Source organism: Mobula hypostoma, chromosome 23 (assembly GCF_963921235.1).
Source record: "Mobula hypostoma chromosome 23, sMobHyp1.1, whole genome shotgun sequence".
Taxonomy (NCBI): domain Eukaryota; kingdom Metazoa; phylum Chordata; class Chondrichthyes; order Myliobatiformes; family Myliobatidae; genus Mobula; species Mobula hypostoma.
This window is the reverse complement of record NC_086119.1, coordinates 50,043,613-50,256,005: the sequence shown is the minus strand read 5'-3', so window position 1 is coordinate 50,256,005 and position 212,393 is coordinate 50,043,613. Positions and strand designations below refer to the sequence as shown.

The window sequence follows — 212,393 nt, the reverse complement described above, 5'->3', positions numbered from 1 at the left end:
TGGTAGGAAGTAATGGCCAGAAATCCCTGCCAAAGCTGACCCCCATCAGCGGTCACTCTTCTGGTGCTACACGTGGTCTGTTGGTGGTAGTTGGTCAGAGATTTCCTCAAGCTGGCCTGGTTGAAATCTCCCACAATGATTGGGAAAGCATTAGGGTGCAGTGTGTCGTGACTGCTGATCACAGGGTTCAGTCCCTCCAGTACCTGCCTGATGTTGGCTAGGGTTGGAACGTACCAGGATGAAGCTGGAAAGCTCCCGCAAGAGATAAACTGGACGACACTTGACCACTAGACGTTCCAGGTCGGGTGAGCAGGATTGAGACAGAACTACCACATCTGTGCAAAACTTGTATGATGGTAGGAGGCAGAGGATAGCAATGTTTCCTCTAAGGTGTATACGCATACACATCATGCGCTACTGGTGCACAAAAAAATTTAAACAGCACAATAAAAGTTGTGGCCCTCCACCTCATTGGCATGTTAAGTATATTTTACAATCGTACACAATCACATTTCCTTTACCAATTTCTGATCCAGGCAGTGCTGACAACAAGGAGTTTGCAATAATTTGTCTGTAGATTTTAGAAGTGGCTTATTAATATTATTTTTATTGAAGAAATTATTGATTCACTATGTCGAATTTTAAAGAAGTAAGGGACGTGAAGCACAAAAGAACTGCTAGTTCATTTAAAGCAGAATGGCTTAATGAAACAGTAGAAACTGCTACACCAAAAGCTCATGAGGTCAGGAAGGTGCAGCTAAGAGAAATATTTAGGTACAATACAGAAACTGTGTGTCTTGTTGCAATGCAAAAGTTGCTGGATAATTTGCAAGTGGGAAGAAGTGGAGTGATATTTGGAAACTTGACTTATTAAAGCATCATTGAGCAAGCAAATCACACACATGACATCTCTTTTGTAATTAAGCTACAAAATCTGTGCGGTATGCAATGATCTGGATATTTTGTCAACTAACTTTGTAATTTTATAAGTTTTGTTTGATCATTTCAAACAACTTTAATAACTTGCGAAAAGATTGACATTTTTACATGCTGTTGTATAGTACAGGAGAAAAAATACTGTTTGACGTACATTATTTCATTTCTTTTAAACAATGATCAACAAACTAGACTTGGTGGTTTATTATCTTTAGAATAGCTTCAGGTTTATTTCCACTTCAAAATTCCGTGCACACATGCTGTTGTCATTGGGCAAAAAATTGCACAAAACAAGTTTTTTTGCGTACTCTGGTCATTACAAATTAGAGGGAACATTGGAGGTAGTGGTAGAAGGATAGTTTTCTCATTGGAAGTCTTTGATCAGTGGTGTTCTGATGGACTCAGCACTGGGACTCTTGTTGTTTGTTTTTATATGAGACTTCGACCGAAATGTGGAAGGTATATATGAGACTTCGATGGGAATGTGTAAGCTTTAAGATGACATGAAGATTGATGGAAGCGGTGAAGTTTGTTGAAGTCAGATGGGAAATTGGATGGAGCACTGACATTGGAATTTAATCCTGACAAGTGGAAGGTAATGCTTTTTGAGAAGTCAGATTTGGGTATGGCATACAGAGCAAATGGTAGGATGCTAAGGAATGCTGACGAACAGAGGGATCTTGGGGTCCAAATACATGGTTCCCTCAAAGTAGAAGCTTAAGGAGATAGGGTAGTAGGAAGGCGTATGGCACACATGCCTTCATAGATCAGGGCTAAGAAAATAAGAGTTGGTACATTATGTTGCAACTTTACAAAGCACTGGATAGAATGCACTTAGAGTTCCTGCTATGCACTTGGACAGGAAACATGTGATTGTACTGGAGAGGGCTCAGAAGAGATTCACTAGGAAGTTATCTGGATTGGAGGATGATGTCAAGTCAAGAGATCAAATGAACATTATTGTCAATTAACTAATACGTGTGTATAACATACAGGTATATAACCATACGTTGTGTATAGAAACAAGACAACATTTCAACAAACCAGCGTGTAAAGCACAGTAGTACATGTTACACACATAACACAGGATAGCTTAGATAGGTAAGGATAAAATCTACAGATGAATCACACATAAATAACAAACTAAAGTGCACTAATATTAAGTATTGTAAGGTATGGAACAGATTAACTAGTGACGCTTTGAATATGATATAGCTGGGAGTTCAGAAGCCTAATTACCTGGAGGAAGAAACTGTTTCTCATCCTGACTATTGTTTTTGTGCATCGTATTCTTCTGCCTGATGGTAGGAAGTCAAAGAGGATGCTGGATGGATGGATGGGATCTTTAACAGTACTGAGGGCTCTGCGTATGCAGCACTCCTGATGGATGTCCCCGAAGGATGGAAGGGAGACTCCTATGATCCTCTCAGCTGTTCTCAGAGTCCTTTGTAGGGACTTCCAGTCTGATGCTCTGACGCTCTGCTGCTCCCATACCAGATGGGGATGTCAGGGCACTTTCAATGGTGCTTCTGTAACACACAGTTAAGATTGGGGATTGGGGGTGGGTTGGTGACAGCCTTGTTTGCCTCAATCTTCTTGGGAAAGTGGTGGTGCTGATGTGCCTTCTTGTTCAAGTTTTAGTTATGGAGGGAGAGATTGGATAGCCTGAGCTTATTTTCCCTGGTGCAAAGGTGATGACAGAGGTGTAAAACCATAAGAAGCATAAATAGGCTAGATAGTCAAAATTATTTTCCTGTAGTAGGGATATCAAAACAAATAGGTTTATAGTGAGAGAAAGGGATTTTAAAGTGGATATTAAGAGCAAGTTTTTTTTTAACTCAGACTGCAGTTGATATCTGGAACTCACTGCCAGAGGAGGAGGTGGAATAAAATAAATGATTACACATACGAAACAGTTAGACAGACACTTAAATAGTGAACCTCCAAGAGGACTACAACCTTGTCGTGGTTTGGAGGCTTGTGTGCCTGGAGAGCTGTGTTAGCTGGAGTCAGGGCTTTAAACCTTGCCTCTTGGTTTGGTCACTGGTAAGAGTGATCCACTGGTCCTCCAAGTTCAGGGGTTTAACTCAGGGCTAACAACCCTGACTGGTAAAACAAAATTGTTACGGAAGCAGCAATGAAGAATCTTTCTACATCTGTATGCGATGGTATTTCTGAGTCTATCTGGGACACGCATGCCCGACAGAAATGAAAACTAAGAGGAAACTACTAGCTTGAACACTGCCAGAGATGGAGAACCTTCATAGCCGCCCTGAACGCAGTGGCGTAAAGGGCAATAGTGAAGGCGTAGAAGGATATGGAACTAGTCTGTGGGATAACTGTAGATAGGCAAAAATGTCAGCATGGACATGATGGGTGAAGGACCTGTTTCTGCGTGTGTAACTCTTGGACACTACAATAAAGCTGTTATGTGGCACTAGAAAGCCATCTGGAACTCCATGTACAACTCATCAACTGTAATGCTCCATCATCTCTGTCATCACGTCATCAACACAATTCTAGCAATTTGCCATAAACAAATTTATTCTGACTTGCTTTGTTTAATCCATTCTCCTCCAGGTGATTCTTAATCATGTCCCCGATCAAAATTTCTAAAACTTTTCCTATCACTGTCATTAAAATCTCAGGCCTGTACTTGCAGGGCTTATCCTTATTGTCCTGTTTTGGATGAGGGAATAACATTCACCATTCTCCACTCCTCTATTATGACTCGCATTCCAAAGAGCATTGAGACATTATGATCAATGCCTCTAAGGTTTCCTCGCTGACTTTCATCAGAATCTAAGATGCATCCTATCCAGTCCAGGTGACCTTCCTGCTTTTTGAACCAACTTCTCACTCACCTCCATCTTATCAATTCTTAATGCATCCAGTATTTAACTACCTCCTCTTTCGATATTAGACTGGAAGTGAAGGCAAATGCAAAGTATAAACAAGAGAAAAATCTGCAGATGCTGGAAATCCAAGTAACACACAGGAACTCAGCAGGCCAGGCAGCATCTATGGAATAGAATGTTGTTGATGTTTTGGGCCAAAACCCTTTGGCAGGACTGGAGAGAAAAAGCTGAGGAGTAGATTTAAAAGCTGGGGGAGGGGAGAGAGAACCACCAGGTGGTAGGTAAAACCTGGAGGGGGAGGGATGAAGTAAAGAGCCGGGAAGTTGATAAGTGAAAGAGACAGAAGACCATGGAAAAAAGAAAATGGGTGAGGAGCACCAGAGGGAGGTGATGGGCAGGCAAGGAGATAAGGTGAGAGAGGAAAAGGGGATGGGAAATGGTGAAGGAAGGGTACATTACCAGAAGTTAGAGAAATTGATGTTCATGCCATCAGGTTGGAAGCTACCCAAGCGGAATATAAGGTGTTATTCCTCCAACCTAAGTATGAGCTCATCACGACAGTGGAAGAGGACATGGATAGACATATCGGTATGGGAATGAGAAGAGGAAGTAAAACAGGTGGATACCAGGAGATCCCACTTTTTCCGGTGGACAGAACATACGTGCTCGGTAAATGGTCTCCCATTCTACGTCGGGTCTCACTGATATACAGGAGGCCACACCAGGAGCACCAGACGCCGTATATGACCCCAACAGACTCACAGGTGAAGTGCGCCTCACCTGGAAGAACTGTTTAGGGCCCTAAATAGTAGTGAGATAGGAGGTGTAGGGCAGACATACCCTACAAAGGTGAGGTCCTCACTGATGACAAAAAGATCTGCCTCAGAGAGAGAGAAAGTTGAAGGGGATGGTGAAGACCCAGCATAGATGAGAGCTGGGATCGGAGGGGGGAAGGGAGTTGGTTGTGTCTGAGGAGAAGGGAAGTTTGGGGTGTTCAGGGCTGGTGGGGTGAGAGGAAGATGGAATCCCATCTCTTTCACGTCCCACCTCTTGGGTCCTTGGAGACTCCATCTTCCTCTTATCCCACCATCATTGAAGGTTAGCAATCTACTTCAACCTAGTTTTAGCAGCATTATTGCACCCAGGTTACAAGGTCCATCTGGCTGTACGGTCATCAGCAACACACCCATCTATTAGTGATTTCAAATGTGTGTGAGTAACAAAGTCACAAGGTCGTGTGCAGATTGCAAAGCTAATAGTATGGAGCTAGTGAATGTGATGAAGTATGTCAGCACTCAAGAAGTGGTCTCCGGTACATTGCAAAGCCCACCTCCACGTCCATGAACACCAATGATGCACAGCCTCTTGTCCTGTCCATTCTGTTCAGACTTTTGGTCTGTGGAGTGGAGGGAGGTGACCTCAAGGGCAAAGTCCCCAGGGTATGCAAAATGTCTGGTCGCACCACATGGCACAGGAATAGGAACAAGGGATCTCAGATGCTTTTCATCATTTAAGGAGACTCCTTCTTTATTTCCCTTCTCCTTATACTTATTGGGGAACCAGAGTGTAGGAACATATGTAGGGGAGAAGGAAGAAAAAGGAGATAGTAAAGTTGTTTTCACCGTTAGTGATAAACAGAGAGTAAGAGGTGGAAAATTTCTTAAATGCATTTATTTTAATGCTAGGAGCATTGTGAAAAAGGTAGATGAGCTTACAGCATGGATTGATACCTGGAAATATGATGTTGTAGCTATTAGTGAAACATGGTTTCAGGAGGGGTGTGATTGGCAACTAAATATTCCTGGATTTCGTTACTTCAGGTGTGATAGAATTGGAGGGACAAGAGCGGGAGGTGTGGCATTGCTTGTCAGAGAAAATATTACAGCAGTGCTCTGGCAGGATAGATTAGAGGGCTCATCTAGGGAGGCTATTTGGGTGGAATTGAGGAATGGGAAAGGTGTAGTAACACTTATAAGGGTGTATTTTAGACCAGCGGTCCCGAACCACCGGGTCGTGGACCGGTACCGGGCCGCGAGGAAACGATATGATTTGGCGATAGGAGTCAGCTGCACCTTTCTTCATTCCCTGTCACACACTGTTGAGCCATTATGCAGGTGAGGTCATTACCCGCGCGTCATCCATGTCAGTGCAAGAAGAAGATCAACTCCTCAAACTTGCAAATGACGGCGGAGTGAAAAGTATGTTTGACATAACATCTCTGCTGGCATTCTGGATCAAAGTCAAGGCTAAATATCCTGAAATAGCCACAAAAGCATGAAAACGTTGCTTCCATTTCCAACATATCTCTGCAATGAATGCAACGAAAACTAAATTGTGGAATAGACTGGACATAAGGAACCCCCTTCGAGTATCACTGTGTCCCATCACCCCTCGATAGGACCATCTTGTTGCAGGAAAACAAGCCCAGGGCTCCCACTGATCCAGCGATATTGGTGCGTTGCAATGATTTTATATGTTCAAACAGGGAAAATATGTGCTGTGTGTTTAATATTCAAATGTTACTTAAAATGTTATGATGCTATTGACTTACTTATATAACCATTTAACAATTACAGCACAGAAACAGGCCATATCGGCCCTTCTAGTCCGTGCCGAACGCTACTCTCACCTAGTCCCGCCGACCTGCACTCAGCCCATAACCCTCCATTCCTTTCCTGTCCATATACCTATCCAATTTTTCTTTAAATTATAATATCGAACCGGTCTCTACCACTTCTACTAGAGTTCGTTCAATACTTACTTCAAGCTCCCCTGATAATTGACTTATCACTATATTCATGCCAGGAAAATATGCGCTGTGTGTTTAATATTAAATTTGTTAGATAAACCCTTTTAGAAATGAAATTGAGTGTATTAGCCACTTATCATCAACATTCCGGTCGTGATTAACACCCGTCCCCCCCCCAAACAGAATCGCCGCATAGGATTTGCAGAGAGGGGCAAAAAAAAAATCGGCAGGTCATGACGCGCATGCGCACTGGTGCCCGCGCAAGGCTTCATGGTCATTGTAGTCTTTCTCTGGGTAAACACAACGTATTTGACTGCTACTGTTGTCCGTTGGCAACCCTACCCCCCCCCCACCCCCCAGGTTGGCTGGTCCGCAAGAATATTGTTAATATTAAACCGATCCGCAGTGTAAAAAAGGTTGGGTACCCCTGTTATAGACCACCTAATGGGGAGCAAGAATTGGAGGAGCAAATTTGTAAGGAGATAGCAGATATTTGTAGTAAACACAAGGTTGTGGTTGTGAGAGATTTTAATTTTCCACACATAGACTGGGAAGCCCATTCTGTAAAAGGGCTGAATGGTTTGGAGTTTGTAAAATGTGTGCAGGATAGTTTTTTGCAGCAATACATAGAGGTACCAACTAGAGAAGGGGCAGTGTTGGATCTCCTGTTAGGGAATGAGATAGGTCAGGTGACAGAGATATCTGTTCGGGAGCACTTCGGGTCCAGTGATCACAATGCCATTAGTTTCAATATAATTATGGAGAAGGATAGGTCTGGACCCAGGGTTGAGATTTTTGATTGGAGAAAGGCTAACTTTAAGGAGATGTGAAAGGATTTAGGGGGAGTGGATTGGGACAATTTGTTTCATAGGAGGGATGTAATAGAGAAATAGAGGTCATTTAGAGGTGAAATTTTGAGTGTAAAGAATCTTTATGTTCCTGTTAGGTTGAAAGGAAAGGTTAAAAGTTTGAGAGAACCATGGTTTTCTAGGGATATTGGAAACTTGGTTTGGAAAAAGACAGATATCTACAATAAATATAGGCAGCATGGAGTAAATGAGGTGCTCGAGGAATATAAAGAACATAAAAAGAATCTTAAGAAAGAAATTAGAAAAGCTAAAAGAAGATACAAGGTTGCTTTGGCAAGTAAGGTGAAAATAAATCCAAAGGATTTCTACAGTTATATTAATAGCAAAAGGATAGTGAGGGATAAAATTGGTCCCTTAGAGAATCAGAGTGGACAGCTATGTGTGGAATCAAAAGAGATGGGGGAGCTTTTGAACAATTTCTTTTCTTCGGTATTTACTAAGGAGAAGGATATTGAATTGTGTAAGGTAAGGGAAACAGGTAGGGAAGTTATAGAAATTGTGATGATTAAAGATGGGGAAGTAATGGTGCTTTAAGGAATATAAAAGTGGATAAGTCTCCGGGTCCTGACAGGATATTCCCTAGGACCTTGAGGGAAGTTAGTGTAGAAATAGCAGGGGCTCTGACAAAAATATTTCAAATGTCATCAGAAATGGGGATGGTGCTGGAGGATTGGCATATTGCTCATGTTGTTCCATTCTTTAAAAATGGTTCTAAGAGTAAACCTACCAATTATCGGCCTGTAAGTTTGACGTCAGTGGTGGGTAAATTAATGGGAAGTATTCTTAGAGATGGTATATATAATTATCTGGATAGACAGGGTCTGATTAGGAACAGTCAACATGGATTTGTGCGTAGAAGGTCATGTTTGACAAATCTTACTGGATTTTTTGAAGAGGTTACTAGGAAAGTTGACGAGGGTAAAACGGTGGATGTTGTCTATATGGACTTCGGTAAGGCTTTTGACAAGGTTCCACACGGAAGGTTAGTTAGGAAGGTTCAATGGTTAGGTATTAATATTGAAGTTGTAAAATGGATTCAGCAGTGGCTGGATGGGAGACGCCAGAGAGTAGTGGTGGATAACTGTCAGATTGGAGGCCGGTGACTAGTGGTGTGCCTCAGGGATCTGTACTGGGTTCAATGTTGTTTGTCATATACATTAATGATCTGGATGATGGGGTGGTAAATTGGATTAGTAAGTATGCAGATGATACTAAGATAGGTGGCGTTGTGGATAATGAAGTTGGCTTTCAAAGCTTGCAGAGAGATTTAGGCCAGTTGGAAGAGTGGGCTGAAAGATGGCAGATGGTGTTTCATGCTGATAAATGTGAGGTGCTACATTTTGGTAGGACTAATCAAAATAGGACATACATGGTAAATGGTAGGGCATTGAAGAATGCAGTAGAACAGAGGGATCTAGGAATAATGGTGCATAGTTCCCTGAAGGTGGAATCTCATGTAGGTAGGGTGGTGAAGAAAACTGTTATGCTGGCCTTTATAAATCAGAGTATTGAGTGTCGGAGTTGGGATGTGATGTTAAAATTGTACAAGGCATTGGTGAGGCCAAATTTGGAGTATTGTGTACAGTTCTGGTCACCAAATTATAAGAAAGATGACAACAAAATTGAGAGAGTACCAAGAAGATTTACTAGAATGTTACCTGGGTTTCAGCACCTAAGTTACAGAGGAAGGTTGAACAAGTTGGGTCTTTATTCTTTGGAGCAAAGAAGGTTGAGGGGGGACTTGATAGAGGTGTTTAAAATTATGAGGGGGATAGAGAGAGTTGATGTGGATAGGCTTTTTCCATTGAGAGCAGGAGAGATTCAAACAAAAGGACATGAGCTGAGAGTTAGGGGGCAAAAGTTTAGGGGTAACACGAGGGGGATCTTCTTTACTCAGAGAGTGGTAGCTGTGTGGAACGAGCTTCCAGTAGAAGTGGTCGAGGCAGGTTCGATATTGTCATTTAAAGTAAAATTGGATAGCTATATGGACAGGAAAAGAATGGAGGGTTATGGGCTGAGTGCAGGTCGGTGGGACTAGGAGAGAGTAAGCGTTCGGCATGGACTAGAAGGGCCGAGATGGCCTGTTTCTGTGCAGTAATTGTTATATGGTTATATGGTTATTGTTAATTTATAGCTGTGACTAATCACTCCTAACCTTTGTAAATTTACCAAGCTAAGGTAAGACAAAAAATTAAGGTAGTGTTGAGATAAGTTAGTTGCACTCTGTTCTAAGTATGCTGTGCCACATTATTCAAGATGCTGTCCTTGGATTGACACAGGTTCTGTTAGATGTTTCATGGGGAACATTGATGGTCCCCTGTCACCCACTGAACAGGCAGGAGTTCCCTGAGCTATTTCACCCTAGTTACTTCATTCAAAATTGTGTTGAAGAACTTTTGAGTTTTGGCCTTACTTGTGCATATTATCTTTAACCAGAACTTGTTAATTAAATTTGTATGTTGAACAATGCATTATGTTATAAAAGGACAGGAAAATGGAGTCAACTTTGCTATCTCCAGCCCGAAAGTAGGCAAAGTAACCACCACCATATTAAGCAACCTTTGTCTGTCATCTTCTTTATTTGATATTTGATATGGTAAATAAACTCAAAGTGGACATTTTGAATACAAGATCAAACCCCAACAATAGATCAGATGGTGAGCTGAGAAGTTTAACTTGGGACAAAGAGCAGTACAGCATTGGACTGGATTCAACTCACAATGTTGTACTGATAAAAATTTTCACCCTTAAAAATATTTTATATCACTATTAACTTCTTCCCCGCGTCCTCCTGATGCAATCCATTTTCCTCCTTTATCCAGCATTTATTCTCTTATTTCCACATCTTCAGCCTTAAGTACCTTTTCACTCAGTTCAGGCTCCAGTTCAGCTGCTTGGATTGCAATAACATTCACATATTTTAACTGCATCTCCACCTAGACCCGGACATCCCCATTACCAACCCCCACTTCCTTTTCCTACCACGAGAAACAGCAGCAGCAGCTGGCCAGTCACCAGCTGGAATTATTGCCCAGCATCCCAAATCTCTCTCACTGAACATTTATGAGGCTCTTACGGGCAAGTTGGGAGCAGTTTCCGATCTAGTTTTCGCACCTTCACAGTTTATTGTATCTGGTACAAGGTCCATTATGCTGCGAGCTCACCCATTAACACTCCCTTCCTTTATCCACGCTTACTGAGTAGCTGCAAAGGCATTTGATTAGATCAAAGTGCCTTGTGCATTGTGATAGACAACATGCTGTGTACTCCGTACCCTTTCTTGCCCAAAAATATTGCTCACATGTTGAGATGACCTTTTCACTTCCACCGTCACTCCAATGCACCCATAATCGGTTTGTCACTATTGTATTTCCCCTGTATTCAGATCCTGGTCTGTCATGGTGACCTCAAGATCAAAGTTCCCCAGGACACAACCAGTGTCCTGGAATACCAACTTGTCCCAGAAATGGCTGCACCAGCTCTAGGTTTCCCTCAAAGATCAAAGAAACATTGCTTTACTTCCTTATTCCCTGTGTCTCACTCTCTCCCCACAACGCTTGACTCCCTGGTAGTTCAAATTCCAGGTGAGACAGAGATTCATGTGCACCTCTTCTAACCTTATCATTTGAATTTGGTGCCCCCAATGTGGCCTTCTCAACATTTCTGAGACCAAATGCACACTAGGAAACTACTTTGCTGCCACCATTACCATCCTGATTGTCATTCCCATTCCCACACCGACCTGTCTTTTCTCAGACTTCTCCACCACCAGGGTGAGTTACATGCAAATCAAAGGGGCAGCACCTTATATTCCACCTGGGTAGTCTACAACCCAACAATACGAGCGTTGATTTCGCTAATCTCAGGTAACTTACTTCCTCTCTGTCCCTTTTCTCTCTCTCCTCTCGGTCAACATAGTTCCTCCTTCACCAACCCTACCCACCAGCCAGCATTACCTTGTTTCTTCTCCATCTACTCCATCTTCCCATTACCCACACACTCCTTCCACTGCGTCCGCTCCCTCCACTGTTCCTACCTATCACCCCACCTCCCTTATTTTGGGAGAGGAAAGTTTCATGCTTCACTTACTCTCCTGTCAGATTTCTCTGCAGCCTCAATCTATCACCTTCCACTCTTCCCTCCTCACCTGCATCCACCTATCACTTTCCAGCAATTGTTCCACCCCTTTCCCTCGCTCCTTGCACTGGCTATCTCCTTTCTATCTTAAAGATCTTCCAGTCTCTACCTGAAAGGCCGACTGTTCGTTTCACTCCGTGGATGACCCACTGAACCTCTTCAGCAGTTTTCCTGTTCCAGATTCTAGCATCTGCAGTCTCCAGTAGTTCAACTGTCAGTCAATCTCTGCCTTGTACATATTCAATGACCTCCCCCTCGGGTCTCCAGAAAAGTGAATTCCAAAGATTCAACATCCTCACAGAAGAAATTCCTCTTCACCTCCATCTTAAAAAGGTGATTCAACAGTGTATCTGTATGTTGTAGGTAATCTCACTCACAGACATCGTTTTAGAACCCACCCTCAGAATCAGATCCGTTTCTAAATGTCCACCACCACAGAGCTCCAAATATTCCAACCGTACCACCCTTACAGGCCTTCTTTTGTTAGCTCAGTCTCCTATCAGAACTCCAACTTTGTCTTTATTCCTCTGTTATATACCAACTTCTCTGAGCTTCCTCCTCTGATGTGCCTATAGTCTCCAACAAACAGTCACTCTTCCACTCTCTTCCGCCCATTTAAAGCTCCCGTGTAACCTTGTGGTTAGCAAAACTGAGCAACTACTATCCCCTACTATCAACATCCTGGAGGGGGTGGTTACCATTGACAGGAAACTGAACTGCTCTAGCCATATAAACACTGTGGCTACCAGAGCAGGTCAAAGGCTAGGAATCCTGCGACGTGTAACTCACCTCCTGACTCCCCAAAGCCTGTCCACCATCTACCGGGCATATAATGGAATACTCGCCACCTGGCTGGATGAGTGCAGCTCCATCAACACTCAAGAAGTTTGACACCATCCAGTACAAGGCAGCCCTTTCCACAAACATCCAATCCCTCCACCATCAATGAACAGTTTCAGCAGTGTGCACTATCTACAAGATGCACTGCTACAACACACCAAACTTCCTAAGGCAGCACCTTCCAGACCCAAGACCACTACCATCTAGAAGGATGAGAACAGCAGATAGCTGGGAACACCACCACTTGGAAATCCCTCTCTGAGTCTCACATCCTGACTTGGAAACATATTGCCATTCCTTCATTGTTGCTGGGTTAGGAATTCCCTCGCTAACAGCACTGTGGGTGTACCTACATGTCAGGGACTGCAGTGGCCCAAGAAGGCAGCTCATCACCACCTTCTCAAGGGCAACTTTTTTTTTAAGGCATCCATTAGTCTCGTGAGACCACGGATTTGCACCTTGGAAGGTTTCCAGGGCGCAGGCCTGGGCAAGGTTGTATGGAAGACTGGCAGTTGCCCATGCTGCAAGTCTCCCCTCTTCACGCCACTGATGTTGTCCAAGGGAAGGGCACTAGGACCGATACAGCTTGGCACTGGTGTCGATGCAGGGCAATGTGTGGTTAAGTGCCTTGCTCAAGGACACAACACGCTGCCTCAGCCAAGGCTCGAACTAGTGACCTTCAAATCACTAGACAAATGCCTTAACCACTTGGCCACGCGTCAAGGGCAACTAGGGATGGGCCATAAATGTTGGCTTAGCTGGTGACGCCCACATCCCGTAAATGAATAAGTAAAAAGCAAGAGCTGCAAGAGAGTAAAGTCAAGCAGATGGTACATGGGGGATGCTCCTCCGTGGGGTCTTTCACCACGTGCATCAATGCCACTAACACTGCTTGCTGTCAGCAGAGGTGAGTAGATTCTTTCAACACCAACCATCTCTTCTCAATGACCATAGACCCTACATCCATTTCTGTGATCTCTCAGACACGGCAGCACCGAGCTCAGTCTACTGACTCTTGGTGGGGTGGAGATGCTTCTCTACCAAAGGAGGTGTAAGGCGCTCCTTCCCTCTGTGGGCCTGCAGGTCACCCTTGGGTAAGGTGTGGCACCAGCTTAGACCCCCGATCAGGGTCACGCGAAGCCATGGGAGCAGGTGATGGATGGTTGTACGAGCAGCCGGTGCACATCATAAGCCCTTATTATGCGACCACTGATGACAGGCAGACAAGCTGTGAGGAGTTCTGATAATGGCTGGGGTCACTTTTCTTGTAAAGACACTGCCCAGAAGGAAGCAGTGGCAAACCAGTTCTGTGGAAAAATTTGCCAAAAACAATACCTGGTGGCCACAGCTCCGGGCCTCCCTCTCCTCCATCTGCAGTGGATTTCCCTGATACTTAATCCTCCACCAGATCCACGCTTTCAGCTGCTGGTTCTTCACCTTCCTTGTGTCCAGGAAGGATTGGAAAATCGCCTGTCTCCAGACTGCAGGTCATGCTGTCTCCAAATCTGGTTGCCTTGAAAGCCCCAGACTGGGATAACTGATACCTCCTGCTTGGACCCAGATTCCATTGGACACCCTCTGGTTAAGAATCTCTCTGAATTAATTCTGGGCCCTGACAGCTCTGGACACCTCCGTACCAGAGACACTACCATCGGCAACACAGGTTCCAACGATCCCCGGCGGACTCAGAACCTGCGTTCCACCACCGTCAGCGCTGGTTCCTATGACCCCGGACACCTTCAGACTGCTAATTGCTCAACTCCTCGCTCTGGATCCAGCCTGGAACGTGTTGGCCAGCACCTCCAGCCCAATACTCCACATGCTGCTGCTGGGTTCCCAGTCTCCCCTTTCCCCACCAACACACTGCAATCCTGTGTCTCTCGGGCCCAGGAGGTTCCGTCTTCCTCCCACTTTACCTTCCCTGAACACTGCAACCCTCCTCTCTCCCCAGACACTATGAACCTTCTTCCCCCCTCAGATCCCAGCTTTTATCCAGGCCAGGTCCTCACAGTTCCCTCTGACATTTTCCTCTCTGAGGCAGAACGTTCTGTCCTCTGTAAGGGCCTCACCTTTGTCCTCAATCACCTGCACCTCAGTGAGTTCCATGCCTGCCATGATGCTGAGCTCTTCTTCTGTCACCTCTGTCTCTGTGCCTAATTTGTCAAGGACTCTCCACCCTGCACTGATCCCTTCTCCCATTTTCAATCCTCCTCCTCCTCTTTCTGGACACCCCACTCTGGTCTTCTACCTACTCTGGATAATTTTCTTTCTAACTGCCAACGAGACATCAACCATAAGAACGTAAGAACATTTTAAAAAAGGAACAGGAGTAGGCCATCTGGCCTGTCGAGCCTGCTCTGCCATTCAATAAGATCATGGCTGATCTGACTATGGACTTAACTCCACCTACCTGCCTTTTCCCCATAACCCTTAATTCCCCTCCTATGCAAAAATCTATCCAACCTTGTCTTAAATATATTTACTGAGGTAGCCTCCACTGCTTCATTGGGCAGAGAATTCCATAGATTCAGCACTCTCTGGGAAATGCAGTTCTTCCTCATCTCCATCCTAACTCTACTGTCCCGAACCTTGAGGCTGTGTCCCCTAGTTCTAGTCTCACCTACCGGTGGAAACAACTTTCCTCCCTCTATCTTATCTATTCCTTTCATAAATGTATATGTTTCCGTAGATCTCCTCTCATTCTTCTGAATTCCAGCAAGTACAGTCCCAGGTGACTCAATCTCTCCTCATAGGTTAACCCCCTCATCTCTGGAATCAACCTGATGAACCTCCTCTGTACCGCCTCCAAAGCCAGTATATCCTTCCTCAAGTAAGGAGACCAGAACTGCACGTGGAACTCCAGGTCCGGTCTCACCAGTACCCTGTACAGTTGCAGTATAACCTCCCTGCTCTTAAATTCAATCCCTCTGGCAATGAAGGCCAACATTCCATTTGCCTTCTTGATAGCCTGCTGCACCTGCAAACCAACCTTTTGTGATTCATGCACAAGCACTCCCAAGTCCCTCTGCAGAGAAGCATGCTGCAATTTTTTACTATTTAAATAATAATCTGATCTTCCATGTTTCCTTCCAAAGCAGGTAACCTCACATTTACCAACATTGTACTCCATCTGCCAGACTCTTGCCCACTCACTTAACCTATCTATATCTCTATGAAGATCGCCCTATCCTCAGTTTGCTTTTCCACTCAATTTAGTATCATCAGCAAACTTAGATACATTACATTCGGCCCCCTCTTCCAGATCATTAATGTATATTGTGAACAACTGCGGGCCCAGCACCAACCCCTGCGGCAGCCCACTCACCACTGATTGCCAACCAGAGTAACACCCATGTATCCCAACTCTCTGCTCTCTATTAGTTAACCAATCCTCTATCCATGCTAATACATCACCCCCAATTCTATGGATAAGTCTTTCATGCAGCACCTTATTGAACGCCTTCTGGAAATCCAAGTAAATAACGTCCATCTGTTCCCCTCTATCCACTGTGCTCATTATATCTTCAAAGAACTCCAGTAAATTTGTTGAACAGGATCTGCCTTTGCTGAATCCATGCTGCATCTGCCTGATGGACCCATTTCTTTGCAGATGCCTCACTATTTCCCCTTTAATGACAGCTTCAAGCATTTTCCCAACTACAGATATTAAACGAGCTGGCCAGAGTACAGAGAATTTTGGTAAATTATCACCAAAGCCTCTACTATAACTTCTGCCATTTGTTTCAGTACCCTGGGATGCGTTCCATCAGGACAAGGAAACTTATTTATCTTCAGGCCCACAAGTTTGCTTAGTACTACCGCTTTAGTGATAGCCATTGTATCGAGGTCCTCACCTCCCTTTGCATCCGTAACATCTCTCTTTGGCATGTTAGACATGTCCTCCATCGTGAAGACCAACACAAAATAGTCATCCAAAGCCTCTGTCATTTCCTCATTACCCAATATCAATTCCCCTTTCTCCTCCTCCAAGGGACCTACATTCACTTTAGCCACCCTTTCCACTTCACATAATTATAAAAGCTCTTCTATCTGTTTTTATATTTTGTGCTAATTTATTTTCATAATCTATCTTCCCTTTCCTTATTGCTCGCTTAGTGGTTCTTTGTTGCTTTTTAAAGTTTTCCCAGTCTTCCAGTTTCCCACAACCCTTGGCGAATTTATATGGACGAGCTTTTAGTTTTATGCTTTATCTTATTTCCTTAGTTAAGCAAGGCTGGCTCTCCCCACCCTTACTGTCCTTGCTTTTAACTGGAATATACTTTTGTTGAGCACCGTGAAAAATCTGTTTGAAAGTCTTCCACTGTTCCTCAACCATCCCACCATATGGCTTGTGTTCCCAGTCTACACGAGCCAAATCCTCCCTCGTCCCATTGTAGTCTCCATTGTTTAGGCATAATACACTGGTTTTAGGTCGAACTATTGCAGCCTCCATTTGTATGAGAAACTCAATCATACTGTGATCACTCTTTCCAAGAGGATCCGTAACTACAAGATCACTAATTTTACCTGTCTCATTGCACAAGACCAGATCTAAGATAACACATTCCCTTGTAGGTTCAGTAACATGCTGTTCAAGAAAGCCATCATGGATGCATTCTATGAAGTCCTCCTCAAGACTGCCTTGAACAACTTGATTCACTCAATCTATGTGCAAGTTAAAGTCCCCCATGATAACTGTTTTTCCATTCTTACATGCCTCAGATATTTCTCTGTTTATTGCCTGTGCCACTGTAATGTTATTATTTGCTGGCCGATAACAACTCTCACCAGTGATTTTTCCCTTTACTATTCCTAATCTCTACCCAGATGGATTCAACATTCTACTCCTTAGATCTTATATTGTCTCTCACTATCACCCTGATCTCATCTTTACTTAAAAGCACTACCCCACCTCCCTTACCTTTCTGCCTATCCTTCCATATTATCTGATATCCTTGGATGTTTAATTCCCAATCCTCTCTACCCTGCAACCACGTCTCTGTAGTGACCATTAAATCATACACCTTTGTATCATTTTGTGCCACAAGTTCACTGGCCTTGTTTTGGATACCACAGGCATTCAAATAAAGTGCCCTTACACTCAACTTTACCACTCCTCTCTCCAGTTCAAACCTCACTCCCTCTGAACACGCTGTTCCTCACTCTCGCCACACCAATCCTAACCTTACCATCAAACTCACAGATAAGGGGGGTGCAGTAGTAGTCTGGCGGACTGACCACTACCTTGCTGAGGCCAGGCAGCAACTCTCAGACACCTCCTCTTGCTTACCCCTCGAACAGGACCCCACCAAAGAGCATCAGGCCATTGTCTTCTGCACCATCACAGACCATATCGACTTCGGGGATCTCCCATACATTGCCACCAATCTCATAGTTCCCTTACCCTGTACCTCCCGTTTCTGTCTCCTACACAAGATCTGCAAACCTGACTGTCCAGGTAAACCCATTGTTTCTGCCTGGTCCTGCCCCACTGAACCTGTGTCTGCATACCTTGACTCCATTTTATCCCCCTTGGTTCAGTCCCTTCCTACCTACATCAGTGACACGTCACACAGTCTCAGTCTCTTTAATGACTTTAAGTTTCCTGGCCCCAAGTGTCTCATTTTTACTATGTATGTCCAGTCCCTATACACTTCTATCCCCCATCGGGAGGGCCCTAAAGCTCTCTGCTTCTTTCTGGACAACAGACCCAACCAGTTCCCCTCCACCACCACTCTCCTCTTCACCTTCAAACCAAAGTGCAGCCATGGGCACTTGCATGCCTGCCTTTTCCTTATCTACATGGAGCTGGTCATGTTCCGAGCCTACATTGGTATCACTTCCCAACTCTTCCTACACTACATCGATGACTGCGTTAGTGCTGTTTCCTGCACCTATGCTGAGCTCGCCGATTTCATCAACTTTGCCTCCAACTTCCACCCTGCCCTCGAACTTGCTTGGTCCATTTCTGACACCTCCTTCCCCTTTCTCGATCTCTCTGTCTCCATCTCTAGAGACAGTCTACCTGCTGATATCTTTTATAAACCCACTGATTCTCACAGCTATCTTGACTATACCTCTTCCCACCATCAGTTGTAAAAATGTCATCCGCTTTTCTTAGTTCCTCTGTCTCCACTGCATCTGCTCTCAAGATGAAGATTTCATTCAGAAACACTGAGATGTCCTCCTCTTTCAAAGAAAGGGTCTTCCGTTCGTAAATGATCATCGCTGCCTTCACCCACATCTCTTCCATTTTCACACATCTGCCCTCACCCCACCCATCTGCTGCCACACCCAAAATAGGGGTTCCCCTTGTCCTCACCTAACACCCCACAAATCTCTACATCCAGCACATAATTCTCCATATCTTCTGCCATCTCCAACGGGATCCCACCTCCAAGCATATTTTGCCTCCCTGCCCCTCCACATGGCACTTTCCACAGGGATCGCCCCCAACGCCACTCCCTTGTCCACTCGTTTCTCCCCACTGATCTCCCTCCTGGCACTTATCCTTGCAAGCAGAACAAGTGCCACAGCTTCCCCTACACCTCCACCCTCACTACCATTCAGGGCCCCAAACAGTCCTTCAAGGTGAGGCGACACTTCACCTGTGGGTCATATACTGTGTTTGGGGCTCCTGGTGTGTCCTCCTGTATATCAGTGAGACCCGGTGTAGATTCGGAGACTGCTTCATGGAGCCCTTTACTCCTTCCAACTTCCCAATGACCACCCATTTCAGCTCTACTTTCCACTTCCATTCCGACATGTCAGTCCACGACCTCCTCTACTGCGATGAGGCCACATTCAGGATGGAGGAGCAACACCTTATATTCCCTCTGGGTAGCTCTCCAACCTGATGGCATGAACATCGATTTCTCAAGCTTCTGTTAATATCCCCCCTTCTCTCCTTCATCATTCCCCATTCCTGTTCCCTCTCACACCTTCTCTTCTTGCCTGCCCATCACCTCTCTCTGGTGCTCCTCCCACTTCCCTTTCTTCCAAGTTATTCTGTCCTCTCCTATCAGAATCCCCCTTATCTCTTAAACCAATCAACTTCCCAGCTCTTTATCTCACCCCCTCCCGTTTCACCTATCACCTGCCATCTTGTACTTCTCCCTCCCCTCCCCCCCTTCTTACTCTGACTTCTTCATCCTTCCTTTCCAGTTCTGATGAAGGGCCTCAGCCCAAAACGTCAACTGCTTACTCTTTTCCATAGATGCTGCCTGGCCTGCTGAGTTCCTGCAGCATTTTGTGCGTGTTGCTTTGTTATCCATTCTGATCTTTGTAGCTGCAAATTTAACCAAGTGATTTGGAGGGAAGAGCTTTCATTAATAGCCTTTCATAACCTCAAACGTCATCGACTGTGTACTTTTGAAGTTTATACTCCCGTAAGCAAATCAGTTTTAATGATGTCGTTTGATTGATAAATGTTTGCCATGGTTTTATGACAGTTGCATTTCTCTTCTGTTGGACAATGACATTGCATCTTTTCCTGCTTGATGAGAGAACCTATAGATCTCAGGTTTAACATCTGAATTTTGTCAGTGATAATAGCAACACTCACTCAACACTGCGTTAGAATTTGTGACCAGACCTCTGGAGCTGGCTTGAATCCATGGCCTGACTTGCAACTGAGAACGCCAGCACTTTTTAACGCTGACCTCTGAAGGCACAGATTTCTATAATTTACATCCGATAAGTATTTACAAAAGATACTTGACAAAGGTTTTTTTTTGCCACTAGGTTCGGAAACAGGATCTTTGGTTACTTGTTATGACTCAAGTCTACTTTTTTTGTGAATCAAAACTAAGAAGTGATGGTTCTTCCTAGGATCATGTTGCTGAAGTCTATCCTGATTTTTCGTTGAAGGTTGCCCTCTGCTACTTTATAAATAACAAGTTACAGTCACAGCTGCTGTCTTGTGACCTTTGGTCACAGTGTGTACAACTCCCCACTCACAAGCTGCATCACAACCTGAGATTCAGTGTTGGTCAGAGTAAATGGGAAAGGAGACGTCAAGTACTTCAAGGACAAAGACCAAGACATCATGAACGAAAAAACAGACAACAACCAATTAATCCCGTAGCCCGCAGGTCCCCAGAACTGAGGCCGGAGTCGGAGGCGAGTGAGTCCATCGCTCCGTCCGCCACAACAGACAGGAGCTCCCAGTAGCCACTCACTTCAACTCTGCTTCCCACTCCCATTCAGATATGTCCATACATGGCCTCTTCTACTGCCATGATGAGGCTAAACTCAGGTTGGAGGAGCAACACCTCATATACCGTCTAGGTAGTCTCCAGCCCCTTGGTATGAACATAGAATTCTCCAACTTCCGGTAATTCCCTCCCTCTCCCTTCCCCTATCCCAATGTCACTCTGCCCCCTCCCTCAGCTGCCTATCACCTCCCTCATGGTTCCGCCTCCTTCTACTACCCACTGTGTTTTCCCCTATTCCTTCTTCACCTTTCCTGCCTATCACCTCCCTGCTTCCCTTCCCCACCCCTTTATCTTTCCCCTTACTGGTTTTTCACCTGGAACCTACCGGCCTTCTCCTTCCCATCCTCCCCCCACCTTCTTTATCGGGCCTCTGCCCCTTCCCCCTATGGTCCTGACGAAGGGTTCCGGCCTGAAATGTTGACTGATCATTTCCACGGATGCTGCCCGACGTGCTGAGCTCCTCCAGCGTGTTGTGAGTGTAACCAATTAATCCCAGTGACCTTCATCAAGGGAACCCTGCTTCAAACCTGAGTCTTTGAAGAGAGAGAAGGAATAGAACAGAAGGAGGGAGGAACGCCAAGGAATGAAAAAGCTATGCCGGAAAACAGCTGTGGGTCCTGTGGATTTGTCATGGGCTAGAACACCACTGGCACAATACCCTTCGCAGTGTTAACATCGGCCCTGACTAGTGCAACTGCTTAATAAATCAAAGGGGAGACGATGGGTGATAAAGTTTATCCTCCTCAGCACTTACGCTACAATTATATTTCAGTTGTTGGACAAATGAGTAATTCTCTGCAAAAACAAGGTTTCTATTTATGTTGGCTGCTGCATTCTGCGGGACCTTACTGTGACAGAGGCCGGTGCTGCTCTCCAGTTAAAACAGCAAGCTGCGTGAAGGACAAGGGGAAAGAACAGGGAGGGTAGACAGTAACATGTGTACACTGCCTGGTTCCCCATTCACCAACAGTTCCTATTTCCGATCATCAGCAACACGCAAAGTGAAAGTGGTACAGGACTGCAGTCAAAACAACGTACCAAACGACATTGAAACTCAACTGTCTTGTGTGCCTCCTGCTGTGACTCTGAGTGGTTACAGTCTGGATAGTGACTCTCACTGGCCGGAGGCTACAGATGCTTTAAATAAGATTTTATTCCCTGGGGGGCAGGAGAAGGAGGGGAGATCCTAAAGAGTTTTACAAAATTATGAGGGGTAGAGTGAACGTGTGCAGTCTTTTTCCCGTCAGTTGGGTGGGACTACAACTGGGGGCTGTAGATATACAATGAAAGATGAAACGTTTACGAGGAAGCTGGAGGGGGACTACTTCCCTCAGAGTGTGGAACGAGCTGCCACTGGAAGTGGTAGAGGCATGATTAATTGTAACATTCAAGGTACATGGATGAGAGAGCTGCAGGTCGATGGGACTAAGCCGAAATTCGGGCCGTGAGAGAGGTATGTTCCAGCTGCAGGTCAATGGGACTAAGCTGAGATTCATGCTGGCATGAACTAGATGGAGCGAAGGGTCTGCTTCTGTGCTATGGTGCTCTGTGTCTCTGCGAGACTTCGCTTTTTATCTTCATCACACTGCCAGACATGGATCGGTAACTTCCTGCTCCAACACACAAGTTATTCGTACCTATGGTGAATTGTTCGCGTTTTGCTCCAGACCCTTATGATCACCACCTGACAATTGGAGTTTAGGTCCCCCTGGGTTATGGCATAAGATACCTGCGGCCCTGCAGGCGCTGGCACACCCATCCCCCCGATCCCCCAAGTGCTCGGTTTTAGGTATAACCTGGGCTGGACCGGTAGCTGTCAGCCAGGTTGGAAGAGAAGGTCTGTGCATCGCCCCGGGTCTCACTGTATCTTCTGGCCCTTCTACACTGTGCAATGTGTGGCTGTGTGCTGATGTGTTCCACTGACGGCCCCTCCATGTGGCATAGGAAGGGGTTTTCTTGCTATTTTTATCATTGCAGGTGAGAGAAAAGACTTGCATTACACCCACCCCCGGGGACCCACATGGACAGTGGAGGACGAAAAGAGCAGGAGAAAGAGCAGGCATTGCCGTCCTGACAAAGACCAAAGAGGCTGAATCAGAAAGGCGTATTCCACGTAGACAGGTAACAGCAATGGAGGGTTGCAGGCAGAGGAGGATGTGAGGAAGGTGATAAAACACTTCCCTGCAGAGGGAGGTCAAGTGAGATTCCTCCCCGAAGACACAGAGGATGATGACAATTGGGAGCATATATTGGGAATAATTTTTTTTTTTGTTTTTTGCTTACTTATCAGGATCTGGCATTGAGCAGCCTCACTGTCCTTGGTGGTAGTGATCCCACTTTCCTGAACTCTGCAGTCCTTCCAATGAAAGTGGCATCACGATGTCGGGAGTTCCAAAGTTTGCTTGACCTGCTGAGCATTTCCAATATTCTGGGTCTTTATCTCAAACCCTCAGCACCTGCAGTTTGTTTTGTTCTTTGAGAGCACTGTTTGATTAAGTAACAGAACTCTGACAACAGGGTAAATGTCACTCTCTTTCACAGGCAGGGGGTTCTGGCATGGAATTTGTTCACTGACGTTGCCAAGGACTGGAGACGGTAAGGATGGATATCCCATCAACAGATGAGGAGTTCTCACTGAGAGTTGTCAACCTCAAACGCAAACATTTTCACTTCCCACAGACGTGTGCTGAGCTTGTATTTCCAGCTTTTTCACTGAGGCCTCAGCAGGGGAGAGGATGAGCAGCTGCAAGTTCCTAGGCTCAGAGGATCTATCCTAGGCATTGTAAACTCTCCAGCTGCATTACAATCATGGCAGACCAATTGAATAACTACTTTGGTACTGTCTTCACTTAGGAGGACATAAATAATCTTCCAGAAATAGTAGGGGACAGAGGGTCCAGTGAGATGGAGGAACTGAGGGAAGTACATGTTAGTAGGGAAGTGGTGTTAGGTAAATTGAAGGGATTGAAGGCAGATAAATCCCCAGGGCCAGATGGTCTGCATCCCAGAGTGCTTAAGGAAGTAGCCCAAGAAATAGTGGATGCATTAGTGATAATTTTTCAAAACTCTTTAGATTCTGGACTAGTTCCTGAGGATTGGAGGGTGGCTAATGTAACCCCACTTTTAAAAAAAGGAGGGAGAGAGAAACCAGGGAATTATAGATCGGTTAGCCTAACGTCGGTGGTGGGGCAAATGCTAGAGTTAGTAATCAAAGATGTGATAACAGCACATTTGGAAAGCGGTGAAATCATCGGACAAAGTCAGCATGGATTTGTGAAAGGAAAATCATGTCTGACGAATCTCATAGAATTTTTTGAGGATGTAACTAGTAGAGTGAATATGGGAGAACCAGTGGACGTGGTATATTTGCATTTTCAGAAAGCTTTTGACAAGGTCCCACACAGGAGATTAGTGTGCAAACTTAAAGCATACGGTATTAGGGGTAAGGTATTGATGTGGATGGAGAATTGGTTAGCAGACAGGAAGCAAAGAGTGGGAATAAACGGGACCTTTTCAGAATGGCAGGCAGTGACTAGTGGGGTACCACAAGGCTCAGTGCTGGGACCCCAGTTGCTTACAATATATATTAATGACTTAGATGAGGGAATTAAATGCAGCATCTCCAAGTTTGCGGATGACACAAAGCTGGGTGGCAGTGTTAGCTGTGAGGAGGGTGCTAAGAGGATGCAGGGTGACTTGGATAGGTTAGGTGAGTGGGAAAATTCATGGCAGATGCAATTTAATGTGGATAAATGTGAGGTTATCCACTTTGGTGGCAAAAACAGGAAAACAGATTATTATCTGAATGGTGGCCAATTAGGAAAAGGGAAGGTGCAACGAGATCTGGGTGTTATTATACACCAGTCATTGAAAGTGGGCATGCAGGTACAGCAGGCGGTGAAAAAGGCGAATGGTATGCTGGCATTCATAGCAAGAGGATTCGAGTACAGGAGCAGGGAGGTACTACTGCAGTTGTACAAGGCCTTGGTGAGACCATACCTGGAGTATTGTGTGCAGTTTTGATCCCCTAATCTGAGGAAAGACATCCTTGCCATAGAGGGAGTACAAAGAAGGTTCACCAGATTGATTCCTGGGATGGCAGGACTTTCATATGATGAAAGACTGGATAAACTAGGCTTATATTCTTTGGAATTTAGAAGATTGAGGGGGGATCTTATTGAAACGTATAAAATCCTAAAGGGATTGGACAGGCTAGATGCAGGAATATTGTTCCCGATGTTGGGGAAGTCCAGAACGAGGGGTCACAGTTTGAGGATAAAGGGGAAACCTATTAGGACCGAGATGAGGAAAGACTTCTTCACACAGAGAGTGGTGAATCTGTGGAATTCTCTGCCACAGGAAACAGTTGAGGCCAGTTCATTGGCTATATTTAAGAGGGAGTTAGATATGGCCCTTGTGGCTAAAGGGATCAGGGGGTATGGAGGGAAGGCTGGTACAGGGTTCTGAGTTGGATGATCAGCCATGATCATACTGAATGGCGGTGCAGGCTCGAAGGGCCGAATGGCCTACTCCTGTACCTATTTTCTATGTTTCTATGTTTCTATGGAGACGGCATGCTGGTGGCTGTACTTCATCAGGAGCTTGAGGAAATTCGGGTGTGTCACCAAAGGTCTGATTGCAGACTTCAGAAAGGGTAAGAGGAGGGAACACACATTTCTGGTTTAAGATGGCTCACTGGTAGTTCAAAAGGCAAGAACTACAACTAAAAACATTACTAATAACACCTTTTCTGGAGTAAATTGTGGTAAACTACCACAGCAAAAACAATGAAGAGGCAAATGAAGGTGGAACAAGTTGAAGGATGCCGATGCGTTGCAAAATTGACACGATGGAGTTGGGGTGAGCGATTCAGAGTGGAGGAGTCGAGGTAGGGGAGTTGCGATGCCCATCCAACTAACCCAAGTGCAAGGCTGGATCACTCTAAGCACTGAGCTGATTTGGAGGGGTTGAGAACGGTTTTGGGCTGGGCAGCATTGTCTAGGCCAGGAGCGTTTCGCTGCAGCGGGGACAGGGTCCTAATGTGAGGCACAATCCACTTTTTTGGACAATTTAAATGCTGGTCCAGGTAGACTAGAAAGGCAGGGTGTTGGGGCCAGAGGCAAGAGTCGGGACGATTTTGCTCACACTCCTGCAATATTCACTCCTCTCTCCATGATGCTGAGGCTGTGAAACTGCCCCAGCTGCTGTGCTTAATGTCAGCAAGCTTCGAGGTGATTTGCCCAGCCAATGTGATGAACTGAATACCGAGGCTTTGGGCCTACTGGACTCACTGAGGGTTGTCAACCTCAAACGCAAACATTTTCACTACCAAGGCTTTGGGCCTTTGGACTCCTGGAGATTTGGATCTAATGACTCTATTTGTTTCGGAGTGCTGCGCTGGCTTTTATTGTGTGCATGATTTGTGATTGTTTTTCTTTCTCTGTCCATTTGGTGTTGGTCTGTTTTTATTATTGGGTTCTTTTGGGTTTCTTGCTTTGTGGTTGCCTGTAAGCAAACAAATCTCAAGGTTCTATAATTTATACATTCTTTGATAAGAAATGTACTTTGAATCTTTGAATCTTCATATAGGGATCAGAAGTGGAAAGAGTGAGCAATTTCAAATTGCTGGGCGTCAATATCTCTGAGGATCTGTCCTGGTCCCAACATATCAATGCAGTTACACAGAAAGCACAGCAGCAGATATATTTCGTTAGGAGTTTGAGGAGCTTTGGTATGTCACCAAAGACACTCGCAAATTTCAACTGATGTACTGTGGAGAGCATTCTAACTGGCTGCATCACTGCCTGGTACGGTGGGGCCAGGGCGGGGGGGCAGGGCGGGGAGTGGTGGTGCTACTGCACAGGTTAAAAATAAGCTTCAGGAAGTTGTAAACTTAATCAGCTCCATCATGAGCACTAGCCTCTGTAGTATCCAGGACAACTTCAAGGAGCAATGCATCAAAATGGCAGCATCCATCATTAAGGAGCCCCACCATCCAGGACATGCCCTCTTCTCATTACTACAAGGGTATAGGAGCCTGGAGACCCACAGTCAGTGTTCTCGGATCAGCTTCATCTCTGCTGGCATCAGATTTCTGAATGCTTCATGAACCCACAAACACTACTGATCTGTTCCTCCTCTGCACCGTTTGTTTATTTCTCTACTGCAGCTTGTAGTAATTTTTATGTACTGTACAGCAGTGCTGCCACAAAACAACAAATCCCACAATATATGTCAGTGATAATAAGCTTGATTTGGATTCTGATTCTGCTTTTATTTTAGATTTTCTTTTCAATATCTTTATTAATTTTCTATATAGGAGAATACAGAGTTCAAGAAAAAAGAAATATGTCAAATACATTACACTGAATCACACAAACACATTTCCAGCATAAGGCCATAAGACTTAGGAGCAGAGTTAGGCCATTCAGCCCATCGAGTCTGCTTCACAATTCAATCATGGCTGATTTACTATCCCTCTCAGCCCCATTCTCCAGCCTTTTCCCCGTCATCTTTGACATCCTTAATATCAACTATCACTCTCTGCTTTAAATATGCCCAATGACTCGGCCTCCACAGCCATCTGTCGCAAAGAATTCCACAGATTCACCACCCTCTGGCTAAAGAAATTCCTTCTCATCTCTGTTCTAAAGGGACATCCTTCTATTTTTGAGTCTGTGTTCTCTAGTCTTCGACTCCCCCCACTATAGGAAACATCCTCTCCACGTTCACTCTGTCCGGGCCTTTCAATATTCAATAGGTTTCAATGAGTTCCGCCCTCATTCTTCTAAACACTAGTGAGTACAGGCCCAGAGACATCAAATGCTCCTCATACATTAACCCTCTCATTCCCAGGATCATTCTCGTGAACCTCCTCTGGACTCTCTCCAATGCCAGCACATCTTTTCTTAGATAAGGGGCCCATAACTGCTCACAATACTCCAAGTGTAGTCTGACCAGTGCCTTATACAGCTTCAGTTTTACATCTTGCTTTTATATTCTAGTCCTATTGAAATGGATGCTAATATTGCATTTACCTTCCTTACCAGACTCAATCTGCAAGTTACCTTTTGGTAATCCTACACTATCAGTCCTTTAAATCAGCCAGCAGCTTTGAATGCAACATTATCTGGAACAAAATGACTCAACTTCTCATGCAATGTTCTCCAGGAATTGCAAACCTTTTTGAGTACATACATCCAAATTGGTGATAGTCTAAAAAATTCTCACAAATCATGGTAACTTTCAGCAGAGATTATCATTTATTAATTAATAATAATAATTATGAGCCTTTTTACAGAAAAAAGGGTGAGTCCTGTTGCTTATTTACAGGTATTCATTGTTTTAATAATAATATAAGTTTTTTTTGGTCTTGCTCATTTTTATCACAAAGCAATTTATGAACGGTTTCATAATGTGGCTTTGCAGAGGAAGTCCTGCACTCCCCTGTTTCAGAACATGGATGCATGATGCTTTATCACGATCTTTAATCATGCTAAATCTTTCAACTCCACCGCTCTTGAAAATTTCTGCTGCTTCTCCCATTATTTGAACGTTTTTGTTTCTTTGCTAGTGTATCTGACATTCCGAATAAGTTGTAAAGGGTAAATGCAATTTAAAAAATATCTCACTCACGAACTTAAACAACAGTTTTACTCATATAAATAAAATACGTTTATTGCAAAAAAAATGAATGGTGGCATTAAACTACATAGAGTATACTGTTGTGATCACTGAATGTATGATTCAAATTCATTTATTATCACATGTATATCAAAACATACAGTGAAATGCATTGTTTGCTTTCACAACCAATACTACCTTAAGGATGTGCTAGGGGCAAAATAGCACGCCCACAATACTTGGCAGAACAACACCGAACACAACAAGCAACAAAACGACAACATCCAAACATGTCCCTTTCCTCCCTCCCGCCCACACACCTATTCACATATGCAGACAGACCTCTGTGATGGTACTCACTTCCTGGGCCATGGGACCTTATGTTTTTGCCAAGTTCATTTTTCATCTGTCAAGATCAAACAGTGTAAGTTAAACTTCCAACCCTACCCTTTGTTCAGCATTGGGTCATAAATGGGAGCCAAACTTCAATTTTTAAAATGTAAAATAATAAGCAGTAATCAGTTTGAAGTCTGAAAACACATATTTGCAAGCTCTGTATATAGCAGGTGCATTGTTTGTAGAAAGTAGGATGCTGGTCACTGAAAATAAATGAATTGTGTTTTAAACTACTTTGTTATCAGGAAGTATCTTCTTTTTGGTAGGGAGTGGCTCAAATAGTGGGCATTGGCAGCTAAACTCAACATGGAACGAAGGGCCACAGTTTGAGGATAGAGGGGAAGCCTTTTAGGACCGAGATTAGGAAAAACTTCTTCACACAGAGAGTGGTGAATCTGTGGAATTCTCTGCCACAGGAAACAGTTGAGGCCAGTTCATTGGCTATATTTAAGAGGGAGTTAGATATGGCCCTTGTGGCTACGGGGGTCAGGGGGTATGGAGGGAAGGCTGGGGCGGGGTTCTGAGTTGGATGATCAGCCATGATCATAATAAATGGTGGTGCAGGCTCGAAGGACCGAATGGCCTACTCCTGCACCTATTTTCTATGTTTCTACGTTTCTATGGAGAATAAACAGGGAAGAGAGTTAGTCTTTGAAAATTAGATATTTACAGTATAACCTCCCTTTTCTGAGAGTACCTGTGGCTATTGATGTTCGATAGGGCTTATGATCTTCATTTGAGTTTAGAAGTTCATGGTCAGCAAACCCTATACCATTATTTCCTCCAACCACAGGACGGGCTTCTCGGCCTCCAGTGGACTCACAGACTTGCGAACAGCAGGCCCCCCACTTCCTGATGGACTCTCAGATGGGTGGACCCAGGGCTTTGGCCATCGTGCTTTGACTTCTGGGCTTCTAATCAGTCTTTGGGTTTCAATCTTCGGTATTGACACCAGGACTATCTGATAACAGAATACAAACTCCAGACCTGCCGACTCGCTTACCTGAGGGCACCGACCCTCATGTCTCCTGCTCGCACGGACTTCCAATCCTGGGGGGACTTGCTGACCCAGTGGGCCACCAACCTCGTCCTCATGGGTGCTCGTCCACAGCGCTTGCCAGCTTGACATCCATGGATGTCTTTCATTGCATGTCCACGCTGCTGGTCTTCGAGCACGGTGTGGAGGTCTAGACTCCAAATTTCCTTTGTGACCTGTCCAGTCCCTGACCTTTGAGCACGGAGTGGAGGTCTAGACTCCAGCTGACCTCTAACTCCCCCACGTCCTTGTCCCTAACCATAGCTTAATCCCTAACTCCCCACACTGTTCCAGAAAACCATCCACTTAAACTTTAAAAAAGCCACAGCCACAATGGAGACTGTAGCTCTCTGGCATCTTATCCAATGCACATTCATAAACAACAGAATGAAGCACATAAGCAGAGCGAAGACAATGCCAATGTATATATACTTACCGCAACTCACAGGGGTTTTATTGTTATGCATTGCAATGTACTGCTACCACAAAGTTAACAAATTTCATGACATATACCGGTGAAATTAAACCTGATTCTGATTCTGAAAATAAAAATAAAAATAAACATGAAAATAAAAGACAAAAAAGAAGTTAGTTAAAAGCAAGGTTAAATAAATAGGTTTTGAGCTGGATTTTAAAAGTGTCATCTGAGTCTGCATTGCTCATATTTTTAGGTATTGAATTCCACCGTTTAGGAGTACCAATGTAGAAACACCTTGGAGTAAAAGTCCATAGGTCTCTGAAGTGGCAACACACGTGAACAGGTTAGTGAAAAAGGCGTCGGGCACGTTTGCCCTTATAGGTTGAGGCATTGGGTTACAAGAGTTGGACATCATGTCAGAATGGAACATAACAGTGACTGGAGTATTGACTACCGTGATGGCTACCAAACCAGAGGAAGCAAGTACAAGCAATAGAAAGCAAAGAGATTTACTGGAATTGTCTGGAATGGAGAGTTGTAGTTTTAAGGAGATATTGGCAAGGCTGGATTTATTCTCACTAGATCACAGGAAGCAGAGGTTTACATAATTATAAAGAGCTTAGGAAAGATAGAAAGTCCCTACTGAGGCAGTGATGTCTAAAACCGGAGGACATAGGAGATCTGAGCGATATGCTTTTCCTACAGATAGTCGTGAATATTTGGAACAAACTGCAAGAGGAGATGGTGGAAGGAGATATTTCATATCTCAAAAGACATTTGGATAGGTACGTGGATAGGAAAGAAACAGAAGCCAGGGAGGCCAGGGGCCCTAACAGCTAATGACCAAGTCTCCTTTGCAGTGCAAGCAATGTCCTCTTAAAGTGTCAAGTGGAAACTCAGACTGCTAAAATGTAAGCTCAGACAACTGCCTTCGCTATTATGGATTACAGTGTGCAAAGGATCTCACGGGAGCTCAGCAATTTTTTTCTCTGATGTACAGCAGTGAGACACCATTACAGACAAGCTGCAGTGGTTTCTTGGAGCACAGAGCTGTCATTCTGTTTCAGGAACACAACATTCACAATCCCACCCTCCCTCTACGCATTCAGTCTGCTGGCACCCACTCTGCAATGGTCTGCTCCAAAGACAAGTCATCTAACCCACCTTCATTCCTCTCCATTAAACGAGAGAAGCCCTCTACCAGCAGTCAATAATTCCCGAGAGAGAACTTCAGAGAAAGATCATCATCATCATCATCAGGTGCCATGCCCAGTTTGAGCTTTGACTGCCATGGCCCGCACACTCCTGTTTCGGGTCAAGTGGATCAATTCATTTGTATTCACTTCCAGTTCTCTGGCTGCTGTCTCCATCACCATTTGTCATTGTCTTCTTCTTGCTTTCTTCCCTTCAGTCTTTACCATAATTACCATGCATTCTAACTCCTCTTTCCTGATTACATGTCCAATGAAGTTACGTTGCCTTTTCATGATCTCATATATTATTTCTCTTTTTGTGTTTGCTCTGTTCATGACATCCTCATTAGAGATTCATTTCATCCATGATATTCTTTGCATCCTCCTCAAAAACCACATCTCTGCTGCTTCAATTCATTTCCTCATGTTACTAGATATTGTCCAACATTCTGAGCCATATAACATAACGTTTCAGCACTCTGAGGTGGGTTGTCATGCCTAGTTTAGTACTGGTCAGTTTACTCTTCATTCTCATAAAGGTGTCTTTTGCATCCCTATTCTTCTTTTGATGTCCATGTCGCACCTGCCATCTGATGTCACCCAGCTTCCTAAGTAGCAGAAGTTCTGTACTTCAGAGAAAGATACGTTGAGGATAATACTCAAGGTGTGCACGTTGACTTTTCTATGTAAATCTCTCTTCATATAATTTGGCTTGGAATGTTTATTTATTTTTTTATTGAGACCAAGTGCAATGGTTTAGGATTGTTGGTTTATGGGATCTGGGACTGCACTCAGATGAAATCTTTGAGGACAGGCAGAAAGGACTTGCCCAACTCACCTCTGCCTATTTACTGAAGGCGCGTGAGGCTTCACAATGGCCATGTTGTTTATCATACAGCGAATTACCAGAGTTAAGCAGAGCAGAATTCGTCCATTGGTTCAGGTGTAAAGCTGGATTTCAGCATTACCAATGGTATCATGAAGTTCATATGGAGATATAGCTTTCAAATTGAATTGAATTGACTTTATTACTTACATCCTTCATATATATGAGTAAAAATCTTTACGTTACATCTCCGTCTAAATGTGCAATGTGCAATTTATAATAATTTGTAATAAGTAGTATGTACAACAGGATAGTCAATATGAGTTGTGTCAGCATGAGTTAATCAGTCTGATGGCCTGGTGGAAGAAGCTGTCCCGGAGCTTGTTGGCCCTGGCTTTTATGCTGCGTTACCATTTCCCGGATGGTAGCAGCTGGAACAGTTTGTGTTTGGGGTGACTCATGTCCCTAATGATCCTCCGGGCCCTTTTTGCACACCTGCCTTTGTAAATGTCCTGAATAGTGGGAAGTTCACATCTACAGATGTGCTGGGCTGTCCGCACCACTCTCTGCAGAATCCTGCGATTGAGGGAAGTACAGTTCCCATACCAGGCAGTGATGCAGCCAGTCAGGATGCTCTCAATTGTGTCCCTGTACAAAGTCCTTAGGATTTGGGGGCCCATACCAAACTTCCTCAACTGTCTGAGGTGAAAAAGGTGTTGTGCCTTTTTCACTACACATCTGGTTTGTACAGACCATGTGAGATCCTTGGTGATGTGTGTGCCGAGGAACTTAAAGCTGTTCACCCTCTCAACCCCAGATCCATTGATGTCAATAGGGGTTAGCCTGTCTCCATTCCTCCTGTAGTCCACAACCAGCTCCTTTGTTTTTGTGACATTGAGGGAGAGGTTGTTTTCTTGACACCACTGTGTCAGGGTGATGATTTCTTCTCTGTAGGCTGCCCCATTATTAGTTGAGATTAAGTCTATCAGTGTGGTGTCATCGGCAAATATAATTAGCAGATTGGAGCTGTGGGTGGCGACACAGTCATGGGTATACAGAGAGTAAAGGAGGGGGTTTAGTGCACAGCCTTGAGGAGCACCTGTGTAGAGGTTCAGAGGGGCAGTGGTGAGGGAGCCCACTCTTACCACCTGCCGGCAATCTGACAGGAAGTCCATGGATCCAGCTGCACAGGCAGGGTGTAGGTTTTCATTGTGCGTATTCTGCTAATGAGAGTAGGTGCCAGAGACACAAAGCCAGACGTTGCTGTTTAATTGTGACTTTTTGGTTGTTGCTATGGTTAAATGCAGCTATCCACTACAGTACTCAGCTGGGGTTAATGTAGCATGGCTACAGCCAGAAGCCATGACTTGGCGAATGTTGAGGGTACAGAATCTCTTTTGTCACAGTTAGAGGACAATGGATATGCAGGACCTCCATACTGGTGTGCACTCAATGGCACCCTGCAATATAGGGAACTTGGGTGCTGTCTCCACCTGCTGGCCCTTCACTGAAGTGAATTCAGTACACCTGGCGATCTTGACTGAGATTCACAGTTACTTCTACTTACCTAAAGGAAGTCAAACTCTCTGAGTTCACTTCGTGGCCACCTTTGCAATGTCTTCTTTTCCCCACGGATGATATAATTGAAGCAGGGTGCAAGATTTGAGGCATTTCATTCCTGTTCTTGGGCGAGTTTAGGGAGGGTGAAACACTCCAGTCTTAGGCGAATACGGTCTCCCAGCGAATATCTTCTCTCCTTACGCTTTCCTTCCAATGCTTATCTTGCTCAATGTGCACTTTTGCTAATTCTTCTGCTCATGTATAATTCAACAGAATTGACATGTTAAGCATTCATGACTAGGAATAACTGCTTTATGCAAAAGTCTAGTCATATATTTTCTTTTGTGTTATGATATCACTGCCTATAGACCTCTGGGGTTTTAAATAATGAGAAAGCACTACATTCTGTAGAATGGCATATGATTGTCACATACAGGGATCGATTTTTTAAAAATTCATTTATTATGTGGATTGTATTTTCTTGCTGTAACCTTGTGGGTATGCAGTGTTCCTTGGATTGGTTGCCTTTTATGTCCACTTGTTTGTCTTTGGATAGCTCCAGGTTTTCACTTTGTTTTGCAGATGTCTCAGATGGGATCAGGGGGGATTGTTAAACTCTCTTTGTATTTATCACTTTTATTCAGTTTGGGGTAATTGAATTAACATGCTGTCTTCAATGTCATGTGTTGTAGTTGTTGTTTCCGGGACAGTCTGGAAACTGGGGCTGTCTGATTGGTCCTGAATTTCTACGCGTTCCACAGTGTATTTCAGGGGGGCATTCCAACCCCTCTTTGCCCAGTCATTGTGGATCCTTGTCTGATGAAACTCCGTGTATAACAAGTGGTTTCAGTTCTTCAGGATTCTGTACAGCTTTCCTGAGTTCTTGTTAGTTTTGCTGGTTGATTTCTGTAATAAACCTGGTGTTTTGTTTGAATTGCAGAAGCCTCTGTGATTCATGGACTTGAGTTCACAAATGACCCTGAAAATAGTAGCACGGTGGCCATTGGGCTAAGGAGCTGGGCACATGATGTTGCAGTAGTCTGTATTTGGAGTACTAGGTACAGTTTTGGCCACTCTATTAAAGGAAAGACTTGGGTAAACTAGAGAGTGCGCAGAAAAGAGTTGAGGATGTTACCAGGAATAGAGGGCCTGAGTCGTTGGGCGAGGTTGGCCAAGCTAGGCTGTTATTCTTTAGAATATTGGAGAATGAGAGGCGACCTTAGAGAAATGGTTAACATTATGAGCAGCATAGATATGGTGGACAACAACAGTCCAGCACAGGAGGGGTCCAAAAATAGGGGCATAGATTTAGGGTGAAAGGGGAATGATTTAAAAATGAATCTAAGGGACAACTTTTTCATGCAGAGGGTGGTAATTATATGGAATGCCATACCGGAGGAGGTGGTTGAGGTAAGTAGAGTAGTATCATTTAAGAAGCACTTGGATAGGTACGTGGAGAGGAGGGGCTTGAAAGGAAATGGGCCTAACACAGGAAATTGGGACTAGTTAGGAGGACAATAGCATGGACATTGGGCTGAAGGGCCTCTACCCATGCTGTATTGCTCTATGACTCTAATAGCCAACTAGTTCTGTACGCTGCGGCCTATTCTGATTCACAAGAATCTTTTTTACTTTCTAATGGAACTAATTTTATTTAAGCAAATGCTTCCATGACCACTCTCATTTAACAGCATAAATGGTGATAAAGTTAATCTGGGCTGGGGAGATGCACCGGGTCTTGCTGGTTAGTGAACTGTTACAGAACACTGAAAGGATGATATGCAGATTTATTTGCAGGACGTGTGTCCATATGGAGGGACAGGGAGAGAAGGAGAGGGAGAGTGGGGGGGGGGGTGGGAAAGAGAGAGAGAGAGAGAGAGAGATTGACATTTTTCTCCTCATCTATCAGATCCACTATTTTCCTCACTCTCGCTGGTTTTGCTGTGCATTTTCTAGTGTTTTTATTTCAACAAAAGAAATCAAAAACCAGGGGCATGGCTGCCTGGCTCAACCCCCCCCCCCCAACCAAACCCCTGATATTCTAGATTGCAGTTCCGTATGTTCTCCTAACCTTTGGTTTTCTGTACCTACCCTTTGCACCTTAGAGACCCTTTTACATGGACTCCAAACGTCAAGTAATCTCCACAGATCGTAGTTACTCACTATTTTGAAAAACATACTTGGGCCTACCTTTTGCTGGTTTTAAGAATAGTTAACTCACGCTCACCTGGTCCAAAGTCCATTTGCCAAAGGTTGTTGGCAACACAGTTTGAGCTTGTACTACAGTCTCAATAATTCCACTCCAAACAGGCAGAAACAATTTAGGCCTGGTACATTCCAAAGGTTATTTTTTTTTAAAGTACAAAATAATAATCATTGACAAATCTCTCTTGCCCTGAAAAGAGAAAGGTTTGAGATATCTCACACCAAGATAAAGCAAATTAAGCATTTAGAAGGCATGAATTTTGATGCTTATTTCCTTCCTTTATTGTATTTATATAAGCAGAGGGTAGTGGTCAATTTATCTTCACCTAATTTGATCACACACGATATGACACAATACTATTTTTTCCATATCTTCAGTAGCTTTGGCTAACAGAAGTCATTGCAGGTTCAAATGACAAGAATTAATGCACGCACAGTAGAAGTGGGTTTCTAAAATTCCCTGAATATACTGTGTAGCTCCAATTTTTAAGACTATTCCCTAATTCCTGGACTTCCCAACCAAGAAGCAATTTCTAATAAACAGAAGAGATTCTGAAGATCCAGAGATCTCTGGATTTCCAGAAATCAGAGATTCTGGAAATCCAGAGCAACACACACAAAATGCTGGAGGAACTCAGCAGTTCAGACAGCATCTATGGAAATGAATGAACAGTCGACGTTTTGGGACACTTCATTAGGATCGGAAAGGAAGGAGGAAGAAGGCAGAATAAGGTCGGGTGAGGGGAAGGAGTACAAGCTGGTAGGTGAAGCCAGGTGGATGTGGCAGGGGTGATGTAATAAGAAGCTTAGAGGGGATAGGTGGAAAAGGTAAATGGCTGAAGAAGAAGGCATCTGATAGGATTGGAGAGTGGACTGTAGGAGAAAGGGAAAGAGGAGGGGCACCAGGGTGAGGTGATAGGCAGATGAGGAGAAGAGAAGAGGTTAGAGGGGAGCCAGACTAGGGAATTGAAGAAGGGAGAGGGAAGGAGAAAAACTATTGGGCATTAGAAAAATCAATGCTCATGCCATCATGTTGGGGCTACCCAGATGGAATATGAGGTACACACACAAAATGCTGGAGGAACTGAGCAGGCCAGGCAGCATCTATGGAAAAGAGTACAATCCACGTTTTGGGCCGAAACCTTTCGGCAGGAACATGAAGTGCTGCTCTTTGAGCCTGGTAGCTTTCACTGTCTTTTTATGTCTTCTTCCCAATGGGCGGGAAGATGGGGTGGTAAGTGTTAGAGCAATTTTTGGGTTTAGCACATCTAGCAAATAACTTCAGCCACCAATCTTCAAATCTGAATGTAGATTGTAGGCTTAATTTAAAATGCAGCCTGAACAATAGGTTCCTAAAAGCCTTCAATCACAGACCAGACAGTGTTGTTTATAATTCATTTAGATGTCTGTGGCATGGGTGCGAATCGGAAGGTGTGAAGTTTGTGTGTAGATTCAAAGAAAGCATTGTGGATGTATTGTATTGTAAATTTGATGTTTAGCACATAAGATATCAGGTAGCATTGGGCCAGACAGACCTTTCCACCTAAAGCATCTCAGTATGATGCCTGCTGTATCTTGTTTTGTTGAATAAAGAGGCTGCTTCAAAGCTACCAAACAACAGGAATTCTGCAGATGCTGGAAATTCAAGCAACACACATCAAAGTTGCTGGTGAACGCAGCAGGCCAGGCAGCATCTCTAGGAAGAGGTACAGTCGACGTTTCAGGCCGAGACCCTTCGTCAGGACTAACTGAAGGAAGAGTTAGTAAGAGATTTGAAAGTGGGAGGGGGAGGGGGCGATCCAAAATGATAGGAGAAGACAGGAGGGGGAGGGATGGAGCCAAGAGTTGGACAGGTGATAGGCAAAAGGGATACGAGAGGATCATGGGACAGGAGGTCCGGGGAGAAAGAAAAGGGGCGGGGGAACCAGAAGATGGGCAAGGAGTATAGTCAGAGGGACAGAGGGAGAAAAAAGAGAGTGAGAGAAAGAATGTGTGTATAAAAATAAATAACAGATGGGGTACGAGGGGGAGGTGGGGCATTAGCGGAAGTTTGAGAAGTCAATGTTCATGCCATCAAGTTGGAGGCTACCCAGACGGAATATAAGGTGTTGTTCCTTCAACCTGAGTGTGGCTTCATCTTTACATTAGAGGAGGCTGTGGATAGACATGTCAGAATGGGAATGGGATGTGGAATTAAAATGTGCGGCCACTGGGAGATCCTGCTTTCTCTGGCGGACAGAGTGTCTTACTATCTCTTACTAACTCTTCCTTCAGTTAGTCCTGACAAAGGGTCTCAGCCTGAAACGTTGACTGTACCACTTCCTAGATACGCTGCCTGGCCTGCTGCGTTCAAAGCTACCAGTCCCTTTCTCCAGTGACTTAATTCACATAACATTTGGTGTCAGGAATGGGATAACATTTTGACCCATCGGGTGGCTAGTGATCTAAGCAGTCTAAGTGGATATATATTTTTAAAATTAGCACACTTGGATCTGTTCAGGTTGGTGGTACATGGAAACACGAGGTATCACGAACATGGAGAGCTGAACTGTTAGATATAAAAGTAGTGCATGCATGTGTGTTATGAAAGAGACGGAACTTTGCATGTTAATTTGGTGAGGTGGAGCCACCAGTTGCAAAAGGTAGTTATTGAAGGTTCAGGACTCCAAAGGGGGCATGTACACTCATTCCAGGAGCCTTGAGTACAATGTAATACACCAACTGCTCAATAAATTAGTCTTGTGCTTTGTGTTGTGTTTTTAATTTATCAGCAGTATTTGAATAATATTGTATATCTATTGTTTAAGAATTGTTTGTTTACATAACTCATTATGGATTATCTGTAATGAGCACGTAAACGGCACACTGTACATCATTACGCCACCACACCAGAAGTGTGCACCTCACTAAAGTAAAAACGAAGTGGACACGCATATCCTGGTTCCCTGTTTTTCTTTCGATTAGTTTCTGCATACAAAACTTAACAGTGGTGATGAATAAGATTTAAAATGAACCCGAGATGACAACCTACTCGTCGATGTGCAGTGAGGTGCTTGAGTTAAAAAAATGCAGCATGATTTTTTTTCCTTCAGAAGGGGAGAAGATAATCAAGTTAGAAATAAAATCCAGCACGTATTCTTCTTTGGAAGAGGAGAAGATGGTCGAATTAAAAAAAGGCAGAAAATGGATGAAATTCACAGGTTCATAAACAGTGATACTGGATGATAGTAATCATAAATTTAAAAAAGCAGAAATGGTTAGCTACATTGGAAAGATAGACATTGGAAAGATTGCACAACAGGTAACCAACTGTGTGATGTATACTGAACGAATTGAGCAGTAATTTAAAGCAAATGGAATAGCCAATGAGAAACAAATGCTGGTTTTACAGAGTGCATTTGGTGGAAAGGCATACATTTTGTTACTGGTGAGGATGACAAGGAATATCTCCAAAATCTCAAGACAGTGTTTAAAAGATTAGAAGATTATGGACTCAAAGCACAATGCAACTCATGTGAATTCTTTAAACCAGGCATCACTTTAGCTGGTTTGGCACAACGTTATGGGCTGAATGGCCTGTTCTTGACCTGTATTTTTCTATGTTCTTACTGTGGTCACACCATTGACGCACAAGTATTATACAAGTGTGCTGAGAAAATTCAAGCAGTGCTGGATTCTGCAAGGCCAAAGGCTGTGTCACAGTTGTGGTCTTTCTTAGGATTTGTCAATTCCAGTCACAATTTCCTACCAAACCTGGCTACTGTGCTCCACCCTTTGAACTCATATCATCTGCAGCTCAAGATCAGTAAGGCAAAGGAGATGGTGATGGACTTTAGGAATACTAAGCCTGCACTGTTTGCTGTTGCTATTGATGGTGAGGACCTACAAGTACCTGGGGGTGTACCTGGATGACAGACTTGAGTGGAGCACCAACACAGAGAACAATACAGAGCACCAATACAGGTACAAGAAGAGCCAGAGTCACTTCTACTTCCTGAGGATTCTGAGGACCTATAGAGTTTGCAGGCCTCTCCTTCACGTTCTACCACTCTGTTGTTGCCAGTACAATCTTCTATGCAGTGGTGTGCTGGGGCAATGGCATCAACACGGGTGATGCCAAAAGGCTCAATAAGCTGATTAGAAAGTCTAGCTCTGTTATAGGAGTCAAACTGGACATACTGGAGGCTGTGGTAGAACAAAGGACCCTACAGAAAATCCTGGCAATTCTGAACAATGTTTCTCACCCCCTGCATGCCACCTTGGCTGAATAGAGGAGCACTATTAATGATAGATTAAGGCAATTGTGCTGCCCCAAAGAGCGCTGTGTCTTACCCTCGGCCATTAGGCTCTATAATGAGTCAACCTATAGCCAGGGAAGTGATAACCCCCTCCTGTCAGGCTGTTTCTGGTAACTTATTTTTTTATTCTCTCTTACTTCTCTTCTAATATTTGTATATTTGTATACCTGTGCACTTGTAACGCTGCTGTAACACTGTTAATTTCCTTTAGAATAAATATAGTATCTACCTATTTATCAATAGCCTTTGCACCACCTTCCCTTACCATTACGGAGAAAAAAATACGCGCTGATTGTAAAAGAGGCCTTGAGACTGGTTTTGGGTGTAAAATGTTTCAGCCAGTAATTGGAAGGGGGGAGAGTTTACTCCCATTGCTGATGATCAACTACCAGTGTCCATGCTCACTCCATGGAAGGTGTTTCACGAACAGCAGCAGCACGGATGCAGAGATGAGCTAAGTTTCTTGGAGGACACAAACTGAAGATCGAATTCGAGAGGATAACTAAACATGGAAATGTTGATGGATTGTCCCGTTTACCCTTGAATAGGAGATAACTGAAAAATTTACAAAAGAGGACACTCCTCTTGACATATTTCCCCTAATGCAAATTGAAAGTATCCCTCTTTCGGCAGGAGATCCAAAGGGAAACCAGAAAAGACCCCACACTGTCTCAGGTCCACATGGCCACCAAAAACGGGTGGAATGTAGAGCAGAATTCCCAGCTCCCCCATTTTAATCAGCACCAGGATTAACTTGCCCTTGAAGGGGGTTGCCTTATTTGGGGACTGAGAGTTGGCCATGTGTTGGAGGAGCTACATGCTGGTCATAGAGGTATGGTCAAACTGAAAGGGCTGGCTCAAAGCTTTGTCTGGTGGCCTGGGATAGACAAGCAGTTTGCCATACATATTTCAGGATGCCAGCATATACAGAAGATGGCAAGAGTAGTGTCTCTCCATCCCTGGGAATGGACTGCAATGCTCTGGTAGAGGATTCGTGTGGATTTTGCTGGACCATTCATGGGTACAAGTATTTTGGTAGTAGTGGATGCAGCTACCAAATGGCCAGAAATATTCCCAATAGCCTCCACTACAGCCTCACACACTGTTGATGTGTGGAGAAACCAGTGACGAGCGACCTCGACGAGGGTCATTAGGACCCAAGAGCTGGAGTATCCAACACAACCATCGAGACGCGGTACGAAACTGGAACAAGAACAAGACATTAGATGATACCTCTAGTTGAGTTTATGATTGAGCACTGAACCTCTGTTCAGGTGCTCCTTAAACTGAAATCCTGGTGCCAAAACAAGGCAGGCAGTTAGCAGGACAGTCCTGATGTCATTTTCAGGCACCCAGCACCTTTCCTCAGGTCCAAATCCTTCCATGAGGAACTGCAGAACACCCCAAACAGTTCATGAGTTCAAAATTCTTCTTACTGTGAAGACCTGTTCCCCATCGATAAACCTGGGTGGCAGTAGGGCTGATGGTGGTGGGGCTAAGGTGCTGGTGTTCACAGGTTTTAATCGGGAGATGTGGAAGGTGGGATTGATCTTCAGGGTCTTGGAGAACTGGAAGGTGTAAACCATCAGGTTTACTTTCTTGAGAGCTTCAAAGGGTCCAATAAACTTACACACCAACTTTCTAGACTCCACCCAGAGAGGCAAATCCTGAGTAGACTGCCAGACCTGTTACCCAGGCTGCAAAGCAGGTCCCTGACTTCTCCTTCAGTTAGCCTTGGTTTCTGCCGTCTGGGTAGAGGCTAGCAAAATCTCTCATGCCCTAGTCCATTTCTGCCTGCAGCATTTGACGAGATTTTCAGCTGTGGGAACCCCTTCCTCGGCCTCTTGCTCCAGACAGAGTGGTGGAGAACACCCAAATTGACATTCAAACAGTGACATCCCATGCACCGAGTGCTGTGAGGTGTTGTGGGTGACCTCTGCCCACATCAAATGGATGCAGCACTTGTCAGGTCCTTGAGGGCAGGCACCAAAGATTGTTCCAAATCTTGGTTGATTTGCCCCATCTGGTCTCTGGACTCTGGGTGAAACCCTGAGAAGAGTCTCACTGTTGCCCCAATCAGCTTACAGAATGCCCTCCAGAAACATGATGGGAACTGTGGACCACAAACCATAAGACCATAAGACAAAGGAGCAGAAGTAGGCCATTCAGCCCATCGAGTCTTCTCCGCCATTTTATCATGAGCTGATCCATTCTCCTATTTAGTCCCACTCCCCCGCCTTCTCACCATAACCTTTGATGCCCTGGCTACTCAGATACCTATCAATCTCTGCCTTAAATACACCCAATGACTTGGCCATGACAATCTCCATCGGAAATCTGTTGACCCTAAGGACCTGGTCCAGGAGTGAACTCACATGCAGTGGTGCGGGCACTTGACAGTTGTTGTTGGGAACTTACCGAGAGAGCAGGGTGACGAACCAAAGTGCTTGACATCCACAAGCCTTCAGTTCTTAAGATCGACTAAGAGTCCCTGGACACACAGGAAATCTGCACGGAGCAGAGGTCTAGCTACATTAACCAGGACGAAGTCCCATCTGCAACGTCACTCACTGAAGCAGAGTGTCACCCATTATGTCCTGTAAGTCTGGATCCTGCAGCCCCCAGCGAGGTTTCATCTCTCTCTGCCTTCTCATCAATAGGTGATGCTGGCAGCAGACTCACTCGAGCACCCGTGTCACACAGGAAGCGTTGCCCTGAAAGGGTGTCCGTAATGAACAGTAGACAACCCTGGCAGCTGGAACCCACTGTGTTCACAGACCTCTGATGTCCTGATACGCTGGCACTGTTGAAGCTGCAAGACAGTCGGCACTTCATAGCACTCATACGAAAGCGAGAACGGTAAAAACACAGACCCAGGATCATCTGATTTGCAGCCGCAGGCGTCCTTATGTCAGAGGACTTGCTGATCAGACTTATTGAGGTGGAGAAAGGAGGAGGAACATTGGAGCACTGCCTGGCTGAGTGTAGACTATAATTTTAGCAAGCTCCCTGTAGTTCTTCATGGGCTCAAGGGCTCTGCAAACTTGATCAGGCATTTGTTGCATTAAGAGTTCATTATAAATAAAACAAGGATGGTGATTTCCAGGAGAGACAGCATGTGGTCCATTAACTCCAACAGCTTATGATGGCCAAGTCCAGGTAAGGACAGCAATGTTTTGCTCCCAAAACCCTGTCAGTTTCAAAGCAACTGTGATGGCCAACATGTTCAATAACTCTGGAATCATCCTAGACCATCGGGGTCACCAATGTAGATTTGAGCAAATAAAATGGCGTGAGGCGTTTTATATTTAATGAAACCCATACCACATTTTATTAAATTCCAAAACCTAAACACAAAAGCGCAGTAAAAATCTTTACATACTAACACTGTCAGACCAACCTCTTAAAGTGAAACCCCAACTCAGTGTTGGTAGGTGTGAATTATGTACATTTCTCCCAATTACCTTACCTTACAGAATCCTTTTTGGGCTGCCTCCAATGCTGCTGTGTCCCTTCTTGGGTAAGGGACGCAAAGGTGTATGTCATTAGAAATGTCGAGCTGTGAGGGAAATGCAAAAGAATTTGTTGATCTAATTTGAGGGTGTACAAAACTATTCACTTTAGTAAATTCTTGGGACAAATAAAAAAGTGGAAAATTTTTCTGGTGAGGAACTAGTCGTCAGAGGGTTTTTAAAAATGCAAACACAAGGAAATCTGCAGATGCTGGAATTTCAAGCAACATACATAAAAATTGTTGGTGAACGCAGCAGGCCAGGCAGCATCTATAGGAAGAGGTACAGTCGACATTTCGGGCCGAGACCCTTCGTCAGGACTAACTGAAAGAAGAGATAGTAAGAGATTTGAAAGTGGGAGGGGGAGGGGGAGATCCGAAATGATAGGAGAAGACAGGAGGGGGAGGGATGGAGCCAAGAGCTGGACAGGTGATTGGCAAAAGGGATACGAGGCTGGAGAAGGGAGAGAATCATGGGACGGGAGGTCTAGGGAGAAAGAAAGGGAGAGGGGAGCCCAGAGGATGGGCATGGAGTTATTGTGAGAGGGACAGAGGGAGAAAAAAGAGAGAGAAAATAAATAAATAATTAAATAGATAGATAGATAAATAAATAAATAAGGGATGGGGTACGAAGGGGAAGTGGGGCATTAACGGAAGCTAGAGAAGTCAAAGTTCATGCCATCAGGTTGGAGGCTACCCAGACGGAATATAAGGTGTTGTTCCTCCAACCTGAGTGTGGCTTCATCTTGACAGTAGAGGAGGCCGTGGATAGACATATCAGAATGGGAATGGGATGTGGAATTAAAATGTGTGGCCACTGGGAAATCCTGCTTTCTCTGGCGGACAGAGCATACTTTCCAGCTTTCCAGCTCTTGGCTCCATCCCTCCCCCTCCTGTCTTCTCCTATCATTTTAGATCTACCCTCCCCCTCCCACTTCCAAATCTCTTACTACCTCTTCTTTCAGTTAGTCCTGACGAAGGGTCTTGGCCCAAAACGTCGATCGTACTTCTTCCTATAGATGCTGCCTGGCATTCACCAGCATTTTTTATCTGTGTTGTCAGAGGGTTTTGTGTGGTTCTGTACTTAAATCTCAACTTTACCATGCAGCTGGACCATTCATTCAGAAGCTAATTATATATATTAGCCATTGTGGCAGATTGATGAATAGGGAACAAAACATTGTGCTCAGAGTGTATCACATTAACGGACAGGTTTAGAAATGGCAAGGATCTTATCAGAACGTAAAGAGACACGTGAACCTATTCATGAGGAATAAAACAATGTGCACCCAACCAGTAAGTAGTTGTTCAAACAGTATTCATAAAACATCCAGTCCAAACTTTCGTTTACATTTTGCTTCGGTATAAATTGAAAATGACATGTAAACCATTGTAAAGTGTTTTTCTTATATTTCTGAGGTACTGTGGTAGTTATAACATAGCACCCAATAACAGATTTTTCTTAAACTCCAGGACAAAGTTCACATTCCAGGTGCAATTTACCTGTCGTTGAAATTTGATTCTCATTGTGTGTCTGAAGATGGATGTGATGAGTTACTGATGTCCAGCAGTAGTGACTACAAACAAGATCGACACATATTCAGTGGACCATCACATAAGTGGATTGTCTTTGATATTCCAGGTAGAAATTTCATTCTGTCTGTTGTTCATGTTTTGAAGTCTGTATGCCCTCGTCAAATGCAGAACGTAGTGCTATTTTGTAATTGAATATGCCAGCTGGATATTTCTGACAGCCAGGCCAGTGCTTTTCATCATTATGATCAAAAAGATAGCATCCTGATCCGAAAGTAATATTTTGTTTGCAATCAACAACTTCGGGCAAAATAATTTTACAGGCAGTGATTAATTTTTACATAATTATTCTGTAAGATTGCTTGGATGAATGTTTTACAGTTTACCATTTCTTTTAATCTTTGCACAAATTGAGAAAGCTCTGTCATCTTTGACTTGCAGCTTCCATGTATTAATCCTGACGGAGGTGTAAAATCTCATTGACACTCGCCATTTACAGAGCTGTGTCTCTGGTATCAGAGCAGACGGGAGAATTTCAGCAGAGAGAAATGGGCGCCACAGTAGTGGAGCAGTTAGCACGACACTTTTATAGCTGAGGGGGTCAGAGTTTGGAGTTAAATCCAAGCATCGTCTGTATGAAGTGTGTACGTCCTTCCCATGAAGGTAGCAGTTACTGCAAAGAGGTGCCGGTTAGTAGGTAAATTGTCCCATGATTAAGCTGGGGTTAGATCAGGGCTTGCTGGGCTGCAGGCTCAAAGGGTCAGGAGGGCCTAATCCATGCTGTGTCTCAATAAATAATGTATTTTTGTGAATTATCCAAAGGTTGCCACAGCAATTGGAACTATTTGCATGTGTAGTACTCCTTCAAAATAATTTACAGTATTTGGAGTTTTGAAAGGCTAGAAGAACAACTTGAATTTACATATGTTAAATCTCTTAACAGCTCCAGACCCAAATGGTTGAGGTATAGAATGAGTTAAGTTGCCTATTGAAAGGTCAGTTGAAGGTCCATCGGTAAATGGAGATGAAAGAGTCTGCAGATACTGGAAATCTGAGATAAAAACAGAAAATACCAGAAACACTCAGCTGGTCAGGCTACAACTGTAGAAAGAGAAATTGTTATTGTTCCTTGTGTAGGATTTCAAAAAGAAAGGAAAGTTAATTTGAGGAGGCAAAGATAATGGGGTGGGGGTGATGAATAGAACAAAGGTTGAGACGGATGACAATTAAATGGCAGTTAACATGAGATTAAGTGTAATGTGTACATAGAGCAGGCCAGAGAGAAAAAAAATTGAGCAAATATGATGTCTGCTAGAAATGGAGTCAGACAAATGGGTGATTTACCTAAAGTTGGGGAATGTGATATCAAGTCTTAAGGCCACAACGTGTGCAAAGATGAGGTGTTGTACCAATGTAATGGTTCAGGGGGCTGTCGTCAGAAAGGTCATGTGGGAGTGGCATGGTGAATTCCAGAGGAAGGCAGTAGAGGCTCGAGGCCTCCCTTGCAGACTGTGCGGGCTCCCTGCGATGTGGTTATCTGATCCACGTTTAACTGCACCATTGAAGAGGAGGCCAAACTGACACACGATTGGAAGAAGTTGAAATGAATCACTGCTTCATCTGGAAAGACTGTTTGGATCCCTGGGAGATGTGAAGGGAAGAGCTGAAAAGATGTGTGACATATCCTGTGATCGCATGGAATGTTCATCAGGGAGGCCGTGGTTGGCTGGGCCAGAAAAGCAGACCAGGGAGTTGTGAAAGGAATTTGAAATGCTGGAAGCGAAGGGGAAGCGAATGTGGTGTAATTTTGTGGGTGCTAGTGGAAATTATAAAGGATAATCTGTTAAATATGGAGAGCTGAAGACCAAGGAAACTTTGTTCTTGTTATGTCCAGGAGGAGGGGTGAGAGCAGAGGAGTGGGAAATAGATGTGATGGACTGAAGGATTGATGTTGGAATTCCAATTAGAATTTAATTGTGAGCTATTTTACCAGTGTTTTCCTTGGCAGATGTATACTTTGTTGAGTTAAATCATTGAACTAAATGCAATGGGTGAACACTCCTAAACTAGTCATGTGCACTTCTCCCAGCCAGCTATGTCTGTATTAGGGGTGAGGGTGTTCATAGTGACATCTCTGAACGCTTCACTCTGAGGGAGAACAGAACAGGGAAAAGAAATTGACTTTGGAAAGAAGCAGCAGAGGAAATATATTCATATTATTTTTCTTATGAAAGAAAAGGGGGCCATTTGCATCATGAAATCTGTGCTGGCTCTCAGAGTATTCCTGTCAGTACCATTTTCATATTATGGCTTGTTGTCCTGCACATCAGAATAAATAACTTCTCCACTCACTCAAGGCTCTTCGCTAAGTAACACTACTGACAAATTACCATTGCCTCCTTTAAAAAAACTATTTTTTAAAGTGCATTCTTGGTATTTGGTCTGTTTTGTAGAAAAAGCCCACAATATCCTCTAGAGTATTTCTGAACGCAAAACGTCAATCACGTTGCTGTGGATTCAGGCCAGATCACAACTGCCTTAGTGGGAATTGTTAAACTGGGAATTATTAACCTAGATCTTTGGATTTCACATCCGGTGATATAATTAAATTGTAGTTACATTTTCTTCTGCAAGTAAAAAAAAACACAGCTGTCTTTTGAAACTTAGCTCCCTTTAAAACTGCATCTTAACTTAGCTCCGAGCTAAATTGTATCTACAAGAAAGATGCAGAGGGCAGCAGGTGTGTTACCTCACCTGTGCTACCTCACAGTTCCCATAGACACTTGGTATTTCTTCCTGTGACTAGGTGCTCTAGTTTCCTCTCATGTTCTGATGGTGTACAGACTGGTTGACTAATTAGCTACGAACAATTGACCCCGGGGTGGGGGGGGGGATGTTAAGGAGCATAGAGAGAAGTGTGTTGTTAGGAAATAAGTGGGTGTGACATTATGGGGATTGCTCTGAATCAGCACAGATTCAACTGGCTGAATGCCCTGGAACTATTTATTAATACATTTTTCCTTTCTGCAATAATAGTTCGTATTTTGTAATCATTTTCCTATCCATGTTCCTTCTAGGTGATACACTGTATTACAGGTTTGATACAGTGTATTACAGGTTTACATCTGACCTAGACGCCAGTGACTGGGGTTTTAAATTCACAGTGACAGGAGGCCACCGTGGGCGATTCCTGACTGGTGAGTCACAAAGGTGGGATGGATGGGAGGCGGGTGGAGATGGTGGAGTAAGTTAACTCCTCATCTATTTTGCTTTACTTCCCTTCAGTATTTTATTGTCTCCTTTCACACATTTCTTTTTTTGATCTGCTGGCATTCGCACTCCTCTGCATCCTCCTGTCTCATTCACTTTAAGTGACATTTTCCTTGTGACAGTTAGAAGTAGTTGTGTGCCTTCCAAAGATCAACAGACTACACAATAGAACCACACATTTCAGCACCTGCACTAGAATTATACAATAAAACTACAATTTCAGTACCTGCACTAGAACTACACAATAAAACTACACATTTCAGCACCTGCTCTAGAATTATACAATAAAACTACAATTTCAGCACCTGCACTAGAACTACACAATAAAACTACACATTTCAGCACCTGCTCTAGAATTATACAATAAAACTACAATTTCAGTACCTGCACTAGAACTACACAATAAAACTACACATTTCAGTACCTGCACTAGAACTACACAATAAAACTACACTTATCAGTACCTGCACTAGAACTACACAATAAAACTACAATTTCAGTACCTGCACTAGAACTACACAATAAAACTACACTTTTCAGTACCTGCACTAGAACTACACAATAAAACTACACATTTCAGTACCTGCTCTAGAACTACGCAATAGAACCACACATTTCAGCACCTGCACTAGAATTACACAACAACAGAACTATATATGGTTCAGAACCTGCACTAGAACTGCTTCTAGTGATATCTTGATTAACTTGATTAAAAGCAAGTTAATCATTTGCTTTCCTTTACCAGCTGTAATGCGCTACTTACTCCCGATGGTTCTAAGACGATAGCGTGGCCTGGATGGTGTGGGTCTTTGACGATAAATGCTGTTTTCTTATGCAGTGCTCCATATAAATATATTCAGTGTTCAGGAAGAGCTTAGCCTGTGATGGACTGGGCTGCATCCACCGCTTTCTGTAGCCTTTTCCGTTCTTGGGTGTTGGTGTTTCCATACCAGGCAACCTTCATAATATGTTAAAATTGTTGCAAACGGCCACATTGTATTTCAAACTTAAAATTGGTCAGTATTTGGAGGTGGGAGGTTGACCAGTAACTTCTGTCAGCTGCGAAACGAGACCATTGATTCCATTGACCTCAAGACCATTGGTTAACTTGAGTTGTGTGACATTGGGGAACTTATTTGGTCTGTTGCTTTCTGCTAAGATCAGGATATTTGACTTTGGTTCTTTCATCTTCCTTCACATCCAGCAAGCTGTGGCTCTTGACAAGAGAAGTTTATATTCATCAATCTATAGCAAAGCAGTTTATCTGACAAATGAAATTTTTATATGGATAGCTCATTCTCCTGATTCATGTACTGACTTCAGTTTTTATCCTACGCCTTGCCTTCAGCCTTCTGTGTCTCTGTGAGAGCTTGCAAGCAGAGATCTTGTTCATAGATTCTGGCTGACTCTCCATTGTGTTGAGTTACAATTCCCGGCAAAGGCGGTAACACGGGCTGAGAGCTTATAATGGGATTTGAGATGCAGGTCCCATTATTTAGCTGGCTGGGAATGGGATTTGAGAGGCAAGTCTCATTGTTCAACTGGTTTGGAACAGAATTTGAGATGCAATCCTCATTGTTTAGATATAGTGCACAATTTGAAATTATATAAACAAGACATTTCAAAGAGCCTCCTTGGATCTATCTGCTCTGATTTTAAAAGGGACAAGCGGTCTATCTTTTGAGTGCCATCGCAGTTCTTCATGCAAAGATAGATCAAGTGCAAGTAATTCATCTTCCTCTTGCTTTGGATGCATTTTATTCTACAAAACTCTGTGGATTTGTAATGCTGAGGTTTTGGAACCACTTTTATAGAAAAGGTGATGAAAACCATTGATTGTGTTATCTGTTTCATCCCTGGGGTTGCTGCAACACGTACCCCACCCTTGGTTCCTGCACCTCACTGTGAAGGAAGTATAAGGTAACACAGATTTAAACTTGCTTGGGCTAATGGGATGGAGGATCTGGAACTTGTGTACTTTAAGGGAAGGTGACTGCATCACTGTATCTGCAAGAGTAAAACATAAATGTGGAATCTTCAAAATGGGATTTCCCTCACTCGGGTCTCTCTGAGATTAAATAATACGTTACAATCCATTCATTGATGTTTTGTGATGTGTGCATATTTGAAGCCATTTCTTTAAAAAGTAGCTTTTAATAAAGTAATTCAGTTAGCCTAAATCTAGTCACCTTACCTACATAGTTATAGTATGGCCAAAGATATGTAAATTTCTCCAGGATATTGCTGAGAATTTTAATAAATTAATATTTTAAAAATCTGATGCTGGAAATCTGAAATAAAACCTGATGAGTTTGAGTACAGAGAGGAAATTAAGAACCTGGTGGCATGGTGCAAAGACAATAACCTATCCCTCAGTGTCAGCAAGACGAAGGAATTGGTTGTTGACTTCAGGAGTAGCGGACCGCACGACCCAATTTACATCGGTGGTGTGCAAGTGGAACAGGTCAAGAGCTTTAAGTTCCCTAGGGTCAATATCACAAATGACTTCACTTGGTCCAACAAAGCAGAGTTCACTGCCAAGAAGGCCCACCAGCACCTTTACTTCCTGAGAAAACTAAAGAAATTTGGCCTGTCCCCTAAAACCCTCACTAATTTTTATAGATGCACCATAGAAAGCATTCTTCTAGGGTGCATCACAACCTGGTATGGAAGTTGTCCTGTCCAAGTCCAAAAGAAGCTGCAGAAGATCGTGAACACGGCGCAGCACATCACACAAACCAATCTTCCGTCCGTGGACTCACTTTACACCACACACTGTCAGACCAGTGCTGCCAGGATAATCAAGGACACAACCCACTCAGCCAACACACTTTTTGTCCCTCTTCCCTCCGGGAGAAGGCTCAGGAGCCTGAAGACTTGTATGGCCAGATTTGGGAACAGCTTCTTTCCAACTGTGATATGACTGCTGAACGGATCCTGACCCGGATCTGGGCCGTACCCTCCAAATATCCGGACCTGCCTCTCGGTTTTTTTGCACTACCTTACTTCCCATTTTTCTATTTTCTATTTATGATTTATAATTTAATTTTTTAATATTTACTAATTTTTACTATTTTTAATATTTCATATTTGTAATCCAGGGAGCGGGAAGCACAGAATCAAATATCGCTGTGATGATTGTACGTTCTAGTATCAGTTGTTTGGTGACAATAAAGTATAAAGTATAAGTATAAAAACAGAAAATGCTGGAATCAGTCAGCATTAGTGGAGAGAGAAACAGTTAGTGCTTCAGATTAGAGTCCTTTCCCAAGATCTTCTGGTTGTTGTGGACAAGTACTTCTCGTGACTGACCATTCTGGTCAGCTAGAATGTTAATGCCATCAATCAAGTTTGGGAAGGATATGGGTTTGTGGCATGATTGTATCGGTGTTCATTTAGCACTGGAGTTAGTGTTGAAACCTACTTGATGTGACAGCAGAGATGCTTGTGTCTTATCATTCTGCACTGCATGAATTCTTCTCAGGTATGTGAGGAGCACGGCCTTTCTGTGCAGTACCTTTCTATAATTCTATAAATATACTCTCAAATTATCTGCCCCAGTGGTATTAAATACCAGGAGTGATTCCTTCTTTGGTTTACCTTCTCATTCATGGCATATGGGTGATGAAGCAAGTCCTGTATATGCTGCCCATTCCCGTATGCGGAATAGGTGGTGTCACCTCCCTGAAGTGTTGCATTCCAGGTGGTGAAAATATTCCCATGGTGTGTTAGGTTTACAAAGACAGGGGTATTGTACTGGGCAGATAAGGAACCTGGGTCATTGCCTGTGTGAACGTAAACCAGCAGGAATCAATGAGTGGGAAAATAGACATATTTATATTGTTTGATTAAGCATTCTTTGTTTACACAATTCATTACAGATTATATGCAAGTTCATGAACAGCATATGTCATTACACCACATCATAAGTGTGCCCCTCCCTAAAGTAAAAGCGAAGTAGACATGCATTTCTTGGTTCTGCTGTTTTTCTTTCAATTATTTTGTGGTGTTACTAAACATAACACTTGGCACAATGGAATTGCCTTCCTTTTGCTGACTCAAAGTACTCTTCAAAACACAAAAATAGTTTTGGGAGGTGCAGGTACAGTATAAACAAGTAAAAAAAAATGCAACACTGCTTGGAAGAACAAGGACTACATTTAAGTTATTTTGCTAACCAGCACAAACATAAATAATTTAAAAGAAATGCCTACACCAGCTTGCAAGCATCCAACCCATGTGAAAAGTTCATTTTTAAACTCCCATCTTACTCATTTGGGAAATCTCTTCTGGGTAATAACATTCCTATTACAATGTGTCACACAGGTGAGAAACTGCTAGAAAGTTCAGCAGCTTAATGAACAAGGAGGCAATTAAAAGAGAGAGAGAATACGGCGTGAGCTGAGACACGAGCTGGGAAGTCACCATGGTAACAGCTCAGAGCGGTTGAGCTAACGGACGCTGGAATTTTGGATGGATTATAAAAAGTTGATCCTTCAGTCTGATAACGGCAGAGGAGACACGACACGAGAGAACTGCGGAAGCTACCTGAGAAACCACTGGTGGAGATTAAGACCACCACGAGGGTGGAGGCCATGGACCGATTAATTTTGACCCATGCTTACCAGTGTGGGTAAGAGCTTGCCTGTGGGGGTCTGCTGTTCCTGAACCGATGCCGTGGGTTCGTAGACCGTTCCCTAGAAGGGACTCTGTCCATCTGTGTCTGTGTGGGGGTCACACGAATTGACTCTGAAGACTTCGGAAGCAAGAACAACTAAAGCTGCCAACTTGAACATCAACTCAATTAACTCTCTCTCTCCATCAATTCCAATTGGACGCAACACAAAGTGAACTGAACTGCTTAAACTTACCTGACACCGTAAGACTGATATCTACCTCCTGGACTATTATTTTTGTATCCACACACACATTTACAGATATGGATATATGTTTATAACCTGTATTGTATTATTCAGTTTAATGATTAGTGTGCAAACACAGGAGATTAGTGTGCAAACTTAAAGCACACGGTATTGGGGGTAAGGTATTGGTGTGGGTGGAGAATTGGTTAGCAGACAGGAAGCAAAGAGTGGGAATAAACGGGACCTTTTCAGAATGGCAGGCGGTGACTAGTGGGGTACCGCAAGGCTCAGTGCTGGGACCCCAGTTGTTTACAATATATATTAATGACTTGGATGAGGGAATTAAATGCAGCATCTCCAAGTTTGCGGATGACACAAAGCTGGGTGGCAGTGTTAGCAGTGAGGAGGATGCTAAGAGGATGCAGGGTGACTTGGATAGGTTGGGTGAGTGGGCAAACTCATGGCAGATGCAATTTAATGTGGATAAATGTGAAGTTATCCACTTTGGTGGCAAAAATAGGAAAACAGATTATTATCTGAATGGTGGCCGATTAGGAAAAGGGGAGGTGCAACGAGACCTGGGTGTCATTATACACCAGTCATTGAAAGTGGGCATGCAGGTACAGCAGGCGGTGAAAAAGGCGAACGGTATGCTGGCATTTATAGCGAGAGGATTCGAGTACAGGAGCAGGGAGGTACTACTGCAGTTGTACAAGGCCTTGGTGAGACCACACCTGGAGTATTGTGTGCAGTTTTGGTCCCCTAATCTGAGGAAAGACATCTTTGCCATAGAGGGAGTACAAAGAAGGTTCACCAGATTGATTCCTGGGATGGCAGGTCTTTCATATGAAGAAAGACTGGATGAACTGGGCTTGTACTCGTTGGAATTTAGAAGATTAAGGGGGGATCTGATTGAAACGTATAAGATCCTAAAAGGATTGGACAGGCTAGATGCGGGAAGATTGTTCCCGATGTTGGGGAGGTCCAGAACGAGGGGTCACAGTTTGAGGATAGAGGGGAAGCCTTTTAGGACCGAGATTAGGAAAAACTTCACACAGAGAGTGGTGAATCTGTGGAATTCTCTGCCACAGCAAACTGTTGAGGCCAGTTCATTAGCTATGTTTAAAAGGAAGTTAGATATGGCCCTTGTGGCTACAGGGGTCAGGGGGTATGGAGGGAAGGCTGGGTTCTGAGTTGGATGATCAGCCATGATCATAATAAATGGCGGTGCAGGCTCGAAGGGCCGAATGGCCTACTCTTGCACCTATTTTCTATGTTTCTATGTTTCTATGATATTAATTCGTAGTAGTAATAAATATAGTCTTATGATAAACCAGATTCCAAGTGTGTTCCATTTCTGCTGGTCCTTTTCAACCCGTCACGGGGTTCGTGACAAATGCAGAACTGGAGATAACACGGAGACGCTCACATCTATTACATGGTACATGCATTACTTACAGAAAACTCATTACATCAAAATTCCAAATTTATATCTCTTTATTGTTCAAAAATGTTGAATCTTGTACAACTTCCAACAGGCTTTAAAATTAAGGAATTTCAACAATCAAAATGACAATATTTTCTGGTGCAGATAAAGTGGTGGATAACCAAAACCCATTCAATCAGCAGAACTTGCTTTCATTTCTCTCATGAATCAGTGAAACAAACATTTTTGTTTCAGAAAAATGAGCAGTTTGATGAAGATTTATCTTTTAATAAAGATAGAGATTATTTTAATTCTACTTCTGACTCAGTTTAATGAAATAATGTATCCAATGCCATTACATTCACACTTGTTTAAAAATTATGTTCAATAAAAACAAAAATATTTGCTTTAAACATTTAAGTTATACATTCAATGAGATATGCATTTCCCCTGTAAATATACCTTGATCACTGGGTTACAATATAAAGCTACATTTTCTAACTGATTTTTTTTTTGAAAATCACATCACCAATTATGCTTTTGCAATAAAACAACTGAGTTATTACAAATGAAGTAGGGGAAAATTAAAAGCCCAGTTAAAATATTGCATTTTTAATGCAGCGAGAAAAATGTTAATAGTTTTTTCACCTTCTATTTAATTACTTAAGTTTTATGCTCTTTCATGGTTATTTTTAAAAACACAATGGCATCCTTTGAAAGACAAATCACAACAGATCCTGAAAATTTTTAAAAGAAAATGATCAATGTAACAAGTCTATGAAGATTCCATGACAAGTTTAATTAAGAGCAGTTACAATCCAATTTATTAATTCTGGAAGAAACTGAATTGAAAGAAAATATCAGCATGAAATACAAACAGGGAAGAAGATGGACAGTATTCTTTCAATTTCTGCCTGATTTTACATGAGTAAAAATGCAAGTAGCAATGCAATAAATAATGCCACACAAAACCACTGCAGGTAATGTCAATTTTTGTGTCAGCAAGGAGCAAATATTTCCATAGACTGCCAAATCAGAATGGCAACATCTTTGTATTGAATGTTGTGACTTCAGGAAACAGCACAGCTTTGTGGACTGGGAAACGTGCTCCACAGCATTGTAGGGTGACACTTAGCATGACATGAAGCCTGTGTTTTGGTGAAAGCCATCAAATTGGTGAAATCACTGACATGGTCAGATCAAAAAAAGAAATCAGCTCGTATTATGTTCTTCTATAAAATGGATAGGGACTGCAGAATTATGCATTGCAATATTCTTTCCCTTTTAAAGGGATATATTTGGACCTACAGAATCAAGGTGCTATTTTCCATTCCATATAAAAACAGCACAATTCTTCAGCTTCCATTCCTCAGTGTGCAAATGAAATCAATGTCCAAGGCACTTCAGGTAATATTAAAAATTCAGCAAATTTTGGGAGAAATTAAGATCAACATCCTTCCCACCCCAAAACATTCCGTCTACTTCTCCCACAAAGATATGCTTTTAAAAATAAAGCACTATCAGAATCTTTTGTCATTTCAGAGACAAAAATTGCCACTGAAGTAATGCTGGAGCTGGAAGAGCATATGCTTGGCAGAACCATAATAATTTTTCCAGATGCGCCAATTTGCAAAAATGAAGAGGTAAAGCAAATCTAAAAAAACCTTGCACTTCTTAGAAGAACGAGGGTAAAAGTGTTCTGAAAACCCATGCATCTGCAAACGGATTGAGTTATTTCCTAAAATTTTCTGTTGCCTTTCCGTTAGAATTTAAAAATTCCTATTTGTGGAGAAGCCGAAACTCAAGGTAATCATCAGTAGTTTGTCTATAATAGGTGATTATTTTGACATCACTGTTTAATAATAATACTTTGCAATCTTGTTTCTGTAAAGCTAAAAAAGCAGAGATAATCCAAATGTAAAAAATATAATTTGACATCAAGTATAAAATTATGTAAATCTGCAATTAGTGATTTACCCTAGTTGTAAAAGGTACAGCGATTGACAAAAGTCAATTACTGCCAAGAATTAAGACTTAATTCTATCAAAATAGTTTTCACATAAATTATTTTTGCACAAATAAACTAGATATTTAAATAATCTGGGACCAATCTCATTCAAAGGTGAATGAATATCCTGTTAACATATCAAATTATCCATATACAGTTGCAGAAGAGGAGAAGCCTTGGGAAAATTCCAGCTCCATTCCTATTATGAAGCTTTTACGAATAGTCACTTCAAATATTATACAGCACCCATCAGAACCTCAGTACATCTCTCAGCAGCATCAAGTCAATTTCAACACCATAAGAGTGGGCTGGTTTCTTTGTGCTTAAGATATTTGGAGAACCATCTTCACAGTGGCAAAATACTGGTCTACCAAAAATTCATGCAATCAAATCAAATTCACTTAATAGTTAAGGCAGGAAGAGAAAGTGAGGGGTTGATATAGTGAGAGGTTAGGGTTGAAAGGAAAATGTGAAGTAGGAAACTTTAAGATAAAAATGCCTTGCAGAACTACAGAGAAGTTCAAAAAGCATTTATGGAAGAGATGATTACATGTTGCACTTCTTCCCATGAAATTAAACCATTGTACCAAAATGTAATAAAAACAGGCCTTGTGGCACAAAATTAATTTCCTCCATTTTAGAGTAACAGGGAGATATTTCATCACCCAAGTGGAAAGCCTCTAGTTAGTAGAATACTTACTGGAGACTAATACAGTATACATCTCCTTTTGATGTATGCTTCAGAAGTGGCTGGTATAGAGTGTCAAATTTTGAAACATTCAAAAGTGGCCTAGGCACGATATGATCCGCCAAAAATTTTGATCAATGTAAACCCAATAACTATTATGCCTCCTCACTTATTGTTTTCAAGATACAAATAGCACAATCTCAAGTAAATGGATAGCCAGGCATCTATGATTAAAACAAAGGCTGAATTACAGAACAGATTTAAATAAATGGGATGAATTTGAAGGAGATAAACAAAGAAAATTTTGTCCTGAGAAAGGCGGAAACAGTAAACATCATCCATGCAGATGGACAGAAGCTACAACACATCAGAACACCCCCATGTACAGTACAAATAATAGTTGAAGAGGTTTAAGGATTGATTATATTATTATTCTATAATATTTACATGTTGCAAACCTAACCAGCAAAAAAACAGATAAAACTACTTTAAGGCACTATCGTTGCCAAAATTTTTGAATAAAATTAAATACAAACATTTTATCTGATGTAAATTTTTTTGAGGTGTGGGCAAAAAGGAAGGAATTGAAAATTAAAGATTTAAAAAAGGGAAAAGATATTGGCTTACATTAAATTCAGAAGATGATAGGGTATGATTGCAAACTGAAGGAAACCAGCATCTGAACCAAGCTGGCATGCATTTGAACTACCATTACTAGTTAATCTTTACCGATTTTACAGAGCACAATTTCCAGTATTTGAACTTCAGCCTTATTAATACGCATGTAAACTTCTAGCTGCAATATTGCACTGGAGATAAATGCAAAGTTAAAGATCAAATTAAATTTAAAGGACAAATTTTGTTAATTTTTAAAATTGTGTAATTCTACTGATCTTTAGGCATACTTAGTCTACATTGTGCATAAAAACTGGAAAATTCTGATTGCACAGGACTGTATAAAATGATATGTATTTGTGTAGCTGTACATGAAGTTTAGCTTTAAGGTTTGAGGTATAATAAAAAAGATGGTGCATCCTATCAATCCAGTAATAACATACATGTGTGTGTAATTGCTGAGTATGGGTTTTGCCATGCATATAGTTTTGTGCAAATGGTAACACAGACAAGTATGGTATCTTGTTACTCAAGTGGCCTTTGGCTTACTCTTTAAGATTGGTAGCATTATAGAGCTTAGTTTCAGCTAGAACAAATCTAACCATCTATTTGTATTATAAAAATAAACATGATAATGTGAAGTATTAATGATCTTTCTTGTTCATTTTAACGCATTTACATCTTTGCTTTGTAATTTTCTCAATCATCGGCTTCCATTACATGGAGCCACCCTGCCTCCTCGCACTAACCATGAGTGAAATCAAATCCACTATTTCTAAATTGTCTTCAGTTGTTATGTTAGACATTGAATGCCCAATCCACAGGCTCACAGTACCAATTCCCTCAGAAAGGACCTGCCCACATTTAATAATCGCTTCTTCTTACCCTGCCTCCAGCAGCATACACTCATGTTCTGTCAGAATCAAATGGCATGCAAAACAATGAACGCCCACAATAACTGTCCCTCTAGTTTTAGGGATTAATGATATCCTAAGAAAGCTCAAACATATAATTTCATTGAGTGGCACAAGGCTTAACGTGATTACTTGGGGTTTTAAGCTTTTCTTTCTAAGCACATTTCCTTAATTTATACCCTATTTTTAATAAAGTACGCTGTTGCAACTTAGTAGGGTATTGTTAAACAAAGCCAAGGTATAAGGGCATTTCTCTGTACGATCATAAGATATAGGAGCAGAATTAGGCCATTTGACCTATCGAGTCTGCTCTGCCATTTCATCATGGCTGATCCAATTTTCCTCTCAGCGCCAATCTCCTGCCTCGCTCCCGTATCCCTCCATGCCCTGACCAATCAAAAATCTATCAACCTCTGCCTTAAATATACATAAAAACGGCCATCACAGCAGCCTCTGGCAATTATTTCCACAGATTCACTTTCTGTACAATTAAAAGGTGTTTTCAATGAATGAAGTAGCAAAGTATTAACAGTCTTACTATAGGAGAGGTAGACTGATAGGTTTAAGTCAGCAGGATGGAATCTGGGTTGTGAAAATGCACTTCTCCAATCAATTTGATATAGTTTAATAGTAGCTGTGGTTACTCAAGATCTGAAGACATGCACAGCCCGTATGACAAACTGTCGACAAATTGGGCATTCATTCATACGCTTTCCACACTTAGTACACGTCACCATATGGCCACACTCAAGCAGCACACAGTCAATTGGAGAGTCCATGCATATCTTACAGAGGTTCTCTTCAAGAGCTGATGTTCCTGTACCACCTAGAGAAAACAGCATCAATGAAAAGTACCTTAACTGTGCATCATGGTATAATCATATATCAGAGAGAAAACTGGCAGTTTATATCAAAACAAACAGCATAAGCTTCTATGGATATTAACAAAAATGGCTTTCATTCATTGGAGTTTAGAAGAAAGAGTTATTGAACTATATCAAATCCTAGGAGGGCACAAAGGTAACATACATAAAATGCTGGAGGAACTCAACCAGCCAGGGTACATCCATGGAAAAGAATATAGTGCCTCCAGCATTTTGTGTGTGTTGCTTGGATTTCCAACATCTGCAGATTTTCTCCTGTTTGTGATTATACATTGAGGTGTTTCCGTTAGTGGAAGAATCTTGAATGCTGGAAGTAAGTGGGAGGGGGGCATAGTTACAGGAGCACTCATTTAAAACTGAGACACCTCCTGGCAGAACTGGAATGTTCTATCCGTGAGAGTTATGGAGCCTGGATTAATGGAGGTATTTCAGGAAGAGATAGATCAGTTTTTGAAAGGTCAGAAAACTGAGGGCTATGTGGAACTGGCATAGACAATGAATTGAAGCTCAAGGAAGATTAGCCACAACTATATTGAATGGCAGGACAGGCTTGAGAGCCAGATGGCCTACTCCTGCTCCTAATGTTCTTGTGCTCCTGTGCTCAAAAGCAAGCAGTTAAGGTCCAGAATAGAACTGTCAATTATAGTGGCTTAATTAAGAATGAAACTCTTATTTTAGTATGCAATTCCCATTCCTTTAACATTAACACAGAGCGAGTATACGGGAAGTGCAAATAATCATACCCCACACATGTAACTCAAGCCAAGGGTATTGTCAAATTTGGATCTTGGCTAGTAAAGAAATCTCCATTTTGAGTTTTAAATTGGCTAAACTAATATGATAAGAATTTGATTCCTTAATACTATGCAGCAATCCCCAGGTGAAATTAGTTTGAATCCCAAGTGTGAAAACAGAGGGAAGAAGGGAAAGTCAAGCAATGTCTATTTACACAAAAGGTAATACAGGATGGTAGGATAGGAGAGGTGCTACATCTGCTACAATTTGTGGCCTGATCATGCCCAGCTAAATCTATAAGTATTTGCAAAATGAACTTCACTTCAGAGCTGTTATCTGAGGAGCAGCAGTTTGTTAACTTAGCATGTCCTGGCACTACATATGTACCTTCACTCAACTGCCAAGCATAAACAGTTAGAAATGGAGAATTTATACTGGGAATTTTTTTCCAAGGTTGCCCATGGATACCCATTAAACAAGTCAGGGGATCTATTGACCTGTGACAAATCCAGAAGTGTTTTTCAACAAATATTGAATAAAAATGTGGGAAATAATCAACTGTTCAGCACTAATATCTCTTACTGGCTAAATATTGTGCTCCCAAGTAAAATTATAGCGTAAACTACAACAGATTACTAAGTGCTATTTTAAGTTTTGTTTTACATCTTCCATAATTCTGAAAGATTTACTGCTTGTCTACTGAGTCCTTATGGGTGGAGCTGAGAAACAGGAAAGGTATGGCCACATTAGTGGGATTGTATTACAGACCACCCAATAGTCAACGAGACTTGGAAGAGCAAATCTGCAGAGAGATAGCAGGCAACTGCAGGAAACATAAAGTTGTGGCGGTAGGGGATTTTAATTTTCCATACATTGATTGGGACTCCCATACTGTTAGGGGTCTAGATGGTTTAGAGTTTGTAAAATGTGTTCAGGAAAGTTTTCTAAATCAATATATAGAGGGACCAACTAGAGGGGATGCAATATTGGATCTCCTGTTAGGAAACAAGTTAGGACAAGTGACGGAAGTCTGTGTAGGGGAGCACTTTGATTCCAGTGATCATAACACCATTAGTTTCAATTTGATCATGGACAAGGATAGATCTGGTCCTAGGGTTGAGGTTCTGAACTGGAATAAGGCCAAATTTGAAGAAATGAGAAAGGATCTAAAAAGCGTGGATTGGGACAGGTTGTTCTCTGGCAAAGATGTGATTGGTAGGTGGGAAGCCTTCAAAGGGGTAATTTTGAGAGTGCAGAGTTTGTATGTTCCTGTCAGGATTAAAGGCAAATTGAATAGGAATAAGGAACCTTGGTTCTCAAGGGATATTGCAACTCTGATAAAGAAGAAGAGGGAGTTGTATGAAATGTATAGGAAACAGGGAGTAAATCAGGTGCTTGAGTATAAGAAGTGCAAGAAAATACTTAAGAAAGTAATCAGGAGGGCTAAAAGAAGACATGAGGTTGCCTTGGCAGTCAGCGTGAAAGATAATCCAAAGAGCTTTTACAGGTATATTAAGAGCAAAAGGATTGTAAGGGATAAAATTGGTCCTCTTGAAGATCAGAGTGGTCAGCTATGTGCGGAACCAAAGGAAATGGGGGAGATCTTAAATAGGTTTTTTGCATCTGTATTTACTAAGGAAACTGGCATGAAGTCTTTGGAATTGAGGGAATCAAGTAGTGAGATCGTGGAAACTGTACAGATTGAAAAGGAGGAGGTGCTTGCTGTCTTGAGGAAAATTAAAGTGGATAAATCCCCGGGACCTGACAAAGTGTTCCCTCGGACCTTGAAGAAGACTAGTGTTGAAATTGCGGGAGCCCTGGCAGAAATATTTAAAATGTCGCTGTCTATGGGTGAGGTGCCGGAGGATTGGAGAGTGGCTCATGGTTTTCCGTTGTTTGAAAAAGGATCGAAAAGTAATCCAGGAAATTATAGGCCGGTGAGTTTAACATTGGTAGTAGGTAAGTTATTGGAGGGAGTACTAAGAGACAGAATCTACAAGCATTTGGATAGACAGGGACTTATTAGGGAGAGTCAACATGGCTTTGTGCATGATACGTCATGTTTGACTAATCTATTGGAGTTTTTCGAGAAGGTTACCAGGAAAGTGGATGAAGGGAAGGCAGTGGATATTGTCTACATGGACTTCAGTAAGGCCTTTGACAAGGTCCCGCATGGGAGGTTAGTTAGGAAAATTCAGTCGTTAGGTATACATGGAGAGGTGGTAAATTGGATTAGACATTGGCTCAATGGAAGAAGCCAAAGAGTGGTGGTAGAGAATTGCTTCTCTGAGTGGGGGCCTGTGACTAGTGGTGTGCCACAGGGATCAGTGCTGGGTCCATTGTTATTTGTCATCTATATCAATGATCTGGATGATAATGTGGTAAATTGGATCAGCAAATTTGCTGATGATACAAAGATTGGAGGTGTAGTAGACAGTGAGGAAGATTTTCAGAGCCTGCAGAGGGACTTTGACCAGATGGAAAAATGGGCTGAAAAATGGCAGATGGAGCTTAATACTGACAAGTGTGAGGTATTGCATGTTGGAAGGACAAACCGACGTAGAACATACAGGGTTAATGGTAAGGCACTGAGGAGTGCAGTAGAACTGAGGGATCTGGGAATACAGATACAAAATTCCCTAAAAGTGGCGTCACAAGTAGATAGGGTCGTAAAGAGAGCTTTTGGTACATTGGCCTTTATTAATCAAAGTATTGAGTATAAGAGCTGGAATGTTATGATGAGGTTGTATAAGGCATTGGTGAGGCCGAATCTGGAGTATTGTGTTCAGTTTTGGTCACCAAATTACAGGAAGGATATAAATAAGGTTGAAAGAGTGCAGAGAAGGTTTACAAGGATGTTGCCGGGACTTGAGAAACTCAGTTACAGAGAAAGGTTGAATAGGTTAGGACTTTATTCCCTGGAGCGTAGAAGAATGAGGGGAGATTTGATAGAGGTATATAAAATTATGACGGGTATAGATAGAGTGAATGCAAGCAGGCTTTTTCCACTGAGGCAAGAGGAGAAAAAAAACCAGAGGACATGGGTTAAGGGTGAGGGGGGAAAAGTTTAAAGGGAACATTAGGGGGGGCTTCTTCACACAGAGAGTGGTGGGAGTATGGAATGAGCTGCCAGATGAGGTGGTAAATGCGGGTTCTTTTTTGACATTTAAGAATGAATTGGACAGATACATGGATGGGAGGTGTATGGAGGGATATGGTCTGTGTGTAGGTCAGTGGGACTAGGCAGAAAATGGTTCGGCACAGCCAAGAAGGGCCAAAAGGCCTGTTTCTGTGCTGTAGTTTCTATGGTTCTATGGTTAAGTACTGCAGTAAAATGAAAGAGGATGAAGGGCAATGTGGGTAAAGGAGGCAAACAGGAGGAATTCTGCAGATGCTGGAAATTCAAGCAACGCACATCAAAGTTGCTGGTGAATGCAGCAGGCCAGGCAGCATCTCTAGGAAGAGGTACAGTCAACATTTCAGGCCGAGACCCATCGTCAGGACGAACTGAAAGAAGAGCTAGTAAGAGATTTGAAAGTGGGAGGGGGAGAGGGAGATCCAAAATGATAGGAGAAGTCCTTACTCTTAATAATTTCTCCTTTGGCTCCTCCCACTTCCTCCAAACCAAAGGTGTAGCTATGGGCACCCGTATGGGCCCCAGTTATGCCTGCCTTTTTGTTGGCTTTGTGGAACAATCTATGTTCCAAACTATTCTGGTATCCGCCCCCCACTTTTTCTTCGCTACATCGACGACTGCATTGGCGCTGCTTCCTGCACGCATGCTGATCTCGTTGACTTCATTAACTTTGCCTCCAACTTCCACCCTGCCCTCAAGTTTACCTGGTCCATTTCCGACACCTCCCTCCCCTTTCAAGATCTTTCTGTCTCTATCTCTGGAGACAACTTATCTACTGGTGTCTGCTATAAGCCTACTGACTCTCACAGCTATCTGGCCTATTCCTCTTCTCACCCTGTCTCTTGCAAAAATGCCATCCCCTTCTCGCAATTCCTTCGTCTCCGCCGCATCTGCTCTCAGGATGAGGCTTTTCATTCCAGGACAAAGGAGATGTCCTTTTTTAAAGAAAGGGGCTTTCCTTCCTCCACCATCAACTCTGCTCTTAAACGCATCTCCCCCATTTCACGCACATTTGCTCTCACTCCATCCTCCCGCCACCCTACTAGGAATAGGGTTCCCCTTGTCCTCACCTACCACCCCACCAGCCTCCGGGTCCAACATATTATTCTCCGTAACTTCCGCCACCTCCAACAGGATCCCACATCTCCCCCCCCCCCGCTTTCCACAGGGATCGCTCCCTACGCAACTCCCTTGTCCATTCGTCCCCCAACCATCCCTCCCCACCGATCTCCCTCCTGTCACTTATCCTTGTAAGCGGAACAAGTGCTACACATGCCCTTATACTCCTCCCTTACCACCATTCAGGGCCCCAGAGAGCCCTTCCAGGTGAGGCAGCTGGGGTGATATACTGCATCCGGTGCTCCCGATGTGGCCTTCTATATTTTGGCGAGACCCGACGCAGACTGGGAGATCGTTTCGCTGAACATCTACGCTCTATCCGCCAGAGAAAGCAGGATCTCCCAGTGGTCACACATTTTAATTCCACGTCCCATTCTGATACGTCTATCCACGGCCTCTACTGTAAAGATGAAGCCACACTCAGGTTGGAGGAACAACACCTTATATTCCGTCTGGGTAGCCTCCAGCCTGATGGCATGAACATTGACTTCTCAAACTTCCGCTAATGCCCCACCTCCCCCTCGTACCCCATCCGTTATTTATTTATATACATACATTCTTTCTCTCTCTCCTTTTTCTCCCTGTCCCTCTCACTATACCCCTTGCCCATCCTCTGGGTTCCCCCCCCCTTTTCTTTCTCCCTGGGCCTCCTGTCCCATGATCCTCTCATATCCCTTTTGCCAATCACCTGTCCAGCTCTCGGCTCCATCCCTCCCCCTCCTGTCTTCTCCTATCATTTTGGATCTCACCCTCCCACTTTCAAATCTCTTACTAGTTCTTCTTTCAGTTAGTCCTGACGAAGGGTCTCGGCCCAAAACGTCGACAGATACCTGCTGAATTCACCAGCAACTTTGTTGTGTGTTGGGTGGGTAAAGGAGGCTTGGATGATTATAATCAATGAACTAATTGATTTAAATTATATGTTTCTGTGTTCTAAATATGAAACAATACCGTGTAACATAGAACATAATAAAAATGTTACTATTTCTTAAAGTGAAAATATGAAGAATCTTACCATCTTGAGATTTGAATTCCAAAGCTACAAAAAGAAATTAAGAAAGTACTTAGTAAACAATGACATTAAGTACCAAGTTGAATTATATAATTCTCTAAATAAATTTCTCCTACCCTGATTCAGAAGGTCTTTTTGGTCATTGTACAATCTTGTCACTCTCTCCATTAACTCCCATTTTTCACAACATCCTTTATAATTTACAAAGTTTCGTGCCAGTATTTCTTTCAACTGGCGCACGGAGAGAGCTTCAATGTCTTCCACACAAGTCAAGTCTGATAAAGAAGCTCTGTGCCGGCCTTGTACAGTTACTTCCTCTGAATCAGACTAGAGTAAAGCCAAACAAAAACTGAGCGATTAAAGATAGACAGACATGTAATAACTAAACAATGATTCAGAACAATTCTATAGCAAATTCTCCAAACTCAACCAAACAGATAAGGAAATTAGCAATGAAATTAAACTTGAGAATGTTAATGAAATTAGCAAAAATATGAACTTTTTCCCAAGCTGCTTAATCCTTTCCTTCATCAATGAGAGGAATGTAGATATTGCAACCAGATGACTTGTGTTAAACTCTCCACTTTAGTCTGATACATTCATTTATACAAAGTACCCAGGAAGAGCAACACTTGTTTATACGTAAGATACTTTTTACAATTTGGCACGAAGGTTTGTAAATAACTTAGCTACTGGGCCTCTAGATGAACAGAGTTCAACTGTGATTTAGGATGGCAGTCCTTTGGCCACAGGTTGAATGCAGCTGAGGTCGACTCAGACAATGTTCTTCCATGTGACAAGCAGCAGGGAAAGTTTCTATTATTACTGCAGGCTGATTTTTCCTGTCCTTGAAAATTGTCACCACTGCAGCATCTCAGATTTCTTTGCCATATCCTTTCCAGATGTGGCAGAGGTTATGGATTGCTAATTGAAGTTCCTTACCATCAAGTTTTGGAACTTTAGCAAGGGCTGCTTTTCCTCTCTTTCTATCACAACTATTGAAAAGGACAAACTGAATTTAAATATTCTAATATGTGACAATACTGATTGATTCATTAACACTAATGTTAAACTTTGGTCACTAACAACCAGTTTCAAACATCCAAGCTCTTAACTTCCTCCATACTTAGTCATGTCTACTATGAAGTGGCACTGCCCCAGAATGCCATGGTTTTATCTTTTTTACAGATAATTTCAACCATGGCACAGCTACATTCTTTAATACTCAAAAATAACATTTAAAAAAAATCAGCCCAACTAATTTGTTAAATTTCAGAGTGCCAAAATGGCAGTTGGAAATTAGCTTTTATGATTTAAAAAAAATATTATGCAGATTTATATCTGAGTGATAGAATCTGACACACAAATTAAAATAAAATGATTGGTTTGTTAGGAAAGAAAACATTACATAAAAGGTAAAAGGGAACTTAAGGAACAAGCTACAGAGCTTTTATTTATAAATTTTATTTGTCTAGTGTAATTATAAAAGCATTTAACACAGAAGCCAAAATCTTTTTAAATATTTTGGCTTTTAAATATTTTTGCTCAAGAGAGTGGTTACTTTTGAAGGGATGAAATTATTTAATATTAACTTGAGCAAAATTAATTAGACCACAATAAAAACAGACTAATTTTCTGTGAAAATATGGTCAATGTACCTTTAACATATCACTGATCCCTTTGCAAAACAATTAATGTGACTGCTAATCCATTTTGTAGAATCTTAGGAAGCTATGCTGGTGGAACTTTGGGTAAATATTTAACTTACCCCATTCTCTTCAGCTTGTGCCAAAGTCTCATTCTGATTGTCTGCAGTCGCTTCTGCATTCGCCTATATATGCACAAACCAAATTTAATACTTCATATACATTATTCAGATCTCAGCAAAACAAGCATTAAAGCTCAAAATGGAAATACCAGATCACAAGATTTCGCTTTTTCAATTTTTTCTGCAACTAGTACAAAAATTGTTATCCTTGTTCTGCTTCTGTCAATTGTCTCATAAGATGTTATCAAAAGAAAACGTACCAGGTTTGCTTCCTGAGAATGTCTTGGGCTATTTGGGTTGGCTGCTCCATATGGTGGGGGAGCATCATGTGAGGTAGAAGCTGCTGTTACCGTGTGCGTGTTTGATATGAAGGTCTGCTGCTCAGACATATCCATTCTATAAAGAGGAATGTGCATCTGACCAGTTGGCACAGACTGAGGATTCTGTCCCATGACCAAGTCTACGAGATCTGATTTTTCGCGGCACATCTCCATTGAAATTTCATGTAGTTGCAGGTAGTCACGTAATTCTTTTACTTTCAATTTCATCAGTTCTCCCCGGTGGAAGTCCGTAGTACGAAATCGCTGACAAATATGGCATATTTTTGGGCTGTTTTCAGAGTGGATTGAACAGGATGTACAAAAATTCTTCTTACAATCCACACATACGTGCTGAAAAACAGGAAGTATTATTGGCAGCGTGCAATATTTAACACAGTAACTTAATTAATGAGCAGATTCGAGATTATTGCAGTTTCTTCTGAGATGGTTTTCCCCTACCCCAGATAAAAAGTTTTAAAATGCATCAAATCAACGTTGCCTCAAATTTTCCCATGATCACATACTACATAGCTGACCTCCTACATGCTCATAATAAAATAGATGAAATCTTGTTTTTGATCAGATTTCGGAGCAGAAATCGGCAATTTACCCCATTGAGTCAGCTCTATCATTCCATCATGGCTGATTTATTATCCTTTTCAACCCTATTCTCAGCCTTTGATGCCCTGATAAATCAAGAACCGATCAATCTCCACCTTAAATATACCCAATGACTTGGCCTCCATAGACGTCTGTGGCAATGAATTCCCTCTGGTCTTGAACTTCCCCACTATAGGAAGCATCCCCTCCACGTTGACTCCATCCAGATCTTCCAATATTCAATAGGAGAAGAATGAGATCTCCTCCCCCTCATTTTTTCTAAACTCCAGAGAGTACAGGACAAGAGCCATCAAATGTTCTTCAAATGTTAACTCTTCCATTCCTGGGATCATTCTTGTGAACCTCCTCTGTACTCTCCCCATTGCCAGCACATCCTTTTATTAGATTAGTCCAAAACTGCTGACAATACTCCAAGTGCGGCCTAACCAGTGCCTTAAAAAACCTCAGCATTACCTCCCTGCTTTTGTATTTTAGTTATTTTGTAAGCCTGTGGGGGAAAGACTTCTATGTTTATAGAAGAATCATCATCTATCATTTACCAATGTAAATGACAGTTTCAGAGACAAAAAAGTGCTAAATTCAACTATTATGACTTCACCAGGATAAATACTTTTGAATTCAACAAACTGTGATTTAAGTTATTAAATAACTATCCAGTCATCTAAACTGCTGTCAACTCTGGGAATATTAACCTTTCGTTAAAAAAAATTCCCACACTTGGCTTCAAGCGGCTATCAACAGGAGGCATTCCAAGAGATCTGAGGCATGGCTGACCACAAGACATCGATGACTGTTTATTATAGACTTCACATTTGGGGAACGATGCCCCAAACCTCACTAACAAATCTACAACATTCCAATAACATTTTTCTAGAATATTAACATTCACCATCCTTTTCACATTATACAAAACACCCACACATACAATTTTATTGTCCTCACTCTTTCTCATTTAGATACAAGAGGGTGTAGCTATCAAAGGTCAACTTTTAATGGCCATTTAAATGCACTATTGAGAACTGTGGTATTCACAGTTTATGGAGCTGTACAGCACAGAACAGGGCCCAATGGCCACCACATCCATGATGATATTTTTGAACATCTACACTAATCACATTTGCTTGCATTAGGACCCTTGTGTTTTGCTGGTTTAGGTGAGGTCCCAAAGGACTGAAGAATAACCAAGGTTGTTCCTTTGTGTAAATTACAGGCTGGTGAGCCTCACATCTGTGGTACAGAAACTATTGGAGAATATTCTTAGGGATGGAATCAACCCTCATCTGGAAAAGCATAGATTTATTAGGGCTAATCAGCATGGCTGTGAATAGGGGAAGGCACACCCTACAAATTTTAAGTGTTTTTTTTTGAGGTGGTGAGGCAATCTTGAATTCATTTAGCTAGCTCACTTTGAATCCCATGCACCTTAACCTTCTCAAACAACTCAGTTAATCAGTGTGACAGGATTTCTCCTGCACAAAGCCATGCAGACTAATATTAATCAGCTCCCATTTTTCCAAATACACAAAATATTCTCCTTTCAACTTTTCTACCGTAATTTCCTTACCACTGACGCAAGACTCACTGGCCTGTAATTGTCTAGCTTATCCCTGCTGCCATCCTTAAATTAAAAGATTAGCTATCCTCCAGACTTTTGAGGCCAATGAAGATATTAATATCTCTGTCAGGGCCCCAACAATGTCTTCCTGTGCTTCCAATATCATTAAGGTAGATCTCATCCATACTTGGGGATTTATCAAACCTTATGCCAAACAACACTTCCTCCTTCTTAATACCCCATTTTCATGCTGTCAACAAATCCCTCCCTGATCTTATTATCCTCCATGTCTTCCCCCTTGGATGAGAAATTTTATTTAGGACCTCACCCAGGTTCCCTGACTCCACACAGATCATTCTTTTGGACTGAAAGAGAAAGACGTGGGATCTTACAGGATATCGGCTTTAATTTTTTTTCTAATGATGCCAAAAATAATGGCCCTGAAGATCATATATGATATGGATGATTATGGTCCCTATATTTACATGACACCAATGAGGGCAATTTTAAAATAAGAGACTGAGTGTGTCATTTTAAACACATGACGCAACAAGTATTCTGCTGCCTTTAATATTACAACTCTGAATCAGGTGGAAACCTATTTAAGTAGCACACAGCAAAGCTTTCCTGATTGAATAGGAACAGCAAACAATTTACAGCTTTGGTTTCTCTTTCCTTGCCGAGGTACCAAGAATATCTAGTTCTTATTTGGACAGAAATCCAAAATAACAAGTGCTATTGATAAAGTAAAGATGAGAAGTAAAAAAAGTATGAAGAGAAGAAAGAAAAAGCAACAGTGGCAGAGGGAAAATGAAAACGGTAGAGTTTAGTCCTGCTTTCACAAGATTTCAATGCACTTGAAAGCAAATAAAGAATCTTGAAGCATGGTTACTGTAATAATGAAGCAAATGTGGCAGTAACTTACACAAACATTCCCGTAGCAGCCAAATGACAATATATTTAGTGATGTTGATTGAGAAATTAATATTGGTAACTCTATACTTTAAATAGTATAAGGGGATTTTTTACAACCACCTCAGTGCACAGGGGTCCATAGTTTAATGTTGTATCTGAAACGTGGCACCTTCAAAGATGCAAGGGTCCTGGTAATACACTAGTCAGCCTGGATTCGAATCACAAGATATTGGTGGGCATGTGCAGGTGCAGGAATCCTCTTTTCACCCTCATTCTTTTGAGGTGAATATCTTTTGTTCTTTGGTTATGTCATATTCTCACATTGTTAAACACTGCATACAGTACATAGGAAATAAAAGAAAACTGATACCTTTTTATAAATAAAGCTTTCAAACAGAATGACTCAACTGATCTAAAAGAATTTTTTAAAACTAAACTTCAGACTGGAATAACAGGTTTCATTATGATAAAGTACACATATTCATCTGAAACAAACTAAGATTCATAGGTGTGTCTTAGATTATTTCACTGCTAATAAACATCTTCTTGAAGGTCAACGTCATCTTTAATCAAATATTACTGAGGCTTCATTTGGCACATAAATGAGAGAACACTAACTAGTTTTCACTCAAGATTAGAAAAGCAAAATGTCTCAAGTTTTTTTTTGACAAGTAGCTTTACAGTAACTGACAAGTTTTTTGACAAGTAGTTTAAACACTTCAGGAGTAAAATTATAACTAAACAGATGAATAAATTATTTTTGCTGGAAAAGATTGACACCTTGATTTTTTTTTCCGGAAACAGCAGTCAGTATTTCCCTCAAAAGATTCAAACTCCAGTGCAAATTATTAAAATAGTTAATAATACTTCAGTAAGCTTTCCAAAGTAATATAAAAGCTAGGCTCATTCTCATGAGCTAAGTAAACATAATATACAACAGATTCAAAAGTATCATGGCCCTGCACACAGTCTCAGGAATTAAGTTAAAGCAACAGTGGAGACATTAATATGTCTTAAGATCCCAATGAAGTGAGGAAACTTAAATAGTTAACAATTCCCCACCAAGCACACTTACTTTTAATCCCCAGCAATCAAATATTGATGTTGAAATCAGCACAGTACGTACAACTTTTGCAACATACTTCAGCAAGAGTTTGGACCAATAGTTTGACATAGAAAACAGGCCCTTCATTGCATGCCAATCTTTCTGCCTGTCTGCACTAATTCCATCTAGATATACATAGATAGATACTTCATTAATCCCCAAAGGAAATTACAGCATCACAGTAGCATTACAAGTGCAAAGATATACAATTAGAAGAGACGCAAGAAAGAATAAAAAATTAAGTTACCTTAGTCGAACAAGAGGGCATCATAGGTTGAATCATTTTAGAGCCCAATGGTCTAGGATAAGGATAACTTCATGTCCCTTTGGAACATCGCAATTGTCTGAGTCTATTACTAAAAGTGCCGGCTGGTGGCGTAGTGACATCAGTGCTGGACTGTGGGGTGGAGGTTCCGAAGTTCAAATCCAGCCAGCTTCCCACCGGCATGCTTTCCATCCATGCGGGGTTAAGAGCTGGTGACCTCTTTGAAAAAAAAACTCACCCGACAGAAGGCAATGGCAAACCACTACTGTAACTTGCCTCGTATGCGAATTCCAACTACGTCAGAACGGCGTGGGAGGAAGTTGTCCACTACCCGGAAAAATTCCGGATGCGACCTACATTAAAATTATTACTAAAAGTGCTCCTCTGTTCAGCCAAAGTGGCATGCAGAGGGTGAGAAACATTGTCCAGAATTGCCAGGATTTTCTGTAGGGTCCTTTGTTCTACCACAGCCTCCAGTGTGTCCAGTTTGACTCCTATAACAGAGCCAGCCTTTCTAATCAGCTTATTGAGCCTGATGGCATCACCCATGTTGATGCCATTGCCCTAGCACACCCCCACATAGAAGATTGTACTGGCAACCAGAGACTGGTAGAACATGCAAAGGAGAGGCCTGCATACTGCAAAGGACTTCAGTCTCCTCAGGAAGTAGAGGTGACTCTGGCCCTTCTTGTACACAGCCTCTGTGTTGGCGCTCCACTTAAGTCTGTCATCCAGGTGCACCCCCAGGTAGTTGTAGGTCATCACCACATCCACACCATCAAAAATAGTAACAGGGAGCATTGCAGGCTTAGTCTTCCTAAAGTCCACCACCATCCCTCTTGTCTTACTTATGTAGAGTTGCAGATGATTCAGCTTGTACCATTTGACAAAGTCCTCCACCAGGGCCCTGTATTCATCCTCCCGTGCGTCTTTTCTTTATAAACCCAACTATTGCTGAGTCATCAGAGAATTTCTGCAGATGACACGACTCAGTGTTGTATCTAAAATCTGAGATATACAGGGTAAACAGGAAGGGAGCCAATACAGTCCCCTGTGGGGCCCCAGTGCTGCTTATAGCAATGTCTGATACAGTTCTGAAGATGCACAAACTGTGGTCTGCCAGTAGGTAGTCCATTATCCAGAATACAATGGAAGTGCTGACATGCATTGAATGGAGCTTTTCCCCAAGCAATGAGGGCTGTATGAGAAATCAAAAAACATGATCCTCACAGTGCTGCTCTGCTTATCCAAATGGGAGTAGGCTCTGTTCAGCAGGTACATCGTCAACCTCAATGTACTCCTGGTAGGCAAATTGCAGGGGATCCAGGGTTGATCTGACCAGGGGTCGGAAGTGAGCCATGGCCAGCCTCTCTAGGGTCTTCAGGATGTGTGAGGTCAGGGTCACAGGACAGTAATCATTCAAGACTTTTGGTTGGCCCTTCTTGGGTACTGGGACCACCCACGTTGTTTTACACACAGTCGGGACCCTTTCTAGGGTGAGACTCAGATTGAAAATGTGCTGGACAACTCCACACAGCTGCTCAGCACACTCCTTCAGATCTTGTGGTTCATACCATCCAGTCCCAATGCTTTGCCGTGTCTGAGTTTACCCAGGGCACTTCTCACCTGCTCAGTAGTGAAGGGAGTTGGTGGAAGATAGGGGCTGAGGGAGGTGAAGATCTCATTAGAATCATATCCATCTACATCTTGCCTATTTAAGTACCCATCCATGGCTCTTAGAGCAACCTGTGTTTGAGCTCACTAGAGAAAAGGCAATACTGAATTGGCTGTTGTGTGATGAACCAGATTAGAGTAAGGAGCTTCAAGTAAAGTAACCTTTAGGAGGCAGTGATCATAACATGATAGAATTCACCCTGCAGTTTGAGAGGGAGAAACTAAAATCATATGTATTAGCATTATAGTAGAATAAAGTGAACTACGGAGGCATAAGAGAGGAATTGGCTGAAGTCGGTTGAAAGGGGACACTAGCAGAGATGATGGCAGAACAGCAATGGCTGGAGTTTCTGGGAATAATTCTGCTATGGCGAACAGAAGGCAACCAATGTCTATTGATTGGCTGTCAACCAATCCCAGGCTGACTTTCTCTGATTGATCATCGCTCTTGACAACTTCTCGACTATTCTTTGTGACCTTCAAGTCATCATGGTCTGTTGCACAGTTGTCTTTTGGTGGTATGGTTTGCTGAGTAATGGTTATTCTGTGTTCCAGCTTTGTTCTGTCTCCTGGTTCAGAGTCTCATCAGCAAATGAACACAATAAATTTGGAAGGTGCAGTATCAATTCATCTAGAAGTAGTAGAGGTATTCTAAAGGGAGAGCGTAGTATTCTAAAGACACATATGGCTGACAAGGGAAATCAAAGACAGCATAAAAGCAAAAGATACATGCAAAAGTTAGTGGAAAGCTAGAGGACTGGGCAAGTTATAAAAACCAAAACAGGCAACTAAAAAGCAATATGGAGAGAAAAGATAAGAAAATAAACTAGCCAATAATATAAAAGAGAATGCAATACTTTTTTTCCCCAAATATCTGAAGAGTAAAAAAAGAGGCAAGACTGTTTGAAAATGACACTGGACAGATAATAGGGAACAAATAAATGGTGACCCAGCAATAAGTATTTTGCATCAGTCTTCACTGCGGAAGGCAATTCGATGTGTCAGAGGGGAAATGAGTATAGTTGCTTCTATAGTCAATAAGAAGGTGCTTAAGAAGCTGAAATGACTGAAGGTAGGTAGGTAGGTTACCTAGACTAGATGGATTACACCCCAGGGATCTGAAAGAGGTAGCTGAAGAGACTGTGGAAGCACCAGTAGTCACCTTTCAAAAACACTAGATTCTGGATTGGCTCCAGAGGACTGGAAAATCGCAAGTGTCACTCTACTCTTAGAAAGGAGGGAGGAAAAAGAAAGGGAATTTAGGCCAGTTAGTTTGACTTCAGTGGTTGGGAAATGTTAAGAGTCTATTAGGATAGGGTTTTGGGGTACTTATAGGCACACACTAAAATAGACCAAAGTCAGCATGGTTTCCTTAAGGAGAAATAGTGCTTCACAAATCTGCTGGAATTCTTTGAGGAAATAACAGACAGAATGGACAACGAAGAGTTAGTGAAGGTTGTTGATTTGGATTATTTGACGAAGTTCCACATGTAAGGCTATGAAACGATATAAGAGCCCATGGTATAAACAGGAAAAATATTAAGATGGGCAAAAGATTGGCAGAAGGCAATACTGGGAATAAAGGTTTCCTTCTCTGGATGGCTATCAGAGATTAATGGTGTTCTGCGGGAATCGGTGTTGGGTCTGCTACTTTTCACATTACATGTTAATAATCTGAATGACAGAATTGCGGCTAGGTTTGCGTATACAAAGATAGGTGGAAGGGCAGGTTGATTTGAGCAAACGGAATGTGCAGAAAAACTTGGACATTAGGAGTATGGGCAAAGAAGTGGTAGATGTATGGACTTTGGTAGAAGGAATAAAAGCACAGATTTATTTCAAAATGAGCAAATTAAGAAATTGGAGGTGCAAGGGGACTTGGGAGTCCTTGTGCAGGATTCCCTAAAAGTTAACTTGCAGCTCGAGTTGGTGGTAAGGAAGTCAGATGCAATTTTAGCACTCCTTTTGAGAGGATGAGAATATAAAAGCAAGGATATAATGCTGAGGCTCTAAGGCATTGGTCAGTCCACCTTTGGAGACTGAACAGTTTTGGGCCTCATATCTAGGAAAAGATGTGCTGGAGTTGGAGAGTGTCCAGAAGAGGTTTATGAGAATGATCTCAGGAATGAATGGGTTAACAAATAAGTGCTTGATGGCTCTGAGCGTGTACTCTCTGGAGATTAGATGAATGAGGGAGATATTTTAAACCTACTGAATATTGAAAGGCCTAGATAAAGTGTATTTGAATCTAGGACCAGAGGGCACAGCCTCAGATTAGAAAAATATCCCTTTAGAACAGAGATAAGGAAGAATTTCTTCAGCCTGAGGGTGGTGATTCTGTGAAATTCATTGCTACAGACAGCTGTGGATGTCAAGTAACTGGGTATATTTAAAGTGGATGTTAATAAGTTCAGAGCAGCAGTCTCGATGGGCTGAACGGCCTAATTCTGCTCCAATGTTTTAAATACCTCTTAAACAGAGTAATCATATCCTATTCGACCACCTCCTCTGGCAATGATTCTCAGACATCACTGTACAAAAATTGTCCCTTAAGGTCCTAGGTAAAATCTCCCACTATTCACTTCATATCCTTGCCCTCTTGTTTTTGATACCCCTTCTATGGGAAAGAGATTCTAGCTACCTATCCTTTCTATACCATTTACAGTTTTATTCACTTCTATCAGGTCACCACTCATCCTTTTCACTCCAGGGGAAACAGCTATGGATGCTGCCTGATCTGCAGATTTCCTTCACCATTTTGTCCAAGTCTACCAAGCCTGCAAGACCTAGACAAGAGTAAATACAGTTTTACATATGTCACTGCCACAGTACATCCTAGATATTTTCTGGTTTTACAGGATCACTCACTCAGAAGTACAGAAGTCCATCAATATGCAGTTATTACTGAACCAAGAACATTTGCACTGGACAACAGCTTTATTCCTAAGCTTACACTGCATAGTGAACCTGCCACTAGGACATGACTTGTTGGCTGTCCGTCCCTTTGATAGCTCTAAGATTGGATGCGTCAGCACAGAGAATGGGATTGTGGGGTAGAATTTGTTTAATTCACAAGAGAGACAAAGTAAAAGGGAATGCTTATATTATTGAGAGGAGGGCTCAAAGTAGAAACTAGAAAAGATTGCAGAGAGTGCCATGTCAGATAGTACCACTGAGCCAGACTAGGCAATGCTTAACATAGAGTTGACTGAGAAGAAACAACCCGTTGTCCTTTAGAATTAAAGGTTGCTTCAACAACCATCAATATATATTCTTCTTTTCCAATATTTTTTATTGATTTCTATATAGAATACAGAGTCTAAGAGAATACATATTATAAAACAAAAGACAAACTATAATAATACCAGATACAGTATATTGAATCACATTAACAAACTCCTTACTCTATATTCATATAGATTAGATTGATTTGTGTATTAGAATATAAACAATTTTATTTAAAAAAAAGGTCAACACCCACTACCAAAGTCGAAGCTGTTTGGGGAAAAAAAAGAAAAAAAACTTATCAGATAATAAAATATGCTATTAACCAACTTCTGTACAAGTCAAAGATTATGAAAATAATTTAAAAACGGCCCCCATGAATTTTGAAAATCTTGGTTAGATTCCGAAATTGAGCAACAAATCTTTTCTAAATTTAGGCATGCCATAACATCCCGTAACCACTGAGCATGATTAGGCGGAACAGCATCCTTCCATTTAAACAAAAGCGCCCTCCCAGCCATAAGAGAGATAAAAGCCAGGATGTGCAAATCAGATGTCTTCAAAATGATATCTTTCCTTCCAACAATACCAAATAGGGCAGTCAAAGGATTAGGTTTGAATATATATTCAAGATAAAAAAAAAATGTGCCCATCATTGGATATCTGCATTTAATTTTAATTAAGATACATTGATAAATTATTTAATCATTGTATATCTGGTTCACACTGAGCATGCTCAGGGAAGATTACATTAGCAGAGAGGGGAAAATTGGAGAAAAAAAAACATGAAAATGGCCGCTATGAACAGGAGGTGCTATTGACACGCTCATGCCCCATATGAAACGAAATAAAATTAAGATATTTCTTAACTTGTCTCTTCATTGCATACTGTATCTGTCCAATGGAACCAATTTTATCCATGTGCTTTGTTATTTCTTCTTCAATGATTGCTTCAAACATTTTTGCAACTAGACATGACGCTAACTTATATACCTGCCTTTTGCCTTTGTCTGTTTTACATTCCAACTTGCTTCCATTCTCAAGAAATAAATGTAAAGAATAAACAGCGCAAAAAATAAAATTATTTCTAACCTGCAACTTCTGCTTTAGTTCAATTTTAATTTCTATCTTACAATATGTACGTACCTTCCGTGAGGCATTTTCAAATTGAGAACCACAAGCTCGACATGTGTTTTCCAATCCAGGTGAAGATGACTGAGAGTTATAGCCTGCATTAGTGTATGTCTGCCTTCTAGAATTGTACTCAGGTTCATCCATTGTTTGATTGTCCAAACAGAACCAGTTGCAGCAGGAAGCCCACATTGCAGTGCCGTCTGTATTAATGACAGAACAGTGATTATTTATTTACCCAGCATATTCAACCAAACATTCAAAAAAGTATCAAACTCCTAATGGAGACTTGATATGTCACCAAAGACTCTAGCAAGTTTCTACAGATATACCCTGTGAACATTCTAACTGGTTGCATCACTATCTGGTATGGGGTGGCTACTGCACAGGATCAGAAAAAGCTGCAGAGGGTTGTAAACTCAGCCAGCTTCATCGTGGGCACTAACCTCCTCAGCAATGATGCCTCAAAAAGGCAGCATTTATCGTAAGGGTTCCCACCACAAAGGACATGCCCTTTTCTCATTGCTACCATCAAGGTGGTGGTACAGGAGCCTGAAGACACACATGCAACACTTGAGAAACATCTTCTCCTTCACCAGATTTCTGAACGCACAATGAACTATCCTATGAACACTAACGCACTATTTTCTCCTTTTTTGCACTACGTATTGAATTAAAATTTTATAAACATTTCTTATTGTAATTTAGCATTATTATGTATTGCACTATATTGTACTACAAACAAATTTCACAACATATGTCAGTGAAAATAAACCCAATTCTGATACTGAAAGTATTCATGTTACATGAGCGTCTTTGTTAAGGTGAGGATTTATTGTCCACCCAAAGGTGTCCTCAAGATGGAGCTAAGCTGCCTTTTAAATCACTTCAATCCCTACGGTGAAGATACTTGGTGCTGTTACGTAGGGAGGAGTTCCAATATTTTGATTTAGTTGATGCAACTTGATGCAGGTATTCCATGCACCTGCCACCTCGTACTTCTAGGTTATGAAGGTGCAGGACTTAGTATGCTGCTGAAGAAACCATGGTAATGAGGTACAGGACATCTTATTGTGTATTTGACATTCCACCTGTAGAGCAAAAAGTGTATTTTTAGGGGGATATAAAGTATGTCTATCATGCAGGTGGTCTTGTTCTCAATGGTAACAATCTAAGTCTTGTTGGAGCTGTACTCAAAATGGAGGGCTTTTTTTATGTTGGAAAATACTAGTCAGGAGGTTAGCAACTAGCTACAAAATATTAATTGTATAACTTGTTAGCTGGTACTATGTTTCTAGTTTCCTGAGACTATTTTGGAGTCTAACTGTAAAGGACTAGGCGATCAAGGGAAGGTTATTCGATTCTCCCTTCTTAGAAAGGGTTCTTGACGCCATACAGCATGAATGCTACTTTTAATTTTCTAGGACAATCTAACCTTGCAGCTGGCCACAGACTGCTTTATTAAACAAGGAGTTCTGGCTCCATTTCAATACTGCAATGCCAACATTCCCACTCTGATCTTATGAGAGAGGGAAGAACATTATATGCAGATGCTTAACATAGAGGGTCCCCAGTGAATTCCTGCAGCTTTATGCTAGAGCTGGGATGATTGACCTCTAGCAACCATCTTGTGTGCTGGGCAGTACGTACACAATTTCCTTTGATTTGGGCTTCTTGACATCAAAGCACCCTTTAAACAAGACTGTGGATACCTGAAATTCCAGTATTTGGCCCATGATAGGCTGTTCAGGTGAAAGTTAAACTAAAGTCTTTTCTATGGTGGATGTACAAAATCCCATGCACAAATTCAGAGGAGGACTGATTCCCAGTGACTGTAGGTGGACAGATTATCTGACTGTTATCATGTTGTTGAGGGATCTCATTGTAATAGCAATGACAGCCAAATTTATACAGCAATAACTAAATTACAAGAGGACCTCACGATGTAAAGTGCTTTAGGATGTCTTGAAAATATGTGAAGAGGATTATATTAAAAAAGACATCCGTGTTTGATGAAAACTAATATCAAGCCTGAATATGATCTGTGCTGGTCAAACCACAGTACAGCACTGGTGCACTGGTCATCACGTGCTGTTTGACCACACTATAAACGACAGTTCTCATGATGGGTTGACAATTCACTCAATTGAAGTAGTGTTCTGGAAAGGCAAATCCGAATAATTTCCTATTTTGTTGAGTTGTGAAAGTGTTGCTGTAAAGTAACAGTTAGGCAAGCAGCATTACACATTCTGGAGTACTATATTGAATATATTGTCTGGCTCCTTAACATTTGTTCTAGCCACTATACCCCGTCATTTTTTGGCAGCATATCCAGTTAAAATCCATGCAGATCAAACATTTGGCATTTCTGATTGAAAATGGCATTCCGTGGTTCTGCCTTCACTAGCAATGCTTGCAAAATCATTGGTTAAACAGGACCCTCTTAATGCTATGGCTCTAGAAACCAAAGCCAAAGTCAAATTTATTGCTGGTCTCTTTAAAGAGAGGCAGTAAAATGTGATTTGAAATCAAATGCCTCAATACATTTCCTCTGTAAACATCTTTGTTTAACTAGTGTTCACATCAGTCTTGCTGTTTCTGCCTTACCCATGATAGTTGGTTAGATGCAAGAAAATCACTTAGATCAAACAAAACATGTAAACCTGTGAATATTCAATCAAAAAATATCATTCAAAATGCTCAACAGATCTTAGTGTAACAAAAGACTGAGGAGATATTAAATACTAACTAAAGCTGGAACCATTATGCATACAAAAACTAAATCCCCTTTCAGCAAGCTCCATAACTATAAACACTAAAAGAGCAGCTCATTATACATGGTACAACACATCAAATCTCAGCATTGAAATGTAGATACATAGCAATTAACCTCATGCCTTTCAAGCCATTTATAAAGCAGTTAATGTCAGAAGTATGAAATCATTTTAAAAATGGGATTTCAGTCTCTGAAGCTGAGATTGGTCTGGACTACCTGGCCCAGATGGGGAACCTGGTCAAGTACTAAAGATCTGCGCCATTCAACTGGCTGGAGTATCTACTGTGATCCTTCACCTCTCATTTCGGCAGTGAGCTACCCAACTGTTTCAAGCAGGCTTCAATTATACAGGTGCCCAAGAATGTGATAACCTGCATCAACAACATTGTCCAGTACCACTTACATCCACTGTGATGAAGGCCTTACAATGACGGTTGGTGATGAAAAACACCAACTCCTGTCTGTACAGAGAATTAGATCTGCTCCAATTTTCCTCCTGTCACAAAATGCAACATCAGGAATAGAAATACTTTTTGAGGCAGTGGATGCATGCCATGAAACAAATTCTCCATTGATAATGCTCTGATTAAAAGCAGCAATATAACAGGTTTTTTTTTAAAATCAAGGAAATACTATAAAACACAGCAATGGGAGAACTTGGTGCAATTCAAATGAAAGACTGAAATTAAGGATCACCTTACAGAAGAGACTGATGATACTCTCATAATTAGATTCAATTGCTTCTCCCCCCCCCCCAAAGATCTAAGTCTCTTCCTCACATTCATTAACTTAAGGTCCATGGTTCAACTGCCACAATGAGGCCACATGGCCACATTCACATTGGAGGACCACATCATATTCCATCTAGGTGGCCTCCAACCTGATGGCATGAACACTAATTTCACTAATATCCAGTAATTTATCCTTCTCTCTTTTTCCATTCTGGCTCCTCTTTTTTCCCCTTCTCTTCTCCTCACTTGCCCACCACCTTTTTCTGGTGTCCCTCCTCCTCTCCTTCTTCTATGGTCCATTATCCTGTCCTTTCAGATTCCATCTTCTGCAGCCTTTTACCTCTTCTACCTTTCACTATCCAGAAGTGAGGCAAGATGACATCAGAATTGAAGTCCCGATACCCTGAGTTGTAATAGCATTGTGCTAGCTGCTACACTACTGTGGCTGGCTGATTAGATATTTGCCTTAAGGAGCAGCTACATTTAATAACGTGACCACTGATTGCATTGCCAAGTCAACATGGCATGAAACCGAGAGAGCAAGTTGCAATTGGTGGTCGTCCCATGTTCCTATTCTTCTAACCTGCAGAATTTACAAGAGTGGTGTTTTTCATAGAAGCTCTGTCAAGTTTCCAAAGTGTAATTTGACTATGGGATATTTTACAGGGGTGAAGTAACATTGATTCAAGAAGCAAATGTTTAAAGTGGTGAGGTAACAATTTAGCCACCTACTTTGTCCTGGATGGTGCTGTTCAATGGATGCACCATAGAAAGCTTTGCTCAAGACCCATGACCCAACCCAGAGGAAGTGCAATGCAGATTAAGTAGAATTTGGAGTTGGAGGGTCTGTCCCATGAGGGGACGATTAGCTTCCATTCACTAGAGCCTGAAGGAAAGATGGACAAATTCTTCAAGGGACTGGTGTCCAAGAAACCAGGACCATTCTCCAAGACCATTTCCCCTAATCAACAAGTGTGGACCTAGTGGGTATTATCTCATGAATAGCATTTAATCTTGCCATTCTCAATGGCTTTTCTTTAAAAAGTCAGTGTTATTAATCTTTTGATCTCTTTCTCAAGAGATCAAGACCAATTGGAATAAATTTAGCATTAAATATATTTAGACTAAAAAATAAAAATTTAAGGTGTTGGTGAGATAAGAGATCATCATTAATATTCTGAACAACAGAAGATTAAAATAACACATGGCTTCTTCTTGTTTTATAGACTAAAGACAAATTACCAAATCTAATGCATAAAGGGAAAGAACTTAAGTTTACATAGCAACTCCCAAATCAGGGCATTGCAAAGTCTTTTGCGAGTACACAGAACACTTCTAATGTGTAGTAAAGGCAAACTGTCCGTGTGCACAAAATCAAATCCCACAAGGACTTAAGATAAATAACCAAATCTCTCCTATTGAATTAATTTGAGAAATGTTAGGCAGGACACCAGAAGCAATTGTCAACTGCTTTTAAAATAGTGCCAAAGAAGCTTTAACTTTCATAGAAAGGGACATACTCTCCTGTCTAAAAGACAGAACCTAAAAGTGCATTACCAGTTTACTGTTGCAATGAAGTGTCAACTTAAACTGCAAGTAAATTTTATCTCTTGAACCTCTTACAAGCCTCTAATGAGCAATACTTTAAATATTCAGAAATATTCTCACTGTTATAGAAATAAAAATATGGGCACAGGTGTTGAATGTTTTACACAAAGCATCCATTATTAAGCAGTGCAGACAATTTCCCCCCCTACCCCTTCCCTCTAATTCCTCACTCTGGCCTCCTACCTCTTCTCCTCACCTTCCTACCACCTCCCCCTTCCCTTTCTCCCATGATCTACTATCAGACTCTGCTATCAGATTCCTCCTTCTCCAGCCCTTTACCTTTTCCACTTAGTCACTTTTCACCTTCCAGCTTCTCACCATCTTTCCTCCCCCACCCACCTAGTTTAAAATTCAAAGTAATTTTATAGCGTAGTGGAGACTATTTTCACTGACTGCATCATGGTCTGGTATGGAAACACCAATGCCTTTGAAAGGAAAATCCTACAAAAGGTAATGGATTCAGCCCAGTACATCATGGATAAAGCCCTCCCAAACATTGAGCACATCAACATGAATCGCTATCATAGGAAAGCAGTATCAATCATCAGAGATCCCGACCATCCAGGTCATGCTCCCTTCGCTGTTGCCATTAGGTAGAAGGTGCAAGAGTCCCAGGACTTGCACCATCAGGTTTAAGAACAGTTCCTACCCCTCAACCATCAGGCTCTTGAATAAAAAGGGATAACTGCACTCACTTGCCCCATCATTGAACTGTTCCTACAACCAATGATCACACTTTAAGGACTCCATCTCATTATTTCATGTTCATTATCTCAAAAGCATGGATTGGGACAGGTTGTTCTCTGGCAAAGATGTGATCGGTAGGTGGGAAGCCTTCAAAGGGGAAATTTTGAGAGTGCAGAGTTTGTATGTTCCTGTCAGGATTAAAGGCAAATTGAATAGGAATAAGGAACCTTGGTTCTCAAGGGATATTGCAACTCTGATAAAGAAGAAGAGGGAGTTGTATGAAATGTATAGGAAACAGGGGGTAAATCAGGTGCTTGAGGAGTATAAGAAGTGCAAGAAAATACTTAAGAAAGAAATCAGAAGGGCTAAAAGACATGAGGTTGCCTTGGCAGTCAAAGTGAAGGATAATTCAAAGCTTTTACAAGTATATTAAGAGCAAAAGGATTGTAAGGGATAAAATTGGTCCTCTTGAAGATCAGAGTGGTCGGCTTTGTGCGGAACCAAAGGAAATGGGGGAGATCTTAAATAGGTTTTTTGCATCTGTATTTACTAAGGAAGCTGGCATGAAATCTATGGAATTGAGGGAATCACGTAGTGAGACCATGGAAACTGTACGGATTGAAAAGGAGGAGGTGCTTGCTGTCTTGAGGAAAATTAAAGTGGATAAATCCCCGGGACCTGACAGAGTGTTCCCTCGGACCTTGAAGGAGACTAGTGTTGAAATTGCGGGGGCCCTGGCAGAAATATTTAAAATGTCGCTGTCTACGGGTGAAGTGCCGGAGGATTGGAGAGTGACTCATGTTGTTCCGTTGTTTAAAAAAGGATCGAAAAGTAATCCGGGAAATTATAGGCCAGTGAGTTTAACGTCAGTAGTAGGTAAGTTATTGGAGGGAGTACTAAGAGACAGAATCTACAAGCATTTGGATAGACAGTGGCTTATTAGGGAGAGTCAACATGGCTTTGTGCGTGGTAGGTCATGTTTGATCAATCTGTTGGAGTTTTTCGAGGAGGTTACCAGGAAAGTAGATGAAGGGAAGGCAGTGGATATTGTCTACATGGACTTCAGTAAGGCCTTTGACAAGGTCCCGCATGGGAGGTTAGTTAGGAAAATTCAGTCGCTAGGTATACATGGAGAGGTGGTAAATTGGATTAGACATTGGCTCGATGGAAGAAGCCAGAGAGTGGTGGTAGAGAATTGCTTCTCTGACTGGAGGCCTGTGACTAGTGGTGTGCCACAGGGATCAGTGCTGGGTCCATTGTTATTTGTCATCTATATCAATGATCTGGATGATAACGTGGTAAATTGGATCAGCAAGTTTGCTGATGATACAAAGATTGGAGGTGTAGTAGACAGTGAGGAAGGCTTTCAGAGCCTGCAGAGGGACTTGGACCAGCTGGAAAAATGGGCTGAAAAATGGCAGATGGAGTTTAATACTGATAAGTGTGAGGTATTGCACGTTGGAAGGACAAACCAACGTAGAACATACAGGGTTAATGGTAAGGCACTGAGGAGTACAGTGGAACAGAGGGATCTGGGAATACAGATACAAAATTCCCTAAAAGTGTCGTCACAGGTAGATAGGGTCGTAAAGAGAGCTTTTGGTACATTGGCCTTTATTAATCGAAGTATTGAGTATAAGAGCTGGAATGTTATGATGAGGTTGTATAAGGCATTGGTGAGGCCGAATCTGGAGTATTGTGTTCAGTTTTGGTCACCAAATTACAGGAAGGACATAAATAAGGTTGAAAGAGTGCAGAGAAGGTTTACAAGGATGTTGCCGGGACTTGAGAAACTCAGTTACAGAGAAAGGTTGAATAGGTTAGGACTTTATTCCCTGGAGCGTAGAAGAATGAGGGGAGATTTGATAGAGGTATATAAAATTATGACGGGTATAGATAGAGTGAATGCAAGCAGGCTTTTTCCACTGAGGCAAGGGGAGAAAAAAACCAGAGGACATAGGTTAAGGGTGAGGGGGGAAAAGTTTAAAGGGAACATTGGGGGGGGGGGGCTTCTTCACACAGAGAGTGGTGGGAGTATGGAATGAGCTGCCAGATGAGGTGGTAAATGTGGGTTCTTTTGTAACATTTAAGAATAAATTGGACAGATACATGGATGGGAGGTGTATGGAGGGATATGGTCCGTGTGCAGGTCAGTGGGACTAGGCAGAAAATGGTTTGGCACAGCCAAGAAGGGCCAAAAGGCCTGTTTCTGTGCTGTAGTTTCTATGGTTTCTATGTTCTTATTATGTACTAGAGTGGCACAGTTTGCTGTCTTCTGCACTCTGGTTGATCTTTCAGTGATCCTGTTTAGTTACTATTCTAAAGATTGCTGAGTATGCCACAAGAAAATGAATCCCAGTGTTGTATGTGGTGACATACTGTATATGTACTTCGATAATAAAATTTACTGTGAACTTGGTCACCATATACAACTCAGAGATTCGTTTTCTTTTAGGCAAACTCAATAAATCTAATAATCAGAATAGAATCAATGAAAGATTGTACCAACAGGGCAGACATCCAGAGTGCAAAAGACAGCAAACTGTCTTTTATAATAAGAAATAAATGAGGAATAAATATTGATAGCATGAGATGAGGAGTACTTGAAAGTGAGTGCATAGATTGTGGGAACAATACATGAGGAGGCAAGTGAAGTCGAGTAAAGTTGTTCCCTTTGGTTCAGGAGCCTAATGGTTGAGAGGTAATAACTGTTCCTGAACCTGATGATGTGAGCCCTGAGACTGATGGTTCACCCAGAGCTCCTGGTTCAAGATCCAAAATTCATTTATTATCAAAGAATTATGCAACCTTAATATTTGTTTGCTCACAGGTAGCCAACAAAGCAAGAAACCGAAAAAAAACCAAATTAAATAAAAAAAAATAAAAAACACACAATGTGTGAGAGAAAGAAAAAATGAATACAAATCATGCAAACAATTAGTCATAGTCACACTTTATTAATCCTGGGGGAGATTGGTTTTCATTACAGTTGCTCCATAAATAATAAATAGTAATAGAACCATAAATAGTTAAATAGTAATATCTAAATTATGCCAGTAAATTATGAAATAAGTCCAGGACCAGCCTACTGGCTTAGGGTGTCTGACCCTCAAAGGGAGGAGTTGTAAAGTTTGATGGCCACAGGCAGGAATGACTTCCTATGACGCTCTGTGTTGCATCTCGGTGGAATGAGTCTCTGGCTGAATGTACTCCTGTGCCCACCCAGTACATTATGTAGTGGATGGGAGACATTGACCAAGATGGCATGCAACTTAGACAGCATCCTCTTTTCAGACACCACCGTCAGAGAGTCCAGTTCCATCCCCACAACATCACTGGCATCATCAATTGAAGCAAATAACAACAGCATATCAAACCAAAATTGAGTCCTCAGGTCCAAACCTCGTAGGCCCAAAGCCTCGCTTATCAGTTCATCATTACAGGCACGGAGAATAGTAGCTGGGGCAGTCTTCATAGCCTCAGTGCCATAGAGGGAGGAGTGACCATCGCAGAGAGTGAGTGAAATTGGAGTGAAGACTCTGAATGATTTTGTGTAGACACACTTATCTTCCACTGTTTTTAATCAAGTCCTTGACATAGTGGTAAATTCATTCAGATCTACAAATGATTCCTTGAACACGGGGCAGTCCACCAACCTGAAGCAATCCCATAGCTGCTCCTTGGCCTCCTGCTCTTTAGCCTGTGCCTGTATGCAGGTAGAAGGACAACCAAGTAATCAGTTTTCCAGAAATATGCTCTGGGCATGGAACAATAGGCATTCCTTCTTAGTATAGTTGTCTAGTGTGTTGGGACATCTGGTGCTACAGGGTAAATGTTGATGGTAATTGGGCAGGGATTTCTGAAAACAAGCTTGACTGACATCCACAACTATGATATAAAATGTGTTGGGAGTTGACTATTTCTTGTTTGCTGACGGTATCATTCAGTATCTCAAGTGCTTGATTATAGTTGGCCATTGGTGGTATGTAAACTGCAGTCAGGATCATGGAGGGGAACCCTCTTGGTAAATAGAACAGCCAGCATTTAATCATAAGGTGCTCAACATGGGGGGAGCATGAGTACGACAAAACTGCCACATTGGAGCACCATAGAGAGTTCACTATGAAACACACACCTCCACTTCCTGCCTTTTCTGAATCAGCAGTTTGATACATCCTACGTATCAAGAAGCCTGTGGGTCTGATTGCCGAATCTGGTGTACTCTCAGTAAGCAATGTCTCGGTGAAGCACAGAACACAACAATTCCTTATTCTTTGTGATACAGCATCCTTGCCTTCTCCAGTGACTGCAAATTTGTTAAGTTAATGGGTAGAGGGGGCCTATGCCTGTGCATTTCAGCCTGTCTTGGTGCCCTCTCCACCATCCGGCCTTGCTTCTGGCCAAGGTGATGAATCTTTGTCCGCTTAAAGTTTCTGCTGTCCTTCAGAAGATTGTGAAATTTGTAGTTCATCGTTTGCTGCTTAAAGGGAAATTTCATGCTGCAGATTGAAGTCAGAATAATTCAAAAGTATATTTTGAAGTTTTGTACATAGCCTACAGAACATTGCCATGGTTTGCCAGTGCCATCTTGTATTTAGCTTGTTCTCCTTCCCCTCCTCCCACCTTCTTATTCTGGCATCTGCCCTCTTCTTTTTAAGTCTTGATAAATGGTCTAGGCCTAAAATGTCAATTACTTATTCATTTTCTTAGATGCTGCCTGACCTGAGTTCCTCCAACATTTTGTGTGTGTTGCTTTTCGACTTCCAGCATCTGCAGGATCTTGTGTATTCATTTAACCACCATAAAAAGAAACCCTAAACTTCACGATTGCCCTCAGTTACTTAGCTATATATTAGCTGCCTTCATAAGACACAAGTTCTCTGGAATTCAAGAGATATTAGTCTGACAGCCTGGTCTACAGAACACAAGATGTACACAGAATTATCTGCTTAACGACACCGAATGAAGGCTGCAGTTGTCACATTTACCCAATTCAACAACATTAAATTTTTGCGAGGCTCGGAGTGAACAGCATGTACTGACCTGAATTGGCAGCAGTCTTCACCTCACCTTTGGGATAGTGATCTGTAATTATACACCACAATAATACTACTTAATGGAATAATAGTATTACCACCTATTTCAACTTATCTAGATAATGGCATTCTTACAACTCAGCCTTTTCCAATGAACACAGATGGAATCTAAAGTTAATGAAGGTATATTTGCAAATGAATCAATAAAGTTTTGTTTTTAAATCTACACAGCACTGCCACCTGAAAAAAATGTTTAGACCAAGGATACTTATCAGTCAGCACTCAGTCAACTCTTTATTGAGATGCCTATAATATGGATTTGAACTGCAATAATAACAAAGCTCTTGGAGGACTGTGGAACTTCAAAATGAAGAACCCAAAGACTGGAGAAGTCTCAGAGCACAGGGAAAACATATTATGTATTTATGCTCTGAAAAAGGATTCAGGACAGGGATTGAAGAGGTAGTTCCAATACATTAGAAAGGAAAATATTTAATAGTGTTAGGGGTTGCTGAAATCTAGGAACATGTGTAACAGTTGATGGAGAGTAGGGACTAATAAAAGAAAACTTTCAAATAGTCACTGATCCTTTCCAAGCTATCATCCTCTGACTACATTTAATGCTTCCATCCTCTGCTCCAATCAGACTACAGCCTTTTGTTTATAGCGTAAAATCTAAAGACTCATTTTAGAACATGGAACATAGAATAGTACAGCACAGTACAGGCCCTTCAGCCCACAATGTTCTACTTAGTCTTAAGATAGACAAACTATCAACAGTTGGTCATGTAATTTTCAAAACTGGCTCACCTGGTGCAAAATTAATTAACTGATCCACGCAAGTTAATATTCAAATGACAAAATATTTAAATATGTACTGTTCAAAAATTACCATATTGAACAATAAAACTAAAACAAAATTCACAGTTATTTTTCTTTAATATAATCGCCAGAAGGCATATATGGGTATTTAATAATTTGGGCAAACTGCAATAGAAATGTTGCTCAAGACTGATAATATTGACAATTTCAATGTTAAGGAAATTCTTTAAAAAAACCTAAGACTGACAACTTACATGTTATTGAAAAGGCACTGGCTAAAAATGAAGACCACAGGGTGCAAGGAGAAAAGAGTTTAATATCAAACAAAGATGACCAAGGTCTTCACTGAACTGGAGAGACAGAGGCTTTGTATTAGGAATTGAAAAAAACAAAGGGCCAACACAGGGAACTGTAAAACATGGACTCAGTATGGGACACCTGTGGGCAAAGACACAGCTACTAAGAACGAGAGGTGGAAGTGCATTAACAGTCAGAGGAGCAGGAGATTTGAGGTGTAGTTTCAGCTGGAGGTCAGAGACTTCCACATGTAATACGAAATTTTCAACAAATAGCAAGACTTGACAAAGAAACATATTTATTGTAACTGAATTAGTCCTCCCATATTATACAGACATTTACTACGAAAATACACCATTATAAAGTCATTCAACAAATTGTTTTTAAATTCACATGGGCTGCAATAGCATCTTGTTGGTTAAAAGTGAACTCATTTCAGAGATGGGGAAACAATTGGGAGCACACATCGTCTCCGAGGGGAACTTCTACCCTTCCTATTTTGCCCACAAGACTCCTTCCACCAATATTCTATCCTCTGGTTTCCTGAATACAGGTGTCCCCTGCTTTTCGAACGTTCGCTTTACGAAACCTCACTGTTACGAAAGACCTACATTAGTACCCTGTTTTTGCTAACAGAAGGTGTTTTCACTGTTACAAAAAAAATCAGCGCGCGATGAAAGGCAGCGCACGCCCCGAGCAGCCGCTCTCCCCCGGATTCGGAACGGCATTGCTTAAACACATGCTTGTGAGCAGCCGTTTGCAAGATGAGTTCTAAGGTGTCGGAAAAGCCTGAAAGAGCTCGTAAGGGTGTTATACTTAGCGTAAAACTAGATATAATTAAGTGTTTTGATCGTGGTGAACGAAGTAAGGACAACATGAGTTTGGCTTGTGGAAGCTGATGAAGATGATTTTGAAGAGGTTTTGGCATCCCATGACCAAGAACTGATAGATGAAGAGTTGATGCAATTGGAAGAGGAAAGGATAACAATCGAAACCGAATGCAGTAGCAAAATGAACGTGAAGCAACTGCGTGAGATTTTCGCTGCAATGATAAAGTACGACTTTAATTTTGAAAGGGTACATCAGTTTAGGGGATATTTGCAGGATGGTTTGAATTCTTGCAAAGAACTGTATGATAGAAAAACGCGCGAGGCTCAGCAGTCAAGCAAGCCTTCCACATCAGCCACAGCAGACGTCGAACTTCGACCTTCGATATCGAGGCGGGCAGTCATAGGAGAAGGTGAGCCGGCTGCTCTAATGGAAACAGACGACGATGAGATGACACCCCAGTGTCCCACCACCCCAACCCCCGGGCCACAGACAGATACCGATTCGCAGAGAATGCAGTGGTAGCCAGGAGGCACCCAGCACATCTTAAAGAAAAAAGCTGAAATAAACATGCTAATTAATTAGATGCTGCCCGACACATAAATGTCGGCCCAGATCAGTGCCGATTGCATCGTCTCTCATCTGGGCCGACATTTATGTGTCGGGCAGCACCTAATTAATTAGCATATTTATTTCGGCTTTCTTCTTAAAGATGTGCTGTGTACCTTCCGGCTACTGCTGGACCCCTGCGTGCTTTGCGGCAATGTATCGGTCGGCAGCCTGGAGGGTGGGGGCCACTGCACCACCCAACCTGCGACGACTCAGTCTAACACACCATCATCAGTGTACTCTGCGCTGTCTTCCCAATTCCAGTAAGTGATACCACACTGTACATACATTATTTCTACTTTATGTCAGCTGTGTATTTTTACATGTTATTTGGTATGATATGGCAGCTTCATAGCTTAAAGGTTACTGGAGAGAGTGTTTTTGCCAACAGCGCTTGCGTGAGATTTACGCTACAGAGAACAGTGCTGGCAATGATTGTGGAAAAGTATTTCTACTTTATATAGGCTGTGTATTTATCAAATCATTCCTGCTTTTACTATATGTTACTGTTATTTTAGATTTTATGTGTTATTTGGTATGATTTTGCAGGTTATTTTTGGGTCTGCAAACGCTCACAAAATTTTCCCATATAAATAAATGGTAATTGCTTCTTCGCTTTACGACATTTCAGCTTACGAACCGTTTCATAGGAATGCTCTACCTTCGGATGGTGGGGGAAACTTGTATTTTTATCTTTGCTTGTACTTATTACTTTACATGTAAACTTTTGTAGATGACATGTCATCTAAAACTTTGACAAACCCCTCTATAGATGCAGAATGAAGGGTATCCTGACTCATATTACAGCCTTTTATGGAAACACCAATGTCCAAAACTGGAAAAGCCAACAAAAAGTGGTGGATACAGCCCAATCCATCACAGGAAACACCCTCCCCACCAGTAAGGACATTGGCAAGAAGCACCACCACAAGAAAGCAGCATCCATCATCAAGGACCTCCACTATCCACACCATGCTCTTGGTTTCACTGCTGCCATCAGGAAGGAAGTATAGAAGCCTCATGTCCCATACCACCAGCTTTAGGGACACCTATTATTCTTCAACCATCAGGCTGCTGAACATAGAAACATACAAACATAAAAAACCTACAGCACAATACAGGCCCTTCGGCCCACAAAGCTGTGCTGAACAGGTCAAGACCTTAGAAATTATCTAGGGTTACCCATAGCCCTCTATTTTACTGATTTCCATGTACCTGTCCAGGAGTCTCTTAAAAGACCCTATTGTATCCACCTCCACCACTATCACCAGCAGCCTATTCCACACACTCACCACTCTCTGTGGAAAAAACTTACCCCTGATATCTCCTCTGTACCTACTTCCAAGCACCTTAAAACTGTGCACTTTCATACCAGCCATTCCAGCCTTGGGGAAAAGCCTCTGACTATCCACATGATCAATGACTCTCATCATCTTATACACCTCTATCAGTTCACCTCTCATCCTCTGTCGCTCCAAGGAAAAAAGGCAAAGTTCACTCAACCTATTCTCATAAGGCATGCTCCCCAATTCAGGCAACATCCCTGTAAATCTCCTCTGCACCCTTTCTATGGTTTCCACATCCTTCCTATAGTGAGGCAACCAGAATTGAGCACAGTACTCCAAGTGGGGTCTGACCAGGGTCTGATATAGCTGCAACATCACCTCTCGTCTCCTAAACTCAATCCCACAATTGATGAATTGATGTATGCTTTCTTAACCACAGAGTCAACCTGCGCAACAGCTTTGAGTGTCCTATGGGCTCAAACCCCAAGATCCCTCTGATCCTCCACACTGTCAAGAGTCTTACCATTAATACTATATTCTGCCATCAAATTTGACCTACGAAAATGAACAACCTCACACTTTTTTGGGTTGTACTCCATCTGCCACTTCTCAGCCCAGTTTTGCATCCTATCGATGTACCGCTGTAACCTCTGACAGCCCTCCACACTATCCACGACACCCCCAACCTTTGTGTCATCAGCAAATTTACTAACCCATCCCTCCACTTCCTCATCCAGGTCATTTATAAAAATCACAAAGAGTAGGGGTCCCAGAACAGATCCCTGAGGCACACCACTGGTGACCAACCTGCATGCAGAATATGACCTGTCTGCAACCACACTTTACCTTCTGTGAGCAAGCCAGTTCTGGATCCACAAAGCAATGTTCCCTTGGATCCCATGCCTCCTTACTTTCTCAATAAGCCTTGCATGGGGTACCTTGTCAAATGCCTTGCTGAAATCCATATACACTACATCTACTGTTCTACCTTCATCAATGTGTTTAGTCACATCCTCAAAAAATTCAATCAGGCACATAAGGCATGATCTGCCTTTCACAAAGCCATGCTGACTATTCCTAATCATATTATGCCTCTCCAAATGTTCATACATCCTGCCTCTCAGGATCTTCTCCATCAATTTACCAACCACTAAAGTAAGACTCACTGGTCTATAATTTCCTGGGCCATCTTTACTCCCTTTCTTAAATAAAGAAACAACATCAGCAACCCCCCCCCCCCAATCCTCCAGAACTTCTCTCATCCATTGATGATGCAAAGATCATTGCCAGAGGCTCAGCAATCTCCTCCCTCGCCTCCCACTGTAAGTCATCCCTACAATCGCCAAGATCCTTTTCCGCAGTGAATACTGAGGCAAAGTACTCATTAAGTTCCTCTGCTATCTCCTCCCCTCCGGTTCCATACACACTTTTCCACTGTCACACTTGATTGGAAGTACCTCTTCACATACTTGTAGAATGCCTTGGGGTTTTCCTTAATCCTGTCTGCCAAGGCCTTCTCAAGGCCCCTTCTAGCTCTCCAAAATTTCTTACTTAAGCTCTGTCCTGCTAGCCTTATAATCTTCTAGATCTCTATCATTACCTAGTTTTTTGAACCTTTTGTAAGCTCTTTTTTTCTTCTTGACTAGACTCACAACAGCCTTTATACACCACGGTTCCTGTACCCTACCATCCTTTCTCTGTCTCATTGGAACGTACCTATGCAGAACTCCACGCAAATACCCCCTGAACATTTGCCACGTTTCTTCTGTACATTTCCCTGAGAACATCTGTTCCCAATTCATGCTTCCAAGTTCCTGCCTGATAGCCTCATATTTCTCCTTACTCCAATTAAATACTTTCCTAACTTGTCTGTTCCTATCCCTCTCCATTGCTATGGTAAAGGAGATAGAATTGTCATCACTAGGAGATAGAACTGTAATCACTATCTGCAAAATGCTCTCCCACTGAGAGATCTGACACCTGACCAGGTTCATTTCCCAATACCAGATCAAGTACAACCTCTCTTCTTGTAGGCTTATCTACATATTGTGTGAAGAAACCTTCTTGAACCCATATAACAAAATCCACCCCATCTAAACCCCTCACTCCAGGGACATGCCAATTGATATTTGGGAAATTAAAATCTCCCACCACGACAACCTTGTTATTATTACACCTTTCCAGAATCTGTCTCCCTATCTGCTCCTCGATGTCCCTATTACTAATGGGTGGTCTATAAAAAGCACCCATTAGGGTTGTTGACCCCTTCCTGTTCCTAACTTCCACTCAACAAAGACTCTGTAGACAATCCCTCCAGGTCTTCCTCCTTTTCTGCAGCCGTGACACTATCTCCCCACCTCTTTTGCTTCCCTCCCTGTCCTTTCTGAAACAACTAAAGCTTGGCACAGGAAGTAACCATTCCTGCCCCTGAGCCATCCAAGTCCCTGTAATGGCCACAACATCATAGCTCCAAGTACTGATCCACGCTCTAATACTCCTTTCGCATCTCAAATAGACACATCTCAAACCATCGATCCGCAGATAACTTCACTCCCCACAATACTGAACTGATCACTGAACGCAATCTATAGACTCAATTTCAATGATTCTACAACTCATGATCTCACTATTATTTAAAAAGCGTGGATTGGGACAGGTTGTTCTCTGGCAAAGATGTGATTGGTAGGTGGGAAGCCTTCAAAGGGGAAATCTTGAGAGTGCAGAGTTTGTATGTTCCTGTCAGGATTAAAGGCAAATTGAATAGGAATAAAGAACTTTGGTTCTCAAGGGATATTGCAACTCTGATAAAGAAGAAGAGGGAGTTGTATGAAATGTATAGGAAACAGGGGGGGGGGAACAGGGGGTAAATCAGGTGCTTGAGGAGTATAAGAAGTGCAAGAAAATACTTAAGAAAGAAATCAGGAGGGCTAAAAGACATGAGGTTGCCTTGGCAGTCAAAGTGAAGGATAATCCAAAGAGCTTTTACAAGTATATTAAGAGCAAAAGGATTGTAAGGGATAAAATTGGTCCTCTTGAAGATCAGAGTGGTCGGCTTTGTGCGGAACCAAAGGAAATGGGGGAGATCTTAAATAGGTTTTTTGCGTCTGTATTTACTAAGGAAGCAGGGTGTTCCCTCGGACCTTGAATCAGACTAGTGTTGAAATTGCGGGGGCCCTGGCAGAAATATTTAAAATGTCGCTGTCTACGGGTGAAGTGCCGGAGGATTGGAGAGTAGCTCATGTTGTTCCGTTGTTTAAAAAAGGATCGAAAAGTAATCCAGGAAATTATAGGCCGGTGAGTTTAACATCAGTAGTAGGTAAGTTATTGGAGGGAGTACTAAGAGACAGAATCTACAAGCATTTGGACAGACAGGGGCTTATTAGGGAGAGTCAACATGGCTTTGTGCGTGGTAGGTCATGTTTGACCAATCTGTTGGAGTTTTTCGAGGAGGTTACCAGTAAAGTGGATGAAGGGAAGGCAGTGGATATTGTCTACATGGACTTCAGTAAGGCCTTTGACAAGGTCCCGCATGGGAGGTTAGTTAGGAAAATTCAGTCGTTAGGTATACATGGAGAGGTGGTAAATTGGATTAGACATTGGCTCGATGGAAGAAGCCAGAGAGTGGTGGTAGAGAATTGCTTCTCTGACTGGAGGCCTGTGACTAGTGGTGTGCCACAGGGATCAGTGCTGGGTCCATTGTTATTTGTCATCTAGATCAATGATCTGGATGATAATGTGGTAAATTGGATCAGCAAGTTTGCTGATGATACAAAGATTGGAGGTGTAGTAGACAGTGAGGAAGGTTTTCAGAGCCTGCAGAGGGACTTTGACCAGATGGAAAAATGGGCTGAAAAATGGCAGATGGAGTTTAATACTGACAAGTGTGAGGTATTGCACGTTGGAAGGACAAACTAACGTAGAACATACAAGGTTAATGGTAAGGCACTGAGGAGTGCAGTGGAACAGAGGGATCTGGGAATACAGATACAAAATTCCCTAAAAGTGTCGTCACAGGTAGATAGGGTCGTAAAGAGAGCTTTTGGTACATTGGCCTTTATTAATCGAAGTATTGAGTATAAGAGCTGGAATGTTATGATGAGGTTGTATAAGGCATTGTTGAGGCCGAATCTGGAGTATTGTGTTCAGTTTTGGTCACCAAATTACAGGAAGGACATAAATAAGGTTGAAAGAGTGCAGAGAAGGTTTACAAGGATGTTGCCGGGACTTGAGAAACTCAGTTACAGAGAAAGGTTGAATAGGTTAGGACTTTATTCCCTGGAGCGTAGAAGAATGAGGGGAGATTTGATAGAGGTATATAAAATTATGATGGGTATAGATAGAGTGAATGCAAGCAGGCTTTTTCCACTGAGGCAAGGGGAAAAAAAAACCAGAGGACATGGGTTAAGGGTGAGGGGGGGGGGAAGTTTAAAGGGAACATTAGGGGGGGCTTCTTCACACAGAGGGTGGTGGGAGCATGGAATGAGCTGCCAGACGAGGTGGTAAATGCGGGTTCTTTTTTAACATTTAAGAATAAATTGGACAGATACATGGATGGGAGGTGTATGGAGGGATATGGTCCGTGTGCAGGTCAGTGGGACTCGGCAGAAAATGGTTTGGCACAGCCAAGAAGGGCCAAAAGGCCTGTTTCTGTGCTGTAGTTTCTATGGTTCTATTACAGTTGCACATTTTATCTCCTTTTGCACCTTGGCTACTTGTCAGTATTTGAGGGTATTTTTTTTCATAAATATATTGCATTTCTTTGTTCTATTGTGAATGCCTGCAAGAAAATTAATCTCAGGTGACATGTAGGTACTTCGATAATAAATTTACTTTGAACTTTTAAGCATGAATTGAATCACTGAGCACAGTAACTATCTAACTATCTCCGAGGTCATTTTGGAAGCAGTTTATATTCCACCTCAGGCCAATGTCAAGCAGGCTTTAGATGATCTGAGCAATGGGATTAACATGCACGAAACAACGCACTCTAACACCTTCACCATCGCTTTGGGATATTTTAACCAAGCCAGTCTGAAAAAAAAATCACTAAGCAACTATCATCAACAGATTACTTGCAATACCAGAGGAAACAACACCATTGCTACACCACCGTGCTATTCCACACCCTCACTTCAGGAAGTCTGATCACCTGGCTGTACTTCTACTCTGAGTATAGATAGAGACTGAAGACTGGAGCACCAGCAGTTAGGACCAAGATATGGATAAGGGAATCACAGGAGCGCCTACAGGACTGCTTTGAATCGGTGGACTGGACTGTACTCAGGGATTCATCTTTGAATCTGGATGAGTATACTGACTTCATTAAAACCTGTGTGGATGAGTTTGTGCCCACAAAGACTTGCTGTACATTCTCAAACCAAAAGTCGTGGATGAACCAGGAGGTATGTCACCTGCTGAAGGCTAGATCTGTGGCATTCAAGTCTGGTGACCCAGCACTATACCAGAAAACCAGGTATGATTTGCGGAGGGATATTTCAAGGATGAAGAGACAATTTCAAACGAGGTTGGAGGCAACATCGGATGCACGCAACTGTGGCAGGGTCTGCAAGACGTTACTTCCTACAAAGCAAAACCTAATAGCATGAATGGCAGTGATGCTTCACTACCAGATGAACTCAATGCCTTCTATGCATGCTTTGAAAGGGAGAACACAACTACAGCTGTGAAGATCCCTGCTGCATCTGATGACCCTGTGATCTGCGTCTCAGAGGCCGATGTCAGGCTGTCTTTAAAGAGAGTGAACCCTTGCAAGATGGAAGGTCCCAATGGAGTGCCTGGTAAGGCTCTGAAAACCTGTGCCAACCAACTTGCGGGAGTACTCAAGCACATTTTCAACCTCTCACTGCTACAGGTGGAAGTTCCCACTTGCTTCAAAAAGGCATAAATTATACCAGTGCCTAAGAAGAATAATGTGGGCTGCCTTAATAACTATCACCTGGTAGCACTCACATCGACAGTGATGAAATGCTTTGAGAGGCTGGTCATGATTAGACTGAACTCCTGCCTCAGCAAGGACCTGGACACATTGCAATTTGCCTATTGCCACAATAGGTCAATGGCAGACGCAATCTCAATGGCTCTCCACATGACTTTAGATCACCTGGGCAACACAAACACCTACGAAAGGATGCTGTTCATTGACTATGGCTCAGCATTTAATACCATCATTCCCACAATCCTGATTAAGAAGTTGCAGAACCTGGGCCTCCGTACCTCCCTCTGCAATTGGATCCTCGACTTCCTAACTGGAAGACCACAATCTGTGCAGATTGGTGATAACATATCCTCCTTGCTGATGATCAATACTGGCGCACCTCAGGGGTGTGTGCTTAGCCCACTGCCCTACTCTCTGTATACACATGACTGCGTGGCTAGGCATTGCTCAAGTACCTTCTACAAATTCGCTGACGGTACAACCATTGTTGGTAGAATCTCAGGTGGTGATGAGAGGGCATACAGGATTGAGATATGCCAACTAGTGGAGTGGTGCCGCAGCAACAACCTGGTACTCAACGTCAGTAAGACGAAAGAGCTGATTGTGGACTTCAGGAAGGGTAAGATGATGGAACACACACCAATCCTCAGATGAAGAGATTGAACAGTTTCAAGTTCCTGGGTGTCAAGATCTCTGAGGATCTAACCTGGTCCCAACATATCCATGTAGTTATAAAGAAGGCAAGACAGTGGCTATACTTTATTAGGAGTTTGAAGAGAATTAATTATAAAAGATGTAATAGCAGCATATTTGGATAGCAGTGGCAGGATAGGTCCGAGTCAGCATGGATTTACGAAGGGGAAATCATGCTCGACCAATCTGCTGGAATTTTTTGAGAACGTAACTATGAAAATGGACATGGGAAAGCTAGTGGATGTAGTGCAGGGGACCCCAACCGTTTTTGCATTGCAGACCGGTTTCATATTGACAATATTCTTCCGGACCGGCCGACCCAGGATGGGGGGGCAGGGGGGGTGCCAACGGACAAGAGTAGCAGTCAAATACGCTGGGTTTACCCCAAGAAAGACCATGAAGCCTTGCGCAGGCACCAGTGCGCATGCGTATCCGATTTTTTTTCTACAAATCGTTTTTGGCGATTCTGTTCCGGTGGTGGTGGGGGGGGGGGGGGGAAAGGTGTTAATCACGTCCGGAATATAGATGATAATTAGCTAATACACTCAATTTCGTTTCTAAAAGGGTTTATCTAACGAATTTAACATTAAACACACAGCACATATTTTCCTTGCATGAATATAGTGATAAGTCAATTATCAGGGGAGGACAGGGGAGCTTGAAGTAAATGTTGAACGACCTTCCAGTAGAAGTGATAGAGGCAGGTTCAATATTATCATTTAAAGAAAAATTGGATAGATATATGGACAGGAAAGGAATGGAGAGTTACGGGCTGAGTGCAGGTCGGTGGGACTAGGTGAGAATAGCGTTCGGCACGGACTAGAAGGGCAGAGATGGCCTGTTTCCGTGCTGTAATTGTTATATAGTTATATAAGTCAATAGCATCATAACATCTTAAGTATCTTTTGGATGTTAAACACACAGCACATATTTTCTCCACATGAACATATAAAATCATTGCCACACACCAATATCGCTGAATCAGTGGGAGCCCTGGGATTGTTTTCCTGCAACAAGACAGTCCTATCGAAGGGTGACGAGAGACAGCAATACTCGAACGGGTTTCCTTATGTCCAGTCTATTCCACAATTTAGTTTTCGTTGCATTCATTGCAGAGATACGTTGGAAATGGAAGCAACGATTTCAGTGCTTTTGTGGCTATCTCAGGATATTCAGTCTTGAGTTTGATCCATAATGCCGGCAGAGATGTTAGGTCAAACATACTTTTCAGCCTGCCGTCATTTGCAAGCTCGAGGAGTTGATCTTCTTCCCGCAGTGAAATGGATGACGCATGGGTAATGACCTCGCATGCGTAATGGCTCAACAGTGGGCGTGATAGGGATCGAGGAAAAGTGCAGCTGACTCCTATCGCCAAATCATATCGTTTCCTCGCAGCCCAGTAGCACATGCTCTGCGGCCCGGTGGTTGGGGACAGCTGATATAGTGTACCTGGACTTTCAGAAAGCCTTTGATAAGGTCCTACATAGGAGATTAGTGTGCAAAATTAGAGCAAATGATACTGGGGGTAGGGTACTGACATGGATAGAAAATTGGTTGGCAGACAGGAAACAAAGAGTAGGGATTAATTGTTGCGTTTAAATTTTCAACCTGTTGTTTGCGTTCAAATTTTCAACCGGTTGTTTGCGTTCAAATTTTCAACCTGTTGTTTGCGTTCAAATTTTCAACCTGTTGTTTGCGTAGGGATTAATGGGTGCTTTTCAGAATGGCAGGCAGTGGGGTACCGCAAGACTCGGTGCTGGGTCCGCAGCTATTTACAATATACAAACGGTACATTAATGATCGGGGATTAAAAGTAAAATTAGCAAATTTGTAGATGACACAAAGCTGGGTGGCAGTGTGAAATGTGAGGAGGATGTTATGAGAATGCAGGGTGACTTGGACAGATTGGGTGAGTGGGCAGATGCACTTTAATGTGGATAAATGTGAGGTTATCCACTTTGGTGTCAAGAACAGGAAAGGAAGATTACTATCTGAATGGTGTCAAGTTAGGAAAAGGGGAAGTACAACGAGATCTAGGTGTCCTTGTTCATCAGTCACTGAAAGTAAGCATGCAGGTACAGCTGGCAGTGAAGAAAGCTAATGGCATGCTGGCCTGCATAACAAGGGGAACTGAGTATAACAGCAAAGAGGTCCTTCTGCAGTTGTACAGGGCCCTGGTGAGACCACACCTGGAATATCGTGTACAGTTTTGGTCTCCAAATTTGAGGAAGGACATTCTAGCTATTGAGGGAGTGCAGCGTAGGTTCATGAGGTTAATTCCCGGGATGGAGGGATTGTCAAATGTTGAAAGGTTGGAGTGACTGGGGTTGTATACACTGGAATTTAGATGGATGAGAGGGGATCTGATGGAAACATATAAGATTATTAAGGGATTGGACACGCTAGAGGCAGGAATCATGTTCCCGATGTTGGGGTAGTCCAGGACCAGAGACCCCAGTTTAAGAATAAAGGGTAGACAATTTAGAACGGAGTTGAGGAAAAACTTTTTCACACAGAGGGCTGTGGTTCTGTGGAATGCACTGCCTCAGAAGGCAGTGGAGGACAATTCTCTGGATTCTTTCAAAAAAGAGTTAGATAGAGCTCTTAAAGAAAGCGGAGTGAAGGGATACGGGGAGAAGGCAGGAAAAGGGTACTGATTGTGGATGATCAGTCATGATCACAGTGAATGGTGGTGCTGGCTCGAAGGGCTGAATGGCCTACTCCTGCACCTATTGTCTATTGGGCATCTCAACAAATACACTTAAAAACTTTTATTGTTGTACTGTCAAGAGCATTCTGACAGGCCGCATTACTGTCTAGTATGGAGGGACTACTGCACAGGACTGAAAGAAGCTGCAGAAGGTTGTAAATCTAGTCAGCTCCATCTTGGATACTAGCCTACAAAGTACCCAGGACATCTTCAGGGAGCGGTGTTTCAGAAAGGCAGTGTCCATTATTAAAGACCTCCAGCACTCAGGGCATGCCCTTTTCTCACTGTTACCATCAGGTAGCAGGTACAGAATCCTGAAGGCACATACTCAGCGATTCAGGAACAGCTTCTTCCCCTCTGCCATCCAATTCCTAAATGGACATTGAACCTTTGGACACTATTTCACTTTTTAAAAAAATACAGTATTTCTGTTTTTGCATGTTTTAAAAATCTATTCAATATACATATACCATAATTGATTTACTTATTTATTGTTATTTTATTTATTAATACTTTTTTCTCTGCTAGATTATGTATTGCATTCAACTGCTGCTACTAAGTTAACAAATTTCACATCACATGCCGGTGATAATAAACCTGATTCTGATATGGGCCACCCAAAAATATCAAGCAAACATTGTTTAGTCTCCAGCTTAAATAGTAAGTCATACAAAAGAGAAAAAAAATAAACAGATCTGGACTTAAATTGAGGCCATACTACTTCAAAGAATAAAGTAAGGATTACAAGAACACAGTCAAGATTCTTTCAGATACAAAGAAAATAGGCTTATTGTCACCACACAAAATGCACAATTAAAGATGATCAAGTATTAACAAGGATATTAAGGAAACAAAAATTCAAATTAATTAGTGTACAAATTATTGCCACTAATGATAATAAAACAGATCTTAAACAGCAACTCCACATACCATCCCTTAAACACAGGGTAAATCAGAAATTACCTCGCCATTGCTTTGGAAAATTTGCTTTTGGTATTAGGAAGGTATCTATTCTGGCTGGAAAGGCAAAATGGGAACCTGTCTTTATATGCTTGCCAAGCAATATCACATCCTGAGAAGGTATAATTAAATCGATAAAGACAGTAGAGTCCCTTTTAAATCTGGGGGTTCTTCGCCCTGCCTCATCCCATGACAATAGCCCTGTTTGGCCAGTTTGGAAACCTGATGGTTCATGCGCATGGCCACTGGTTATCACCAGCTAAATCAGTTTGCTCCTTCGCTGGCCATAACTGTTCCAGACATTGGGACCCTGAATGAGGATCTTTCTAGTGGGACTGACCTGTATTATGTTATTATTGATGACGCTAATGCTCTCTTCTCCAATCCTATTGCTAAGTTGTCCTAAGATCAGTTTGCATTTACCTGGAAGAGCCTTCAGTACACCTTTACATGGTTTCCACAGGGATATGTGTGGTGGCATGGGATTTATGTGAATGTGCCCTATCCCCCAGAATTAAAGTAGCTCACCATATAGATAATGTGCTATTAAGGAAACCCTCTGAAGAGGTGGCTTCTGAAGCCCTTAATACTTTGATTGATCATATGTGAAGGTATGGGAAACTAACCCCGGTAAAGTACAGGGTCCAGCTACAATTGTTCATTTTCTGGGAATACAATGGACGAAGGGCGATAGGATAATTCCAGATAAGGTCAGAAATAAAATCCCGACATAACACCCTCTACGGCAAAACAAGAAGCCCAATGCTTTGTTGGCTTTTTGGGAAACAGGCAGCACCACATACTGTATCCCATTTGACTATGCTTTTTTGAGCCCTGTATGCTGTGACCAGAAAGAAATTTATTTTTATATGGGGCCCCATGCAACAATCAGCTTCTGAAGCTGCAAAAGCCATCACCACAGCATTACACATCTCATCATGGAGTGGGCCTCTTCTTTGAACTACAAGTTTCTGTTAAAGATGATGTGACAATCTGGAGTCTGTGGTAGAAGAATGGAGGAAGCAATATGCCTCTGGGTTTCTGGTCCCGAAAGTTTCCTGAAGCTGCCACCAGATACACTGCATTTAAGAAACAGCTTCCTGCCTGTTACTGAGCTTTAACAGAGACTAAAACACAGGCAGGGGATTATCTCATCCCTTTCCGACTTGACTTTCCTACTATGAGATTGGCATTCTCTGACACACTCGCCCATGAGGTAGGGCGTGCACAACAGAGTTCAGTCGTCAACTGGAAGTAGCATAATTCTGAACAAGCAAAGGCACTGGACAGAATTTGTAAAATACATGAACTGGTTTGACTCAGGCTATGTCACTCACACCTGAAGTTACTCCAGGCGAAGCCTCGTCTGTTGTATGAAGAATTCACTTTAATCTTGTCTCCTGCTTCACCAGCAGCTCTGGGATATGGATGAGTGGTCGTCGTGTTTGGAAGGCTGCAACCATTAACCTTCTCATCCAACAAGTGCTGAAAAAGGAAGGCTGTGATGGGCTGAGTCAATATGCAGAGCTTTCAGCAGTTCATACTGTCATCGTACATAAACTGAAGCTCATATTTATACCGATTCCTGGGCTGTTGCTAACGGACTTGCTGTCCAGTTGCCCTGATGGAACCAGCAGTCCAACACTGTTATGGGATGTCCCTTATGGGGAACAGAGATATGAAAGACATTTGGAACTGTTCAGCACATGTTACTATTACAGTTTACCATGTTGACACCCAATTGAAAGATGATTCACAATGTGATGATTTAACAAAATTGCTGAGAAACTTGCTTGTGTTGACATGGTGATGTCTAGCCCCCACCCTCAAATAGCATTATTGCCACTTGCTCAGTGGGCCCATGAATTTTCTGCTTGCAGCATGAAAAATATCTGTACAAGTTAAACACTGTAGGTTTGTTAAGAAATGCTTGTTAATACTCCCTCTTGGCCTCAAGGAACCAGTGACATGAGAACAAAAGACTGAAGAGTTTATCCTGTCTCTGCATGTCTCTCAGTGCTTATGGATTGAACCCCTGATTGAGGGGGTCTTTCACTCAGTTCTTAGGACTGCACTTAGACTGAAGAACTATGATCATCAGTGCCTAGGACCCAGTTGATTTCACGAGTCAAAACTTCTGGTCAAGATGGTGCCAGCGAACTATGATTCCTTGGGCAACATCTCCCCAGAGAGCAGATCTCTCCAATTATTTCACTTTTTCTACACCTTCTGCTTGTTCTTTTTGTCTTGTTTGTGTTACGGAAGCTGTTGGAGCTGGTGATATACAGATTGGAACTCCATAGAAGGATCCAGCACTCTTGTGTCCGCAGAGCTATCTCATGGAGATTGGTGGGGGAGGGGGGCATCGAAGAGGCCCGAGAATACTCGTGGAAAAGACCAGAGACCAAGGTTATGAGCAAGTCCATCTCGAAGCAGTAAGGAAGACTGAAATATCGAGATGAATGCAGTGGGGGTCAGCGATGGTCCTTGTATGCTGACAAAAAGTTGTTTTGGATATTCTGAGATTTATGTGATCATTGGACTGTACTTTATATTGGTTTGCTTTAGCTTTCTGGTGTTTTCTTTCTCATGGCTGATTGGCAGGTGGAGGTTTTGATGCTACTGTTGCTGTTCTTTTCTGTGTAAGGGGGCGGGAATTGTTATTGTTGCTGTTTTTTTCTGCAGGGGAGGGTGGGGTACTTGATGTTATCGTTGCTGTTCTTTTTCTGCATGGGAAGGGGGTGGGGGATTTCTGGGGTCTGAGAATTTTGTTTCTTTTCTTTTACATGCTGGGGGTAAGGGGGGGGGGTTGAGTTAATGTCTATTCTTTCATCAGCCCCCATGGTCTTTCTGTATTTCATGGCTACCTGGAGAAGACAAATATCAGAGTTGTTTTGTACATACTTTGACAGTAAAATGGAATGAACCTTCGAATCAGAATTCGGAGCTCTCCTGACAACAGCGACAATCAAGTTCCCTGACAACAACAACAATCAAGTTCCCTGACAACAGCGACAATCAAATCTCCCAACAATCAAATGCAGACTACAAACCATGATCCCCGAAATCTTTGTAAATTACTACGTATTATTTTGTGTTTTCTATTTTTTGTTAATAATTTAGGCTTAAGTCATTTTGTTGTACTTATATGATTCGCACTACAGTTCCTGGACACTCAAATTGTTTGTCTCTTTTGGGTCTGATCATCAAAATAGTCCATTACACTGACAGTAGTGAAAACTGAGAGGAAGCTACTGGCATAATGAAGCAAGCCCTGAACACCACCAGAGATTGAAGACCTTTATTGCTGTCTTAAATGCCACTGGCGTAATGGGAAGTAAATAAGTCTTAAGTTAAAATTGCATCGTACTGATCTGTTAAAAGGATCAATGCAATTCATTTTTAAAATAAGACAGAAGAAATTCATAACATGAAAATTTTCAAAATAATGCAATTTCCTGTAGTCAATCACTCTACTCAACTACCGAAGCATAAAGGTAAATACAAGGTGCACAAAATCTTGTTTATGTAGCAGACCATCTCACTTGTTACATTCCCTTGGTAATACAATTGTATTTATAGACATTGAATTGCAAAAACAAACCACCCATTGTAACTGTCAGGTGAAATACATTTAAAACAACTAAAACAGGTTAATTTAACCAATGAAAAACTCATCTACCATACACCACAAAATACCTCCCCTCAAGTTTACTTTGTATTACGAAACACATTAATTTTAAACACAACACAAGCCTTCAATAAGGTAAGGCTTACCGACAATTCAGCTGGAAAGATTAGCACCAAATAAAAGCCAACAACTTGCCAAACAGATTTAACTTAGCTCAGGCTTTAGAGTACACCTTCTAAACCAAACATGAAGACTTTTACTCTAGTTATGTTAAATACTCATCGTCAAGAAATACCCGGAAATATATCTTTAACTCAACTGGCAGCAACTATCTTCAGAGTTCCTATAGTAATTATATTCTCATACATACTTCTACCAACAAGTCACTATACAAAAAGGAAACATCATCGACCACATTAATCTTTATGATAGCAACACTAAACGCAAATATTATATTTACAAAATGCACAGTAGGCTAAACGCTAATTCAAGTTTTAGCAAGGAGATTAAGTTAAGGCGTGTTTTGACAGTATGGCTGGTATTTGGAAAGGAGAGAGGTATGTTTTAGGGAAACTCCAGTGCAGGTTCGCCTCTCTCTGTGGCACGTACACCATTAAAGCACAAATACTAATACTAGTACTGGAGTGTCAGCTACTTCCTTACCTACGGAGCTTTCCTGCGATCCTTGCCCAAAACTTTTCCTCACTTCGTTTCATCGGCAGCGCCGGACTTTAGCGTTAAACACGCTGGGGACTAAAATGGGTGGGAGCCGAGCCGAAAAGAGAGTGTACACCCAGCGAAACAACGGAAGAGAAGCGACGAGCCCCGCACTCAATGACTCGCTAGACCTTCCGCCTCAGACTCCAACCGACCGCGCTCCGTCCCCGCTCCCGCTCGCGCTCGCACCCGCCACCGCGGTGCACGCGCGCGTCCGCCGCCCTTCCCCTGCGCTGCACAGGGTGACGCGGGGATACTCCTGACGCTCTGCTGAAGTAGCCTTGATTTAAAAAAAAACGCCGCCTCCTCAAGCAGAAACAGGATTAACGTAAAATATGAGAACTCAAGGTATAAAATGTAGTCATTGTTGATGTATATTTAAAGAGTCTGTTTCAGTTAACTACAATCAATCACGCGCTCTGTTACGTATTTCCCTTTGCTCTGATGGTCGGGCAGTGACGCATGGACCGCCGGTGCCGTGCTGACGTAACGCGCGTTGCGCGGGAACTGTCGACATGGAGACGGCGAATGGTGCGGAGCCGGGAGCTGGTGATGGGGATGGGCGGGAGGCCGAGGCCGAGGCGAGCGGTAGCGGTGGCTCTGCGGCTCGAACATCGTCCACCGGCGCTGCGTACGAGCTACCCTGGTGAGCGATAGCGCCCTCCGGCATCATCCGTGCAGCATGTTGTAATGGGGTTCGGGCATTGTAAATCCCCTAACAGAGGCATGTGATGGGCGGGTGGTCGGGCAGCCCCTCCCGGGTGAGGAATACTCCATCTCTGGGTGATTGAGAAGGCCACTGATGGGCTCTTTTGTGTCCTTCTGACACATGAGCATCTGCAATGCTCTTCCTCTAACTTGAGCTAGGAGTCAATGGGGCTCAGGGAGACTGTGAGCGCATCGGTGATTGTTTCCTCTGCCCACTTGTGTTAATTTATGTTATGAAAACTATTGTGTTGCTGCAAAATGCTCATTGTCTTGTCACTTATATCTTGAGAATGTATGCCCAGGCCAATGAACTTGAATCTGAACACCTGGTAGTTCAGTAAATACCGACTCAGTCCTGAAGCCCGAAACGTCGACTGTATGTTCATTTCTATAGATGCCGCCTGACTTGCTGAGTTCCTCCAGCATTTTCTGTCTGTTGCTTTGGATTTCCAGCATCTGCAGACTTTATCTACTTCAGCATATAGTTGCCTATTTCTGGAGTTAGCTTCTGTTGCCAACTTGATAGTAACTGGGACTTAAGTAACAGAATGTTAGCTGGGGGAGGGTATTGACGTTGGTTTGCTTACTTTTTTCGATGAATTTGAATGGGTTTGAGGTGACTTTGTTGGTTGAATTGCCTACTGTAAGTAATCCAAATCTCAGAAGCATTTGTGACAGCATGAATCATCAGTAGGCCTAGCTTTGCGCAGGTCTGACATTTTTGTTGTACTATTTATTTTTAAACCTTTTCAGAAATACCTGGAGAAGGTTATACTGTCCTTGTGCACTGTTCTACTGTTCAATACGTTGACTTGACTTGGTGCATTTGGACAGGCTGCATCTCCAGCTGGTAAGAGGGGTGGGGGGGGGCTACAGCACGGGATCAAAGTAAATTGGGGAAAGTTGTAAAATTACCTCCATCATGGGCACCAGCCTTTATGTAATCCAATACATCTTCAAGGAGCGGCGCCTCAGGAAAGAGGTGTCCATCATTAAGGACCCCCACCACCCAGGATATGCCCTCTTCTCATTGTCGCTGTCAGAAAGGAGGTAAAAAAGCCTGAAAGCACACACTCAGTGATTCAGGAACAGTTTTTTCCACTCTGCCATTCGATTTCTAAATGGACACTGAACCCATGTACACTACCTCACTACTTTTTATGTCTGTTTTTGCACTACTTATTTAATTATTTAATGTATATACATACTTAATTTTTTCTTTATTTATCATGTATTGTACTGCTGCCCCAAAATTAACAAATGTTATGACATATGCCAGTGATATTAAACCTGATTCTTTAGAAGTAGGCTACTGGCTCCTCAAGCCTGGTGTGATGCTGAGATTTGATTATGAATATGGCTGATATCTCCCATGCTTCATCTCCTTTCTGTGACATTTCATTATCGCCCTCAAGGCCCTGATCTTGCCAAAATTTATCTATGTCTTTAAAGATGTAGCCTCCACATCCCTTTGGCATGGAGGGTTCCGGGGATTCACTACTCTGTGAAAAGAAATTCCCACACACCTCAGTTTTAAATGACTGCCTTCTTGTCTTGAAACTATGCCTCCTGGTTTGAAATTCTCCCATTAGTGGAAACATCAGTTTCTTCTCTGTTAAGTCCGCATTACATTTTGTATATTTCAATAAGATCACTCCTCATTCTTCTCAACTTCAAGGAGTATAGATCCAACTTCTTCAGCCATTTATGATAATACAGTACACCACCTTCCTGTCTGATTTCTTTCCACCCCTACAGAGTCTCAAAATTGACATGGATCTGCAATATTCTGAACATTTGAGAATCTGAAACTGGATAGAGAATAAACTCCAGAGTTTAATAAAGTAGTTCCAAGTTGGTTCAGTTATTGGACTGTTATCCTGAAACCCCGTTTCCTAATTTGGGGCTGTCCTGCTAGAGGAAACAGCAGCTCTCAATCCATCTTGGATTTCTCACCGCTTAGCTAAAAGCCTGTTTTACTCTGTCTCACTCGACTGATGTCAAGAAGTTATTTCTCCCCATCGTTAGAGAAGCGTAGACAGAAATGCAGATTTCATTTCCAAGGGTGGAATTCTGGACTATGTTGGAATAAGGAGTTCTGGGAACAGGCGGGAAAGTGGGACTGAAGCAAAGTGACCTCCACCATCATCTAATTAAACGTCTGCTGTGGAGTTGGAAGTCCACCCACACCATTTTTTAATATGAAAATTATGATAATTCTCTCTTCTCATAATCAATCTAGTCCTTCTATGTTGCACCAAGATACATTTATGTTTCCTTGGATAAAGAGGCAAAAAATATTTACCCTCCCTCCCCCACATTTTAATTCTGGCTTCTGCCCCCTTCCTTTCCAATCCTGATAAAGCACTTTGGCTTGAAATGTCTTGTTTGTTTCCCTCCATAAATGCTCCATGAGTTGCTGAGTTCCTCCAGCATTTTGTGTGTTGATCAAAAACACAATTTAATCCATGTTGCTCGGTGTAGTTTTGCCAAAACAATGTTGAATTGAAATAATGTATCCTTTTGGACTTTATTCTGCTTGCAATAAAGGCCCATGTACTGATAAAATTGGTGTTGTACTAGTCATATTTACAAAAAGGACTACTGGATTTTTTTTGTGATAGATTTTATAAGTACAGGAGTAGGATTGAGGGTAGTAATCCCCTGTACCTTACTGTGTAGTAAGCAGCTTCCCAAAGGTGATTCACAAGGACATTGTCAAACAAATATTGACTTCATCTCACACAAGAATGGACCTTTAATGAAGCATATTTTTGACAGCAAGTAAATGCAAGAAATATTTTAAAGTTGTAAAGAAGGCTTCAAAAATAAAAATTGATAAATACGGTCAAATTAAAGAGTATCATTTAAATAAACTTCTCGTGTGTCAGCCGGTTTTGTGGTTTCGTACGGCAGGTATTGTTCTCACACTTCTAATTGTTTCTTGTCAAGCCACTCCTGCAGCTCGTAGCTCCGTCAGTGCACCGCGGCGAAGCCGTCTCGGATCTTGCTGAAAGGGCACGTTTGGACCAGGTGGAGGATGTTCTGGGTTGGGGCACCACAAGGACAAGCTGCGGTTTGTCGGGCGCCCGATCTGTATAATGTTTGCGCTCTTTTGGCCTGTCGACTTCAGAGTCTATTTGCAGCTGTCCAGTTTTCTCTGGTAGCTGTAGTAAAGCCCAGGAGGAGTGAGGTGGATTCGTCGATTAGATCTCTGCTGGGGTGGGATGGCATGTTGGTATGCCAGCATTAGTGCCATTCATTGTGTTTGTCATAGGAGTCGAGGTTTTTCAAGTTGTAGAAAGGTTTTCAGGATTTGCGTCGGGAAGTTGGAGGAGCATTTTCGATGAATTTATGAACTGGAATTTTGCAGGGCATATTTTGGATATGCTTGTGGAATTCTGCTGAATCTGCTCTTCTACACATCTCTGGGGGTGCTGTTCCGCTCAGTGTTGGGATCCTTTGGCCAGGTGTGGATTTTAGGGTTCCTGAGATTATTTTCATGGAAGTACGGAGCTGTATATTGATGATGTTTGTGTGAACACTTCTCTCCCAGGTGGGTGCACAATATTCGGTGACCGAGAAACATAGTGCAGGCTAGATTGGGGGGGGGGGTTAAAATGTTGAGTTTTAGAAAATGGGATAATGCTCATTATTTTTGAGCATCTGAGGTTATTATGTATTGAATTACTATCTAGTGCACATTGTTAAAGGTTATGAAATGGAGCTTAGTTTTAACTTGCAAGGGGAAATGAATAATTATAGATTGGAATAATCCTGCTGAAGGGTCTCAACCTGAAACATCGACTCTTTTCCATAGATGCTGCTTGGCCTGCTGAGTTCCTCCAGCATTTTGTGTGTTGCTTGGATATGTCTCAGCCGAGTAACAAACTGACTCTGGATAGGATTGACCACTTAATTCCCAGTCCAAATATGGTATTAAATATGTCTACGTATGAATTACCAGTGAAACAAAATGTAATATTTGAAAGGTATGTAAATATTGGTGTAACTTACATTCAATCTTTGAGATAATTTATATTGCACTGGATCTAGTGCCTCTGTTTCCCTTGAGTAGATCATTACCAGGAAATCCCAGGCTAAATATAAATTTGCCAGTACTTGATAAGATGATTTGCCAAACAAGTCTTTGCAAACATTGTGCAGGACCTTTGCATGAATATAATGTGCTTGTTTTTTTTTTGATGAATATATTCCTTTGACAATAGCTTTTTCTTCTCTCCTCTCTCCCTATTCCTCATTTAAAAAGTCTTCACTCCTTTTTCTATGTTTTCTGTCATCTCTTTAATTCATTGTGACTTTCTTGGGTCCAAGATTATTGCAGAATGATGCAGTGTTACAATTTGTTTTGATCTAAATATTAAGTTATAGAGAAGTCTTTCAACTTCCTAGTGTTGCACTATCGTGGCTGGAATACCTGTTACTTTATTGTTGGGTCAGAATTCTGGAATTCCCTCCTTGACAGCATTGTGGATTCACCATCAGTCAATGCAGGGATTGCAATATTTCTGTATGTACCGCCGGTGTATAAGAGCAGGCTGGTGGAGAAGATGCTGAAGTTAGGGGATGTCTTTTCTCAGGGCGAGTTTGATGTAGGATGTTCCAAGAGCACTCTGCACACTATTCGGGTGACAAATGACACCCCGTTTAGGGAGAGGTCGCGGCGGTTGGCCCCAGCAGATGTGGAAGATGTGCGGCAGTTGAAAGACGCAGGGATTATTGCAGAGTCCCGAAGCCCCTATGCGTCCCCCATAGTGGTGGCAAGGAAGAAAAATGGGAAGGTACGCATGTGCATGGACTATAGGACCCTGAACCGCCGCACTGTTCCCGACCAATATACGGTCCCGAGGGTGGAAGATGCCTTGGCCTGTCTGAGTGGTGCACAGTGGTTCAGTGTATTGGATTTGCGGAGTGGGTATTACCAGATTCCGATGAGCGAGACTGATAAGGAGAAGACAGCCTTTATCTGTCCCCTGGGGTTTTTCCAGTTCGAACGAATGCCCCAAGGTATCTCAGGGGCCCCAGCCACCTTCCAGCGGCTCATGGAGCGGACAGTGGGGGACATGAACCTGCTGGAGGTATTGGTGTACCTGGACGACCTGATAGTGTTTGGATCTACGTTGGAGGAACATGAGGAGCGGCTGCTGAAGGTGCTGAGTCGGCTGAAGGAGGAAGGGTTAAAACTTTCTCTGGATAAATGCCAGTTCTGTAAGACATCGGTCAGCTATGTCGGGCACATAATCTCGCGAAATGGAGTGGCCACCGATCCGGGTAAGATAGCCACAGTCACCACCTGGCCGAGACCTCAGAAGGTGAGCGCCTTACGCTCGTTTTTGGGGTTTTGCGGATATTACCAGCGATTCGTGAAAGGATATGCGAAAATGAGTCATCCATTGAACCAGCTGCTGTGTGGCTATCCACCTGTGGGGAGGAGGAGGAAGGGAGACCGAGGGTCGGAGGTAGGAGGATACTTGAACCCAGGAGAGCCTTTGGATTGAGGTGGGATGCTCAATGTGAGGAGGCGTTCCAATCTCTAAAAAGGGCGCTGACGCAGGCCCCAGTGTTGGCTTTTGCTGATCCCCGGAAGCCGTATGTTCTACACACTGATGCCAGTCACAACGGTCTGGGGGCTGTTCTGTACCAGGAACAGGGAAACGGCTTGAGGCCGGTGGCATTTGTCAGTCGGAGCTTGTCGCCATCTGAGAGAAACTATCCCACTCACAAGCTGGAGTTCTTGGCGTTGAAATGGGCGGTGGTGTACAAGTTGAGTGACTACCTATACGGGGCCCAGTTTGAGGTGAGAACTGATAACAACCCCCTCACTTATATCCTGACCTCGGCGAAGCTGGACGCTACTGGGCACCGGTGGTTAGCAGCCTTGTCTGCCTATGAGTTCAGCCTGAAGTGCCGCCCGGGGAGTTGGAACATCGATACAGATGCCCTGTCTCGTCGGGCGCACGACGAGTCAGGCACGGCCGAGGAATGGAAGAGTGTCCCCGCCCAGGGAGTAAAGGCCATGTGTCAAGTTGGGAGCGACGGGGAAGTAGGAGCACAGATGGGAACGGATCGGGCAGTAGATCAACTGGGGGCTGACGATAACGCGCTGCCCACTGTTTACTGTAATGTGACTGCTCTGAGGAACAGGCAGCTGCCGGAGTTGAGTCCCCAGGAAGTAGAGGCAGCTCAGCGTGATGACCCAAGCATTGGCACTATCTGGTACGCGGTTAGCCAGGGTGATATGGAGCAGGTGGAGAAGGCGAAACATGCCTCCATTCCCCTACTACTGAAGGAGTGGTCCCGGTTGAAGCTGAAGAACCACGTCCTGTACCGGGTCACGTCGCCTCTGGACCACCCCCGGCGCTGGCAGCTGGTCATGCCTGAGAAGTATCGAAAGGCTGTGCTCCAGGCTCTACATGATGATTCCGGGCACTTAGGGGTAGAGAAGACCTATGGATTAGTCAAGGACCGGTTTTACTGGCCCCGGATGAGGGGGGAGGTGGAAGAATACTGTAAGACCTGTAGCCGTTGCGTCGGGAGGAAGACCTTGCCTGCGCAGGCGGCCCCGTTATCCCACTTGCAGAGTGTGGGACCCATGGACCTGGTGTGTATGGATTTCCTGTCTATTGAGCCAGACACCAGCAACACCGCGAATGTCTTGGTCCTCACGGATCACTACACTAGGTATGCGCAGGCTTTTCCTACTAAGGATCAGAAAGCGACTACAGTGGCGAAGGTGTTATGGGAGAAGTACTTTGTTCATTATGGCCTTCCCCGGCGGATCCACAGTGATCAGGAACGGGACTTCGAGAGCAGGCTTATCCATGAATTGCTGGATATGCTTGGGGTTGAAAAGTCCAGAACCACCCCCTATCACCTGCAGGGTGATCCTCAACCCGAGAGGTTTAACCGGACCCTGCTGGACATGCTCGGCACCTTGGAGATTGGACAGAAGAGTAAGTGGAGTCAGCACTTCGCCCATTTGGTTCACTGTTACAATTGTACTCGCAATGATGCTACGGGGTACTCGCCCTACTATCTGATGTTCGGACGGGAAGCGAGGTTGCCCATTGATCTGTGTTTTGGGACTGAAGCGGGGGAAATACCTTCGAAGCCGTGTCTGAAGTACGTGTCCGATATGAGGAGAGAGTTGAAAAGGGCGTACGAGTTGGCTGAGGCGGCAGCCACCAAGCAGAACCAGCGGAATAAAAGGAGGTATGATCAGAAGGTAAAGTTCGTCCAGCTATTGCCGGGAGACCAAGTCCTTATCCAGAATTTAGCACAGGGTAAGCACAAGTTGGCGGACCGTTGGGCAGCCACCCCATATGTGGTAGAGAGTCAGATGCCGAATCTCCCGGTTTCCCGGGTGAGACCTGAGGGCGGGCAAGGGCCTGTCAAGGTACTCCATCGGAACCACCTGTTGCCTCTGGGTCGAGAGGTGAAGATGGACCCAGAGCCCGAATGCGAGTTTACTCCTATTACGAGGACTTTGCGAGGGCGCGGGGCGTGGGAAGAGCCCGCTGTGAAGAAAACGGGGCCAGTTCCCACCTCGAGAAGGGATACGTCATTGGAAGATGATGATTCGGACGTGTGGTACCCGCTTCCGTTCGCTGATTCCTCGGTGCCGGGAGAAGAGACTCTTGGCCCTTCCATCACTGAGTCAGGGGAACCGAGGGAGGATGTTGCAGAGCCGCCTGTATTCCAGCCGGGATTGGGGGAGGGTGTTGCAGAGCCGCCTGTATTCCAGCCAGGATTGGGGGAGGGTGTTGCAGAGCCGCCTGTATTACAGCCGGGATTGGGGGAGGGTGTTGCAGAGCCGCCTGTATTACAGCCGGGATTGGGGGAGGGTGTTGCAGAGCCGCCTGTATTACAGCCGGGATTGGGGGAGGGTGTTGCAGAGCCGCCTGTATTACAGCCGGGATTGGGGGAGGGTGTTGCAGAGCCGCCTGTATTACAGCCGGGATTGGGGGAGGGTGTTGCAGAGCCGCCTGTATTACAGCCGGGATTGGGGGAGGGAGTTGAAGAGCCGCCTGTATTACAGCCGGGATTGGGGGAGGGTGTTGCAGAGCCGCCTGTATTACAGCCGGGATTGGGGGAGGGTGTTGCAGAGCCGCCTGTATTACAGCCGGGATTGGGGGAGGGTGTTGCAGAGCCGCCTGTATTACAGCCGGGATTGGGGGAGGGTGTTGCAGAGCCGCCTGTATTACAGCCGGGATTGGGGAGGGTGTTGCAGAGCCGCCTGTATTACAGCCGGGATTGGGGGAGGGAGTTGCAGAGCCGCCTGTATTACAGCCGGCATTGGGGGAGGAGAGGGTGGAGGCAGAACCCGAGCCAGAGGGCTCACCGGGGCAGAGGGATCCCGGTGAAGGGGAAGGTCTGACAGATAGGCTCGAGAGGTCAACTGGGGTGTCTGAACAGGGAGAGTCAGCAGAGGAAGTACAGAGGCCTCAGAAGAGTAGGCATCCCCCGGAAAGACTCACTTATATAGCGCCAGGAGAGCAGGGTGTGATCTGGGTTGGGTTTTGTGTTTTACAAGGAGTAATGGTGAACTCTGTTAACGTCATGAGGGCATGACTTTTTGAGGTGGGGGGAGAGTGTACGGGGTCTTTCTTTTGTTACATTTAAAATGGCGATTTTGTTATGTTAATCTGGGGAATGCGGCTTTGTTGTGTTTAACGCTGCAGAGAGTTTGCGCTAACAGTTTGTTTTACTTTAAATGAGATAACCAGGTTCTATTAGCCAATGGGTGGTTATGTGTCGTTTTGTTTTCGGATGCCATGCTGTATGATATGACTGTGGACTGAGTTTTGGCGGGGAGTCGGGAGGAGAGACGAGGAGGACGGCGGATGTGCGGAGAGGCTCCGGTCGATCACTCCGGGTGGTCCCGAGCCGTGAGTCGACAGAATTCGGGTGGTCGTCTGACGTCGAATTGAGCTCCAACGGTAGCGCGCGAAGAACTTGGACTTTGATAAGTGTTGGCGCCTTTTTTTTCCATTACTTTCCTCTCTGTATCAAATGTATATTAATGTCATAGAATTAGTAATATCTATAAAGTGTATTTGTTAAAATTTACTGGGTGTGCTGGCTGATGATTGATGTTTGTGATTGATTCGGGCGGCGACTGACCCTGAGGGGAGTGTTGAAGCAGATGCTGGGCGGGATTTCCCCTAGACATACACGAGCCAATATAACGGAACGTTACATGTATATAAAAAAAAAGAATCTTTTTGAAGCAGCTAGAAATTGGAAATAAATATGGCTATTTGACCTTGCAGATTTGCCTAGATTTGATAGATATATTTAAAACTCTAAGCCTACTTGGGTCTGTCTCATCTTCCATTATGTAGGTGTCCTTCGATTTATGAGTTTTTTGCTGTACAGTAGCACAATTGATTTTTGAGAGTATTTGTCCGTGTCACTAAGCCTTCTTTACTGTAACAAAAATCCTTTATGTTAAACGGCAAAGGGAAGACTTCTATCAATATTAGCAACAAGCAACAATAGGAATTGTGCTGAAGCTACATGCTGTTCAGTGGACTGATAATCGTTAAATACAGACTGGACCATCTTAATAACCAATGAGCCATTAACCTAAAAAAAGTGGCTTATTGATTAATTATTGATTCAATTGGCTATTGAAAATAATCCTCTGCTGCTTCTAGTAAAATGTTACCTCCGGAAATATGTGGTATGTTAACAAAAGGAAGATGGAGAGGAAGGAAAAGGGTAGGTCAGAAGATCATAAACAAAGACATGGGCCCCTTCATTTAGTGAAGGAAAAAATGAGATTTTATGGCAAGATTTTAAAGAATATGATTGGGAGATTGATGTTGTGAAAGTGCCAATATGATGAAAGGCAGCCATGGCTGATTTAAACATTTCCAAAAATGTGCATTGTACATAATACTTATTTGTATTGCAGATATTGTGATGACAGAATATTTTTTGAAGGGCGTTGAAATGAATCGTGGGAAGAGTGCCTTCACTCCTAACAAGTTTAATATGGAAGAGATAGTGAATGTTCTCTCTGCATCCATCTTGGGAGATGAGAGAAGTGACCCAGGCTACAATGAATCCAAAGTCCATCTTGACTTTTTCCTTGGAGATTTTGTCGAGAGTGACCCTAAAGTTAAATATCTCTTAATCTTGCACTCAGAACCTGATTGATCTGAAGGATGTTCAAGTGCCAGACTTCCAATGGTGCAGTGCACTAACAAAAGCAGTTTAGAAAATAATGCCAGACTTCCAAGATGATACCATGTTTTTCATTCATTCATTAATATTGTGCGAGGAGCACCTTAACAGTGGAGCCTTGTTCATGGTTGACAATGCCCTAACAATCTGGTTGACAATAAAGGTATGGATGGCTTGACAGCATCTTTTTCCTCCCAACACTACTTTGTTGCAAATCATGGACCGGATGCTTCAAGCAGGGCAAGGCTGCAGTGAATGATGCAGCATGTCATTTTGGAGTCAAATGACAATGATGAGCCCACTGTTCAGTAATTTGGATGAGTGCAATATCAACCGTGCCGTGGATTACGTTAATTCCTCGAGGGATCAAATAATTATACCAGTATATGCAGAACATATATGGTGCAATAATAACAGGGTTGTCATGATGAAAGATTTTAATTTCCCCATTATTGATAGGCATCTTCCTAGAGCAAGGGGTTTAGATGGGGTGTAGTTTGTTAGGTGTGTTCAGGAAGGTTTCCTGACACGATATGTAGATAAGCCTACAAGAGGAGAGGCTGTACTTGATCTGGTATTGGGAAATGAACCTGCTCAGGTGTCATGTCTCTCTGTGGGGGAGCATTTTGGAGATAGTGATCATAATTCTATCTTCTTTACCACAACATTGGAGAGGGGTAGGAACAGACAAGTTAGGAAAGCGTTTAATTGGAGTAAAGGGAAATGAGAAGCTATCAGGCAGGAACTTGGAAGCATAAATTGGGAACAGATGTTCTCAGGGAAATGTACAGCAGAAATGTGGCAAATGTGCAGGGGATATTTGTGTGGTGTTCTGCATGGGTATGTTCCATTGAGACGGGGAAGGATTGTAGGGTACAAGAACCGTGGTGTACAAAGGCTGTTGTAAATCTAGGCAAGAAGAAAAGGAAAGCTTATGAAAGGTTCAAAATTTAGGTAATGATAGAGATGTAAAAAATTATAAGGCTAGTAAGAAGGAGCTTAAGAATGAAATTAGGAGAGCCCAAGAGTACATGAGAAGGCCTTTGCAAGCAGGATTAAGGAAAAGCCCAAGGCATTCTACAAGTATGTGAAGATCAAGAGGATAATACATGAGAGAATAGGACCAATCAAGTGTGACAGTGGAAAAGTGTGCATGGAACCGGAGGAAATAGCAGAGGTACTTCATGAACACTTTGCTTCAGTATTCACTACAGAAAAGAACCTTGGCAAATGTTGGGATGACTTACAGTGGACTGAAAAGTTTGAGTATATAGACGTTAAGAAAGAGGATGTGCTGGAGCTTTTGGAAAGCATCAAGTTGGATAAGTCACCGGGACCGGGCGAGATGTACCCCAGGCTACTGTGGGAGACGAGGGAGGAGATTGCTGAGCCTCTGGCAATGATACTTGCAACATCAATGGGGATGGGAGAGGTTCTGGAGGATTGGAGGGTTGCAGATGTTGTTCTCTTATTCACGAAAGGGAGTCAGGATAGCCCAGGAAATTGTTGACCAGTGAGTCTTAATTCAGTGGCTGGTAAACTGATGAAGAAGATCATGAGAGGCAGGATTTATGAACATTTGGAGCGGCATAATATGTTTAGGCTTTGTCAAAGGCAGATTGTGCCTTATGAGCCTGATTGAATTTTTTGTGGATATGACTAAACACATTGAAGATAGAGCAGTTGATGTAGTGTATATGGATTTCAACAAGGCATTTGATAAGGTACCTCATGCTAGGTTTATTGAGAAAGTAAGGAGGCATGGGATCCAAGGGGACATTGCTTTGTGGATCCAGAATTGGCTTGCCCACAGAAGGCAAAGAGTGGTTATAGATGGGTCATATTCTGCATGGAGGTTGGTGACCAGAAGTGTGCCTCAGTGATCTGTTCTGGGACCCCTACTCTTTGTGATTTTTATAAATGACCTGGATGAGGAAGTGGGGGGATGGGTTAGTGAATTTGCTGATGACACAATGGTTGAGGGTGTTGTGGATAGTGTGGAAGGCTGTCAGAGGATACGGCGGGATATTGATAAGATGCAAAACTGGGCTGAGATGTGGCAGGTGGAGTTCAACCCAGATAACTGAGGTTGTTCATTTTGGTAGGTCAAATATGATGGCAGAATATAGTACTAATGGGAAGACTCTTGGCAGCGTGGAGGATCAGAGGGATCATGGGGTCCGAGTCCATAGGACACTCAAAGCAGCTGTGCAGGTTGACTGTGCGGTTAAGAAGGCATACGGTGCCATGGCCTTCATCAACCATGGGATTGAGTTCAAGAGCCGAGAGGTAATGTTAAAGCTGTATAGGACCCTGGTCAGACCCCACTTGGAGTACTGTGCTCAGTTCTGGTCACCTTACTAAGGGAAGGATGTGGAAACTACAGAAAGGATACAGAGGAGATTTACAAGGATGTTGCCTGGATTGGGGAGCATGCCTTATGAGAACAGGTTGAATGAACTTGGCTTTTTCTCCTTGGAGCGACGGAGGTTGAGAGGTGACCTTATTGAAGTGTATAAGATGATGAGAGGCATTGATCGTGTGAATAGTCAGAGGCATTTTTCCCCAGGGCTGAAATGGCTAACATGAGAGGGCACAGTTTTAAGGTGCTTGGAAGTAGGTACAGAGGAGATGTCAGGGGTAAGTTTTTTACGCAGAGAGTGGTGAGTGCATGGAATGAGCTGCCGGTGACGCTGGTGGAGGCAGATACAATAGGGTCTTTTAAGAGACTCCTGGATAGGTACATGGAGCTTAGAAAAATAGAGGTCTATGGGTAATTTCTAAAGTAAGTACATGTTCAGCACAGCATTGTGGGCTAAGGGCTTGTATTGTGCTGTAGATTTTCTATGTTAACATGGCCAGACTACACCAGGAGTATTGTGCGCAGTTTTGGATATCTCATCGAAGAAAGGATGTGCTGGCATTGGAGAGGATCCCGAGGAGGTTCATAAGAATTATCTTGGGAATGAAAGGGTTAAGAAATGAGGAGCCTTTGATGGCTCTGGGTCTGTACTCGCTGGAATTTAGAAGAAACTGGGAAGGGATCTCATGGAAAGCTATTGAATATTGAAGGTCCCAGACAGTGGATTTGAGAGGATGTTACAGTAATGAGGGAGTCTAGGGCCAGAAGAGACAGCTTCAGAATACAAGGATGTCCCTTTAGAACATAGATGAGGATTTTTTTAATGTAGCCATAATGTGGTGAATGTGCAGTCCAAGTCATTGGTGGAAGTAAAGTGGAAGTAGCTAGGTTCTTGATTAATAAGGATGTCTATGTTACTGGATGAAGGCAGGAGAATTGGATTGAGAGGGATAATACCTCAGCCATGACTGAATGGTGGAGCAGACTCGATAGGCTGAATGGACTAATTCTGCTCCAATATCTTATGGTCTGTGTATGTGTATGATTCTTGTAGATTTACAAACCTGAAAAAGCCTAAAAAGACACTTTTAAATGAACAAAAAAGGATGGATTTGGTGGAATGTTGTTCCAGAATAACAGGTTGAGATTGCAAATGAGACGGTGGCTCAGATTCTAACACAGAGGTCACAGGTGGAGGAAACGGCCACCAGCATGGTGTGACCATGTGACAGAAAAAAAGCCGTGATTCGTTGTAAAGTGTTGCATCAAATGAGGAAGAGGGAGCTTTCAAGATGTCCATTGACACCTTGCTTTTGATACTTCTATCAACCACCAAGAAACAATCATAGGAGGAATCATTGCTTTCAACATCATAAACTGTAAGTCATAGAACTATCCTGTCCTCTTATCATAGAGGTATTAGGCAACAGCAAGCAGGAGAGTCTGGAACAATCACTGAGCCTGGAGGAGCTGACTGGCTCCAATGGTTTCATTGATTTTACTGAAACTCTAATGAGTGACTGAGAACTGGTTGAGTTATATTCTGCTCTGTGGGACTGGATGGGCCCAGAGCTGCTGGAAGTCAACAACACTGTGCTTTAAGCTGGCAGCATGTTAGATTCCGTAAGGGAAGGCTTCATAACCCTCATCTACAAGCAGAAGGGGAAGAGAGATGGTATTAGGAATTGGTGAACCATTTCACTCTTTACTACATTGTAGCCTACAACATCTTGTCCAACACCATTGCCAACAGGGTCAGTCTTCCCTGGGACAGGTGATCCACCTGGACCAAATCTGTGCTGTACCTGGCTGGAAGATCTTTGACAGCCTTGCGTTACTCTGGGATACCATCGCCTATGCGCAGAACAGGAGGATGGACGTCTGCCTGGTCAGCTTGAATGAGGAGAAACCCCTTTGATAGGATATCACACACTTATTTGATGGACGTACTGTCCAAAATGGGCTTTGTGGAGGGGATCAGGAATGGTATCAACTGCTCTGCATAGACATCTGTAGTGCAGTCCAAATCAAGGGTGAGAAACAGGTGTCTTCCCCATTTAGTTTAGAGTCCAGCAAGGTTGCCCACTCTCCCCGTCTTGTTTTTCTGCTGTATAGAGCCCCTTTGCCATAGCCATCAGGAAAGACGAGCATAAGAGGGGTGACGTTGCAGGGCAGAAGAGGAACTCAAGTGGAAACCCTCCTCTACATGGATGATATCATCATCTTCTGCTCTGATCTGAGGTTGGTTCACAGATTAATCAGTGCTGACTAGTTTCAGTTGGCATCGGGGCCAGGGTTAACGGCATGAAGAGCAAGGCTATGCTCTTCAGCAATTGGCATGACTGGTCCAGTGTCCACTTCGCTGTTAGACCAAAGGTGTCTTGCCTGAAGGTGCTCAGGACCTCGTTTGGAGGGGCTAAAGCATGCAACAACAATTGGCCAGTGGATTGGGAAGGTAAGTCAGATATTGGTTTGTGGAAAGGACATTCCCTATCAACCTGGTCATTAAGTGTGAGCTGTTCTCAGGGCTGCTCTGCTTGGCGTAGATGTGGCTCACCCCCTGTTCCTCCAGCTTGGCAATCAACCAAGTCATCTTCAGGTTCATGTGGTGATCCAAGATGGAGCGTGTTAGATGCATCGCTAGATAATGGGGGCAAATAAGTACCCAATGTCACCCTCACTCTGATGACCACCATCATGGTTGGCTGCATTAAGCTGTGTGTGGAGCCTAAGAATGTGGACACCAATTACCGTTATGTTTTGTGGTCCTATCTGTCCCCAGGATTGTGAAGAATTGGTCTGGCCGTGTTGCCATGCAATGGCCCAGTCAGCTGGACATTGCTGCACTACTTTTCATGGAGAAGTTCTTTCAGACCAACACCTTTGAGCACGTCCATCAGGCATGGTCAGTATGGAATGTCTTGTGGACAGTGCAGGAGAGGGAATCAATAGACGCAGTGGATGGTTTGCTGAGCAGACCATCTGGCAGAACACCTCATCACCAGACCTTGCCAATAGTCACCAAGACCTTCACTTGCTGGCAATGAGAGGAGCCCTCCAAGTAAGATCCTTCTGCATGCCTGGACCTGCCTGTGAGATTACTGCAATGGTGATGAGATGGTTGCTCACCTCTTTGGGGACTGGTTTTGCGAAGAGGGCGTGCAGAAAATGAAAGGGCCTGTGTCACAATTATCCCAAGCAGCTGCTTGACAGAGGACTCTGATCTACGGCTGTTCCTCAGAGAACGGACATTGTGTTGCTGGCAGCTCATCAACTCGGCGAAAGATGCCCTTGGTCCGCCTGAAGCTTGTTGATCTGCCAGCACATTGAGATGTTTGTAGAGGAATGCTGCTGACTGACACATTCCAGACTGCAGAGTGTGCGCTGAGGGACACACTGAAGCTAGGTGCGGCCAGTGCAAGAGCTTGGTGAGGAAGGAGCATGGTTTTGGAGAGGGGCAGGCCAGGTTGGATTTGGAAGCCCCTCATTTATTGTAGTAGTGTACCACCCCATGGGGCTACATGAGTTGCAACGGGCCTATTGGTTTTAGGAATTTAATAGAACAGTAGCGAAGTATTGACTATGAACATAAGAATGAAAAGGCACTGAATGGTTTATTTTGTAAATAATGCATAAATTTAGTTTATTTTGATATAATAAAAAATCTTTATCTGTTGACTTGATACACCTTCAATAAGTTTCCTCAGTCTCTTTTCATTATTTCTCAAGTCCCCAAATCCCTTTAAAAAACAATCAGTGTGATTTGCTTTGTGAAGTTTTTTTTTAAAACATCAACTTAAAAAAAATTGTCAAAGGACAATCATATCAAGCTGTCAATCTTGGATTTTAAGCTACTATGATTTTTCTTTGTTTACAGGGTTGAGAAGTACAGACCTTTGAAACTGAGTGAAGTAGTGGGGAATGAAGAAACAGTCAGTCGGCTGGAGGTAATTTTCTCGCATTTTTCTGCAGTGTTTAAAGTCAAATGTCTCTTGACTGGTTGAGAACTTGATGAGCGAGGAAGAAACAAGGCTACATTTGACAGACAAGGAAATTGATTTATTATTGTCAAATGTATCGAGATACAGTGAACAACTGTTTTTACATTCTACCCATACAGATACTTCCATTACAACAGTACTACCTTTGTACAGGGGAAAACAATAACAATGCAGAATAAAATGTTACAGTGCAGGCATACAGTAAGGTGCAAGGCCATGATGAGGTAGATCAAGAGATCAAGTGTCCATCTTATCGTACAAGAGGACTATTCAGTAGACCTATAACAACGGGATAGAAGTTGTCCTTGATCCATGCATTCAGGTTTTTCCTGTGTGATGACGGGGAGAAGCGAGAACGTCCAGGCTGGTTGGGTCTTTGGTTATACTGGCTACTTTACTAAGGTAGCGAAAAGTGTATACAGAGTCCATGGGTGGTAGGCTAGTTTTTGTGATATGGAAGCTATGCTGAGAATTTGAGCAGTTTACAACACAATTGAAAAGCAGAATCACGAACGTAATAATCTCCCAGTTACGACAGAGGAGCAGGAGGTTGTGGGGTGAGTTGGAGACAGTTCCTTGTGGACTTTATGCACCAATCTTAAAAGGCGAGCAGAGCCTGTCTGGACTTGTCTGCAGAACAGATCACTTGGGTTAACAGTAAGTAGGGCTAATTAGCAAACACTGACTTATTTATTTTTATTTTTTTTAAGCGGGGTTTGAGTGGAGTGGCCATTGTTGGAACAGCCATTGTGTTAAGAGTGGTCAGGCTTTGGCTCAATAGGCTATGGCAAGAATAGTTGCAGGCTAAAACTTAAGTTTCAGAAGGTATAAGCATAACAGGTGTAGACAAGATGGTAGTTCAGGCAGTGAAATGCTCCTCCTGTGAGAAGTGGGTTTTCAGGATACCCAATGGACTTCCTGGTGAGAACATTCCCAGGAAGTGTACCCTGTTTGTTTTGTAACTCCAAAACATAAAACTAGTTGAAAGCAAAAACAAGGAGCTGGAATGCATGTCTTACTTGTGTTTTTACTTTACGTGAGGCGTGCATGCTAACACATTTGTCACTCATGTACTTTCGTATGCATCTCCCGCAATGCATTATGTAAACAACAAAGAATGCTTAATGAAACAATATATTTACATTATTACTCAAGTATTACTGAGATATTAAATGCACAACACTCCCAAATTCAGTTCCTTGCTGACAAGGTCAAAGAAATGGAGTTAGAGCTAGATATACTTAGAACAATCCTGGAGGCTGTATGTTTCATAGATGAGTCTTTTACTGAGGTGGTTACACCTGGAGTGCAGGCTTCAGACAACAGATGGATGACCAGCAGGAGAAGTGAGGGGAGTAAGCAGGCAGTGCAGGGTTCCCCTGTGGTTATTTCCCTCAGCAACAGGTGTGCTCCTCGGTCGGGTGGGAATGACCTATCAGGGCACTGCAGCAGCTGGCCCAGTGGCACTGTGACAGGCTCTGAGGCTCAGCAAGCAAGGGTAAAGTCAGGCAGAGCAGTAGTGATAGGAGACTCAATAGGGGGATAGACAAGAGATTCTGTGGCTGCAAAAGAGAAGCCAGGATGGTGTGTTGCCTCTCAGGTGCGAGGGTCAAGGACGTATGAGTGGCTCATGGGGGAGGGCGAACAGCCAGAGCTTGTGGTGCACACTAGCACCAGAAACAGGTAGGAAGAGGTCCTGCTCAGTAAGTATCGAATTGGGGAAGAGGCTGAAGAGAAGGATCTCCAAGGTAGTAATTTCTGGGTTACTCCCAGTTCCACATGCTTGTCGGGACAGGAATAAGATGATGAAGCAGATGAATGAGTGGCTGAGGAAGGGGTGCAGAGCCAGGGTTTCAGATTTCTGGATCATTAGAATTTCTTCTGGAAAGCTGTGACCTATACAAAAAGGACAGCTTGCACTTGAACCCATGGGGGATCAATATCCTTGCAGGCAGATTTGCTTGAGCTGTTGGGGAGGGTTTAAACTGAATAGACAGGGTGATTAGAACCGGAGTGATAGGGATGAGGATGCGGCAGTTGCTGTGCAAGTGGATACAGCGTGTGATGGGACTGTGAGGATGGTCAGGCAGTGGGTTGCGGTGAAATGTGACATGGAGGCAAAATCAAAAAGAGTGAAGAATACAGGACTGAAGGTATTTTAATGTGCATAGTGTACGGAACAGGATAGATGATCTTGTAGCACAGTTAATGATTGGCAGATATGACGTGAACATCACTGAGACATTGCTGAAAGAAGCTTGTAGTTGGGAGCTTAACATCCAAGGATACACCTTGTATCGAAAGGGCAGGCACGCAGTCATAAGGGTTGGGGTGGCTCTGTTGGCTTAAAAAAAAGTGAAATCAAATCCTTCGAAAGAGGTGACGTAGATACAGAAAATGTAGAATCCTTGTGAGTAAAGTTAAGAAATGGAAGAGTAAAAAGACCCTGATGGGAGTTACATACAGGTCTCCTGAATAGTAGCCTCGATGTGCGATATAAATTTCAATAAGAAATAGAAAAGGCATGTTATAAAGGCAATGTTATAAAAGCAATGGCTGAAGTTTCTGGGAAAAATCTGGAATGCGCAGGACAGATACATCCCAAAGAAGATGTATTCTACAGGGAGGATGAGGCAACTGTGTCCTGGATCATCTGGACAGTAAAGGTGCATATATCAGGTTACTCTTCATTGACTGCGGCTCGGCATTCAATACTATCATTCTCTCAAACTAATCAATAAGCTTTAAGTCTTAGACCTCTTTGTGCAACTGGATTCTCAATTTCCTCACTTGCTGACCCTAGTCAGTTCAAATTGGCAACCACATTTCCCCCACAATCTCCCTCAGCATAGGTGTACCACAAGGCCGTGTGCTTAGCCCTCTGCTCTACTCACTTTATACTTATGACTGTGAGGCTAAGCATAGCTTCAATGCCATATTTAAGTCTGCTAACAATACCACTGTTGTTGGCTGAATCAATGGTGGTGACGAATCAGCATTTAGGAGGGAGATTGAAAATCTGGCTGTGGTGCCATAACAACCTCTCACTCATTGTCAGCAAGACCAAGCAGGTGGTTATTGACTTCAGGAGGAAGAAACTGGAGGTCCATGAGGCAGTGCTGAATGGAGGATCAGAGATGGAGGGGGATCAGCAACTTTAATTTCCTCAGTGTTATCATTTCAGAGGACCTGTCCTGACCCAGCACGAAAGTGTAATTACAAAGAAGATACAGCAGCATCTCTACTTCCTTAGTTTACAAATATTTAGCATGACACCTAAAACTTTGACAAACTACTATAGATGTGTGGTGGAGAGTATATTGACTGGCTGCGTTACAGCCTGGCAAGGAAACACCAATGCCCTTGAAAGGAGACTTCTACAAAAAAATTAGTGGATACGGCCCAGTCCATCATGGATAAAGCCCTTCCCACCATTGAACACCTCTACATGGAGCATTGTCACAAGAAAGCAGCATCCATCATCCATCCAGGATGTGCTCTCTCCTTACTGCTGCCACCAGGAAGAATGTATAGGAGCCTCAGGACTCAAACCATTAGATTCAGGAACAGTTATTACCCTTTTACCATTAGGCTCTATGAACCAAAGGGGATAACTTCACTTGCCCCATCACTGAACTGTTTCCACAACCTATCACTTTCAAGGACTCTTTATCTCCTGTTCTTGATATTTATAGCTTACTTATTTATTATTAATTTTTCATTCTTTTTGTATTTGCACAGTTGGTTGTCTTTTTCACACTGGCACCCTGTCAGTGCTGTCTTTCATTGATTCTATTATGGTTATAGGATTTATTGAGATTTGTCCACAAGGAAATTAATATCAGTGTTGTAGAAAAATGTCTAGTTCAAAGGTAGATGTGAAAGAAATACATAGGGACCGATTCATGTGGCACTGGCAGCAGCTATTGTGGAAGAGGGCTGTTATGTTGGGGCCAGGGTTTCTTTAGACTGCTGGTACCCTTTTCCTGGCAAATTATTTTACTAGGGTTACTCACAGGAACTTCAACCAATTAGAGGGGGGTGAACTGGATGCTTAATAAGTCAAAGAAAGTGTGAATGAGTAGTGGCACAATGTAGTAAAGGGTGAATGGAAATCAAAGTGTGACAGAAAGGGTAGAAATTCAAACCAGCGTAAGCAAAAAAAATTGATATCAAAGATGAGGGCTTTAATCTGAAAGTACATAACATTTGCAACCAGGTAGATAAGTTGAGGGCACGTGGGTGAATGAAAAATGGATGGCTATGTGGGAGGGAAGGGTTAGATTGATTTTTGAGTAGGTTAAAAGGTCAGCATATCATTGTGGGCTGAAGGGCCTGTACTGAACTGTGGTGTTCTATGTTCTAAATATAAATGAATGAATTTGATTTAATAACTATTGGAGAGATGTGATTACAAAGTGACCCATACTAGGAACTTGGTCTTTCAGTTTATTTGATATTCCAAAAATGGGCAAGAAGTGGTTGATAGTGTTTTTAAGCAAGAAAAGAGATACCATGCTGGTGAGTAGTGAGTATAAATGTGTTGTTTTGTGGTGTGCAATTGGTTTGAATAGAAATATGGAAGGACAGAGAAAAGGTGTTGCTGTTGAGATTGGCCATAGACTTTCAATATATTGACCTGTAATAGGATGAAGCATAAATGGGAAATGGAAGGCACAGGAAGGATATACAATTAATCTAAGTGATTTTAAACTGTGCACTGATTGAACTAGCATAGCAAAGGCTCTGTGAGAGGAATTTATGAAGTACTTAGGAGATATTTCTTGGAGTAATGTGTTGGAGAACTCATGTGGAAACAGATTATTTTATATTTTGTCACACTAAATGAAGTAGAATTAGTAAGAGATCTTGTTAGCAAGGAAACTACAGAGTAATGATCATAACATGGTAGAAGTCAAGATGCACTTTGAGAGTGATCAAGACAGTTTAAAACGAGTGTCCTCAAATTAATTGTTGGCTAAAATGAGCTGGGACAATAAGCTGACAGAGCAGTCTGTAGAAGAGTGGTGCCAGATACTTGAAAAGCTATTGTATGATTCTAGGTAAAAATTTATATCAATCAAAAAAGAGGTACTTATTGAGGAAAAAGTGTTTGTAGTTAATATTAAAATAAATTAAGGAAATACCAAACAATGAGTTCTATAGATTCACCACCCTCTGGCTAAAGAAATTCCTCCTCATCTTTGTTCTAGATCAGGGGTAGGCAACCTTAAGCACAGATGATTTTCTAGCATGTGTTATTCATTAATTTGGGGCAAAACATAACTAGATGTATTTAAATGGATAATTCCCATATTTCAAGTTTTTTCTGGCACTTATCTGGCCCACCATCTGCTCATTAATACGCAATCCGGCCCACAGAGGCAAAAGGGTTGCTGACCCCTGTTCTAGATGGACATTGTTCTGTTCTAAGGCTGAGCTGTCTGGGCCTAGACTCACATTATTTGAAACTCCATGTCCACTTTATCGAGGCCTTTCAATATTTGGTAGGTTTCAATGAGATCACCCCATATTCTTCTAAACTCCAGTGAATACATGACCAGAGCCATCAAATATTCCTGATAAGTTGACCCTTTCATATCTGGGATCATTCTTGTAATCCTCCTCTGGATCCTCAACAATGCCAGTGCATCCTTTCTTGGATATGGGGCCTGGGTCTTCACAGTGGAGGACATTACAAGCATCTCCAGGATAACACATGGGTTATCTTCAAATAGGAAAGAAGAGCTTGCAACAATCCTTAATAAGGACAAAATCTTGGAAAAACGAATAAGGCGACATGTAGTGTACCGGTTAATGTAACACTATTACAGCACCAGTGACTTTTGGTCAATTCTGCTGTCTGCAAGACATTTGTACCATCTCTCTGTGTAGGTTAACCTTAGTAGGTTATTGAGCTGAAGGGCCTTTTACTGTGTTGTATCTCTAAATAAAATATTTAAAAAATGGGACTAAAAGTAGACAAGTTGCCAGAATTTATGGCCTGATTCCCAAGACATTAAAGGAAGTGGGTGCAAAGATAGAACTATTGGTTGAAATTTGCATTCTGGGAACATATCAGCAATTAGAATACCACAACTGTGCTTGTTTTGAATTGTGCAAACCATCGGCTACTTAGTTTAACTTGTGTTGGGAAGGTGCTGAAGTTTATAATCAAGGAAGATATAGCCATTAGAATAGCTTAAAGTAATCAAACCACATCAATGTGGTTTAATGAAAGGAAAATCAATAGTACTAAGTGCTAGCAAGGACACACCTGCTGTACTGTGTGCAGTTTTAGCTCTTATTTTAATAGATATACTAGCATTAGAGACAGTCCAAAAGAAACAGAATTAGTCACTAGAGCAAGTGTAAAGATATTTTGAGAAGGTAAGTAAATAGTTCGAAAAAGCAAACGGTGTTATGGATCAAATAACTTTAATTCTCCGTACTTCATCAAAACTCAAATGGGGAAAAATGATTGAAGTTTATATGTGGGCGTCTTGAAGATATTTGACCAAGTAGGTTCTATATAATATTTGTTAAAGTTTTTCAAAAAAAAAAATCGCTGGAAATCTGTAAAAGTTATTCTGTTGTTTAAGAAGGGAAAAAGATGACAAAAGAAAAACAGCTAACTATAGGCGTGTAAGCATAATATTGTATTAGTAAGCTGCCTGGATCATTTAGAGAAGCTTAAAGTAATCAAAGTAAGTCAACATGGCTTTGTAAATTATACTTGACAACTTACCAGAGTTCTGCAAGGTTGCAAAAGCAGAGATGACAGCCGGGAACTTGTACATGTTGTAAATTTGGAATTTTGGAAGGCAGTTGACAAACCGTCATGTGAAATGTGGTGTATAAGATCTCATGACATTAGAAGTGTGTTAGTGTGAATTCCAGATTGGTTATCAAATAGAAGGTAGGGAAGGAAAATATAAGGGTCTTTTTCATGCTGGAATGATGTAACCAGTAGATGCTCCGAGTTTCACTTTGTGGCCCTGAATTATTTATGACTTGTGTTGATGGCCTGGATGAGCTGTGACATTTAGAATCTGCAACAGGATAGGGATGGGTTGAGAGAGCAAATGAAACTTGGCAAGTGGAGTTTGAGCAATGCTGTATAGTCATGCACTTCAGTTATAGGCAGATGTAGATGAACAGAGTTATAAAGATCCAAGTGTTCTTGTGCATAAATTGCAAAGAATTAGGCCAGTGCAACAAATGGCATATTGGCCTTTACTTCAAGAAAGTTGGACATTAGAAACTATAAAGTGTTGTACAGGGTACCAGTAAGGCTACATGTGGAGTACTCTGATCAGTTTTGTTTTCCTTATTCATGGAAGGCCATACCAGTAATGAAGGTACTCAAACACAGATTTAGTAATATAATTCTGGAATGGTTGGCTTGTCACAAACGGCTAAACAAAATTCAGTTATGCAGATTTTGGATTTTGGGAATGGGGGATAATTTTATTGAAACGTAGAAGATCCTAAAAGGGGGCTACAAAAAGAGTGTAGATATGATTAAAAGAAGACTCCTGAGTGAGTGAGATCGAAGATTTAGGGGGCAGTTATTTAAAAGTGAGGTGCTGCAGGGAGGAGGTGGGGAGGCAGCTTCTCGCAGGGGTTGGTGAATCTCTGGAATTCTCTAGCCCAGTGGGCTTGGTGGTTATATCATTTGGAAATTTAAAGAGGAAGCAGATACATTTTTGGAAGATCAGAGGTCAAATAATGAGGCCAGACTCAGACTGGAGGAGCAGCACCTCATATTGTGTCTTTCTCCAACATCCAGTAATCTCTCTCTCCTCCTTCCTCCTCCTTTTCTATTCACCATTCTGGTTACCCTCTCACCCTTTCTTCTCACCTACCCCTCTCTCTCTGGTGCCTCTCTTCTTGCCCTTTTTTCCATGATCTACTATCTTCTTCTATCAGATCAATCCTCTTTCAGCCCTTTATCTGTTCCACCTATCCCCCCTCAGCTTCTTGCTTCACCCCCTTCTCTCATCCATCCACCTTCCTTCTCACCTAGTCTCACCTATCACTTGCCAGTTCCTGTACCTCAGTTGCATAAAGTTGATGATTGGTTTGGACATCAGTGAGGTAACAAGGAACAAAGGTTAGGGAAAAACAATATTTTCAGATGGGGAAAATAGCAAAGATAATGAAGGTCAGAGATGACAGCCATAGTGGAAGCTTCACTTTGTGCTGATCATTGCTTTATTTCTAGCAAATGTCAAACATTAACATAGTCATAGTCATACTTTATTAATCCCGGGGGAAATTGGTTTTCGTTACAGTTGCTCCATAAATAATAGTGATAGAACCATAAATAGTTAAATAGTAATATGTAAATTATGCCAGTAAATTATGAAATAAGCTCAGGACCAGCTTATTGGCTCAGGGTGTCTGACTCTCCAAGGGAGGAGTTGTAAAGTTTGATGGCCACAGGCAGGAATGACCTATGATGCTCTGTGCTGCAGCTCGGTGGAATGAGTCTCTGGCTGAATGTACTCCTGTGCCCACCCAGTACATTATGTAGTGGATGGGAGACATTGACCAAGATGGCATGCAACTTAGACAGCATCCTCTTTTCAGAGACCACCGTGAGAGAGCCCAGTTCCATCCCCACAACATCACTGGCCTTACGAATGAGTTTGTTGATTCTGTTGGTGTCTGCCACCCTCAGCCTGCTGCCCCAGCACACAACAGCAAACATGATAGCAGTGGCCACCACAGACTCGTAGAACATCCTCAGCATTGTCCGGCAGATGTTAAAGCATTATGCTCAGTGACAGGAGCAGACAATCACTATTCAATTATCCACATTTCTAGCAATAACCACCATAAGATCGGTTAAAGTTGCCTCTTCTAATGTGGATTAGCAAACACTTATTTGTTTCATACAAGCTTTACACATCAAAGTTGCTGGTGAACGCAGCAGGCCAGGCAGCATCTCTAGGAAGAGGTATAGTCGACATTTCGGGCCGAGACCCTTCGTCAGGACTAACTGAAGGAAAAGCTAGTAAGAGATTTGAAAGTGGGAGGGGGAGATCCAAAATGATAGGAGAAGACAGGAGGGGGAGGGATGGAGCCAAGAGCTGGACAGGTGATTGGCAAAAGGGATATGAGAGGATCATGGGACAGGAGGCCCAGGGAGAAAGGGAGACTGTATATCTAAAATAAAGTGTCTGCTGATGGTACGTTTTGGTCTTCTGCTGTTGTAACCCTCACACTTCAAGCTTTGACATGCTGTCCATTCAGAAATGCTCTTCTGCACACTGCTATTATAAAGCATGGTTATTTGAGTTGGTCGCCTTCCTGTCAGCTTGAACAACTCTGGACATTCTCCTCTGACCTCTCTTATTAACAAGGTATTTTCATCCACAGAACTGCTCACTGGATTTTTTTGTTTTATGCACCATTCTCTATAACTCTAGAGACTGCTGTGCATGAAGATCCCAGGGGAATCAGCAATTTCTGAGATACACAAACCAGCTTATCTGGCACCAACAATTACTTGATGGTCAAATTCACTTGGATCCCATTCTGATGTTTGATCTGAACAACAACTGAACCTCTTGACTATGTCTGCATGCTTTTATGTGTTGAGTTGCTGCCACATCATTGACTGATGAAGATTTGCAGTAATGAGCAGGTAGCCACTGAGTGTAGAGAAGTGGCAAATGAAGTACAATGTTGGAAAGTGTATGGTTATGCACTTTGGCAGAAGTAATAAATGGGCAGACTATTATTTAAATGGGGAAAGAATTCAAAGTTCTGAGATGCAACGGGACTTGGAGTCCTTGTACAGAATACCCTTAAGGTTAACCTCCAGGTTGAGTCGGTAGTGAAGAAGACGAATGCAATGTTGGCATTCATTTCTAGAGGAATAGAGTATAGGAGCAGGGATGTGATGTTGAGGCTCTATAAGGCGCTGGTGAGACCTCACTTGGAGTACTGTGGGCAGTTTTGGTCTCCTTATTTAAGAAAGGATGTGCTGACGTTGGAGAGGGTACAGAGAAGATTCACTAGAATGATTCCGAGAATGAGAGGGTTAACATATGAGGAACGTTTGTCCGCTCTTGGACTGTATTCCTTGGAGTTTAGAAGAATGAGGGGAGACCTCATAGACACATTTCGAATGTTGAAATGCATGGACAGGGTGGATGTGGCAAAGTTGTTTCCCATGATGGGGGAGTCTAGTACGAGAGGGCATGACTTGAGGATTGAAGAGCGCCCATTCAGAACAGAAATGCGAAGAAATTTTTTCAGCCGGAGGGTGGTGAATCTGTGGAATTTGTTGCCACGGGCAGCAGCGGAGGCCAAGTTATTGGGTGTATTTAAGGCAGCGATTGATAGGTATCTGAGTAGCCAGGGCATCAAAGGTTATGGTGAGAAGGCGGGGGAGTGGGACTAAATGGGAGAATGGATCAGCTCATGATAAAATGGCGGAGCAGACTCGATGGGCCGAATGGCTGATTTCTGCTCCTTTGTCTTATGGTCTTATGATCTTATGGCTAGTTTTCACACCTGGACAATGTACTGCGGAATGGTAGCAGTGCATCTGACATCTTTTGCAGTTGGACGGAGCAAAGTTTCCATTATATCATGACCTGAGGAATCAGGTATACTTTGTTCAGTTTTATGCTGCCAATGGCTGATACATCTAGCAGGGCCTCATTAATTCAAAAGAAATTAATGTCCTTCACTAAACGTTTGTTTTATAAATAGTATTTTAATATAAAGATTCATTAAAATATATTCAACTTTTTAAAACTTTGTAGATTTTTTAGTTTAATAATTGTTTTTCATCTGTCTCTGTTAATGGTTCAGGTCACAAAAATTCACCTTTATGGAATTAATAAATCACTACCAAAACAGCTTGAAATACAGAATAAAAATTAACTCATCAGGAATTTATTTAAGTATAGATACCCAAATAATCTCAAAATCTGAAAGAAACAAATTTTATCAATGATTGTCAAGGGTTTGTGTTACTGATATGTGATATGGATGGTTTTGTAGACTGTAACAAGGGAGTGTATTCTACTGTACACAATGTAAAAGGTCTTCCAAATGTGTGGAAACAGGTTGTTCGTGTTTGCCTATTTTTACTTACAGTCTGCTGTGCTCCATGGAGTAACCATAGTCAGTTCAGTAAGATGTTGGAACAAGAAGTCCCATGATCGCATAGCATAGGAACAACAGGCTTTTCAGCCTACAATAATTTCTGTTGCAATGAATACCAAGTGAGCAATGTGTTGAATTTATGGCTCATTATTGCATGTTAATTTAACATTTCATCACAATATATTTGAAAGCTCTGGAATATGCAGAATTGCAGAACTTGTAAATAAATGCTGGTTGCAGTTAATTGAGAAAATCCATTTCATCACTTTCAACAGGTTTTTGCCAGAGAAGGAAATGTACCAAACATCATTATTGCAGTGAGTTTGAATTATCTTTCTTTTTCGTAAATGAATGTATAATAACATATTGAGCTGATTTTTTTTGAAACAACTTAAATTGTGAGAAAGACACATGTGACCACTGTGAAGATGTGATAGATCTGAAGAATAATTATGTTCCAATCTTCAAGAAAAGGAACTTGGTTAACTTTATAAGTTGTGATAGATTCATTATATTCATTGTGTACGTTACATATCTTTTCTGTTCCTAGATCTATGTATCTATTGTTCATGTCATTTAATTTTTCTGCATTGATTGTCTATCGTTTCTTGCTGTAGTACATTTCATGTACAACCGTTTTCGCTTGTTCTCATGGGTTTGACAAGAATTGCTGCTATTTTTACATTCATCTCATTCCTTTTGATTAAGAGTATGTACGTTTTCTTTAAACATGGCACAAATTTTCCAGTTGCCAAATTACCTGAGTTGAGGCGGGGTGGGGGGGGGGGGTGCGGTGGTTGGTGAGGTTAGTGACCCAGATTGTGTTGCCTTTGTTAAAACCTCCTTTTGCCCATTCTGCACCTGTGCATGTAAATTTCTCCTGATAGTCTAAGCATTTATTTGCATGTAACTAAAGTGTTTGACATAGTACTATTAATTCCTAATGTTGAGGCCACTATGCTTGCGAAATCCAGTACTGATATTGATGGAAAGCCATTGTTGATTTTTCTCACATTTTGTTTCTCTATTGGGTGAAGATCTTCAACTGCCACAATGAACAATTGTTTATGTACAATTCCTTTGGTCATTTGGAAAAATATCTGAAATACCACTGATGAATCTATCTACGGCCTCCTCTGCTGTCAAGATGAAGCCTCACTCAGGTTGGAGGAACAACACCTTATATTCTGTCTGGGTAGCCTCCAACCTGATGGCATGAACATTGACTTCTCTAACTTGCGTTAATGTCCCACCTCCCCTTCGTACCCCATCCGTTATTTATTTATTATTAATTTTTTTCTCTCTCCTTTTTCTCCCTCTGTACCTCTCACTATACTTGATCCTCTCATATCCTTTTGCCTATCAACTTTCCAGCTCTTAGCTCCATCCCTCCCCCTCCTGTCTTCTCCTATCATTTTGGGTCTCTTCCCCCCCCCCCCACTTTCAAATCCTTTACTATCTCTTCCTTCAGTTAGTCCTGACGAAGAGTCTCGGCCCGAAACGTCGACCGTACCTCTTCCTATAGATGCTGCGTTCACCAGCAATTTTTATGTGTGCTGCTTGAAATACCACTTTGCCTGTTAAGAATGAGAAGAATTGCTCCCCTTTGCCTAAGAAATGTACGTTGGAGCTGACTTATTGGGAAAAACACCACTTTCATTATACAGCAGGAGGCATTTAGTAGTGTACTAGTAGTAGTGTTGCTTTATGAGGACAGATATGTACAGGTGCTACTAGTTCAATTAATTTAGCAACAGTTTTATTCCATCTTTTAAAATGCGCAACTTGGGTTTTATTTATTCAGGATGCGTGGGTGTTGTTGGCTATCTGAACATTTATTGCTAAATTGCCCGAAACTGAGTGACTAGCCAGGCCAGATCTGGCAGTTATTAATTAATCATGTTGGTGGCTCTGGAGTCTCTTTTAAGCCAGGCTATTTCCTCCTTGATAGGATATTATGAATTAGAATTTTTATATCAATTTTAATACAATTACTGATATTATTTACTTATTTCAGATTCAATTAGTTTTCCTAGCAGCTATAGAAGAAATGAAACTCTTAAATGGATTATTAATCTCAGTGGCTGGATACAGCTAACTGGAGCATATGCTACTATATCTAAATAATCATCGTGCTTATCTTCCATGTAACAATCAAATTTCTTTTAGTATTTATTAAGAGAATTTATTGTTGCTGAATGCCAGTTCTTAATGCTTTTTCTCAGCTTCTATGTCCTGATTCTACTTTGAGTGAATTGCTTAATCTTTTGCTTACTTTCAGTTGTTAGTCATTTATTTTTAACTTTACCCAGGGTCCACCTGGCACTGGAAAAACAACCAGCATCTTGTGCTTGGCACGTGCACTTTTGGGTCCTGCACTAAAAGATGCGGTGCTTGAACTCAACGCTTCAAATGATCGGTAGGGTTTTTAAAATTTATCTGAATATGATAAACTGGCCTAAACTGCCAGTGACAGCAAGGCAGATCAAAAAGATATTTTTACCTATTTAGTTGTGACTTCAAAGTAAAGAAATGGCTTTTAAGAGGGGAAAGGAAGCTTTTTTAAAACAAGTCTGGTGCCTGTCTCAATCAGCTTTAGTGTTATTGGTAAAAGGGGGTAGAAAGAAACCTGAATATCCATATCCATTTCAGGGCACAGCAAAGTGTTTTACAACCGACAAAATGCTGTGATTATGTAATTATTTTGTTATGTAGGAGATAGTGAGCAATTTGTGCACAGGAAGTGGTTATTGATACTGTCCCAAAATATAATTTCCAATACCTCGGGTATCTGAAACCCTCTCTCCAGCACCACTGCTCAAGCCACATATTCATCCTAACTATTCTGCTGTTCCTACCCCGGCTAGCACATGGCACAGGAAGTAATCCGGAGCTTACCTTGGAGGTCCTACATTTTTAATTTATCTCCTAGCTCCCTAAATTCATCTTGGAGTGCCACGTCCCACTATTTTCCCATATCCCACTACAACATCTGGCTATTCACCTTCCCCTTCCAAAATGCCCTGCCTGTGTGGGTGCTCCAAAACATCCCTGACCCTTGCACCCAGGAGGTAGCACACCAACAAGAAGCCCTATTTACAGCCACAGAAACTCCTGCCTATTCCCCCTACCATGCAGTTCCCCACCACTATAGCTCTTCTACTCTTTTTCCTGCCCTATTGTGTGGTAGAGACACTCATGGTGCCATGATCCTTGCTACTGCTGCCTTCCCCTGTGAGCCATCCCCCCCCCCCAACAGTATCTAAAGCTGTCTAGCTGTTTTAAGACGACAAAACCATTTCATTAGAGCAGAATTAAACCATTCAGCTCATCGAGTACTCTTCCATTTGATCATGGCTGATTTATTTTCCTTCTTAACCACAGTTCTTCTGCCTTCACCCCGTAACCTTTGGAGGGAGATGACTGCAGGGGACTGTTGCACATTTTCAAATACTTGGTAGGGCTTGCTTTAACAATGACTTGATGTAATTATGAATTGCCATTTTTTGCAGAGGTATCGATGTGGTGAGAAACAAAATTAAAATGTTTGCACAGCAGAAGGTTACGCTACCAAAAGGTCGTCACAAAATCATCATCCTGGATGAAGCAGACAGGTGAGAGGATTTGGGTAATTAAATGTAAAGTGCCGTGATTTAACTTGTAGCATAATTGAGGGCCAGGCACCAACTGCACCTTGACAAGGAAATTGGAGATCTTCCCCTGCGACCCATCCAGTTGTGTGTTTTTGACAGTGTTAAAAGCATCAACCAGTTAAGCAGAAAGTATTGTAAAATTCTGGCCTCAGAAAGTAACTGCAATGCTTGTCATTGTTCCTGACAGTTTGAAAGCCCATTTTTACATCATTAGGATAGTGTTTGTGCATCACAGTGGTTCAGTAGTTAATTCAGGTTTGATCCTGACCTTCAATGTTGTTTGTGTGGCATTTGCGTTTTCTCTGTGTGATGGTGTGAGGTTCCCAAGTTCTCAGATTTCCTCTCACATCCCAAGAACATGCTGGTGGGTTAATTGGCTCTTAGTGCAAGTGGGGAGTTGATGAACTTGTGAGAATAATTAAAGGAGAACAGGCTTGCTCTGACAGCCAGTGTAGTCTCAAAAGGCTAAATAGCCTATTCCACTGCTGGAGGCTGATATGAGATGTAGGACAGGATCAGAGACATCAAGTAAATTGAGCAATAGCATACCTGCCTTGATCCACTTTTTAATTTGACTGTCAAAGGCTAATAATTTCCACAGTAGCTAAGGCCATTTATGGGCTGCCAGCTGCAAAAACTACCTGTTGCTGTTGCTGTGTCACTTAACCTCTGGCTCTGATCATGTTTGTTATTTATGTCGAGACTCTTGTGCCACCCTTTTGAATTGTTGGTAACAGATATCTTTCATCTGAAACATTAAACTTGAGGTCCCGTATGCCCAGTTGGTGGATGTGTAAGATTCTATAGCATAAGTTAAAGAGTGCATAGGTTTCCAGAAATGCGAGGTGAAACTCATTCCTCAAACTGAAAGAAAATACAGATTAGCTGATTAATTATCCTGTAGGACCAAACTATAGATCAGTTATTAAAATGTTCTACAACAAAATGTTTGTGGAATGCTTTTGGAGGTTTGAAAGGAGTGCCAAATGAATATAAGAATCTAAGAGCAAACGATCTTGTGTTTCTATTACGGGTAGAAGTGTATACTTCCACATTTTGCCAAAAACATAGCCTCCATTTGGAGGAGCATATCATCTTTGCAATTGCCGGCAGTAAAACCATTGTTGACAGTAAAGTAAATGTGCTTTGAGTGAAGCAAGCATCAGCTTGTGTAAATGACTAGCCAGTGCTGTCACTGAGCACTGAATCTCTCTCTCGATGTACTTGCCTAGTTCATGCAGACAGGGAGGACAGATAGGGTGAAGAACATACATTCATGCTATGTTTGGTTTTCTGTCTGACCTGCAGTATGACAGATGGAGCTCAACAAGCCCTAAGGAGGACAATGGAGATTTATTCTAAAACTACACGGTTTGCACTGGCTTGCAATGCTTCAGATAAAATCATAGGTAGGTTTATGGTAATCTAATTATCTATTACTAAATGTGTCTCTGGAGGCATTGCTTTGGCTATCATTGTATTTTTGGATACATGGCTCATTTTGTCTTGTAGTTTTAATCAGGTTTAAAAGCAGTGTTATGTCTTTGCCTGTTTATATAAAGTAGATTCCAATTAATTGGGCAATCAGTTAATCAGGGCAGCCACTTATTTGAGACAACTATTAAAGAACAAAAGCTAATCAAGAAAATAGCAGGGATCGCCTTCAATTTTTTTTGGGACATTTTGCCGCTTAGTTGGAAACAGGAGATTGTTGCTGAACAGTTGCTAACTAGTGTCAGTCGCATGCATTTGTATGGCTGATAGACATTACACTGTGCTTAGAGTGAACAGTTTTTAAAGGCTAGATGCCTGTGCTGATTATGTTCATTTGCAGTCAATCACAAGAACATGGCAGTGTACACTGGATGAATTCCTCCATCGATAACTATTAGGAATTAATACACAGTTTTATAGTACTGTAGTGGTATTGGTAATGTTCTAATTGTTTTTATTTCATTTAAATGCATTATTTGTTACTCACTTAAATGGTAGTTTGTCTTTTTTTTACCCTTTTAACTATTTCTATGAAACCGTCTGATTGGGCCCAAATGCACTGGTCACAATGTATCCCAATTAACTGGAACCCACTATTTATATATTAAAAAATGTCCAAAAAGACATTTATGCAGCAGAGTGCTGTGAAGTGGTTTAGAAGGTAAGGGATGAAGAGCAGGTTTTGTTCTGGGCTGTGGAACAGAAAACAGACTTGGTTAAGCAAAACTATCCACTGATGGACAGAGAAAAATGTCACCTAAACCTGCCTTTGGAATGTCTTCTGGAAGATTGAAGAACTTCTGGAATCAGTTGCTCACCTGTGAATGTGTTTTTTTCCCATTATTCTGCACACTCAGATCCCGCTTCATGCTGAGGATGTGTTCCTTGGAGGTTTTTTTTAAAAATCAAACCCGAGGTGTTATTTTATGTATACACAGTAATTTGTGGAGTAACAAACACGCAAGTAGGCCTAACCTGTACATCAGTGGAGCAGCAACACATCTCAGCAGCAGCAGAGGGAAGTGGGTACTGGTTACATCTTAGAGGAGGGACTAAGCTAAGGGACTTCTAACTTTGACTTCTTCTTCAAGTAGGCATCAAGATTTGACTGTCTTTTCTCAAGTTTCCACTTATGAAGCAGTTCTCGGTAGCAGGAAATTATGTCCAGAGCACCTCTCTTTGCCTCATTGCTTCGCTCCCAGTCAGGGTCATTATCAATGAACCGGTCCATGATTTGTGTGATTGTGGTGATGCTAGTGCTGAGGAATTTTGTGGTGAGGTTTCTTGCCAGTGTTTCTTCATCATCTCCATCCATGTCCTCAGATTCACCCAGGATGCATTGCTCAGACAATTGTCAAATTGTCTTCATTATTGAGGCTGTCACTGTGTGAATGCAGTTTCACATCCATGTTTTTCCTAGACATCTTAGATGTACCACCCTCACTGGAAGCTGCAGGCCGTTTTCCAGACATTATGGGTGAAAAAATTGAATAAATTGACGAGCGAGCAAGAATGTTCACGTGCAGGGGAGGCAGAGCGTGAACTAATATGTGATTGGCTGCGAGTAGATCAGAGCGTATGTAAAGTGCTCATTGGCTGATTGAATGTTTACTGTAATGGTGGCCGCTCTTGAGAAGTTTTAAGTGTTGTTTCGAATGAATTTTTGTTTGTTTTTATATTTCAATCAAGAATTGAATAACTGCTGTAATTAATCAGTGCTATGTGGGGTAGTGTTGTGTGGGGTCTGAGTGATTTTAACAAAGAGTTGGTAGTTTTAAGTAATTGCTTTAGATATAAACAAGTGTTGATGGTAAATTATACAACTGTAGCCACTTCTACAACTGATCGTATAATTTATTTATGCTTGGCTTATTTTTAGTCATCCACCATTTCTTGGATACTCACCACAGCAAAGTGAATCAATTTTGCAGTTCATCACCTAAATTGGATCCTATTTTGGATCATGTGGGTTTTTCAGACTGGCCAGAGCTTGAAGAATTTTTTTTTGACATTGTGAAAATTGAAAGAGGGAGCCTTTACCATGGAACATTGAGAAGTACAGCACATTATGGACCTTCGGTCCGAATGTTGTGCTAACCAACATAAACCTATTCCGTATTCAATTTAACCCTTCCTTTCTACACAGCCCATAAACCTCCATTCTTCATACATCTACACATTATTTAACTATCAAGTCTTTTAAATGTCCCTATTATATCAGAGTGTACCAACACACCTGGCAGTGCATCACTTTCTGTGTTGGAAATGGGGGAGGGGGAACTACCTTTGACACCCCCTCTCTTTCCCCTCCCCCTCGCAACCTTCCTCCATTCACCTAAACCAATCTCCTCTGGTATTGCTTTCCTGGGGTTGGGGGGGGGAGGCGTTGATTGCCCACTCTATCTATGCCTCTCATAATCTTATACACATCTATCAGGTTGCCTTTCATCCCCTATGCTGAAAAGAGGAAAGACCATAAGACATCTGAACGGAATTGGGGTATTCAACCCCTCGAGCCTGCTCCATCATTCAATTATGGCTGATTTATTTCCCCCCTCCAACCCCATTCTCTTGCCTTCTCCTCGTAACTTTTGACACCCTTACTAATGAACCTCTGCTTTAGCTATACCCAATGACTTAGCTTCTACAGCTGCCTGAGGAAATAAATTGCACAGATTTGCCAACCTCTGCCTAAAGAAATCCCTGCTGATCTCTGTTTGAAAAGGATATCCTTCTATTCTGAGGCTGTCCCCGCTCACTGTTCCTAGACTGCCCTACTGTTGGAAATCTCATTTTCACATCTACTCTATCTAGGCCTTCCAATATTTGATAGGTTTCAATGAAACCACCACCCCCCCCCCCATTCTCCAAAAAAAAAAGCCCTAGCTCAATCAACATTTTTCATAAAATATGTTCTCTCATCTAAACTCCTTAAAGCTTGCACATCCTTCCTGTAATGAGGCAATCAGAAATTAACACAATACTCTTGTTTGGTGTAACCAGAGTTTTGTCGAGGTGCAACATAACCTTGTAGCTCTTGAACTAGGTCCCCTGATTAATGAAGGCCAGCACATCAAATGCTTTCTTAACCACCCTATCAACTTGTATGGCGACTGAGGGATCTGTGATTTGACCCCATGATCCCTCTGCTAAGAATCCTGTCATTAACCTTGTACTTAGCTTTCAAATTTGATCTCCCCTCACCTTCCTGGATTGTTTTTTATTTGCTACTGCTGCGCCCAATTTTGCATCCTGTTGATATCTCGTTGTAACCTACAGTACAAGAACTTTCTAACCATCCACAACACCATGAAACTACTTGTCATCGGTAAACTTACTAACCCCATCCAAGTATTTATAAAACTCACAAAGAGCATGTGTCCAGAACAGATCGCTGCAGACCTCCAGGCAGAAACTGCTCCATCTACCATCACCTTCTGTGGGGAAGCCAGTTCAGAATCATCACAGCCAAGCCTCTGTGGATCCCGTGGCCTCGTGACTCTGGATGAGTCTACCATGGGAGCCCTGTTAAACGCATTATTGAAATCCCAATACTCCATATACACTAGTCTACCTTCATCAACTTCAGTTAGGCTTGAATTGAATTGACTTTATTACTTACATCCTTCGTATACATGAGGAATAAAAATCTTTACATTCCGTCTCCTAAATGTGCTATTTATAGTAACTTGTAATAAATAATATGTACAACAGGGCAGTCAATATAACATAGAAATAAATTGTATCAGCATGAATTAATCCGTCTGATGGCCTGGTAGAAAAAACTGTCCTGGAGCCTGTTGGCTTTTATGCTGCGGTACCATTTCCACGATGCTAGCAGCTGGAACAGTTTGTGGTTGGGTGACTTGGGTTCCCAATGATCCTTCGGGCCCTTTTTACACACCTGTCTTTGTAAATATCTTGAATAGTGGGACGTTCACATCTACAGATGTGCTGGACTGTCCGCACCACTCTCTGCAGAGTCCTATGATTGAGGGAGGTACAGCTCCCATACCAGGCAGTGATGCAGCCAGTCAGGATGCTCTCAGTTGTGCCCCTGTAGAAAGTTCTTGGGATCTGGGGGTCCATACCAAACTTCCTCAACCATCTGAGGTGAAAGGCTGTTGTGTGCCTTTTTCATCGCACAGCCGGTATGTACAGACCACATGAGATCCTTGGTGATGTGTGTGCCAAGGAACTTAAAGCTGTTCACCCTCTCAACCCCAGATCCATTGATGTCAAGAGGGGTGAGCCTGTCTCCATTCCTCCTGTAATCCACAACCAGTTCCTTTGTTTTTGTGAGATATGGGCTTATGAGGCATGAGCTGCCCCTCACAAAACCATGCTGACTATCTGTAATATGATAGTGCTCCAAACGCTTATATATCCTATCCTCAAGAGTCCTCTCCAATTGTTTACCTACCACTGAAGTAAGACTCACTGGTCTTAAATTGCCAGTATTGTTCATTTTGCCTTTCTTGATCAATGGAACAATGTTTGCCATCCTCCTATCCTTTGGTGCACTCTTATGGCCAGTGAAGATGCAGAGATCATCGTCAGCACCCCAGCAATTACTTCCCTTACTTCCAGAGTAATCTGATGTATATCCCCTCCACCTTTGGAACTTGTACGAATGTTTTACAGAAGCTCCAAAACTACCTCTTTCTTAACCTCAACATGCTTCAGAACATAGCATTTCTATGCTGACCTCACATTCATCGAAGTCCCACCAAGAGATTTGTCACTGATCACAGTACTAGATCCAGTATGGCCTCTTAAGTTAGCCTGTTCATATATTTTGTCAGGAGTCCTTATTAGACACACCCAACAGATTGTGCCCTATCTAACCTTCTACACGAAGGCAACAAATGATATTAGGGTAGTTGGAGTCTCCCATGACAACAACCCTGCTATTTTTGTACCTTTCCAAAATCTGCTTACTTATCTGCTCCTCAGTGTCCCTGTTGTTATTGGGGACTCATTGAATACTCTAAATAGAGTGATTGCTCCCTTCCTGCTTTGGCTTCCACCTGCACTGACTTAGTAGACAATCCCTCCATGATGTCCTTCCTTTCTGATTAACAATGCCTTTTTTAAATCTCCCTCCTTATCATTTTTGAAATATTTCAACCCTGGAAAATCCAGCAGCCATTCCTGCCTTTGTGACAGCCTAATCTTTGTAACGGCTACAACATCATAATTCGTGCTCTAAGTTCGTTACCCGTGTTCTCATTTTTGCAATTTTAACCCATCCAAGTGACAGTATTTATGACCTATCCACTCCCTATCATTCCTCAATCTCACTGCACATTGCATCTACCTTTACAGTAATTTCTCCATCATCTAACCTAACACTCCTATTTGTATCAACCTAGTTTAAATCATCCCCATTAGCTCTAGCAAATCTGTCTAAAAGGACATTGGTCCTTCGTGAGTTCCAGGTGTAACCTGTCCCTTTTTCTACAGACACACATACGTGTTTGCTTTTTTCTACAGATCATACTTTCTCCAGAAGAGATTCCACTGATCCACAAATCTGAAATCCTGCACCAACTCTTTAGCCATAAATTTGCCTGCTGTATCATCCTGTTCTTACCCTCATTGATGTGTGGCACAGGCATCATCTAGAGATAACTACCCTTCTGGTCCTGTTTGTAGCTTCTTTCCTAACTCCCTGTATTCACTCTTCAGGACCTCATTCCCTTTCCTAGATGTCATTGGTAGCAATATGTCCCACAATACTAGCAACTCACCCTCCACCTGAAAAATGCTGTGGATGTTATCCAAGACATCCTTGACCCTGGCACTTGGGAGGCAACATAATATCTGGAAGTCTTGTTCTTGTCCTCAGAAACTCACGTCTGTTCCCTTAATCAATGAATCCCTATCACTATCACACTTGCCTTCTCCACCCATTCCCTTCTGAGCCACAGAGCCAAACTCAGTGCTGGCTGCTGTGGCTTTCCCCGATATGTTGTCCCCCATCAACAGAGTCCAAAGCAGTATACTTGTTATTGAAGGGAACGGTCACAAGGGTACATTGCACTTCTCTCTCCTGACAACCACCCGGTATTTGCATCCTGCAGCCTAAGTGTGACGGCCTCCCTGTTGCTATCTTGATCAGTTAGGAAAGGCGTGGAAAATGGATTTCAATAAAGATAAAATATGAGGTGATGCATTTTGGAAAGTGAAGCCAATGTATGAGTTATACTATAAATGGTAGGTCACTATGGAGTGTAACAGAACAGAGGGCCTTAGGAGTACAAGTGCGTAGGTTCATTAAAGTAATATCTCAGACAAACAGGGTAATAAAAAAGGTGTTTATCACTCTGGCCTTCATCAGACAAAGCACTGAGTATAGGAGATGGTACGTTATGTTGCAGTTGTACGAATTGTTAGTGGGCTGCACTTGGAGTTGGTGTGTACACTTTTGGTCGTCCTGCTATAGGAAAGATGTAGTTAAACTAGGTTGAGCGCAGAAAAAATTACAAGGATTTTGTCAGGACTAGAGAATCTGAATAAGGGAGAAGGTAGGAGAGCCCAAAACTAAGGGACATGGACTTGGGTTTGAGAGGAAATATTTAAGATGTACCTGTGGAGCAATTTTTTCCATGGTGTTGAGTATATGGATTGAGCTACCACAGGAAGTAGGTGAGGCAGGTATGATAGTATCATCTAGGCAGCACTTGGATAGGTAGATGAAGGGGTGGAGCTTAAAGGAATACGGGCTGAACAGAGGAAATTGTGACCAGCTGGGTGAGCGCTGTTGTCAGCATCAGCATGGACTGGCTGAGCCAAAAGATCATTATCCATGCTGTATTCTGTGACTCTACATGCAATAACAGATGTGCTTTAGATTTCTTCAGATTTCCACTTGTATTGTTTGCATTGTATTCTAGTTCATTGTGATTCAAGACTAGTATATTAGGAAGATATGCCCTTATTCAGAGTGAATTTACTGCAGCAGATTGTAATTCTGTCTGTTGTAATTGATGAATAGTGCACCCTTGATCTTCTTCTTTTGATATATTTAACAGAGCCTATCCAGTCTCGTTGTGCTGTCCTACGTTATACAAAGCTTACTGATGCTCAGGTCCTTGCAAGACTGATGCAGGTGGTTGAGAAGGAGAATGTCCAATATACAGATGACGGATTAGAAGCCATCATTTTCACAGCACAAGGAGACATGAGACAGGTAAAATTGCTGTTAGGCCCGACACTAGAATGAGGGTACAGTTTGTTAAATGTTGGATAGTGATAACAAATAGTATAGTAGCTGTGGTGCTTTACCAAAGTTCAAAAGTAATAACTTCCATTGTACATTTACAGTTGCAAGAAAAAGTCGGTGAACCCTTTGCAAATACCTGGTTTTAAGTATTAATTACTCATAAAATGTGGTCTGATCGTCATCTAAGTCACAATAGACAAACCAATCTGCCTAAACTAACAAAACAAAAACAATTGTACTTCTTGTCATAGTGAGTACAGCATTTAAACAATCACAGCCTAGGTTCAAAAGTACGTCAAGCTCTGGGGTAATATCTTCTGCAAAAGCTATTTGGAGTCAGGTGTTCCAATCAATGAGGTGCAGTTGGAGGTGTGGGTTGTAGAGGTGCTGGAAAAGGCTACAAATGCATTTCTAAAGACCTGAGTGTTCATCAGTAAGAGAAATCATGTTCAAATGGAGGAAATTCGGTACTGTTGCTACTGCCCCTAGGAGTGGGCATCCTGTAAAGATCACACCAACAGCACACTGTGCAATGCTGAAGGAGGTGAAAAAGAACCCAAGGGTAACAGCAAAAGATCTGCAGAAATCTCTAGAACTTGCTGAAGTCTCTGCTTATGTGTCCACTATAAGAAAAACATTGAACAAGAATGGTGTTCATGGAAGGACACCATGGTGGAAACCACTGCTCCCCCCCAAAAAACAAGTTGCTGCATGTGCCAAGTTTTCAAAAGACCACCTGGATGTTCCACAGTGCTTCTAAGACAATGTTCTGTAGACACATGAGACGAAAGTTGAACTTTTCGACAGAAAGGCACACTGCTATGTTTGGAGGAAAAAGGGCACTGCACGCCAACGCCACAACCTCATCGCAAAGGTGAAGCATGGTGGAAGGAGCAGTTGGACAGCAACCTGGCCAGCTTGCAATCGTTGAGAGAACAATAAATTCAAAATTGTATCAAGATATTTTACAGGAGAATGTCAGGGTAGTATTCCGTCACCTGAAGCTTGAAGTAATTGCTTTAGATATAAGCGGGTGTTGATAGGGTATACAAGTGTAACCACTTCTAGAACTGATCGTATAATTTATTTATGCTTGGCTTATTTTTAGTCCTCACCATTTCTTGACTTGGAAACTCAGGACAATGATCCAAGAATAAATCAACAACAGAATGGTTTAAAAAGAAGATTCCTGTTTTGGAATGACCAAGTCAGAATCCAGACCTTAACCCAATTGAGATGCTGTGGCCTAACTTGAAGATGCAAGGTATCCCAGAAATATTGATGAATTGAAACAGTTTTATGTGGAGGAATGATCTAAAATTCCTCCTCACTGATCTGCAAGTCTGATAACCAGTTACAGGAATCATTTGGTGGAGGTAATTGCTGCTAAAGGAGGTTCTATCAGTTATTGAATACAAGGGTTCACATACTTTTTTCCAGTGTGGACCGTGAATGATTAAATAATGTTCAAAAAAGACTTGAAAAGTACAATAGTTTGCGTGTTATTAGCTTAGGCAGATTGTGTTTATCTATTATTGTGACTATTATCATGGTCAAGATGGCGCCAGCGTGCAACACTGCCTTGGTCGTCGTCTTCCATATAGCTCACAAAAATATCTTACATTTATGTCTATTTTTCATCTTGAACCTGTGTCTGGGACTGTTAGAACCTGTGATTTACAGTTTAAAGATCATTTGAGTGATCCATTGCTTTGCTGTGTCCAAGAAGACTTCGAGAAGTGAACGCATACTCGAACTGCCTCGATGTGAAGAAGCTTTGAGACGGGACAAGCCGATGTTTGATTCTATTTCGCCGATTAAAGCATCAAGGAAGATTAAGATATCAATGCAAATGCAGAAGAAGGCGAGCAGAGATTTCAGTACCGACTGCCTGCCTTTTGATCATTGCCAGAGCAGGATTCTCTGAGCAGTCTATCAGTGTGTGGCTCGCTGTGGCAAGTGGGTAGGCTTCTCTGCCTTGTGTAGTGTCCCTCTCTTCTGATGAACGTCAGTGATATCATAGGGTGGTATTATGGTTCTGCGTATTGGGTTTATGCACTGTGGACTTTTTCAGACATGGTTTTCCAAAGTTTCAAAGGTACATTTAATGTCAGAGAAATGTATACAATTTACATCCTGAAATGCTTTTTCTTCGCAACCATCCACAAAAGCAGAGGAGTGCCCCCAAAGAATGAACGACAGTTAACTGTTAGAACCCCAAAGTGCCCCCCCCAGCTTCCCTCCCTCCTGCGCGTAAGCGGCAGCAAGCAACAATTCCCCTCCCACTGCTGGCAAAAAAAAGCATCGGCACCCACCACCAAACACTCAAGTGTGAGCAAAGGCACGGACTTGCAGAACTCCAAAGACTACATAGTTCACCTGGCATTTGACGTACCACAGGCTCTCTCTCTCCCTAATAAGGGAGAAAGAGGTGTCTTCATTTCACAGCAAGAGGAGCAACATAGCAAATAACTCGCTGGTTTACAATGTTAAAAGTCTGTTGCATCGCTTTTTCGGAGCTCCGTGCCCAAAGATCTCGGGTCTCTGGGCACACAGCCTTAGACCTTCCATCTCCCACGACACACCAATCTTTTGCTCGGACACCAACCTCCGATTATTACTCCCCCCCCCCCCCCCCATCTCCAGATCCACGAAAACTCGGTCCTCCAAAGGCGAGTGGAACTCTTAGGCCGAGCCCTTGGTGTGCCGAACAGCAGCCACTTACGAAACCCCAAGAGCGGGTCCCATTCCCTCAAAGAACCGTAGTCAGCATGTAACTCCAGGTCAGGGTCTTCAAAAGAACCCTGGAAGGGAGAAGTAGAGATATTAAAGATGGAAGTAGAGTTGTTCCCGAAGATGCAAGCAAAGGAACCGCCATTAGGCGCCATTAACCCTCCTCAGCTCTGTTTTCTGTGTTATATTGTGTTTTCTTTTTATTGCCTGTTCCTTTTCCGTTTTATTGTGTGAAGGAAGGGTGTTTGCAGGTTGATGTTCTTAGTTTTTTGTGTGGGGGTGGTTTTGGGGGTCGATGTTCCTGTTCCATTTTGTGTTGGGGTAGGTTGGTGGTCAGGATGCCATACTTTTTTGTGCGGGAAGGCTGGGTTTGATGTTTCTCTCTGAACGACTTGCATGTTCTTTCTTTGTTTCATGGCTTTCTGGAGAAGACAAATTTCAGAGTTGTGTATGGATATATGCTTTGATAATAAACGAACCTTTGAACATTTGATTTAGATGAAGATCAGACCACATTTTATGAGTGGTTAATACAGAAATCCAGGTAATTGCAAAGGGTTCACAAACTTTTTCTTGCAACTGTACCTTTCAATGTAATAAAATACCCCAATTTGCTTCATAGGAGCATTAACAAACAGAATTTGATATGGAGCCGCTGAGGAGATTAGGACAGTTGGCAAATTTTGATTTGGGCAGTGTATTTTTATGAAGTATTTGACAAGGACAAAAGTTAGGGCAGAACTTAATTCAAATTATATAGTACCTATGAAATGTATTCACCCCCTTTGGAAGTTTTCAACAATGAATCACAGTGGATTTAATTTGTTTTTTTTATACTGATTAGCAGAAAAATTCTCTTTTGTGTCAAACTGAAATCGGATCTCTACAAAGTGATCTAACTTAATTAAAAATATAAAACACAAAATAATTAATTGTCTAAGTATTCACCCTGTACAAGTCAGTATTTAGTAGATGCACCTTTGGCAGTAATTACAGCCTTGAGTCTGTGTGGATAGGTCTCTGTCAGCTTTGCACATCTGGACTCTGCAATTTTTCCCTGTTCTTCTTTTCAAAACTGCTCAAGCTCTGTCAGATTGCGTGGAGATCATGAGTGAACAGCCCTTTCCAAGTCCAGCCTCACATTCTCAATTGAATTGGGATCTGGACTCTGACTTGGCCATTCCAGGGCATTAATTTTGTTTTAAAGCCAAAGCTACAAAGGAATGGCTTAATGCTTAAGGCCATTGTCTTGCTGGGAAACAAATCTTCTCCCAAGTCACAGTTCTCTTGCAGACTGCATCAAGTTTTCCTCCCTGTATTTTGTTGCATTCATTTTACCTTCTACCTTCACAAGCCTTCCAGGGCCTGCTGCAGTGAAGCATCCCCACAGCAGGATGCAGCCACCGCCATGCTTCACGGTAGGGATGGTGTGTATTTGATTACGTAGCATTTAGTCTGATGCCCAAAAAGCTCAATTTTGGTTTCATCAGACAATAGAACCTTCCAGCTGACTTCAGAGTCTCCCACATATCTTCTGGCAAACTCAAACCGACATTTCATGTGAGTTTTTTCAACAGTGGCTTTCTCTTTGCCACTTTCCCATAAAGCTGCGACTGGTGAAGCAATGTGCAGTCTCTCCCATCTCAGCCACTGAAGCTCGTAACTCCTCCAAAGTTGTCATAGCACTCTTGGTGATCTCCCTCACCATTCCCCCCTTGTATGGTTGCTCAGTTTTTTGAGGACGGCCTACTCTAGGCAGATTTACATTGTGCTATGTTCTTTCCATTTCTTGATGATTGACTGAACTGTACTCCAAGAGATATTCAGTGACTTGGAAATTTTCTTGTATCCATCTCCTGAATTGTGCATTTCAATAACCTTTTAGTGGAGTTGTTTTCTCGGTGTAGTTTTTACCAGGACACTGACTCACCAGCAGTTGGACCTTCCAGATACAGGTTATTTTTACTACAATCAATTCAAACACCTTGATTGCATATAAGTGATCTCTATTTAACTAATTATGTAACTTATAAAACCATTGGCTGCACCAGTGATGATTTGGTGTGTCATATTAAAGGGGGTGAATCCTTGTGCAAACAATTATTTTGTATCTAATTAATTTAAATCACTTTGTAGACAGCTGTTTTCACTTTGACATGAAAATCTTTTTGTGTTGATCCTTATCAAAAAATGCCATATTAATCCACTGTGATACAATAAAACGTGATAACTTCCAAAGGGGGTGAATACTTTTTATGGGAACTGTACATCAAAGAAGTTACTTTTTGACAAACATGGTATAAACACTCAGTAGCTATCTGCTTCGAATTAGTCTATGCTTGTAGCTGGTAACGCCTCGTCAGAGCTGGGAATTTCAGGCACTATGTTCTATTGGTTTTATTTGGCTTGCTTTCTTTTCATTAAGGAATGAAGAGATTCACTCTCAGATTCTGATGCAATGTGATTAGCCTTTTATTACATTACAGTTCTGTGCTTTCAACCTTGTGTGATGGGATGCTGCTGTTAAACCATGTGATGTTCTTATTTGCAGCTTGAAATGGTTAATAATAAATGGATTTGAACCAATATTCTAGAATTTTGTCTGTCTAGACTTCCTTCACATTGAAAGTAGAGTAAGATTTGAATGTTTCCAAGCTCTTTTTGAACACAAATCTTGATGTATATATTCTGAATTATGTATATTTTAGTTATTGTTTTTCAACTTTTGGCATGCAGATCAACTTATTTTTAAATTTTACCAGGCTCTGAACAACTTGCAATCAACACATTCGGGATTTGAGTTTGTGAACAGTGACAATGTTTTCAAGGTAAGTCATTGTTGTGGAAAGAAAACATTGAATTTGTGGAGCATTTTTCACGTCCTCTGAACTTGTATTTGAATATATGCAAATGAACAAATTAGGTGTCTCCTCTACCATTTCATAAAATTGTGACATATTTGCATCTCCACCCAGTCACCCATTGTTACCACATTGTTTCCAATTTGTCAAATAATTTTTAGTCCATGCCAATGTATTACACACATTTCTATGTGCTTTAATAATGCCTACCAACCTGTAATGTGGGACTTCATCAAAAACCTCCTGAATATCAGACACATCACATTCAGAGGTCTGTCCCACAAGATGAAATCTTTTCCCAAGCAGTATTTAAAACTCTTAAGGAGCTTACATTTTTTGATCGTTTTCCCGCTGACCCCTGAATACTAAACATTGGTGAATGCACGCCTGGCCTGCCCAATTTTACCACACAAGATATTAGAACATGAGAATGTTTTTGACAAAAACAGGCCATTCAGCCCAACAGAGCATACATTTTTATTATGGTGTGTTGGGAGGATTGAGTTCAAGAGCCACGAGATAACGTTGCAGGTCTATAAAACTCTGGTTAGACCACACTTGCTGTACTGTGTTCAGTTCTGGTCACTTCATAATAGGAAGGTTGTGGAAGCTTTAGAGGGTGCAGAGAGAGTTTACCAGGATACTGCTGGATTAAAGAACATATAATATGAGAGACTGAGCAAGCTGGGGATTTTCTATTTCGAATGAAGAGGATTTGAAATGCCTTGACAGATGATAAGAGGCATAGAGTGGACACCCAACACATTTTTTCCTGGGGTGGAAATGTATAATATGAGAGAGCATAGTTTTACGGTGGTTGGAGGAAAGTATCAGGGGGATGTCAGAGGTAGGTTTATTCGCACAGAGTGGTGAGTGCCTGGGGTGGTAGTAGAGGCAAATACATTGGGGATATTTTAAAAGACTCTTTAATAAGCACATGAATGAACGAGAAGTGGAGGCCTTTGTGGGAGGGAAGCTTTAGATTGATTTTACATTCCCAATACCTCACTGGTGTTTAGGGCAAGTCAAGTCAAATTTATTTATAAAGCACATTTAAAAACAACCCATGTTGACCAAAGTGCTGTACAAACCATAACATGTAGCTAAAATCACAAATACAAGAAACACAGATATAAACATCACGGCACACAGCTTATAGGCACAAAATAAACAAGATAAGCAAAGCAAGATTAAAAGACTCAAGCAGATGCATAACATCACTTACAAGAGGCTTAGCGGGACAACAACCATGAATATTAAAGTCACCAAGAATCAGAACTCAATCAAAGTTGGGCATAGTATTTGAAAGGAAGTCTGCAAATTGAGTGATAAAATCTTTATGTACTTTTGGTGGATGGTACACAAGAGCAATTAAGAGGGGATTGACCAGGCCCACTTTAATTAATTGCACCTCGAAGCTGGGGAAGTAATCAAAGTACAGTAGATGGCAATTAAAATGTTTCTTAAACACAACAGCTAGACTTCCTCTGCATCTGGAGGGTCTAGGCATGCTAAAAAAGTTAGTCATCTGGACAGAGTTTAACAAGTGGAGCAAGCTCACCAGTGCTTAACCAGGTTTCTGCCACCAGTAAGAAATCCAATCCTTGGGCGGTGAAAAAGTCATTGAGAATAGAAGACTTATTGGATAAGGATCTCGCGTTGATCAGAGCCATTTTGACTGGGATATCAGTATAATCCGACAATGGCTCCCTCACCAGAGGGAGGTTCTGGAAGACTACTCCACCGCGCTTCACAAATGGCCTGGCGGGGAGCCCACAGGACAGCGGTCTGGCGTCCCGGTCTGTGTCTGGGATAATCGGTCGGAGAAAGGCGTACCCTGGTCTCGAGGGAACGCTGAGGAATGGAGCAACTTGGCCGACCGGGTCCAACATCATCGAGCTGCAAAAGGTAGACTGGTGCCGAGCAAAAGCGGGCAAGAGTCCTCAGCTTAACCAAGGTGCCTGCACGTTTACTCTACCTCCTAGCTCATTTCCTACGGTGGTAGCCGCAGGGCCGAGCCCATATACCTTCAGGTAGTTGGGAAAATAGAGAGCGGTGAAAGCTTCTTTGTCCGGAATCCTGAGTGAATAAGTCCACGACAGAGGCTGGAATATTCAGTAGTGTCTGACGATTGTAGGCAACAGTGGCTTGCACATGTATACACAGAGACACGAACAGAGCCAGGACAAACAAGAACGACAATAGTTGACGACAAGCAGCCAAACACAGTGGCGCAGCCATCATCAAGCAGCAATGAAGGTCTTCCATCTGCCTCGGTCCTTGGCCCTCTTCTCCACTGTACCTCAGGTATGTTTCAGGGTCCTTGATGCTGCCTCTGTGGTATGGTGCCAAGTTGTCTTTGGTCTCCTGCATTTCCTCCATCCTTCAGGGGTCCAGTGAAGTGCTATCTTGATGGAGTTAGATTGATCTTGGAGTAGGTTAAAAGGTTGGCACAACATTTAGGGCCAAAGGGCCTGTACTGTGTTGTACTATTCTATATTAATCCAAAAGAGCTAGATTTTCATCCATAGAACCATAGAAACTACAGCACAGAAACAGGCCCTTTGGCCCTTCTTGGCTGTGCCGAACCATTTTCTGCCTAGTCCCACTGACCTGCACACGGACCATATCCCTCCATACACCTCCCATCCATGTATCTGTCCAATTTATTCTTAAATGTTAAAAAAGAACCCACATTTACCACCTCGTCTGGCAGCTCATTCCATACTCCCACCAGTCTCTGTGTGAAGAAGCCTCCCCTAATGTTCTCTTTAAACTTTTCCCCTCTCACCCTTAACCCATGTCCTCTGGTTTTTTTCTCCCCTTGCCTCAGTGGAAAAAGCCTGCTTGCATTCACTCTATCTATACCCATCATAATTTTATATACCACTATCAAATCTCCCCTCATTCTTCTACGCTCCAGGGAATAAAGTCCTAACCTATTCAACCTTTCTCTGTAACTGAGTTTCTCAAGTCCCGGCAACATCCTTGTAAACCTTCTCTGCACTCTTTCAACCTTATTTATATCCTTCCTGTAATTTGGTGACCAAAACTGAACACAATACTCCAGATTCGGCCTCACCAATGCCTTACACAACCTCATCATAACATTCCAGCTCTTATACTCAATACTTCGATTAATAAAGGCCAATGTACCAAAAGCTCTCTTTATGACCCTATCTACCTGTGACGACACTTTTAGGGAATTTTGTATCTGTATTCCCAGATCCCTCTGTTCCACTGTACTCCTCAGTGCCTTACCATTAACCCTGTATGTTCTACGTTGGTTTGTCCTTCCAACGTGCAATACCTCACACTTGTCAGTATTAAACTCCTTCTGCCATTTTTCAGCCCATTTTTCCAGATGGTCCAAGTCCCTCTGCAGGCTCTGAAAACCTTCCTCACTGTCTACTACACCTCCAATCTTTGTATCATCAGCAAACTTGCTGATCCAATTTACCACATTATCATCCAGATCATTGATATAGATGACAAATAACAATGGACCCAGCACTGATCCCTGTGGCACACCACTAGTCACAGGCCTCCACTCAGAGAAGCAATTCTCTACCACCACTCTCTGGCTTCTTCCTTCGAGCCAATGTCTAATCCAATTTACAACCTCTCCATGTATACCTAACGATTGAAGTTTCCTAACTAACCTCCCATGTGGGACCTTGTCAAAGGCCTTACTGAAGTCCATGTAGACAATATCCACTGCCTTCCCTTCATCCACTTTCCTGGTAACCCCCTCGAAAAACTCCAATAGATTGGTCAAACATGACCTACCACGCACAAAGCCATGTTGACTCTCCCTAATAAGCCACTGCCTATCCAAATGCTTGTAGATTCTGTCTCCATTAGTATTGTACAATGTATAGCCAAGGTAATACTCTTTCTAGAAATAGTTGGCTCTATGAGGCTGTGTAATACCTTGACATAAAGCTAGGTTGCAATATAAATATATTTTCGTCTTTATTTTAAGTAACACTTTAAAAAAAATAGATTTATTATGTTGTATCTAGCGCTATCAGGGGATGTTGAAAACCACTATAATGTTTACACACAATTGTCAGCCATACTTCGTATGCAGACCAATTGACTTGCATGATTTGCAAAGCTATTGATTGAGTTTCTGGTTTTATGTATTATTGAAATCAAGTAAAATTAAAACAATGACCTTGGTAAATCCCTAGGTTGAAGAATTATAGCTATTTTGCAAAAACAAGATATTATACTTTTTTTGTTCTCTCTTCAACTACACTGCTTTTTTAATAGGTGTGTGATGAACCTCATCCTCTCCTGGTGAAAGAGATGATTCAGCACTGTGTTAATGCAAATATTGATGAGGCATACAAGGTTGGTTGTTCAGAGGGTCATTTGCCAAATTTAATCATCTTTCGGTCTCTCTCAATACAAGCTTTTCTATTTTCCCTAAGCATTTATAGTACGTTACATCATGATTAATGTATCATGTGTAAATGCCTCATTTCTACATTTATTTGTATCATTGCCAAATTTCCTCCTAGTCCAATATTATTCTGCTTAATCAAGTTACAGTGGATTCTGGTTAATTGGGACACATCAGGACCTGTATGTTATGGTCCAATTAAGAGGCTGTCCAAATTACCCGGTTTCATGGAAATAGTTAAAAACGTATTGAAAGAAAGACAAACTGAATAACAAATTATGTATTTAGATTAATTACAGAACAAATCAATACTACTACAGTACTATAAAGCTGTGTTAGTTCTTGATACATATCGATGGAGGAATTCATCGACATTGCTCTGTTTTGTTTCATTTCATTGTTTCATTTTCACTCCTGGCTGTTTCTGGCATCTCCACGCCTGAATGCCTGAAACTACAGAGAGCAAAACAGTTCTGAATTGTTTTGCTACTTATTTCTCACCAACAATCTGACAAAAATCACTGCTTTTTGAAGACAAGCATATCCATCTGGTGCTATTTAAAAGCTGTTCGCTTCAAGTATGGTGTAGTGTTTAATGGCCACGAAAGTGCATGCGACTGACGTTTGTTAGAAATTATTTGGTGTGTTTCCTGTCCCAATTAAGTGGGTTAATGTCTCAAATAAACAAAGGAAATCCTGCCTATTTTCTCGATTAGTTTTTGTTATTTAAGAATGGTCCCAAATAAGCGGCTGCCCCGATTAACCAATGGTCTAATTAACTGGAATCTACTGTATTTCCAATACACTCTGAACACAAAAAAATCTTCACAAGGAACAGCTATCTCTTACTCCCTTCCTTACATGCATAAAATGTCATGATGACCTTAGAAAATTTCCCCTGAAGCATTCTGATGACCTTACCCTCAATTTCTCTGCCATTTACTGTCATTGTTGAATCCATATGGGGCTCATTTTTCCTCCTTTTTAAATCACTGTTACCTCTGTACTACCCTCTCTAATCTGTTTGTTTAACAGTTTCCACAATACTGTCACTTCACCTCTTTTATATTATTCCTTAATTTGCACATTAGCTAGCTTTTATTTTATTTTGTTTCTTAGTTAGCTGCCCATGAAATTGCAGTTTTATCCCGTGATTCTTGGCATTTAACAATGGAATGTCCTTCCTTATAATCCCTTTCTACATTGGTTATTATAGGTCGTGGCTCATCTCTGGAAATTGGGTTATTCACCCGAGGACATCATTGGTAACATCTTCAGAGTCTGTAAAACTTTCCAAATGCAGGAGTACCTGAAACTGGAATTTATAAAGGTAAGAAGTGTTGAAGTATATGCAATTGAAATCTATTTAAAATGAGCAGATCACTCTAATGGTGATCTTTAATTACTCAAGTGCAATCTTCCCCTGGGTTCAGGATTTGACTGCACACCAAGACTTGAGCACAAAAGTGTAGAGTGTGTTGGGCGCTGTGTTGGAGTGGTGGCAGTGATATTGCCAGACTATTTATCTGGAGGTCTGGTTAAGGAGTCCGAGGTTCTCAGTTCAAATCCCATCATGGTAGTTGTAGAATTAAAATGCCAAACCCCTGAATTCACCAGGTTGCTTCAGGAAAAGAAATTAGCCACCTTTACCCAGTCTGTTCTTCAAGTGCCCTCTAAAATGGCCAGGAATCCGCTCAGCAACACACACAAAATGCTGGAGGAACTCAGCAGGCCAGGCAGCATCTATGGAAAAGAGTACGGTTGATGTTTTGGGCTGAGACTCTTCGGCAGGACTGGAAAAGAAATGCTGAGGAGTATATTTAAAAGGTGGAGGGAGGGGAGAGAGAAGCACAAGGTTATAGGTGAAAGCTGAAAGGGGAGGGGTGAAGTAAAGAGCTGGGAAGTTGATTGGTGAAGGAGGTACAGGGCTGGAGAAGGAGGAGGACAGAAGGCTGTGGAAGAAAAAGAGGAGGGAGCACCAGAGGGAGGCGATGGACAGACAAGGAGATGAGCTGAGAATGAGAAAAGGGGATGGGAAATGGTGGGGGGGGGGGGTGAGGCGGGCATTACCGGACGTTCGAGAAATCGATGTTCGTGCAGTCAGGTTGGAGGCTACCCAGATGGAATATAAGGTGGTGTTCTTCCAACCTGGCCGGCTGATGGCATAGTGGCATCAGCGCCGGACTTTGGAGCAAAGGCTCCCGAGTTCGAATCCAGCTGGCTCCTGAGTTTGAATCCAGCCAGCTCATTGCACGCTTTCCATTCATGCTGGGTTGAGTGTCGACCTAGCAACTCGGCCCCGTAAAAATAAGAATGCCTGCTTAAAAAAAGCTGCTCCCCCCTCCCCCCTCCCCATCCCTCTCTCAGCTTATCTCCTTGCCCGCCTATCACCTTCCTCTGGAGCTCCTCACTCACTTTTCTTTCTTCCTTGGCCTTCTGTCCTGCTCTATCAGATTCCTCCCTTCTCCAGCCCTGTATCTCTTTCACCAATCAACTTTCCAGCTCTTCACATTATCCCTCCCCCTCCTGGTTTCACCTGTCATCTTGTGATTCTCTCTTCCCTCCTCTCATCTTTTAAATCTACTCCTCAGTTTGTTTTTCCTCCAATCCTGCCAAAGGGTCTCGGCCTGAAACGTCAACTGTACTCTTTTCCATAGATGCAGCCTGGCCTGCTGAGTTCCCCCAGCATTTTGTGTGTTTTGCTTGGATTTCCAGCATCTGCAAATTTTCTCCTGTTTGTGACAGGAATCTGCTCAGTTTAAGGTTGGGAATGGTACAGGGAGAAGTGAAATCTGCACACAGACGCCATCTCTAGTCTGGATTGAACTCACGTCTCTGGCACTGTGAGGCAGTTGCTGTACTAGCTGTGCCAATTTGCCACATTTTTAATATTAAGTATTTGTATCAGCTGTGATCCTTCACATGTCTGAGTGAACCCATGGTTCCACTTACACCTTCTGCAAAAATCTTGGAAGTTATTACAGCCAGCAATATTCATGGCACAATATTCATAAAAACCTTTTCTGGTTCCCTTTAATTGACTGTCATTCTGTATACTTGTTCTTGACCTTGACTTTTTATATTATTTGTTTTACTAGCTTGTGTATTCTTTTTCCTTTTGCCCAATTTGCATCGATTCTCTCTCCTTTAAATTTTATTTTTAAAACACTTAGTTTACCTATGAATTCTCAGTATTTAGCATAATATATCTAAACCACGATTTAATATCCTAACTTCAACATCTTCTGGTTAATTGCCAATTTCTTTATCACAGTATCCTGTACAATCATTCTTCTCATATCCATAAAATTAATCTGATTTTAACAAGCAACACACATCAAAGTTGCTGGTGAACGCAGCAGGCCAGGCAGCATCTATAGGAAGAGGCGCAGTCGACGTTTCAGGCCGTGACCCTTCGTCAGGACATCCTTGTAAATCTGCTCTGCACCCTTTCTATGAATTTCCAGCATCTGCAGAATTCCTGTTGCTTGATTTTAACATGCACTTAGTTTGATTAAAATCACTTTTACCCTGTGCATTTGGCTTGCTTGCATATCTTGCCTTTGTGCCCAGAATTAGTCCCAGTGTTTATTTTTGTTCAGTAACCTGTGCTGCAAACTTCTGCTGATGGTATGTTTCTGCTTGTAGCCTGAACATCAACTGCATTAAACTGAGTTGTTCTCTTGAAGTCATGGTCAATTTTCTGTCCAGATTTGATCAACAGCCTTCCACGTGCTAGCACAACTGATTACCACAATGAAACTTCGGGGCTTTCCATTTCAATGCACTCACCACTCTCTGCACTTTTTTATATATATATATATATATATATATATATAAAAACTTACCCCTGACATCTCCTCTGTACCTATTTCCAAGCACCGTAAAACTATGTATGCCCCCTCGTTCTAGCCATTTCAGCCCTGGGAGAAAGCTGCTGCCATCCCACATGATCAACACCTCTATCAGGTCACCTCTCATCCTCCATCACTCCAAGGAGAAAAGGCTGAGTTCACTCAACCTATTCTCATAAGGCATGCTCTCCAATCCATGCAACATCCTTGTAAATCTGCTCTGCACCCTTTCTATGATTTCCCGTCCTTCCTGTAGTGAGGTGACCAGAACTGAGCACAGTACTCCAAGTGGGGTCTGACCAGGGTCCTATATAGCTGCAACATTACCACTCGGCTCTTAAACTCAATCCCGTGGTTGATGAAGGCCAATGCACCGTATGCTCTCTTAACCACAGTGTCAAACTGCGTAGCAGCTTTTGATATAAACTGTTTGGGGTGCTTGTATGCAAATCAACTTGTTAAATTGAATATCAAGAACTAATTTTGTATATTGAAATAAACTAGGCTAATTTAAGGACTTTTCTGAGTGAGGTAGGTCTAGTTTTGTGGTAGGACTGGTTTTTTTTAGCATTTTTGTAATTGTTTTATACATTATCAAAGGTTCAATTTAATGTCAGGGAAATGTGTACAATATACATCCTGAAATGCTTTTTCTTTGCAAAACATCCACGAAAACAGAGAAGTGCCCCAAAGAATGAACGACAGTTAAACATGAGAACCCCAAAGTTCCCCCCCAGCTCTCCCCCCCCCCGCACGTGAGCAGCAGCAAACAACAATCTCCCCCTCCCACCCCCCGGCCAAACAAAGCACATTATGATTCCTTAGTTGTGTGTGATTATAATACGATTGAAATTCTAGCATGCTTTCTGATCTTAGACAAAATTTCCTGGTTAAATCATTGGAAATTTAGGCTGTTGTAGTTGTAGGAAGATGATTCTTTGATCTGTCAGCCAATTTTATTAGAACCATAAGAAACAATAAGGCAAGTTGAGGCTAGGTTTTACTTGTTTGGAAGTGACATTGAGCAGGTCATGAAGCAAGTAAGTCCTCAAACTCAGTGCTGTGCCACAGGTTTGGTCTTGTGGGAAGCAGGTAGAAAGCAGGGGAGAAGATTGAGCAATGATGCTATTATAACATGATCATTCCTCAAAGTCACCTGTGTTTAGACTCTTCCGGAAAAACAAGTTGAATGTTTTCCCCCTAATGAGATGAGACATAATTGCTCAGGGGTACATCTGGTTTGAGTCGAAATATAAGCTAGTCGGTATTTAGTACAGATTTGCAGAAAGCGCAACTCAAGTGGAAATGTAAGAGAAGTGTGGTCCTTTTATTATTGGGCTTAATTTTGTACACAGATTTTTATTTTTTGCATCTTGCCCTTCAAAAGCATTTGTAGTGTTTTCAAGTGTTACAAGTGCTTTGGTATGGTCTGAGATTTTAAAATACTGCATAATTTGAAGACTCGAGACTGCGTTGAAACTAATGTTGGAGGAGTTCAGCACGTCAGGCAACAATTGTGGCAGGAGATGGACAGTTGACATTTTGAGTCATGACCCTGTATCAGTATTGAGAATATAGAAGCCAGTATAAAGAAGTGAGGCTCGACCTGGTTAGGTGATAGGTAGAGGAAGGTGAGGAGGGGTGGAAGGGCAGATGGAACAGGGAGGGGAGGAGATCGTGACAGAGGTGATGGGTGGAGGCAACAAAGGGCTGCAGATAGAAGATGAAGAGTGGGACCACTCTTAGATTAGATTATGACGACACTCAGTCCTCTTTTATTGTCATGTAGAAATGCATACATGCATTAAGAAATGATACAATGTTTCTCTGGAGTGATATCACAGAAAACAGGACAAACCAGAGACTAACACTGACAGAACCACATAATTATAACATATAGTTACAGCAGTGCAAATCAATACCATAATTTGATGAAGAACAGATCATGGGCACAGTTTAAAAAAAAAGTCTCAAAGTCCTGAGTCCCTGATAGCAGGAGGCAAAAGGGAGAAACTCCCTGCCATAAACCTCCAGGCACCGTCAACTTGCCGATACCTTGGAAAGCCGACACTCAGTCCATCCATCCGAAAACTTCAAGCTTCCGATACAGCCTGCCGAGCGCCTCCAACCTCTCCCTGGCCACTGAAACATGCAGAGCCGAGGATTTCGGGACCTTCAGCTCCGGAGATTCCGGTTACCACACAGTAGCAGTGGCAGCGAAGCGGGCATTTCAGAAGTTGTCCAGATGTTCCTCCGTGCTCTCACATCTGTCTCCATCAAATCAGAATTGTGCACGGTCCCCTACTTGACAGATAACAGACATCACCACTGAATTAGCCGCACGCGCTGCAGTCACGCCGCCATCTTCTCCCCCCTCCCTGGAGGACAGATGGGAACAATGCGGGGTGGATTTAAAACACCAAGTAGTTAGAATATGTGGTATCATGGGCAGTTAGAGGGGAAAGAAACTGGGTAGCAGTGGGCTGGGGTTGGGGGAGTAGGTTTGAGAAGGTGGATGGTATGCAAAGACCTGAGTTGATCAGTGAGAGAGAGAGAAGGGGAAAGAGGGAGGGCAGTTACCTGAAACTGATGTATTCAGTGTCCACGCCATCAGTTTGCAGACCACCCACCCAAGTAGAATGTGAGATGCAGTTCCTCTAGTTTGCATTTGGCCTCACCTGGGCAGTGAAAGAGGCTGAAGACCGATGGTGTTCATGGGGAGGCAAATTAACATGGCTAGCAACCTGAAGCTCCAGATGTCCATTGTGGACAGAGTGTAGATGTTTTGCAAAGTTTGGTCTCGCTGATGTAATGGAGGCCACTTCAAGAGCACCGTATGCAGTGGATAAGGTTGGAGAAAATGAATGTGAATCTCTGACGCCCCTGGAAGGGCTGTTGAGGTGTCTGTGTGGATGGTGGTGAGGAAGGAGGTGTAGGGGCATGTGTTGCATCTCCTACAATTGCAGGAAAAGTCCTGGGGACAGGGAGGGTTGGTGAGGAGAGATGAATGAACCAGATTGGTTCGAACGAAAAGCAGAAAGGGGAAGTAGTGGGTCATATTGCATCTGGTAGAAATGACAAAGAATAATGTGTAACATACAGAGGCTGGCGAGGTGAAAAGTAAGGAACAAGGGAATTCTATCTCTGTTCTGTTTGGGAGAGTTGGATTAGGAGCAAATGCGGATAAAAAGGAAGGCATTTCAGATATTCTGGAATGGAGAGCCTCAACTTGAGAGCAGATGTGGCGAAGGTGACATTATACAAGATAGGGTGGGAGAAAGTGGTCTAAGTGGCAGTGGAAGTTAGTGGATTTATAGTAAATATCCGTGGATAGTTCATCTCCTGAGACGGAGACAGGAAGATCCGGAGAGTGGAGAGAGGTGTCAGAAATACTCTGAGTGAACTTGTGGGTGTGGGGTGGGAAGTTGGTAGCAAATTTGATACAGTTGACCAGGTCCACATGGGTTGAACTGTCTTTTTATAGCTCATATTATGGCTGACTTAAGAATTCTTTGGCATATCTTTCATGTTTTGATGACAAACCCTTTCATTTCCTTAGTAGATAATAGTGCAGAGTAGAAAAATGCCGTTGGGGTTTGCTACAAAAAATTACAAAGCCTGATTAAGGAAATATTTGGAATCAAAATGACAATAGAGAGTGCCCTTTATGACTAAAATTCAACTAACTAGCATTTATTAAAAAAAACTAATTTTCTCTTCCGGCAGGAAATTGGGTATACTCACATGAGGATTGCAGAAGGAGTGAATTCCTTGTTGCAAATGGCTGGATTACTTGCTCGACTTTGTCAGAAGACTGCAGCTCCACCTGCAAGCTGATCCATGAGTAATAACCTTCAGGCTGTTGACGTTTATAGAAGCTTGTAAATGAACTGAGTGCACAGACTGACATTGGATACATATGAGCACTCTTCCTGTATTCTTGGGTTCTGTAGATCAATGTTTGTAGCTTTATTTGGAACTTTTTAAAAAATAAATTCATGTAATAAATGTAACACTCTTGATATTTACCAAATTGGTATTGTTGATTTGATGATGGACAAATGTTTTTTTGTTTTCCAATTTCATACCACAGTATTGCCTGGTGATTTTTGAAGGTCTGTACTTGAGGTATTGATACTTTATTGATCCCAAAGAAAATTATGGTGTTACAGTAGAATTACAAGTGCACAGACATACAACTATTAGAAGTAAGAAAGAATAAAAAATAATTTACCTCAAATTGTCTTAACAGCAGGGAGTCATCACATCCCCAGCTATAGGTTGACTCATTATAAAGCTTAATGACCAAGGGCAAGACTAACCTCATATAGCGCTGTTCGGAGCAGCACAGTTGTCTTTGTCCATTTACTAAAAGTGCTCCTCTGTTCAGCTGAGGTGGCATGCAGGGGGTGAGCAACATTGTCCAGAATTGCCAGCATTTTCCATAGGGTCCTTTGTTCTACCGCAGCCTCTAGTGTGTACAGTTTCATTCCTAAAACAGAACCAGCCTTTCTAATCAGGTTATTGAGGCCATTGGCATCACCTATGTTGATGCCATTGCCCAGCACACCACCACATAGAAGATTGTATTGGCAACAACATACTGATAGAAAACGTGAAGGTGAGGCCTGTATACTCCAAAGGACCTTGGTTTCCTTAGGAAGTGCAGTCAACTTTGGTCCTTATACGCAGCCCCTGTGTTGGTGCTCCACTCAAGTCTGTCATCCAGGTGCATTTCAAGGCACTTGTAGGTCCTCAACACATCCACCACCTCGCCATCAGTAGTAGCAGGGAGCAGTGCAGGCTTAATCTTCCTAAAGTCCACCATCTCCTTTGACTTACTGATGTTGAACTGCAAATGATTCAGCTTACAGCATTTGACATAGTCCTCCACCAGGGCCTTGTCTTCATCCTCCCAACCTCCCTTTATACGCACAACTATTGCTGAGTCATCAGAGAATTTCTGCAGATGACATGACTCAATGTTATATCTGAAGTCTGAGATACAGGGTAAATAAGCAGGAAGCCAGTACACTCAGTCCCCTGTGGGGCCCCATGTCTGACACATAGCTCTGAAGCTGCACAAACTGTGATCTGCCAGTCAGCTCGTCTGTTATCCAGGATACAATGGAAGTGCCAATCTGCTTTGAATGGACCTGTTCCCCCAGCAATGAGGGCTGTATGGTATTGAAAGCACTTGAAAAATCAAAAAACATGATCCACACAGTGCTGTCCTGCTTAGCTAAATGGGAGTAGCTTTGTTCGGCAAGTAGATGACAGCATCATCGACTCCAGTGTGCTCCTGGTAGGCAAACTGCCAGGAGTCAGAGATGCGCCAGGAGTCAGAGATGCACCAGGACCAGCCTCTCTGGGGTCTTCATGATGTGTGAGATCAGGGCCACTGGATAGTAGTCATTCAAGACTTTAGGTTGGCCCTTCTTGGGTACTGGGACCACATGTGGTGTTTTCCACACAGTCGCGACCCTTTCTAGGGTGAGACTCAGATTGAAAGTGCGCTGGAGAACTCCACACAGCTGCTCAGCACGCTCCTTTAGGACCTTGGGGTTCACACCATCCAGTCGCAAAGTTTCCTCAGAGCCCTTCCCACCTGCTCAATCGTGAAGGTGAGTCCATGATGACGGAGGGGTTGGTGGACGGTGGGGGCTGAGGAGGTGAAGATCAGGATGATAGTTGGTATGTGGAGGTGTAGATGATAGATGCAGGGTAAGGAGGGGATGTTGTTCATCCACATGTTGAACTGGTGGGAGGGGAGGCATTGGTGCTGGGGGGGATGCGGTGTGAACAGGAGGGCAATTGTCAAACCTATTGAAGTATTGGTTTAACTCATTAGCCCATTCACGGCTGTGTTCCAAGCCTCGACAGAAAGACTGATTGAAGCCAGTGATCCTCTTCCTGTATCTCCACACCTCCTGTGTGCTACTCTACCCAGGCTTGTTTTCCAGCTCGCTCCTGTATTCCTCCTTAGCCACCTTGATCTTCTCCTTTAACTGTAGTTTGCAACATGGATCGTTTTAACTGCAGTCTTGCATTTGATAGATTATCTACCTTTGTGGGTTAAGGCACAGAATATGTAAATCAGAGTGTGTTAGTTTTAAAGATCCACGTGCACCTTGGTAGTCATGCTGCAGTTTGCAGATGTGCTCAGGTTAGCATGAGTTCCAAGTCATCATCAGCTTGTTCACCAAAGCATACAACAGGATGGGCTTGGTGGTCAATCTGTAAGACAATTGAGCAGGATCAATCTGCCCCTGCTATGCCAAACTACCCTCTGATGCTAAAGGTTCATGATGAGATCCTAGAAAGCATTCACCACCCCATATCCCAAGAGACACTTCCCAGTAAAAGCAGATGTTGATGATGAGATTCCCCACTGCCTTCAATGTGCCTGCCCAGGCATGGATTAATTGAGGGAAAGAATATCTTAAAGTCAAATGTCAAAGCTGGCACGAAACACAAGGATGATGAGGCAGCAATAATCCTTGCCCTCCTCTAAATACTTTTCAGAATTAGTATCAAGTTTATAATTGGAGACGTACACAGTTGCAAGAAAAAGTTTGGACCCTTTGTATTTACCTGGTTTTCTGCATTAATTACTCATAAAATGTAGTCTGACCTTCGTCTAAGTCACAATAATAGACAAATACAATCTGCCTAAACTAATAATGTACAAATTGTGCTTTTCATGTCTTTATTGAACACATTGTTTAGTCATTCACAATCCAGGCCGGAAAAAGTATGTGAACTCTTGTATTTAATAACTGGTGGAACCTTCTTTAGCGGCAATAACCGCCACCAAACGTATCCTGTAGTGTCTGATCATACTTGCACAACGGTGAGGAGGAATTTTAGATCATATTTCCATTCAAAACTGTTCCAGTTCATCAATATTTCTGGGATACCTTGCATGAACAGCCCTCTTCAGGTCATGTCAGAGCATCTCAATTGGACTAAGGTCTGGACTCTGACTAGGCCATTCCAAATCAGAAACCTTTTTAAACCATTGTTATTAATTTACTTGTGTGTTTCGTATCATTGTCCTGTTGCATCATCCAACTTCAATTAAACTAAAGGTAATGAACCACAACCCTGACATTCTCCTGTAAGATGTCTTGATACAATTTTGAATTCAATGTTCCCTCGATGATTGCAAGCTGTGCAGGCCCTGAGGCAGCAAAGCAGCTTCAAACCGTGATGCTCCTTCCACCATGCTTCACAGTTGGGATGATATTTTGGTGTTGGTGTACAGAGCCCTTTTTTCCTTCAAACATTGCAGTCTGCATTTCTGTCAGAAAGTTCAACCTTTGTCTTATCTGTCCACAGAACATTGCCCCAGAAGCATTGTGGAACATCCAGGTGGTCTTTTGCAAACTTGAGACGTACAGCAATGTGTTTTAGAGAGCAGTGGTTTCCTCTGCAGTGTCCTATGAATACCATTCTGGTATTCTTGTTCAGTGTTTTTCTTATAGTGGACTCATGAACAGAGACTTTAGCAAGTTCTAGAGATTTCTGCAGGTCTTTTGCACCTCCTTCAACTTTGCACATTGTGCTCTTGGTGTGGTCTTTGCAGGACAATAACAGCAGCAACAGTGTTGAATTTCCTCCATTTGTAAACAACTTCTCTTACTGTGGACTGATGAGCACTCGGGTCTTAGAAATGCTTTTGTAGCCTCTTTCAGCCTTATGCATCTAAGGTGCTCTGAAAGTTGTTTTGATGGAGGCATGGTGCACTTAAACAGATCTTTCTTGAGAAGAGCAGGCTCTGACCTCTTAAACTCATCTCATTGATTGGAACAAATGACTCCAAATAGCTTTTGTAGAAGGTATTATCCTGGAGGTTCACATACTTTTTTGAACTAGACTGTGATTTTTTAAATGGTATACTCAGTATTGACTATAAGAAGTACAATTGTTTGTGTGTTCTTAGTTTAGGCAGATTGTGTCAGATTGTATATTATTGTGACTTAGATGAAGATCAGACCACATTTTATCAGTGAGTAATGCAGAAAACAAAGCAATTGCAAATGATTCACAAACTTTTTCTTGCAACCGTATATGAAAGTTTTTTGTGGCAGAAGTACAGCAGAAACATAAAAATCCATAATTTGCAACAAAAAAGTGCAAAAAGGAATAATGACAGCTCCTAAGAACGTTGTGTGGGTCTTCAGGTTGGCTGAGTCTATAACCCTGTGCAGCTTCTTGTGGTCCTATGCATTAGAACCTCCCTGTCAGCCAGTGATGCATCTGATCAGAATAGTCTCCTCCATACATCTATAGAAATTTGCTAGAGTCTTTGGGACACTGCAACTCTCAAACTCCTAATGAAATTGAAGTACTGGCATACCTTTGTCATGATTGCATGAATACATTGGGTCCAGGAGTAGATTCTCTGAGATCTGATGCTCAGGAACCGAAAGCTGCTCACCCTTTCCACTGTTGATCCCCCTTTGAGGACTGGTGTGTTCTTCTGCCGCCCCCTTCCTGAAGTCCACAGTCAGTTCTTTGGTCTTGCTGACGTTGAGTGAGAGGTTGTTGCTATGATATCACTCAACCAGTTGATCTATCTCACACCTGTCAGCCTCCTCATCTGAGATTCTAACAGTAACAGTGGGGTCATAAGTAAATTTATAAATGATGTTCTTAGCTGAGCTATACAGTCAAGAGTGTAGAGAAAATAGAGCAGTGAGGTGTGCCTGTGTTGATTGTCAATGAGGAGGAGATGTTATAACCAATCTGCCCTGAATGTGGTCTCCTAACGAAGAAGCTGCGGGGGGTGGGGGGAGTAGGTTCAGAGAACCAAGTTGTCAACCTTAGTTATTAGTACTAAAGAAATAATGGCATTTGAAATGACACTTTAGTTATGTACAGTAGTCACATCACTGAAGAGGTGTACCAAGTTCACTTTTAAGATAAGTGAACCTAATGTGAGTGTGTTCTCCCAGGCCAATATCCCTGGAATTGAGGCCCTCCATGTATTTGGTACCTATGTCATATGTACACTGTTGTTTATATGCCAAACCCAAGACTCCATAAAATAGACATTCTGTTCTGAGCTCCATCATGAGAAGGGGTTATCATTTGGTCAGAAAAAAAGAATCCGGGCTCAGAGTGAATGAAGTATCTCTACTGACACCTGGCAGTTTTTGGCCTATGACTTCTCCAAATGAAGAATCATTCAGGATGTAGAGCACATAAGAGCCCATACGTTCTAAATGGTGGAAGGTGTATGCATGACCTCACCATGTAAACACCCACTTGTGTCATCAGGCACTTCTTACACCATCAGTGGAAGCAGTTGCAGTTCTCAAATGGCATCCTGAGAACCCACAAGCCAATCATCCTCTATCACCTTGGTGGAGGAGCAGTTACCACAATACTGTACAGCACCAGTGATCTCCGATCAGGGTTGGATTCTGACCGCTGTCTTCGAGGAGTTTGTATGTTCTCCCTGTGACTCTGTGTTTTCTTCTGGATGTGCCAGTTCCCTCCCACATTCCAAAGATATGCAGGTTAGGGTTCGGTTAGTAAGCTGTGGGCATGCCATGTTGGCATTACAGGTATGACGGTATTTTTGCACTGTACCCACTATATATTCGGACTGTGTTGGTTGTGATGCAAACAAATGTATTTCAATGTATGTTTCAATGAAGCTAATTTTTAAAAATATTTTGAAGGACTTCCCAGAAGGAAGAGCTCTAAATTTGCAAGTACTTAATTCTCATTGACGAAATAGGGAAGACCACAATGTGTAGATTTGAAAGAGTAGAATTTGTTCTTAAATTTTCCAGGTTATGTACTGCTATTTTTAATAGTCATAGTCATACTTTATTGATCCTGGGGGAAATTAGTTTTCGTTACAGTTGCATTATAAATAGTAATAGAACCATATATAGTTAAATAGTAATATGTAAATTATGCCAGTAAATTAAGATATAAGTCCAGGACCAGCCTATTGGCTCAGGGTGTCTGACCCTCCAAGGGAGGAGTTGTAAAGTTTGATGGCCACAGGCAGGAATTACTTTCTATGACGCTCTGTGTTGCATCTCAGTGGAATGAGTCTCTGGCTGAATGTACTCCTGTGCCCAACCAGTACATTATGTAGTGGATGGGAGACATTGACCAAGATGGCATGCAACTTGGACAGCATCCTCTTTTCAAACACCACCGTCAGAGAGTCCAGTTCCATCCCTGCAACATCACTGGCCTTACAAATGAGTTTGTTGATTCTGTTGGTGTCTGCTACCCTCAGCCTGCTGCCCCAGCACACAACAGCAAACATGATAGCACTGGCCACCACAGACTCAGAGAACATCCTCAGCATCATCCAACAGATGTTAAAGGACCTCAGACTCCTCAGGAAATAGAGACGGCTCTGACCCTTCTTGTAGACAGCCTCAGTGTTCTTAGACCAGTCCAGTTTGTTGTCAATTCATATCCCCAGGTAATTGTAATCCTCCACCATGTCCACACTGACCCCCTGGATGGAAATAGGGGTCACCAGTACCTTAGCTTTCCTCAGGTCTACCACCAGCTCCTTAGTCTTTTTCACATTAAGCTGCAGATAATTCTGCTCACACCATGTGACAAAGTTTCCTACCGTAGCCCTGTACTCAGCCTCATCTCCCTTGCTGATGCATCCAACTATGGCAGAGTCATCAGAAAACGTCTGAAGATGACAAGACTCTGTGCAGTAGTTGAAGTCCGAGGTGTAAATGGTGAAGAGAAAGGGAGACAAGAGAGTCCCCTGTGGAGCTCCAGTGCTGCTGATCACTCTGTCGGACACACAGTATTGCAAGCACACGTACTGTGGTCTGCCAGTCAGGTAATCAAGAATCCATGACACCAGGGAAGCATCCACCTGCATCGCTGTCAGCTTCTCCCCCAGCAGAGCAGGGCGGATGGTGTTGAACGCACTGGAGAAGTCAAAAAACATGACCCTCACAGTGCTCGCTGGCTTGTCCAGGTGGGCGTAGACACGGTTCAGCAGGTAGACGATAGCATCCTCAATTCCTAGTCGGGGCTGGTAGGCGAACTGGAGGGGATCTAAGTGTGGCCTGACCATAGGCCGGAGCAGCTCCAGAACAAGTCTCTCCAGGGTCTTCATGATGTGGGAGGTCAATGCCACCGGTCTGTAGTCATTGAGGCCGCTGGGGCACGGTGTCTTCAGCACAGGGACGAGGCCGGATGTCTTCCACAGTACAGGAACCCTCCGGAGCCTCAGGCTCAGTTTGAATATATGGTGAAGTACTCCACATAGCTGATGGGCACAGGCTTTGAGCACCCTGGTACTGACACCATCCGGTCCTGCAGCCTTGCTTGGGTTGAGGCGTTTCAGCTGTCTTCTTACCTGTTCAGCTGTGAAGCCCACCGTGGTGGTTTCGTGTGGGGAAGGGGTATAGTCGTGAGAGCAGGGTCGGGGACTGTGAGGAGGGGTAGGAGGGGAGAGTGGAATGTGTGTTGGTTGGGGGCCGACAACAGATAGCTCATGTGGGGGATGGGCAGGGGCCACAATGTCAAATCTGTTAAAGAACAGGTTAAGTTCATTGGCCCTGTCCACACTGCCTTCAGCTCCTCTGTTGCTAGTTTGCCGGAACCCAGTGATGGTCCTCATCCCCCTCCAGACCTCTCTCATGTTGTTCTGCTGGAGTTTCCACTCAAGCTTCCTCCTGTACCTGTCTTTAGCCTCCCTGATCCTGGCTTTCAGGTCCCTCTGTATTGCCCTCAACTCCTCCCTATTTCCATCTCTAAACGCCCTCTTTTTAGCGTTCAGGATGTCCTTTGTCACCCATGGCTTGTTATTTGAATAACAAAGGACAGTTCTTGTCGGAACATTGCAGTCCACACAGAAGTTGATGTATGTAGTGCCTGCCAGTCTGTCAATAGGCGATCCTGGCTCACTTCATGAATGAGTTTCTAATCTGTTAGAGCAGAATCCATTCTTTCTCTTGGCTCACATCTGCTTCTTAGCGTAGTCATAATTTGCTGATTCCTTGGTTAATGAGATTCATTGCAGATAATTTGCCTGTGATTATTTCTTTCCCAATCTAACTATTCACAAAATAAATTCATGCCACTTTAGGGGAATTGGCAATGAACTAGTAAATAAGTCACTTGGGAGATTCTTGCATACATGCTTTTGTTTTCTTCTAAGGTCCTGATTTCAATTACAGCTTCTAAAATGCCCATGTGTAATTCAATGCCCCAGGAGATCAGTAAATTCTTGACAAATATGCATGCTAGACTGCATTTCATTACAGTCATGACCATTCTCTGTGGAAACAAATGTGCTGATATTTTTTAAACCCGTAAATCTGTTAAAGATGTTGACATTTTTTGTTACTGCCATAATATTAATAATTCACGTGCTCAGAGGATTTACAGCTGTCTCTTTTAATGTGTTTGTTGACATAAGCAGTTACACGATTCTGAAGAAAAATGATCTGGGATGATAGTAGAAAAACTTGGTCATAACTGAGTACAGACACATGCACACAATGACAATTGTGAATAAAGTTGATGTTGGAAATCCAAACATATTTGTTTTCTAGGATAAGAACAGAACATTTTTGGATATACAGATTCTTGCAGATGATGTATTCTTTCTTTGGATTACGTGGAAAACTTGGAAGACTCATTTGGGAATTTAATTGCAGCTGTGTCATAGTACTTCTCAACCACTGAATTATGTTTCCCATCCTTTAAGTCTTTGTTTGGTTGCTCCTCTTGAGCCCAAATGTAGCCTGTATCATCGCATGATAGTGTAGTCTCTTTGTATTTAGGATTACTTGTGTGAAAAATGGGAGGGGACATTCTGCAATAGACCAAAGTAATAAAAATTTGCTTGAATATGGCCTGTTAGTATGATACATTTTAGTTTATTACTTTAGTTATTTGACAATTTTATGGGAATAGATTTATATTTAATAATTCCACTTCTATGTTTTTGGAGTGACATGGTTCAGCTTCAGGCAGTTGCAATATTTAGTAAATGGTAGCGTAACTGAATTTATAATATGACAGCTGGAGCAATGGTCAAGTACTTCCATTTTAGGAAACTGGGCAGAATGCAAGCCAGGTATTTTTTTTCTATTCATCTTCAATTAATTTCAATTTAACCTCATTCAAAATTAGTTCTAGATGGTTTTGTATGTACCCACCAAAGTTACTTTATTCACTAAAACAAACAGCAGGATCAGCAGTCAGAAGAGAATCTGACAGAGTTGAGATTCAATATACCAAAGCCAAGCCATTTATCTGATGTTTTGCATAGGTGGTTCGGTATTGTGGGAGTGTATAACCATTGTGTGAAGGGATTTTGTCTGGCTGAGTAATGTATTAGTTTAAGCAAAATGTAAAATGACTACAGCAACAAAATATAAATAATTTTAATACATAACCCAGGTAATGTATCTCTAAAATTATACTGTTTCCACTTTGCAATATATTTTAAGATGATCTAGTTCGCTCTATTGTAGAGCATTGCTGCTTAGAAAAGATATTAACTTGGTTTCTTATTTATTATGAAATCTTTCCTTTTAAGCTTAAAAAAGTGAGTTTTGTAAATCAGTTTTTAGAAATAAACTGGTGTAGATGTAGTTTCTTTGTGAATGTGTGGAGCTTTACTGGATTTGGCTAAGTTAGATTGATTCAGTATTCGGTCTGTTTGGCGCATTTTGAGTTGAGAATTTAGTGCCCCTTACTATTCTCCAGCCCTACACTTGCAAATTCTCAGCAATGTGCATCGCTCTGATGCAGCACACAGGTTCTACCTCTTTTGCGGCTACACCAAGAATTTTGGGCCCGAATCTATGGATGTTTACCAAGGATAGGTAGGAACGAGGGATTGAGGGTCCAATCAGAACAACCACAATCTTTTGGAATAGTGGAGAATGTCAAGGCCAAGTGACTACTCCTGTTTCTAACTCACATGACCTTTCTTCAGTGTCTGATAGTATGTGTGCATTATTTGAATGCTACATTTACTGCAACAGTTTGATCAAAATAACTTTCACAAAGTAAAAGCTCTGTTTATTTTATTTAGTTGAATCTAACCTCCTGTTTTGTGTGCCACACATTACTCATGAAAGATCTGTTTCAAGATCACATGCACTTTACCCAAGCTGGCTAGTTAAGTAAAAATGAAACGGAAAACTGAGATTACTGGAAATGAGAAATAAAGGCAGAAAATGCTGGGAATGTTCAGCAGGTCAGATAGCATCTGTGGAAAGAGAAACAATGTTAAGATTTCAGGAGTGAGACCTGTGAAAGGGAGAAAGCAGGTTAGTTTCTAGTCGAAGGGAAGGATAGAACCAAGGTTATAGAGTGAAATGAAATGAGTTAATGTGGCAATCAATGTATATGATGTTGCTTTATCTTTTATTTGTTGCTAATATTGGGCCTGTTGGATCTGACCAACAGGTCAGGTTATAACAATGAAGGGAGAAAAGCTAAGCCAAGATCACCGACAGATGACTCATCCAAATGGCCAGTTCTGATGCAGATAGAAAGAACTCATGACCCAAAGTTGATTGCTTGTGTGTCTGCAACACCGTAAGTTTAAATCACCCCACTAACAGACCAAGTCATCCAATCAAAAGTTCTTAATTATTTAATATATAGTTTGAAGTTATGAACAAAAGTTAACATGGCAATCACTTGATGAAGTATAAAATTTTCCTACGTGATCCATAATAGCTTAAAATAATAGAATTACGTCATGTGATTGTGTAGAAGACTTGGGTGGTGTACAGAATGACCTACAAAGCACAGTTTAATACAATGCAACATCAAAATAATTTTTATCAGCAGTGTCTTACACAGTTCAGAAACTTAAGTCTATGGAAAGTTTGAGACTGGCTTAGAATTTACATGAATGTTAAATTTGAAAATAGATACAATAATTTAAAATCCTATAATAGCTAACTGAGGAAGAGAAATGATGATAAGTCTTTTGCAGCATTCACAATAGGAACTGAAGTCAGCCCTAGATGTTTGCCGGTGACAACGGAATGATACACAGCAGAGCAGGTACAAAGAATCAGTATTGAGGTCTTATAATTCAGAGAAAACGATCTTATATGGAGTGGAATTAACCAGTTTGTCTGGGGAACTGTCTGAATAGGATTCTCCTGCAACAATAAATTAATGGATTCCTGGTAGCTAAATGTCTGTGACATTTGAGACTTGAAAGTGTTCTTGGCAGAACTGAACACACAAATGAGCTTTGTGTACTGAGTAGTTGTAAGGAATTCTCCAGAGGTCTGCAGAATAATTCTCTCCTCAAATAATCCATCTGAATTCACAGGACAATAGCTGTCATTGTCTGGAATACTGTTTTTCTACGTCTGCTAAAGAAAATAGTATAGTTAATTATGTTAACCAGTAAATAAAACAAAATTAAATTCACAAATAAAACAAAATTAAATGCACAAATAAAACAAATAATCTTGCACCATCGGTGGTGCTAGATTTTCAGGACTCTGACAGTCTCTTAATATGCAGATACTTAATTTTGCTATCAATTTTCCAGTGAACTTTAAGGGAATGTGAAACAGAATCCAGTGAGTTTCAGCTTGTATACTTCAACTTGTTAAAATAGGCTGAAACTCTCAATTATTCCTAACCCTGGCTCTGGCCGTAAATGCCAAAATTCAGAAATATAAAAATAGCCAGTAATACTCAACAAGTCATGTGGCATCTGTAGAGAGAGAGTTACAGAGTTAGCCGGGATCTCCTTCTATAGCTGGATGTTTCTTTTCCTTGTACTTCTTGCAGAATTTCTGTTAATAAGTCCTGTCTTAGAAAACAGTGCTATATAAATAACAATCTAGATAGCCTTTCACTGTACTGAATCAGGAAGTCATGTTTGAAATCTGAGCAGCTTTAAAAGTTCAACTACAGATTATATTGAATATCAGATCATTGTTTCTTTCAGACTCTTGACATTGTGTATACCTTTCTAGTGTTGTATTGTTTTCAATTTCCAATTCATTCAGCTTTTGTTTTAATTTCCTCACAATGACGTTATTCTAGTCAATCTCATAAAGGCAGGCTCCAAAATTCTGCAGCTCTTTTGTACTAACTTTCCAGAAACACACAAGTGAACTTTACCACACTTTGTATTTCCTTACAACAAAGACTTTGGTCATCAAGTCTATGTCTACCCTCAGAGAAATCCCATCACTTCTCTTCTCCCACTTACTTTCTTACGATTTTTCCCCTTTCTCTGTTAACTACCACATTTCCCTACCACTTACATACCTACAGTGGTCAATTAATCCACCAACCGGCATGTCTTTGGATTGTGAGAAGAAAGCAGAGGATTTTGAGCAAATTCACATGGTCACAGGGAGAACATGCAAACTCCACTCAGACAGCACTAGGAATCAGCATTTAACCTGTAGTGTTGGAGCCATAAGGTAGCAGCTTTACCTGCTGTGCCACTGTGCCATTCAGTAAGACTCTTCCCATCCCTCTTAAACTAATTCAAAAACGTCTTTAATTTCTGAGTAAAGCATCAGTACCAAGAATTTCATTTGATCCATTATGAAATTAACTATCTGTACAAGCAATTAACTGGACTTCTCCAGGGCACTCCTATTCAATATGATCCCAAGCCATCCTGACCTCAATAACACTCACCCCTAGTCCAATTCTTACTGGACATCCCGGTGGTTATAGGGACATCAATGAGGAAAGTAAAGAGACATTAGAACTTATACTGAAATCAGGAGGAGATTGCTGGAGATGCCAGGAGATTTGGCACTCTGGAGAGAAAATAGAATGGATGTTTCAGCAGAACTGGCCAGTTATGATATCAATAGGAAATCTAGAGCGTGCCTAGATAGAAGATGAATGATGGTTCTTGCTGGAACACTGTGGAAGACCACAGACAGGTCCAAGTGGGAAAAAGGATTAAGTCTGAAGGTTCTCAGTCATCCAGGTCATTGTATATCAAGCAGTAGTAAATCAAGGCAACTGGACTCGCTGTGTTGTCTAGGAGATGTTTCACCACTCAACCACTGTTCTAATCCATGGTGGGTAGTTTTCCGGTTTATAAACTCTGAGTTGCTTGTGGGTTATGGCAATCACATGAGGTTCGTTACCAGTCATAGAAGTACTGAGAGGGTCACTAGTATAGTCTTTGCATGAATGGAGGTGTGAACAGTTGTGGAGATGCTGGGGTAGAGATGATAGGACTGCATTGTAAGTGCTGTCGTACCCCACCCCATCTGTTCAGGGATGGGTTTTCCAGTTTGACAAACATGGCTTCTTTAAACCCTCTTTCAAGCCACCTCTCCTCCATATGTAGCTGGAGTTTCAAAGAAATTCTGAAGGATTTTCAACAAACACCAAGTCCCTGAGTTTTTCAAGCCTACAAACATACTCAGTCAGACACAAACTTGTCCACCCCAAAGATCCTACACCCAAACATAAACAGAGCAATATCGTATATGCTGTCCAATGTGATGAGAACTGCTCAGATCTGTATATCAGTAAGACCAAACCACTTCATAAGTGGATAGCTAACACCTCGGGTCAAGACTCGGCTGTATATCGACAAGGGACACTCCTTTGATGATAACAATGTGCACATTTTGGACAGGAAGAACAGGTGGTTTGAAAGAGGGCTTAAAGAAGCTATCTTTGTCAAACTGGAAAACCCATCCCTGAACAGATACGACACCACCTATCAGCCAACTATAATGTAGTCCTAACATCTCTACCCCAGCGTCTCCACAACAATTCACACCTCCATTCATGCAAAGATAAGATTAATGACTCTCTCATTATCTCTATGACTCTTAATGGCCCTCATGTGATTGTTAAACTTTTAAACAACTCTGAGGCTATGTCCACATTAGACCGGATAAGTCCATAACCGAAGCTTTTTCTCTTCGTTTTGACCCTCCATCCACACTGAAACGGCGTTTTCCTCCCCCGAAAATGGAGCTTTTCAAACACGCTCTCCAGAGTGAATAAATCTGAAAACGCCTAATGGCCGGTGTAGTGTGTACGGCGTAACCGGCTCTTTTTAAAAACGCTGTCATGACGTGCCGGAACAGATGGTGACGGCAGCGTGGCATTTCATTGCTTTCTTGAACGCAACCTCCAACACCACAACAACAATGGCGGACGGTCTCGTGCGTGTGTTGTTTACTTTATTGTCCATATTAATTTCAACCTCCCACACAACCTAACAATTTCAGAACAGACGGCAACGAGACTGAAGCCAGAAGAGTTAGAAATGTATTCACCAAATACTTTGACCCATAGCTTACTGAATAAATAAGTACACTCACTTTGCCCTGTTTTCTGTCCTTGCTTGTATGAAGGTGGTTTACCTATTTATGCAAGTTCTTCTCTGACATTAGATGTATAACAGCCTAATGTAACATTGTATGGAAATACAAGATAACACTGATGCAGACATGTTTTATACATTTAACAAGGTGTTTTATTAATGTATTGCTTGAGCAAACATTCAATAGATGCAATTGGTTACTACTTCCAAAATGTCATTTTTAAGTAGTAGCTTATGTTTGGCATAGACGTGAAAATGTTAAGGCCAGAAAAGGAAAATTGTGTCACTTTTACTCAGGTAAAAATAAAATCACTTTTGCCCAGTAACTCATTTTATTGCACATGATAAACACAGCAAAATAATACAGAAAGACCTGGCAAAAGTAAAGGCAAACAAATGAGGTAACAGCAAATTTCACTTTTGCCCAGTAACAAGCCTTATTGCATTTAGTTGTAGCTGTCGTCCCTTTCATCAGTGAGGAGACTATGGCTGTAGGAAATGTTTCCAGGGTGACCCCTCTGTGAGAGTGGGGAAGATGTTGGTGGGGCCACCCAGAGGTCTGTGTGTCTGTATGTGTAGCTATTGTAGTGGCTGTGAAGCTGGTATTGTGGCGGTGAAAAGTACCGGGGGAAACCATCATATTCCTCATCATTGCAAATCCCTCTGTGACAGAGTTAGTCAGTTTTTCAATGTTCGTCGTCAGCCGGGTCATACTGTCCGTGAACTCCCTGTCGGTTGCCTCCCTACGCCCCAGTATTTGTTTTTTTAGTTTTAAGTCCTCCTGCTCGAGAGCCAACAGCTGTCCATCATTTGGCAATTTCCTTTTAAGTTTTTCCAGGCTGTAACTGGCCAAGTCTTTCACAGCGAGATTCCACACCAAACATGTGTCAGCCATCACCTGTTGCTTGGTCAGAACTGTCGGAGTCAGACGTAGTTGTCGAAGCGGGTGAATTCTGTAGATGTGTCCTGCGCATGCCCAGTAGGAGGAGATTCACGCAAATACCCGTTTTAATGTGGATGGAGGTATTTTCAAAAACGCCTGGTGTGGACGCCTATTGTTTTTACGTGAAACCGGCATTTTCAAAATTATTCAGTCTAGTGTGGATGTAGCCTCAGAGTTTATAAACCTGAAAACTACCCACCATGGATCAGAACTGAAGAAGCCTCTTGAATGAGTGATGAAACATCTTCTACACAACACAGCAAGTCTAGTTGCCTTGATTTACTACTGTTTGAGGTAAGAATTAAGGTGCCAGGCAAGAGGAAATCAAGGTGGCCCTTGTTGAATGAATGGAGGTGTGCATCAAAGCAGTCACCCAGTCTGTCTTTGATTTCTCTGGTGTAGAGCTGACCACATTGGGAGTTCTTCGGTGTAGAAGAGACACAGTGGACTAAGTACCAGTGAACCACTGCCTCACTTGGGAGGTCATTTTTGGTCCCTAAAGGGTGTGAAACAATCAGGTAAAATGTGTTGCATCTCTTTCCACGTAATGGGGAAGTGCTGCAAATTGGAGACGGATGGTGTATCTATGTATGAAACTATTTCAAAGTACTGGAAACTGACACAACGTGGTGGCTGGTCAGGTGAAAAGTGAGGGCCAGGAGAACAGCACCTGACTGGAAGAGGGAATGAAATCAGAGGTGCAGAATATAGACGAGATATTGTTAAATGCTTTGTCAATCTTGATGAAGCCACATTTCAGAATAAAGGAAGGCAGCTCAGAGGCACAGAAGTCCTGTCATTAGTACGAATGTGCTAAAGTCTAAGCAGTTCTTGCAGTAGGCAGAGCTGAGTCTATGTAATCAAGATAGCCGTGTCAATCTGTAAGCTTGCTGTGGGTAGTGGCCACTAACGTGTCCCCAGAGATGAGACTGAGAAACCTAAAAAAGGAATGGAAGAGACAAGGAAGAGAGCGATGTGGAAATGGTAGCAAAAGTTATGAACCTTTCAGTTTCAGTATCAGTGCAGGAAGCAGCACTGATAGGTCAATGTACTGGAGAAATAAAAGCTGATTTAGACTGAAACCTGGCTGGTCTACATTTCCCAGAGTGCCCGTAACTGCACTGCAACTTGAGGAAAGTGAGTTAAATTGTAGAAGTTGCTCTATGCAAGATTAGTTCATCCAGGCAAATGAGTCTATTGGTGGAAGGGAACCGGAAGCAGAAAGCTCTCAGACACTGTGAGTGAGATGGAGGTGCAGAGAGATTGTACGAAGATGGTGAAGGTGAACCAGGAAAATGTGAAAGAGGAAGAAGGCAACATGTAATGGGAAAGGAGGGATGAAGGAATAACTTTGGACAGGAGCTGGCCGGCCAGTTCTGTTCCCCAGCTATAAACCCAACTCAGCTTTTTTGTCTCCATGGACTGATCTGGACTTATCAGCTTTAACACATACTCTTCATGTTATCTCTCTAACTTCACTCATGAACCTAGTAATCAGACTTCTCTGAATACTGGGATTATCTGTGCAACACAGAGATACCCTTTGTCCTATGCATTCCCCTCACCCACAGTTTAAAGTAACACATTCTCTCATTTCCTCAGTTTTGATGAAGAGTCTTCACCCTGAAACACTCACTGCTTCTGGTTCTGCAGACGCTGCCTGACCAGCATTTTCTGTCTTCATTTTGGGTTACCTTCATGATTTTCCTTTTTAGAAGCTCTTAACCATTTAGCTTGCATTTAAATCCACTTTCCCAATTTTAATTTTAAGAACAGCAAAAAAAAAACACGACATGTTGTAACAAGATGAGGCCACACTTGGTGGAGGAGCAATACCTTGTATTCCATCTGGGTAGTCTCTAACCTGATGGCTTAAATATTGATCGCTCCTTCTGTTTGTATAAAAAAAAATTCCCTCCCCCTCCCCCCTCCACTCTGGTCTATCATCTCCCCCTGGGTCCCACCCCACTCCTTCACTCTCTCCCATGGTCCACTCTTCCCTCCTGAAAGATTCCTCCTTCTGCAGCCCTTCATCTTTCCAACACCCCTGGCTTCACCTATCACCTTCTAGCTGTCCGCCTTCCCCTCCCCCTGCCCTTGTGTTCTGGCATCTTCCCCTTTCCTTCTCAGTCCTGAAGAAGGGTCTTGGCCCAAAATATTGACTGTTTATTCTTTTCCATAGATGTTGCCTGACCTGTTGAGTTCCTCCAACACTTTGTGTGTGTGTAGCAAAAATAAATGTCTCGATACTCAGGCTTGCTGCTCCTGGTAACATTTTATGTTGCTGCTTTTGACGTGATACTTCGCTTAACAATTTTGTCTGTCCTCATGATTCAATAATCTAATGCCTCTGCATAGTCCCCTTCACCAAGGACCTTGACAGGACATCACCCCCAATGTCCACTCTAACCGTGGGACTTGTATAATCTAGTATTCTTTCTCCATTCTGAGGCTGTGCCCTCTGGTCCTAGACTCCCCCACTAATAGATAACACGTCCATTCACTCTTGGCCTATCTACCCTTTCTAGGTTTACTGTTGTGTTAATTGGAACAGAATGAAACAGCATATAGTAAAACATTACCAGTCTGGTATACCCAGGACCTCAGTTGTACCAGACTAACAAATTTTCCTGATTATTGGATGTTATTTCTCTTATAACAATCCACTTTTAATTCTTTTTTTTACAGATTCATAACCAGATTTAAAACCACTGGCATATGTTGTGAAATTTGTTGTTAATGTAGCAGCTGTACATTGCAATACATAAGAAGAATGGTAAATTACAGTAAGAAGTGTGCATGTATATGTGTATTATATATGTATGTGTGTGTTTCTTATATATAATGGCAAAAAGAGGGGAAAAAAAGTAGTAAGGTAGTGATCATGGGTTCAATGTCCATTCAGAGATCAGATGGCAGAGGGGAAGAAGCTGTTCCTGAATTATTGAGTGTGTGCCTTCAGGCTCTTGTACCTGTTTCCTGATTGTAGCAATGAGGAGAGGACATGTCCTGGGTGATGGGGGTCTTTAATGATGGATGCCGCTTTTTTTAAGGCATCTCTCAAAAAAGCTTTTTGAGCATTACAGGTTTTTGGAGACATTACATGGTATTATATTCTTTTTTAGTGATTCGGTAAGTTTATAGGGAGTGCAGGAAATATCTATTGGTTAGCCAGATGCTGAATCTTTGCTACTTGCAATCAGGAAGGGATTTGAGTTTTACTATAATCAGTCAAATTCTGAGTAACTTTCTTACCTTTACAGCGAAGGGCAGGGAACAGTGTTGACATAATCTGGTTCATCATCATCATCATCATCATCATTTTCATCTGACTTGCCTTAGTTGGAAGTAAATTATATGTCAGTGAGGCTTGTTGATGCTTTGTGCAATTCTTTCTTTTAAATGATAAACTCTTGGATCTTGTCTGGGTTGGGGAACGATCGTAGGTATAATACTGGGCATTCACCCCCATAAACCAGTTCCAACATGCAACTGGATGCTAATCTGTCCCATTTTACCTGACTCAATTCCCTATCCTTCAATACACCTTCCAAAAATATATCTTGACAGGTGACAGATGCAAATAGCAATGCAAATATGGAAATGTGCCTCCCTTCAAGCAGAAGACATGTACCACCATGTTCAAGGGCAGTTTCTATCTCACTGTTATGAGACTATTAAATGGTTTCCTATGTAATATTCCTACTGCTCTCCTGTTGGCGGTTTTCTGCAAAAGCAGTGTGTCCTGTTAGTAAGTGTTTTGGCTTCAGCTTAAGATAAGGAGCCATGTTGTCCAACTTAGGAATGTTGTGTCAGCCTTGTGGGGTTGTCTTGGAATGTGTTGTAACTTCCTGCCAGTGGGATGGCATAGAACATTCCAGAGGGCCGGGCGGGATGAGATTTCTAAGGGACAGTCGTCTGGTTTGGGGTCTTTTGGCGGGAGCTATGGAGCGGAGCACAAGGGAAGATGCTGTGGAATGAGGGACCCCGTTGTAAGAAGTGCTTTGTGCAGACGAATGGCTCCAGGGAGAAAGGGCCAATACTCCTAAGTCAGCCAGTTTGTTTGAGATGGTCTGTATTGTTGTAATGAATTGATCTGTATGATGGTATGCAAGACTAGATTTTCACTAAAGTAAAGGCATCTGTTAGTCTTGCCAGACCATGGATCTGCACCTGGAAAATCTTCACTCTCCAGGGCGCAGGCCTGGGCAAGGTGGTATGGAAGACCTGCGGTTGCCCATGCTGCAAGTCTCCCCTCTCCACGACACTGATGTTGTCCAAGGGAAGGGCATTAGGACCCATACAGCTTGGCATCAGTGTCGTCGCAGAGCAATGTGTGATTAAGTGCCTCGCTCAAGGATGCAACACATTCCCTCGGCTGGGGCTCGAACTCACAACCTTCAGGTCACTAGTCCGATGCCTTAACCACTTGGCCACATGTCCACTGATTTTCATGATTGGTGATGATAATAAACCAATTTACCTTGCTTTAATTTTAAGAGAATGCTCTCTTATAAAGGAATAGATGAGACAATGACAGAAGTGGGGAAGGGATTGGGGGCAGGTTGAAGTCCCTGTGAAACTGTATCTTTAGAAGGTAAATGGACACAGATTATTAATGAAATAATGATAAGAGGCTCAACTGATCTAATCCAGATGTTAAAAGTGTAGCGATTGTTGAGGATGGGCAACACACTCAATAGGCTGAAGAATCTTCTTCCTTGCTATTTGAAGAAACGGGTTCTTCGGCCCTATTGACTCTGTCGCCCATCCTCAGCCATCACTACACTTTTAACATCTGGATTAGGTCAACTGTACCTTTAGACTGGAGGAGCACATGTTTATGTATGCTCTCATTTACATGGCTCTAAATTTCTATAGCAACCAGTACATTTGATGTACCTGCTCACTCAGGACATTCCAACACCATCTTCCAAATGTGTAACATCAATCAGCAAAAAGAATGGAGTAAGTAAGGGAACACCATCCACTAAATTCCCCTGCGTAGCAAATATTTTTCTGTTAAATCCTGGAACATCCTGTCTTGGAATTAATGGTTTTGTTGTACTCTTGTATCTTTTCTCAAGATCCTTTAGGGCAGTGACTTGCCAAATTTCAAATGTACTCTTATCTCTCTGATCTGAGCGTTAGTGCCCATCAGTGTTCTTGCGTAGCTCTCCGCAGGGTTCGGCCTCCGTTAATCTCTCTTTCTCAGGGTGTTGGAGGCAGTGCAGATGATTTGAGTCATCTGTCTCCCTTTAGAAACTTTCCAATGAGCAGCTCTCAGACATCCTTTTTCTTAACTGAGCAACGTTTCTTTCTACTATTTTCTGATCTGTATACAGTCAATGAACCACTTTGTTTGCAGTCTACGTTATCAATGAGCTTGCCATGAGAAGATCCTGTGGCTCTACCTCCTGCTCCCAGTCTCACCAGCAGAGTAGTCCCTTCGAGCCGCACTTCCCCGCAACCCCCAATTTAACCCTGACGTAGACACAGAACAACTTACAATGCCACATTAACCCACCCAGTACACCTTTGGACTGTGGGAGGAAATTGGAGGACGCATTCCGAGGGGGGGATGTAGAGAGACTCCTTACAGAGGAGGCAGGATTGAACTCTGACTGTAATGGCGTGCCGCTAACTGCTGCACCCCTCTGGATTTTTCATGCCACCTCAGCCTCACCACAACCACAGTGCTTACCTCTTGCTTCCTCTTCAGTCCTCCACTTCACAGCATACTCGCAGTTCTCGTAGCTCGCTGTAGAGTCAACTGCAATTAGAAATAGTACAGCTGTAAGCAGACACTTCTTGAGTATTTCAGAAGCTGAAAGTTCACAGGAATCACACATCACACCTACCGGAAGTCTGGCTCTCTACTTTATTTAACTCCACATTTTCATACGAATTTGTATCCTCATCTTCAAGTAAAGAAAAGTGTACATTATTAAAGATGCACAGTAATACTAAAACTACACTAATCTTTGAAAAACACATTGTGTAGTGGTTACACCACAACCCTTCAAATTAAGCATCTGGACTAATAATGCAGGGAATTCAAATTCAATTCCCACTATGACAATAGTGGCATTTAAATTTAATTAATAACTTTTAAGGCTCAGATAGATTTTTTGGAACCAGATTTATTTTCATTTTACAATGTGTCACTTGGTAGTGATGACTTGAAGTAAAACTACCAGACTGTTGTAAAATAAAAAGAAATTTGGTTCAATCATCTGCAATTCTTTCCTTAAAGGCGGTTCAAAACCTAATAATGTAATTGGTTCTTCATGACAAAGCAAGAGTTCAAGGTCAGTGAGGATAGCTAATAAATCTTGATCTAGACAATGATGCCCAGATTGTGGAGAAAAATAAATAAAATAAAACCATATCAGTGCCAATGTTAGGAGTGTGCAAGGTTGCTTGCAATGATGAGTGAAATGCCTAGGAGCTGTTTTGCTTTTCAGATTGATAAGAATCTTGAATCTCAACCTTTCTTGACTTTGCAGTGAGATGTGGGTTATTAGCATAGGCCTTACAGTAGCTGTGCCCAACTACTGTTTTGAATCTACTACCGGGGGGAGTTTGGAGTTCTCAAACTACGGTAGAATCATGAACTGCTGCATCTTCATTGGCTTGTAAGTTTCCCACTTTTAGTAACCACCTGCCTTCAATAATGCAGCTGCCAGTGAGGCTTTGCACGGGGATTGGCATTGCCAAATGAAATGTAGCCTCTGCCCCTGGAAAGCTCTGCCAGATTATTGAGTCTGGTTGCTGGGTTTTGATCCCTAACATGGCCAATCCTTCCGTTCCCCTCCAACAGATGCTGAGTTCGTTCAGCACACTGGTTCTCCACATTCCAGCTTTTGCAGTCTTGTGTGCCTCCTTATCAATTATTGAAATTGGAGAAGAGATTCAATGTTTGTTGAGATGTAAGTGAACTATAGGATTAAACATCATGGAACATTAAATAAATTTAAATCAAATAAATTGGATCAAATAATCATCTTATTTTTACTTCTACATTTGTCATTTCCATAAAGGACCCAGGCTCGGGTGGTTCCAGAATGAGGAAAGGGGAGAATGACCCACCAGGCCAGTACGTACGTGGGGAAAGAGTGGCAGAGTGCACAGCCCTGCCTACAAGCCAGCACGGCGATCAGCCACAGACTTCTCTTTCCGCATTTTACTCCAATCTTAGGATTTTGGAGGTAGAATTTAAAAAATATATATCTTGTTTAACTGGGAACATTGTAGACCAACTGCAGATGTGTATAATTGCACTTAAGGTATTCACTCACTGTAAACTCTCTGGGCCTGCCTGATAGTGCAACAGTGAGCACCTTGAATTCTTCTCACTCGATCTAACCTACCCACCTTCAGAACTTGCAGTGTTCCACTCAAACCTGCTGACAAGGATGGTGCTGAGGTTGTCTAATGTAGAGGCTCTACATGGTGGGGGCTAAGAATCAGCTCTCAGCCAGCCGCTCACACCTCTCTCTGGACCCATCAATAAACATCTGACCATGTCTTTTATACAGCCACAAAGCTCATTTCATGGAAAGATCTTCCCTCCACAATTTCCAAAAATACTAGTGTCTCTATCTCACACTGCCTTTACTGCCTCTTGCACAAAATCCGAAACAGGACCATCTGGGCAGACCACTGTTCCACGTGAACAACGTACAGCACATCTGGGCAGACCACTGTTCCACGTGAACAACGTACAGCACATCTGGGCAGACCACTGTTCCACGTGAACAACATACAGCACATCTGGGCAGACCACTGTTCCACGTGAACAACGTACAGCACATCTGGGCAGAACTCTGTTCTACAGCACACTACCTCAAGAAGTCAACACCATTAAAGATCCCAGACATCTGCATCATGCCATCTTGCAGGAGGTACTGAAGCCTTAAGTCCCACACTACCAAATTCAAGAGCAGCTACTTCTTCAACCATTTGGTTCTTGAAACAACCTGCACAACCCTAACCACCACCTCAGTATAGCAATATTGTGACCACTTTGAATTATTTCTTATTATAATTGTGTATCATTTGTGTTTCTTGTGAATACAGCTCATCTGTTGTGATGTGCCTGTGACGGTGCTGCTAGTAAGCTTTTCATTGTACTTGTGCACATGACAATAAACTTGACTTTGTTTCATCCCGCTCCAGCCCCACCAAACCATCCATGAGTTGGATGAGGGGAACAAGTCTAATCTATCCAAGCTTGCTAATGATACAAAACTAGGTTGAGAGAGAATAGAGGCAGGTTTAGTGAATGGGTAGAATGAATATTGAAAAACATGATATTTATCCTCCTTGGGAAAAAAAAATTAAGGTTCAACTTTTTTTGCCATATACGGTACATTTACATGTATTAGGAATTTGCTGTGGTGCATTGTCACAACATGCAACAAGAAACAATACTATTCAACAATTCTAAAGAATTACATAAGTTAGAGGTTGAAGTACTGATAAAGTAATAAAATATGTATAAATACATAAATACCAGCATGTACTTGCAATGTAAACAGCTTTATAAAAAGTGGTTTAAAGTGTTTACAGTGCAGTGACTGTAGTAATAGTGGGCTGGGGAGGAGAACTACCTAGAATGATTGATCAGATTAATGGCCTATGGGGAAAAAAAGACTTTTAAGACGGTGTGCAGTTTTCATTTTAATAGCCCTATAATGTTTTCCATAAAGGTATTGGAAAAGGCAGTTGCAGGGTGGGTAATATCTGCAATGATTTCTTTTCCCCCCTGCCTGCTACTTTATCCTGGACACATCATCCACATCCCGCAGTGATGGTAGACTGAAGCCACTGACTTCCTGCTGTAGTTTCGTATATTGCGAGAGGACGTTGCAGCAAACCAGACAGCTTTAATGGCTGATGTGAGGAACGTCTCAGTGCTGGCTGAAGAAATTTCTCCTCTCAGAGGGATGATCTTTAGAAATCTCTAAGCAAGAACCGTATTCAAAAAAAGGATCAATAGACTTTTAGACATTATTAAACGCAGGATTAAGGGATTAGTTCAGAAATTGACCTTATCGGTGGAGCATACATAGAGAGGCTGAATGGCCTATTCCTGTTTATATTTCCTATGTTCTTAGATTCATCCGCCCGTATACTGTAGATGTTTTGTAACTCCAAGTTTGGAGCATTTTTTGCCCCGAGTAGCGATGCCAAAGTTGGAAGGTCCACCCTGACAAGGTAGACTGCTCTCGGTCAAGCAGAATCTGACGGAAATCGAGGTGGTGGAAGTGCAATCAGGAAGAAGGGGTCAGAGAAATGGCAGAGCTTTGCTTGACCCCATTTTCCATCGGATTGGGTTTGCTGTTGGCCTCGGGTTAGGGCCGCAGCTTTTTACGTCACTATGTAGCAGACACAGAAGTGGAGTGAATTTCCTAGAGCAGCCAAATTGATAAGGTAGAAGACTCTTGAAGAATCAATCAAGGCCATGTGCAGTGGGTGATGCTGTTCCTACATCCCTGTTGGGTTTGTCATGTGATGAAGGTGGTGTCCATCGTGGCCCCTTGTGCACAGAATCTACATTGCAACTTGGGGAGGGGGTAGCTCGTTAACCATTGGCTTGAGGAAGATCCCTGTGGCAGATCACGGGGAGATACCACAATCAGACGTCTTCTCTCTTGAGAAGTGTCAGGATTGCAGCTTCTGTGATACTCATTGCTACCCAAATGAGAGACAGACTGTCACTGATTTACTGATTGGGCAGATATTCTGCCCAATTTTACTACTTCAATGGGATTTTGCCTCCAGAGGTCTTCATTTTTATCTTAAATTGTCTCTTCATTCCCTTGCCTGGCTGGAGAAGTGCAGAGAACTGCAGTGGACAGCAAGCAGCAGAATGGAATCAAGGACCCTTGTATTAAGGACTGACAAGTAGTACAGATTCTCCAGGCTGTGCTGGCAAGGAGACTGGCTGCCCCTGTTGCTAATGAGCTACCTCGGTGAGATCAGTCCACCATCTAGTGGCAGGGCGTGGTAAATCAACATCGAGCAGAGAACCAATGGGTTGAGGGGGCATTTTGGTCTTTCTTTTCAATTAGTAAACATCAAGACTATGCTGAAAAGTGATAATTTCCATAGTGTCCACAGTATAAATTATAATACTACTTTCTCAGTTTGAATTGCAACAGCTACCACCAAAGTTTCATGAAATGCTACCTATGGAGATAGGACACAACAGATGTTGCTAGCTACTGCTGGCTGAAGATATGCTTTTTGATACATTCTCAGTGAGTCAGGGACCTTCAGCTCATGGCCGCTCAAAGCAAGGACTCATGGTGATATTGAGAAGCTAACAGCCATGTACTGGGAGCTCAAAGAGGCCCTGCCAGAGGGAGAGCACACCGCTTCACAAACTACCAAAGGGCAGGATAGCACAGGCACAGGCCGAAGGGCTTGACCAACACCACCTGCCCCATCTGAGGAAGGGTCTGCATGTGGCTCCAGTGGCTAGCTCTGAACTGGCAAAACCAGAGTGAATGATATTCACTCTGCCTTGAGGATGTACCTAAGAAGATGATAGAGATGCCTTCATAATCATAATCAATCAGGACCTGGTTGGTCACAAGAAATAAGCGTGGGAATGGGCCATTCAGCCCCTCAGATTTGCCCTGCTATTCACAGCAATCAGGGCTGATCTAGCCTCTGGTCATTACCTGTAGCCCAGAAGCACCGAGGACAATTTAGGCAGCTTCAGCTGTTGCTGTGGTTATAAGTCAGGAAACAGCACATAACTAGAATCAGATTTGGAGCTATCGATTATTGCCTTTACCCAACCATCTGGAGAGCCCCAGGCTCAGAAGAAGAATTGGACCTACAATGCAACTTCAAAACATCCAACTTCCAATTGAAGTAAAACTTAATCAATGTAAACATGAAGCACTAAGAATAAAGGTAGTGGCACTGGTCAAACTGATGTGAGCAGTGGTTCCCACAGTAGGTGATATTACCTCCCTGGGGGCAGTGGGAGCTTCTAAAGGGGTGGTGGAGGGTGGTGCTTGGTATCAAGGGGGACAGCTGAGGGAAACTGGGCTTAATTTAAGAAATGAATGACTTATTATACGCACTTTATTCCTCAGTACCTTATAATTGATTATAATAATCACATAATCAACTCAATTCTTGCTAACCCACTGTTCTCTTAGACTTTGCTCAAAACTCATTATAGTTGTTGAAAAGCAATGTGTCACTTCTGCGTTTGGCATATTGTGAGAAATCTGGACTGAAGAAATTGTGTTATTTCCGGGCGCGGCCCATGCATTGTTGCTGTTCGCCACAGTAGTACAGTGTTAGTACGATCCCCATAGTCTAATCACGCAGTGCCACAATCCCTGCGAATTAGGGTATCTCGTTCAACGGAGTAAAGTTCGGAATCTGTCCTTTCGAATGATCTTGACCACATTTCGCTAGCCCACGACCCAACTGAGATATCGCTGCCCCACTCTATGTGCCTTCAGGCAGAGAGTCAGCTTTTGCCTCAGCTATGGTGATGTCAGAATTTTCCCCTTTTAATTGCAGTCCTTAAACAACAGGCGATTGACTGTGATGCTTGGGCAATAATGAAAATGGCAGAAGGAGATCAAACAAGTGTATATAGTGTGGAGTATCTGAAATATGGATTTATACCAGGACCAAGCAACCAACAGCAGCCAACATGTTTGTTGTGTGAAGTTTTCTCAAATGAGGCAATGAAACCATGCAGGCTCGTTGAACATTTGAAGAGAATATACTCTGATAAAGCAAACAAGAACTTGGCTTATTTTCAATCACTTTGTGAAAACTTTTGGAAAGTACAGTAAAACACTTAAAACTTATTTGCCCGCACTTCACAACGGGACAGTGATGGTTTGCATGCTTCATACAGCATTTCATTGCTCATCACTGAATTTGGAAAGCCCCAAACAATTGGAGAAGAACTGATTCTGGTTCTGACTACGGTTTCGCACAAGTCACCAGACCAAATAAGCAAAGAGATTCCGCTCAGTGACAAACTCTGTTCAAAGGTGAATAGGTGAAATGTCTGAGATTGTAGAAGACACATTGTGTAGCACACTTAGGCCAATTTGCTCTGCAGTTGGATGAGTCAATTTTGCAAAGAGAAGGACATTGTGCTCACCAACATTTTAGCTTGGCACCATCAAGGGCAGGATGCCAATGTCAAGTTATAACTTACTCCAGAAAAGCTGTACCTAATATATTTACTATTCACTGTGTAATTCACAAGCATCTTTTCACAAAAAAGCTAAATGACTGGCTGCACAAATCATTAAATACTGTTAACACAGTGGTAAATGAAATCAGGTTCCTTATGGTTATTATAGCCAGGGGTGGTAATTGCTATACGCTCCCACTACTTACTAAATGCTCCCAATGGCATACACCTCAAATAGCCTCTGACTATCTGAGTCCAGCCCCTGGCCTTCAGGTGTAGCTTAGCTACTAAGCCCGGCAGAATAGTTTCTACTGCCAGGAAAAGGGGCAAAGGCAGGATACTGAGGCCTTAAAAACCAGTAGCTTTGGGCAGATGGGGCTCATCAGCTGTAGTTGGCAGCTCATCAAGGAAAAGGAAAACTCTGATCTCAACCGTCCGCTACCTTGCGGCAAAGGAGATGGTGATTGACTTGAGGAAGATGAAGCCTGCACTGCTCCCTATATATTTGCGGTAAGGACACGGATGTGGTGAATACCTACAATTTCCTGAGGGTGCACGTGGATGACAGACTTGAGTGGAGTACCCACACAGAGGCTGTGTACAAGGAGGGCCAGGATCACCTTTACTTCCTGAGGAGACTGAGGTCTTACAGGGTATGCAGGTCTCTCCTTCACATGTTCTACCAGTCTGTTGGCCTCAGTACAATCTTCTATGCAGCGGTGTGCTGAGGCAATGGCATCAACATGGGTGATGCCAACAGGCTCAATAAACTGATTAAAAAAGGCTGGCTCTGTAATTGGAGTCAAAATGGATACACTGGAGGCTGTGGTATAACAAAGGACCATACAAAAACTCCTGGCAATTCTGGTCAATGTTTCACACCCTCTGCATGCCACCTTGGCTGAACAGAGGAGCACTTTTAGTAAGAGACTAAGACAACTGTGCTGCTCCAAAGAGCGATAAATGAGGTCATTCTTAACCCTCGGCCATTAGGCTCTATAATGAGTTAACCTATAGCCAGGGAAGTGATAACCCCCTCTTGTTAGACTGTTTGAGGTAACTTACTTTTTATTCTCTTACCTCTCTTCTAATATTTGTAACTTGTAATCGTGCTTTGACACTGCAATTTCCTTTGGGATCAACAAAGTATCTATCTACCCACTCATGGAGAAGGCTTCAGGAGTAAACCTGGGGAAAAATCTGGAGATGGAGTTCCTAAAGCAGTCCTATGTTGAGTTCAATACTGACAGGCAACTCCTGCAACACCGTTGGATTCATCAGCTGGGGGGAGCCTGCTACACGGGTAACAGCTTGCTCTCCATATCGTACTGCCCTGGTCTGCATACTACGTAAACAGCAGGGATGCAACATCCAAGGTCAATCCTGACCAATGGAGAGCCTCAAAAAAAAAATCAAGTCCCTGGCTCTCAATTCTCAACTACTTTGAGAACAATGAACAGTTTCAACGCTTGCTGGTGCACACAGAAGTCAGATGGTCTCAAAAGGAAACTGCCTGTGCCTTGTGAAACTGTGATAAAATCCTTCAAAGACTCAAATGCTTCATTCAGTAATCAACTCAAGAATATTAGATATGACGCTGCTTATTTGTCAGAATTATTTGGAAAGTTTAATGAAATTAATCTTCAAGGAAATGATATGAATCTTATTAAAGACAAATCAGTCGTCTCTGTATTTCTCTCCAAGTTGGCCCCACTGATCATCACATCTTTTCCCAATTTTTCAGCCTCTCTGAGTTGGAAGAGATAGAAAGAATACCAGATGTCTTTACACAGCTGGGTGAGCTGCATAAGGACATGTCAGAGAGATTTCAGGATCTTCTCTCAATCCATATTCCAAATTGGGTAATAAATCCATTCCTAAATGCTTGTAATGAGGAATTAACAAGAATAATTCATCTTGCTACAAAATGACTTCGAACTGAAGCCAAAGTTCTAAAAATCATATCATCTTTTAGTTGCAGAATGGGATCTCTGAACAATATCCTGCATTACAGTAAAAGGTCAGGATGTTTATATTGCCTTTCCGTAAGACAAAGGAGCAGAAGTCGGCCATTCGGCCCATTGAGTCTGCTCCGCCATATTATCATGAGCTGATCCATTCTCCCATTTAGTCCCACTCCCCCGCCTTCTCACCATAACCTTTGATGCCCTGGCTACTCAGATATCTATCAATCTCTGCCTTAAATACACTCAATGACTTGGCCTCCACTGCTGCCCGTGGCAACAAATTCCATAGATTCACCACCCTCTGACTAAAAAAATTTCTTCGCAACTCTGTTCTGAATGGGCGCCCTTCAATCCTTAAGTCATGCCCTCTCGTACTAGACTCCCCCATCATGGGAAACAACTTTGCCACATCCACTCTGTCCATGCCTTTCAACATTTTATTTAGTGGAGTGTGGTTTCAGTTCAGTTGCCCAGCTTCTCTTAGAGCAAATTACTGAATCTGGAGATTTGAGACTCCTGGTTGACACTCGGCCTGACGTTGAGAAGCTGATATCACCGCACCAAGCCCATCCATCTCATTGAAAGGTGAAAAAGCAATGAAGAAGTGAATAGTTGGACTACTAATTAATGCTCTAAAATTGTCATTAAATAAATAAATTATTTGTAGCTTTAGATACATCTGAATAATTTTTGTAATTCTTTGTCACTGCTTTGAACTTGCAATTTCTAATTTCTTTCACTGTGCATCATAAATCATAATTCTTTGTAGGTTTTATGTAATGGCTGGAAAGGGAGAGGGGGTGCTGGGGATGTTGTCTGGGAACGAAGGAGGGTAATAACCCAAAATGTTTTGAAACCACGAGACTAGAGTCTAACTGGTGTGAGCCCAACTACTGCAGTAGGTTACAGACCGTGATCCAGGTCTCATTTTTTAGGTTGACTAAATTTCTCGTCTTTTCTGTCTTATTATGCAAATAGTTGTCGTGTTTCTCAACACTTTAGCGGCAACCACGATTCACCTTGAGAAACCCCAAGGGCAGGGAGTGCTCTGTAACTCGACTGCTCACGAGTTTGCGGGGCTTTACAGAGATGGAACTCCCGAGCATCAGACCAAACCTTGAACTTGTCACTCAGAGCCTGACAGCCTCATTAATACAATGCAGCACCAAGCCACCTGGACCTCAGGTAGTGCCACCGTGCCACTTACCATCTGTGGATTTGGGATGTTCCCGAGGTTGGCAATAATAATCTTCAGCCAAAGGGTTTCTGTCAGAAACAATGCAAGATGGAAATGAAACATAAATCGTCCCAGATCAGTTTGTCACTGGGCAAGCAGAAGGGCAGCTGATGCTGCTGCTGGCTTCCAACTCCAGTGACCCCAGCCTCTGGTGCTCCCTGCGTGGAGTTCACACGCTTTCCCTGTGACTGTGTGAGTTTTCTTTTGGTCCCCAGTTTCTTCCCAAAATCCTGTAAGTATGGGGGTTGGTGGGTTAATTAGCCATAGTAAATTGTTCCTAGTATGGCTTTATGATCAAATTATTTTAAAAAATGCATATGGCAGATACCAAGGCAGTGTTGTCTTAGGCCCCTATGCAAATACTATCTCCATAACAGTGATGTCTGAGTTAGCCAAGGCCAGCTTCCGTCTCCCAATAGAAGTGCTGGTGAAAATCTGTGGATTCCCCACTCACTCACTGCCCGCTGTCGAGGGCTTTGGTGATGAGCAATGTGCTAACTTAGATGATCTGTTGCTCTGTGAGGCTGGCCCAAATGTACAGATGGTGCAGACATCAAGAGCAAGTTTGGCAGTTAAGACGATGTAAGGCAAGTGGTTAGTGTCTGTTACAGGAGCGTATGAAAACCGGGTAGTCTAGCTTCAAATGTGTAAATACAAGAGATTCTGCAGATGCTGGAAATCCAGAGAAACACACACAAAATGACATTGTTATGAAAAAGAACATACAAAATGCTGGAGGAACTCAGCGGGTCGGATAGCATCTATGGAAAGGACTAAGTAGCTGATGCTTCGGGCCGAGACCCCTCTGACCTCATAGGTGCTCTCTGACCTGCTGAGTTCCTCCAGCATTTTGAATGTGTTTCTCACTTCAAATGTGCAGCATCTTGCTGAGGTCACACCTTGGGGACTGGGTACAATTTCACTCTCCTTCCTTGGATACACTGCAGCAGAGAGAATTCTGCACAGATTTATGAGACTGGTCCAGGGATGGCAGCTTTGCCACCTGCATTCTCTAGAGTTAAAGACAGCTGACGTCACTGGCAGGATGATGCAGGGAGGACCTTGCCCTGGATCTGGCCCAACTCGGTCCTTGGATAGTGAGGATCTGTCCTCCAGTTAGGACCCCAGAAATGGGAACGGGGAGGAATCACCCTCTTATTATCTCCAATCCGAGATATGACATCCTGGCTCCAGCACAACACCAGCCCTGACAGTAGAATTTCTGCAATAAAGTTTGTAAAAGGAGGTATCTCATCATTAAACAACAGGAATTCTGCAGATGCTGGAAATTCAAGCAACACACATAAAAGTTGCTGGTGAACGCAGCATCTCTAGGAAGAGGTGCAGTCGACGTTTCAGGCCGAGACCCTTCGTCAGGACTAACTGAAGGAAGAGTGAGTAAGGGAATTCATCATTAAAACCTTTCTCTGGGTTTCTGCCGCCACCAAACAGAAAAGCACCAATAATTCACCGTCCAAACATTCTGAAATCCCCAAGGTTCTGCATCTGGCTCACCAGCCGTGTTCCTATTCTTCTCGCTGTGGCTGTTCTTCCCGTGCTTCCTTTAAACTCATTGGGTTCACCAGGAAATTATGATATAAAACCAAAAAATTATTGTTAAAAATTGCAGTATTAATAGAGTAGAAACACCCAACAGTCTAGAACAGGGGTTCCCAATCTGAGGTCCACAAAGCCCTTGTTTACTGGTATTGGTCCACGGCATAAAAAACGCTTGGGAACCCCTGGTCTAGCAGATCTGCTGGTCTGGCAGCAAAGAGCCCAGTGTGCTGGGGTAAATGCCACAGTCACCCACGGTTCTGCCCGTCTTCAGCCTCCTTTGATTCAGCTGAAAGAGTTCTCACTGCAGTCAATGAAGAAAAAGCAAGAGAGGTACAACAGAGACTTACATGTAGTCCTGGTCCAGTTGATGGTGGTTTTCTGCAAAGGACAAACTTTGTTACACTCTTTCAATAACTTCTGTGGAGCAACACACTATCAGCAGGCAAGAGAGGCCAAATCAGCATGAGGTGGACAACCACTCCCAATAAGAGCAAGAGGGAAAGGCCACAGGGAAGAGTACAGCACAGCAGTGGGTAGTCAAAATCACCTCAATGTGTCCAGAGTTACACACAGAGCTGCAGATGTCAAGACCAGCACTATAGATGGACCCAGAGTGACACAGCAATCGTCTGACCAAAGATACTCACAGGCCCACTTCCTTCTATTATATATGCATCGTCTCCTCTGCAATTCTCAGACTCAAAATCCACATGGGGGTTCTGGAGGAATGTGGCAGAGGGCAGCCTTCAGAATACCGTGACCACTACTAAATGTTTTGGACACAGACTTGCCTGAGATTTGTCATTGGAAATAATGAATCTGATAGTCTAAAGCCTTAATGTCTATGAAATCAGTAATTAAAATAAAAGGAATACTTTGAATTATTAATTAAAAACAGAAACATTTCTAAATAAAACCATTATGCTTAAGTAAAATAACTTGCAGAAATTGCAGTGGATGAAGTTGTTGCGAGTTGCACTTGGCAACAGATTCCAGTGCTGACTGCACGGCACAGCAACAATGCTCTGTAACCTGACCCCGAGCTCCCTGCAGACTGGATCAATGCTCTGTAACCTGACCCCGAGCTCCCTGCGGAATGGATCAATGCTCTGTAACCTGACCCCGAGCTCCCTGCGGACTGGATCAGTGCTCTGTAACCTGACCCCGAGCTCGCTGCGGACTGGATCAGTGCTCTGTAACCTGACCCCGAGCTCCCTGCAGACTGGATCAATGCTCTGTAACCTGACCCCGAGCTCCCTGCGGACTGGATCAATGCTCTGTAACCTGACCTCGAGCTCCCTGCGGAATGGATCAATGCTCTGCAACCTGACCCCGAGCTCCCTGCGGACTGGATCAATGCTCTGTAACCTGACCCCGAGATCCCTGCGGACTGGATCAGTGCTCTGTAACCTGACCCCGAGCTCGCTGCGGACTGGATCAGTGCTCTGTAACCTGACCCCGAGCTCCCTGCGGACTGGATCAGTGCCCTGTAACCGGACCCCGAGCTCCCTGCGGACTGGATCAGTGCTCTGCAACCTGACCCTGAGCTCCCTGCGGAAAGGATCAATGCTCTGCCCTGACCCTGAGCTCCCTGCGGACTGGATTAGTGCCCTCTCCTGACCCCGAGCTCCCTGCGGACTGGATCAATGCTCTGCCCTGACCCCGAGCTCCCTGCGGACTGGATCAGTGCTCTGTAACCTGAACCCGAGCTCCCTGCAGACTGGATCGGTGCTCTGTAACCTGACCCCGAGCTCCTTGCGGACTGGATCAGTGCTCTGTAACCTGACCCCGAGCTCCCTGCGGACTGGATCAGTGCTCTGTAACCTGACCCCGAGCTCGCTGCGGACTGGATCAGTGCCCTGTAACCGGACCCCGAGCTCCCTGCGGACTGGATCAGTGCTCTGCAACCTGACCCCGAGCTCCCTGCGGACTGGATCAGTGCTCTGCAACCTGACCCCGAGCTCCCTGCGGACTGGATCAATGCTCTGCCCTGACCCGAGCTCCCTGCGGAAAGGATCAATGCTCTGCCCTGACCCTGAGCTCCCTGCGGACTGGATTAGTGCCCTCTCCTGACCCCGAGCTCCCTGCGGACTGGATCAATGCTCTGCCCTGACCCCGAGCTCCCTGCGGACTGGATCAGTGCTCTGTAACCTGAACCCGAGCTCCCTGCAGACTGGATCGGTGCTCTGTAACCTGACCCCGAGCTCCTTGCGGACTGGATCAGTGCTCTGTAACCTGACCCCGAGCTCCCTGCGGACTGGATCAATGCTCTGCCCTGACCCCAAGCTCCCTGCGGACTGGATCAGTGCTCTGTAACCTGACCCCGAGCTCCCTGCAGACTGGATCGGTGCTTTGTAACCTGACCCCGAGCTCCTTGCGGACTGGATCAGTGCTCTGTAACCTGACCCCGAGCTCCCTGCGGACTGGATCAATGCTCTGTAACCTGACCCCGAGCTCCCTGCGGAAAGGATCAATGCTCTGCCCTGACCCCGAGCTCCCTGCGGACTGGATCGGTGCTCTGCCCTGACCCCGAGCTCCCTGCGGACTGGATCAATGCTCTGTAACCTGACCCCGAGCTCCCTGCGGACTGGATCAATGCTCTGTAACCTGACCCCGAGCTCCCTGTGGACTGGATCAATGCTCTGTAACCTAACCCCGAGCTCGCTGCGGACTGGATCAGTGCTCTGTAACCTGACCCCGAGCTCACTGCAGACTGGATCAATGCTCTGCCCTGACCCCGAGCTCCCTGCGGACCGGATCAATGCTCTGTAACCTGACCCCGAGCTGCCTGCGGACTGGATCAATGCTCTGTAACCTGACCCCGAGCTCCCTGCGGACTGGATCAGTGCTCTGTAACCTGACCCCGAGCTCCCTGCGGACTGGATGAAATCTCTGCCCTGACCCCAAGCTCCCTGCGGACTGGATCAATGCTCTGCCCTGACCCCGAGCTCCCTGCGGACTGGATCAATGCTCTGCCCTGACCACGAGCTCCCTGCGGACTGGCTCAATGCTCTGTAACCTGACCCCGAGCTCCCTGTGGACTGGATCAATGCTCTGTAACCTGACCCCGAGCTCCCTGCAGACTGGATCAGTGCTCTGTAACCTGACCCCGAGCTCCCTGTGGACTGGATCAGTGCTCTGTAACCTGACCCCGAGCTTCCTGTGGACTGGATCAATGCTCTGTAACCTGACCCCGAGCTCCCTGCGGACTGGATCAATGCTGTATAACCTGACTTCGAGCTCCCTGCGGACTGGATCAGTGCTCTGTAACCTGACACCGAGCTCCCTGCAGACTGGAGCGGTGCCCTGTAATCTGACCCCGAGCTCCTTGCGGACTGGATCAGTGCTCTGTAACCTGATCCCGAGCTCCCTGTGGACTGGATCAGCGCTCTGTCACCAGACCCCGAGCTCCCTGCGGAATTGATCAATGCTCTGCCCTGACCCCAAGCTCCCTGCGGACTGGATCAGTGCTCTGTAACCTGACCCCGAGCTCCCTGCAGACTGGATCGGTGCTTTGTAACCTGACCCCGAGCTCCTTGCGGACTGGATCAGTGCTCTGTAACCTGACCCCGAGCTCCCTGCGGACTGGATCAATGCTCTGCCCTGACCCGAGCTCCCTGCGGAAAGGATCAATGCTCTACCCTGACCCTGAGCTCCCTGCGGACTGGATTAGTGCCCTCTCCTGACCCCGAGCTCCCTGCGGACTGGATCAATGCTCTGCCCTGACTCTGAGCTCCCTGCGGACTGGATCAGTGCTCTGTAACCTGAACCCGAGCTCCCTGCAGACTGGATCGGTGCTCTGTAACCTGACCCCGAGCTCCTTGCGGACTGGATCAGTGCTCTGTAACCTGACCCCGAGCTCCCTGCGGACTGGATCAGTGCTCTGTAACCTGACCCCGAGCTCCCTGCGGACTGGATCAGTGCTCAGTAAACTGACCCCGAGCTCCCTGCGGACTGGATCAATGCTGTATAACCTGACAACGAGCTCCCTGCGGACTGGATCAGTGCTCTGTAACCTGACCCCGAGCTCCCTGCAGACTGGATCGGTGCCCTGTAACCTGACCCCGAGCTCTTTGCGGACTGGATCACTGCTCTGTAACCTGACCCCGAGCTCCCTGCGGACTGGATCAATACTCTGTAACCTGACCCCGAGCTCCCTGCGGACTGGATTAATGCTCTGTAACCTGACCCCGAGCTCCCTGTGGACTGGATCAGTGCTCTGTAACCTGACCCCGAGCTCCCTGCGGACTGGATCAATGCTCTGCACTGACCCCGAGCTCCATGCGGACTGGATCAGTGCTCTGTAACCTGACCCCGAGCTCCCTGCGGACTGGATCGGTGCTCTGCCCTGACCCCAAGCTCCCTGCACCTGGATCAGTGCAATGTAACCTGACCCCGAGCTCCCTGCGGACTGGATCAATGCTCTGCCCTGACCCCGAGCTCCCTGCGGACTGGATCAATGCTCTGCAACCTGACCCCGAGCTCCCTGCGGACTGGATCAGTGCTATGTAACCTGACCCCGAGCTCCCTGCGGGCTGGATCAATGCTCTGCCCTGACCCCGAGCTCCCTGCGGACTGGATCAATGCTCTGCCCTGACCCTGAGCTCCCTGCGGACTGGATCAATGCTCTGTAACCTGACCCCGAGCTCCCTGCGGAAAGGATCAATGCTCTGCCCTGACCCAGAGCTCCCTGCGGACTGGATCAATGCTCTGTAACCTGACCCCGAGCTCCCTGCAGACTGGATCAGTGCTCTGTAACCTGACCCCGAGCTCCCTGCGGGCTGGATCAATGCTCTGCCCTGACCCCGAGCTCCCTGCGGACTGGATCAATGCTCTGTAACCTGACCCCGAGCTCCCTGCGGACTGGATCAGTGCTCTGTAACCTGACCCCGAGCTCCCTGCGGACTGGATCAATGCTCTGCCCTGACCCCGAGCTCCCTGCGGACTGGATCAGAGCTCTGTAACCTGACCCCGAGCTCCCTGCGGACTGGATCAATGCTCTGCCCTGACCCCGAGCTCCCTGCGGACTGCATCAATGCTCTGTAACCTGACCCCGAGCTCCCTGTGGACTGGATCAGTGCTCTGTCACCTGACCCCGAGCTCCCTGCGGACTGGATCAATGCTCTGCCCTGACCCCGAGCTCCCTGCGGACTGGATCAGTGCTCTGTAACCTGACCCCGAGCTCCCTGGGGACTGGGTCGGTGCTCTGCCCTGACCCTGAGCTCCCTGCGGACTGGATCAGTGCTCTGCCCTGACCCCGAGCTCCCTGCGGACTGGATCAGTGCTCTCTAACCTGACCCCGAGCTCCCTGCGGACTGGGTCGGTGCTCTGCCCTGACCCCGAGCTCCCTGCCGACTGGATCAATGCTCTGTAACCTGACCCCGAGCTCCCTGCGGATTGGATCAATGCTCTGTAACCTGACCCCGAGCTCCCTGCGGACTGGATCAATGCTCTGTAACCTGACCCTGAGCTCCCTGCGGACTGGATCAGTGCTCTGTAACCTGACCCCGAGCTCCCTGCGGACTGGATCAATGCTCTGCCCTGACCCCGAGCTCCCTGCGGACTGCATCAATGCTCTGTAACCTGACCCCGAGCTCCCTGCGGACTGGATCAATGCTCTGTAACCTGACCCCGAGCTCCCTGCGGACTGGATCAGTGCTCTGTAACCTGACCCCGAGCTCCCTGTGGACTGGATCAATGCTCTGCCCTGACCCCGAGCTCCCTGCGGACTGCATCAATGCTCTGTAACCTGACCCCGAGCTCCCTGTGGACTGGATCAGTGCTCTGTCACCTGACCCCGAGCTCCCTGCGGACTGGATCAATGCTCTGCCCTGACCCCGAGCTCCCTGCGGACTGGATCAGTGCTCTGTAACCTGACCCCGAGCTCCCTGGGGACTGGGTCAATGCTCTGCCCTGACCCCGAGCTCCCTGCGGACTGGATCAGTGCTCTGCCCTGACCCCGAGCTCCCTGCGGACTGGATCAGTGCTCTGCTAACCTGACCCCGAGCTCCCTGCGGACTGGGTCGGTGCTCTGCCCTGACCCCGAGCTCCCTGCCGACTGGATCAATGCTCTGTAACCTGACCCCGAGCTCCCTGCGGACTGGATCAGTGCTCTGTAACCTGACCCCGAGCAGCCTGCGGAAAGGATCAATGCTCTGCCCTGACCCCGAGCTCCCTGCGGATTGGATCAGTGCTCTGTAACCTGACCCCGTGCTCCCTGCGGACTGGATCAATGCTCTGTAACCTGACCCTGAGCTCCCTGCGGACTGGATCAGTGCTCTGCTCTGACACCGAGCTCCCTGCGGACTGGATCAATGCTCTGCCCTGACCCTGAGCTCCCTGCGGACTGGATCAATGCTCTGTAACCTGACCCCGAGCTCCCTGCGGACTGGATCAATGCTCTGCCCTGACCCCGAGCTCCCTGCGGACTGGATCAGTGCTCTGTAACCTGACCCCGAGCTCCCTGCGGACTGGATCAATGCTCTGCCCTGACCCCGAGCTCCCTGCGGACTGCATCAATGCTCTGTAACCTGACCCCGAGCTCCCTGTGGACTGGATCAGTGCTCTGTAACCTGACCCCGAGCTCCCTGCGGACTGGATCAATGCTCTGCCCTGACCCCGAGCTCCCTGCGGACTGGATCAGTGCTCTGTAACCTGACCCCGAGCTCCCTGGGGACTGGGTCGGTGCTCTGCCCTGACCCTGAGCTCCCTGCGGACTGGATCAGTGCTCTGCCCTGACCCCGAGCTCCCTGCGGACTGGATCAGTGCTCTGCCCTGACCCCGAGCTCCCTGCGGACTGGATCAGTGCTCTGTAACCTGACCCCGAGCTCCCTGCGGACTGGATCAATGCTCTGTAACCTGACCCCGAGCTCCCTGCGGACTGGATCAGTGCTCTGTAACCTGACCCCGAGCTCCCTGCGGAAAGGATCAATGCTCTGCCCTGACCCCGAGCTCCCTGCGGACTGGATCAGTGCTCTGTAACCTGACCCCGAGCTCCCTGCGGACTGGATCAGTGCTCTGTAACCTGACCCCGAGCTCCCTGCGGACTGGATCAGTGCTCTGTCCTGACCTCGAGCTCCCTGCGGACTGGATCAATGCTCTGTAACCTGACCCCGAGCTCCCTGCGGACTGGATCAGTGCTCTGTAACCTGACCCCGAGCTCCCTGCGGACTGGATCAATGCTCTGCCCTGACCCCGAGCTCCCTGCGGACTGGATCAGTGCTCTGTAACCTGACCCCGAGCTCCCTGCGGACTGGATCAATGCTCTGTAACCTGACCCCGAGCTCCCTGCGGACTGGATCAGTGCTCTGCCCTGACCCCGAGCTCCCTGCGGACTGGATCAGTGCTCTGTAACCTGACCCCGAGCTCCCTGCGGACTGGATCAGTGCTCTGCCCTGACCCCGAGCTCCCTGCGGACTGGATCAGTGCTCTGTAACCTGACCCCGAGCTCCCTGCGGACTGGATCAGTGCTCTGTCCTGACCTCGAGCTCCCTGCGGACTGGATCAATGCTCTGTAACCTGACCCCGAGCTCCCTGCGGACTGGATCAGTGCTCTGTAACCTGACCCCGAGCTGCCTGCGGAGAGGATCAATGCTCTGCCCTGACCCCGAGCTCCCTGCGGATTGGATCAGTGCTCTGTAACCTGACCCCGTGCTCCCGGCGGACTGGATCAATGCTCTGTAACCTGACGCTGAGCTCCTGCGGATGTGTGCTCTGCGGACTGGATCAGTGCTCTGTAACCTGACCCCGAGCTGCCTGCGGAAAGGATCAATGCTCTGCCCTGACCCCGAGCTCCCTGCGGACTGGATCAGTGCTCTGTCCTGACCTCGAGCTCCCTGCGGACTGGATCAATGCTCTGTAACCTGACCCCGAGCTCCCTGCGGACTGGATCAATGCTCTGCCCTGACCCCGAGCTCCCTGCGGACTGGATCAGTGCTCTGTAACCTGACCCCGAGCTCCCTGCGGACTGGATCGGTGCTCTGCCCTGACCCCGAGCTCCCTGCGGACTGGATCAGTGCTCTGTAACCTGACCCCGAGCTCCCTGCGGACTGGATCAATGCTCTGTAACCTGACCCCGAGCTCCCTGCGGACTGGATCAGTGCTCTGTAACCTGACCCCGAGCTCCCTGCGGACTGGATCAATGCTCTGCCCTGACCCCGAGCTCCCTGCGGACTGGATCAATGCTCTGTAACCTGACCCCGAGCTCCCTGCGGACTGGATCAGTGCTCTGTAACCTGACCCCGAGCTCCCTGCGGACTGGATCAATGCTCTGCCCTGACCCCGAGCTCCCTGCGGACTGGATCAGTGCTCTGTAACCTGACCCCGAGCTCCCTGCGGACTGGATCAATGCTCTGTAACCTGACCCCGAGCTCCCTGCGGACTGGATCAGTGCTCTGTAACCTGACCCCGAGCTCCCTGCGGACTGGATCAATGCTCTGCCCTGACCCCGAGCTCCCTGCGGACTGGATCAATGCTCTGTAACCTGACCCCGAGCTCCCTGCGGACTGGATCAATGCTCTGCCCTGACCCCGAGCTCCCTGCGGACTGGATCAGTGCTCTGTAACCTGACCCCGAGCTCCCTGCGGACTGGATCGGTGCTCTGCCCTGACCCTGAGCTCCCTGCGGACTGGATCAGTGCTCTGTAACCTGACCCCGAGCTCCCTGTGGACTGGATCAGTGCTCTGTAACCTGACCCCGAGCTCCCTGCGGACTGGATCAATGCTCTGTAACCTGACCCCGAGCTCCCTGCGGACTGGATCAGTGCTCTGTAACCTGACCCCGAGCTCCCTGCGGACTGGATCAGTGCTCTGCCCTGACCCCGAGCTCCCTGCGGACTGGATCAATGCTCTGTAACCTGACCCCGAGCTCCCTGCGGACTGGATCAGTGCTCTGTAACCTGACCCCGAGCTCCCTGCGGACTGGATCAATGCTCTGTAACCTGACCCCGAGCTCCCTGCGGACTGGATCAATGCTCTGTAACCTGACCCCGAGCTCCCTGCGGACTGGATCAATGCTCTGCCCTGACCCCGAGCTCCCTGCGGACTGGATCAGTGCTCTCTAACCTGACCCCGAGCTCCCTGCGGACTGGGTCGGTGCTCTGCCCTGACCCCGAGCTCCCTGCGGACTAGATCAGTGCTCTGTAACCTGACCCCGAGCTCCCTGCGGACTGGATCAGTGCTCTGTCCTGACCTCGAGCTCCCTGCGGACTGGATCAATGCTCTGTAACCTGACCCCGAGCTCCCTGCGGACTGGATCAGTGCTCTGTAACCTGACCCCGAGCTGCCTGCGGAAAGGATCAATGCTCTGCCCTGACCCCGAGCTCCCTGCGGATTGGATCAGTGCTCTGTAACCTGACCCCGTGCTCCCGGCGGACTGGATCAATGCTCTGTAACCTGACCCTGAGCTCCCTGCGGACTGGATCGGTGCTCTGCCCTGACCCCGAGCTCCCTGCGGACTGGATCAATGCTCTGCCCTGACCCCGAGCTCCCTGCGGACTGGATCAATGCTCTGTAACCTGACCCCGAGCTCCCTGCGGACTGGATCAGTGCTCTGTAACCTGACCCCGAGCTCCCTGCGGACTGGATCAGTGCTCTGTAACCTGACCCCGAGCTCCCTGCGGACTGGATCAATGCTCTGTAACCTGACCCCGAGCTCCCTGCGGACTGGATCAGTGCTCTGTAACCTGACCCCGAGCTCCCTGCGGACTGGATCAGTGCTCTGTAACCTGACCCCGAGCTCCCTGCGGACTGGATCAGTGCTCTGTCCTGACCCCGAGCTCCCTGCGGACTGGATCAATGCTCTGTAACCTGACCCCGAGCTCCCTGCGGACTGGATCAGTGCTCTGTAACCTGACCCCGAGCTCCCTGCGGAAAGGATCAATGCTCTGTAACCTGACCCCGAGCTCCCTGCGGACTGGATCAGTGCTCTGTAACCTGACCCCGAGCTCCCTGCGGACTGGATCACTGCTCTGTAACCTGACCCCGAGCTCCCTGCGGACTGGATCAGTGCTCTGTAACCTGACCCCGAGCTCCCTGCGGACTGGATCAATGCTCTGCCCTGACCCCGAGCTCCCTGCGGACTGGATCAGTGCTCTGTAACCTGACCCCGAGCTCCCTGCGGACTGGATCGGTGCTCTGTAACCTGACCCTGAGCTCCCTGCGGACTGGATCAGTGCTCTGCCCTGACCCCGAGCTCCCTGCGGACTGGATCAGTGCTCTGTAACCTGACCCCGAGCTCCCTGCGGACTGGGTCGGTGCTCTGCCCTGACCCCGAGCTCCCTGCGGACTGGATCAATGCTCTGTAACCTGACCCCGAGCTCCCTGCGGACTGGATCAGTGCTCTGTAACCTGACCCCGAGCTGCCTGCGGAAAGGATCAATGCTCTGCCCTGACCCCGAGCTCCCTGCGGAATGGATCAGTGCTCTGTAACCTGACCCCGAGCTCCCTGCGGACTGGATCAATGCTCTGTAACCTGACCCTGAGCTCCCTGCGGACTGGATCAGTGCTCTGCCCTGACACCGAGCTCCCTGCGGACTGGATCAATGCTCTGTAACCTGACCCCGAGCTCCCTGCGGACTGGATCAATGCTCTGTAACCTGACCCCGAGCTCCCTGCGGACTGGATCAGTGCTCTGTAACCTGACCCCGAGCTCCCTGCGGACTGGATCAGTGCTCTGCCTGACCCCGAGCTCCCTGCGGACTGGATCAGTGCTCTGTAACCTGACCCCGAGCTCCCTGCGGACTGCATGTCTGCCTGCCGAGCTCCGCGGACTGATCAGTGCTCTTAACCTGACCCCGAGCTCCCTGCGGACTGGATCAATGCTCTGCCCTGACCCCGAGCTCCCTGCGGACTGGATCAGTGCTCTGTAACCTGACCCCGAGCTCCCTGCGGACTGGATCAGTGCTCTGTAACCTGACCCCGAGCTCCCTGCGGACTGGATCAGTGCTCTGTAACCTGACCCCGAGCTCCCTGCGGACTGGATCAGTGCTCTGCCCTGACCCCGAGCTCCCTGCGGACTGGATCAGTGCTCTGTAACCTGACCCCGAGCTCCCTGCGGACTGGATCAGTGCTCTGTAACCTGACCCCGAGCTCCCTGCGGACTGGATCAATGCTCTGTAACCTGACCCTGAGCTCCCTGCGGACTGGATCAGTGCTCTGTAACCTGACCCCGAGCTCCCTGCGGACTGGATCAGTGCTCTGTAACCTGACCCCGAGCTCCCTGCGGACTGGATCAATGCTCTGTAACCTGACCCCGAGCTCCCTGCGGACTGGATCAGTGCTCTGTAACCTGACCCCGAGCTCCCTGCGGACTGGATCAGTGCTCAGTAACCTGACCCCGAGCTCCCTGCGGACTGGATCAATGCTGTATAACCTGACTTCGAGCTCCCTGCGGACTGGATCAGTGCTCTGTAACCTGACCCCGAGCTCCCTGCAGACTGGATCGGTGCCCCGTAACCTGACCCCGAGCTCTTTGCGGACTGGATCAATGCTCTGTAACCTGACCCCGAGCTCCCTGCGGACTGGATCAATGCTCTGTAACCTGACCCCGAGCTCCCTGCGGGCTGGATCAATGCTCTGCCCTGACCCCGAGCTCCCTGCGGACTGGATCAATGCTCTGTAACCTGACCCCGAGCTCCCTGCGGACTGGATCAATGCTCTGTAACCTGACCCCGAGCTCCCTGTGGACTGGATCAGTGCTCTGTAACCTGACCCCGAGCTCCCTGCGGACTGGATCAATGCTCTGCACTGACCCCGAGCTCCCTGCGGACTGGATCAGTGCTCTGTAACCTGACCCCGAGCTCCCTGCGGACTGAATCGGTGCTCTGCCCTGACCCCAAGCTCCCTGCACCTGGATCAGTGCAATGTAACCTGACCCCGAGCTCCCTGCGGACTGGATCAATGCTCTGCCCTGACCCCGAGCTCCCTGCGGACTGGATCAATGCTCTGTAACCTGACCCCGAGCTCCCTGCGGACTGGATCAGTGCTATGTAACCTGACCCCGAGCTCCCTGCGGGCTGGATCAATGCTCTGCCCTGACCCCGAGCTCCCTGCGGACTGGATCAATGCTCTGTAACCTGACCCTGAGCTCCCTGCGGACTGGATCAATGCTCTGTAACCTGACCCCGAGCTCCCTGCGGAAAGGATCAATGCTCTGCCCTGACCCCGAGCTCCCTGCGGACTGGATCAATGCTCTGTAACCTGACCCCGAGCTCCCTGCGGACTGGATCAGTGCTCTGTAACCTGACCCCGAGCTCCCTGCGGACTGGATCAATGCTCTGCCCTGACCCCGAGCTCCCTGCGGACTGGATCAATGCTCTGTAACCTGACCCTGAGCTCCCTGCGGACTGGATCAATGCTCTGTAACCTGACCCCGAGCTCCCTGCGGAAAGGATCAATGCTCTGCCCTGACCCCGAGCTCCCTGCGGACTGGATCAGAGCTCTGTAACCTGACCCCGAGCTCCCTGCGGACTGGATCAATGCTCTGCCCTGACCCCGAGCTCCCTGCGGACTGCATCAATGCTCTGTAACCTGACCCCGAGCTCCCTGTGGACTGGATCAGTGCTCTGTCACCTGACCCCGAGCTCCCTGCGGACTGGATCAATGCTCTGCCCTGACCCCGAGCTCCCTGCGGACTGGATCAGTGCTCTGTAACCTGACCCCGAGCTCCCTGGGGACTGGGTCGGTGCTCTGCCCTGACCCTGAGCTCCCTGCGGACTGGATCAGTGCTCTGCCCTGACCCCGAGCTCCCTGCGGACTGGATCAGTGCTCTCTAACCTGACCCCGAGCTCCCTGCGGACTGGGTCGGTGCTCTGCCCTGACCCCGAGCTCCCTGCCGACTGGATCAATGCTCTGTAACCTGACCCCGAGCTCCCTGCGGACTGGATCAGTGCTCTGTAACCTGACCCCGAGCAGCCTGCGGAAAGGATCAATGCTCTGCCCTGACCCCGAGCTCCCTGCGGATTGGATCAGTGCTCTGTAACCTGACCCCGTGCTCCCTGCGGACTGGATCAATGCTCTGTAACCTGACCCTGAGCTCCCTGCGGACTGGATCAGTGCTCTGCTCTGACACCGAGCTCCCTGCGGACTGGATCAATGCTCTGCCCTGACCCCGAGCTCCCTGCGGACTGCATCAATGCTCTGTAACCTGACCCCGAGCTCCCTGCGGAAAGGATCAATGCTCTGCCCTGACCCCGAGCTCCCTGCGGACTGGGTCAGTGCTCTGTAACCTGACCCCGAGCTCCGTGTGGACTGGATCAATGCTCTGCCCTGACCCCGAGCTCCCTGCGGACTGCATCAATGCTCTGTAACCTGACCCCGAGCTCCCTGTGGACTGGATCAGTGCTCTGTCACCTGACCCCGAGCTCCCTGCGGACTGGATCAATGCTCTCTAACCTGACCCCGAGCTCCCTGCGGACTGGATCAGTGCTCTGTAACCTGACCCCGAGCTCCCTGGGGACTGGGTCGGTGCTCTGCCCTGACCCTGAGCTCCCTGCGGACTGGATCAGTGCTCTGCCCTGACCCCGAGCTCCCTGCGGACTGGATCAGTGCTCTATAACCTGACCCCGAGCTCCCTGCGGACTGGGTCGGTGCTCTGCCCTGACCCCGAGCTCCCTGCGGACTGGATCAATGCTCTGTAACCTGACCCCGAGCTCCCTGCGGACTGGATCAGTGCTCTGTAACCTGACCCCGAGCTCCCTGCGGACTGGATCAATGCTCTGTAACCTGACCC

The 212,393-nt window shown here is 43.6% G+C and overlaps 2 protein-coding genes and 1 long non-coding RNA gene across 6 annotated transcripts; 1 reads left to right on the top strand and 2 right to left on the bottom strand.

Moving 5' to 3' along the window:
• Positions 1 to 54,831: 54,831 nt before the first annotated feature.
• LOC134336878 (E3 ubiquitin-protein ligase rififylin-like) lies at positions 54,832 to 107,975 on the bottom strand. Of its 3 annotated transcripts, XM_063031479.1 has the most exons (8): positions 107,746 to 107,973; positions 89,298 to 89,339; positions 78,468 to 78,655; positions 67,902 to 68,312; positions 67,642 to 67,704; positions 65,990 to 66,200; positions 65,877 to 65,900; positions 54,832 to 59,813 (listed from the first exon to the last, which is right to left on the bottom strand). In XM_063031479.1, the coding sequence occupies exons 3-8, from the start codon at positions 78,642 to 78,644 to the stop codon at positions 59,632 to 59,634; spliced, it is 1,068 nt and encodes a 355-aa protein (XP_062887549.1). In that variant the 5' UTR covers positions 78,645 to 78,655; positions 89,298 to 89,339; positions 107,746 to 107,973; the 3' UTR covers positions 54,832 to 59,631. The 3 variants fall into 3 exon arrangements, with proteins under 3 accessions (XP_062887549.1, XP_062887550.1, XP_062887551.1); XM_063031480.1 differs by lacking the exon at positions 89,298 to 89,339 and having other exon boundaries at positions 107,746 to 107,975; XM_063031481.1 differs by lacking the exons at positions 78,468 to 78,655; positions 89,298 to 89,339; positions 107,746 to 107,973 and adding an exon at positions 72,128 to 74,456.
• A 42-nt stretch (positions 107,976 to 108,017) lies between these two features.
• On the top strand, positions 108,018 to 166,479 carry rfc2 (replication factor C (activator 1) 2). The gene is made up of 12 exons (XM_063031478.1): positions 108,018 to 108,147; positions 108,256 to 108,445; positions 124,959 to 125,028; positions 136,488 to 136,529; positions 138,525 to 138,631; positions 139,725 to 139,826; positions 141,174 to 141,274; positions 148,397 to 148,554; positions 154,083 to 154,148; positions 158,460 to 158,540; positions 159,809 to 159,922; positions 166,173 to 166,479. The coding sequence occupies exons 2-12, from the start codon at positions 108,315 to 108,317 to the stop codon at positions 166,281 to 166,283; spliced, it is 1,083 nt and encodes a 360-aa protein (XP_062887548.1). The 5' UTR covers positions 108,018 to 108,147; positions 108,256 to 108,314; the 3' UTR covers positions 166,284 to 166,479.
• Positions 166,480 to 174,853: 8,374 nt separating this feature from the next.
• Positions 174,854 to 199,044, bottom strand: LOC134336735 (uncharacterized). 2 transcript variants are annotated; one of them, XR_010015873.1, is made up of 6 exons: positions 199,013 to 199,044; positions 197,076 to 197,134; positions 187,573 to 187,632; positions 187,416 to 187,484; positions 184,967 to 185,048; positions 174,854 to 177,811 (listed from the first exon to the last, which is right to left on the bottom strand). It is a non-coding gene; the product is annotated as an uncharacterized LOC134336735 (long non-coding RNA). The 2 variants fall into 2 exon arrangements; XR_010015872.1 differs by having other exon boundaries at positions 174,854 to 177,808.
• Between the last annotated feature and the right edge of the window lie 13,349 nt (positions 199,045 to 212,393).

Bases quoted from the DNA above. Each gene is read 5' to 3' on its own strand.
- LOC134336878 (XM_063031480.1), bottom strand. From the start codon at position 78,644: ATGTGGGCTTCCTGCTGCAACTGGTTCTGTTTGGACAATCAAACAATG. The intron at 67,705-67,901 runs GTACGTTTTCTT...GTGCATATATAG, and splicing joins ATTCTCAGGAAGCAAACCTG to GCGAATGCAGAAGCGACTGC. The intron at 59,814-65,876 runs GTAAGATTCTTC...TGTTTTCTCTAG, and splicing joins GGAATTCAAATCTCAAGATG to GTGGTACAGGAACATCAGCT.
- rfc2 (XM_063031478.1), top strand. From the start codon at position 108,315: ATGGAGACGGCGAATGGTGCGGAGCCGGGAGCTGGTGATGGGGATGGG. The intron at 136,530-138,524 runs GTGAGTTTGAAT...AACTTTACCCAG, and splicing joins TACCAAACATCATTATTGCA to GGTCCACCTGGCACTGGAAA. The intron at 138,632-139,724 runs GTAGGGTTTTTA...CATTTTTTGCAG, and splicing joins CTCAACGCTTCAAATGATCG to AGGTATCGATGTGGTGAGAA.